The 287,362-nt window shown below is 39.1% G+C and overlaps 3 protein-coding genes across 11 annotated transcripts; all 3 read right to left on the bottom strand.

Annotated features, from left to right (window-relative positions):
• Positions 1 to 129,190: 129,190 nt before the first annotated feature.
• tns1b (tensin 1b) lies at positions 129,191 to 259,854 on the bottom strand. Of its 8 annotated transcripts, XM_077535907.1 has the most exons (36): positions 259,834 to 259,854; positions 259,430 to 259,471; positions 258,794 to 258,953; positions 222,753 to 222,867; positions 215,009 to 215,046; positions 193,382 to 193,420; positions 184,534 to 184,575; positions 176,082 to 176,131; positions 172,615 to 172,786; positions 172,483 to 172,533; positions 172,275 to 172,397; positions 170,202 to 170,266; positions 170,017 to 170,100; positions 168,113 to 168,225; positions 167,948 to 168,008; positions 165,209 to 165,284; positions 162,768 to 162,897; positions 162,456 to 162,521; positions 162,227 to 162,343; positions 147,459 to 148,877; positions 146,251 to 146,429; positions 145,570 to 145,708; positions 144,082 to 144,177; positions 143,511 to 143,528; positions 143,172 to 143,352; positions 141,252 to 142,291; positions 140,119 to 140,205; positions 139,911 to 140,039; positions 139,685 to 139,777; positions 139,475 to 139,552; positions 138,397 to 138,465; positions 138,270 to 138,317; positions 135,313 to 135,493; positions 133,729 to 133,797; positions 132,732 to 132,761; positions 129,191 to 132,657 (listed from the first exon to the last, which is right to left on the bottom strand). In XM_077535907.1, the coding sequence occupies exons 3-36, from the start codon at positions 258,929 to 258,931 to the stop codon at positions 132,519 to 132,521; spliced, it is 5,475 nt and encodes a 1,824-aa protein (XP_077392033.1). In that variant the 5' UTR covers positions 258,932 to 258,953; positions 259,430 to 259,471; positions 259,834 to 259,854; the 3' UTR covers positions 129,191 to 132,518. The 8 variants fall into 8 exon arrangements, with proteins under 8 accessions (XP_077392033.1, XP_077392034.1, XP_077392036.1 ...); XM_077535908.1 differs by lacking the exons at positions 258,794 to 258,953; positions 259,430 to 259,471; positions 259,834 to 259,854 and adding an exon at positions 244,235 to 244,372 and having other exon boundaries at positions 162,227 to 162,351; positions 162,458 to 162,521; XM_077535910.1 differs by lacking the exons at positions 258,794 to 258,953; positions 259,430 to 259,471; positions 259,834 to 259,854 and adding an exon at positions 236,888 to 237,164.
• A 1,065-nt stretch (positions 259,855 to 260,919) lies between these two features.
• On the bottom strand, positions 260,920 to 274,739 carry esyt3 (extended synaptotagmin-like protein 3). The gene is made up of 23 exons (XM_077535916.1): positions 274,237 to 274,739; positions 272,872 to 272,913; positions 271,936 to 272,070; positions 270,349 to 270,425; positions 270,198 to 270,267; positions 269,890 to 269,979; positions 268,575 to 268,630; positions 268,378 to 268,498; positions 268,120 to 268,296; positions 267,105 to 267,187; positions 266,428 to 266,476; positions 266,257 to 266,346; positions 265,858 to 265,920; positions 265,708 to 265,764; positions 263,955 to 264,026; positions 263,687 to 263,773; positions 263,461 to 263,610; positions 263,040 to 263,323; positions 262,237 to 262,335; positions 262,019 to 262,150; positions 261,812 to 261,917; positions 261,516 to 261,565; positions 260,920 to 261,212 (listed from the first exon to the last, which is right to left on the bottom strand). The coding sequence occupies exons 1-23, from the start codon at positions 274,666 to 274,668 to the stop codon at positions 261,179 to 261,181; spliced, it is 2,556 nt and encodes an 851-aa protein (XP_077392042.1). The 5' UTR covers positions 274,669 to 274,739; the 3' UTR covers positions 260,920 to 261,178.
• A 958-nt stretch (positions 274,740 to 275,697) lies between these two features.
• Positions 275,698 to 287,152, bottom strand: LOC144030870 (gap junction gamma-1 protein-like). 2 transcript variants are annotated; one of them, XR_013287381.1, is made up of 5 exons: positions 286,902 to 287,152; positions 280,236 to 280,508; positions 279,037 to 279,946; positions 276,852 to 276,923; positions 275,698 to 276,731 (listed from the first exon to the last, which is right to left on the bottom strand). XR_013287381.1 is itself a non-coding variant. In XM_077537517.1 (4 exons), exons 2-4 carry the CDS (start codon positions 280,473 to 280,475, stop codon positions 276,910 to 276,912), a joined length of 1,164 nt encoding a protein of 387 aa, XP_077393643.1. In that variant the 5' UTR covers positions 280,476 to 280,508; positions 286,902 to 287,152; the 3' UTR covers positions 275,698 to 276,909. The 2 variants fall into 2 exon arrangements, 1 of the variants encoding a protein (XP_077393643.1); XM_077537517.1 differs by having other exon boundaries at positions 275,698 to 276,923.
• Between the last annotated feature and the right edge of the window lie 210 nt (positions 287,153 to 287,362).

Raw genomic sequence — 287,362 nt, 5'->3', positions numbered from 1 at the left:
AGACTTATCTGAGCGCTGGGATGGAAAGGCTGCCGATTTGAGATAAGATGGCTTTTAAAACTGAAAACTGTCTTTCTTTTTTTTTCTTTTTCTTTTTTTAACAGTCTATTAATGTATGCTTGGCCTCAAGCATTTCCAAAACAAAAGCTCATTTCGACACGTGCGCCAAGCCACGCGGAGACATTGGAGGGGGAGGAGCGCTCGCGAGTGCACTGGAATGGTTTTGCTTTGTGGCCTGGTCCTTGGCCAAACATTTACACACTGACTTGCAATAGCCAACCCTGTCTTTTGTTAAATAGTGATGTATTGGTGCTTGGTCCTCACTGCAGTTTCATTTTTTTTTTTTTTACGTCAAGGTTGCGTATCACTTGACCCCCAAATGATTTTCACTTTTGGATTGAGCCAGAAATGATGAAGAAAATAAAAAAAGGAAAGAGGAAAAAAATCACCACCACACATTAACAGAAGCCCAGAGGTATAGACTGAGAAGTTCATGTGTATACATCCTGTATTTATATTGTGCATTTTCCCGAGTGAAAACGGAAGACCGTGCCTTTAAAATGCCTTAATTTAACATCCAGAACTCCAGCCACATTCTGTCGTACTAGCTAGCTAGCTAAAATGGGACATTTCATGCTCGGACGGTGTCTGAGGCGCTAACCGCAAATCAACGACAAAGGCACTGCCTATATCGGCTTTATTGACTAATCGCTTAACGGTTTAATTCAATGCTCATGAGCCAACTAAACATTCCCATACACACGCAAACACATCCGAGTGTCGTTCCCAAAACTTGTACTTGACACGAAACATATACAAACATATGTCACATGCTAGTACAAGACAATATCCTATGATTCATTCTCACTCCAATCCCAAAAAAATCATATTCCAACTCAATTTGAGTCAGCACCGATTTATTGCACAGCGCTACTTTTATATACAGCAGTGAAATGATTGCCAGATGCTTTCAACATCTCGAAAGACAAGAGACGCTAAGACTGTCGAATCATTTGAATGACATTGCACAAGGCTCGCACAAAAATCTTCCAAGTCTTTGCCAAACATCTTGTTCTGCTGTTGCTGTTGACTCTTGTTTGCTGCTCACTGGCGTCATCGCTTCTGAGCAACGTTGGGGACGCGCGAACTCTGACCCGATCGATATTTACGACCAAAAAATTTGAATGTATTGTGGCGAAACTCAACGTCATGAACAAGGTTATTTTAGTGAACTAAAACTAATGAAAAAACTAAAACTAAAACTCAAAACACAATTTCATTAATAACATAAAATAAAAATGCAAACAAAAATTCCTGAAACTACATTTTATGTTGACAAAACTAACTAAAACTATAATTATAGCAAAAATGTCCTTTGTTTTCGTCTTTGGCAATTAATTTAACCCCTTATCATATGAGCAATATTGCTGAAAATGCTTTAAAAAAAGTTGCATTCAAAGTACGTTTGAAGCTGTTCCTGAACCATTTAGAGTCTCGACATAGTTTATATATTTTTTTTTAAGAATGTTTGCCCGCCAGAGACCCATCCGAATTTTTAATGCATGAGCCTTTGGGGATGATTTTCAATATGATTTTAAGTAGATTTATTTTGATATTAACTGGAATAAGGACGATTGAAAATATGTCACACAGAAGTGATGTCATCTAGCAGCAGCCAATAGAAAAGCGCCTACAGAAGACGCCTGGTGGTTTTTAAATATTACCCAAAAGTAATACATAATTTTATATCTTTCATATAGAAATAATAATAATAATTTTATATATAATAACAACACATTTTTAAAAAAACTAAAACTAATACTGTACTGAATTTAACTAAAACTAAACTAAAAGTAAGCACTTATCAAATGACTAAAACTAATAAAAACTAACAAAAACCACCCAGAAAACTAATTAAAACTAACTACATTAAAAAAACAAATCCAAAATGATAATAACCCTGTTTGGGAAAAATAACTACATTAAAAAAATAAATAAATAAACTCAAAACAAAAAAAGACCTTGCCCTGCGACCAGTTCGGGGTGCACCCCACCTGCTTGCCAAATCCAGCTGGGATAGGCTCCAGCTCCGTTCTGAGCGCATTGCTGCTTGCTAACAGCTTTTAATTTGTGAACTTTTCTTGACTCGCGGTTATAAACGGGGAAAGCAGTTGAGTGTGTTCTTGGTTTAGTCACGTACCGCAACGTTGGACTCGATATGAGTATGATGTGATGTCAAAATGATCACGTCAAGCCGAGGTCATCAGCAATCACTCACTCCAATGCGAGTGTGGCTTATTTTTGGAGGGGGGGGGGGGGATTTGCTCGCATTCCGCTTTGTGTTTTGATTGGCATCCACATGCAAAGGGAGAGCACGAGAAACACATGCGCCATAAAAAAAACTTCATTTATACCAAGTACATTTGAGCATATGTAATTTATCATATGGCAACGAGCAGGTCCTTCATTTTTATTTTTTTATTTATTTTTTTTTCTAAATTACCGGTTGCGTCCCATCAACCACAGCGGTGATTTTTGCTGCAATATATTACGGTTTCTTCTCCAAAAACCGCTGCCAACTATAATGATGGGACATGTTTCGTAAAAACCTGCAGGCTTTCAGCTGAGTGCTATTTTATGGTAGCCCAAATGTAACAGCAAAAAAAAAAAAAAATTGGCTGAGCTGTAAATCAGAAATTACACCCCGTATGTTGGCGTAAGGGTATTTAGCAAACGGCGGACATAAAACTGCGCCTCCGAACGCGAGTCCCCTCTCGCTCGTTGATTAGAGAGTGGCTTTGAATTTTGATTTGGTCATGACTGTAAATGCAACAGGGAATCCAGAACGGGGCCCAGAGGACAGTCAAGCTTTTTGCAGGCTATGTAATTACATAGTAAATTATTCTGCGGCTCCAAAACCGTAACGAAAAAGGCATTCATTTTCAAAACCAGCTTACAAGGAAGCCTCTGGCAGTCGAGAGTCCGAGGAGGCCTTTTAACGTTTGCTGGACTGGTGCACCTGAAAACGGATGATTGCGTTTATTATAAAAGCGATACGGACAATTCAAAGATATAGTCGCGTTTAACGGAATGCTGGAGAGCGAAGGAAACGATGCGAGTCTGATGTGTTTGGCTCGGACCTCGGATCTGCCGATGCAGATCCAATGAATGTGTTTGTGTGGGCAGATGGGAGCCAATGAATCTCGAAAGCGCGGCTGACCTTCGCCGAGTTCAACATTCGTCTTGGTGAAAAAAAACATGCGCATAATAATTAACTCGCTATGAACCCATATTGGCTTTGTGAAACTCATCGCTCAGGAACTCCTTGCTCATTCTTCACGGAGACAGTCAAAAAGCTGCGGGCTCGTAAATTTTGCAAGCTCAGCGTTCTGGGTCATCCAGTACAAAACGCAGATATTGTTTTTTTTGTTTTCTCCACGTTCAACTTCTTGACTAAGCGTAGTACAAATTTTGAAATCTCTTGACACATCTTAAAGCAATGTAAACAACATTGAGTTAATGACTATTAGGCCTGTCAAAATTGATTGATTAATCGACAAGTAATTGATTATCAAACTAATCGAAAACTATTTTAATAATCGAGTAATCCTTTGGAGCCATTTTTTCATTGAAATTGGTCCAAATCCTCTGTTTTCAGCATATCGACAGTAATTGTTGACTGATTTCTGTAGTCCTACATGAAAGAAGACTGATTATCTTCTGTGTTTAATCCAAATAAGACATTTGCAAACACTTGTTTTTACTTTTACCTATTTATTTTAATCACTGTATGAATAAAATGTACGAAATAAACATGAATCAACCGTTTAATAAACATTGGTGTGTGTGTGTGTGTGGGGGGGGGGGGGGGCTGTGATGCTTTTGTAATACGTATTAATGCAAAATTAAAATGATTCAATTAATCGATTGAATAATCAATCGATTAATCGATTAAAAAATTTGTAGATAGTGACAGCACTCATGAATATATAGCAAATGAAACATATCGTAAATTCCGATGTATAATACGCACCCGTGTATAATACGTCCTCCCCGAAATCACCTTTAACTCATTCGTTCGCAGCCATTTTCACAAAAGGCCCACAGAATATTGTGTTCTATTGCTATAAAAAAAAACATGGAACCTACCAAAAAGAAAGATTAAAGTATCTTCTTTCATCAGGAAAAAAAAAAAGTTTGTTTTTGTTTTGAAGAAATTAGCATTAGAATATAGCTAAGTTTCATCTTTATTCACAAATCTATTTAGAATTCTGAGTAATTGAGCTTTTTATCAACATGCCCCTGGTTGGTCTCTTATACTGTGCTGCCAGCTGCTGGCTGTTTGTGTAATAACTACCATTTCTTCAACTGTTCTTTGCAGTTCAGAGGCTGCATTAAAAAACAAACAAACAAAAAAACAACATATAAATACGTCTTTGGGACACTTAAAACATTTAAAATAGAACGTGTTTATACGTTTTTGGGAGCAGATGAGTTAAAAAGCATTACACCCCCCCACCACCACCATTTGTTACACTGGCCAACCTCTGGACTGCGGAATCCAGAAATGAGACGATCAAATATCTGAAAGAGTGACTAAAGTACGGTAACACAATATCTGCACTTGCCATCAGTGATTATACACAAAAATCAAAGATGAGCAGGAAGCCTTTGTCTTTATTTGCATTTGCAATAACGCCACTAGGAACAGTTTTGGCGTGTTGGCAAAGTCTCACAAGCTTGTTATCCGTAATAGTCATTGTGACAGGGGAGGGGTCGAGTCTAGATTCGTAGCAGGGCGCGAGGGGTCAAAACTGTCGCCATGTGTGCCTGCTCCAAACGTGTGACTGCTGACCCTCTCGCATTGGATCACGCTGCACTCAATTAAAAGGTTAATAGAACCTGTGGCCTTTTTGCTTAAAGGTGACATTTGACCTCATGAGGACACTTGCTCCATCTTAATCGCAAACAAAGGGGCCCATTCTGAGCTGGAAAACCTGTCGAACATCTGCGGACCAACCATGATGGTCCAGTTGTTGATTTTGTGATTTATTCAAATTCTGGTCCGTTAGATCCTAGTGATGTAACGATAACGCCAATATCGTGATATTGCGATATTAAAACTGCCACAATATATCGTCGTCATCATGTCATGATATTAAAAGCAGCACATCTGTTGTTAAAAAAAATCAGGCTGATTTCCATTTGTGCAGTTTCAGCACCCTCTGGTGGCTACTTTTTTTTAGTGCAGTTGAATTTTCACAAGGCATGTTTTGGCCCTTATACGTTTAAAATCCATGCAAATGGTCAGATGAAGGGGAATGCAATATTCTTGTGAGCCAAGTGCTTGCATTATCTGGTAAGTGCCTCAATATTTTGTATGTATATATGTATTATTAGAGATTTACATTGTTTATAAGCATTGATATAATGTACAAAAGCACAATATTGTCTTTAAGTATGAGCTCTTTTTTTTTTCCTTCAATATTGCGATCTTTTTTTGTATCGCCAACCTCCCCACAATATCATTATAATTACCGTATCATGACCTTCATATCGTGATAATAGCGTATCGATATTTGGATATTGTCACATCCTTAGGAATGCCCGTGGAAATAACTCAACTTTTTGTAAACAACTATTCATGCATACATGTCATAATTTATGTGATGATGTCACAATCATTTTTTTTTAGAATTACAGCTAATTAATTAGCTCACCTGTGATCCAAAAAAAGCACTTCAGAAACTTTAGAGATTCTTTGTTTTGACAGAAATGATCGGTAATTTTCGGACCACATAAATTTGAGATGACAAAAAAAAAAGTGACAAATTAAGAGCAGATTAGACAGAGGGCATCAGAAAAAAATGTACAGAAGAGACTGCAGAGTTTTATACTGTCGTGTCCATAATGTATCTCCAAAACCTACTCAGGAGTACTCACTTGAAAGTTCCAAAAGAAAAGTATCCCCCCTACCCCACCCCACGTGGATGTGTCTTTCATAACAAGATTCCCGAAAAAGTTTCAAGCACCCATGCCCGAAACTGAACAGGAAGTCAGTCAGTTTGTTTTGAAGTTGCCAAATCAGCCCCAGATACCAGTTTGTTCCATCAAAACAAAGTCTGACAGACTTTGTTTTGTTTTTTTTCTTGTCCTTGCCACATTAACCATAAAAAATGGGTAATGAGAACCTATTCATCAACTGGTATCCAGGTACTATGCGGTGGAAAATGGGCAGACTCGAGTTCAAATCGATAGCGTGTTTTCATTCTTTGCAGTGTGTTTACTCAAGTGTTTCTCCATTTTGGTGATCTCCAACTAACCTTGAGACTGAACAGGGTAGCCAGCTGATTCCGATGTTCTCTTTGCAAAAAACACAAATCCTAGATTATTTTTTAATACGTTTCCTGGAATTGGCATGGAGCGTTAGCGAAAGCAGCACAGCGGAATTAAAGAAGTCGCATATCTGCCAAACCGTTCTGCATTATTTAAGGCTCGTGTATGTTGAAGAAAAGGAAGAGAACGCAGACCTCCACGAAAGCTGCCGCATTCATCGGTTGTACTGTATATCCCATAGATCTCAATAAGGGACAGAACACGAGATCAAATTCCTGCCAAATAAGCAATCTGTAATTTTGGTTTGACAGGACCGTTTCTTCTTCTCACGGAACGAATATTGAGTTGATCTGAGATATTCTTCACATGTGCGTTGCACTTCAGTCAACCAACTACTGGCACCTGTGAAGTGATATTCCACCACAGGACGATTGAAAAGCCATCTTAGCTGTTCCTGGGATTGCGTTCCAATGGACAGAGACGTATTCACGACAATTACAGTATTCACAATGTCACAGATTCCTCTACGGCAGAAATGTCTCAGTGGTTCGAGCATTTGCCAAGTAGGACCTGGGTTCGAACCCCGCTTCGGCAACTCTTTAGTACAAATGCAATATTGAATTGTAATCGTTGTCAAATTAGTTCACATCCATTACTTTTGATGTCATTCGTCATTATTAAGTTTTTATTTCTATATTGTCCGTTTTATATTCAAAATTCAAATTCAACGCAAGGTTTCAGCTTCATACCTCAATATTCACTAAAATTATATACAATGTCACAATCATTTAACTACAAGTTACTAAATAATTACTAGTAATACTACTACTACTAGTAGTAGTAATTACTAGTTACTAGTACTACTATTACTAGTAATTAATAATTAATTACTTTGTAATTTTCACATAAATGATCTTTCAATTTCCTTCATTAGCATTCAGCTTAGCATTCAGCTATTAACATTCAGCTTTCAGCATTCCCCCGCAATTTCTGCAGAAATTGCACTTAGCCTAGTTCATTCGTCATCAGTAAGTTTTTATTTCTATATTGTCCGTTTTATATTCAAAATTCAAATTCAACGCAAGGTTTCAGCTTCATACTTCAATATTCACTACAATTACATACAATGTCACTCACAATCATTTCACTACGTAATTACTACTACTACTACTACTACTACTACTAGTAGTACTAGTAATTGCTAGTTACTAGTATTACTACTACTATTACTACTACTACTACTATTACTAGTAATTAATAGTTAATTATTTTGTAATTTTCACAAATTCTTTCATTATCATTCAGCTTAGCATTCATCTTTCAGCATTCCCACGCAATTTCTGCAGAAATTGCACTTTGTCTAGTTCATGTATTGTTTTGTTGTAGGTGCACGTAACCCAAATAATGGCAAACGTACAATTGGCGTTTGAAGCATGATCATATGTCGTAAAGTGCTCCTGGAAGGCAGTTTGACAGGGATCTACTGACGCGATGCTTCATTGCTTGCATCAGAGTTAAGTTTGAAGCAGATTGAGCTGTTGAAGACGTTCCTAAGAAACTTTACCGTGTTTTCTTTGAGGACATCTGAATTCTGCCCTGCTCTTTGTTGTTACTTTGTATTTTTGTATATAAATACTCTTTGTTTCCCAACTCCCGTGTTGTTTACGTTTGGGTGCCAACTACGCACCTCATGTGCCCCTTACGAGTTGGTTGAACACATTTTGAATGGTATCTTCCGGTGGTATTTTGTGCCATGCACATGCAAGGCAAAGCTCTCATGACAAGCGTTTACACCTCAGGCACTGCAAAGTTGGCCAGCCCAAGTAAGATGTGATGCAGGCCACTGACAAAGTGCTGACTGGCTCATTTTTTTCTGCCTTCATCATTCAATACAATTGCCACCCCTTTCTGTGAATTCCATTGTTGTGCTTTTAGTGTGCCACAAAACCCATTAGTGGTTTCTGGATTTATTTGCAGAAGTTTTGTGGTTGATTCAATGGTAGCTGATCAACGGTATAACATCTGCCCACCCAAAAATAACTGAAACCACAACAAAACACAAAACAAATTTTAAAAATGCCGCTGACGTTCTTTCAGTTATGGCGGTAACCTCATTTCACAAATAATTTGCAACAGAATGTCAACAACGTAATCCAGCTAATAAAACCAAAACAAACTTTGTCCTGTCCAAAATCATTCCCTCTTCATTTTTTCTTAGCATTGACAGATTCTGATTCTCTGTGGAAAACCAATTGCGAACAAATGACAAATTGGACAAGGAAAGTGCTGTACATGCGCAAAGAGTGTCAGAATCCCAATATTGCACGTTTATATGTACGTTCATGAAAGCCAGGATGACACAATTGGCATGCTGGTATCCCATGCCTGCGTGACGATACATCGATATCGCTATAAATAGTGATACTTTGTCTCCCGATAGATTATCGATACAACTATAACGGCTCCATTGTTCATTACTTGTTGAGCAATTACTTGGCGGGCCGCAAGGGGGAGCACCTCATAAGAGTGGCGGGGAAATGGACGCAAGTCTTCAGCCAAAGAAGACTCATGAGCTTATTTTTACTTGTGGGAGATATTTTATCTGTCCAGCAACGGACTCAGTTTTGCATACGTTTCTATGAAAAATGTGTATTATATCTTCAATTTTAACATATTAAAACATATTTTATGTTTCGCCTTTTGAAGTTCACAATTTTTGAGGGATATTAATATTGATTTTTTACTCATTTGCTCCCAATAACGTGTAAATACGTTTTTAATGTTCTAAGTGTCCCAAAAACGTATTTATACGTTTTTTTTGTTTTGTTTTTTTATGCTAGAGCATACAGAAGGCTTTGATGCAGCCTCTCAACTGCAAAGAACGGTTGCAGAAATGGTAGTTATTATACAAACGGCCAGCAGGTGGCAGCAGAGCAAAGGAGATCAACCAAGGCCATGTAGAAAAAAAGCTCAATTACTTACAATTTTAAATAGATTTGTGAAAACTGATGAAACTTAGCTCTATTCTAATGCTAATTGCTGCAAAACGGAAACAGATAGAAACAGGTTCCATGCTTTTATAGCAATAGAACACAATATTCTGTGGGCCTTGCAAAATCAGTCAAAATCCAGTAAAACAGCCGGGAGCGAAGAGGACTGCTTCTGTGAAAATGGCTGGGAGTGAATGAGTGAAGTAATTTTATTTATTTACATTTGCAATGTTACACAAAAAAACTGTCAGTTTCTAAAATGAAACAATTGACTATGTAACTGACTGAAAAGACACAAATTTGTTCACAGAAAGTGGTCTCTGTCAGAAGACATTTGTATTTTTGTGGAAAAAAAAATACACTAAATTACTCACTGTGAAGAAGACATCAGTTTTAATATTGTGTTTCAATGATGGTATAAAAAGGAATTTTTCTCTTTCTATTTTCTCATTAAAAAAAAAAAAAAGTTTCTGTTTCAGTTTATGTCTCGGGTAGTTTTATCGTAGATTATTGTGGATTTATTACCTGACCAATATATCGATAATAGCGGGATCGTCATATCGTGAGATAATCGTTATCGTGAGCCTTGTATGGCATATGGTATCGTATCGTATCGTGAGTTACCCACAATTCCCACCCCTACGACCAAGTACATTTGGGCATCTATGGGCATCTTTGCTAAAACGTTCCATGTGTTTACGAGGGCAAATCATCAAGCGGAATGCTGCTGGATCACGGGCACACTCTGAGCTCATGTCACACTTGATGCTAATCTTCTCTGCCATCATCAGCATGCATCAAAAAGAGAATGACATACTAAATGATTGCCTCATGAGATCATCGTCATCAACCGTTTCTGCACGAGTCCTTCGCACGTTTCACTCGAACGAAAAAACGTTTGTTGGGAGTCTCTCTTCAACATTTTTACTGGACTCATTTCTGGATGATGTGATGAAACCCATAAAAAACAGAATTTTACGAGAAAGATCCAAATTGAATTTGTCAGAAAAAGGTGTAACTCGAGTCACAGAAGGGGGAGCTTACCGATCACGCCTGCTGCTTTTCAACAACACGCCACGTCGTTCGCATTGATCCAATTGTACGCATTCGCACCTGGGAGTCAATGTGCTGCGCACGGCAGTTTTCAGTGCAGCATCTGGAGGTTAATGACCTCCCAACAAAACTTCCCAGCAGGTTCTTATAAAATAGTTATTGTGCACTTAATTCACTCTGCCTGCACTCGGAGCTCTAATTTCTTTCCATGCAGTCAGAGTGCCAAGATTCATCATCGCACCCGATGTGAAGACAAATCAAGGACGAGGACTCGTTGATAACGTTTCTCAACGTCAATGGCCCAAGGTGAATGTATATAATGATGACCTACCCAATTTCTCTAGAGCGAATCACAACCTGGGCCCTATTCCCAGACATACCTCCATTAAATGGATATTTCATTTCTGGACCTCTCTCAAGGTCTCTTTTCCGAGAGGAATCCCGAGCAACTCAAGTGACTGAGCAACCTCAAAATGTCTTTAAGTATGGGGTTCAACACCATCAACTATTTTTGTTGGGGGGGGGACATGTGGTTACAACAACATCTCTGCCACCTGGTTAATCAAGTGTTTTATTTCTGGAACGCTTCATGCCACACTAACAACAATTGCAGATACTTTTAGACACTTCAGTCATTTTACTTTTGTCATGTTACTTTTCGACTAACTGCTGAAGTAGACCAAGAAGAAAATTCTATTAGTCCCTGACACAGGAACTCATAACTCATTGAACAGAAAAATACCTCGCTCGCACACACACACCCCCACACACAAGACATACAAGTGCAACAGGATCCGAAGGACATTCACTAATGGAGGGTAGATTTCTCCCAAATGGACCCCGTTAGCATTTTGGGGTTAATTACCTTATTTAAAACTACGCAAGTGCTTTAAGCATAATGTGGCATGTCTGATCTAATTGGCTAGCCGTGAAACTTGAGCTGGCCAGTTTTTGGTCCTCCAGTCAATTCTACTGCCCAGGGTAAAGACTATTAAAACTAGAGCAGGTTACAAACTTGTGACTTAAAAAAAAATGATGAGGAAAAAGCAGCCAAAATTGCATGGGGTTGAATGGCAGAAAAGTGTGACTTTTCCTCGCGTGACGTCAAATAAAAGATACTAAATGACACCTTTGCCACACAAAAGTGGGTTGGTCAGAAAGAAGACCCTTGTGGCTACAAAATGTAAAGATTTGATGTTTAGTGAGCAAATATTGTGGCCACGGGGACGAGTTGAAGTGAGATTTTTCACTCTGACGTTGATTGCGCCACTCAGGCAGACGTAATACACACCAATGTAAAAAGGCTTTTTTTTTTTTTTTTTTCCATTTCGCTCACTGTCTTTGAACCCGCACAGGCGGGAGAGCTTACATTCCTTAAAAAAATTCAATACCGAGCTAAAGATGGGAAAAATTCAACAAAATGAGCTAAAAATCATATTGGTCGGTTAATGTATGTGCGCGCAGCATGGCTTGGAAAAAGTTGCTTAATTTGTGGAAACCCAGCCCTCTCCATTCATTCCTATGGGACTTTTTGATGTTCTTTGGGGGGAATTGTGTCGCCATGGTAACTCGGAATTCTGGAAAAAAAAAAATCTGATCAAGTCAGATCGAGCCGCGTCTTTTGATACTGTTGTGCCGGTACGTTCAACACCTTTTTTTCTGAAAAATTCCGGTAAATAAATAAGAAAAATAGCTAGAAAGATTTCCACGGAAATTTTGGATGTGACTGCTGACTCTTTCAAGGTGGAAAGCCACATGCACTGAACAGTTTGCCAAATCCTGTTGAAATCAAGTCACTTGCTATTGAAATCAGCTCAGTTCTGGGTCACTTCCTGTTGAAATCAGGTCACTTCCTGTTGATTTTAGGCCACCTCCTGGTCGCTTCCTGTTGAAATCAGGTCACTTCTGGGTCACTTCCTGTTGAAAATCAAGTCACTTCCTGTTGAATCAGGTGCTTGATTTGTGGATCTTTTCCCCCCTTCTCTATTCATTCCTATGGGACTTTTTGGCTTTTTTTGGGGTGGATTGAGTCGGCATGGTAACTCGGAATCCCGAAAAAAAAAAAATCCCCACCGGGTCAGATCGAGCCACATCTTTTGATACCTCATTTGTGCCTGTATGTTCAAGGGTTCGGGCCGCATTTTTTTTCTGTAAAATTCTGGTAAGTAAAGAAGAAACATAACTAGAAAAATTTCCACAGAAATTTTGGATGGGACTACTGACTCTTGCAAGGTGGATAGCCACATGCACTGAACAGTTTGCCAAATCCTGTTGAAATCAAGTCACTTCCTGTTGAAATCAGCACACTTCCTTTTGAAATCAGCTCAGTTCTGGGTCACTTCCTGTTGAAATCAGGTCACTTCCTGTTGATTTTAGGCCACGTCCTGGTCGCTTCCTGTTGAAATCAGGTCACTTCTGGGTCACTTCCTGCTGAAAATCAAGTCACTTCCTGTTGGAATCAGGTCAATTCCTAGGTGCTTGATTTGTGGATCTTTTCCCCCCATTCTCCATTCATTCCCATGGGACTTTTTTTTTCTCTTTTTTTTTTGTCGCCATGGTAACTAGGAATCCTGAAAAAAAATAGTATCCCGCCGAGACAGACGCATCTTTTGATACCTCATTTGTGCCGGTAAGTTCAACGATTCGGGCCGCATTTTTGTCTGAAAAATTCCGGTAAATAAAGAAAAATAATAAACACCTTTTTCTAGGATAGTAATATGTGCCTGCTTTGCTTCGCAATATGCATGCTTTGCTTCGCAAGAAGCAGCTCCGCTGTGCTTTGCTCCGCAGCAGTCACATAATTACAGGAGCTCTGCCATTGATCAAGACTGAAATCTGACAGAATAGAACAGAGCTTCCATTCTATGGCGCAGATTGTACTTTGAGATCAACAGATACTGAACAAGTTGCGGTCCATTTCTTTCTTTCTTTTCGACAGTTTTCGAAGATAACGCTAAATAAATCACAGTGATGAGTCGTGCTTTGAAGCGGCTTTTCAAACGTGCCAACACACGCTCTGATGCAATCTTTTTCACCTGGATCGTGATGGCAAAGCAGCAAAATTTTCTGTTTTTCATTAGGGTGAAGAACAAGACTGGCGATGGGGAAGTTGAGAAGGGGTGTGGGGGGAAGGACGGTTGAAAAGATGATGCAATGGTCAGGTTCCCCGCAACTGAGCAGGGAGTGGGAGGGAGTTTGTGGTCTCCAGGGGACAACAGTAGCCAGGATCACTTTACCAACTTCCATCCATTTTCTAAACCGCTTACTCCCCACAAGGATCGCGGGGGTGCCGAAGCCTATCCAAGCACTCTCGGGGCAGTACATCCTGAAATAGTTGCCAGCCAATCGCAGAGTTCTTTACCAACTAGTTGCCGTTTTTTTGTCTGACGACCTATAGTTTCATTTCTTCAAAAGAGGCCACCAAACCCCAAGACCTAATGTTATGAACTCCTGTGGCAATGCTTACGTGTAAACACAGATAGAGATTATATTCGTGAGCTGTGAACGGATGTGGGTAAAAGAATTCCAAGCCGGTTGCCAGATGGTGATAGCGATCAGAAACTGGGCCAAGCAGGACTGCTCAAAATTTAGAGCTCCCATTTACTAATACAATTTCTTTTGACAAGAAAAAAAAAAGAGCTAAAAGGAAGTTACATAAGAACTAGGACAGTTTGACCTACAGTCAAGAGATTCTTGCACTCAGTTCAAGGGGAGTTAGTCCGCCTATCAACTTCGAAGTTGACTTTTGAGTGGTCGCACAGAAAACCACACAAGGACAGATCTGCTAACCTTGCTCTGCGAGATTAATTGTTGAAGTATTTGTGAGTTCACAAACTCAGGAGAATGCATCTTGTACCGAGCGTTGTGATTTTCACAGTGGTTCGGACCAATCACAGAGCAACATCGTGTTTGGGGGCGGGATATGCAGCTGTGTCGAAACCAGGAAGCGCCAACGATGTGGGAAACAAACTATGGATGGACGCTGCAATTAATTCTGCTCTTGCAGAATTACTTACCGTTTCCTTGACATTTTCATCCGTGGCTGTGATTGGTCAAAATAAACGTGCAAGATGCCGCATCGTCCAATCAGATCGAAGTATTGTACAGAATGTCCCGCCTTTCCCGAGCAAATCACCGTGGAGAAAGTCCCAGATTGATATTGTGAAGAACTCCTTTTGAGTGAATCCCAATTATCAATCTGGCTAATGCCAGGTTGAAGATCTGCCCCAGGTCTGCATCTGAAGCATCAATACGATCCGTTTTACTCATCAGTTTTAGTCAGAACAACGAATGAAAAGGAAACACTTATCATCGAGAACCTTGCTTGCCCAAATAAAAGCAACTACCAGTAGAAAAGCACAAATTCCACCGCCAGTGTTTTAAAGGGCATTTGGGGTGAGGACTCTGTTTTGTGTACCAAGATGCTGTCACGACGAGTCCTTGTCAGAGAATGTCACACCCAGAAGCAACCAAAACATCCTTCCATCCACGTTTTCTATTTGTGAATTTTGTTCATGGTCGCTGAAAATGAATGTGAAGCAAGGCGTGCTGCCAACTCATCACCGCAACCAAGATTGACATTTTTACTTCAGAATTAATTTATCTACCAATGGCAATGCTGTAAATAATTGCAACAATACACATGCTATCTGATTCGTAGGATATCATTTGACAACAGAAAAAAACAAAAAACAAAACTAGCAGATACAGCTATATGCAAAATACCGATTGCAACGTCTGCACTGATACTGCTGGTACTTCATTGAGTTAACACGACACACTTGCTTTCACTGTGCGAGAGTGAAACGGAGTGCGGGAGACAACTAAACACGGCGAGACATCGTAAACTCCACATGGAGACGCCAGGCAGGGCACAGGATTGCTCGTTACTTCATTCAAACTGCACCGATGACGACACAACATGAAAAAGACGACAACTGCAGCTGAGATCGTTATGGATTGAGACCTTGGAGTCTTTCTAATAAGGTGGTGGGAAAAAAACAACAACACAGGAACAGCAGCAACATTTCCCATCGATGGCCTTATGCTACATTCGAGGATGGTCGGAAGTCGGATATATCCGAGTTGTTTTTTCCCAGTTCCGACCTGAAAGCGCTCGGGGCGAAAGTAAACAACCAAAATGTCATGATTGGGTCATGACAGGGTTAAGTTTGGGTCATGCAAGGGTTATGTTTGGGTCATGACCGTGAGGTCAAGTGTCTGTTTTGGACTGATGTAACCGGCATCTAGTTTCAACTGGTCTTGAGCTATGTGATGTCATGAGCTATGTGATGTCAAGAATCTTTCATCTCTTTTTCTGGTCAACAGCCAATCAGATAATTCCATGTCAGTCCTGTTACCCACATGTCTAGCCACAACCAATCAGATCGATTCGCTGTCTTTATAAGCCTGACTGAGAAGTGTGGGTTTTGTTAGATTATTACCTCGGTTCCTCTGTGCACCTCGACAGCCCAAGTTAGCTTGTCTTGTGATTCTCGATACATTCTCGTTGTTTCTCGTCTAGTCAAGCTAGTTCCACGCCTTTTGATGTTATGCGAATAAAGTGTTAAAACTCTTATTTGTGTCTGTGTTTTGGAATACAACTCCAGAACATAGCACAAAATGGCGGATATAGTGATAAAATGTTTATTATTTTGGTCCTCAAAACTCATTTTGACTTCCAGCAAACTTACATTTTCGTAATTTTGCTTCATTTATTGTTTTAATCTTATTTCATACAGTTAAATAGTTCACCGTATATTTAGTATACGGTATATCAAGCTATAGCGGCTTACTGTCACGTACGTTGCGTTACGTCAAGTTATGTTGAATATTTATGAATGAAGAAAGCTGTTTAGTTTTATATTCGGGTAAAATGTGTTTTACCATTACGGTCTGTGGTCGCCATTGTAGTCTGTCGGGGTCCTTCTATTTTGTCCGACTTCGCAAGTGGAATTTCCCAGTTCAAGGGGGCGTTTCCATACCCACTTCCTGGTTTGAACTCGGAAAAGTCCGACTTTCGATCACCCTGGAATGCAACACAAGAGGCCAAGTGAACCCTGCATGGGCAAGCACCACGGTGACGGACTTGTAACGGACATGTACCTTGTCTGTGGTGCAAACAGTCTGGACTTGGACGCCTCAAAGCTCTGAGGACAAGATGGTGTGGAAACAAGCTCACGCTTTGAAAACGACTCACCCGACAACATTACTGGAGACAAAGCCGTGTTTTGCTTTATGACGCTAAATTCAGTTTTAGTGTCTGCATCCCGCTGAAGCACAGCAAAGAAAAGATTGTTTGCTTTCCTTGACGTCATGTTGACACGTCTCCCTTGAGGAAAGTGCACATAGTTTCCTTTCTGGTATTTATCTGCGCTACATATAAAACTTAATACGTAAGATATAGAATTGCTTGCTAAATTTAGGATGTAACAAATGTAAATAAAGACTAGTTCTCCTTTAGCGTGCACTGCCTGTAGGCTTGCTGTGCATTGTGCAGATTCTGATTGGACATCTAATATCAAAAAAGAAAATCTATCCAGATTCTACAGATTAATCTTCATTAAGGTTTCAGGTGTGTGGAATGTCTCCCAGCTGACTTGTGATGATTTTGGCAGCATATCCCCCAAATCTATGGAGGACCAAAACTGAACAAAATTCAAAATAAATAAATGACTAAAAGTAAAAATAAAATGGATATAAAAAATACATAATTCGAAAATTATATCCAAAAAATAAATATAAATGGAAATAAAAAGAACAAAAAATATATTTATACATAAATAAATACATTTGTATTTAATTTTTGAATGATATTTTTTGATATCCGTTTTTATTTTCACTTTTATTCATTTATTTGTGTATTTAGTAGGGCTGGGTCTAAAATATTGATATATTGACATTGAGTTGATATTCCTTTTCATAGCCCAATATCGATTCATAAAACCACGAATCGATACTTTTAATACAGTTTTTTTTCCCCAGTAAATGAATGTGCCAAACAGGGCCCAACCGATTAATCGGCCGCCGATTATAATTGGCCGATTATTGGCCTTCAAACATCGGCCAAAACAATCGGCCAATTGAGCTAAATAGCCGATTATTTTCCCCTTAAAACGTTATCGAAGAAAGCCGAAGTTTCCGACGCTGTGAAAGTATCCTGAATGCACCATTTTGCTTGCGTAGCATTAGCAACTAGCAAGTGTGTAGCGTATGTTATTCTGGTTATTCTGTTGTCCCGAAGCGTTCTTTAAGTTGTTCAATGACACCGCGTTGGACTTAACTATAAAACGAAATACACGACGTTAAGAATTACATCCACTGTATATTTAAATGCAAAACACGCTTTGTTTTTTAAACATCGCTAGCCTAGCGCTAACAGGAAGTTAGCCAATGCTAACGGGAAGGTAGCATCGAATCGAATTGTGCCCTTCTGAATCGAAACAAATCGATTTTGGAAATCTGAATTGATACCCAGCTCTAGTATTTATTTATTTATTTATTTATTTATTTATTTATTTTGAATTTTGGCAGTTTGGGTCCTCCATACAAATCAGCTCCATTATTAGTGTGCATGTACCTGGTTTGAAATATGTCCACTAATATGTTAATGTATTTTGCTAGATTCATGCTGCTGTGTCAGGTTTGGAGCTGTCTATCCTACGTTTTTTTTTATATTCTGAGATAAGGTCAGTCATCATAAGATGCATGTATTTGTATGTAAATGTGCAGGCTCAGTCGGAGATAATGTAGCAAGCAGAGGCGGTGTCAAGAAGAATTCAGGATCTGCATAGTGTAAACAGTACGACATCCTTTACTTCACTCCACTTCCACAAAAAAACAAAAAACAAAAAAACTGGGCCCTGAGTTCAATGTCAGCTTTTGTTGAAATGTGAAGTTGCCAAGGCCAAATTCTTTTGCACCCAAACAACACTTATAAGGGCAAGAGACAGTCACGGTGATTCATCGTTTTTACAGTGTGGAGATGTGCGTCAAAAAGGCCCGTTTGACATTTATATTCGCCACACAACAAATGACATTCGGGTCATTAAGGCGTCTCTGCTATTTATTTTTTTCTTTTGAAACTACAATACAAAAGATTCATGAAGCCAATGTTGTCAAATAGAGAGCGAGGCAGCTGAGCGCAACCCGCACAAAGAATTGGCCAGAACAATGCAGTTTGGGTTTTTGTGTCGGACTGACGGTGTGGCAATGTGGAACCGACTCGCGGGAATTAACAAGCTTTCACCAAGGATGGACTTAAAGGTCAAAAAAAAAAAAAAAAAAAAGCTTTGAGACAGCACGGGAGAAACAAAAAGTCACTTCTTGTGAATGTGAACAGTTAATTCCAACATGGTTGAAAGGTTTTCTCTTATTTGACTTGAGCGCCGTCGTTTTCGGACCCAGTCAAAGTTTTGTACGAAAGCGTTCAACGTTCAATCAACATTTGTTGATTGGTGAATACAAAAAATTGCTTCAAAAGTATTTGCAAATAGGTTTGAACGTGTTTAAATATGTTAAATTCTGTACATGCAAGTATAATTTAACATTAATTTGAACATACTTGGAGGCTCAATGCTAAAGACATTTTTTCCCCACAATGCCACAGGACAGTGATATCCGCGTGCACAAGTAAAAAAAAAACACACATATATATATATATATATATATATATATATATATATATATATATATATATATATATATATATATATATATATATATATATATATATTTATTTATTTATGGAACATTTGATCTACATTTATACCAATATGTTTGAAAATTAAGTGCACGCGCAAATCAATACCCAGCGGCATTATGGGGGAAAAAATAATGCTGAATATAAATCATGCACTGCAGACAATAAATCATAAAAATTACAACAACAAAAAAACTATGTGTACTTACTTAATTTTTGCATGTTTTGGTGTAATGTAGGCCATTTTTAACTCGTGCATCCTTATGGGAAAGAAAATATGTTTTTAGCCCACAGTGACTTTCAACCGTGCTTGCAAATATGTTAAAATAGGCTTGCAAGTATGTTTAAACATATTTTTAAGTACTGTATGTTCATACTTACTTGCAAATATGTTTGGACATACTGTGTTCCCTTGCTATAACGCGGTTCACTTTTCGCGGCTTTGTAGTATTGCATTTTTTTTTTAAGTGCAATTTTGCATGTTTTTTTTTTTTACGGTAATGTACATATTTTACAAAATTTATTAACATTGAGCATGTTTAAACAAGATAAAAATGTGATAAAATGTAAATGCCTTGATGACAAAAGCGTATAAACTGTGCTGTGAAGGGGTTTTGATCCTTAAAACATAACCTAACCATTTTCTTTTATTCTAAAAAAGCAGATCAGCAGAAAATATTATAATTTATTTTTTTTTATTATTTTTGTAAAAATGAAATTTTACCTGTTTTTTTTTTTTTTTTCACCCGTGACACAAATTCTAATGTTTTTTTTTTCCTCCTCCAATTTTGGATAAAATACCAAAATGTGTCGAAATATGCCAATTCAATGGCAACATAAACGCACCCGTCAAAGAGGGCGTCAGCAATGACTTGACTTTTAACCTGTAGAAATGGAGTCACGCCCACCTCTATCAATTGAACCTGCCACAAAACAGGAGGGTTCGAACCGACTTGGCCAATTTGTCCTGTGCCCACCTCCTCTTCTATCTTTTTTTTTTTTTTCAAGCGAGGGTGCCTGCGTTTGCCAGGACCACACCTGTTGCTGATCTTCAATCAACATCGGCCATCACTCAGCCGCTTATGTACCTGGAACTCAGCACTAGCAGCGTGCCTTATTGTTGTAGCAACCACGCTGGTAGCTAATGTCTGGAGCCGTGCACGGCTCAGCTGTTTAATACTGTCTCCTGTGAGTTTTTCCCTTACGCATCAAGATCATCATCATCATCGCCAGATGCCTGTCTGCCCTCCCACCACTATGTAGATGTCATCGCTGCAGCATACCTTCGCAATTCACTTTTGCCCCCCCATCACAAACCCTTTAACAGTTTTTCTATGTATTTCCTGTCTTGCATTACGATGCGCTTTATTTTCTTAAAGGAACACAAGACTAAGACTTATGAAAAATTAACCAGCTATTCTGTGAAATGGTTCATTTCAACTCTTCCCCAGAAAAAAATGTCAATTTATGTCGAGCTGATTTTATAGCACTTTTTATGACTATTTTTGCGTTAAGTACTGTATCAAGACGTGACGTATCGCATGATAAAATACACATTGAATGAGAAGTGGACGGTAAACATCCGGGTGACTTGTACTCTGCTAGGCTGAGCTACATGTCGTGTGCTACGCACGCTTTAGCCCACATTAGGAGCCGCCACCACCCCATGGATGTCATCATCCTAAACCACAAACTGTTATTAACTCATTTGCTCCCAAAAAACAATAAATACGCTCTATTTTAAATATTACCAGTGTCCCAAACATGTATTTATACGTTTTTTATTATTATTATTATTTTATGCTAGAGCATACAGAAGACTTTGATGCCGTCTCTGAACTAAAGAGAACGGTTAAAGCAATGGTAATTATCACAAAAACAGCCAGTGGGTGGCAGCAGAGTATAAGAGATCAACCAGAGCCATGTTGCAACAAGCTCTTTTTACCAGTGTTTTCACCAGGAATGTGAATAATGATGAAACGTAGCTATATTCTAATGCTAATTACTGCCAAACGGAAAGAGATGGAAATATACTTTTTTCCTGATGAAAGAAGAGACTTTAATCTTTCTTTTTATAAGCTCCATGTTTTTATAACAATATTACAGAATATTCTGTGGGCCTTGCAAAAATCAATAAAAATCCAGTAAAACAGCCGGGAGCGAAGGGGATTGTTCAGTGAAAATGGTTGGGAGTGAATGAGTTAATAATGAGTTAAGACGATGTTTATTGGGATTGCATGCTTTTTTGCACGAGTTGACATACCCCGAGGTCAAACTGACGCAGGAACATTTTTTGCCGTTGCTGAGAAAATCCCATCAGATCAAATATGTATGTGCCTCTTCATTGGTCACTCGGGAGCTCCACGTCCACACTCCGCATCGCTCGTTGCGTGTTCTCAAAATCCTGCTTCCGTCGTGAATTTACTGCCGATATCCGACCGTGAGTGCTGCTTCTCAAACTTGATTTGTAGTCTGCATGTCAACGAGTCTTTCTCCGGCAGATTAAGTACAAGGCCAGCAGTAAAGTTATACCGTGTGAGTTCCTTTGGAACGCATATTGTTTGACATATACATCGTGAAGATGTTCAAATATTTTCCAAAGAACAGGCCAAAGGCTGCGTTGAGTCGCAACTGCAACTTGCACTTTTCACTTTTTTTTGTATTCCACATACAAAGAAGTACTTTCCAAGTTCCAGATTGAAGTGTCCATCTTGGAGCAAGAAGATATGAAAAAAAAAGGCCTTGGAATTTGGAAGACGTCAATTCCTCACATGAACCTTTTATCGAATATGTCAGAAGTTTGATGACAAATGATACGGGGCAGGGGAGGTCGTGAAATTTTAGTGCAAACATATGCGGAAGGAACTCTCATGCACTCATCGTTTCTCCGCAAGGTTCTACCGAGAAATCGTTCACAGTATGATTTGTATAAAGTATCTAAATGTGTGTCATTTATTGATCCGAGCTCCGCAAAGCTATGAAGTTTTGTCCAATGGAAAAAGAAAGCTTTCAATACACACGGTTTGATATATAGTTGGTTATTTCACGAGAGTACAATGCATTTGAAGCAGCAATTGGCTGGAAGTTGATACTTTAACCTTTGAAGCGCTTTGATCACGTTTCGGACATTATAGTCTAACTGTAGCCAATCACATAATTGTTATAGCAATTCATTCAGTAAACCAATAAAAAATAATTTAACTGTTAAATTCTTTACTTTTTACTTACTTTTTTACTTATTTACAATTTATTTTCACTTTTGCATTCTCGGGCGTGTTTTCGTAATACTACAACTACTTCCTGCGTCCGTGTCTAAGAATCATGGGAAATGTAGTCCTACTAGCCTATTGCTGTGGTAGTCAGTGTTAATTTTAACAAGAAATTTATATTAGTTTTTAGTTATAGTTTTTTGACTAAAATTCATTAAATATTAGTCAGAATTTAGTCATCTGATTGCATTTTAGTTTTAATCCAATTTTAGTCGACGGAAATAATGAGCAATTTTAGTTGACTAAATTGTCTATTAGTCCATTTTCCTTGAGCATACATTTCAACTTTTCGACATAAAATAACAGCACATCTATTTGTAACTGTAGTTTAACACATTTAGTACAATGGTGTCTTTATTAATTGATTCAATGAAACATGTTGAACTGACAATAACATAACTTAGTTTTCACCTAAATAAAAAAGTGCATAATTACATAATTACTGAGATTAATCTTACAGCTGGACAATGAATGTAAGCATGTTTGAACATTAAATTAAAGTGCAATGAACACTGAGCAGTTTCTGAGTGGTTCTTTTCTGCAACCCGCGTTTGATTCCAAATTTTTGTCACTGTGTTGTTTTCATTTCCGTTTTAATCACTGACGAAATTGTCAGTCAATTTTAGCTATCGTTATCATCTCAATGAGTGGCTTCTATTTCGTTTTTCCTTTCATTTTCGTCGGTAAAACAAATTCCGTGACGAAAATTATGATGAAAATTTTTTTATCGACAAAATTATCACCGGTGGTAGTGGCAGGAAAACATTTCCAATGTTACAATGCGGGACCGGAGTGAGCTTCCAATAGCCGCCCAAAAACCGTGCAAAAAAAATGTTGGATAATTTTGAATGCAGTAATTGTTTAGCACTATTGAACTGTCAACCAAGATAGCGTTTAACATTAGCTTACATAAGTAAACACAACCACTGGTCACCAGACTGACTAGTAAGTCAAAGTTTGTTATAAATAGTTCATGACTAGAATTTTCCCAAAGTTTGTTAACAATGTGCTTCTCATTGCTACGATAGGTCAGGCAGGCTAATATCACCACTGACAACACTTTTTTTTTTTTTTTTTTGGCATCAGAGCTGTTTGAGGTTCCATGGAAACACGTTCCCTCCGATGTAATCCTTGAGCAAACATCTGAAGAGCATGGCCCACTTGATTCAAACAACCGTGACGCTTGCAGAGGAATCAGATAAGACGGGACCCGATTAGGCAGCCGCTGCTGCTTTCCAGCAGCGTTCTGGAACCACCTGCATGGTGTAAGCCTCCGATTACCTCATCTCTCAAACCCTATAACTTTCGCTCGCCTCCATATATATGGAATGTTTACGAAAAGCAGCCATTTTGTTTTAGAGGATTTGCCACGTAAAACATGAAGCAAAAACAACCGGAACTACCTAGAAACTCGTAAATACTCACCATTCTTGATCCATCGGGTTTAATATGATGTTGTCCTATGGAAGTGACCTGATTTCAACAGGAAGTTACCTGGAAGTGACCCGATTTCAACAGGAAGTGACTTGATTTCAACATAGGAAGTTACCCAGAAGTGACCTGATTTCAACAGGACGTGACCCGGAAGTGACCTGATTTCAACAGGAAGTGACCCAAAAGTGACCTGATTTTAACAGGAAGTGACCTGATTTCAACAGGAAGTTACCAGGAAGTGACCCGATTTCAACAGGAAGTGACTTGATTTCAACAGGAAGTGACCCGGAAGTGACCTGATTTCAACAGGAAGTTACCCGGAAGTTACCTGATTTCAACAGGAAGTGACTTGATTTCAACAGGAAGTGACCTGGAAGTGACCTGATTTCAACAGGACGTGACCCGGAAGTGACCTGATTTCAACAGGAAATGACCCAGAAGTGACCTGATTTTACCAGGAAGTGACTTGATTTCAACAGGAAGTGACCCAGAAGTGACCTGATTTCAACAGGAAGTGACTTGATTTCAACAGGACGTGACCCGGAAGTGACCTGATTTCAACAGGAAATGACCCAGAAGTGACCTGATTTTACCAGGAAGTGACTTGATTTCAACAGGAAGTGACCCAGAAGTGACCTGATTTCAACAGGAAGTGACCTGATTTCAACAGGAAGTGACTTGATTTCAACAGGATTTGGCAAACTGTTCAGTACATGCGGCTTTCCACCTCGCAAGAGTCAGCAGTCACATCCAAAATTTCTGTGGAAATTTTTATAGTTTTATCAGCCATTTTTAAATTTAGTCTCAGTTTTAGTGCAGTTTCTGTCACACGTGTTAGGTTTTATCACAGTTAGTCCACCTCATCCCGTTTTTTTAGTCAATTTTTAGTCAACTATAAATCGAGCATTTTAGTCTTTGTTTTAGTCCAAAAAAAAACACGATTTCATCAACAAAAACTGTCAACATTTTAGTCTAATCATTTTACCAGTAGATAATGTTGAACATTTCGGATCTAAAACTATTTCACATAAGATTTTCTCAGCTTTTTGATAAAAAAAATAAAATAAAAAATGACAGTATATGACAGTATATCAACAAGTGGCTACTATGACTCTATGCTACGAGCTAGTATAACTTAGCCAGCACTATTTAGCGGATTAACACAATTGTTGGAATGTTATAGCTGTTAGATTAACTATAATTTCCTCTTTTTTTTTTTTTTTTAACCTTTCACTATAAATAAAATCCTGTCTGTCCCATGTGTTTGTGTTCGCACGCTGCAGATTTTTCTAAGGGTGGGGGGTTGTCACATGACAATGTCACAGTGACAAAATCATATACTGTAATTTTCTTTTTATCTTGTTTGTTCATGAACTAAAATGTCGATAGATTTTAGGCCCGTTTTTATTATGTGAAGTATATTTTCGTCCCATCTTCATTAGTTACGAAAATGCATACTGATTTAGTCCCAGTTATTCTTTATTAATGTTTTTTAGTCTAGTTTTAGTCCGGGGAACAATGTGTGTTGACAAAATTATTTTTTTGTTTAGTTTTTTTTTTTAACAAAATTAACACTAGTTGGAAGTATTCATTTTCCATTCACTGAGACAAGAGGGGGCAAATCCAGGTCCATCATGTATAAAACCAGGCAAGTAAACTATTTAGTTTACCTGGAGGTTGAGCAGAAGAAGTACCTGTGGGGAAAGCCAAACTGTGGCAGGGTTTTTCGTTTCTGGACCTGAATTTGACACCTGTGACTGGACCCAAAATAATGGACACAAACTTAGGAACGGTGGGAAAAAGACACACAAAAAAAAAGCAGCTTCAAATTTGCAGTGGCTGGTTTATGTATCTGGGAGCGTATGGAAAAGTGTACATTACTATTGTTTTAAGTAGGTGGGGTAACTGAAGTGGATACATCGGAAGATAGAAAATATTGTAGCCGGTGTTTGTGTCTTCTTGCATTAGGGGAGTAACCGGTTTAGAGTTTCATACATACAGCACTGAAGAGTTGAAAAGCGACACCTCAGACAAGTCTGCACACTATTGAAGATTTGGTCAACAATGCCTGCATAAAATGCATAATAGCAAAGTTTCCCTGCTGTGCAGTTTCAAGCAGTTGATTGGCTGATAAAATATAGCATTTCATATAATTATATATGTGAGCGATCGTGTGAGCTTTGGTGATTGCCGTCTGCTCCCTCGATCTGCACGGCCTCGCTCGCACAAAGTCTGATGTATACTTTTCTCTTCAAACCTGACACTTGGTCTTCCCTTCCCCCCCATTTTGAAAGTGCAACACATCAGGCCTGCGGGTTGGGTTTTCGAAATCCATTTGATGCATTGAGCAAATGGAGTCAACTTGCTTTTTTTTTTGGCTTCATATCATCAACTCTGTGTGTATTTCTAAAATGATCAACAAAAGTCCAGAAAGCACATTTGGTTGGCTCGATTTACACGGCATGAGTCAAGAGATTCCGATTTTTCTACAATGAAGGGGCACAGTTGGGATATGCGTCATCAATGGTTGTGTAAAGAAAAAACATGGAATCAGATATCTTCAGGTTGGAATCATTGATAGCTGCCAGTGCAACTGCAGTGTAAACGGACTGATTTTGAACATAATGCCTTTCCCTAACCTCAACCTAACCCAATTCAAACCTAAACTCTAAAACTAAGTCTTGACTCTCAAAAAGAGGTGTGAACTTGTGGGGACCATCAAAATGTCCCCACAATTTCAAATCGGTCCCCACAGTGGTAGTTAAACCTGGAAAAACACGTGTGTATGGGGCCCCACGATGTGAATAAATTTCCCTCTTGTACTATAAATCATTGTACTTCTGGCATACAGTCCTCTTCTTTAGGTGCGTTTCCATTACCTACCCTCAGTTTTGCGCAAAAGGCATGTTTCATAAAAGCAAGCTGGTAATGGAAACACCGGATTTGCGAAGAAGCTCTCTAATATCACAAAAAAAGTTGTTGTTTTTCTCAAGGTGTTTTTTGAGATGTGTCAAAATAGAATTATTTCACAAAAGTGTAATGGAAACACTTTTTGCGCATTTAGAAGTCATGTGACACCCACCCGGTCACGGAGGAAAGGAATGTAACACGTTGTTTGCCAATGCATATTTTTATTTACTTTAAATGTTTTGTATACTGCACGTCATGAGCGCAAAAGAGAGAGAGGTGTAACCGAGCGAGCCTCGTTCAATAAGTTTAATAAAAGGGGAGGAGCTTGAAATCCTGTCCTGCCATGTCTGGTTCATTTAGCAGTAAGCAAGTAAGTAAGTAGCAGAAGACGGCAGAAAACATCAGAAACATTAAACTATTTGTAACCCACCTTTTACCCAGCCTCCAGGAACAACAACAACACTTTACAGTTACAGGAAGTAGGTTTTGTGTCGGAAATGCCTCCCGAGGGGATAACAAGTTTAAGCACAAAGAGATTTACCCCGGGTTTTCACCGGATGCGGTTGTGGTGCGGTTGCGGTGCGGTGCGTCTTGACTGCGTGCTCCGGACGGGTCAATTTTTTTGTCAATCCACACCGGCTACGCACAGCTGCGGTCCGGCAGCTCCGTCGCCGCCCACTTCCCAACGTGTCTCGCGGGACCGCGCGCGACCATGTGGCATTTCACAACGACAAACATAAAGAAAGTCTGTGCTCAACAGAGAAGCAGAAAGAGAGGTGGACTTCTTTTGATTTAACCTTTTCTTCTTCTTCTGCTATGAGATTCCATGCAGCATCCTTTTTTTGGTTGTCCTTGTAAAGTATATTAATAACGAGAGTCGGGTCAGTGCGGGTCCACTCTTTATTTCTGTCTTCCGCGTCCGGCTGCCGCTCAGTACGGCAAGCGAGACGGGAACAACAAGCAATCGCGAACATCAAACTCACAATACATTACAGTCCTTATAAAAAGGATGTGCCGTGTCATATATTATTTTGTGGTTTTCCACCTCCAATATAAACCTCTCCTCGTCCATGTTCGCTGGTGTCTAAACCGTGAATGAGCACATGGCCCGGCGACGCCCACGTCACGTTTTGCTGAAAAACTTGCGAAATAGGAGCTGGCCAGTGTTTTATTCTGAAAGGTAACCGGAAATTTATTTTGAAACTGCCTCGGCCTTCCTGTCCCGCTCGATGCGTTTTGTGCTAGCTTGCCATTTGCCGGAGGCCTACCGCTGCGGCGTCCGGCAAAAATAGAAAATAGGTCTATCCTTGCGGAAGGCTTGCGGCACGCCGCAGGCCTTCCGCAGTCGACACGCAACGCACCCGCAAGCGGTGTAAACTGCACCATTCGAATGAATGGAATCTAATTGCTTGCGTCGCCGGACCGCACCGCAACCGCACCGCAACCGCACCGCAACCGCATCCGGTGAAAACCCGGGGTTAGAGAGCCAATATGTCGCCGTTCAGTGTACGTTCCATATCGTTGCAGAAATGGCCGTTACCACCGGCAACAAGCGAGGCGTTCTATCCGTATTTTTAATCTAATGTAACTACACCGAGCATCTGTCTACCGTAAACATCATGAGCACCTCCTACAGACAGCGAGGTCTCGCGAGACGGGACATTCCGAGAATTGTGCCTCAGAAGCAAAACGCTCTTCAATGAAAACAACCACAAATCGAAATTGTACTTTATAGAAATAGTACAATATCACTTTTATTATTGCGAAAAAGGGTAATGGAAACGCATCTTTTGTCTTTCATTTAGCTGACAGAGATGAATAACGGTCTTGGAAACTAGTTTTCAGCTTCTATGACAAGGATTTACTGCGCCAAAAGGCACATTATCAACCCACCAGAATTGTACCTTTGGCAACAATGCAATGCGGATTTCTGGTTGAACTATTTAGAGTAAAAAGAAAAACGTCAACATTGTTATTCAAGCCTGTATACCATTGAGGGGTGCAAAGGTAGCCAGTGTTGGTCGTCAGCATTTGTTCAAGGTTTGGCAGCTGTTCGCCAACAGTTTTAGTGTTAGTAATTTTCCACATGTCCAAAATGTCTTTGCGACAAGAGAAACTGCCGGCGATCCTTAAAACTGTTGACGAACGTCTTTGCGACATTGAACGTTTGCTGCTCAGTGGGATATGGGCTTAAGAACAACACTGTTTGTCACTTGAAATGGAATTTAGGAATTCAAATTGGGCACTAGAACCTACAGTGTAATTCCCATCACTGACAACAAGGACAAAATAAAACCAATGTTTGTACACTCCGTATGACTTGTGCGAATGTATAATTAAAGCAGATTTAGGACAGTGTTAACAAATGGTGGCAACAAATCTATATTTTCAGTTTTCTTTATGAATGCGCTCGCCAGTCCAGACAGGGATGCCCTTCCAAAGGAAAATGTGACAAGTGGCACACTGTGTTCCATCCAGACTGATAGTGTTTGTAGACTGGGCAGATTCTCCCAAGCATGATGTCATCCTCAAAGTAATCCGTGACTGGGGTCACGGATCCTCCTTTTTGTGCCATAGCATAACTCGACCACAGTAACCGCATGAAAAGAAATCGGAGGGCGATGATCCAAGACATGATGAATGTACCCCTACGGTTTTGGGTTGTTTGAATGAGCAATGTGCCATGCTGCATGGGTAATGCTTTTAAAGATTAAAAAAAAAAAAAAAAACTTGATTATTCAATGGTCATTGTGACACGGAATATAAAAGATGACAAGACAAGCCACAATCTCCAACTTATGCTGGAGCGGTTGAAGTGGTTGGGATGAAACTCAGCACCTCCAAATCTGAGACCATGGTCCTCAGTTGAGAAAAGTGTGGAGTGCAGTTCAAGCATCTTGGGATCTTGTTCACGAGTGAGGGCAGAATGATCGACAAGAGGATCAGTCGCACGTCTGTAGTGATGCGGACTCCCATTCTGTTAACTTGGCAATAGCCAGACTGATATTGCGCTTCACTCAAGGGAGTTGTCCACTATATCCATCTGGGACCGCTCTACGGTAATTTACTCGGGAAAGGCAGGACATTCTGTACAATACTTCGAGCTGATTGGACAATGAAAATGTCGTCTTCGTTCTCGTCGAAGGGGGGGAAATGGCACGAACATCTTAATAGCTAGAAATGCACGAAGCACCTCTCGCTGTTCAACATTCAACAAGGAATCGGTGAGCAATTCTGCAAGAACAGAATTAATTGTAGCGTCCATTCGTCCATGTTAGTTTTGTTTGTTTGTTTGTTTGTTTGCTCTGGCATCGGTGCTTCCCGGTTTCGTCACAGCTGCATACCACGTCCCAAACACAATGTTGCTCTGTGATTGCTCCGAACCACTGCACGGGCTCGGTACACAATGTTTTCTCCGGAGTTTGTGGACATCACAAATACCGCGAGAATTCATCTTACCTTTATTGTGCTTGAAGGTATCAAAAGAACCTCTACGAAATCTGTTCCTGTTCTTATCATGGTCTAATGAAGATGAACGAGAACACGCCATCTCATGCTGCAATGTTTGCTTTTTTGTGGATGAAGGGAGAAAAACTTGTGGTGTGACATGTTCATCCTCTGATCTCAACCCTATCGAGAACCTAAGAAAAAGCTTAACTATGTCATGACTAGGGTCATGCAAGGGTTATGCTTACCTTTATGACTAGGGTCATGTAAAGGTTATATTTGGGTCATGACCGTGAGCTCAAGTGTCTGTTTTGAACTGATTTAATTGGCATCTGGTTTCAGCTGGTGGTGCGCAATATGATGTCAGAAGCTATGTGCTGTAAGGAATCTTTAATCTCAATCTAGTCAACAGCCAATCAAATAATTCCATGTCAGTCCTGTTACCCACATGTCTAGCCACAACCAATCAGATCAATTCACTGTCTATATAAGCTGTCTGAGAAGTGTGCGTTTTTGTCGGATTATTACCTCTGTTCCTCAGTGCACCTCCACAGCCCAAGTTAGCTTAGCGTCTCGTGATTCTCGATACATTCTCGCTGTTTCTCGTCTAGTCAAGTTTGTTCTACGCGTCTCGATGTTGTGCCAATAAAGTGTTAAACTCTTTGTGTCTGCATTTTTGGGATCAAACCCCAGAACATAACAAACTAAGTATGGGTTGTGAATTTGACACAGCACAGAGTTAACAATGCTAAGTCTGTGATGTTTATATCGGCAGTGTGGCACCGCGCCACAAGGTGGCGCTTCTTTATTTTTGTGTGGAAGTAGTTTCCTTTTTCCTTTTTGGCGAAGAATGTTTTTGTTGTTTTGCATGCCGTGAACGGTATTGTAACGTGCGGTGGCATCGAGCCCACATTTCCTTTTCTTTTTGTTTCTTTGGAATAAACGTTTACTCGTGGACTTCAATTGCTCTCCTTTTTTTTTTCGGATTACAACGTGCGTGTAAAACGGCTTTCCCGATTTCATGTACATGTAAACACCAGATCGGAATAAGATTACGTCACATGTAAACAGTTGGAATGTCACACAGGTCAGCATGTAAACCTGGTTTATATCGTCGCAATTCAGTATGACATACCTGTCGGTCTTTGTTTCCTAAAATTCTCTTCAAACATGTAACTTGTATTTAGAAACAAATTAGCAATTGACTTTCAAATGAAGCTCGGTTTCCTGGTTTTGTGGCAAGCCACTTGTTCCTTGACAATCGCAACATGTTTTTATGGTTCAGTAACAAATCGTATATGTGGTTCGCGTTCCTTCATGCTTCTGCTGTCCATGTCCCCCAAAATAAGTCCTCAAATCAATAAATCAAGATCATGAACCATAGTTGACTCAAGATCATTTTGTGGCTTTCTTTACATGAGGGCCGGGCGTTGATGGATATCACAGTCCTTAAAGCAGGGGTGTCAAACTCATATTAGCTCAGGGGCCGTATGGAGGAAAATATATTACCAAGTGGGCCTCATCGGTAAAATAACGGTATATTACTTAAAAACGATTGCCGTCAATTATATGCAGATTTTCGCTATTTGTGTGCCTGCCCTAAATTACGGAGCTCAGCTGTAATCATATTGTTCAACAAAATAATACAAATGCAAATTGAACGTGGCAACACTGAGTTCTGGATGTGTTAATCTGCCTGTTTTATTATATATTGTTCCCAGAATGCATTGCGTGGTGCAGTTAATGACTTTTAAGGACACTAATCCTTGACATATCTATTTGTGTTACCAGTAATTGAATTTGTGACATATTTAACATGTTTGTTAGTCTATGATTAAAAAAAAAAAAAAAATAAATAATAATAATAATAATAATAATAATAATAATAATAATAATAATGATAATTAAACAAACCGTAACTTTAAGTTGTGTGTAAAATAATGACATCCAGGACAATTCCCCCGTACAAGTTGCATTGCTCATCTGAGGACTGCTTGTGAAATTACAAATTTTATATATTTTGATTGTGGCTGGCTGATTAATTAGTCCGACAGTGCAATTTTTATTTTATTTTTTTAACTTTACAAAATCATCTCACACTTGATAATTTTGGTAAATAACCCAAAACTTCATTTGCCAACAATTAAGGAGAAGAAATCAATAAAACCATTTTAGTCTACATGGTGATGCTCGAGATGAACTTTCAACTGTCAAGTACAAAAATACTTTCGGGATTTAATTTAGGTTGACGTATTTCTACACATTTTTTATTTTTTAGGTCTAAAATCTACTTATAGAATCTCTGCATTGAAGCTAGACGTACGTACACTTCATGCCACAATGTGTGCGTGCGTAGAGCCATCCATAAGGCACATAAATGAAAGATTATGCAAAAAGTCTTGCGGCCGCTTTGCTGGAACTTGTGATTAATTGCACAGCACCAGAGCAGTGCGGTGAAGAGGCACGCCACTTTTCATTTTGCAGCTGCTTTGCTTTCAGCGTATGAGACGCACCGTCAAACCGGCCGAATGACCGCATGCCAAAGTGCCAAAAATAGACTTTGGGTTTTTGTTGTTGTTGTTTTTTTAGCATGCAAAGTAGTAAGTTGACTTAATAATGAAGCGTTCTCTCGATTATTTTTTATTGTTCATTTTCTTTTTAAATTTTCCTTTTTTAACTTGTATAGTTGGACTGAAATTAACTCATTTGCTCCCAAAAACTTATAAATATGTTCATATTAAATGGTTGAAGTGTCCCAAAGACGTATTTATAGGTTGTTTTCTTTTTAATAATCATTAATTTATTCATTTTATGCTAGAGCATACAGAAGGCTTTTGATGCAGCCTATCAACTGCAAAGAATGGTTGGAGAAATGGTAATAATTACATAAATAGCCAGCAGGTGACAGCAGAGCAAAAGAGATCAACTAGGGCCATGTTAATAAAAAGCTCATTTACTCACAATTCTAAATAGATTTGTGAATAATGCTGAAACGTAGTTATATTCTAATGTTCATTGCTGCAGAATGGACACAGATAGAAATATACTTTTTTTCCTGATGAAAGAAACTCTAATCTTTCTTTTGGTTTGTTCCATGTTTTAAAAGCAATCGAACACAATATTCTAAGGGCCTTGCAAAAGTAGCCGTGAGTGAAGGGGGTTGCTTCTGTAAAAATGGCTGCGAGTCAATGAGTTAAATAACCAAATCTTTTGTAGCTGCTGTTTTGAATTTTGCTGAATTATGACATCACTATTTGGTAAATGTACTCAATCCTCCAATTACACCAATTTCTCGATTCATGACCTGGGACTACGCTGGGTGAAGATCGGCCAAACGACACCGTCTGAAATGCCGCCATGTCAAAGCTAAAAGGCGAGCAGAACAGCTTTGCTTATGAGATTGAGTTGATTGACAGTGGCTTGATACGATACACAGAGTACATGCTTGGTTCAAGGAGGTTAAACTCGTCCCACTTGTAAATTAATGTGTTGACATTTCTCCCAATTTGTCACCTTTAGCTCATGATGCAATACCACCAACTACAGGGATCTGTTAGTCATTGCAATGGTTTTCAAATCTGAATTTCAGAATTGGTTAAAAAAAAAAAAAACGTCCTTGACGTGTATCTACGTCGGTGGCAGTAAACGTTTGGATGAAATTGATTACAACCACAGCACTATGTAAATAAAGTGGCAAAAACACTGGCCTCCTCTTGGGCTACTCTGAATAACGGAAGGGCACATTTGTATTTGGTAGCCATCGATTCATGGTTTTCTGAATCAATATTGGGCTATGAAAAGGAATATCAATTCGATATCGATATATCAATTTTTTTAAAACCCAGCCCAGTATCAGTGATACTGGCCCTGTGTTTACTTGGTATCTGATTGATACCAAAATTTGCACACCACGAGAGTCCATACTCTCGAGAGAAATTTTTTTTTAAAAAAAAGGTCCGAACATTTGAATAGATAATTGTCCAATTGTTATTTTTTTTCTTCTCGTAGACGTAACCGTACCACTGGATGGAAGCCGACCAAGCACGAGTCGAAAGATTTTTTGCTGAGGCGGCATCTGCACTAACTCTTCCTCGTGTCAGATGTTCTTCTTGCAACACGCATTTAATCCCCACCAGATTCAACCAAAGACAGCTTGTGGAGAACAGATGCACTTGTCTGGTTTGATGTACTTTGATAGCAGACAGATATGGGGGAGGGAGAGCGTCACGAGCCATGACGGTAGCGCCGTGGTGGAAAAAAAAAATATATATATATATATATCAAGTTACCCCCCACACATCATCCATCAAAACTTGGAATTACTCCCAAATCTTCTTATATTCGGACAATAAAAGTCCATGCGAGATGCCAAATCTGATCAAAAAAGATAAAGTCTGGCACAGACGGCTTTTATGCAACACATTAAAGGTGAGCGCAGCGTTAGGGGAATCAAAAGCTCCGTACGCTTTTCATACTCAGCTGCTGGACTTTCTCAGAGATTGTTTGACTTGTGAGATAATTAAAAGCTATCTGGCAAAGGCACGAGGGAACCGCTGCTGCCTTGTCGGGATGCGGGACGGCCGCCAAACATCTCCGGCCCGCTCTGTGACGTGGCGAGCCTCAAAAAGGTGCACAGTCATGGAAAGCCCATTTTGCTCACTTCCCCTTCCCCCCCGTACTCGTTCTTTTGCACTGAGCATGGAGTCACACAAACATCCCCCCCACCTGGATTCAATCATACCGCGCTCATTTCTGCCACTTCGGGCTCTCGTCGAGGAAAGATGAAGTCAGCCTCACTCCTTACGTATTATTATTATTATGGCAGCTACGTCGCCTGAAGTGGGGAGGGGGCGTTAACATGCATGAAAACCCAATTTAATATAGTTAAAGAAATATTACATATAAAGTACTAGACTAAGTGCAATTTCTGGAGAAATTGTGTGGGAATGCTGAAAGCTGAATGCTAATAGTTGAATGCTAAGCTGAATGCTTATGAAGTAAATGGAAAGATGAATTATAAAATAGATAAATGAATAAGCAGAAAACTTGAACTTCAATCTGTCTAAGGTGGGATTTAATCATTTCAGAGAAATTATAATCCATTTCTTGAAATGATAGTCGGTTGGTATCAACCCATCAAATGTACTAAAACGTGGTCCATGGGGGGTTTAAACAAAGATTGAACCCGTGGAATCAGATGATGTATACCCCAGAAGGCGTGAATTTTTGAAGCAAGTTGAAATTTGAACACTATAAATCGGAAGTAATTATGTGGGAGTAGTTTGATGCCAAAAAAGTGAGGAGAATAAAATGCTATAATATGAGTCTGATTTTCCATAAAGAACTAAACTCGGCTCACAGTTACATCAAGTCAGGCCCGGTCAAAATGTACAAAAAAGTTCAAGCTAACGGACGTACATGGTAAATTCTATCAGAACTCATTAGCATAATAACATCATGTGGATTGCACGCGGGGCAAAGTTTGTTGTTGCTTGAAGTCATGTCACAACAAATCACTTCATCAGTCAGGAGGAGCAGCGAGAAAACATTCAGTCTTGCTTTTACCTTGCATTAGGAAAATACATTTACATTATGGCTCACCAATGTTGTATTAAATTGGAACGTTAAAACATGTTTTTGGTTGACTGTTACAATACAGTATACTTGTAATTTTAAAAATGTAGTTATTGAGATGTGTGGGTTTTTTTTTCTTGAACTCTGTTTAACTGCTCATCATGTTGACCTCCATCACATTGAATCCATCTTCGAATTTTTCATAAACACAAGGTCAAGTGGGCCCACCGAGGGGCGGAGCCAGAAACTCTTCAGTGGGTTGACCAGGAAATGCAACTACGGAAGTGTGGAACTGAGAATGTCCAGTCAACATTTTTGACTGGCGAGTACGTTCAAGCGTATTTGCGAGCCCATTCAAACGGATTTAAAAAAAAACGTTCAAACGTACTCGCAAATACTTTCAAACATACTTGTCGGCTATTTAACACAGTATATTTTCCCATAATGCCACAGGGTATTGTGTATGTGCAATTTAATACCCTGTGGCATTATGGGCAAATATAATAATAAAACCTACAAGTTACAAATAAACATGATTTTTTTTTTTATGTATTGGTATAACGTGGGCCAAATACTTTTTCAAAAAACATTTTTTCTTCACTGTATATGCGCAAGTCCTACCCCGTGGCATTATGGGAAAATACGCTACGTTTGTAACGTTTAGCCTACAAGTACGTTCGAATGTACTTGCGAGTACATTTGACCGTATTTAAATACGAGCAGTATTTTAAGCTCCGGCAATTCTCCCTTGACTGTTCAGGTACTTCTCACCGAGCAAAGAACGTACTGTCACAGTTTGTCAACGTTCCGGTACGCTTGACAATGCATGTTTCGATCCCAAAATGCTGTTCCATATATATATATATATATATATATATATATATATATATATATATATATATATATATATATATATATATATATATATATATGAATTAGGGGAGTACCGGTACTCGTTTTTTTTCCACTTAAAACACTGAATACGAGGGACAAGAGGTGGCCGCCACCATGTAGCTCCGCCCCTGAGGGCGACATCCCCTGATCCGTTCCTTCGCTTCGTCGTTATGAAGTCAAACGCCGGCGGGGGTCGAGATTGTTTTTGAGTTTGCAAAAAAAAAAAATGTCAACAAGCTGGTTGCGTAGTGAAGTGGGAGGCGGGTGTTATTTTGCAACGGCATCCCTCTCCTCTTCTCGCCACTTTGCTATTCCCCCCGTGGAGCATTCAGAGTTTGATGGCCAACAGTAAACGAGGTTCCCACTGACATTTCCAAAAGCCTCGGGGGTGTGCCGAATGCTGGTGGCATGCCGAGTGAGTCTGAAGCAGCGGCTGAACTTTTGAACCTGTCACCTTGCCTTTCTTCCCCACAACTGCATGTGAACTTTGCCTGCCTTTGTGCGTTATGAGCTGAAGATGGACTCCGCGTGAACTTTCCCGTCGTTCCCCCAGAAATATTTTTCCTCGACACATGATGTGACGTGCGACAAAAAAGTCCAGCAGGAATTCTTTCATTTGCTTGAAGCCTCCTGTAAGCTGCTTCATGTTTGCTCACGTGTTTTAGGTAGACCCTAAACCTGAATTAGTAGAGTTTAGTAGAAGTTAGCGTGGAAACCGATTGCCTTCAACCGCATTAGTTTTTAACACATGGCAAAATTGAACATGTTTAGTAAAAATTTACATTCTTACTTACGGTACAGCAAACATTTTTGTTGTGTTTAAAATCAGTTGTATGTTGAAGTCAAATTAGTTTGTCTTTTTTTGTATTTTATACTAATACAAACAAATTAAACTAACATTGTTCATGCTTACTTACTGTAAGTATTTATTAGGGATGTAACGATAACGGCAAATCGTGATACTGTGATATTAAAACTGCCACAATATATCGTCGTCGTCATGTCATGATATTAAAAGCAGCACATCTGTTAAAAAAAAAAAAAAAGTCCGGTTAATTCCGATTTGTGCAGTTCTTGTACCCTCTGGTGGCAATTTTTTTTTTTTTGCAGTTTAATTTTCACAAGGCATCTTTTGGCAACAAAACAAGGAACAAAAAAAACAAAAAGGAAACTTGGTTTGTTCAGATAGTGGATCTATACACATACATCGAAAAATGTGCATTATAAAAAAAATAAATAATAAATGTATTAAATATATGTATTTTGCACATTTTGTTCATACAGATATCCTTTTTTTCATACATCAGACTTAGACTTAGACTTGACTTTATTGATCCCTTTGGGATGGCTCCCTCTGGGGAATTTACATGTCCAGCAGCAATGAGAACAGATAATAAAATAAAAAAAATTCAATCAATCAATAAATAAGGTTATTACACCAGACATTGAATTAATACTGCAAATAATAATAATAATAAAATGAAAAATAAGAATTCAATCAATCAATACATAAGGTTATTACACCAGAGATTGATTAGGAAGTGATTGAATGAGTGTTTTCCAGAGGAGGATTTACACCGTGTATGACTCAAACACATCCATTGATCTCTGATCAATATCATTGGTGTTATATTCCTCTCTTTCCATGCTTTCTTTGGCCTCTCCAAAAGGCACCTCCTAAAAGTTGGCAGTTTCGAAGGCAGAGCTGAAATTTGTTCCAGCCTTGATGCAAGCTTGAGTGTTGTTGTGTCCAATCTTGCCGTGCACCTGGATGCTCGTCTCGCCGGGTGGAAAAATCCTTGGGCGCTCGTTGGTAAGTTCTCCGGCTCTCGCTCTGTCGCTTTGGCCGCGCTTCCCAGCTCGCTTCCATCTTCGCTGGAAAGTCTTTTTCAGCTGCTGGAAAAGTGAGACGGACGCTGCCCGCCGAGCCTAAATAAATACTCGCGTCTCAAATGTCGTTTTGCGTGCGGCGCTCTGACGGAGGATGGTTCAAATAAGCGGCAAGGGCCCACCCGATTCGACTTTGTTGTTCTACATGGCCACAATTTTGCTGCAAGACTATCAGCAGTGGATTTACTGTCAAAAGTCTACACATCCTTGTGATATATATATATATATATATATATATATATATATATATATATATATTAGGGGTGTTAAAAAAAATTGATTCGGCGATATATCGCGATACTACATCGCGCGATTCTCAAATCGATTCAATAATCGGCAGAATCGATTTTTTTTAAAAAAAATTTTAGGATTCACACCTTGAGCATGGAAGAATGTTATATGAACGGAACATTAAGCCTTAATATTTTATTTTAATGCTGTTCAAACATGAAACAGATTACAACCTCTATAAGACTGAAATTTCAGATAAATAAATAATACATTCTCATATAAATCTTACACTCTACAAGCTTACTGATTAGTATTTTCTAAATTTGAATGAAAAAAAATCGCAACAATCGCCTTATAAATTCGTATCGGGATTAATCGGTATCGAATCGAATCGTGACCTGTGAATCGTGATACGAATCGAATCGTCAGGTGCTAGGCAATTCACACCCCTAATATATATATATATATATATATATATATATATATATATATATATATATATATATATATATATATTAGGGATGTTAAAATTGATTTGCACTTTATCGCGATATTACAACGCGCAATTCTCAAATCGATTCAATAGGCGGCCAAATCTATTTTTAAACATCCATTTTTGGAAAAATATTCAACAAAACGTCTTAGGGTTACGGTTCACAACTTAATCGTGGAAGAATGTTATATTAATGGAACATTAAGCCTTAATACTTTATTTCAATGCTGTTCAAATAATAATAATACATTTTAAAACCCGTAGGCCATATCTTATTTTGAAATGACTTGGTCAGAACCATCAAATAGCCCAAAACGGGTCACAATATTACACAATACTAAGTTTACTGATTAGTATTTTATAAATTTGAGTTAAAAAAAAAAAAAAAAAAAAAAAAATCGCAGCACTTGACTGATAAATTCGTATCGGGATTAATCGAATTGAAACGTGACCTATGCATCGTGATACGAATCGAATCGTCAGGTACTAGGCAATTCACACCTCTAACATATATATATATGAACATATATATATATATATATATATATATATATATATATATATATATGTTTACACGGTATATTAATTCGTTCAAAACTTTTTCCACATGTGATGTTGATCTAAATTAAAATTCTATAGTTAAAATAATGTGGTTGCAAATATGTGCACACCCCTTATAGTGCCCCTGATTAAGCACAAAAAAAGTTCGGATGTTCTCGTAGGCTTTTCCTGAGGTTTTTTTCACTCAGAGAAGGTCGAAGGTAGCAGTCAGGCGAAGAAAGGCAAAGCCGTTAAATATTACAACTATGACTGAATTCATTAGAAAAAATACAGTAAAAGATGAATAACTTTGTAAATTTCACAAAGTGGCGTCAGTTGTGAAGTGGAAAATAAAATGACATGCTTTTCACTTTGTTTTACGAATAAAAATCTGTGGCCTGCTGGCGCATTCGGCCGCTTTATATTTTTTTCAGTCCAGCTGTGTGTGCAACAGCTGTTGGCAGAATTGTTTGAGAACATTCATGAACAACAGCCAATGAAAATGGCTTCATGCTAATTTGTTTGAATTCGTACACCATTATTCAAAACAAAAACTGAGACTGAATGACCACTTGATGCATTATTTGAACTTTTTTTTCTTTGCTCAGATACAAATGGTGGCCAACAAGATGAAACGCCGCCTAGGAGGACGAAAGTTTGACACAAGTGATGATGAATCAAACAAGATGGACGACTCTTGGGGGTTTGCTAGAGAGGAATATTGAGAAAATGACAACAAACTAAAGTAGTGCAGACTTTGGGAATACAGAGGTTAAAAGTTGCTGGAAAGCAGAGTGGGGGTAGTGGTATACGTTGTGAGCAGTGAACTAAGCTAGGCTAGCAAAGAGTGTGTCTTGGATAATCACGACCAGTGAAGCAATTTATGCGATACGTCACGATCTTAAAAAGCCAAAAGTAGTGAGCAATAATTGATTGCAAATGATTTTGCAGACCCCCGAGGTGCAGCTAGTGCAAAGCAAAGCGTGTCGTTTTTACTTTATATGCAATGGAAGACTCTCACTCGAGTAACTCTCAAACGCTTTTGCAGCTAAAACGATCCTCTCTGCAGGAGAATATATCAACAGTGACTCGCAAGCCAAAAACCCTGCAGCCCACCAATCTACGGTTAACCGTAAACCAATTAGGTTATTTGCTGGCGACACGAGTCGTCCAGGAAAGGACGATCGGGGTTTTCCATCGCAACAGCTCACAAATTGGTCTCCAGTGAAGGACTGACTGCGGGGATGAAGTTGCCAGTCCCCAGGAAAGTTGCAGCCAGTAGTGACTGCTGGGATGCTTGGATTTTGGACAGATGGGATTATTGGGTGGGGTCGGCGGAAGCGGCTGCTGCTTTGGCCATCTGGAAAAATGCAATCCAAGCCCTGATGATGAGGTGAAGAAAAGTGCTTTACCCTCTGGACCTTCAGCACCAGGCACTGATTTGTGCCATGCGAAGAAAAAAACTAAACACTCGGCTCTCTTTCACAGCTGTCCCGTGATTCTTTCACCATTTTGATGTGCCTGCATATAGATTTCTCTCAGAGGGGCCTCTGATTGAGTTGCGTACATTTGGTGAGATTAAGAAATTCTACCTAGCAACCAAAATATGAACTCAACTGTTTAGGAAATTTATGTGAACATCTGCTGCTTTCAGTGTGCAGGTTTCGGTATCGCCTACCTGAGGTTGAGCAACTGGAAGACGTGGGTACCAGAAAAATCGGATTTTGGTCCTTTTTTTTTTGTGGCGACACCAAACCGGACTGTGACGGAGGAACACGGCACCGATTCGAGGACCGCTGTACAGTATATAATTATCTCAACACTTCCTGTTCACTTGTGAGCATGTCTATCAGGCGCTCGTGTTAATTTCATCCACAAAAACTAAACAAAAATAATTTTGTCAACACACATTTTTCACCGGACTAAAACTAGACTAAAACGCTAAATCAGTATGCATTTTTGTCGACTAATGAAGACGAGATGAAAATGTCCTTCACTTCATTAAAACTGGACATCTTAGTTCATGAACAAAAACGAGACGAAAAGGAAATGTGTCACATGACACATATCCTTTCAAATCTGCAGATAACTAGTGCAACATGCACAAATATGGGACAGAAAGGAAGTGTATTCACTGTAAAAAAAAAAAAAAAAAAAAAAAAAAGATTTAAATTATAATAACGTAACATTAATCCAACGGCTATAACGTTCCAACAATAACATTAATGCAACCGTTACCTAATGCTAGCTAACTTACTAGCTCATAGCATGGAGCCATTGTAGCCATTGTAATTGTGCATCAAGTTGTTTTTCATCAAAAAGATGAGAAAATTTGATGTTGAAATAGTTTTAGTTCCGAAATGTTCAACATAATCTGCTGACAAAAAAAAAAAAAAAAATACACAGGAGTTAAATTAATGCATTGACTAAAACTACATGAAAATATTGAGAATTTTTGTTGACTAAAACTAGATGAATAAAATTGTGTTTTATTTGGACTAAAATAAAGACTAAAATGCTCGATTTATAGTCGACTAAAAATGGACTAAATAAAACGGAATGAGGTTGACTGTGATAAAATTGGACTAAAACAGACTAAATTTTAAAATGGCGGATAAAATTAACACTAGTCACCGACCTGCTCGACGTGGTCCATCTGAGGTAAGAACATGCCCGAGTCGAGTTCCGAACCCGGGACTGGGAGGCGGACATGCTAACCACCATGCAAGCTCAAACAAATTATAGTCAGATTGGAACCATAAGCCTCCGACAACCAAAAGGTCCAAACAATAAAATCACATCGTATTCAGCCACTAAAAATATATGACCTCGGATACAATAACCAGTCATATCAGTTTTTAACCTAATCACATGGGAAGTGTGCAAATGTGTGCGCATTTCTTGGGAACAAAACGAACCGTACTTGTTTTTGGCCTGATGCAAAAAGTACTTTTTCATGGTTGGAAAGACTTGGAGGAGTCCAATCTCCTCCATTCAACTGCTGGAGTCCATCAGTGACGCAGCCCGTTGCGGTTGTCTTCAGCTGTTTGGGAGCCATAATGTGAGAGTGGGGAGCTTCCATCAGCCTTCCTTTGTGTGCTCGCACACAGGGGCTCCTGTTGATGACTTATTTTGGAAAGCAGAAGAACGGCATTTTGGGGACAGGATGGCGAGTGACGGAGCCTGGCTGCCCCGCCGCTCGAGCGTGTGAGAAAGTCGAGCCCGATAACGTGGATTTATATACTTGTACCACATACTTCGGCTGATGAAATGTGAACAGTTCATGAGTGTGGTGCTCGAGAGGCTTCCTGTTCCGTCTTGCTACAGGGAACACATAAAATACTACATTCGCTGCCACACGGCTATATTCGGTTTCTTTGTCCTGTTCTTTTCTATTTCTTATTTATTGTGTCCTTTACTTGCATATGTAGTGTTACATATTGAAATCCAAATATTATTTTTCTTTCTTATTTTTCTCGCTCTCCTGTTCCCACCAAGGTTATTTTAGTTAACTAAAACTAACGTAAAAACTAGAACTAAAATTCAAAAAAACAGTTTTGTTAACGAAATAAAATGAAAACAAAATTGCTTTTAAAAAAAGAAAACCATCTGTGTCATGACTAAGGTCATGCAAGGGTTATATTTACTGTCATGACTAGGGTCATGCAAGGGTTATATTTTGCTTACTGTAGTGACTAGGGTCATGCAAGGGTTATGCTTACTGTCATGACCAAGGTCATGCAAGGGTTATGTTTTCTGTCGTGACTAGGGTCATGCAAGGGTTATGTTTAAACCTCGGGGTCTGCCAGGAAGCGTCCTTTGAGGGGGAGTACTGTCATGACTAGGGTCATGCAAGGGTTATGCTTACTGTCGTGACTAGGGTAATGTAAGGGTTATGTTTACTGTCATGACTAGGGTCATGCAAGGGTTATGCTTACTGTCGTGACTAGGGTAATGTAAGGGTTATGTTTACTGTCATGACTAGGGTCATGCAAGGGTTATGTTTGGGTCATGACCGTGAGGTCAAGCTTCTGTTTTGAACTGACCACAACCAATCAGATCGATTCGCTGTCTTTATAAGCCTGACTGAGAAGTGTGGGTTTTGTCAGATTATTAACTCGGTTCCTCTGTGCACCTCCACAGCCCAAGTTAGCTTATTGTCTTGTGATTCTCGATACATTCTCGTTGTTTCTCGTCTAGTCAAGTTATTTCCTCGCCTTTTGATGTTATGCGAATAAAGTGTTAAAATCTTATTTGTGTCTGCGTTTTTGGGATCCAACACCAGAACATAACAAACTGAAACTACATTTTATGTTTACAAAACTCTAATTATAGCAATTATTTCCTTCATTTTAGTCTTTGGTAATTAATTTAATGCATGAGCCTTTTGGGGATGATTTTCAATGTAAAAGTCGATTTATTTTTACATGAACTGGAAAAAGGACGTTTGAAAGTGTGCCACACAGAAGCGACGCCATCAAGCAGTAGCCAATAGAAAAACACCTATTTTTAATATTGCGCACAAGTGATACACATTTTTTAAAACTAAACCTAATACTGAAACTAAAACTAAGTTAGGAGATACCGGGTTTGAATCCCACCTCTGACTGTACATTGCAAATATATCGTTGGCAATTATGCTTAGTGATATAACTGTATACCAACTGACTATCATATCAGGAAATGCATTGCAATTTCACTGAAATGATTAAATACAAGTTGGCTTTCATCAGATGGGTATTTCTAAAATAAATATGCCATTAGCGATGAATTTGAACAAGCCAAGTTAGCTCAGCACCTGGGTTCAAATCCCGCGTGGACCACATTTTACATTCGATGGATGATATCAACTGACTATTGTTTCAGGAAATGGATTATAATTTCTTAGACAGATTGCAGTTCAAGTTTTCTTCTTTTTCATTTATCTTTCAACTTCAATTAAAACTTTGTAATTTTCACAAAATTTATCTTCCAATTTACCTCATAAGCATTGAGCTTAGCATTCAGCTATTAGCATTCAGTTTCAGCATTCCCACGCAATTTCTCCAGAAATTGCACTTAGTCTAGTTAACTAAAATAACATTGGTAGAAATTCACGAGAATGTGACATAAGTTCACCCCTGCCTGCTTTATTTATTATCTTATTAAATAATCAACAATGACAAATTCGATAGCCAACACTGCAGAGAACTGAATTTCCATTTAATTTTGCTCCTGAATCGTTCGTCTTCTGGCACTTCCTGGTGTGACTCGTATTCATTTTAAAAGGAAGGAAGCCGATTGCTGTCCGGTTATATGGGAGCTCTGCAGAAGTCATTGACAGTGGACAGACGGAAGATCCATTTGGGCAAATCACATTTGGGACGCGAGTCCAGATTGTTATCCCGTTACGAGAAGTTGAACCTGTTATCGATGCAAAGAGCCAACGATGGTCTTTGCATGTCGCATTTCCTGCTCGTTTTGCCTCTGCGCTCGTGAGTAGGCAAATGTGTTTCTCGCTGATCCGTGCAACACGAATTTCCAAATGACATTTCCACTCGCAAAGCCATCTATCTTCCTACCGTTGACGAAAAGCCGAGTGACTCCCGTGCGAGAAGTTAAAAATGCAAACGAGAGTCGATGGCCGTTAATATCGTCAGGGAAGGGGGGAAAAATATAAAAATTGTGTTTAGTTTAATCATGGGTTACACTTTTTTTTATGTGCGTTTGATTTCCCAGCTCGTCACGTCTGTTTCTAAAATGCTCTGTCTTCCCTCCTAATCAATATCCCGTATATCCTTCTGCACAAGGAGATGTGTTGCACATATGTGAGATGTGTGCTCTCTGAACTCGCATCCACCAGTGCTATTAGAGAGTCAAGTCTCTCCATAGGGACAAGCGGACAGCAACAATGTGGGAACGTGCAAAAAAGATGAACCTGCTGACCGAATGTCCACTCCAAACTAGTGTTAATTTCGTCAACAAAAATGAAACTAATTTTGTCGACACACATTTTTCACAGGACTAAAACTTGACTAGAGTAGACTGGACGAATGCGGCATTTGAGGATGGTTGGAAGTCGGATATATCCGTGTTGGTTTTTCCCAGTTCCGACCTGAAAACATTCGAGGCAAAAGTCAACAAGCAAAATGGCGGATATTAAAACTCATTTTGACCTCCAGCAAACTTACCTTCTCACAATTTAGCTTCATTTATTGCTTTTATCATATTTCGTAATCATTCCATACAGTTCAGTAGTTGACCGTATAATTTCATGCAGCGAGATACATGAAGTTATGTCGAATATTTACGAATGAAGAAAGCTATCTAGTTTAATACTCAAATAAATTGTGTTTTACCATTCACGGGTCTCTGTTTCCAAAAGGAAAACATTGTAGAGTGACATCACATTGTACTAGTCCGTTGGTGAAGTTGTGGTTCTTTTTTTTTTTTTTTTTTCCAACTTCGCAAGTGGAATTTCCGAGTTCAAGGAGCAGTTCCCGTACACACTTCCTGGTTTGAACTCGGAAAAGTCCCACTGTTGACCATCCTCGAATGCAGCATTCAATTCCTGAACATTTTGACTCTTTTTTTTCAGTTCAACAGCAAGACCATTCCAGAGCTTTAACCCACAAACTGAGATACACATACTTCTAAAAACACTTGTAGGGACAGCAGGATGCTTTCGATTATGTTCCCCGCGAAAATTCTGATGTGTTGTCTATCCATAACGATATTCTGAATATTTCCTGGGAGAAGTTTATTACAGGCCTTAAACATAATCTGAGCAGTTTGAAATTTGACCAGATCCATAAATAAAAAAAAAAAAATAAAAAAAAGGTAACCTCAAAAACAACAAATTGGTGTGGTCTCGAATCGATACTCTAAAACTCTAATTTGTTTCGTAAAAGTTCATTCGTTTAAACACGGTATTTAAGCAAGCATCAATTTGTATATTTGACTATAGTAACAGCGTGTATACTTATTACATGTTGTTATTTATGCCAATTATTGATGTAATTTTCATTTTATTCCTTTTAGTTTTCACGGTGTGGTGTTAAATGACTTTGTGTCTAAAACACAAAACATCAGTATGAAGTGTGGATAATTGACCAGGGTGTAGCTACACTAAAAGAAAAGGAGGGGGGGAAAAATGAGGTCAATGAAGAGAAAGGATCAAAATAGGATTACGATGAAGTCTGACGGGTAGTCCGTCAGCGCAACTGGGATTAGACAGTTTTCACTTGGCTTTCGTGACAAGTGTTGCGATGATTCTAAACGATATTTTTCCACAAACTGGCAGCTGAAAAGTGTATTCGCTGATATATAGTCCCAGGGTAAGACTCACATTTGATATTACTGGCCAAGCCGTAGCTCTTCAAGTTGGTGGTCCGTCATCAATCAGCTCAAATATTCGTTGACCTGTTCGGTTGCACGTCAAACTGTCTTGTTTGCTATGGGAATGTCGGATGGTTCAGTTTAAGTTGACTTAAAAAAAAAAAAAAAAGGAGATACAATATGAAGAACATTCATTACATTGCTCAAGTTCAAGTAGATGTGCAACAATTAATTGATTAAATGGTTAATCCAACCCACACTCACTGGTCACCAGCCAATCACAGGACAAGTAATCAATGATCAAATTCATCTACAACTATTTTGATAATCAATCAATTAATCCTTCAGAGACATTGTCAAAAATTGTTGAAAGTTTTAGAATTTCAGCCTCTCAACAACAAATATTCTTTCAAAACCGATTGATTATCAAAATAAGACGATTGCAAACATCTGCTTTTACGATTAAAAAACAACAATTGACATTTCATAGACCAAAGCAGTAACTGAATCATCGTAATGTTTTGCATTTTTGTTTTATGGTCCTTCTCTGTCCTGTTTTTGAAGAAAAGGGAAAGAATTCAATTTGATTCAAATGATTAATCAAAAAAATTTAACATCCTGAGTCAAATGGAGAAGTTTCTGTTAGGGCTGTACAATTAATCGAAATGTAATTACGATTTCAATTATTACACTCCACAATTACAAAATCAGCATAATCGTACAAAAAGATTATTAATACTAATTTTTGAGTTGTTTAAATTGATACGTTTGCACCTTTTTAAAATTATAAAATAACGAATTTAATACATTTTGTTTCATACAAAAGGAACTTGCATAATAAGTGTTTCAAAGGATTTTATTTGTCTTAATATTTTTTGTTTTTTACGTCTGAAACATGTTCTTGTTTTGTACGAAAAAATAAATGATCATGCACATGATGCACTCCAACTGCAAGTTTTTGCCAACATAAATAAATAAATAAATAAATACATAAATAAATAAATATTATTATGAATTATGTTTGGTCCAAAAGGAACTTACATAAATACGGTATGGTGTTTCTATTTTTTTAATTGGTCTTAATATTTTTTTTTTTAAATTGGTCTTAATAGGTTTAAATGTGTTATATATATATATATATATATATATATATATATATATATATATATATATATATATATATATATATATATATATATATAAAATAAATTCTGTTTGGTCCAAAAGGAACTTACATAATTATAGTGTTTCTATTTTTTTTTTTAAATTGGTCTTAATATTTTTAAATGCTTCAATATTTCTTGTTTTGTACCAAAGATAATCATTTGAATAATATTGAGATTTCTAAAATAATTGTGATTATTATTTTTTTCCATACTCGAGCAACCCTAGTTTCTGTTTTCTTGTGTATTTATACCCGTCTTGCCTTTTTGATTTTCCAGCACAAACGAAGGCGCCCACTTTTAAGTGGAGCCAATCTTGATAATTGATGGAAAGTAAAAGCGCATTTTTCAGCATTTGGAGGCCGACCGATAATGGCCACACATGAAGATGTTGCAAACTTTGATTGACGACAGGCCTGAAGGCTTTTTTTTTTTTTTTTTTAGTAGATAAAAAGTGTGCTCATCTTACTTCGCCGCCACCTCACTCCGACTGTCAAGCTACAGCGTTGTTCTTTTATTATGAATGCACCGAAAACTGACAACTGATTCAGGGTGAAAGGTTACAAAAAATAAAAGTAAATGGTAGTTATAACGTAACATTAAATTCAACCACTATAACGTTCCAACAATAAATGAATCCAACCGCTAACTAATGCTGGCTAGCTTACTAGCTTGTAGCATGGAGCCATAGTGGCCACTTGTTGATATACTGTAATTGTGTGTCAAGTTGTGTTTCTATCAAGAAGAAGAGAGAAAATGTTATGCTAAGGCTGTTTCAAAGCTAAATAAAGATGACTTGACCTGACTTGACCTAAACCAGACGACTAAAATGACGTTTTCTTGCACTAAAGACTAAAATGCTCGATTTATAGTCGAGTAAAAATGGACGAAATAAAAACGGGATAAGGTTGACTCACTATGATCAAAATTAACAAGCGTGATTGAAACTGGACTAAAACTGACACTAAATTTAAAAATGGCTGATAAAATTAACACTATCAGGCACAAATGGAAAGAAAATTTCCCCCAAGAAAATGCACACTCGTACGTAGCATTTCAGTTCTTGCCATATCGACACTTGAACTTGAGTCGACCTAATATTAGTGACAAGATCGTTTCAGCAGGTACTAAATACATTTATGGATGGCTGCACTTTGTGATTACCAAGGGAGCCGACTAGGTAGGACAAGTTATTTTCAGAGCCATAAAGTCTGGAAGAATCCAGCAACCCTGTGTGGGGCTCCCGGCCTGCAGTGCAAAAAAAAAAAAAAACAGACTGCAGCCTTAATAAAAAGAGCGCAAGGCTGCAACTCTCATTAGAGCAGAAGGAAAGCTCGTCCACAAAAACGAGGCACGTGTGCACGTCGCAGGCGGAACAGGGACATTTCTTGGAAGAGGCATTTTTGAACAACTTGTATACAAATGCAGTGTTCCCTCACTATAACGCGGTTCATTTTTCGTGGATTTTTTTATTATTTTTTTATTTTTTGTGCAATTTTACATGCTTTTTTTTTTACAGTAATGTACCTACTTCATAAAATTTATCAAGGTTTGAATATTGAGAATGTTTAAAACTCTTTTAATCCAATTATCGTGGCATTTTTTTTTTCTCTCAACGTAAATTTCCACTCCACTTTTAGATTTTTTTTTTTGCAAGCGCAAATGCTTCCGGAGTTACTTGGAAAACTATGCGTCATTTCCCACACATAAAACTCTGCTGTCATGTACAGAAATACCTACGAAACGTATGCGGTATCGATGCAAAGCTCCGCTTCTCCGCTCTCAGAATCCGATGGAAATACGTTGCTATCACAAACGGTTCCGGATTTACGGCGATTTGAAGTCACTCTCCTCTGACGCACCACTTCCTCATCACGTGACACGTGACATTCTGAGGTATCAACGTAAAGCTCCGCTTCTCTGCTTTCAGAGGCCGTTGGAATTACGTTGCTAGCGCTATTGGTTCAGGAGTTACGGTAATTTGAAAAAACATGCGTAATTTGTGTCGGGGACGACGTGTTCGTATTTTGAGGGTTAGAGAAATGTGAGAAAATGTCAATGCCTCAATTAGAAAAATGTATAAACGCGGGATGTCCCGATCACACTTTTTTGGACGAGTCGCCTCATTTTGAGATCGGCCGATTCCGAGTCCCGATGAGATATCTCGGAATTTTATTAAGGACAATTATTTATTTATTTATTTTAACAAAACTACCCCATCATTTTTATATGGTGACAGTGGTTAAAGTAAGTAAACCTCTTTTTTTGGGGACATCTATGAGTTACTCAAAAGGCTATTATTAACCAGTAGGAGTGTTAAAAACTCGATTCGGCAATATATTGCGATATTACAACACGCAATTCTCGAATCGATTCAATAGGCGACCGAATTGATTTTTAAATATCTATTTTTTTATGGAAAAATATTCAACAAAACGTCTTACTTAGGGTTACCCCGGGTTTTCACTGGATGCGGTTGCGGTGCGGTTGCAGTGCGGTCCGGCGACGCAAGCAATTAGATTCCATTCATTCGAATGGTGCAGTTTACACCGCTTGCGGGTGCGTTGCGTGTCGACTGCGGAAGGCCTGCGGCGTGCCGCAAGCCTTCCGCAAGGATAGCCTATTTTCTATTTTTGCCGGACGCCGCAGCGGTAGGCCTCCGGCAAATGGCAAGCTAGCACAAAACACATCGAGCGGGACAGGAAGACCGAGGCAGTTTCAAAATAAATTTCCGGTTACCTTTCAGAATAAAACACTCGCCAGCTCCTATTTCTCAAGTTTTTCAGCAAAACGTGACGTGGGCGTCGCCGGGCCATGTGCTCATTCACGGTTTAGACACCAGCGAACATGGACGAGGAGAGGTTTATATTGGAGGTGGAAAACCACAAAATAATATATGACACGGCACATCCTTTTTATAAGGACTGTAATGTATTGTGAGTTTGATGTTCGCGATTGCTTGTTGTGCCCGTCTCGCTTGCCGTACTGAGCGGCAGCCGGACCCGGAAGACAGAAATAAAGAGTGGACCCGCACTGACCCGACTCTCGTTATTAATATACTTTACAAGGACAACCAAAAAAAGGATGCTGCATGGAATCTCATATCTTTCTGCTTCTCTGTTGAGCAGACTTTCTGTATGTTTGTCGTTGTGAAATGCCACATGATCGCGCGCGCGCGGTCCCGCGAGACACGTTGGGAAGTGGGCGGCGACGGAGCTGCCGGACCGCAGCTGTGCGGAGCCGGTGTGGATTGACAAAAAAATTGACCCGTCCGGAGCACGCAGTCAAGACGCACCGCACCGCAACCGCACCGCAACCGCATCCAGTGAAAACCCGGGGTTAGGGTTCACACCTTGCAACTACTGTATATCCCTTCCGCCAAGTGAAGTCAGCAACCACGTGATCGGGCCCGGGACATCCCTAGTATAAACTGTGTGGTTAGGGATTTTTAGAGCCTTAAAACATGTATTATAAATGTAAAACATAAAGCTAAGTACTTTGCGGATTTCATTAATCGTGTTTTTTTTTTTTTTAACCGAACCCCAGTTAAAAACGAGGGAACATTGTGGTGGCTTCTCTGGAGCCACTGTACATCCTCCAAATGTGAAATTATACAAGCAAGTGGGTCATCTTTATAAAATGTAATCATCTTCAATGGCAGAATTTCTTTTTGCAAATCAAGCAAATATTTGAATTTGGAAGTTTGTTATGACCCTGTTTTGGGTTGGGTCATCTTGTATTAAGTTGCTATATTCTGGTAATAGTCACTCTTAGTTTTCCTATACTCTTATTTTGTCATATAGGCCTTTATTCTGTCAGATGCATTTATGTTTTGCCCTAATTTGAGTTTCTGAATGAGTTTGTCAGTACATGGAGGTTTCTTAGCGGAGGTTTTCCTTGCATCTAGCCGCTCAAGATTTGGTAGTCAGGTCAAGATTTATTAAGTCAAGGTTTCTCCATCAAGAGTTTTCTTGGAGGCCACACCTGAATCCAGCCCTGCTCTCTGTTATTACTTTGTATTTGTCTATACAAAAAGACTCGCACTTGTCTGCATTTGGCTCCTATAGTTCCTCACTCCCTTGCAGTTACAGAACGTGTCTGCATGTGGAGCCTTCCGGGTGGGATCCCGAGTACAATAATTAAAACAGATCTGCTCGCATGTTTAATGACCTTCGCAAAATGCCAAGAACAAGCAGCCGTTAATAAGCCTTTGTGCTGTTTCCAAAACACGCTTTGAAGATTAAAGCAAATATTGTACATATGTTCACACCCAAGCCACATACAACATAAGTGTAAACACTTGGCTATTTGTGCTCTATCAAGTTGACAAAAAAAAAAAAAAAAAAGCGCATCCAGTTAGAAGTCTTGGGCGTGAGAGGAATTGCGCATGACGTTGATGGCGGGTGTGCTCGCTCGCTGGCTGACTGGCCTTTTGCCGCCCACACTGGGAAACTGCTGAAATCACAAAGACAAATCTCCAGTTAATTCAGTCATCGGACGGGAGCAGGAAGTGAGTGTGCGGACGGGATGTTGACATTACTAAACATTTGTTTCTCTAACCTTGTGAATTTACTCACAGATGTTCTTCATCCCTCGCTTTAGCTTTTGCGCCAATGACGTCTTTTCGCCAGTGAGCTAATGGACCGTTCCGGTGCTGGCCACCTCCAGCATAAATACACGCTACTTCACATCATTTACATGAACCCTTTCAAAATTTTGGCTACATTCAAAAAGTCTAATAAGACATTCTTTTGTCAAACATGTCCCAAGTGGGAATCGAACCCTGATCTTCCACATGCCAGTCCATTGCTTTAACCACTCAACTATTGTGTATCTGTTTCCATTTTGTAGCAATTAGCATTCGAATATATATAAGTTTCATCATTATTCACAAATATGTGGGGAAAAGGTCCTGGTTGATTTCTTATACTCTGCTGCCACCTGCTGGCCGTTTTTGTAATAAATACCATTGCTTCAAGCATTCTCTTCAGTTCAGAGGCTGCATCAAAGCCTTCTGTATGCTCTAGCATAAAAACAAAAACAAAAAATGTATAAATACGTCTTTGGGAGCAAATGATTTAAGCATCAACAGCACAGAGACAGAGTGGACATTTAGTGGCTACACTTGTACACACTCATTTTTTTTTATACAGAACCTTAAGTGCATATTTTTCCAAAGCAAATGTTGTTGGGAGTTTCAATTCATAAACAACAGCTGTGTTTGATCCTACCTTTGGTTCAAAAAGGGCGGAGCAGTTAGATAGCAAACTGTTTGAGGGTGATTCATGGGGGCGTGATACTGCTTTTCCATTGTTACTGCTTGTTTTTGATACTCATATTTTCTTTTTCACAGAAAAATAATAAGGTCATGCCTGCATAACGTGCTGGGTGGGGGGATACGCATCCCGGCCAAAACGTCCATCCCGTCATCTTGTGCCTTTAGCAAGCAGCCCAGTTTTTTTTCTTGTTAGTATTATTATTTTTCATTACAGATCAGATATCAGATAGCTGGACCACAACAGACAAAAAAGTTAACCAGGAATGTCTTGCATTTACAATATAATATCTGACTGTGTACATAATAGCATAAAATGGTCACACACAACCATCGAGAATCAGTAGGTTGCATTTTGGCATTCGACAGTTGTGCATTGTAAAGTGGCAGATGCACAATTTCTAAAAAAGTTTTCATTTGAAGATGAAATGGTTTATTATGGGTATTTTTTGTTTTTTAATAAATGTTGCATTGAAAGGTTGTGATGTGCAAACACAGAATACTTAAACAAATGTACATGTACATGAGTTCCTCACAACCTCATTTATTAATTTCAATTATTAATTTATTTCAGGCAGCAACAATAATTTCAATAATAATAATAATAATATTATTATAATAATAATTTCAATTTTACCAATTTACGAGACACATTTTACTAAACCTAGCCTGAAAAGAAGTGGGAGGAAGAAAAACTAATCTCCATTTAGACATAAAAAATTGATTCAGACAATAAATAAATAAATTTTAAAGTATTTGCTCGGTATTGGTCACACTCTGGGTCCTGTCTTGTCCTGTCCTATTAGCTACCGTACTTTTCTCATTGCCTGATCAGTATTGATCATCTGTGAGGCCATCTGAATCCAGCTCTGCTCCCTGTTGTGACTTTGCCTTTTTTGTATATAAAGACTCTGTTTCCCAAATTCCATGTCTTGTCTGCATTTAGATCCGAATTCCACACCACACGTGACAAATAATTTGACGAAATTAATTAAAGCCAACAAACGCGACGGACTGGAAGTAATGATGGTGGTTTGTGGACTACTTCTCCCACGAGCCGGTCCTGGTTTTGGACCCAATTATCGGGACAAATCCACTCTTAACACATCTCACATATAATGAAAATCTTATAAGACAAAAGATTGTCGGGCGTTTGACGTCCTATCGGGACAAAAACAGCTCGATTCTCTTTGTGTGTGAACCAGGCTTAAGAAGGTGATAATTGAGCTCTTGAGATCACAGAGACAATTTCAAGTGTTTTTGGTTCAGGTCCATAAAAACCGATGTGCGCTGGCATTTCAGATTTCAACGTGAGCTCAACATATTGTGCTCCTCTCAGTACTTTGCCACACACAAGGTTTGTGCCGATGGGCTCTAAAACCAAATTGGTCCAATCTAGCTGGTAGTTATGTGTCTGTTATGTTTTGGTTTTGTGGGGGTGGGATTTTGTTTTCTTTTGGTGTTTTTGGTTGCCATGTATTCCTTGTCTCTTCCCTTGTCCCGTTATGTCTAAACACGTCCACCTGAGTGTGTCTTCCCTTCGCAGTGTGTTGACCAATCAGCTCCCCAAGTCTCTTGTATCTTGCCCAGGTGTCTGTTGTTTTCTCGTTACCATGTGTATTTAGTTACCCTGCTTTCTTTCAGTTCTTGTTGAGTCATTGTTACTGTTGCTGTCCCTGTTATCCATGCCATGCCTTGTGTTTGTTTTTGACCTTGTTAATTTGTATTTTTCCATAGTACCTCGTTTACATTTTTTGTTAATTAAATCCCCTTTTTTACTTGCTTCCCTGCCTTACCCTGTTTTGTTGCCCTCCTGCATTTGGGTCCTTCCTCCAACACCCCCCAACGTGACAGTGTCCAACACATCCTTTGGTTAAAACAACCAGTCTAGAATTTATAGGTGTTTTCAACCAATATATATTGGTGATTAGGCCAACCGATACAAATTGGTCATTCTGACCAAGAGATTGGTAAAGAAGCTGGATAAAAAGTATCACTAATTGAACACCCATTTAAGTGGGGTGAAATTTGTTCTCTGCATTTGAGTGTCAAGCAGGGGAAGCAAATAGGTTGTTTGGCTAACCAATACAATTTGTATGCCCGTAACCAACCGGAATTGTCAAAGTATTGTTTAATCAAGCCAATATAATCTTACTAACCTACTAGATTGGTAGTTTTTTTTTTTTAACCAATCCATTTTTAGAGTGAGCAACACCAGTTCATTTTCTGCTCGCCTTCAGCGTTTCATTACCGCGTTTAGGTGTCAATGACGTGACAAAGATGAAACGTCAAAAAAAGAAGTCAAACGAAAGTGCGTGGCTAACCGCAGGCAGGTAGGGGCTTGCATTTTTCATCAGTTGCAGCCTCCAAGACTCCGTTGTCAGTTCCAACATCATAATCCAGAACAAACAGGGGGCCGCATGACGAAAGCCTGCAGCTCAATAGCTCAAGGTGTCAGCATGCAGACACTTCGCAGCCAGTTTGACTCGTCAAAAGATTTCGCTCAAGGTGTTTCTGCCGCGCACTTTGCTCTCTCTCAACCCGAAATCTGGAGCAGAAAACGTGGCTGTCGGGATCGTGGTGCATGTGGCCAGAGTGGAAAGCAAAACAGAACCAGCAACTCAAGCAGAGGACGATAGATAGCCTGACGTCCAAAACCCATCATGACTCTTGATCACGTCACGTTTATTTATATAGCCGTTAATCACGAAAGAGTCTCAAAGGGCTTTACAGTCCCCACACTTCATAAAAATCAACGACGTCCCTCGGTCTAGACCTCCCATCCTGGGAAAGTAAAAGCGCAGAGAAAAGAAGGAGAAGGGGAGGCGAGGAGGGGAAATGGCAATAAAACAGGCCAAAATCGACATATTAAGAGTTGAGACGAGGCAAATCAACAAATGTCAGAGGGCAGAAGTAAGTAGAATTATCCAGAACCTGCTTCGACAATACAAATCATCTGGTACAAATTCTTTTCTTATTTTATGATTGACGTCAACTGATTGTTGACTGAGTTACTGGGTGCCTCCCAAATCCCGTGTGTCATCTGAAGACTTTCAGTTATCCATTGGTGTGAATGTGAGTGTGATCGCCAAAGCCATGTTTGGTTCATCCCTTAACTGGATTTGCATTTCTCCACATATTCTTTGCTCACATTTCCTCTAAATTCACCTTCTTCAACACTGGTAATGACTTGAAAAGATGCAAGTCAATTGTTGAGTTTAAAAAAATGTTTAAAAGTAAAGTTCAAGAGTATTATTTAAATCAGACATGATCTAGTACAATTGCAGAAATGTAATTTCCTTTTTCGATGTACCATTATGAGTGTAATGAAAATTGTATATGCGAGTACGATGATGTCTTATTATTGTGTACGCCTAAGAAATTCATGCACGTACGCTACTGACAATTGTACGTATGTTAAAGTGAAATTGTCTACATGAGTATGATTACACATTTTCTTTTATTGTAATGTATTAATTTACTGTACTAATAATGAAATAAGAATAAGGGGTAGGATGAGATAAGTTTTTAACTTCTTCCTACTCCCTTTGGACATGTAAATCATCACTAATGATTGTTGTGAGTTTTTTCTTCGTCTTTATTTCAATTTTTATTTGCTATTTGTTTATGTTTATATGTTATGTTTATATGTTCAATAAACTTCAAACTTCCCCACCACTTTCAAATTGAAATATTGCAGTAAGTAATTTTTAAGAGTTGGCCATTGAACTTCCTTCATTTTCTATGAGAACCTGTTCGTCGCGTACGCCATAAAAGCAAATCAAACACTTTTGTTTAATTTCCAACTTTATCAGTACGATACTCAGTGACGAGATTGTAATTAGTGTTGTTCCGATACCGATACTGGTATCGGCAGAGGTGCCGATACTGCATAAAAACAGTGGTATCGGTATCGGTGACTACTCACAGGTAACATGCCGATACCATTAATTCCAACGCTAATATAGGATTTTGGATGCAGCATCTTGTGTCTTGCTCGTGCACAAAATTCACTGGTATGTGACATGTTCACTGCATGCCGATCTAAGATATCCTATTGGCCCTTGAATGCTCTGAACCAATGGCAGGACAGCTTTTTCATGTTGAGGAAAAAAAAACTTCAGTATCGGTATGGTATCGGTATCGGCCGATACTGCAAAGCTGGGTATCGGTATCGGGAGCCAAAAAACGGTATCGGAAAAACACTAATTGTAATCCTGCTTGATGTCCAATGACTGCAGTTTTTAAAGAACTAGATGTTTTAGGGATAAATTTCACCAAATAGGAACGTGATGTGGGAGTGTGGAACAATGGCAAAACAAAAGCAGGTGTGTCATATATAACTTTGTGTTTGTCCTCAAAATAGCACTATGATTCACCCCACATTTGAAGGTGTAGACAAATAAATTTTTGTCTACGATAGGTGCTTCTGATTGGGGCTCATTTGGGCGAAAGGCATCCGCCAATTTTAATTGGCCCAGAATGGCAACGTCATTCCAAAACATGACAGTTATAAATTTCAGTCTGGTCTTCCTGAGATTTTCTCAGGTGTCCTGTTGATGGATGAGTCTGCCCGATTTCAGTTTTTCTAGCATGATGTTCTGGAACCCTAAAAATGGTGGCTTTCCAGGCATGTTTGGCAACCCATGCAGTTTCCAACCTTCCAATAACCAATCGCATGGTTGACAGACACTCATATTCCTATTTCGGAAACCTAACTTTCCTAACTCATCATTTCTACTTGAGTTCACACTAGGCATCTTCCACAGTGGGTGTGTTTTTGTTTTTTTTTTGTCCCCGCCCCCAACCCCTTTCTTGATCACATTGCGCATATGCCTTCTGTATTTTAGCCTGTTGTCATTACGCATGTTTAAACATGCCTCGATTTGACGTCAAAATGCAATTTTTAGATCATCTTTGAAGAAATTAAGACAATCTTCTTTAATTTGACAATTACCTGCCCCCAAAATGGAATCCCACTCAATCATATACCTTAATTGAGTCCCCTGCGGTATGTTTTGGATTCCTTTGTCATGACACAGGAATGGTTTTCCCAAACGAATATCTACTTTAGCAGTCATTACATTTCCAACTGTCATTATCGTCATTATAATCTGCTAATGATCAGGTCGTATGAGTGTGTCTCTTCGCGCAAATGCAGACACACCTAACAAGATGTACCGTATTCCCCCTGAGGCAATCTGTGGAAACATGCCCCAGACTATCTTGACCTCATCAGCAGAGGTTTGGCTCCCTTCTGTTGGGGCTTGTATCACAACAAAGTCCCAAAGAAAGATGGTTCAAACATGACCTCATCAAGCTGAACAAAAGCAACGGTGGGGGTGGAGGAGAGTGGGACGATGGGGAGGAGCCCAGTTTGCCTTGGGAGAGAACCTACTCATGTTTTAGGGATTGCAATCTGGAAAGTGTCCACGGTCGGTTTAATTGGGAGTGAAAGTCAGGTAGGAAGAGAGGTCAGTGACTGGCAATGGTGAGAGGTGGGGGGGAAGTAGTCATCAGTCAGCAAAAGGTCAAGCTCGACTTTTTACAGTGTAAATTGTCACTGGAAGCCGCCTCACATTGCTGTCTTTCTGCATCATAATTTTCTTGTCAGAAGAAATGCCATGTGAAAGTGATGACGATGCGGGAAGGACCAGATGCATGTTTTTACTCACAAGAGAAGAGCAAGAACTGGGCCTGTAAATCTATTTTATACAAAACAGTCCGAGGTCACTAGCAGTCCGACATGAGTGGCCAAATTGTTATTAGCTCGGCTGAAAGTTAAGATAGGACTCAATATTCACAAGACTCGATTTGACTTACGCCCAATTCACACTGGATGCGGAACGGACGCGGTGGATTTTCCGTACGGCGGCCGTATGGAGGCCACAACACATTCAAGTCTATGTGGCAATTCACAGCAGCTGCGGTGCAGTGCATCTGTGCGAAACGTATGCGGTGATGCGGAAGGTTTCCACGAGCGTTTTCTTTTTTCCCGGACGCCGCATGCGGATTTTTAGGAAGCTGAAGAAATTACACGAGCCGGGCAGGAAATCAGGTGTCTTGCATCGAGGTATATTTCAAAATAAAACTGTTTGGGTATTCGTTTTTTTTTTTTTGTTGTTGTTTTTTGTTTGGGGTGGGTGGGGGGTGCTAGCTAACTACATAGCATGACATGAGTCGGACATTTAAGACAAAAAATTAGCTCAGAATAAATCAAACATGACAAAATAACACTATTTAAACACAAAGCATGCTTACCCATAGTAGAAATCCCAGAAATAATGTCCAAAAAGCATATCGATGTGACAACAGGCAAGTCCGTGCAACCACCGTACGGAAAACGCACCGCAATCACAGTGAATTGGGCGTTAGACTCGAATGGCAGGATTTGACTTCTGGCCTGTTTGCATTTGAACATCTGCATTATCAAGATCAACAATGGGCAAATGTGGAGTGCAGAGGCCGGTAACATGAAGGTTTGCAACTCAAAAATAAACATACAACGTCTAACTTCATCAACTGTAAAATCCACTCACAAAAAGAAACAGATAATCAAGTATAATTTTAACGTTTAGCTCGCCAATAGCTAAACATCCTCATGCCACGTATGTGTTTAATTGGCAAAACAGTCATAGGCAATAGAGAGAGAGAGAGACTGGCTTTGGAACCATTCAAAAATGTGATTGTAATGTGTTTGGACATCAAACTAGCATAAGTAGACTTAGCAAGAGCAAAGATGCTAGTGTGTGAAACTGACTGATTCTATAGACTTGAATGTGCTTATTAAAAATTGAATCGAGACTCAACTTGACTTCTTGAACGTCAAATCTTGGGACTTATGACTTGCACATCTCAGTGGGGTCCCACTACGGCACAGTACTTTACTGTACTAACAACAAAACAACATTTTTTACATGAATCAGTCAGTTGATATTTAATTTGTGGAGGTCAACTACTTTTAGGCCACCAGATTCGAAAACGTCTGTGGTGTAATAATGGTCCTAATACTATTTCAGGGCACTCGGTCTTGCTTACACCGATGCACTTACGAAGACATCGGAAGGAATGAGAAAGTGACACCAAAGAAAACATTCCGTGACAGGGACCTGCTCATGCTCAGCCCGATGTCCACGGCGTTCCCAGCATGTCAGACGCAGGCCGCATTAGCGTTCTACTGACATGGGAAGGGAACTTGACACAAGAAAATGCCTGTGGAACTGTAACGAGAGAGGGCAAACATTTATGGCAAGCGCGCTGCTGCCAGAGATGAGTCAATGCGACGTTCATACTGTACATCATTAGCGAAAGAAATGAACATTCTCGGTTTAAGAACAGTCAGAGTGATCATCTAAGCTTAAACATGTTTTTGTCATGGTTTGGGTTGATTTTGTTACATTTGTCATGGCTGAAGTTTAATTTGGTTTAGTTTGATTTTGTCCTCATGTTTCTTTTAAGTTCGGTCATGATCTGTGTTTTGCGTTGTCCTTGTGTGTACCCCTTGTCTTGTCAAGCATTGTGATGTCCACCTGTGTTTGCCTGCCCTTCCTCATGTGTCAACCAATCAGAATCCTCTGCCACTTGTGTCTTGCCCAGCTGTGTCTCATTGTGTCAATTAGTGTGTGTGTGTAATTAGTCTCTTGTCTCCCCTCTGTCCGCGTCGATTCATTGTGGTTTCCTCCCTTCATGCTGTCCGTTTTTGCCTTGAAGTTCTGCCATGTTTTGTCTTGCTTGTTTTTTTGGACGTATTGTTTGTTAGCCAGATCCTTGTTTACCTCCTTGTTTTTGTTGAATTAAATCCCTTTATTTGACTACACCTGTGCCTTCACGCCCTGCTTCCCTGCACCTGGGTCCTCTACCCTCCACATCATAACAGTTTTAAGGAATTTGGGAAACACACTTAGTGGTCCAACACAGATTTGTTGGGCTGGAACTCGAATGTATTGTGAATTTAAAATGATATACCCAAAGGAAATCATTTAAATGCTTTATAATGACCCGCCCTCTGGTTCACCCTCAACATTTCGGTGTTCACTAGAGTTATAATGGCCACTCTTCAAGCATAGGGCATCAAGATTCTACCATCTACAGTGTTGATAATGGGAGGGAGCACCCTGATTTTGACAGAAGAATCCCTCCAGGTTTCTGATCAGGACTTGCCAGGTTTCAATTCGGATGTTCCATCCCCACCCAGGTATCCATAGAGACTGAGCCGACAAATAAAAATAGCTTTACTGCTGTGTTTGCACAGAGGCGGGTACGCCTGAGTCTCATGTCAGTCTCTCCATCACATTATAAGACTTGGATTTGTTGTATTGTTTTTATATGGAATGTTGCTGTTTAATTGCCTGGGGATCCACAAATGATCGTCTTTATTTCAACTTCCATTCGCAGAAGCCGCATACTATTACCATTAACAGGAGCCGTGTGTCAAATTAAAAACTGTGGGATCATCTTTCAATGTGATCCCCTTGGGCAGAATTTTGAAATGAAATGAGGGGAAAAAACAAAACGTGAAACAAGTGCAGACAATTACACTTGATTGAAGGCTCACTTCAACATTTGAGATCAGCATCATTAAACATTTGATGGCCAACTAAGACTAACAATTTTGGCTTGTTTGCTTCAGTCAGAATTGCTTCTTAAAAGTAAAAAAGTAGGTTGATTTTTGTTGTTGTTGACAACACTCACTAGGAATAGGGATGTCACTATAATGGCAATATCGTGATATCGTGATATTAAAACTGCCACAATATCGTCTTCGTCATGTTGACAATATTTAAAAGGAACACATCTGTTAAAAAAGTCAGGTTGATTTCCATTTGTGCAGTTCTAGCACCCTCTAGTAGCCAATTTATTAGTGCAATTTAAATTTCATTGGGGATGTTTTGGCCTTTTATGTTTAAAATTTATGCTAATTGTCAGATGAAGGGGAACCTAATTTGCTTGTGAAGCGATCAATGTGTGCTTGCATTAGCAAGTAAGTGCCTCAATATTGTTATTAGAGATTGTAGGTGGTTTATATGCATTGTTGTTATGTACAAAAGCACAATATTGTGATTTTTTTTTTTTGTATGAGCTCTCTTTTTTTTTTTTTTTTTTACAATATTGTGATATTTTTTACATATCGCCAACATCGTGATATATGTATCACAATTATCGCAATATCGTGATAATTATCGTCGTGACCTTCATATCGTGATAATATCGTATTGTGATGTTTGGATATCGTTACATCCCTAACTAGGAATGGATTGTTGTGTCTGCAAGTAACCGCCATACTTATATGAGGCTATCCTGACCAAGGACGATATAAGATTAATCAGCCTTGATGTAGAAATGGTGCCAGTTGTGGCTTTCAATGATAAAATGGAAGAGACTATGAAATGGCTCGATGATAAAAACGTTCACATGACCCGGCTACAACGGAATTGGTAACTAACACTTGATGGTCAAACAGGAGGCACAAGACACAAAATTGACCTGTCTGGACGTGCCACTTAAAAAAAAAAAGCCTCACTTACACAAGTTGCTAGGCTTCGTAGATGTTACATCAGCATGGTTTGCTATAGAAATGCAGGAAGAGACAAATCAGCACATCCATGGCCAGATATACTTTGCAAAGAGCTAACAACTGACAGTTATATTAGCTAAGTTCAGTTGTGCTCACTTGGCTCAACACGTCACATGTCAAAAGTGCCGTGGTAGTATGATTAAGTTAGGGACTTGGTCATCTGAAGGCGAGTCCCCAATCACTAGTACCACTTGTTTGAAATCTTTTGGGTAATTCAATATGTGATGATCATGAGAGCAGGAATATCACAATCCACTGCACTAGTACAGACCTCACAAGCGATAGTTGTAATCAAGTATTACGGATGAGAAGCAGTTCTCTCTAATGAACTCCTTGCTTTGGGAGGAGCGAAATGGAGTTTGGTCATGCTCCATATAGTTTAATTAGGATCCGCTATTTGCATTGCGTGGAAGCTGAAAACGATGTGCCTGACCAGTTTGAGTGCAAAGAGAGGAGTAAAATGGCAGGAATTTAACCTTGAACTTCAATCTCTACAAGTCCATGAATACGTTCATTGTTGTTTCCCAGAGACGGAACAAGTCAGGGTGAAACACTGCAAATATTCCATGGCCTTATTTTATAAATGAAATACATTCAGATAGTATACAAAATAAAAGACCAACCAAACCAATAATGAACCAATCCTCATCAGTGCAGGGTGCAGTCAGCTGCGTTACATTCTAACAATCTGCAAACATGAACGTCCCTTGATATGGAAATACTCTTACTAGTATTTGCTTATGTAAGTGAGGAACATTTACATTAAAGTTGTGCATCTTTGGCACAGCCATGAGACTCAATCGGTACCAAGGAAGTACATTGAAATAATACCCAAGTTCGTCTAACAGGAGGAGAATTGATTGATGTACTGTAAAGCTTCATACACACAACAAAGCCTGAAACCCAGTCACCTACATACAGGGCTGGACTCAAGACTACCTTTATCGAGTCCAAGTCAAGTCCGAGTCACAAATGTCTAAGTCCAGATGAGATCATGAGTAAAATTTAGGACAAAAAAAAAACTATTGTCATTTCAATCTGCAGGTTGCTTCATCTCTTTTGTTGTTGTTGTTGTTGTTTTTGAAGCTGTGCCCAGGGTTGGGGAATCCAGGTCCCGAAAGTAAAAACACGAAACCAGAATGGCTTTATCCACAGATGCTTCTAATCAACAGTGGAGATGAGCTCATTTACCGGTTGTGGCTAAGTGGCTAATGCTAGTTCTCAATGGTTGGTAAAACCAAATTAGATAACCCCACTGTTAGCTGACAGGGAGGCACGGTGGCTGACTGGTTCGCACGTCCGCCTCCCAGTACTGAGGATGCAAAATCGAGTCCAGGTTCTGGCCTTCCTTGGTGGAGTTTGCATGTTCTCCCCGTGCCTGCGTGGGTCTTCTTCGGGTACTCTGGTCTCCTCCCACGTTCCAAAGACATGCATGAGCTACAGAAACAACACATGATTTTCTAGATTTTGAAAATTTTTTGCAGAATTTACAGATCTGTACTTCACCCAAGTAGAACACAGTACACGATTTGTGATTTTCAATATACGCAAAATCAACAGATGGCCTGTAAGCACTTCTCTTTTGTACTTTTAAAGTGCTCCACCTGCTCCCTCCCGGGGTCAGTTCATGGCCCTGGTGCAGAACCCCCCACCCCCATGTCATTCCCCTGCAGAGGTTCCCATTTGGGGGGCAGAAAGGGTGAGGACATTGCCACAACCTTTTGGGGAGCACCTGCAGTTACTCGGCCCGAGTTGGTGCTCCTCGCTGCCAGGGGCCATTAGAGGGCAGTTTGAAGGAGTTGGGCGTGTTGCCAACCACCTTTTTACAAAAAGAACTGGCACAATATCAAGACACAAGAAGAAGAAAAAAAGTAAGAATACAAGGGAACAGTCCTTGTGTAGAGAATCGGTCCCCCTTTTTCGGGGTTGGTAACCAATTATAACAGTTGAGGGTTGTCCCAGGTCAAGCAATGATAAAATGAGCGACCAGCCTTTAACACTTGTGGCCAACAGACACAAACAGTCTCCCCCAGGGGTTCAGGAACTGCTTTTAACTCAGTAGACCATGAAATCATATTCCAGACTGAGCAAGGGAGGAAAAAAAAAAGAAGAAGAACACAGACAGACATCTTTGGGCATGTTTGAGAGCCACCGAAGATGGTCCTTTGCATTCTTAATCATTTGAATAATGCACAAATGCAAACACTCTTCGTGGTAAACAAACACTGATGTCATTGATTTGATGAGGAAGGCAATCCCACAAATGTTCCTCACTATTTCTTTTTCATCATTCCGTACTTTTCGAACATATTTGCCAGTCTTTGCTAGGCGCTTCTTCTTCATCTTAACCATATATTATTTATCACTCAGTGACGTTATGTCTATAAAAAGGTGCGATAACGGTCGGAGAGGCTTGGCGCCTTCTTCATGAAGAGTTTCCATAACAGTATATTTCAGAACATTTGTACATAATACATGAGTGTTACATATTCACCAAATGTGTCTTCTGCATATAAGCCACATTGAAGCACAGACTGGAACACGTGATAGTCCAGACACAACATCAGATTTAGACACTCCTGTTGCATTTGTTTCTCAGGAACAACAAAAACGCTCCTGGGTCAGTTTGACCCGAGGTGTCCTTAATTGTCATTTCATTGTCATTTATTAACTCAACTTTCAAATATATGTCAAACAATTTCTATTGTAATTGCACTTCACTGCCTCATACCAACAACCAACTCTGAACAGGTTCAAATGGGTCGATTTGACCCGCAACATTACAAGAGGGTCAAAAGCTCGTCATAACTTCCACACTAGAGAAACTTTCTAAGAACAAATGTAAGGAAATTCCCACATTGGTGCTTCAGGCCCATTGTTTGTTCACCTGTCATCATCTGTGTACATAAAATATGAGGGTGGAAGAAGTCTTTGTGAATTGTCCAAGAGAAAATCAATATTTTTCTAGGTGACTCGCATTATCGAGCCTTTCTTCTGCCAACTGCTTGAGTCAGTGTTCCTTGCAGCCATAAACAGCAATCTGTTTGGCTGACAGGAACTATGGACGACTTTGGCTTTGCCGTGTTTGACAATGGACAGAGCAGCATAGCGTGAGTGCATAAACATAGGCTGGGCTGCCTTACATTTTGGGATTGTGCTTCAAAAACAAGACGGGGCTCTCCCTCATATTTGGATTGTGTGCCCGTCGTGGTTGTAGTTAATTTTAGCGTATACATCTCGGATAAAGCAAAATGGCAGACCCTGCATTAGTGTTTACTAATGAGTGCGAATTATAGAGAACTTTCGTTTGTATACAAACAGTTTGGCCTCTGGACTGCAGTGCCCGACAATTAAATGTGAAATTACACAACAAAATAAATCTTTTGCTAAATGCCATTGATGATTTTACTCGAGCTCATTTACATAACATTCAGAGTTTCTCCATTGTGACTTGGCAGTTAGGGTGAAGATCTTCCAAGGCACAGCCTGAACACTGTCTGAAACATTATCGTGTCAAAGTCAACAGGTAAGCAGAGCTGCACTGAGTTTTGTTGGATGCACAGAGGCGTGTTAGCGAACAGCATTAGCGTTTGATAAGTGGCACGTACTTGATTTCTCGAGGAAGTTGTTGACACGGTGTGTGTTTCGTGACGTCTCTGATCCATCATCCATCCATCATCCATCCATACATCCATCCACAATCCACCATCCATCATCTATCCACCCACCACCCAACCATTCATCCATCCATCCATCCATCCATTCAGCCATTCATCCATCCACCCACCATCCATACATCCATCCACCATCCGTCATCTATCCATCCACCCACCATCCATCCATCCACCATCTATCCACCCACCCTCGATCCATCATCTATCCACCCACATCCATCCATCATCCATCCATCCACCCACCATCCATCCATCCACCATCTATCCACCCACCCTCGATCCATCATCTATCCACCCACCATCCATCCAACCATCCATCCATCCACCCACCATCCATCCGTCCACCATCCATCTGTCCACCATCCATCCATCCACCATCTATCCACCCACCCTCGATCCATCATCTATCCACCTACCATCCATCCATCATCCATCCAACCATCCATCCATCCACCCACCATCCATCTATCCATCCACCATCCATCATCAATCCATCACCATCCATCCATCCATCCATCCATTTTTGATCATTCTTGTCCTCATGAGGGCCAACTGGCTTTTGGAGGAAGAGAGGTCACCGCAGACTGGCCGCCAGCCAATCACACTGCATGTATAGACAACCGTTCATACTCACATTCCCGGCTACTGCCAATTTTGAGTCTTCAATGAACCTCATATGCTTTGTATGTTTTTGTAATTTGGGAGGATACCAGAGTTGCTGAACAAAAAGCCCAGGCAAGCACAGGGAAAATACGTAAACTCCAGTGCTCAGAAACAAAATTCATACTCCGCACCTCAGAACTGAGAAAGACACGAACTAACCACTAGTTCACTGCACTGCTCGGTACCGCTATCGAAGTGTGCCTTCACGGTTCGACATCCCAGCAGAAGATTCTCATAGAGCCATGCAAGTATTCATTTGAAACAAGCCCGTCAATCGGCACCATAATTTGGCTTCTCATTTTCTGGATTCTGTTTTTGTGGTCTTTTTTTTTTCAGTTGTAGGGCTGTGATTAAGTCAATCCTTGAACCCAGGTCACAGGCGGCGCGAACATTTTCTCTCCATCTCCTGCACAAATGCAGAACAAGATGAAAGATTGTCACTTAGCAGCCATAGTAAACAGAGCCAATATCGGACGAGTGTGACCGCCAAAATGTCACGACGAGAGTGACCAATTTATATTCACACTATTTCCATTTTAGCAACTCTGTCTGCAAGGCTTCAGCTGTATAATCATTGGCTCCGCCGACGAGATCCCCCGATGGTCACGCCATCAGATTGTTGAAGGATGAATGCGAATGGCATCCAAGTCAAACATCAGAACACAAACTAGGGAATGTCTCGCTGTAAAGCTTTTTCCAATACGTCACTGGGATTTCTGTCTGGGGACTTTAAGAAAAAAAAAAGAAAAGAAACAAAAGCTGGCAATTTCATTTTGAATTATTTGAACTCGAGTTCTACAAAATTTCCATGTCCTTACTCAGCATTTTGAAGCGATGTCATCAGTGACCAAGGGCTGATGTGGCGCATTACGACGTCTTGAATATAACTCATCCGAGGATGTCATCATATCATCAAGCAAACATTAAGTAAGATATCACTCTCAGGAGTTTTCATTGAAACGACATTGAGATGAAAAATTGTAGGATGACGTTATCGCCATTATGTCACATGAGACCTTGTGGTCATATGTTAGTCGTTTGAGAGTTTTTAAACGGAACTATACATCTCTGTCTATTTACGGTAATGGAAAACGACAGCATGTATTTGATCTCTGCTAATATTCATGACAGAATTTGCCCTTTTGGACTCATGCATTATTTTTACCCCCCAAAGGAGAAAGCCGTTCCCAACTTTTAACATGCGATATTATGTTCCATCTTGTCCGGCGTGCAATTTTATTGGCTCATTTGTTCTTGTTTAGCGTGGGCGTGAAGGTGTGCCGCCAAAAAAGCTAAATATAGAAGTTGGTGGTTATTGGTTGGCACGAGAGTCTATTATGAGAAAAGTCTTCCGCGGCGCTGCCAAGAAGAGAAATGCCTCTGGCCTGTGGCAGTGAGTCAATGAGCTATCCCACCTAGGCCAAAAGAGGTTATGCCATTGTTTCTGATGTTAGCTAGATTTTCCGTCTGTCTGTCAAGCAGGATAATACGTGTTGCACTCAATCTTTAACCCATTAAGGCCTAAAGCGCTTGGCAAAACATGTCTCTAAAACCTATACGTGACTTTAGATTCACCCCCGAAAACCTGAAGTTTTCCTGGAAATTCAACAATATTACAAATTAATTGATATCTCAGCTCCTGAAGCAGATAGAAACATAATTCCAAAAACATTTCAGAGCTTACGCCTGTGGCGTTCACACGAACATAAGTATATTATTATAAACATTCAATACGCCCCATATATATATGTTTACGTTGGGCGAAGAAGACAGCATCGCTCTTGAAAGGATTCCTTTCAAAGTCCTGACACAAACTTCACAAACAAGTATATGATGACAAGGTTCATCAAAAGTATAGATTGACGGTTTTCTGGTCATACTACTATACATACATCAGATGTCACTAACAGCACATGGATACTAGTCAAGGAGAATACTGGCGCTTCCTGAGGTATACTGAGGTATAAGTTTGTAGGAACAAAAAGAAAAAAAAACATACAAAAGTGAAGGATGCCATCAAGCAGAAGAAAGAGACATTTGAAAGGCATCATTGGTTGCTAAAACAAACATCTGGACGTGGGACAAGTTTTGGTAAATGTTGGCTAGCTACAAACAGGTGAGGACAAACTGTCGGGAAAGGGACGTAATGTTTGCTGTACAACTATAAGATAAAAAAAATACCATTGAACTTGAGATGACTCGTCATATATTGCCAGGTTCTATTTTGTATGCCCTTCTCGCCGGTTGAATCTATAACAGATTTCACTCTTGTGGAAAGATTTGCGATGATTGTGTCCATTCGTCCAGAAGAATCTTTGAGAGGGCAGACAATGATGATGGACTGGATGGCCTGGTTTGATGGGGTTGAGGTGAGGGCACTGGGGCAGTCAATTTATACAGTACCAACATTATCGGACCCCACTGACTGAATTACTTCAAGGAGTCAAGCTTTTCAATGGAGGGTTTGGTTTCCATGCAGGGTCACGTTTTTTTTTAGCAGTTGTGCCAAAATTGAGTTGATAAATTCAGTTGCGTACATGAGGCTCGGGATTAGGAGTGTGACGATATATCGATATCGTGATAAATCGTGATACTTTGTCTCCCAATAGATTATTGATACGCCTACGCAAGTATTATCGTGATATTCATAGTTAATATACAGCCACTATAACGGATCCATTGTTCATTACTTTTTGAGCAATTACTCGGCAGGCCACTAGGGGGAGCGACTCATAAGAGTGGCGGGAAAATGAGACTCATGAGCTTACTTTTACTAGTGGAAGACATTTATCTGACTCAGTTTTGCATCCGTTTCTATGAAAACTGTGTATTATATCTTCAATTGTAACATTTCAACTAGTGTTGTTCCGATACCGTCTTTTGGCTCCCTATACGGATACCAATACCCAGCTTTGCAGTATCGGCCGATACCATACCGATACTTACGTTTTGTTTTGTTTTCTCAACATGAAAAAGCTGTCCTTCCATTGGTTCAGAGCATTCAAGGGCCAATAGGATATCTTAGATCGGCATGCAGTGAACATGTCACATATCAGTGAATTTTGTGCATGAGCAAGACACAAGATGCTGCATCCAAAATCCTATATTAGCGTTGGAATGAATGGTATCGGCATGTTACTTGTGAGCAGTCACCAATACCGATACCACTGTTTTTATGCAGTATCGGCACCTCTGCCGATACCAGTATCGGTATCGGAACAACACTAATTTTAACCCTCAAAAATCGAACCTGTCACCTCAGTCAGCAAATTCCGCATATTTTTCAAATTACCGTCACTCCTGAACCGATAGCACTCGGAGCATAATTCCAACGGATTCTGAAAGCAGAGGAGCAGAGCCTTACGTCGATGCCTCATACATTACGTTAGTTGGCCGAATGTCACGTGTCACGTGATGAGGAAGTCATGCGTCAGAGGGGTGTGACTTCAAATCACTGTAAATCCGGAACTATTTGTGATATTCTGAGAGCAGAGAAGCGAAACTTTGCATTGATGCCAAATACGTTACGGCAGATTTTCATGTGTGGAGTAGGGGCAAACATTTGTCATAGAGGAGAGTGACGCAGGAGACAGGAAATGACGCATGGTTTTCCCAAGTCTCCGTAACTCTGAAACCATTTGTGGTGGCAAAAAAAAATCTAAAAGCGGAGGTGTGGAGCTTTAGAAATAAAATTTTTTTAAAAATCCACGAAAATAGAATTAAAAGAGATGTTTCAACTTTTTGAAGCACAGAATTTCTGAGGAACATTAATATTGATTTAATTGGATTTAATATTTAAGTCATTTTATTTATTCATTTATTTACTTTTGCAATATTAATAAAAAAATTGTCACAGTTTATAAAATGAAACAATTGACTCTGTAACTGACTGACATGTTTTAATATTTTGTTTCAGTGATGGTACAAAAAGAAACTATTTTCTCATTGAAAAAACAGTTTGTCTTGACTAGTTTTATCATAGATTAGATATCGATTATCGTGGATTTATTACTGACTAATATATCGATAATCGCGGTATCGTCATATCGTATCGTATCGTGAGGTACCCAGAGGTTCCCACTCCTACTCGGTATGGAACGCAAGGTGCATCTCAGGCGGACCGGGAGCCAGTACATGTGGGCCAGTATGGAGGTAATATGTCATTTGGTAATAATCGGGCTTACCGGTAACATTTGTTGTTGTTGTTGTTGTTGTTGTTGTAGGTTAGGATAACTTAAACCAAACCTGGCACAGGTGCAGTGACTTACTTTTTGACATCCCTTGAGAGTCATTTAACATTCGTGTAGGGGAGATTGTACATAAAATAAAGAGCAATGAAAATGAAAACGTCTTTTGAATGTGACGAACATGATAAAACCTTCCAACATTGGGCAGAGGAAGACCAACAAGACAAACTCAATATTTACTAATGTCTCCTTGGTGTCTTTATCTGGTATGTGCCAATAGACAGACAGATGAACGCATGCATGACATAGAAGAATAAGCAGGGATGAATTTGAACGTCGTCATTCATCAACCACAAGTATTTTCTATGAGTATCCTGCAGTGGTGGTGCACTCAGCCGAAAAGCGGGAGAAGCGTGGAGACATGCCACTTTATTGTTTGGTCCGTCTTGCGGTGGGCTTCGAGGAATGCAACGTGGAGGGGTTTGTCTGAGGCGATTTTAAGTGAAACCATCGCAATTTAACCGTTCGGGTGCTGGCTAGGAGCCACAACTGTCAAGACAACGCATGACGTGCACCACCCAACTAGTGTTCATTTTGTCAACAAAAACTAAACAAAAATAATTTCGTTAACACACATTTTTCACCGGACTAAAACTAGATTAGACTGGACTAAAACCCTCATTTAAAAAAAAAACAATAGCTGGGACTAAATGAGTATGCATTTTCGTCGATTAATGAAGATGAGACGAAAATGTACTTCGCTTAATAAAAAATATGGACATTTTAGTTCAAGAACAAAAACGAGATGAAAATGATATGATTTTGTAAAATCTTGTCTCTGCTAATATGTCACGTATGTGACACTGTCATGTGACACACAGCACAAATGCATGGGACAGACAGGAGGTGGGTTCACGGTGACAGGTTTTAAAAAAATATATAGTTATAATTTAACATTAATCCAACGGTTATAACGTTACAACAATAATGTTAATGCAACTCGCTAGCTAATCCTGGCTAACTTGCTAGCTCATAGCATGGAGCCACAGTAGCCACTGTCATTGTGTATGAAGTTGTTTTTCATCAAAAAGATAAGGAAATTTTATGTGAAATAGTTTTAGATCCGAAATGTTCAACATAATCTCCTGACAAAAAATACACAGGAGTAAAATGATTGTCCTGACTAAAACTAGCCTAAAACGTTGCCAGTTTTTGTTGACTAAAACGACGAATAAAATGATGTTTTCTTAGACTAAAATAAAGACTAAAATGCTCAATTTATCGTCGACAAAAAATGGACTGAATAAAAACGGGATGAGGTTGACTAACCGTGATTAAAAAACGAACAAGCATGACTGAAATTGGACTAAAATTGAGACTAAATTTAAAATTGGCCAGCAAAATTAACACTACACCCGACCAAGACCATGGATGGTAACCCTTTTGTGATGTCATTGATCAGAAACAGCAATCATTTCCCTGGATCGCTTTGACCCAAGCGGCATGCTGAAGTGTCCAAATCGGTCGGGAAAGTAAAAAAAAAAAAAAAACTAATAAACATATGACTTACCTGAACTTGCGCTTTGAATTATGCTTTGACATACAACATACAAATTTGGGTTCCATCACTTCCGTAGGAACTTTGTGGTAAACTGGGTGGGTAGTAGGGTTAATTTTGGCCGCCATTTTTAAATTTAGTCTCAGTTTTAGTCCAATTTCAGTCAGGTTTGTTAGTTTTAATCACAGTGAGTCAACCTCATCTCATTCTTATTTCGTCTTTTTTTTTTTTTTTTAATATAAATCTAGCATTTTAGTCCAAGGAAAAGTAATTTTGTCTAGTTTTAGTCAACAAAAACATTTTAGTGTAGTTTTAGTTCAGGACAACCATTTTACCCCTGTAGTTAGTTTTTTTTTTTTTTTGATTTGTTTTGTTTTGTCCGATGTTTATAGTGAACTATTTCAAATTTAAGAAGTTTTAGCCAAGCAATTCCCAAGTCCTAAATGAGACACTTGTGAAACACATTTAATAGCATAATAATTTAATAATAATTTAATTATATATATATATATATATATATATATATATATATATATATATATATATATATATATATATATATATATATATATTTATTTATTTATTTTAATTTTTTTTATATTTTATCTATACTTCAAGGTGAATATTGTCTTTGCTGCAGATTGACTTGAGCTGCACACCTCAGTCACCACATCACTTTGAAAAAAAAAAAGAAATTAGAAACGTACAATCATTTAAATTCCATCTGTAGACAAACGACTTGTCAAATAGACGACGGGTAATGACAGACTACACAACGGCGTGACAGGCTTTTTTTTTTTTTTTGCCTCAGGTGGAGAATTTCACAAGGACACATCGTCGACGTGGCGGGACGGTGATCGGTGATGGACGTGTCTCGCGCTAAGCCACCAGCGGCCTTTTTGCTTCATTTTCATTCTTTACCTGTTAAAATGTGGCTGCCGCTCAAAAAAAGCCTGCGAAGGGCAAACTTAATAACGCGAAATATGATTTTTTTTTGTTGCAAATTTGGAAAATGGGCTGGTGAAAATTGACGTACTGTGCAGTTGAGTCTACCCGTGCTTATTAGCGGTTGGCTATTCACAAATTTAAGAAATGATAGTTTTTGGAAAAGTTAAAGTTTAAACTGAAACTTTAAAAGGATGTTTTCAGAATGTGGGATGGCGCAGGAGTGCCTGAACTCCATCATATATCCTCAACTTCACTTTGCACGATGTGCTAGCAGACATCTTATGTTTTTGCCGTACCGGAACGACAACTACTTCCTGCTTTTGTTTCTATGAATCATGGGAAATGTAGTCCTACTAGCTAGCCAAAATAAAAGTTTGGATAATGGTTGCATTATACTGTTTACAGATATTGAACTATCAACCAAGTTGTCTTTCTTCGGATCCCGTCCTGTTCTCCACTCAAAGCAACCCTCCGTGTAGTTTCACGGCTAACAAAAGCTAGCGAGACACGATATTTCATATCCGGTCTGAACCTAGCAAAGTGCTAACAAATAAACAGACTTGGACTTAGACTTGACTTTATTGATCCCTTTGGGATGGCTCCCTCTGGGAAATTTACATGTCCAGCAGAAATAAGAACATCCATCCATCCATCCATTTTCTTGACCGCTTATTCCTCACAAGGGTCACGGGGGCTGCTGGCGCCTATCTCAGCTGGCTCTGGGCAGTAGGCGGGGGACACCCTGGACTGGTTGCCAGCCAATCGCAGGGCACACAGAGACGAACAACCATCCACACTCACACGCACACCTAGGGACAATTCCGAGCGCCCAATTAACCTGCCATGCATGTCTTTGGAATGTGGGAGGAGACCGGAGTACCCGGAGAAGACCCACGCGGGCACGGGGAGAACATGCAAACTGAAATAAGAACAGATAATAAAATAAAATAAACAATTCAGTCAATCAATAAATAAGGTTATTACACCAGAGATTAAATTAATAATAATAATAATAATAATTAAAATAAAATAAAAATAAAAATTAAATCAATCAATAATTAAGGTTGTTACACCAGATTGAATTAATAATAATAATAATAATAATAATAATAATAATAACATAAAAATTCAATCAATAAATAAGATGATAAGTACAGTAAAGTGCCATATTTGATTGCCATTATCGTTACATCCCTAATCGGTATTGGATATGGAAAAAGTGGTATCGAGCCACCCCTCGTTCGAACCTTGCTTGCACGTTTTCCACGTGCTTGTTTGGATTTCTGCCAGCTACTCCAAATTCTTGCCACATCCCCCAAAACTACTTCTTGTTTCTCCGGTTGACTGAAGACCGTAAATTGGATGTCAATAGTTGTATTTTAATATGCACCCTATTACTTACGACTCAATAAGTACAGTACTTAAAAGCAAAGCTCACAGGACATAATAATACTGAAAAGACCTACTATCGTATACTAGTTGCTTGCAATGTATGGTAGATTCATAAGTATGAGATCCCCCCCCAAAAAAATAAAATAAAATCCAATAAACAGAAGACCCAAATAACTGCATGGCTACAGTTACAATGTGCCTTGGGCTGTTACTTGGCTCAGTCCACATTGTTAAAGCTGTCAGTCAGCAGCTAAAACAAGATGTGCCAAGAGGCAGATGCGAGGCATGCTGCCAAAAGATGGATGTGTTCTTGGCATCGGTCCCAAGCAGCCGTTTCAACCTGTGTCTTCTCGCTCCAAGACACACAAGTTAACGCCGGTGCTGTCTGTTACCGCCATACGATGTGTTTGCATTAATCATCTCTATGATCGAATCTGTTCATCGGGAAAACTTACATGAGAATCAGCGATTTGCTGAAAATGGAGAAGAGGAAGAAGAAGATGAAGACGAAGAAGACGAAGAAAAAAAAGACGAAGAAGAAGACGAAGATTTGTCTTTTGTAGCTGTTCCTAAGCGTAATCAACTGAAATGTTTATTTATGTATTTAACATTTGTTTATTTAGCAAGTACAAAGAAAAATGGCCTTGTTCTTGGATTTTAGGACTTTGTATTCTTGTCTTTCGGTAGCCAACATTCATAGTTTGAAATGCACACAAATGCAACTGCATAGATGAATGTATCCACATATCTTTGAATTTATTATTGAAGTTGGAGAAATAAATCGTATATTGTTTAACATGAAGCCTGCTTAGCTTCGTTAACTCATTCACTGCCAGCCATTTTCACTCAAGCAGCCCACTTTGCTCCCAGCTGTTTTACTGGACTATATATATGTATAAATACATGGAATCTACCAAAAGAAAGTTAGAGTCTCTTCTTTCATCAGGAAAAAAGTAGATTTGTATCTGTTTCTGTCTTGCAGCAATTAGCGTTATAATATAGCTAAGTTTCGTCATTATTCACATTCCTGGTGAAAACACTGACAAAAATAGATTGTTGCAACATGGCCCTGGCTGATCTCTAATTCTCTGCTGCCACCTGCTGGCCTTTTTTTTTTTTTTTTTAATTGACATTTCTTTAAGCCACCTCTTCATGTCATAAGCTGCATCAAAGTGTTCTGTATGCTCTTGCTTAAAAAAAATAAATAAAAAAACATATAAACACATGTTTGGTTGTGAAGGACAAAATATTTAAAAAACTGTTTTGCATGTTTTTGTGTTTGAATGAGTTAACCTCGACCATGTCGTTTCTATGATATTTACATCTCCAACTGTATCAAATTTGACGAAGAATCCTTTATTTCTGGAGTACACAGCAATCTTACAAATGTTTTGACAGGCAGCATCTTGACCCAAGAACGTTTTCAACAGTCATCCCTCTGCTATGAAAGCAACCTGTCAATGCCTGCCTAATATTGACAGCACGTTGGCTGGTTCTCTTTTTGTCTCGCTTGTAAAACACAAAAGAATTCTGCAGGTGCTGTTTGACAAGTGCAACAAATGCACTATTTTTGTCTGTGTGTTTTTACAAGCTACAAATCTCCCTCCTGTGCTTGCTTTTATTTGAGGACGCATGTTAGTGTCTGCCTGTCAGACGCACTCAAACCTTCGCACCGGCTACGTGATACGCACAAACAATTGGGGTCACTGACGTGGTTGGGCGTCTCCTTTAGTTTGCATGGACAAGGTCTTACAACAGTACGGGCAATTCCTTAAACTTGGAGATTTGTTGGTTTGTGCTTCATCTACGGGTCACGAAAAAAAAATTCTGACGAAAATGAAACGAAAACTAAAATAGAAGCCATTCATTGAGACTATAACGATAACTAAAATTGACTGGCAAGTTCGTCAGTGACTAAAACGAAAATGAAAGTGACCAAAATTCACACAATCCAATCAGAAGGATTGAAAATTTAATGTTCAAACATTTTTACATTCATTGTGCAGCTGTAAGATTAATCTCAAGCAATTATGCACCTTTTTTTAAATTACTTTATTTACTAAGATATATTATTGTCAGTTCAACATGTTTCATTGAAACAATTAATAAAGACACCGTTATATTAAATGTGTCTTGCGTGTTAAACTATTTCCAAATAGGTGTGTTATAATTTTCTGTATGAAAGCTGAAATGTATGCTGAAGGAAAAAAGACTAAACTATAAATTTAGTCGACTAAAATTGTTCTTTATTTTCGTCGACTTAAATTGGATTAAAACTGAATTACAATCAGATGATGAAATTATGACTAAAATTTTAATTCATTTTAGTCAAAAGACTAACTAAAGCTAAATTAACACTGATTTGAAGATCCTTTTTTTTTTTTTTTTTTTGTCATTATGAGGGTGTTACAATTTCGAAGAAAATCATTTTGGAATAAGGTTGCATGGAAACAAAATATGGAAAAATGTACAAGCCCTTTCCTATTCGTCAACCCAATAAATCTTTTTTTTTTTTTTTCACTTGAGTCACTTGCTGCGCCACTGTGTATTTCTTAGAAAGCTCTTCTGTCTGACTTTTTAGTAAAGTGGGAACAATCCTGCGAGACTGGCGGAAAAATAATGTTAAACGTGAGACGGCACGCTGGGACCGTCATCTTGTTGACAAGCGTTCACTCGAGTCCGTAACACGAGACGAGAGGATGGGGTTTTTAGCGGTTCGTATTTTGGCGGGATGAAGTTACGTTGATCTTGATAATGACTGACTGACCTCTCGATGCGCTGTTTGGTATCACATTGCCTTAACTCGTCATGCCTTTTAATTGTGTTAAACGGCAATGTCGAGCTTTCGGCAATCCGGGTTTCGCGTTACAACCGACTGCAGCGTGTAAAACAATACTGCCGTTGACTTGAAGATTAGCAGTTTATTTGTGGATCGCTTTGAGTTGAAGAACACAATGTATTCCTTGTATGCAATGCCACAAAAAGATATTCGGCACAATGGGGGACGGGAAGGTTTAGTCGCCAGACTTTAAATTTGAAGGAGACTTGCATATTTTCCTCAATTTAAAACAGTTCATATTTCCAGCAGATCTTTCTCCCTATTATTAGTATTTTTATTTTTATTTTTTTTTTGTGGGAGCATATGTCAACCTTTGGCTTTTGGGTGGGAGAAGTTACACAAATCCCCATCTAAACTGTGACACACGGACGTTGTTACGCAAATATCACTGCAAAAAGGGCAGTAGAAAATTTCTGAAAAAAAATATAGTAAAATAAGACATTTATTACTTTAAATAAGCAAAATTATCTGCCAATAGAATAAGAAAAACTTACTTAAATTTACCTGTAAGATTTAGAAAAATAAGAAAATAATACTATTCCCATATCAACCACAGCGTTCTTGAAAATAGTATTTTTATACAAAAAAAAAAAAATGTATATTGACTTTTTCCAAGCTGTAATAAGTAGAACTATTTTCTCAAAATACGTATGTATTTTTTTGTACGCTTGGATAACATTACCTGAGTGTCAATCAGGGAAGTAACAGGTCACATTTTTATTGTCTTTGGTATGACCCAAGCTGGCATTGAACCCGCAACCTCCAAGTCTGAGGATAGGCACTCCACCACTAGGCCACTGAATTTGGACGTCAGAGTATTGGAAAGACGAAAAATGAGCTTAGTAAGTATAACGAAACGCACTGATTGTTTTCATGCTTGTAATTTTTCCATTTATCTTATTTCTAGATTATGCAAAATGTTAAAATAAGAAAATTCATCTTATGAAACCCCAGTTCAGTGCCTTTGATGTTTTTTCGTTGTCATGTTAAAATGTGGAAAATGCTTATTTTAAGACTGCTTGATCAAATAAGAACATTCAGTAAAAAGTATCTAAAAATAAGCACAATGATCATGTTTGACAATTTCATTTTAAGTAAAAATAACTTGTCAAAGCAAAATAAGCAAATTAGTTAAATTTTAGAAATTATATGTTAGTTAAGAGTTCGTTTTTTGCAGCGACGTTATTCCCATGTGTACAGTCAATAAAATTTATTGTATTCATGTCACTCACCACACCTAATAAAGTAGTCAGTTTACCTCCTTGTTTCAAAAGTGTAGTTCTATGCTGCGTCCCCATGTTTGTTTACTTCTGCTTGTTTCCGGTGGCTTATATACACGCATATGCGTCTTTAATACACTGTGGCATTTTCGCCGTAGAGACAGAAAACAATGTGAAAACGCTGCGGCGAAATCATGGAGTGAAGTTAGGAATGTTAGGCCAGCGGCAACGTAAGATGGCCGCTGCACATGCAAGCAGTTATCCTTGCGAATAAATCCTGCATTCGAGGATTGTCGGAAGTCGGATATATCCGAGTTGTTTTTTTCCCAGTTCCGACCTGAAAGCGTTTGAGGCGAAAGTAAACAACCAAAATGGCGGATAGTGGTAAATTGTTTTTTATTTTGGTACTTAAAACTCATTTTTGACCTCCAGAAAACTAGTAGTTCTGCTTCATTTATTGTTTTTATGTTATTTCATAAGCATTCCATACAGTTCGCTGAATAAGATCATGCTGGGAGATAGCGGCATACTGTCACGTACGTTGCGTTACGTCAAGTTATGTTGAATATTTATGAATGAAGAGAGCGATCTAGTTTTATACTCAAGTAAATTACCAATCACGGTCTGTGTATCCAAAGGTGAAACCATTGTAGAGTGACGGCACTTGTAGTCTGACTTTGCAAGTGGAATTTCCGAGTTCAAGGGGGCGTTCCCGTACACACTTCCCGATTTGAACTCGGAAAAGCCCGACTTCCGACCATCCTCGAATGCAGCAAAAGCATGTGCAGAACACAAACCAAAGTTACGTTGAAAGGAGGTACACCGAAACGCTTTTGTATGACCAAATTTTTGGTTTAGAAAAGGGATATTCTGGGTTTTGCGCATGTTTACATGGCATTCCTCTCAAAACCTGAATATTGCCAATATTTGGGGTTTTGAAAGGAATATTATTGACCGCATGTTAACGTAGTCCATGACAGCCGATAGAGGGTTGAATGAAGCAATCAAGCAGCTTTTATCGCTTGAAAGTGGCTCTGAATCTTCATCGTCCATGTGTCCATTGTCTATAGCATGTTGTGTTACAGGTCAAATATTGTTTTTTTACAGGTTAAAAAGCATCCATTTTGTTGTCCTTTTCGTCATTAGGGTCAGGATACAACCTGTATTGATCGCCAACAAACTGCGATGATTAACCCCAAAAATCAAATACACCAGCACCAAGAAAATCTTAATACTTTCTGAAGGCAAATATGAACAAAATCAGACAGACTTGCAATAATAACAATTAGTAGAGTAAAATCAATGAAAAAGTGAGAATTCTGGAATCGAAGATATCGTATTCAGCTCAGACAGCGACTCCTCTCCGTGTAGAATGGGTCTATTGTTTGGAGAAAGGACTTCACGGCACAGGCCGTTTCGTTTCACTCCAGAATGAGCAAGGGCATGTGGGAGTCGACAGCGTCTCTCTCCTTGTCAAAGAGCTCCATTCTCTCTCCCGCAGGCCTACCTGTATGGCTAGGAAGACAATGATATGGGCGCCGTACGCTCCAAAACAAACAGCTAGCTCCACGACGCCATCAGGAAGACAGAGAAGTGATAAGATGCGGTAACTTTATAGGCTGTGGTGTCATATGCTGCAACTCTTCAGTGACTTGTAAAATATGACTCACCATCGTCATATCTGACTTTCTTTTAAAAATAAGTATTTACAATCCTCAATTTTTTATACTTTATTCCAGGCCAGAGATCTACACTGCACGGTTGTAGCATCAGGAGCTACTGTGGGGTTCAGTATCTTGCTCAAGGATGCTTCGACATGGTCACAATGGCATGGGATTGAACCCGCAACCTCTGGGCTGTGAGATGACGACTATCACTGAGCCACACCGGTGGGCGTCCAATGACAAGCCAATGTTGAGCGGACAGAGTTACTCCCGTAAAACATCCTGATCTAAATGTTATTACGCAAATAGACATCATTTAACTTTTAACGGTCAATAAAAGACGGTAAATTAATTTCACTCACCACATTAATAATTTAGTCAGTTTCTTACCCACTCCAAAAGTGTGATGCATCGCCGTATTTGTTGATACGTATATAAGCCAGTATATATAGACAGATAATAACGTGAAAATGTTGTGCGATTAATTTGCGATTAATTGAGAGTTAACTCCTGAAATCTTGCCATTAACTATGATTTAAAATTTATAATATATTGGCACCCCTAATATTTCGACGCTGTGTTATTTTCGGCATAGAGACAGATAATAACGTGAAGACACGGCAGAGTAATCAAGATATTCAAATTGGGTCCATTTTTAGAGAGTGTCAACATAAGATGGCCGCTGCGTACGCAACTACTTGCTGTACTGAAAAGGCCAAGAGACCTTGCGAATAGACACAAACCAAAGTTTTGTTCAAAGGAGCTACCCCCACCGTGTTTATATGATCAAATGTTCGGGTTTGAAAAGGGGTAACCCAGGGGTCTTATTCAAGTTTATGCCGAAAGAGTTTTGCTAACTTCTTAGACAACGAGTGTAGTTTAGTGGTTATCGGATTTCCGTTCTTCTTTTTACATTTAAGTTTACATTTGGGCTTCATAGTTTTGCATTACAGTAAAGTGTGTGAATGTTATTTATGTTCAATATGTATTTTTTTTTTTAATATACATTTTTACTTCTATGCATGTGGCAAGTTGCAATCTTTGGAGTTCCAATAGATAGATGTTCTAAAATATATTATTTTTATTCTTCATTATTATAAACATTCTTTTCACTAGAGATAGAACATTATTAAAAACAAAAAAACACACAATTACTTAGCTGAATAACTAATTACTTTCAGAAAGCAGTAAGGGAGTTACTAACGTAATTACTTTTTAAAAGAAGTCATTTGTAACTATAACTAATTACATTTTTAAAGTAACTTTCCCAACACTGGTGATAAATTGTTTTTTATTTGGGTCCTCAAAACTCATTTTGAAACTTACCTTTTCGCAATTTTGCTTCATTTATTGTTTATAAATCTTATTTCATAAGCGTTCTATACAGTTGAGTAGTTCACCGTATAGTTTCATGCAGGGAGATAGCGGCATACTGGCACGTACGTTGCGTTACGTAAGTCCTGTTGAATATTTATGAATGAAGAACGCTATCTAGTTTAATACTCGAGTAAACCATTCACAGTATGCGTTTCCAAAGGGGTCGCCGTTGTCGAGTGACGTCACTTATAGTCCGTTGGTTCCATCGTCGCAAGTGGAATTTCCGAGTTCAAGGGGGCGTTCCCGTACACACTTCCTGGTTTGAACTCGGGAAAAGTCCGACTTCCGACCATCCTCGAATGCAGCATTAACATACCTAATGTGAAGTTTTTGTTGCTGTGCTAGAACACTGCCAGAAAAAGGGCGCACACTCGGAAATGATTACTTTTACTCAGGCTCTTGGAATTATCAAATCTCTCGCAATGCTTTGACTTTGGTCCGACCTCAAGATATCCCAACAATAACGTTTCATATTTTGCCTTTCTAATCACCAATAAAATACCCGTCCGTCAGGATTTCACCTGAAACGAGGCGAGGAACTAAATTCCAGCATTATACCGAGTCCCCACAGAGCGCCTGGCGCTCGGACAGGCGGTGGGGTGGGGTGAGCGTTTTCGGATTCTCCGCAGGCAATTCCGCACGCACAATTTGTCTTTGTAGCAGGAAGCGTTGGCACGGCCCTCGGCTTCAAGATGTCATGACCAGACCAACTTAGCACGCAGCAGAAGTGCTTATTACGCATTGTGTACTCAATTCCTGACACAGGGGGAGCCTGGCGTGACTCACATCCCGGTGATCGGGCCCAAGCTTCTTTCTCAGTTTGTAAGCGATCTGGTGAATTTCCATCAACCTCGGCGTGAACTCCGCCACTTCACCATTTTGCCGAGAGTCGGATAAACAGCGGGGGAAGAAAGCGAGAGGGAGGGAAAAAAAAGACGGGGAAAATGGAAAACAGGGTTGGCACCTCGAGCAGGTTTATTTGAGGCCGTGACAGTGAGCTCTTGAAAAAAGGAACGGCGTCTGAGGCCCGGGGTCCACAGATGGGCGGAGGGGAGACAAAAGGGGGTCGTGACAAGTAGACATGGCATTTCTAAGCCCCTCTCGCTTCTTCTTTGCAGAGGAAGGAAAAAAAATCGGATTATTGTACTCCCCGGATCCTGGAAATTTCAGCGGGGCACGGTGAAGACAAGCGCCTGGGAACAATTTGGCCCGGCCATTATCTCCATCCGTTAAAAGGATGAGAACTGCCTGCCACGCTCCGCGTCCCATGTTCCATCCGAAGGATTTCGCAAGTGCTCGGTTGCTCGCCTACAATTTGCATTTTCACCCACTGATTGAACGTCGAACGACAAGACAGAAGCTGTTTTTAACATATTCACTCGGATGTCACGTCGAGATTTTTGCATTGGCATAATTACGTAACGTGTTACCCAGCTAACACGAGGGATGTAACAATAACGGCAGTATCGTGATATTGCGATATTAAAACAGCCACAATACAGTATATCATCGTCATCATGTCACGACATTAAAAGCAGCACATCTGTAAAAAAAAAAAAAAAAGAAAGTCAGATTGATTTCCATTTGTGAATTTCTAGCGCCCTCAGATGGCTATTTTTTTTAAGTGCAGTTAAATTTTCACAAGACATGGTTTGGCCCTTCTATGTTTAAAATCTAGTATAAAGGTGAACGTAATATACTTTAGAACAGACTATGTGTGTAGAAACTCAATCTGTGCTTGCATTAGCAAGTAAGTACCTCAATATATATTATATATTTTTTATATATAATATTTGTAATATTTTGACAATATTTTTCATTGCTGTAATGTAAAAAAGCACAATACTGTGGGTTTTTCTAGTATGAGCTCTTTTTTTTTTTTTTTTTTACATTTTTTAGCTTTTCTTTGTATCGATATCTTTGTACGATATTGTGATGTTTGGATATCGTTACATCCTTAACACCAACTTAAATTGTGACTAACAAGTAGAGATAGACTGATATCTGTTTTTTCAGGGCTGATACCGATACCGATCATTAGTAGTCAAAGGATGCCGATAACCGATATTTAGAGCCGATATTCATTTTTTTACTAGCTTTTATTTATTATTTTATTTAATTTCAATATATCTGAAGTATTAAAAATGTTACTTAGTTTTAATTTCAAACAAAAACAGAAAGTGCCGATAGTCCCCAAGGTTAGAAACATCTATGAAAATTTCAATACTTAGTTCCCTGATTTTTTATTTTATTTTTTTTTCCCTCTGAACACTTTTTTTAAATTGATCTATTATCGGCCGTATGATTTCTCAAAATGGCCGATTCCGATATTCGTCAAAATGCTGAATATCGGCGACGATAATCGGCCCAGGAGGAGATGAAACATGCATTGTGGAAAAGGCGCTTCAAACCTTGAGAAAATAGATAGGAGCAGTTTGCACAGAGAAGTGCACCAAAAAGTGTCTTCGCTGTCTGCTCACCATGCATACCACCACCCGCACTCTCCATCCCAGCAGTTTTACTGACTTCAAACAAGAACGAATAATAAAAAAGTAAGGTCATGTCATGTAATTGTTTAAAAAGGGACATGTTTTTGAGCCTGTTTTAAAATGTTGATTTATTACAGTATGTAACTATATCTCACTTTGCAGTCTGTTGTCTTTGTATTTGCTTTTCTTTTGCTTTGCAATGCAAAGGGGAATCCATAATAAATGGTACAAATAATGGTTGAAAAGATGAATATTGTCTCTATGAAGGAGAAATCATTGGATTGCAGTAGAAAAATGTCAAGGGTGCCTAATCCAGTGAGCATTGTATGGTACCAATAATATAGCCAACATTTACTTATTGGATCAATTCTACTGAATGCAAATTGTGTGAATGTATTTGTACCCAAAATGGAGAATTTGTACACGCGGTTTTGTTTCAGTTTCGCTCAACTCGAAGGCCAGAGGTCCATTGTTCAAAACTTGAGTCTGAGCTCATCAAATCTCAGATTTATTAATTCATTTTCTCCCAAAAACGTATACATACGTTCTATTTTAAATATTACCATGCTCCCAATGATGTATTTATATGTTTTTTTTATTGTTTTTTTAATGCTGGAGCATACAGATGGCTTTGATGCAGCCTCTGAACTGAAGAGAATGTTTGAAGCAATGGTAGTTATTACAAAAACGGCCAGCAGGTGGCAGCAGAGTATAAGAGATCAACTAGGGCTATATTGCAAAAGGATCTTTTCTTCACTGTTTTAAACAGATTTGTCAATAATGATGAAACTTATATTCTAGTACTAATTGCTGCAAAATGGAAACAGATAGAAAATAATTATTTGGTAGGTTCCATGTTTTTTTTTTATAGCAATAGAACACAATAATCTGTCAAATTCCAGTAAAACAGCCGGGAGCGAAGGGGGTTACTTCAGTAAAAATGACTGGGAGTGAATGAGTTCATAACATTCCCAAATTATTATTATTTTATTTTTTTGCACTAGCTTGTGAAACCTATGATTCAGTGTTTAAATCGGTTGCACCTGTGTGGTAATGTTGTGTGCTACATTGAGCTGCAAAGTCCGAACGCACATAAAGATTTTACACCTTTGGACAAACTAGAGCAAGCCTGGGAGGTCCCGAAAGTTCTATTTTTGGTGAAAATGACGAATGGAATTCCCATCCTGAGCGCACAACGATATGCCAAACTATCCCGTGGAGAGTCAGTCCACGCAATGGCATTTATAGTAACTTCCTTTCTCAGGATGGGGCTTGGTGCCTCTCTGTTGCCCTTGGATGGGCCGCTCATCAAGTCCAACTTGGCTTTGATGCTCTGAAAGTCGACTTGACTCGCTCCATAAATCCCGAATGGAAAGCTTTGAGAATGATCAACGCTTCCAGTAGGCAGGTACTGCGCAGGCTGTCCCGCCAAGACAGCTGTGCGTGTCAGATTAGAGGGGGGGGGGGAGCAAAATTTTTGAATGTTTTTTTCCCCCCCTTCTCCATAAACGATTCAGGCATTTTATTTATATAGCATATTTCATATGACAAGCCTAAATTCAAAGTGCTTCAAGGTAAAAGGCAAGCTGGCAATACATTCACAATTCATTTTAAAGCAGCATAATAAGAAAACAAACAACAAAACTCTCTATCTTGTTTTTGAAATCGTATTCATGTCACAAAACAACCTTGAGTTACACAAATAGATGCATTCAATTTCAAATATATTCCTTTTGAAGTGTATAAAAAAAAAAAAAGCAATCTAGCTCGTGATAGATAGACCGATGTGTTTTTTTTCAAGGTCGATACCGAAACAGATTACCGATATTTCAAGCCGATATTCATTTGCAGTAAAATAGGGGGGTGTAGTTTTCTTTTAAACTATATTAACAAATGTGTTTAGAAAATATAAGAAAAATTGCAGAGCTTCCAGGGACATTACCATGTGTTAAGCTAAATAAAAATAAAATAAATAAATAAATTAATAATAATAATAATAATGTGTTTACTTTCGTCTCGAACGCTTTCAGGTCGGAACTGGGAAAAACCAACTCAGATATATCCAACTTCCGACCATCCTCGAATGTAGCATTAGACCAGGTATTGCTAGTCTAAGTTGTGGTACAAGGGGTGTGGACCATGATTTTGCTGGCCTTGATCTGTTACCTTTCATTCAACGTATGCATTAATTATTATTATCAAATATCCTTTCAGTATATAAAGGTATACTTTAGTGTGGCATGTTTGTTTTTTGGTGTTCCATGAGATTTTCCTCACATAAAATATGTGCCTTGGCACTGATTTACAGTATCGAATTAAGGATGGACTTTTCCAGAATGGAGAACAAAAAAAGACATACAAATACTTGCCTTGACAGTGAATGAGTTTTGAAACATTCACTAGGTCAGATTGACCCAGGAACATTTTTTTTTTTTTTTTTTTGCTGTTTCTGAGAAATGACCTGAGAGGATTTAGACCAAACACGAGCTGTGATATTTTTTCTTATGTGTCAGAGAGAGAAAAAAACAAATCCAATATCTTGGTTTTGACTATTTTGACGAATCGAGGAAGTTGTTTGCCTCGACTCCAGGCTGCTTGTCCTGTCCAAGCCTCAAATTTCTGAGCTTGTCCATGTTGCATTTCACTCAGCGTGTCTGACAGTTGTTTAGAAAACATTGAAAATAATATCGAGTGATGCCTGATGGCGGTCTGTGCGCGCCGTGCCCCGTTTTTCGGACTCCCATCCATCATTGCCGTTGCTTTTTTGCGAAGCGGTACCGTGGGAGCTTGCGTGCTGGACGGAAGACAGGCGCGATCCCATGGGCAACATTTGGCACAATCAATCTTCTTATTAGTTCATCATAATATTTGCTCAGGTCAGCGCAGATGGAAGCCCCCAATTCGGGGGCCTGGGACGGCCACGATCAAATGACCGGTTACCGTATCGAGCGGTATTTCGAGCGTGCACTTGTGCACGTGTTCACATTTTTTTGCATGCAGGAAAGCGACGATTGCGCCAACATTTCTGAGGCGCTGACTCATGGAATCGTTTCCTTTTTTATTTTATTTTTTCATCCTGGCTGATGTTGTTACCGATGTTTATTGTTTGATATTTTGTTTCGACTTAACTCGAAACAAAAGTCCAAGACCCGAGAGAGAACGTTTGGGCGAAGTCGTGTTAAGTATTTGGCTGGCGATTTGGGGGAGGGGTCTTTAATCAAATGATTTTTATTGCGTTTATTTAATGGTTTTCAATTGCTGAAATTCATAAGTCAATGACTTAAGGCTGACAAGTTGCTCTTGGCCAAAGACACTCCCCGGAGGGGAGGAAAATTCCAACGAGCTCTTCGTTGTCCTCAAAGCGACATGACTGACCTCAATTTAACATCAACACGCCATTTTCACCATTTTTTTCCTTCAAAAGTCTAAGATTTCATTCCCCATCTCTCATCTTGGAACTGATAACAGTTTTTTTTTTTTTTTTTCATGACAGACCTCAGAAATGGTTTGAGGATGTGTGTCCGCATCCGCGCTTGTTTTTTCTTCTTCTTCTTAATTTTCTGGACTGTCCTCTTATTTGCACTCAAATACTTTGAGATACTTGCTCTTGTCCTGTCCTCTTTTCTACTTGTCACTTCTCTTAGTGGATGAAATTCACATATCGATAAAATTATCATTACAGAGTAATATTATATTTATAATATATTGTCGTTTTTCTTTTGTCCTGTGCCGAACAGGGCAAGTTAAAAAAGAAAGTAGAAGACTAAAATACATTAGACATGATGGCTACTAGTATTGAGTGCTCCTTTCAAACCTTTAGTCAAGTCAAGTCATCTTGTATAATGTGCACAGAGTAGAAATATTACAGTAATTTAATTTCTGGACAAATGAGTCAGCACTTTGTCTAGAAACGGTAATGTGCAAGTAAAGGACAAAGGACAAAAGCTATACAGCTTTTTCTAGCCCAGATGTACAAATTGTTCATTGGAATATCAATCCCCCAAAATGTGTATTTTGTGTGCACGTTGTTTGGAACCGTCTCGGTGGTTGTGGACGGTTGTCTCTGCGTTTGGTTCTTGGTTTTGCATATTTGATATGCATTAATGAGGCACAAAATACAAATTTTGACCCACAAACTCATTCACTCACTGCCATTTTCGCAGAAGCAAATCCCCTTCACGCCCGGCTGTTTTACTCGATTTTGAATGATTTTGCTAGACCCACAGAATATTGTGTTCTGTTGCTAAAAACAAAACAAAAAACAACAACAACAAAAACATGGAACCTACCAAAAGAAAGATTAAAGTCTCTTCTTTCATCATAAAAAAAATATTTCTATATATATCTGTTTCCGTTTTGCAACAATTAGCATTAGAATATAGCTAAGTTTCATCATCATTCACAAATCTATTTAGAATTGTGAGTAATTGAGCTTTTTTTTTTAACATGGCCCTGGTTGATCTCCTTTGCTCTGTTGCCACCTGCTGGCCGTTTATGCAATAACTACCATTTCTTCAATCGTTCTTTGCAGTTGAGAAGCTGCATCAAAGCCTTCTGTATGCTCTAGAATAAAGAAAATGATTAAAAAAAAAAAAAACGTATAAAAACGTCTTTAGGGCACAAAACATTTAAAATAAAACGTATTTATATGTTTTTTTTTGGGGGGGGGAGAGCAAATGAGATAAACTGCCATGAGAAACCGCCAGTTATCAGATGCTTTTCGCTTTTTGCTATGACGTGTTGGTGCTTCTGTCAAGTCCAGCTTGGAAACAACAAATTTTGGCCAAGTCAAGTGTGGGGGGGCGGTTGTAAATGATGTAAATTTGCCAAATGACATCACATTTCACAAAATTCAGAAGACACAATTTTGGAAACAGATTAAACATTTACTTGGTTGCTTAATTTCACGCTTGATGGGTGGTCAGGCAACCCGGACGCCCGAATATTTGTTTACGACACGTTTAAAAAAAAAAAATAAAAAAAAAATGCTAAGATGTTCCCCTTGGGACTTATTTGATTTTACTTTTTTTTTTTTTTTTTTCATAAAAGCGCCGTCGCAAGTGAGAGTAAAACCACTTTGTGAACGACCTCAGCTGCGAGAAAGATTGAGGTGACAACACAAACCGCACAGCGGTTCCGCTTTCTTTACATTCCAAAAATAAATCCAGTACACATTTTACAAGCCTGTTGAGGGTGCAGTCAACTCGCAATCTGTCGAAATACATTTACGGCAACGGCGCACGTCAGGTGGCCGGAATTGGATGACTTTTTGTAAATACAAAAAAATGTCTTCATTGGCATTCCTGTGACTATTTCTCACTTCCTGTCATCGCCACTCCGAGCCTTAAAAATAGCCTGTGAATCATTCTGTGGCAACCACATTCTGTTTACACTTTGCCTTCTTCCTGACTGGAATATTGTACCTTACGCTACACTGAGCGCTTAAAAAATGTTGCGATAAATTCAACAAGCGAAAGCAGAACGCCGGCTTTTTTGGTGGATTGGAGTGGACCGTGTTGAAATGTGTGTGTGTCGTGTTCTGTTTTCACAAGGCTAAATTTAAACACACCTATACCGGAGAAAGGTGGAACAGCGCCGCTCGTGGTTTCCATTCTGAAACGAGACATGACATGGAGTATGTCATTGTGTAATAGGTATGCTATTTCTTAGGCAGCAGTTTTGAATTAGAAGTTGGAGAATAAAACGGGTGGACACAGGAGCGATATAAGACATAACTCGTTTTCCGGTATTGGATTAGGCATTGTGTATAAAGTATAAAAGTGGCATCTTATTCCCTGAATTTTCTTTTAAACCGATTCAGTATCAAAATAACGCCATTTATCCTGGTCATGTGATCGTGATGACATATCCCGTGCATAAACGAAAGTCGCCTTCGGTCATTTCAGTTTGGTGACGTAATGGGCAAGGAAAGGACCGTCTTCGATCTCAAATACTGCGCCAATTCTGTTCTAAGTCAAATCCTCAACACGTCCGGTTTCATGTCATTCCTTGTGTTTCCTAATGTGGGCTAAAGCGCCCTTAGCACACAACATGTAGCAGGGCCTGTTACCCGGATATTTGACCGTCCAGGTTAGGCACCGTCCACAATTTACATTTCCAGAGTTAAGAGTGTCAATGGTGACTTGACTGGTAATTTGAGCCTCTGTAACATGCAACTTGGAGACACTCCCCAACTTCGACTCGCCGGCTGAATGCGTCCTCCTCATCTGCTGGTTTCATCATGACTTTCGGCTAGACACAAATGTTTGGCGAGATCTCCGTGGCTGTACTGCTTTTGAAGAAGTGCTTCTTTGCTATAAAGCGTAATTCCACCTTTGATGTCCGCTGTGGGATGCGATAATTTCTCGTGGAGTTTCTTTGCTGTCACTTACAGCTATGTCATTCAATGTGTATTTTACGCATGCGATACGTCACAATGATCACGTGACTGTCCAAAAATCCCGATACTGTACTTAATGCAAGAATATTCATAAAAAGTACGATACAATCAGAATCGCTCAACATCAATTGACAATTTTTTCAGGGAAGAGTTGAAATTCACTGTTTCACAGAATAGCTGGTTAGTTTTTGATAATTCTTGTATTCCTTTAAGATACCCGACCAACCTTTGACGTGACAAATCTTCAGGTGTCCTGATATTTTTGTCCTAAAATGTATTTTCATTCATTGTGTATTGCATTGCACTTTTTGACATCTACTTTTATGTGTGTGTTTTTTTGTTTTGTTTTTTGCCAAAGCTCACAGTTTTGCTTTGCAATTCCCACCAAAAAGATCAACCTTCGGTTTCAATTGACCTGTTCACTTTTCTCCACACACATTCTTATGGGAGAGCTGATTATTATTACTTTTCCGGTAATTGATCTGTGCTTGGATTTAGTTTCGTCTTTTAAGAAAAGGCCAGCGGGTCTTTCTCCCCACATCAAATTGGGAATCTCAACAATCACTCTCCCACCGAACCACACCTATAGGAACCGTTTTTGCAACCGTCGTTCCTTCATCTCATCACTGCGGCGGCCGTTTCGTCAACTCGACTCTGATCGAATACCGTCACCAACAAATACACAGTATTCATCAAAAATCTGTTCGAGTTTGGCCTGTAAATCATCATATTGATGAACACAACCCGGTCGATGGCTGTGTTGATGGCACCGAATCTCAGCTTGTCACCTGATCTTGAGGTTTTGCAGAAGGAAAACGATTTTGGTCTGAAACGGGTGTTTTCAGGGAAACCAGTCCATTTCACTGTTGGTTACTAAAGAACGGAATACGCTAACAACAAACGTTTTTTTCCGGTAAAAAGGAAATTGTTGGGAACTCTGCTTTGAAAAAAGCTGTCAGTCGTGTTAATCACACTTAACGAGTTTCCAGAGAAAGGTCTTGTGTAAAGTGTGATACGCACATAGTGATAATGGAGCTGAATACGTCTTGTCTAGTGCCACCTGAAAAACAACCAGCTTGTGCTGTTTAAAAAAAATTCTTTCCAATCTGAAAATATAAACCATAACTGTGTGTGTGTCTTTGTTTTGGCAGTTATAAATAGCTCATTAGCTAAATTATCATTATTTTGTTGGACGTTTGACAATGTTAGCAATGTTATATAAACACTTTTTTTGTTTGCTAGCATAAAAGCCTGAATCATGACTGGCTAGCTTGTTTTAAAGTGCTTTATAAAGTTGAGTTGAGAACTTTGTACCATATTTTTCGGATTATACGTCGCTCCGGATTATAAATCGAACCAGCCAAAAAATGCAAAATTAAGAATTATAATAATGTGTTAATTTCACACATAAGTCGCACCAGAGTATAAATCGCACCCCTGGTCAACCTATGAAAAAAAAACTGCTATTTATAATCCGAAAAACATGGTACTTCTTTAAATCTTTTTTTTGAACAAGTATTTGTACTTTTAACAAAACACACACCTTGAGTAATTGAGTACTCAAGTACTTGAGTATTTTGGGTACACTTGAGTACTACTTGAAGACAGTATAAGTAACTGACCATCTCACACTCCTGCGAACGTTGCTCGTAAAATGGCCCAAAAACTTGCCGGGCTATTCTTGCATGGTATCTTTCATATTCACCGTATGTTGGACCATCGACATTTTTTTTTTTTTTTTTTAACTCGAAGCAACCTTACTGTTGATTGGACTTGAAAAAGAGAGAAATAAAATGTGGAGGCCCTGCTTGCCTAAGCTTGAAAGGCCATAAAATTTGATTCATTCGCATGGGTTTTGCGGCGGCAGCCAACACTTTTTACAAGCCGACAACTGCAGGGAACGGTGTACACTAACATACCCTCACATTTCAAATTTAGAAGCTGCGGAATGAATAACCCCAAGAGTTATGAGCCTAATTGTCGTTTGATGCATGTACTGACTAGGTTTTTAATTTTACAAATTGGACCATTTAGCACATGAAAAGATTGTCTAAGTAGCTAAATTGCGTTGTTTGCACGTTTGGTGCGAAAATACAGATCATAAGATGAAGATGTTGTAGCCTGCGGTTGTTGTTTTGTCCTTATCCTTGTAAATGTTGAATATAATCTGTGGCGCGCCACTAAAAAGAAGAAAGTACTGTATGTACGGTACATTTAGAATGAAATAATAATAAAAAAAATAATTACGTAGCAACATAGATTTATAGATAGCTAGGCCTTGGCTTCTTTTTGTCTAGACTGTAGAAATGATCTAAAAATTACAACCAAGGTGCGTTTGAGTGTTTGTAAGAATTCCTCGGTAACAGTTATTAGGAAGCTAGGGTGTGAAAGAAGTTTTAAAATTCTTTATGTTCCAAGACGTTTCTTGGGTGTGGCGTGCGTACATGCCCAGAATCCATTGCAAAAGGTTATATTTATACTAAAGTGCTTGTACCCGGTGATTAGCTGGCAAGCAGGCCAGTGTGTCAGTGTTTGTCCACTACCATAAAGCGCTATTAAAAAATGGGGTTGTCTGTTTGCTATTTCTCTCGATATCTTGTACTAAACTGACATCTTCCCCATCGTCCAATCAGCATGCTAGCCTCATCCAGCAGCTCGTCCCGGACCGGTGCCAGGCGGTGAGCTGCGCCATCCCCAGGAGTTCTCCAGATGATCCCTCAGGGCCTGGAACCCTGCCCGTTTCCCCTCAGTGGCCCGAAGGACCCTGCGCTGCCTGGCATGCTGCCCATCTTCCAGGCCATGACTCATTTGGGCCGGCGGGGAGCCCAGACATGGACCCCAGCTGTCCCCCCCAGAGTTGTCTTGTCAAGCAAGCCATTTGGGTCTGGCATCCTAACCATGCCCTGGAGAGTTCTTTCCTGTCTGCCCCTGAAGTTTGTTGGCCTTGTCTGTATCTCAACCAGTCCACTCTCGTTCCCTTGCCGCCTGGGATTGCATTGTTAGTGTTGCACTGAACCGACATCCAGGTCATTGGAACGTTAGCACGGTTGGCTGTGAAACTTTCAATCAACGGAGGTGGCAAATCCAGGTCCAGAAGGTATCAACTTTGCCACCGTTTGGTTTTAGCCACAGGTGCTCGTTTACCTGCCCGTTGATTACGCCAAATTGTGGCAGGGTTTTTACTTTTCGGACCGGGATGATCAATAGTATAAACTAGTTTAGAAGGGCCCTTTAGTTCTGATTGTTTTAAACAGAAATAGAAAATGGTAAATGTTCTTTCTTCCTACATTTACCAGAAAAATCAACCAAGCAACTGTATATTGATGCAAAATGTCTTGCCGGTACTTCTAACTAAAAGTTGTGCTATTACATTGTATAAAAGACACATTTTCACATTTACATGGATGTTGCATGTGTGCGCTTTCTCGTTAGCTAATATGCATAGCCAAATTCCATTCAAAGCATGAACTATATAGACGGGGGTGTAACTGTACCACAGCTCGAAAGTTCAAAGACCGTTTCCTCTAAACGACAGTTTTTCCTCCACCCTTAATGCCTGTTTTTCTTTTTTCTTTTTTGTTCACATCCCCTTCCTTTTGAAATCACCCAGCCTCCACACCAGTCTCCAACGCAAACAAATCTGCACAGATAGTTGGCTCTCGCCCTGTAACCGGAGTACAGAACACTGGTTGAATTGCGAGAGAAAAAAACACTTGTATTGCCTTGTGGCTTTTGATGTCATGCTCTTTAAGCATGCATGTATTCGAGGGGTCCGCAAAATGAGCACGCATGCAAAAAAGCAAGTACGGGTCTCACTTGGGAAGCAAGACAATGAAATGAGACGAAAGAGTTGCTACGAAGCACCAATAACAGGTGTCGGCTTCTTGTGACACTGCAGCTGCCTGTGCAAAAACTTTTCTGGGCCAGAGCAGGGTCACACAAGGGTCACATCACATCTGAGCTCGATATTATTTGATGTATCGAGTCGAGGGTGTAGTCCACCTTGGCTCCAGTTTACCTGTGAGCCTGAACAGGATAGGCAGCATAAAGAGAAGAGTATCTACTTGCCATCATTTTGTTGGCAGTCGTGACCAATAATCCAAGTTTTAGGAGCAAGTATGTGATGAGAGTATTTGGTGTGGTTTTATAGTCCCAAGTAGATCTACTGATGTAACTGTAGCTAAGAAGCGTAACACTCTTCTGATGGGTAAATTTGCGTATATACTAGGGGTGTCAGGCGATTAAAACGTTTAATCATAATTAACCGCATGAATTCAATAGTTATCTCGTGATTCAATGCAAAATTTATATCTTTTCTAAATGTACAAGTTTCCATACTCTTGCTAACATAAAAGTGGGGAAAATGTTATAGTAGAAATGTGGCTGCATCTTTTAGTCATTGATACAGTAATTTCATAATAATTCATAAAATTGAGTTAAAAAGAAAAAGATGTGCTGTAAAAAAAAATAGTGTGATATTGATTTGTGTTGGTCATTTTCGGCCACTAGATGGCATAATTGCATTTGTAAGACAGTGACAGCTCAGTGCATTTTCTTTTCATATTAAGAACTATCTAGTCTTTTTTTTTCTAAGAGAGAGCTTTTTACGTGTATGTGTGCGTTTGTGTGCGTATGTGCGTGTATGCAAACGTGTAAATTTATACTCATTAATTCACCTAAAACCTAATAAAAATCCAATTACCCTTCACCTTAACCGGATACTTCAGAGTCTCGCCAGAGTCGTGAGGTTCAGACGGTCAGGAAACCAGAGAAAAAGTCAGAAAAGATAAAAAGAAAAGAAAGATAAATCAAAGCGCACTAATCTACAAGTTGTTTGTCTTTTCGAAGGCGGAAGGCGCGCGGATCAGCTGTCTGCAGCGCGTCGATCAGCTGTCTACAGGGCGACGCGCAGTGATATACGAACGAACAGAAAAGTAGTGCCCAGCGGTAATGGTGTCTGACTTTTTTCAGAAAGGAGTTAAGTGTGCAAATGTAGCACTCTTTTGAACACAATTTTTTTTTTTTTAGAAGAAAAACGCTTTAGTTCCATGACCCCAGCCAGCTTGCTGGACTATTTTCGTCTCGTCCAACACAGAACCAGAACGCGTGTCACAGAACGCTGTCAGGGGTAAGTCAGTTCAGATCGCACACGCTGGAGGTGAGGATGAAATTGAGATTCCTGTTAAAAAATCCAAACTAACCCTTTAACTCTTTTACTGCCACACGTTATCAAAACATTATTATTCACGTCATCCTTGAAAGCGTTCTATTTCATCAGATTTCGTCATCTTTCATTGTAATTTGATACACGGGCAGCCCATTGAAGAAATACAATGCTGCTATCTGGTGGCCATAGTTAGTGAGTGTTTTTGATTCCACAACCCATTGACCAGGCAGTGCTGCACTTAGATGTTGCACTGCCCATTGATTTAAAAAAAAAAAAAAAAAAAAAAAAACGTTGACGTCATTTAACGTTTATGGCGGCATACATTGTGATTTTATTAATCGTGATTAAACGTTTTTGGCAGTCAAAGAGTTAAGAAGGTCTCATAACTAGCATGTAGCTTTCTTGGCTAGCTTTATAGCGCAGCAATTTCAACAACATCATTGGGGAGAAGGTTCATTTGAACAAGACAGGCTCGGTATATAGATTGATAGTGAATGTTTTGTTCATCTGTGGTCCCTTTTCCCCATTTCCTCCATTGCGTAGGCCCACAGTTCATTGACCATCTATAAGTTCATCACTCACATTCTGATGGAAAAGTTGCTCTGGTTAGAAATGTGACGAATTCCCTTGCCGCAGTTGCTCTTGACCTTGTTGAGTTTGAATACCAGCGTGTTTCTCCCTGGAGTGCCCCCAACGCCTTCAGACCAAACATGACTTTGAGTGAATGCAGAACTATTTTGTGTGACACGGGGACAGGGGTGGCGAACAAAGTAAATGGGCAACACCCATGTCGGGATTTCGGACATGGCGGTGAAAAAAAAAAAAATGGAGTGATATTTAACATTGGAAAAGTCAAGAGTGTAATTTGTCAAAGCTGACACTGCACATAGGCCTCATCTAATACTGTGAAACCATTAATCCCCTGAAAAAACAGAGCAACTCCCTTTTAAAAAAAATCAAAATTCTTTCCTGAATCCAGCGTTGCCCCAAATCGGGCTCGAATAACTTGGGTGGGGGAAGAGAGTCGTGTTATCCTCTTTGAACCTTGCTCACCGCAAAACGGATCAAACTGTTTGTTTCTCTTGATCCACCACTCGCATTATCCTCCAGCATTGGATATCATTTGACCTGGCCTGTACTTGTGTTATTGCTCCACCTGTTAAGATTCATAAAATGTCCAATGAAAGGTGACCTCTTTGGGGCTATTCTGACCTTGACTATCTGTGAGCTCGGGTTTCCGTGTTTGCGGCGAGTTCCGACTTTGAATTCATTCGGACATGCAAACAAAGGAAACAAGTTGATGTGTATCTTTGCTGTAATGCAGATGCCTCATCCGTTGCCAGGACTATTACAGCAGAGAATGTTCTCACAGAGCGAACATGAACATGTGTTCATGACGCACCGCAGTAAGAAGTCTTTCAAAGCGATGCCAAAGTCAATTTCCATTAAAGGTCCGTGCGGAATCGTATCCGACCATCCCATGGAGATGAGTTCAGTGTATTTTGGAGGGGGGAAGCACTAAACATCCATTTTTTATTTTATTTTTTCATATCCACAACAGTACACGCATCACAGAGTCCTCAGGTCAGGCGGGTTAACAGTCCGGAGGCTGGCTAAGCTAAGCATTTGATAAACTAAGACAAAGAGCAATTCCCAGCAAATAGGTGCGGAATTGATCGAAACATCAGTAAGTTTAAAATAAACAAGGCATTAAAGCAGTCCACTGAAACTCAACAGCCAAACCTTCTTTTAGAACATAAGTTTCGACCCGTGCGCTAACAAGCTGCACGATGAGATTTCAAGAGGTACGGAATGTGCTCACAACTTGACCTTTGAACGCTATCAAGTAAACAGCTAACACTTGTTCGCAAGTTCAATGGAAAAGTTGGACATTGGACAAGATTCTCAGTGGAAGCCTGAGAGTGGGCGACGGCTCTCGTTCCCTTTTACTTTGCTCATCTACATTTTTTATTTTATTTTTTTATTTTTTTGTGGCAGTGTTCCTACCATCCTCCTCAAAGTTGCTTCGTGACAGTAAAAATGATTACAGACCTCCTCAGGCCATGGCAAAAGTCGATGTTTCATCAGAAGAGTTCTGAAAATATTTTATTATGGTTGACAAGTCGATTCCATTTGTGCAATAGTTAGCATACAGTTTATGTATATATAAAGTTTTGTATCATGATTGATTTTCTTTCCTCTGTTTGTACTTGTGTGTTCTCGTTCTGTATCAACTTGTGTCTGCAATAAAGTTTTACTGTATAACAACCCTGATTCCAAGAATCCCTTCGCACCGCCAGTACATGAGTCCCAATAATGCTCCACAGATTATGTAATAAAGGAATCGCCCAGATAGCAGCTGCATAATATTCCAGCTGCATCATTTATTAATTTTTTTCTGCCAGCAAGTCCTATTTGTTTCTTTCTTCTTCGGACGTTTAAAAAAAAAAATGTTTTGTTGTTTATCTTTCTGAATGATGACGCAAAGAATTGTGGGTACACCAAGCAGAAGCTACGTCATGTTATGAATGTGACTCGACCACATGACACTGTGAAATTGTCAGCGTTGTCACGACCGTGAAGGGAAGCGGTTTGTTTTCCAGCTGTGGAAAAAGAACAGCACAAGTCATGTCTCAGATCTCATGAAGACAGAATGGATATCAATGATGGAGGAGACTATAACTCACGTTTCGAAATGGCAACTATGTGGCTGCGCTTCTTAAAATGTCAATCTTCCTCCATCTTAACTTTGTAACTGTTCCGAGGAAAATCCTTGTGACACAATTTGAAACCACTGGAAATGTCATTTTCATCTGGCCGATCGAAACCTGTCTGGGCAAAAAAAAAAAAAAAAAACGACAGAAAAAATGCGCTTGGCTGAATCTTGAGAAATCCGCACAAATGGTGCGGATTACCTCAAGTTTGTGTTATGTTCCAGAGAATTGAATTTCAAAGACGCTCCTCGCCTTGTCTTTTGGCCGAAACTGAGTTCAATGATCTTCCCTCCAAATCCCATGTAGAATACCAATCGATGCACAAGCCAACCAAAGCAGGCCTGATTTCTGAGGCATTTTTTCTTTCAAATGTCTGTCTTTCAAAAGCATACCAATTTTAGTACAAATATGAAAGCGAGTGACTCAGGATACAATCAAGATGAACCCTGAACCAGGGGTCACCAACCCTTTTCAAACCGAGCCCTACTTCTTGAGTAGTGATGAATGTTACCAGTTTGATACACACAAATTTCCGAATGCTCCATCCAAGCTTGGGGAAATCCAGGTCCGGAAAGTGAAAACCCTGCCACAGATTGGCTTTGGCCACAGGTGTGTCTACTCAACAAGCTCGTCTCCACCTGATGAGGAGAAACACCTGTGAATAAAGCCAAACTGGTTCAAACTGGTTTTGACTTTCTGGTCCCACCTCTGGGATACTCATGTGGTCCTTGGGGGGCGGCTACCTGGTTCCAGCAAACACCATTATGGTGACCCCTGCTCTGAACCAGAACACAAATCAATTTTCTGAGAAGAGTTGACATTTTGCGGCACGGTGGGTGAGTGGTTAGCATGTCCGCCGCCCAGTACTGAGGATGCAAGATCGAGTCCAGGCTTCGGCCTTCCTGGGTGGAGTTTGCATGTTCTCCCCGTGCCTGCGTGGGTTTTCTCCGGGTACTCCGGTCTCCTCCAACATTCCAAAAGACATGAATTGAACACTGAATTGTCCCTGCGTGTGCTTGTGAGTGGTTGTTCGTCTCTGTGTGCCCTGCGATTGGCTGGCGACCAGTTCAGGGTGTCGCCCGCCTACTGCCCTGTGAGGAATGAGCGGTTAAGGAAATGGATGGATGGATTTGACATTTTGAATTTTGTCAGTCAGGAATAGGTGATGTTTCAGAACAAACAAGTAACCCAATTCAATCGGGCTAGCTTTTGAAGACCGTAGATCTGTGAAGGGCTGTATTTTCTGTAACCCAAATCAATAAACATGGAAAAGAAATAGGAATTTTGGTTTCATAAGCCAAATACAAAAGTAGCCTCTTGGCAGTATTGTGACCCGTTTTGGGCTTTTTGATGGTTCTGACCAAAACGATTTCAAAATAAAATACTGCCTACAGGTTAACGCTAACTGCTGACCGTACCCATAATGCTAACCTCTGAAACTCTTTAAAACTGATGATTTCAGAAAATGATTTGGTTGGTGCTGGATTTCACCTTGATGGGCTGGATGTACTGGTTTCTGTGGATCTCACTCTGAATCATCGATCCTTCCCTCCTTCCTCTCTTTAGTTTTTCCTCTGGTTTCTTGCGATTTCTTTAATTTGCTGGAATTTAGAGGCTTCTGGGGTTGGCGTAAGACTTTGATTTTGAAACCATGGGGAAGGCAGGAAGTGTTTGGTTGGTGCTGGATTTCACTTTGATTTATCTTTCTTTTCTTTTGATCTTTTCTGACCTTTTCTCTGGTCTCCTGACCGTTTGAACCTCACGACTCTGTCGAGACTCTGAAGTATCTGGTTAAGGTGAAGGGTAATGGGATTTTTATTAGGTTTTAGGTGAATTAATGAGTATGAATTTACACGTATTTGCACGCACGCGCACGCACACAAGCGCACACATACACATAAAAAAAAAAAAAAAAAGGACAGCAATGATGTTATGACGTTGAATCGGTAAGACTACCAAATGAACAATTCTGAGCTCTCTCAAAAGAAAAAAAAAAAAAGAAAAATGATTTTCCCTAATTTCTTCAGATACGGCTGCAGAGTTTCCAATTGGATTTTCTTTGGCTGTTACGCTATCCTTGCTGTGTTTTGATACATCGGTTCAAGCTGTGCACTGCCCCGATGTTTCTTCAACTTCACACAGTTGGCTTTTCCCACGATGCTTGTTCTCTATAACCCCGCTGTCCACGCTTTCCTATTGCCGCACTTGCATATGTTGTATTCGTACTTGTTTTAGAGGCAAGCCCATCCTTCCTTTTTTAGTCACACGTCATCTGTTTTCATTTGAGTTTTGCCCTTCCTGCTCCATCTTCTCTTCTTTATCTCTCTTTGCAAGGGCGTCTTCGTCACATGTCGCCCGAGGTGAGCATAAAAAACACACAGGTTAGGTTATGCCATGCTTCGTCTGGGGGACGAGCGGATGAGTCATTCTATTTTTCCGTATGGGATGATGTCATCCTCCAATCTTGTTGAAAAGTTACCTGATTCGAGGCATTCATCTGTGGCAAACTGCAATAAATAAATTTAAAAAAAAGGGTTGGGGGTGGTAGGCGTCGTCTTAAAAATTGCATAGCCCTACTCTAGCTTCATTCCCATCTTCTCTGCCATGTCTCGCTTATCCCCCCCACCCCCTCCACCTTACTTTGTTCAGTCAGTAACATCTACAATATATGCTCCGAGTCCAGCTGGTCTGATTTAGGTGTTTGTGAATATTTCACTTCATAGCAAGTAAGTGTGAGAGGAATACACATACACGCACACACACGTTTGTCTTTGTATCATCCTGGGGACTTTTCATTGACATAATGCCCTTCCCTAATCTCAACCATCAAAAACGATTGCCTCCCACATCACTTACCCTAACCTCAACCATAACCCAATTCAAACCTAAACCTCAAAAAGAGGGCTGAACTTGAGGGGACCACCAAAATGTCGCCACAGTATCAAGTCGGTCCCCACAATGGTATTTAAAACCTGGAAAGTCGGACGTGTATGGGCCCCACAAGGTATCAAATACAAAACCACACACACACACACACACACAACCGTATGTAAACTGGCATGGTTGCGCATGCGAGTTTGTGTGTGGGTTGACAAAGAAGAACAACACACAGAAAAAGCTGTCCCATTGGGTTGTCACGTTATATCCAAGCGGAAGAATTTCAAGAGGCCAACAGTGGATTTAACTGCACGAGTAGTCCCGTTCCAAGGTCAAAGGTCATCTCACATACCTGCCTGCTCAACGGCAGCTGTGTTTACGTTCAGATGGGACCGATGCAGGAATAACAGGACGGGATCTTGCCAGCGTGCCCACGTCGTCACTTCGGCTTTCATCTCACCCCCATGCTGAGTGTTCGGGAACAACGCTGGTTGAAAAGGTTGAACCCTGCATGCGCGTTCAAGGGTTAAACGTTCGGAGACGATGAAAGCGAGCATCGCCCGTCCGGTCTCCAGAATCTTCGCCTCCTTTTCTTTTGAAGCGCCTGCAGTGGGAAGGCGCATCACTCGCTCACTTCTTGTGATCAGAAATTTCACGAGACTGAAGTGGTGCAAAAGATGAACCGATAGGTCGCTGGATAAATAAACAGGGAAGCATGTCGGAGTAGTAAACAACGTCTTTCACGCGGGCTTTCGTGGGATGTGTCATCGTTTATGCTGTCATACTTCCTGTATCGTCTGTAAACGAACATTTTTGTGCAATGACAAGATGCTGGTTGCATTACGCTTGTGCGTGTGGCATAAGAGTACAGCGGACTATTAGGGTCAAGGTTATTTTCGTGAATGAAAACTAATAAAATAAGTTAAACTAAAACTCAAAAAGCATTTTTTGTTAACGAAATAAAATGAAAACAAATTACAAAACTAACTATAATTGTATTAAAAATGTCCTTTGTTTTAGTGTTTGGTAATTAATTTAATGCATGAGCCTTTGGGGTTGATTTTAAATGTGATTTTAAGTATATTATATTATGATATTAACCGGAAGAAGGACGTTTGAAAGTGTGCCACCCAGAAGTGACGTCAACTAGCAGCAGCCAATTGAAAAGCACCTTGAGCTCCTTGGCCACAACTTTGCTGCTTGACTTTTGACTCCAATCGCATGCTTGTTTATTGAACTTAGCCGAAATGCAACACTAGGTAAGAAATGTGTTGCTTTTTTTCATTTTAACATGCTGCTTATTAAATATCGCACACAAGTAATACACATTGCCACCCGCCCTGAAAACCAATTAAAACTAACTAACTAAATAAATAAACTTTATGGGGCGGCACGGTGGATGACTGGTTAGCACATCCGCCTCCCAGTACTGAGGACGCAAGATCGAGTCCAGGCTCCGGCCTTCCTGGGTGGAGTTTGCATGTTCTCCCCGTGCCCGCGTGGGTTTTCTCCGGGTACTCCGGTCTCCTCCCACATTCCAAAGACATGCATGGCAGGTTAATTGGGCCGAATTGTCCCTAGGTGTGCTTGTGAGTGTGAGTGAGTGTTCATCTCTGTGTGCCTTGTGATTGGCCGGCAACCAGTTCAGTGTGTACCCCGCCTATGCCCGAAGCCAGCTGGGATAGGCTCCAGCACCCCCGCGACCCTTGTGAGGAGCAAGCGGTTCATAAAATTGATGGATGGATGGAAGTAACTACATTGAAAACTATAATAACCCTGATTAGGGTCACATAGTGAGTAAGGTAAAAAACTGTGAAGTCATCATCTGATGACAGTTGACAAGAGAATCTTGAAGTACGACATCCATGGAAGCATTAAAGTTGAACTCAGTTGTGACGCCAGGATACACACATTTGTTTCAACTTTAATGCTGTCCTGGACGTCGTAAATATCGTCCTGATGACTTTAAATCTGGTCATGATGACTAATCTGGTCTTGCCATATACTTTTTTTTTTCCTATCGGTGACCCGAATATGCTGTCATAGAAGGGAGACTGGACACAGTCAGTTTTAATTAAAAAAAAAACAAACAAACAAAAGTCCCACTGTCCATTGAGCTGTCAGAAATATTCAGCCAGTTGGTGGACGAAATTATGAAAAGCTCTTTTCTATTTCACTGAATAAAATGAGTTTCACTCCCCGTATGAGTCTGGTTTGTGTAAGATGACCGAATGTGATAACGTACATGTGCCCTATACCTGTGTTATGTCTTGCGCGCACAAACACCGCCGTGAAAAAAAGCCCGTTTAAGAAAAATTATCATATGCATCTCTTTTCCATTATTCCTTTTAGCAAAACAATCTTCCGTGTCGTTGCGACCACGAAATCTATTTGATTTGATCAGGGAATCATAAACCCCCAGAAATGAAGACGAAAAGAAAAGCTAGCTGTGAGGTCTGGCGCTAGTTTTTGCGGTTAGCGCACTTAAATATGCATTCATTGTGCTTGCGAGAGAAGCTGCGAGGAGGAGTTTCCATACAAAGTACATGTAACAGCCCGAGTGTCAAATAGGACGAGCGTGTAGTCCAGTCCACAGCAGCAAAAGAAACATTTGCGAAAGAAAGGTCGCTCTGCTTGGATGGACCGATGTGTGTACAGATGGTAATGCTCTTTGACTTTGCTTTACAAGCAAGAGAACAATTTCCCCCTTGGAAAAAAATGTTAAAGCGCAGCCATTGAGGTAAGAGTGATGAATATCCTCGTAACCGCGGCGCATTTCAGAGTATCCAGCAAAAGGAAGTGCAATCAAACCCAAAATGGCTGACGTGAGGTGAGAGCGCGGCCATTAGTGCCAGAGCCAAAACAAGTATCATTAAAAACAACGTCAAGAACTTGAAAGCAGCAGGCAGGTCTGTGCAGTTTATTATGCACTGCGAGGAAAGAGTTTGTGAGGTCACCAGGAAAGCACGCAACTCTCAAATCAGTTGATGATTTGGGAGAAGGGGAGAAATAACGGAGAATGGCACAAGCAATTAGCCTCGTTGGGCTACTTGGGTTCAAGAGTTTCGGATTTCCAGTTCACCCAGGAATTAACTGCTCTCTTGGCTTCGACTGGCAGGAAGTTTTGGGACGGCAGCCGGTGGATTAGTGGTTAGCACGTCTCACTGCCGGTTATGAGCTTTCGGTTCAAATCTTGTCTCTGGTTTTCCGGTGTGGAGTTTTCAATGTTCTCTGAGTTACTCTGGAAAACTGAAAACATGCACGTTAGTGGAGTTGGGCAGTGGGCACTTCCGTCATTGATGGATGCCCACATTTTCGGTGAGTGCCCACGTTTTCGACGTGTGCTTTATGATGCAAAGTCTTCGGGGGGAAAAAAGACGAAAGACTGACCAAGATCAATGGACGAAAGCCTGCTCAGTCTGTGTGTTCTTTCGAGGCTTCGCTTCATAAAGCTCTCGGCGAAAATCTAGACATCTGTCAACGACGAAGTTCCCGCCTCTGCAAGTGAAGACTAAATAAGGATCTGACCAGTGCAAGGTAGCACTGTCTCTCAGCCAAAGTCACCTGGGACTAACTCTAAAGGCCTCGTCGGACTCTGGTATCTAGTGATGTGACGTTCACGAGCGAATCGAGTCGCTTGGACAGCTCCTCAAAGTGAACGATGGGAACCGAGTCTTTATAGAAAGCCGTTCAAGCCCATACCCCCCCGACTTCTTCGAGCGCAGATTGCTCACTTCTGGAGTGAGTGTCATGTTCACATTCGCGTCAAACAAACAATTAACTTAGCTGGCTGCTTTAGCACTATGGCAAACTTCAAATGTTTCCGAAAATCATGGTGAATGTCTTCAAACGTGTATATACTTGGAAGTACAGTGGTACCTCTACTTACGAAATTAATTGGTTCCGGAAGAAAGTTCTTAAGTACAAAATTTTGTAAGTAGAGACGCATTTTCCATGTAAATGCCCTAATCCGTTCCAAGCCTCCCAAAATTCAGACATAAATGTTTTATAAAGCATAAAAATGCATCAAAACATGTAACAAATACATGTTACAATTAGATTATTGCACAATAAATGAGAGTTCTGCGTAATGTAAAAAACAAAGAATAGAGTAAAGAATAAAAATTATGGTCATTTACCTTTTTAACTGCTGTCCTCATCGTTTTTTGCCCTCTTTGGTTTATGTTCTCTCTCAGAAGTGTTTTTTTTTCTGCCTGTTGTTTTGCAAAGAACTGATCCAAGGATGTTTGTTTTTTTTTGGTTTTTTTGTTTTTTGTTTTTAAACAATGCTTCGTAAATGTCCAAGGCAAACATCATCTTAGTGAGCAAACACCCGACTGGTGAACACTTTTTCTGGCCGATTCTTTTAAACAAATTCTGAAACGTCATGGAAATTTCCGGTATGGCGAGGCATCTTTTTTCCAAAAAAAAAAAAAAAAAAAAGCCCGTCTCGTCGTAATTAAAAACTTACCGTGCCTTCATCAATCACCAATTGTTTGAATTTTTGCACAAATTCGTTGGCCGTTAGTTCATACATTTATGAAAAACTATCGGAACACCTCATGGGCCACGGGATGAATGATGAAGAAGCTGTATAGACACCGATCTAGTATACGCTCATAGATACCTATGGTAGAGGTTCCTCTAAGCCAATGGGATGCCAGAAACATGCACAAACACCGATCTAGTATTTACCCTCATAGGTACCTATAGTAGGAAATAGCCATAGCCGAAAGTATTTTGCGTTCGGTAATGTATTTTTACCTTCGTATCTAGAAATTTCTTTCGTAACAAGAGGCAATATTTTCCCGTTGAGGCGATTCGTAACTCGAAGATTTCGTATGAAGAGACGTTCGTAAGTAGAGGTTCCACTGTATACTGTACGCTAACTATGACATGAGTTACGATGTATCACTAACCTCAGCGTTGATTTCCCCAGTAAAACATTGATGATTCAAAATAATGCTAAAAAGTATAAAAGTGAACGGTTCCTTGATTGAACGGCTCCCGGCAAAAAGCCATAAGTCCCGTCACTGGTATTTGCTTCTGAAGTTACCTTTCCTTTTCTTCCCAAGCGAGATGACTCAGAAGTACTTGCCGAAAAGTTCTCTCTAATTTTTCAAGATTCCAGTACTTGTTCTTATTCTGTGGCAGACTCCCTTTAAAAAGTCAACAAGAAATCATGTCAGACTGAATTGTCTTCTCGATTTCATCTTGACGTCACAACAGCCTACACTTTCCTTCCCTACCGTCCTATTTGTGTTCCCTCCTCTGCCTTTCCCGTACAAGCACCCGAGGCCGACGCGTCCCGTCCCCGGACCTCCTCCGCCAAATTGCATTTGACTTTTGCAGCTGTTGCTAATCATGCAGGTGTCATGTTGGGTTACAAGCCCAGCTGTTGGGAAGGTTTATGTGTGTCCTGCTGTGGAAAGGAAGATGGACTCGTCAAAGGGAAAATGTGATAATCGCAACGTTTTTTGTTTTTTTTTCCCCCTCAAGTACGCCTCAACCAACATACAGCCAGACTTCCCTCAGATGACTTTTCATTTTTCACTTCTACACTCACTTATATCATTTATCAAAATGATTGCAAGCCAGCCGATCTTTCTACTTGTGCCACATCACTGGATCTCATTAAAGGAGTGTAGTAATGACCGAGTCAATCCATTGCCAGCTTCGAATTTGTCTCGTCGTGTACAACAAGACTTTTTTTGAAGGACATCCTGTAGTAGTAGTTCCCAGGAGTACAATATTTTTCAAATTTAGATACAACTCCTGACATAAAGCAGCACATTTAGCTTCAGAATGCTTTGCTAGTCTTCGCCTAGCCACTTTCACTGCACCCTGCGCAGATCCAAGATGGAGTAAAGCAGCCTCCACAACAAATGAAGCATAAACCATCATTGTGCCTACTGTAAAACATGAATGTGTCTCGTTGATGTTCTGGGGCTGCTTTCATACATCTGACACATGAAACCATCTGGACCAGGCGCCCAAATCTGGTGTCAATTGTTCAGTCTGATGGCAGTAGATTTTGTAGGTGGCATTTTGGCAATAATGCTGTAAACAATCTCGAACAATCACCTGACTTGAGCTTATGATGTTTACATGCAGTCGATAACCCTTTCAAAGGTCAAATCTTGGTAATATTCAGCTTTTGAAAGCCCATGTCAACATACGCAAACGACTTGAAGATGCTCTTATTCGAGTTTTTAAAACTTCCCAGTTTATAGCCTGAATATTTGGTCCTATAAATGCGATGGGAACACCTTGTTTGAAAGGATCATTGGTTTGTCTTCTGCGCACCTTGGTCTTTGGAGAACATGAATGACCCTCACTGCAATACATGGATTACTCCACTGTTGTCTGTTTCTAAGGTAAAAATGCCACAGCATGTTTCTATACACAAATATATACGTGTATGTAAGTTGGTGCTTCTGGCACGTAACCCAGCAGAAATACACCGGTTCAGGTAAACAAACATGGACAGAAGCACACTTTTGAAGCGAGTAGAAAACCGACTATTTTATTAGTGTGGTCAATATAATATATTTTTTATTTTTTACCAGAGAAAGTCAAATGTGTAAATGGCGTCCGTGCGTCCACTCACACGCGTAATCCCGAATGTTTAGAAACCGGAATTTGACCTTACCCCAAATATTGACGGCATGCGAACGTAGTGATTGTGCCAAGACTGCAGCTGTCTAAAGCGGAGAGGTGACGACACCAATTTTAGCCGAGAGAGATTTGACATTTGCCTTGAAAACGAACAAATGCAGTGGCCCCGTCCTCAAAAGTGTACAGCTCTTACTACTCCCCTTAAATATTTACATTGTGAATCTATTAAAGCGATACAAGACTTATAATTAATTTTCTAGTATTGGATTAGTCGTATAAAGAATGAAAGTGCAAATATCTCTGGCACCTAATTCCCTGAATCTTCTTTTAAACTGATTAAGTATCAAAATAAGAACACATGGTGGAGGCGGCCATTATCGTGGTCACGTGATCATGGTGATGTATCCCGTGTGTAAACAAAAGTTGCCTTCACTCATTTCAGTCGGAGTTCGCTGACGTAATGAGCAAGAAATGGACGTCTTAGAGCCCAAATACTGCGCCATTTCTGTTCAGAGTAAAATCCTTAACACGTCCGGTTTCATGTCATTCCGTGTGGGCGTGGGGCAGTGGGGGGTTCCCTCTCCTAATGTGGGCTAAAGCGTGCGTAGCATCTAGCTTAGCCTCGCATAGTGAAAGTCACCCGAATGTTTACCGTCTACTTCGACTCGCCGGCGGCTGGATCTGCCAGTTTCAGCCGGCTTTCAGTTAGAAACAAATGTTTGGCGAGTCCTCCGTGCCTGTACTGCTTTTGATGAAGTGCTTCTTTGCTGTAAGGCGTAATTCCACCTTTGATGTCCGCCGTGGGACGTGATCATTCCTTGTGAGTTCTTTGTTGTCACTGGCAGACATGTCATTTAATGTGTATTTTACGCACGCGATACATCACGATGATCACGTGACTATCTAAAATGCCCGATACAGTACCTAACGTAAAAATATTCATAAAAAGTGCTATAATATCATAATCACTTTTTTTCCAGGGACGAGTTGAAATTAACCATTTCAGAGAATAGCTGGTTAGTTTTTCATAAGTCTTGTGTTCCTTTAAGCTCTTAAGAACCGTGCGGGTGTACCTGGTTCCAATTACTATCATGGGCACTTGTTGTCCAAAATTCCAAGTATTTAATATTATACCTTCAACATGGAGGGAAAAGCCCGCTATTATCACAGACTCATGTAACGACATCTGACGTGTGTAAAGGTTTTAATAATAATTTTTAAAAACATTTTATGCCGCTGACAGAGCAGGAAGGGGCAATAAAGACTTGCCACCACACCCTGTTGGCTGATGTTGACAGAGCGTATGGAGCGTCTGCAGCACGGACGGGCGTGTCTTTCTTATTCTCGTCTATTGATCACTTGTGTTTTCCCAGACCCATTCATGGTCCAATTAGAAGCAGCTGCTCTCCGTCGGATGTGCTTACAGGATATATTCCGGGAGGTGTCCGTCTTTAGTTACCCGGCAGGTCCAAGGCCCCATCATCTTGTCCAATGGCAGTCAATTTTCTTGACTCGATGATTCATTTTATAGCCCAGGTCATCTTCGGGTCCATAAATCAGTGTTTTTTTTTTCCAAGAAAAGAAGAACAACTCGCGCCTTTCTGCTGCTGGGTTGTTGCCCTCCTGGTGTGCTGGCCCAGTCTCCTGGTATCTCCTCCGCACTCTTGATGCTGCCAAAATGGTGATGGACATTGGAAATCCCGGGATCTAGCGAGGAATCCACCAATTAACCGTCTGTGGCTACCACTTGCAAGCTCATTCCGTACACGTTCAATTTCGTAGATTTTACTCTATAAACGGAATATAATTTGTCCCGAGTAAAATTTACACTTGGGAGAGTTTGAGTAAATTTTACTCAGAACATTTTTGTTCTGTGTAAGAGAGAATTTTCCTAACCTGGCAATAGCCACATGGATATGCGCTTCATCTAATATCCATCTGGTACCTCTCCACAGTAATTTGGTCGGGAAAAGGCGGGACATTCTGTACAATAATTCGAGCTGATTGGACGATGCGTCATTCTACATGTTTGTTTTAGCCAATCACGGCCATCGGTGAACATTTCGTCTTCGTTCTTGTCGAAGGGGGGAAAAAGGCACAAACATCTTACTAGCTAGAAATGCACGAAGCGCCTCTCGCTCGTTCAACATTCAACAAGGAAACGGTGAGTCATTCTGCGAGAGCACAATTAATTGCAGCGTCCATTCGTCCATGTTAGGTTTGTTTGTTAGCTGCGACGTCAGCGCTGGCTTCCTGGTTTCATCACAGTTGCATATCCCGCCCCCAAACACAACGTCACTCTGTGATTGGTCCGAAACGCCGATTATCAGCGGGAGCGGTACAAGATGTATTCTCCTGAGTTTGTGAACGCACAAATACCGCCAGAATTCACCTCGCGAGAACAAGGTTAGAATTTTCCTATCCCATTAAAAAACACTAGCAAAGTTTTTTTTCACTCGGGAATTCTAAGTAAATTTTGCAAGGAGAGTTTTTGAGCACATTTTACTTTTCTTTTCTTTTTATTTTTCTTAGAGTGTGTTAGTGGTGTCAGATGGAATCCACAATGTTTCTGGTCTTCAATTTAAATTATTTAAAAAAAAAAAATAGTTTGTTTGTTTTTTAATCAACAGGAATAAGCAGTTCAGGAAAATGGGTGGATGGATGGAAGTTTTTGATTAGTAAACACAAAAACTATTTTGAGTAAAATTGTCTCACATCCAAGTGTAAATTTTATTCTGTTTAGACCAGTGATAATTTCGTCGACAAAAAAATTTCGTCATAATTTTTGTCACAATTTTTTTTTTCCAGATGAAAATGAAAAAAAAAAACTATAATAGAAGCCATCCATTGAGACGATAACGATAACAGTGATGAAAATTGACACAATCCAATCAGAAGAAACGAAACACGAGTTGGAGAAAAGAACCACTCAGAAACTGTTCAGTGGTCACTGCACTTTATTTAATGTTCAAACATGTTTACATTCATTGTGCAACTGTAAGATTTTAAACTCAAGCAATTATGCACTTTTTCAAGTTATAATAACTTATTATTGTCAGTTCGTTTCATTGAAATAATTAATACAATTGAAACAATTAATAAAGACACTGTTGTATTAAATGTCTTGTGTGAGATGTGTTATTTTCTGTATAAAAGTTGAAATTTATGCTGAAGGAACATGCCGACTAAACTGTCAATTTAGTCGACTAAAATTGCTCTTTTGTTCGTTGACTAAAATTGATTTTGATTTTTCGACAACTAAAATTGGATTAAAACTAAAATACAATCAGATGACTAAATTCTGACTAAAACTTTAATTTTAGTCAAAAGACTGTAACTAAAACTTTTACATTCAAATTTCTTGTTTCGACTGGGACCAAATATCGTCTTTTTAGAGTTTGTAGTAGTATTTTCTTGATCACACGAGCGGGAACGAATGTTTGCTCATTGGGCCCAAGACAAATGAAGAAACTTGAACTTGAAGAAAATACGTACATTGGCAAAATTCCGCGTATAACAATGTGCAAGTTTCCAGATGATAACGAGGGATTTTCTTGCTTGGGATGTTTTTTGCAGAGGAAACAAGGGATGATCATCAGCGGAGGTGTGGAGGAAGCGTATCATCACCGTATCCTAATGGAAGCCAGAATGATCATCTTTGTGTGTGTGTGTGTGTTACAGATGTTGATGGTTCAGTGCTTTTTTATCACATGTCCATTCTTGTTGTGATTATTCCGTGATTGCCTGAAGTTGTCGTAACCCCGCTTACTCACTCCACCGAAACATGATTCACATCTTTTGATTGTTTGCTTTCAAAAGACTGACGTTCGTTTTGTTGCCATGGGACTCAACGTGAGCAACACGCTGGCTTTCATGTAAAGAAAAACTGGCGCCGCCGACGTCAACTTTGTCCAGATGTGAAGGCAAATTTACACTTGAACATTTATTTCAACATAAATGTTTTACTGCCAGTGCACAGTACGAGGTTTGCATCTTTCTGTAATGGAAAAAAAAAGTTGCGATTTGAGCTTCAGACCAGGTTTGACCTCACCTCACACTTTTGGATATTTGGCATCTTTGCGATTTGCATATCCGTGTTCCAAACTCATCATGTTTTTGCCAATAACTTCAAAATGTAAAGCTCTAACATCACCACAGTTGGCTATTTATTACATTATGTCACGGGAGTGGGGGTGTTGGAGGCAGGACCCAAATGCAGGGGGCAACCAAAAAACAGGGCAAGGCAGGGATGCAGGTAAAAAAAAGGGGATTTAATTAACAAAAACTATAAACAAGGTACTATGAAAAAATTAACAAGATCAAAAACAAACACAAGGCATGGCAAGGAAAACAGGGACATGACCATGAACAGGCACAACAGATACTACAAGCACAATGACTCCACAAGAACCGAACGGAAAACAGGTGACTAAATACACACAGGCTAATGACAATGACTAGACACAGCTGGGCAAGACACAAGTGGCAAGGGAAGCTGATTGGTGGATACACTGGGAAGGGAAGACACACTCAGGTGGACGTGGTTAGACATAACGGGACAAGGGAAGAAACAAGGAACACATGACAAATGACCAAAAGACAACAAAAACCCACCCCCACCAAACCAAAACATGACACATTATAATTAAAGGACAGGCAACTGACGGCCCCCCACCACACTGAGTGGCCCCTTGATCTATGCAAAAAAAGTAATATATATATATATATATATATATATATATATATATATATATATATATATATATATATATATATATATATATATATGGGCGGAAGTCTTCAGGCAAAGAAGACTCATCAGCTTAGTTTTATATTATTATTAGTTTTGTATTATTATTATTATTATTATTATTATTATTATTATTATTATTATTATATTAATATTATTATTATTATTATTATTATTATTATTATTATTATGAATGGTTACTTTTCTGTTTTATTTTTATTATTTTATATTTATTTATTTTTATTATTTATTGATTATTTATGTTTTATTATTTATTTTATTTGTATTTATTTATATTACAATATTTTGGTAAACTGCTGTCACATTAGGCACTGTTTAAACATTACCACTGCATTTGAATATTGGAAATTAAAAAAAACAAAAAAAAACAACTCACTTTAGTTAAACCTAAAACTGAAGTTAAAGTAAAAAAAAATGTAAGACAGGGAAACATGCAAAGTTTCAACATTTAATTCAGTGATTCTTTCAGATACCACTAGAGGGAGCCCAAGTAGCAGCAGAAGTACTTGAACCACACATCAAATTATAATATTGAAATATTATTTTATGTTGTTCTGAATATTAATTGTGGTTAACTTCTTTTCTACTGCTAAAAGTCAAGTGAAAGTTTTCAGCTTTCTTATCACCAAGAATCTGCTGACTCAGATGGGGAAAAAAAAAAAAAAAACGAAGCATGTTTATCTTTTCTGGTTTGTTAGTGGAGTGACCGATTTGAATATTTGAGTGTTGGTTGGACGCCGCGTGTGTGTTTGTGTGAGGCGGACCTCGGCGTGACGGATGCCAAGGTTAAATGGCACTGCGAGGAAAGTCGTAAACTCGCCGTCATGCCGCGTTGAAGGCTTCCTTGTCCGTTCCATTGTGAAACATTTTTGCTTTTATAGCCGAACTATTCTTTGCCTGTTAGCAAACATTTTCCAGCGACGTGATTTATTACATCATGCGGCTTTTTCGAAATCCTGCTAGTTGTGCTTGGATTAAGGGGGATTCTGAAGACGAACTCCAGGGATCAAAGGTCACATCCCAGAACAGCAACCCCCAACATTGTTGTTTTTTTGTTTGTATTTGTTTTGTTTTTGGTGACCCGATATTTATATACAGTACAAAATGAGGTGAAGGTCCAGGAATGACATCACTTTGTCATCTTCATCTTTGAACGAACTAAAAGTAATGGGACGTACGCCAGTCGAGATGCATCACTTCAACATACTTCCTTGACATGAATTACTACTTTCCTATTAGCCAGCGCCATCTTGTGGCATTGTATGTCTTTACAGAATAGTAAAACAATCATGATGATTGCATTTGTCGGAATCAGTATCAATGCAATGACTTCCAGAATCATTCTAAATTCTAAATTAACTAATTAATAATAATAATAATAATAATAATAATAATAATAATAATAATAATAATGTATAATAAATAATCATAAATAAATAATAAATACAATAAATACATAAAATAAATACTAAATAAATGTATAATAATGTAATATAATAATAATAATAATAATAATAATAATAATAGATTACTATTATTATTGTATATATTATACATTATATATAATAATGTATAATAAATAATAACAAATAAAATAAATACATAAAATAAATAAACAAATGTATAATGTAATAATAATAATAATAATAATAATAACAATGTATAAAAAATAATAAATACATAAAATGGCCTGAAGCCAGCTGGGATAGGCTCCAGCATCCCCATGACCCTTGTGAGGAGCAAGTGATTCTGAAAATGGATGGCTGGATAAAATAAATGCACAAAATAAATAAATAAATGTATAATAATGTAATAATAATAAATAACAATACATAAAATAAATACATAAAATAAATAAATGTACAGTATAACAATGTAATAATAATAATAATAATAATAATAATGTATAATAAATAATAACAAAATTAATACATAATAAACAAATGTATAATGTAATAATAATAATAATAATAATAACTGGGGGTGAGCTCAGCCCACTCTCATTTTTCATGTTTTAATACAATGTTGCTACGCTAGCAATGAAATGATTGTATTTGGGTATTTAAGAGTCAGAGGCGGACTTTATTTATTTCCAAGCGTCATTTACAACCGTAAATCCAATCTTGAGTCCAAATCCGATGCGGCTTGCGCACACATACCGTCTGTTGTGGTACGTTTTCACGACTGCCTCATTCATCCGCTTTGATGAGCGACTGTCACCTTAAATTCTGATAACAACTGTGACCTCTGACCTGACCGAGTTGGGCAAGCGGAGACGGACGGTGGTGCTTGTCCAGATGCTGCTGCTGCTGGTGGGGAGAAAGAATGACGGCTGTGATGAATGGTACAGTAATGGAAAAGTCACTTGTGGCCGTGCCAGAAATGTTGAAATGAATTGGAACCGCCAAAGGGAAAGAAAAGTGAGGTGGGGAATGCTGAGGGTGGGAAAAAAAAAAACATAAAAAAAGGTGAAAACAAATCAAGGATGAAAGATCGACCCGAGAACAAAAAACCTTGAAACTACATTTGACATCGTGCTGGTTCGAGAGCTCGACATGAATTATTTGTCTTGCAGGTTTTGAGGGATTTTTTATTATTATTATTTTGTGGGTGAAACTGACATGAAAGAACGTTTGTCGTACGACAGACATGCATACGTTGATCCAACTTTTATGTTATAGAGCTCAGTCAGTTTGTGTTCCAAAATCTAGTGGAGTGTGATACTGCAAATTTTTGGTATCGGTCCGATACCAAATAAATACAGGGCCAGTATTGCCGATATCACTACTTTTTGAAAATTATGTATAATTATTTTTCTTAAATTAAGGTAGCTGTATCATTGAATTGCTTATTCACAATCAAACTAATTAAATTAACTTTCAAATTAAATTAAGTTATACAGAGCCAGTATCACCGATACCGATATCGCTACTTTTTGAAAATTATAGTGTATAATTATTTTCTTAAAATAAGATAGCTGTATCATTGTGTTTCTTATTCACAATCAAATTAATTAAATTAAATTAAATTAATTTTCAAATTAAATTAAATTATAAAGGACGAGTATCGCCGATACCGATATCGCTACTTTTTGAAAATTATAGTGTATAATTATTTTCTTAAAATATTGCGTTGCTTATTCACAATCAAATTAATTAAATTAAAACAAATAAACTTTCAAATTAAATTAAGTTACACAGTGCCAGTATCGCCGATACCGATATCGCTACTTTTTGAAAATTATAGTGTATAATTATTTTCTTAAAATAAGGTCGCTGTATCATTGAATTGCTTATTCACAATCAAATGAATTAAATGAAATGAACTTTCAAATTAAATTAAGTTATAGTGGGACAGTATCGCCGATACCGATATCGATACTTTTTGAAAATTATGGTGTATAATTATTTTCTGAAGGTAGCTGTATCATTGAATTTCTTATTCACAATCAAATGAATTAAATTAAATTAAATAAACTTTCAAATTAAATTAAATTATTAAAACCAATGAAGTGTTTTTGTGTTGCCTTTTTTAAACAACAACAACATTCGGTAAAGGTTTATTGAAAATTAAAAAATACTTAATTTTTTCCCCATCCCCATAAACATTCCAACCATAACAAAATATTTTTTTTAACGTTCTTAAACAAACTGCACAAAGTCTTCATAGGAAAAGAAATGTAAACACTATCATATATTGTTCAGTGCATAAAAGAGCCAAAGTGAAACTCAACTACTAAAATGCAGCTGACCGCACCTCAGCCGTTTTAAACGACGACACGCCCACCGGCGGAAATGTTTTGCAACGTGAGAGCTGCCGGAAAAAAATAGGACAGCGCCGGCTTTGCCCTTTGCGTCGCTTACACTGACTGGATGGGAAACAAAAGGTTCGTTTCAGTTGCAGGAGGAAGAGCGAGGATGAAAGCGTGGGGCGGAAACGACACCTGCAACGTGGCACAGGTGTTCGACCTTGGTGGAGGTTGACTCACCTCTTGTGGATTGTGCTGATTCATATGGGTGATATATACATATATATATATATATATATATATATATATATATATATATATATATATAATAGCACATTAACCTGTTTTGTCCTGTGGTCCGGCTTTGACTAATAACTAAAAGCAAAAGTCTATAATGGAGTGCAAGTCCCTCAAGACATGACTTTTGTGTCAAAGTGGTTTTCTTTTTTCTTTCTAGGGCAAACCATCCATTACTCATGCGATTCTGCACCGTCTCTCTCATTCGCCTTTTGTCTATAATCACACTGAGATGTTTTGATTGTCCAAAAAATTCCGCAAACATTTCTCCTTGAGGTTTGAACGCAGTCAATCAGAAAGGAGAGAATCCAGATCGTGTTACCTACCATCCACTGATCCGGGTCTCCCCCTCGATAGGATGCGTACGGCGTCCATATCGTGCACTTATCGGGGTTAATGAAGACCAGTTTGAAAAGCTTTTGTCTCTTATTCACAATCAAATTTCAAAGTGTTTTTGTGTTGTTTCTGTTTTTTTTAAGGACAAAATTAATAAATAGAAAATAATTTATCAATGTTTTTCCCTCACAGAACCATTCCAACCATCAAAAACTATTTTTTTTAACGTTCTGAAACAAAGTGCACAAAGTGACCAAGGGAAAATAAATTTAAACAAATACTTTATTAATACTTTACTGTTCAGAAACTACAAATACAAAAAATAACTAAAAATGCTGCCTTCAACACTTCTAGAGCTGTCAAAATTATTCGATTAATCAACAAATAATCAATTATCAAATTAGTCGAAAACTATTATAACAATCGTGTAATCATTTGGAACAATTTTTTTCCATTTAAAATTTTCCAAATCGTATTATTTCAGTATATCAACAGTAATAGTTCACTTATTTCTGTAGTCCTCCACGATAGAAAACTGATTATCTTTGACGTTTTATCAAAATAAGACATTTGTAAACATCTGTTTTTATTTTTTAAAACAATGACAAAACTGGTAACACATTACAACATCAATCCCCCCCCCTTTTTTTTTTAAATCTCTATATGAGTACGACGTTTGAAATAACCACCAATCACTAGTTAATACTCAGTAATCAGAAAAAAAGATTATGTAATACACTTAAATGCAAAGTTAAAACAAGTACAATTAGTTGATTAATCGATTGAATAAGCGATAGATTCATTGTTTCTAAAAAATATTTGATCGTGACAGCACTAATCACTTCTTTTTCAACCTAAATAAACAAGATGTTAAAGATTATCATGCAACAACAAATATAAAACACAAAACAACATACCAAAAAAATTATATATATTTTTTTTCAAGTGCAATACTGTATGTGTTATGTATCGACGACAAAGATGAGATTCTAGGTTGCGTGATGGCACACGATCAAAACACACTACTGTGATACACCCAATATCTGTTTGACCAAACCGCAGCAGTGCATAAAAGAGATTGATATTTTAGTGCCAGTATCGACCCGATATCGATACCGACTCGGTATCGATAATACCGGCACGGTATCGACACTATGAGACCGACTCTTTATCGATAATAACGACTCTGTATCGATAATTTTGATATCGGGTCCGATCCTCCCCACCTCTACTGGATTGTGGGCGTGCCTGCTCATGAGACGCGATTATTGCCAGCGGCCGTGGACAACACCTGGCTTGTATTGAAGCCGCCTATAAATAGATTTTCTCCAAATAGAGTCGAAAGCAAAATCTTACAGACAGGTTGCTCAAGTAACAATCGTGTTTGCATGTGTTTTATTTATCACCAGGTGCATTTTTTCTTTTCTGGCTTTTTGCTCAGTGACAGTGTTTGTTCGTTCGCCGGGTTAAAAAAACAAAACAAAACAGAAAAACGTTTCAAATGATCCCAAGAATAGTGCAGTCCAAGCTGTAAATAGCGAGTGGGTGTTAGCGATTTCCTCTGCTTGGCTGGAAAGATGCAAGCACACATGAACTAACTAACCAATTACAAGTTTGACTGGAAAATGCTGAAGACTTCCAGAAAATGTGAGCATTTTTTATTTTTTTTTTGCAATAATTGCCGCCCTGCCTGTGAGGTCTGCAAAGTTGTTGAGAGTGCAGGTGTGGGTGCGGATGCTTTTATTTTCCTCTTCAATCAAACGTTCGCTTCCATTGGAACGACAGTAAAAAGCACACACCAAATTCTCTTACTTAGTCATATTTTCATTTTTTTTTTTTTTTTTTTTTAAGACGGGGTGGATGCTCTGATAACATTTTGGGGTGCACAAAGGTTCACTGAGCAGAGCACCTTTTCAGCAACAGCATTTTGTCTTTGAAATGTATTTTCATGTACATATATAAATCATAGCCATAGTTTAAAACCCTAATTTGAAATGTTGTATCTGCCCACGTTTCTACTCCAGTGTTTATTTACAAGTTCAAGTCACAAAAAAACAACTAAATAAATAATATTAAATAATTAAACAAATAAAATAAATAAATAAATAAATAAATAAATAAATAAATAAATAAAAACAAAATAAGTAAATAAAATAAATAATTACATAAAATATATAAATAAATAAATAAATAAATAACAAATAAATAAATAATAAAATGAATAAATAAATGAATAAATAACAAATAATAATAATAATAATAATAAATACATACATAAAATACATAAATAAATAATAATAAATTAAATAAATAAATACTATTACATTAAATAAACATTAAAAAATAATATTAATAATAATAATACTGCGATTGGCTAGCAACCAGTTGAGGGTGTACCCCGCCTCCTGCCCAGAGCCAGCTGAGATAGGCTCCAGCACCCCCCGCGAACCTTGTGAGGAATAAGCGGTCAAGAAAATGGATGGATGGATAATAATGATAAAGAAAATTTAAATAAATAATAATAATAATAATAATGATAATAATAATAATAGTAATAATAATAATAAATATAATATTTTAACAGCTAGTTTCAGAATCACATCTGTAATCGGTTGACCATTTGACTTCTGACATTCGTGTAAAAACAAAATGACAATGGCATCGTATTCAATCATAATCTCATTACTTTGTCTATAGTCATTCTTTTAAATGTAATTTTTGAGTTGGAGTCGTTGGTTTCTCTTTTATTTTTTATTTTTATTTATTTATTTATTTTTTTTAAGATTGTTGATTCCTTTTATCAAAACACAACATGCTCAATCAGACGCCATGTCATGAAAATCAAGCCCTTTAGTGCCACCTTTTTTTGCTATTTCATGCAAAATTTGATTTGGTCATTTCCAGTGTGATAAACTGGCAGTTTGGCAAAAGCTTTTTCCGGTTTGTTTCTCGTCTGCTGTTGGAAAAAAAAACAAAAAACGCACGTGCACATCCCCAAACGTGCCAAGAGCGCGTTGTTGACTTGTGAGCACAAAAGCAAAGAATGCGCGATTTCCTAGAACAGCGCGAAAGGGGGATCATAATTCACGGAGAATGCTCGGCGGAGTTTCGCGTTGTCATCAATCACGCCGCTTGTTTTGTGTGCGTCATGATCAGCTTTCATCTACCACGAGATCATTTCTCATTGACATGGCCAGGCAGACCAAATATGGCGTCAAAAACGGGGGGAAAAACAAAACAAAACAAAAAAAACAGTTGAGTTCATTGAAGAGTGTTTTTATTGTGTTTATTCATCTGTCATTGGTGATGCAAGAACAATCGTTAGCATTTAACCGGAACACAAAAACGACTTTTTCAATGACACGTCCATTTTTTTGTTTTTTTATTTTTGGAGAGCTGCTGAGCTTCATTTGCAAATGTGCATGTGGTTATTATATCAAGCGCAGCTTCTTTAATCCGGCCACGGAGCTTTCACCTTATCGAATCCTCCAATATTTGCTGCATTAATTAGCCTTTTTTATTGAATTTTGCTAAAATTATTTACATCCATTTTTTATTATTATTAGTATTATTGCAAATACATATTTATTAGGCCTTGTTTTTTTTCCCCATCTCTCCTTATGTTTTCTTTTTTTCATCCAAGAAACTCGAGGCACTAATTAGCGAACCGATAGGCTTCCTGTTGTGTCTTCCTCTGTTTTTCATTATTTTTCGTGTTTATTGAACCGTGAAGCAAAAATTCTTTGTTTGGCCAAGAAATTGGGAAAAAAAAAAAACTGCCTTTTTTTTTTTTTTTTTCAAATGGGGTTCAGATGCATCATGTGGTGTTCATTTTATTCAATGTTGTTGCAGTCATTTATCTCCAACAATTGGTTAATTTATTCATTATATATATATATATATATATATATATATATATATATATATATATATATATATATATATATATATATATATATATATATATATATATATATATATATATATATATATATAATAACATTTAAAAAAAATCCATCTCTGAACCCCTCAAACTTATTCACTGTCAGACCAGTTAAAATGGATTTTTGACGTCAATAGCCGTCACTGGCAGTGAATGAGTTAACCTCAATATAGTCATGGGTATGCTGGAGCCTAAAGAATTATTTTAAAAGAAATCAATTTTATATAAACACTGATATATATTCCAAATAAGTTGTCCCAAATGTTGCCTTTTCAAACTAAAATATTTAGCCTAGCTTGCGCACAAACAAACACAAAAAACACACCTCTTAAGCACGCGTTTGTGTACCAAAAAAAAAAGTCCCACGTTCCCATGAAAGTGTCGTGCGGTGATGCTTCCCCAATTTGTTTTGCGGCTCCTGTCAAGCTAATGAGGTGAGCTAGCGAGTTTTTTTTTTTTTTTTTTGTTCTGGAGGCAGAGGTCAGCCAAGAGCCAGCGAGCTCGGACGCTGGCCCTGTCGTGCGACCCGCCGCATGACTGCAAACTGCGGTCGCGGGCGGCCCCAGGAAGTGCTTGGCACACAACTGGCGCCATCTGCCACACGCGCGCGCACGCATGCACGCGCTAGCACAGCCTGGAAAGCGTTAGCATCCACACTTGACTTTTTTTTTTGGAGAACTTCCCCATCCCAAAAGGCGACTCAGCGTGTTTTGGAGTATGGACAATTCTTCTAATAGTCGGTTTGTGTACACACGCACGCACACGTGTTTGTGTCACATTTGAAAGTTTGATATTTTCAACATGTGTTGATGTGGTTTTGCTTTGTCATGTCGTTCGGTGGTCAGAAGTGTACTTAAAGAAAGGGAATCAGTCCAAAAGTGAATGACAAAGCACAATTCATCAAATATTTTCATCAGGATCCCGATTTTGGTTGCCACCATGAAATTAATTCACATGATCGTCTGTAATCGTCGCGATTAAAATGTGGGCCTGCATTTTCAAGAAGAAGTCATCCAACCACCAGGGGGCGAACGCGTGCTCACGGCTTCACTAAACTGCCAAATGTAAAGCGAGATACAGCAAGTTTCATGTTACACTTAAAATTGTTTATACGTTGTTGAAAATTTGTGATTAATGATTACAATATTGATAACAAATAATCGTTATCATGTTTGCTGTAAATTCAATGATTCTTTGTGTTTGTTTTTTGCAAGTATGTTCAAACATACTTGTAGGCTAAATGCTAAAAGCATTTTTTTTTTTTAATTGACTGGCAAATACATGTTAACGTATTTGAAAATATGTTCCAACATATATAAATAAGTGTCAAATACTTTGAACACACTTGCAAATACTTTTGAAGGTCTTGTAGGCTAAATGCTAAAAAGTTAACATTTTTCTCATAGTGCAATTTTTTTAATGCTTCTTTTTTTTAGCATGTAGCCTACATTCTACCATTTTGAAGATAAAGGAAATAAACATAGTTTATTGATAATTCTGAGCGGTTTTACTCTGTCCTTTGAAAAGCATTGGACATTGGATGGTTGCCATTTGTTGTTTTTTTTAGGATTATTTTGATTTCAAAATATGATGAAATTTCGTTTGATGACTAAATCTGTGGCTGGTCAGCTAGTCACAGGCAAAACCAATCAAAATCTGTGGTTTGTTTTCACTGTGTAAAGTAAACCTTTGCATCGTGTTTCATTGCGGAAATATCAGATATGCCTGGATGTTGTCTATTTGTAATTTTTATGATTTATTGATTATGTTTGCAGTGCGTGATTTTTACCACAACGCCGCAGAATTTTAATTGTGCATGCACATACGAATGCTCATTTTTTTAGCATCAGCATTTAGCCTACAAGTACATTCAAATGTATTTCTGGTTTTCGGGGGTGTGGTTTTGTCTTGTTACCATGACAACCGGGGGAGGGTCGACGCTCAGGCTACTCGTCGTTGCAACTTTCCCAAAAACTGCCAAAATTAAAAATAAATGACTAAATAAATCAATCAATAAATAAATGAGTACAAATAACAACTGATATCAACAAATATAATTAAAAAATTCAATACAAATGTATTATGCATTTTTTTTGTTTATTGTTAAATTAATTAATTTAATTAAATTAAATTTAAGTTAATTATTTTTAATTTTAGTCATTTATTTATTTATTTATTTTTGTTATCATTTATTTATTTTGAATTTGGGCAGTTTTTGGTCCTCCACACTAGCAACTATTTCTCCAAAAACAAACATGCGACAATTTTTTTTTGTGTGTGCGTGTGTCACGTTCCCACCTCTCCGTTGTGATGAAGACATTTTCGGACCAAGACATTCCACCTGCCCCGACATTCGAGAAGTCACCACACCTGCTGCGGGAATTGGCCAAAGGTTCAAAGGTTGTCGCCTCTCCGCCACTCTCCTCTCCTCCCCTGACGGTTTTGAACCATCATCAGCGTAGTGTGACAGCGCCCGTGTCACACGTGTGCACGTCAAGCCGCTCATGTCCACACAGCTGGCGGTGATTTAAGGCGGGGGGGGGGGGTCAAGGTCAGGGAGCAGATGGACTTTCGACCTGTGGATCTCCAACTGGAGCTGAACCAGCAGAAACTCAGACGTGAGCAAGTTTGGTGATTTTCCATCACGGCTTTTACTAGTGGTGAGCGGATCGAGCAAAAATATCGACATTATTGATACCAAGTCAGCATCAATATCGGATCGTTACTGTCATTAAAATATCGATCGAGTAGTTTAGTTTCAGTTTGGCTCTTTTAACTCATTTACTCCCAAAAACGTATAAATACGTTCTATTTTAAATACTACCATGCTCCCAAAGATGTAATTATACGTTTTGGCTTTGATGCAACCTCTGAACTGAAGAGAATGCTTGAAGCAATGGTAGTTATTACAAAAACGGCCAGCAGATGGTATAAGAGATCAAAAAGCTCTTTTCCCCACTATTTTAAACAGATTTGTGAATAATGATGAAACTTAGCCATGTTCTAATGTTAAATGATGCAAAATGGAAACAGCAAGAAATACACTTTTTTTCTTGATGAAAGAAGAGACTTTACTCTTTCTTTTGGTAGGTTCCATGTTTTTTTAGCAATAGGACACAATATTCTGTGGGCCTTGCAAAATCAGTCAAAATCCAGTAAAACAGCGAAAATGTCCTGGGAGTGAATGAGTTAATATGCATCAAGTTGTCATTCCTGCACTGCTAATGTGAAGGATATGCGGTTCTTGTCAAATATGTTGGATCTCTGGGGGCCCCTTCTGGCTAAAGGGGCCCCAAGCAAGCTAAGCTTCTGCACAAAGCGTATTTCAGTATTTGCGATCGTTATCATTGCTTCTTGTCATGTGGTTCGCATTTGTAGCTTTTGGTTTTGGTTTGATTTTGATTGTTTTTCTTTTCTTTTCTTGTCATTTTCTGTCTCGTCAAGTTTTATTGTGTCCACCTGTCCTTGTCATACCGATCGCCCAGAAAGCAAAAAAGCTATCAGCGCCAATAATTCACTGACATCAACTGTGATGCAATAAAAAGTTCAAGACACGAGTGAGACGTCATTTTATCTCGCATGACTTGCCGGCGTCACTCGAGTTGCCGGCGTGCTGCCAAATGGTGCTGCTAGCTAACGCCGCTAGCTAACGGCGCTAATGCTCCACATACCTCAGACAACAATGCCAGAAAAATGCTCATTTCTTGCTAGCTGTGCTGGCTTGCACTTTTTCCTCAGTGCCGATTAGCAATCTGCCCCCCCACAACCCCCAGCCAATCACCACATCCCAAAGCCTCGTAACAGATGGCTGTGAGGGTCTCCGGGGGTCAGGTGGAGCGGGGTGGGGGTTGTCGAAGGTTATGCAAGGGCACTGGGAGGGGGGTGGGGGGGGGGTGTTTGGGATTGTTGTGACACGGCCCCACTGCCTTATCAGCATGCAGGTGGATGAGGAACATGTGCCCCCGTAAAAGTCAGGGGGGCTGTGATTGCGGGTCAAGAACCCCTTCCCCCCAAGGTCGCAGGGATTCCGTTGACATTCGAGAGCAAGCCCCCCTCAAAAAAAATCACGTTTGGCTTACTCAGCAACCCCCCCCCCCTCGCACCTGCTTTGGAAAAGTGCAACGTTATAAGCCTAAGCCACGGGGGTGGAGGCCACGGTTCCTTCGGTTAGGGGGGGACTGATAACTACAGGTGGGCGAATCATATATCAAAATTATCGATACCAATCCAGTATCGATATCAGATCGATACAGGCACTAAAAATATCAATCTAGTAGTATAGTTTCAGTTTGCCTTCCTCTATGCAACTGTTGCCATTTGGTCAGACAGAAAACAGACGCATCACAGTAGTGTGTTTCCATCACGTATCATCACATGACTTAGTATCTCATCTTTAGAGTAGATTGCATCAACACATACAGTACTGCATTTGAAAAATATTTTTGGGGGGTATGTTGTTTTATGGTTTCTATTTGTTGTTGCAGGATAATCTTAAATATCTTGTTCATTTAGGTTGAGAAAGAAGTGTTGAAGGCAGCATTTTTAGTTCATTTTTGTATTTGTGGTTTCTGAACAGTATATGACGAAGTATTTGGGGGTGTCAAACATACGGCCCGCGGGCCGGATCAGGCCCACTAATGGATTTAATTCGGCCCACGAGATGATTTTGTAAAGTAAAAAACAACAACATTGTAATGTCGGACTAATTAATCAGCCGGCCACACTCAAAACATATAAATTTGTAATTTCACAAGCAGTGCTCAGATGAGCAATGCAACTTGTACGGGGAATCGTCGTCTTGGATGTCATTATTTTACGCGCGACTTAAACTACGGTTTGTTTCATTATTACGACTTTTTTGTAATCATACACAGACAAAAATGTGTTAAATACGACACAAATTCAATTACTGGTAACACACATAGATATGACAAGCATTAACGTCGTTATGACATCATTAACTGCGCCACGCAATGCATTCTGGGAACAATATCTATGCAAAACAGGTCCATTTAACACGTACGGAACGTATACCGGCAAAGTATTGCCGCGTGCCATTTGCATGCGCGTTATTTTTCGGAACAATATGATTACAGTTGAGCTCCGTAATTTAGGCTAGTCCACGAAAATCTGCATAAAAATGACGGCAATTGTTTATAAGTTGTATACCGTTATTTTCCTCCATGCGGCCCCTGAGCGAATATGAGTTTGACACCAACACAAGACTTCTGAAAAAATAACCAGCTATTCTGTGAAATGGTTCATTTCAACTCTTCTCTGAAAAAACTGCCAATTTATGTTGAGTAATTATGATTTTATAGTACTTTTTATGAATATTATTGTGTTAAGTTCTGTATCGGGCATTTTGGACAGTCAATTCATGGTCACGGTGGTTCGAAATTTGGTGCGTGTTGTGTTAAACAAATATTATGTTTATCATGTACTGTTCAAAAACTTCTACTAACAAAAAAAAAAAAAAAAAAAAATCTGCCTTCACAACCGCAGCAGTGCTTAAAGGCACAGTGTTCTGTTTTCACTCATGAAAATGCACTTTTGAAATACAATTATTGAAAATGACGGCGAGAGCAGGGATCGAACCTGGTACCACCGGTACAGGAGTCGCTATCTTATTCCATCAGCCATCTGTTCATTGCACTTTTGACAAAAATTAATGAAGGTGATGTGTACACTTCTGATGAACTATCTTTTTCGTTATTTATTTATTTTTTTATGGGTATTACTTTCAATTCCCGCATCCACATCCTGGTAGGTAATCTACTTAAGTACGAAGTACGTTTTCTATATTAATTTTTAACAGCTCACGAACAAGTCAACCCTCTTCCCACTCTGAATGTAGTTACTACAGTCATCCACAGGAGGGCAGTATTGCATCTGGTATCTCAGTTGCTTCTCCGGTTTCCTCTAAACTTTCACCACGACTTTGATTGAACTTTTTTGTTTGTTTTTTTAACTATATTTCCTTGGCGGCTTATAGTTTTATCACATTATTGAACAATTACAAACAAGCTGAAACACAGATATGATACTAACCTGAAACGTTTGGGGCCATGTGGAAAGAAAAAAAGAAAAGAAAGAAAGCGCAAGCGTTTTTCTTTTCCACGCAAGCCACTCATTTCTATGTGGAGGTGTGCCTTGCCAAATGGCAAAACGACGCCTCTGCCACGAGCACAAGGTCACGTGTGAGTGTGTTCTGAGGAAAAAAAAGGTGTGAAAATGACAGGCAGATTGCAGGCCAGCCAAACACTCGCAGGCAAAACAGAAAGCAGAAGCACACGCAGATTAAAAGGATGACGCCCCTTGTCACGCACCCTCACCGTCCCAAAATGGAACATCTAACACCCCCCGCGCCCCCCACCTCAACAACACACAAGTTGGGAGTCGGGACCCCTGCGGAGATCACAGTTTCAAGTCACAACTCTATTCAGGCAAGGTGGCTCAAAAGTACAAGTCCAATCAAGAGCGTTTGGCAAGGAAACACTGACACCACGAGGGCAAAAGGTGGTATTACAGTCAGCAGGCAGTCTACCTTCCTGTTTTTTTAGTTTTATTCGTTTTTTCCTTTCGGACACATTACAGCTTACATCAATCACATCACAATCACCTGTAGCTCTGGTACTACTTTCCTATCAGCTATGTTAACTCGTCCAAAAATATCAAACACAATGAAATGCAATTTAAAACAAAAAAAATGAAAAATGGCGACTAGCAGACAAAATTCCCCCCCCCACTTCTTCATTTTCCAAACCTGCAACAAAACAGGCAGCTTAAAGTAAAATGTGATCACATTTTCAGATATGAAACGAATGCTAATGTTAGATGTAATAAACATGCAAAATGCTAATTAATAACCTTTTTTATTAATACTTTTTTTTTTGTCAGTGATATTGTGGACATTTTCAGGTATGAAATGCTTATGTTAGATGTAATCAAGATACAAAATCCTAATTAATAACCTTTTTATTATTTTTTTTTTTTTACTTTTTGTTAGTGATATTGTGGACATTTTCAGGTATGAAATGCTTATGTTAGACGTAATCAACATACAAAATGCTAATTCAATAATCTTTTTTTGTGCTAATTCATTCTATATTTATTTGTAAGCCCTAATCTTTTTTTTTTTTTTTTTTTTTTTGTCAGTGTAATTGTGGAAAACTGAAAATTTAGAAAATATGATAAATATATAAGGAGACAAACACTTCGTATTTGAACCACTTTTTTATTTATTATTATTATTATTATTATTTATGATCATTTCCATCAGAAATAGTAAAAGCCATACATACAATGTAGCAAACGAAATATGACAACGCTCTCTATACAGACATTGTGACATTCTCTGCAGTCCAACAATTGATTTGTATTTGTTATTGGGGGGGGTGTTCTTCATCTTCTCCTTTCGTCAACATGCACTTGTCAGCATATATTGCATACGTCATCTTTGTTATGGCTGAAAATGTTGCATGCAGCCGCCGGTTAATCAACACATTGTATCAAAAATACATTTTGAAGTGCTCAAGCTTCTCTTGCTCTCTCTCTTTTTTTTTTCCCCATGACCTCAATTGTTAAATTTGTTCCAGTGCCGGCCTTAAAAAAAACATGCATCGGATTGATCGGTGGCAATCTTCACTGCCAAAGGCAAATTGCCACAAAACGAAAGAAAACCGCTAACAAGTACAATTTTGGAGTTGTTTGACTTTTCAGGTCACTTCCACTTGAAAGTACACGCTGGCCTTTGTTGTTTTTGTAATGACTCCCGTCTGCCACAAGAGGGCGACCACTGACTGGACCGCACTATATTTATGACAGGATAGCCGATAGGCCAAAAAGACTTTTGAGGGTCGCGAGGCCGCCATTTTGCTCCTCCTAAGAAACGTTTCGCGCCATACGATCACATTACATTTACATTATCAATATTAAAAGGAGATTCGAGACCGTACTTAGTTGAAACAGCATCATTTATAGTGTTATAAATTTATTAAAGAGGACTTCAGATATTTTACAACTTTATGCTTAAGGGTGTTTAGTACAGGAGGAATCTTGTTTTTGTTTTTTTAATTTAAAGAATTAGAACTGTAATTCAACAAAAGATGCCTCTGCCAAATCTAATATTGGGGTCTAAGGAGTTGAGCAATCAAAGAAAAAGGTGGTTTTCAAAGCAGCACATACCATCCACTTGTTACATTTTTTTTTTTAACTTGTTAAAAAATAGTGACCTCACTTACGAGCTGTATATGTCTCATCTGTACGTGTACCGTATAGTTGATACAGTAGCCTACTCGTGAGGTGGGAGTAACAAGATGGCCGCCCCGTGACTTCAACGGCTTGCACTGGCATGTATGGGCTATCGGCTATCCAGTCATATATACAGGTCAGTGCTGGACCGCCTTTCTTGAGGTCAAGGCACTTTTTTTTGTTGATTTTTTTTTTATTTTTTTTTACTTAATAATAAAAATTGGGGGAGGGGGGGGGGGGGTTATAGGGAACACCAGATAAATACAAATGAGAGGAAAACAAAACTTTTTCCACATCCTCAAAAAGTAGAATCATCATATCTACTGCAGTTAAGTGCTCGACTTGGACAATCCGAAGTTACGTTGGCATTTGTTTACAATGAATCCATTTTGGACTCCTACAAAACATGTCAAATTGGATTATTTGAAAAAGGAAGAAAAAAATACAAGCGTATTCAAAAATAAATCCGTGATACATTCACTTTACACCCTATAATGTGAATGCATTATATATCTCTCTTTAGAAAAGCATTCTGTTCTCCTTGTTTCAGTCATCTTTGTACATAATACAAGCGAGCATTGAGCAACAAAGCAAAAAAAATACAAATAAATATCTTCACTGGAAGTGTTCTTACATATTTATATTCTGTTTATGTATATATAGCTTACTTTTGTGAACTGTGAATTTTGGCCAGCTGGTGCAACGAAACAAAAAGATGAACTCAACAACAGTGTCATGGCACAGTGCTTTGCTATAAAGCCGCTTACACACACACAAAATAAAATACATTTTCCTTAAACCTCGCATATAGTGAAAATAATAAACATGAGTAGTACATTTTTTGCCATTGTTTCAGAAATTCTTGCTGAATGTTTTTTTTCCTTTTAAATTAAAAAAAAATAAAAATAGGCTGTTTTTCTAAACGAAAGTCAGGCACCAGAAGTCTTCTAATAACAGTCCGACCCATAAAGGCAAAATATTTACACACAGCACATTAATAGCCCATAAAAAAAAAAAAAAGACCCCTGTAACTTTGCATCATTGGCCATCCTACAGTATCAGTACATACATAAGGAAACAATCCAGCAGCCATATTTTTTGTTTTTAGAAAAAATAATTAAACAAAAAACAAACAAACAAATGAAAAAAAAAAAACTCTCTTTGGTTGATGGCCCAAAAAAAATTGAGAGTAACAATCCACCAAGGTCACACAACTTGACTTTTTTCTCCTCACAAAAAAAAAGTGGAAAGCCTCAGACATGATGTGGGAGGGCGGAAAAAAAAATCCATGGTGTGCACAAAAGGCTCATTCATTTGTGCCTTTCACAAATTCTCGAGCTCGTCAACATTTTTTTTTTGTTGAGCTTTCTGAAGTTGCCACTAGATGGCGCATTTTCCCCTGAAATCACATTTTCTGTAGGATAATAAGGTTGGAGAGTATGAAGACAATTGCATTCACTTGGGATGAAGAAACGTCCTGTATTTCTGACTAATTTTTTGGGGGAGCTTTGTTTTTGAGGTTTTTTCCCCCCCGTTTTTTTGAATATTTTTTTTTCTGTCATAAAAAAGAATAAAAAAAGAACTGGGAAAAACGTATTCAGACAAATTAATTAGAAAAACAGGAGAAAAAAAGGATTTAAAACAAAAACAAAACAAACAAAAAAAATATATATTCAGAAAAATACTCAAAAAAAAACAAAGCTCCCTCCAAAAATAGTCAGAAAAACAAGATTTTTTTTTTTTTTTTAAGTGAATGCAATCTGCTTCCGTAGGAGAGGAACAGGCATTTTAAAATTTCATTGACTTAATCCACAACTAATCAATTAAAAATAAACTATTTTGTCCGTCGATTTTAGACATTTTTGTATCCAATTATTCCATGTAATAATGTCAAATTGTTGCATCGAATATGTATACGTTTTAGTGACCACAAGAACTGATTTTCATTCCCACGTTACGTCTGGGTCAAAACACACTCCAAAACATTTTGTACTCACAGTCAGTCACAGTCACGCCAAGCAAACGTTTCCCTTCCGGGGAGACGCCTCCCGTGCCGTTGTCACGTCTAGCTCCACCCCCTTTCCGCACTTCCGCAGTTCCACTCTGTAGTCCGTCCGAAAAGAAAGGCACAAGCAAGAAGCGCGCGCAAAAACGTGCGCTTAGACGCCGAGAAGCAACACAAAAATTTTCCGCACAGAAAAGGAGTGTTTGTCCATCCGTCCACCCGTCGGGCAGAGGAGGGGAAAGAAGTGAAGAAAAAAAAAAAAGCGCCAAGGTTAGCTTGAAGCTGCCTCATCGCTTTTGCGACGTCACCATCCTGGTGACGAAGTTGACGATGGCGCTGGCGGGCTGCTCGGGGTCCATCTCGGCGAACAGGTGGCTCACGTTGTCCGTCGTGCTGCCCTGCTTGCGAGCCACAAAACCAAACAACCTGCAAACGTGGACAAGTCAGACAAAATGGCCGGCAGGACGTTTGCTAAATCTTGATCGCTCTCCATCACTTACTTTGCTGGGCCCCCTTCTGGATTGTTCCACCTGCAAACATTTCAATCCAGTTTTAGGAATTTCTTCATAGAAACGTTGAATACGTGTCACAAAACACCATCAATCAAAAATGTCAACAACAATAAAAAAGTTTATCTTCCAAATGAATTGAGACAATCTTGTCATGTTGAACACTTATTCTGTTGCAACAACAACGCCATCTAGTGGAAGAATATTTAATTGGCGGTGCTGACAGAGATGAACAAAGATTTGGAGTAAATAAACTGTAAAAAGATTTTTTTTTTTTGACCAATTAAATGAATAATGAGCTGAGCTCTCAATTCGCCAAAAGTTGGGGAATCAATCAGCACAGGAAATGTCCACACACCGAAAGAAAGAAAGAAAGAAAGAAAGAAAGAAAGAAAGAAAGAAAGAAAGAAAGAAAGAAAGAAAGAAAGAAAGAAAGAAAGAAAGAAAGAAAGAAACCCGAAACAAAATATTTTATCGAAAGATCTCATATCCCAATATTGCATCTTTCCATAAAATTTCATGACATTTTCTATACTGGCCCATCTCAACATGATGCAAATCAATCAATCAATCAATCAATCAATCAATCAATCAATCAATCAATCAATCAATCAATCAATCAATCAATCAATCAATCAATCGATCGATCGATCGATCGATCGATCAATCAATCAATCGATCGATCAATCAATCAATAAACGCTCTTGAGGCTTTTTTTTTTTTTTTTTAGTATAGCAGGCCCTGAACTAAACCAAATTGACAACTGCAACAATATTTTCATTGGATTTACCCCCCCCCCCCACCACCACCACCACCCCCCCCCCCAAAAAAATGTCATTGCGATCGTGGCTTTGTTCAATTAAATCGACGGATATTCAAATATGATGACTAACTATTTAGGAAGATGAACAGAGCAGACATCAACGATACAAGGTTGTTGATTATGAAAAGTATCAATCGCGCAAAGAGATTTTGAATGTGTACTCACTTTCTGTCCTGAGGGTCAATATCGCAGAAGGTGACGGTGTTGCAGGGGTAGTGGCGTCGGAAGAAGACCCTAACAACAAAAACGCCAACATCCAATTAGACAGTTTTGACGCTCCTCTTTGGTCTGTTTGGTACGTCAAAAACGTTCATAGGTCGACTGAATGTTTCATAATACAACAATTAATTTGAAAAAAAAAAAAACATATTGCTAACTAGAAAATGCAATTCCTGGAGAAATTGCGTGAAAAAACTGTGGAATTATGTGGATGACATGGAATGATGCACAATGACCTGGAAGAGCTGAACAATTGAAAGTTGGAACGGTTAGAATCAGTGAATAAATATAGAAATTACAGCAGAAAAAAAAACAAAAACGGGGGGTAGTAGGGGTGTGAATTGCCGAGTACCTGACGATTCGATTCGTATCACGATTCACAGGTCACGATTCGATTCGATACCGATTAATCCCGATACGAATTTATAAGTCGATTGTTGCGATTTTTTTTCATTCAAATTTAGAAAATACTAATCAGTAAGCTTGTAGAGTGTAAGATTTATATGAAAATGTATTATTTATTTATCTGAAATTTCAGTCTTATAGAGGTTGTAATCTGTTTCATGTTTGACCAGCATTAAAATAAAATATTAAGGCTTAGTGTTCCGTTCATATAACATTCTTCATGCTCAAGGTGTGAATCCTAAAAAAAAAAAAAAATCGATTCTGCCGATTATTGAATCGATTCGAGAATCGCGCGATGTAGTATCGTGATATATCGCCGAATCGATTTTTTTTAACACCCCTAGGGGGTAGGGTGTGAAGAATGAAGTAGGGGATGGACCGAATAATCATCCCTAAAGTGAAATGAAAGAGTTAAATATTTTGAATGTCATTTTAAAATTATGTAAATGTGTCATGTTGAATCTGCTATTTGGGAATGAAAGTGACATGTTAGGGTACAAAATAGGGGAATTGTGGGAAAGGCGTGAATTTGGGGAATGTAAAAGGGCTGACGATTCAGAATATTTTGAAATTAGAACGGACTTTGAAATGATGTAAATGTGGGATGTTGAATCTGCCATTGGGAGTGACTGTGGAATAGTAGGGTACAAAATCGGGAATTGTGGGTAAGGCGTGAATCCTGGGAGTAAGAAAAATGGAAGCAATTGTCGCGTGAATTTTTGGAATATGTCGAAGTTTGAATGGCGAAAATCGGTTGAAAAATGCGGAAGTAGTAGCGTGCCAAAAAAGTGCGAGGAATAATACATAATAAAGTTAAAGGTGTAGAATAACATATACTGTTGGTAAGGCGTGAATCCTGGGAATGAGAAAAACAGAAGCTGTCGTCGCGTGAATTTTTGGAATATGTCGAAGTTTGAATGGCGAAAATCGGTTGAAAAATGTGGAAGTAGTAGCGCATCACCAAACAAGTGCGAGGAATAAAATATAATAAAGTTGAAAGTGTAGAATAACATATGTGCCTTCACACAAGTAAAAAGGACAGAAGACCATAAAAAGTTGATCCTGTTGCTTTTTGTTTTTTTGAGGTGCGAGTGTCGGATGGAACAAATGATCCGGCGAACGTACTTCCTCTGGTTGTCGGTCAGCGTGATTCCCTGCGACGACACCTTGAAGTGCACGACGGTGGCGGCGGCGGACGGAGAAGCGGCGGCAGCGGCGGCCAGCGTCTCCGAGATGGCCTTGGCGATGGCCTGCGGGCCCGTCAGCGACTCCATGTCCACCGAGTTGATGTACAGCACGTTGCATGCTGGCATCCCAAGCACATGTTGAAAAGTGGGGCAGGTAAACAACAGGATATTCGCGTTCTTGTCATTAGTGCGTTAGTATGCGTTGCAAGACCAAAACGTTTTTCAAGAAGGAAATTCATTCAAATCATTCCACAAAAGAAATTACACAACAGCAGTTCTCAAACTGGACTGGATTTCACCACAATTTTTTAATCCTTTAGGCACCGGAGTTTTTCAATCAAATGTTCAGTTTTCTGATTTTAAAAGGTTGTAAATATTTGAAAATGGATGAATGACTGCACACTGGAAATGATGCTAGGAGTGTCATTTTGATACTTGGGCACTTAAATCGTAAGTTTTATTTTTGTATTTATTTATTTATTTTTTTATATTTGAGCCGAAAAATAGGCTCTGCTCATCGAGTCTGATAACGAATTTAATTCTTTACATATTGATATATTTTTAGTAAAAAAATAAAAATAAAAATAAATATATATATATATATATATATATATATATATATATATATATATATATTAAGGGTGTCACGATTTCGATTTTTTATCGAAATCGATCGAAATTACGTCACGATTTCGAGCATCGAAATAGAAGAGAGGACACTCGATTCGATGACCACAAAAAAAGACCACAGTTTGCAAGATATGCTATGTGCGCGTACTGTACTCGGCCACGGGAAACACGACAAACATGACGGGACATTTACGCAGGCATCACAAAGATTTAGATTTATCAAATTCAACTAGAAGTGGGAAAACAACGGTCCAACCAACTATTTCATCCTCATTTACAGTGAAACTTCCACACACTTCAGCTCGCGCGAAACGCCAGATCCATAGGTCTATTTATAGCAGCAGACCTGCAGCCTTGGAAAACGCTGGATTCAAACATTTAATTAGTGTACTTGAACCACGCTACAGTATGCCCAGCAACTGTAAATGTTGGGATATAGTTTGTTCAGGCTGTATTTGTTCCATGACTTTGGATACAATATATTTTTTGTTGTTGTTGCACATTATTTTAAGAGGAACGCACAGCACACTGTTGTAACCAAAAACAGTCAATAGATGGCAGGCACCCACTGTGACTTTTTGTTTTTGTTTTTTTATTTTTTATTTTACACTTCAGTAAGAACAAGACGGTTAACTTTATATTGTAAATAAATTCTTTGAATTTGATCATTCCTGCCTAATGTCAATTATCATATATTACATAAATTTACACAAAAATAATATGGAAATTGCATCACCTATATGTAGCCGATCTTTTGAAATAAGATTTACTGTACAATGAATAGAACCAATGATCATAGACTAGCCTTAGCCTACAGAAGCATATGCCTCTGTGTTATAAAGTGGGGGAGCGGAGAAAAAAAAAAAAAAAAAAAAAAAAAAAAAAAAAATCGAAAAAAAAATCGAATCGTGACCCCAAAATCGAAATTTAAATCGAATCGTGGAGTTGGCGAATCGTGACACCCCTAATATATATATATATATATATATATATATATATATATATATATATATATATGTGTATTTTATGCCAATATTTTAAGCAATATTGTACTATGAACAAAACTGACTATGCTGTATATACAATGTTCCCTCGTTTTCGTTGTTGGGTTCCAAATAATACCCACAATAAGTGAAATCCGTGAAGTAGTTAGCTTTATGTTTTACATTTATCATACATGTTTTAAGGCTATAAAACCCCTCATCAGACAGTTTATACACTTTTCTTATCGAGGCATTTACATTTTCTCACATTTCTCTTTTTTTTTTTTTTTAATTCTCAATGTTCAAACCTTCATAAATTTGATAATATGTATTACTATATTACTATAAAAATGCATGCAAAATTGCACTTTTAAAAAATCTGTAATACAGCGAGGCCGCGAAAAATGAACCGTGTTTTAGCGAGGGAAGACTGGATTTAAAAAATAAAAAAAATCAATTAGAATATTTCATATGATGTAGTTAGACTTGGAAAAAGTCAATACATAATATGAGCAGAAATTGAGTGATTTATTTATTTTTGACAATGGTTTACAGTATTTCAAAAATGCTGATTAGTAATGAGCATCAATGTGACCAAAATTGGCATTTTACAAAGAAACATGGTACAAATCTCCCTCTCCCATTTGCAATAATGTAGAAATGACCGCATAGTGCCATTTTGAACCTCTACATGTTATGACAATCTGCTGAAATGTTGAGCTTCCTAGTGTTTTTTTCTTCTTCCTTTTTTTTTTTTTTTTGCAAATCAAATACATCAAAAAGCCTAAAATAGGGCAAATACCAGCCAGCGGTTAAATGGTTAAAAAGTGCATTCTTACAAACTGAGACCAGCGTACCAACAAAAACAGCAACATCAACACTGAAACCAATTTTTCCTCCCTATACCTTGGCTTTGGGATTAAAGTCAAATAAGTGAAAATGCGTCCAATAAATGGCATATTGTCACTTAAATCTGGCATCTCTAAAGTTTGTTTTGGAGAACAAAAGAATGCACGCAGTTGCTCGCCCCAATAAGTTTGAGAACCCCTGTTATTATTATTAATATTATTATTATTATAGAAGCCTGGGGACACTAATGTTAAGAGACAACATTGAAAGAGTTCTCCTGACAAAAGTGTTTTCAACAGAAGCATTTGGCGACGTCATTTCCACACACAAAAAAAAATGAACCAAGTGCAGACATGTTACAGGATGCACATTCCAGATGGAGATTTCCAAAAATGCACTCAAGGTGCAGCGACTTTTTTTTTTTTTTTTTTACCATGGGATTCGGCCGGGGCGCTCAGCACTGGCATAGCAAGGACGTCGGCTTGTCGGAGTGATTGACAATCAACGGTTATTGAATTTCAACGCCGCACAAGTGTCAACGTGCACGTCTGACATGTTACCTGCTCCTTGTTTCAGTCGCTCGGCCAGCGGGTTGCTTTTCACCACTTCCGGCTCTTCCTCAACAAGGTCTGCAAAATATCAGACAATTGGTTGGCTTGTCAGATTTTGGTGCAGCGCATTCAACTTCCACTCCCACGCTATCCCTTTATTTCGCTCATGAGTGCAAAAAAATGTCAGAATTCAAGGAGAAACGGGTACTCGCACCCAAATTTGATGTCATGGTCAAAGGGTAAAAAGGTCCGTCCGGCTAGGTCTGCTCTAGGATACCATCAATGAGTCCTCATTTGGGCAAATTCCCGAGAAGGGGTTCAACTACGAGCTGGAATTCAGTAGAAATTTGAACCAAAATGAATTTGCTGTTCATTTCCAGACATGCGTCTGAGTGTTTATCTCACATCACATCCTGTTAGGACAGACCCACCCACCCAATTTCGGTTCAGTTGATGGAGGCTGATGTTGGGGGGCAAATTTTGGATGAGGTCAAATTTGGGACCTCTGAAAACACTCGAGCCGTCATTTTGACTGTTCTCAAAATTGGATTTGGACTCAACAATGTTCCTGGTCTTTTGACTTTTCCTCTCTCTGTATATATATCATTACTCCACTGCCATTTTATTGTATTAAAAATTTAAAAAATATTTAGGCGTAATGACTACTTTACCTCCACACCCGTCAATTTGACTGCTCGATTTATTTCACTGTAAATCGTTCACATTGCTGGGACCCGCAGGGTTGCGCCTCTGGGCTTCCGTAGCAACTACCATTCAACGCCGAAACATTTGGCTTTGGATACAAGCTATATCACCATGTTGAATTTAAAAAAAAACTATACTAGAGAGGAGACTTTACACAGCTACATTCTGAGAAGCTGACAGAGAGTCTGACAAATCACAATGAGCGGTCGCTGGATCGCTCGGCAGTTTCGGACAGCAAGTCCAAACAAGACCAGCCCACCCCCGCTGAAAGGGGACGTGTACTGCTCCACTGGAATCAGCCAAACTATGAAAAAAGTGTGACATTAAGTCCGAAAAATACGGTCCTTTCTTTCCACGCGTTATGACAATAGAAGGCGCAAACCTGTGGTAGGGATGATCAGCTTGCAGGGGAGGGCCAGAGGCGTGATGGCATGTTGGTAGACCAACGCCGACAGACAGCCTGAAAGCAGACAAACAATTCATCATGTGGTCGTCTTTATGCACGTGAATCTAGAATCCAGCTCGCGACCTTGTCACCAAACGTGTCTTTGACGAGCAGGCATGTTTTCCAGGCTAGCAAGTTTCCACTCACCAAAGTAGGGCTCATTGGGACAACCCTTGAGTTTGACTCCCTTTGGGCTGCTCTCGATCAGGAAATGTCTCACCAGCTCATTGCTGATGTCACCTGTCAGACCAAGCCCAAAAAAAAAAAAAAAAAAAAAAAAAAAAAAAAAAGAGTGAGACGTGTTTGTGGTCTTTGATAATCGACGTGTCTTCTCTCTGATCTCACGTAAACGTCGGATTTGTTTTGGTATCACCTTTCTTGTTTGGATGCACTGAAGGTGGCGGAGAGGCCACCTTCATAGCCAGGCCATAAGCCCCCTTGAACGAGTGGCTATCCCGGATAACAAAGGCGCCAGGTTCTTTTTCCCGCAGCACGCTGATCGCTAGAATACACCCGATGCTATTACACACTTTTTTTTTTAAAATATATATTTATACGGAATGTGCTTCTGTGTAGCTTACCTTGCTCTCTGGATATGTCGGGCTTGTACCAGAACTTGGACGTATCTTGGACAAACTTTACGTTCAGCCTCCCTTCGGGACCTCCATCTGCAAGTAAACACGATTGCAGCAAGAACCATCTCATCATCTGGCAAAAGAAGAACGTACCATTCATCATAGTCTTTGTTTTTCAAATAATTATTTTTTTACATTGCTGAATTATTGACTTTGACAAATAAGAGTTTAAAACTACAGACTGAAATGTAACAGGTTTCCCCCAGAACAACAAGCGCCGAAAGGTATTCGTCGTCAAAGTGGTGGGCGACAAACGACCGTCCGACATCCAGTGATTACTGTTTGACGTTCGTCAACGGTGAAAGTGAGTGCACATAGCAGCCGGCGACTACCATTCATCTACGGTGGAGTCTTACGGAGAGTCTTAGCCAGCCAGGGCGGAGCAAGAACAGCCTGGCAGGCCGCCGGGCTTATGAAACACCAGGGGAAACCCTGCACAAGTAATATTGTCTAAATAGAGCGATTGACAGTAAATACATGATCTGATTCACCATTTCTACTTTTTCCAATAAGTTTTTGCAAGTATATTTACTTCAGTGGTTCTTAACCATGTTGGAGGTTGTGAACCTGCCAGTTTCCTATGTACATTCCCCAAACCCAGGGACGCCAAATCCAATGAAAACAGCAGAGGCCCCAGAATTGAACCCTGTGGAACACCATAGGTTCCGTGAATTCATATTGCACATATTCGTCTGACCACTTTCATTTTTTTGCTCAACATAAAATGAAGGGATTACGATTAAACATAAATCACACGACGTACCATCACAACAGTCAGATAGGCCAAGCAATGTCGCGTGATCAATTGCAGCCAATGATGGCCAAGTTGGGCGTATAATCAATCACGAATCATTTGAGTCAGGTGTGTGTTTTGACCTCTGCCAAACCATGAAACTGGTTCACAGAAGCTGTGGGTTTCGATCAAAATCAGGTTAAGAACCACTGCTTTCGTTGTTCTAAAGTACCGAGGGTGAGTACTTTTGCCACCTCTGAGGAGAACACAAAATGGCTCCGACCAATCAGATAACATCTGTCCCCTGCACGTCTTAGAAAAAAGCGCGCTCAGAGAATCTCCTTACCAGGCATGTTGAAGCGCGAGAAGTCCGACAGGGTGTGGAAGTATCCGGGATTGCCTCCTGCGCTCGCCGGTGACATGACCTTTCCGTTCAACGAGCCATACGATAACGTTCCGTTTGGTCTGTCGCCGCTCGACATGCGCCTCTTCTCCGGAAGCTGAGGTTGAAAAGCGGTCGTCGCGTTTGCCTGTCGGAAGCCGACGCCCGTTGCCGTCATTCCCGCATCCTGGTAGACCGCCGGGGAAACGGGAAAGGATGGGGTCGGCGGTCCCTGGTAGCCCGAGGAACTGCTCTGTCTGGACAGGTTGCCGTGCCGCTCATCCGGCGTGGCGAAGCCGCTGTGCATGGGGTGTCGCTCTAAACTGGGGCTCCTTTGAGACACCTGCGACAGTGACGGGTGACGGCCCAACACCGGACTCCCGTGGGACTGGGAAACAGACGCATGCCGGCTCAGGACGGGACTGCTCGGCACGGGTTGCCCCAAGGATGCTTGTCTGCTGAGGATCGGGCTCCGTTGAGACTCTTGACCCGTCGAGGACTGTCGGCTGAGCACTTGACTACTCTGACTTCCTTGAGACTGATGGCGTCCGAGGACGGGACTGACACTGAAGCCCAGCACACCTGCCTCCAAACCGTTAACTGCTGATACTTTCGGACCCATCATGTAACCTTCCTGATAAGCACTTGGGTGCTTCTCCAACACACCATTGTCAGCAGCGGTCAGGATACATGCCCGGTGCGGCAACTGCGGACTTCCGGGACTGATCACAGTCTTGGAGGGTTCCGTGTAGGAGGGTTGGATAGAATCTGAGGCCGCGTAGCTCCTGGTTTGGGTGCTGGGGCCAAGACTGGACAGTGTGGGAGTCGCAATGCCGAGGTAGGAGGATGATGCAGAAATGGAATCGAGATGAGAGGAAGAAGCGGATGCTTGGTGTGAGGTTGTTGGAGTGGAATATGCGCTCACTGCTGCCTGAGTGTGCAAACTCGAATCAGTAGTGACTTGGGACGGACTGCTAAAGTTGCTCTCTGCTGAGGCCGGATCGCTGGAAGAGAATTGGAAAAAAAGGTGTGTTAATTCACCAGACACACATGCCTACGATCAGTTCCTCCACTGGAAATAAAGTACCGTATTTTCTGGACTATAAGTTGCTCCGGAGTAAAAGTCGAACTAGGCTTGCCATTGAGCTGATCATATATCAGCTGTGTTGGAGAAGGGAAACATCCAAAATCTGCAGGACTCCAGCCCTCGAGGACCAAGATTGGGCTAACATGTCTGCTTGCACTAGTGTTCGAGCTTTCGCAAAAGCCGGCATCATTTCTGAGGAGCCGCACGGTAACGGGATTGATTCTGACAGTGACGAGAGGGAAACTGGCGTGTTTGATAAAGCATTAAAAAAAATAAATAAAAAAAAGGCATGTTTGATGGAGGACTTGCCCAGCTGTTCATTTCAGATTCAGAAGACAGAAGACCATTACTTTTGAGGGATTTGTGGATGAGGATTGGTCAAAAGTAACGCGAGTACATTGTTAAATACTTCAATAAAGTAATAAAGCACAACCGAACTCAGTTTTGCTCCCGCTGCATTTTAAAAACATACACTAGCACGCTTGTTAGTGTATGCATGCTAGCGTATTTTTTAGCATGGAAACATGCTACCCTATGTTTTAAGCTAGCGTATGTTTTAGCGTGAAAACATGCTACCGTATGTTTTAAGCTAGCGTATGTTTTACCGTCCCTGCGCCAAATAACACGGTGCGCCATATGTTTGCATTAAATATAGAAATACAGAGCATAAGTTAGACTACACAATTTAATAATTTATATTTTTTTCATATATAAGTCGCTCCGCAGTGTAAGTCGTCGGAACAGCCAACCTACGAAAAAAAAAGTGCGACTTATAGTCTGGAAAATATAGTACTCACCCGTGCGAGCTCTGGATGGGGCTGCTACTGGACAATGGCGAGTTCAGGGCACGGGAGACGGGACTCGGACTTCTCGGTTGCTCTGTCGGGTCTCCATGAGGACTACGGCTTCGGGGTGCGGTGGCTTGCTCGCCGCCTGTAACGGCTGACCTTGCCACGGTCTCCACATAACTTCTGGGTGCTGAATGCGAGAGAAATGGAAATCGTGAGAAACTGCGGCTTCCTGACCAGTTTGTTGACTATGTAGAATTGGATGCCATGTAAAAATGGGACAGTGGATAAAGCGGTCAAAAGGCGGCATTGGAAAGAGTGATAGCATCTTTTACATGAGATGCTTACCTTCTTCATCCTCATCATCTGAGAGGCATCGTTGGAAATAATTCAGAGAAACAAAAAATTGTAAGGGTGGAGCCCACCAAGCCTAAATTGTGCTAAATTCTCTTCCCCACAAGTATGAGGCTAACACTGACCAGAGAATAATAAAAAAACGTGAATGTGTTTCAAGGATCTTTTGTTACTACATTTCATCGTAATGATTGGTTCTCGATCTTGTCAATCAATCTGCCTTAACGACGTCGTGCATACTCGTTCTTAGCTGCGCATACGTACTCGGAGTGTTTGTAGCATGTAGCCGACGTATACAATCGGACAAGCAGGAGAGCTGGTAGGATGGTCTTCCACATGCACGTTTTTAAAAAAGTGACAAACGAACGTTTGGCTTCTACTTTTCAAGAAGATCCTTGAATACACCTTTAAAAAATGGCAACATCAAGCCTGAGTGGAAGTACAGAGAAGAGTGAAAACCTCAAGTATTTGAAGGATTTAAGATTGTCAGTACTGCTATTAACAATTGCATCATACATAGTTTCATCTTTAAAAAAAAAAAAAAAAAAAAAAAAATTGCAATAACCTGAGCCGGTTTGATTGAGCATGAGGTCGGCGGGATTGTGGGGTTTTAATCCCAGGGCTGACAGTGGAGTCTTGGCAAGACCCGGAGGTGAGCGACCTAAAACGAATGGAAATAAATCAAATGTTACCAGCACGGCAGCACAAATTCTCGTCTTCCAGTAGCACATTTCCAAGCTCTTTTCAGTATGACGTTAACGTTGTCTCAGCAATGTTGATTTCATGATCATCACAGGTAAACAGCACATCAAGACAGTGACAACCAAATACTGCAGTTGAGACATTTGCACAGGGTTGCGGTCATGCTTCATGCTCTGATGGAGGGAGCAAAAACATGCACTCGGTGTGACATCACAACAAACTCAACACAACATGACCCCCAGCGCTGTCTTCCAACTTTCCGTCCCATTTACAGTCTGTCATATTGACACCTCCCTCCTGTTATGTTACGGCTCAAATGGAGCCAAATGGGAGTGCGACCCAAATGAGGATACGCAATATCCAAAAGGATAGATGACATTAAACCCGGAGAAATTGACCTCTTCCCGAGAAACAACAAAACAGGAGGGTTTCATCGCTACTCAGAGCTGGGTACACACATACCGATAATTTCATGATTAATGATTGTCCTGACTGATTGTCTTGTGGAGTGGGGATGTGTTAAGAGTGACCCCCCCCCCCCCCCCCCCCCCTCCATTTGCTCATCAAATGGTCGGAATCACTAAAAAAGTTAAACATGATCACTATTATGATTGCAAATTTTGCACGTGGTCAACAACGAGGTGGGTCGAGCCACAGATTTTTTGAGATTGAAACTAAATGTTCCTTACAGTACTGCTCATCAAACAAGAAGTTTTAGTATGAATAAAAGGATGTCTTAAAAAGTAACGTTGCCTGAAATGGTCAAACCCGCGTTTGAAAAACATCAGTTCAGATGTTAAAAATCGGTTTTGTGCGTACCCCGCATCAAAGGACCACTCAGGCAGGGGGCGGGGAGCGGGAAGGGGGCGGGGTCGTAACTGTACATGACTGACACGGGACGATGGAACTCTGCAAGAGTGACGTGCATGACTCACTTACCAAAGCACAACATCCCCCTCTTAACTGTGGGCTGTGTACGCACCAGGCTATGTGGACACTCGGCAAAGTGATTTGTGGATTCTGCTTCAATTAATTTGCCAAAACGTCTGGTGTTACATGCGCTACTTAATGGATAGTGCAACGTTCAAAAGTTTTGCTATTTACAGCAAACCTCTTTCGAGTTAACTCACAACATAACATTTGGTGTTGCCGAAGAAAATCAAGGAAAAACAGTGACAGAACATCACAAATGTAGAACATTTCCATTAGCCAATAAAAATCTTGAAAACGTTATCACAATTTCAAGAAAGAACTTGGATCGCTAAAAGTACAAGTAGATGTTTTTACCCTCCGAGCAAAATGAAGCGAACTACGCCTGAGCGCCACAGTGCCAGCCAGAGGGCAGACTTACACAGGTTGAAGTAAGGGGTTTGCGGCGAGGTGGGGAAGGCGGGGGTTTGGGGAAGCGCCTCACCACCAACTGTGGCCGTCGGGCTGGTGGGCCCACCCTCCAGCTCCTCAAAGGCTTCTCGGTAGCTGTGCATGTGTCTCTGAGGAGGAAAAGCATCGCACGGAAAACGCATTCAGGAAAACAAAATCAAGCAATGATGAACGGACCCTCGCAAAATCTTCAAACTTCCACATTAGCTCTTTGACTGCCAAAAACGTTTAATCCCGATTAATAAAATCACAATGTATGCCGCCATAAACGTTAAATGACGTCAACTACGTTTTGTTTGTTTTTGTTTTTTTGTTTGTTTTTAAATTAATGGGCAGTGCAACATCTAAGTGCAGCGCTGCCTGGTCAATGGGTTGTGGAATCAAAGACACTCACTAACTATGGCCACCAGATGGCAGCATTGTATCTCTCTCTCTGCCCGTGTATCAAATTCCAATGAAAGATGACGAAATCTGATGAAATAGAATGTTTTCAAGGATGACGTGAATGATAACGTTTTGATAACGTGTGGCGGTAAAAGAGTTAAGTGACGGAGTCGAAAAATGGTTTGCAATTTTGTGTCTCCACGCTTGGTGCTTAGTGCCGTAAAAGTCTTTTTAACGAACTCATCGATGTTACCGAAGACGTTTGTACCTCCTTCGGCCGTCCGCCGGGGTTCATGGCGATGGCGTTGACGAACTCCGGAGAAACGCAACGAACGGGGGAACGGACTGGAACATCAGGGGAGGTCGCGTCTTCTGGATCGTCGCTCGCGATCCTGCGCCGGGGCAGAACTGCCGGCTCATCCAGAGAAATTGCACGGGAACGGACACCTGTGAAGGTATCCAACTAAGTGAGCTCAAATTCAGTAATGGTCGCTTGTGGCCTCGAGTTAGTTCTTGGGAACACTCACTGCTGTATAAACACAATTCGACAAACTCTAGCGTCAGGCTTCAGTCAAGAGACCGACACACACAGTTAGAGTCAAGCGAATTCATCCATTTTCTTATCCATGTGTTATTTCGGGTGTGGGAGCGTGTCCCAGCTCAGTTGGGGAACACCTGGACTGTTCGTCAGCTAATGGCAGGGAACATATAGACTAAACAATTGGACAATTTAGAGTCTTCAGCCTAATGCACTGTGTACAAAAATGCCAAGATTAAACAAACCCTCAGGTTATGTTGTGGGTCCAATTCGGTAATTTCAACGTTATTACAATGTTAACAGTATTTTTTAGGTATGACTGATTGATGATTTAGGCAGACTATTTTGCGTTTTCTAGCAATTCAACATGTGCTGTGTCAAATGGACCCTGGAACATTATTGCTGTTCCCGAGCAACAAGACAACAGGTAGATTAACGAGCAGCGACATGTTGCGCAATCAGCTGTTAGACTTGGGAACAAACACATTTCCATACAACCAAAAGACACTCAAAAGCAGATGGCCGGACGAGAACTTGCAGGAACACTCCAGACATTTGTTGCAAAAGGACGAGGAGACAAACCCGAAAGGTAGTGAGACTGAGAAGAAGAAGAAATTCTGGAGGTGACCATTCTGGCGCGTGCGGAGTACTCTGGGTAAAAAGATGAATGAAAGGTAATGACAATGAAAAAGAAATGCTGATGAGGTCCTAAGACCAAGATGAGAATGAGAAACCAGCAAAATGAACTGGCAGCTTAGTTTGTATTGCACTGAACCGTCCGAATTTTGCCATGAGATCTTGGTGAGGGACATTGTCAGGTTTTTGTTTTGTGCTGGTATTTGGGTCATGCTACCAAAGAAAGCCGCATGGAAGTCAGCTTCAGTGTATGAAACACTACACTATACGAGAAGCACGGAAAAATACATTTGTGTTCTTACCTGCAACTCTTTGAGCCACCAGTCCTTCAACGTTGAAGGCTTGATCAGGTTCACAGTCCCTTGAGGTGGGCAATGTTGGTCCAGCAGCACTCGGGCTTGTTTGGGGCTCAAAGACCTCAGTAGACTGGGACGAAGCACTTGATTGGTAGGTGTCGACTGCCTTGAGCTGGAGTTGACCAGCCGCAGAAGCTGGTGAGGAAAAACTGGTTCCTACGGTTTTGGGTCCGAACACAGGGGCAGGCTCCGGCGTGCTGGGTTTCACAGGTGACGGATGGCTGACCGGGCTAAACATCGGAGGAGGATCCACCTCATAGATAGCTCTGCTTTGGCTGTGAGAGAAGGATGGCTGTGTAGTGACAACAACAGGTTCCCTCAGAGGAGCACTTTGCGACTTTGGTATGAAAGAACGGCTGGGCTCCAAGTCCAACATGAGAAGATTGAGCGTCTCTATGGATTTCTCAATCTCTTCCTGTGAAGCGCTGTGGCGATGAGGGAACTGCGGAAGGCTCTGGTGAACGGGCATCGCTAACGCGGAAGGCATCGTCCCGAAAGTGAGTCCTTCGGTTACAGGCTCTTCAGGCACACCGAACTGTTGCCAAATATTGAGACCACGTTGGACGGCATCCCTGCTACTGGTGGTCCGGGCGGGAGCCGGGGGCATGGACTGTGTATCTGCCCCAAGTGACTGTGAACGATAAAGATTCTGAGCTGCATGGACAGAATCATTACGAGTCAGTGTAACGGGTTTGTCTGTTAAGCAAATTTGTGACTGCACTGTTTTCACTGGGCTTTCCGCAACACTGCGCTCCAGATACGGCACGTGGTCCTGGCCGTTAATGACGGATTCTGACTGGTAGTAGAGATCTGCTGGTGTGGCTCGGCCGTCGGTGGAGGAGAACGTCCCCAGACTGTCCACACTGTTTGCCTTTTGACTGCTCGGCAGTTCGTCATCTAAAATGTCCGTTTCCCGGTCAATGTTGCGGTGACCGTTCACGTGGACCTGAGCGGGCACCCTGTGGAGTATCCCGCCCACAGCGGAGGTCGGGGTGACGCGGTAGCCCTGACGATGCATGGGTCCCTCCAGTCCACCCAAGAGCTGTTCCAGCTCCTGTTTCTCCTGCGGGCTGATGGGTTGCTGGTCGTGGTGATGGACTTGCGGTACCTCCTCAACGGTGGGAACACTTGGCAGGTTCACGGTAGGATGGACTGCCGCCACTTCGTCCGTTCTGTCCGTTTTAATTGAGGCCGTCGAGTTTCCCGAGTCGCTGCTCACTGACAAGGCGTGGTCGACGGCGGGCAGCGTGTGTTCAATAGCAGTGGGTGGGAGCCCATTGACCGTGACGGTCCCATCAACGGACTCTTTTTTGCGCACTTTGGCATAGAGACTCCCGTCCAAAGGTCCTTGGGTGTGGATGACTTCTGCGACAAGAAGAAGAAGAAGGGATGATGGTCAGTCAAGCGCATTCAAAGCTCCACCACTGTGCTTTTAGGAACTCCTGAGGTCAGATGTATAGGGAAAGTGTGTGGGCATTGCCAGAACAGCTGAAGTTAAATTCTGGCTCACGTCCACTTATTTCACTGACTTCAGGAAATGAGCAAGCTCTGAGGCATGCAGTGCGGAAAAAGCATTTCATCACACGAGTCTGCCTTATGCATCATCAAGCCAATTAGAAAAATCTGTGCCACCTGAACTAAACAATGCCAACGCTTGCATTGTTTGTGGCTGTGCTTTATACAAGTTTGAGCGAGTGCAGAAAACAGGCATCAGATTCAGATCACTGAATGGAAGACTTGAATGATTCAATGAATCCAGCAAATAAAAAACACGTTGGGCTAACACTGTCAACGGGGTGGCCTTTATTAGCCCTAAACATTTGCTGGCTTTACTTATTTTGCTTTTGGCATTTTACAAATTATTATTGAATTTCACCATCTTTGGTGTACCAAAGAAGTAAACCAACGAATACTGATAAATGAAAAAGCTAATCTAGTTACAGACAGGCTAATGATTACCCAGTTCAACATTGCACATTAAAATCCACAGAGTCAACACTTGACAGTGACTAAAGCCTCTTTGCATCTGAATTCCTTACTGAGTTCCTTACAAACAAGTCTTACAATTTCACAGTTAAGGGCTAAAACATTTATAAGACATTTCCATCTGGCTTCTGGATATATAATAAACATATAAACTGGGAATTACATAATTTACTATGGGAGCATTCGAGGAAAAAAATGAATTTGCGCTGTTATATCCATACCATACATTGTCATTCATCAAGAATTAAGTTAGAAAACCGATAGTGTCAAGGCTGGAGGCAGTATCGCTAATGCATTTAAAAAAGCATCACTCACTCTGATAAACATAGAATTACTGAAGCAAGATCTCGCCTTACTGTCTCCAATTCAGGAGCGCAATCCAAATGTGACTCTGAGTTCAAATGATCAGAAGACTCGTTTGATTTTCTACTGCGAAAACTTTGGAATTGGAACGAGGTTCCCCCTACCTGTTGAAGCAGTGGATGGCAGCCCCACACTAAAATGGTGGAGTCCCCAGTGAGGAACATGCGCTATTACAGACTTTGGGAGTTGGCTCTGATCACCATCTCGTCTCTCTCCCCGTCCCACTCCCCCCACCCCCGTCTCACTGTCTGTCTGTGTGGATCAAGAGCGCTCGCGCGCTCACTCACTGCTCATTGACTTATGCGTGGGAGGTCCCAGACAGCTTTTGCACTGTGGATGCGGAGGGCTGGAGGGAGGGCGTTGCACACAAAGTGACAGTTTGACAGAAGGACGTAAAGCCCCTCAAGGTCTTGCAAAGCCACTCCATTGAATTGAGTGGAATCACTACACACGTACTGCATGTTAATGTCGGCATTGACATTTCCGCAAGTAAGCGCTTCCCTTTCAAGCATGCACAGCCCACTCGTATCGTGGCGACCAAAGGAGGGAGAACGCCATCCATCCTACTCAAAGACGGATGGAGAATACTGTACAGTACAGATAAACAACCCTCCCTTTTCTGATGGTCATCTTGGGTCAATTTGACCCAGGGCTTGTTTGGTTACAAAGAAAATGATTGATTCATCTCATTATTAACTCAACTAGAATATATTAGCCATTACAAGATGCATTATTCATGTTGATAACGCTTATGATAAGTACAAGTTACATGATGGAAAACTGCTTTTTAAACTTTTATTATATCCTCCATATTTGACGGTCTTGACATACAATTTTTTGAGTAAAGAGTAGGGATGTAACGATAACCAAACATCACGATACGATATTATCACGATATGAAGGTCAAGATACAATAATTATCACGATATTGTGGGGGCGTTGGCGATATTTAAAAAAGATCACAATATTGTAAAAAAAAGAGCTCATACTAAAAAACAAAACAAAACAAAAAAACAATATTGTGCTTTTGTACATAACAGCGATGCATATAAACCACCTACAATCTCTAATAACAACAGTGAGGCTCTTACTTGGTAATACAAGCAAACATTAATCGCTTCACAAGCAAATTAGGTTCCCCTTCATCTGACAATTAGCATAGATTTTAACCATAGAAGGCCAAAACATCCCTAATGAAAATGTAATTGCACTAATAAAATAGCCACTAGAGGGTGCTAGAACTGTACAAATGGAAATCAACCTGACTTGTTTTAACAGATGTGTTCCTTTTAAATATTGTGAAGATGACGACGACGATATTGTGGCAGTTTTAATATCTCAATATCACGATATTGCCATTATCGTGACATCCCTAGTAAAGAGTAAAGATGTAAAGAGAAAACACTCTTGGACTGAGTTAACTATGCAACTGAATCCCGACTGGACCGGACAGTCATGTCGCAAACGATGGCTTGATTTCATCTATTGTCGGGATTGTCTGGGATTTAACCCCTGCGATAAATGAGGGATTACTGCACTTACCGTTTTTCATTTGAATGCTTTTACTTTGCCTAGTGTTTTCATTGCAGATATTTACTATAGTGGTGACTTTAGCACTGCGCTAACAAGGTCAAACAGGGTTCTTCCGACTTATCTGGGTCATGTCACCACTATAGGGATGTCGCTCTGACAAGAACCGAGGACCCCGCTATTCAGAGTTCGAGTTGATGGTGCATTCAGATCACCCACGTCGTGTACACATCACCATGCAGGAACTTTGCGTGTGCGTGTGGACCAGAACAATTGAGCCTTTGTCATTGTCCAAGATAATGTAGCCTCTGCAAGAGGTGGGATAATTCACTTTCAACAAAAAATACAGAGCATTTCCTAAAAACTGCAATTCTCTTCAATGTATTGTGACGGAATTCGTGTTAATACTTGACTCTTAACAGTCACACGATGGTGACTTTTACTTATCTAGCAAAAGACCCCAGTTTCGTCGTTCCTCGTTATCGAGCGCACGTCTTTACTTTTCAGAATGACGTGCCTCACGAGTGTCCGCAGTACCCACACATTTGTACTCGAGGACATCTAATCTGGCAATTTACGCTCGTAGCCGGGACTATTTATGTTGTGGACTCCTCTTTGTTGCTTGTTTGGTTGTCGGAGGCAGTGACCCAAGACCCACAGAACACAGGCATGTGGACGTGTGATGTGTTAGTGTGCTTTTCATACTCTCCAGGGGGTACATTTCTTTTCTCTGTGTGATCCAAGTTCCACTAGCGAAGGGGAGAATGTCTGCCATTCTGACCCCGTAGCTTTCATCAATTACGTAACAAGTGGAGAGGGTGGACCGTGACGGTTTTGGTTGGAGTGACCGCTCGGTTACGCATGCTCTTTGTCAAACTGGCAAAAATTAAAAAAAAATCTACAGATGAGCCATCCCACCTGGAACCTTCCATATCCTTTTGTCTAGACGGTTACAGATAAAACTCACACAAAAGCACAACTAAGGATTAAAGATGAACAACACACACAAAGCGTGGAAGGTGTGGTGCGCAGACGGATATTTTAAGGTTGTATAGGCGAGGTGGTTGAACTGTGTGACCTTTTAATCTCTCAACTATAAACTGTGACCTCTGTGGCAACAGAACCGCTTTAGCAGCGGAAATAGCACGTGGCTTACATCGGCAAACATGCTCTCAACATCTTGGGGAAGGTGGGGGGGGGGGGGGGGGGGCAGTTACAGTAATAATAACAAACGGACGGATTACTGATTACAAGTACAAGCTCTTCGAATACAAATCTTGTGCATTCAAATTCAGGAATTAAAAAAAAAAAAGAAGCTTCAAGGGGGATATTTTATAAGGATTTGACAGTTTAATTGCATGTTGTATATGCTTTAGGGAACAAACAAGATGCTCATAAATGAGGTAAAGTACGTCTAAATTCAGCTTGGCTATGCTGACCAAATTCCCAACCAAAACAAAGTCAGCAAATGTAAGTAAAGTACAGAAAAGCTTTCAGTTTATGAAATATTTATCCACATACGAGTCAATCAATGTCTCTGAGTGCACTTAGAGTCCAATGCCACTGGAATGAAGGTTACTTTAAAAGTGGGCAGGAGAAGAAAGATGAATAACGATTGATATTGAACCAAAACAGACCTTGTTGCTTTGGTATGAGCTGTAACTTTCCAAAATTAGCTTTCACTGTCGGTAAAGAATACGATTTGAAACGAAATCCTGATACCACCTGGAATTACACAGTGCAAACAAAAATACAGGTTTGGCTCTGGATCGTCTCTTGAAAAACCATCAGGGGTCATTAGACGTGTTGCGTTGGGAGGGGGGGTGCCTTAGGGAACAATGTGAATAGTAAATAATCTGCAGAGTTGTCCACAAGCGTCTCATTCAAGAGGTGAGTCGAAGCTTAGACTTCAGTCTGGTGGATGAGCAAAAAACACAAGCGTATCATTGTCTCAATCCTTGATAGCTTGCACAGACACGAGGGCCATTAAGACGCTTGTTCTAGTAAAACGACTGGAAAATTGACGGGTGTGTTCTTTCAGATTAAATATGTCCATCCCCGATCCATAAAAGCTCCTTTAAGAAACACAATTTTGCATTCCTTGTCATGGCTCATATTTTCCATGCGCTTGTGTGGGCGTCAGCGGTAATCAGTCCAGGTTGTATACCTTGACTCTTCCACACAAAATCTGGGATAGAATCTATCACAGCTGTGATTTGGCGCAGGGGAAGGCTGATCGAAAAATCTGGGGCAGAAGGACATTAGGACGGTGAACCTTGATCAAGAATAAACACTAAAAACCTGAACAGCGATCTTCAGAGGAGAGACAACAATCCATCCATTTCCTACTTGTCCTAATTTTGGTCTCAGTTGAGCTGGAGCATATCCCTGCTCACTTGGGCATGAGATGGGGCCCACCCTGGACTGGTCACCAACCAATAACAGGGCACATATAGACAAACAAGCACAATCACACTATGCACCACTTCAAGTCTTCAATGAGCCAAACATGCAAACTTGACACCAGAAGCTTGGAGTCCAAATTCGAACTCCAAACCTCCACAATGTCATGCTAGTCAGTAACGCCCACCGTCGTATAAATTTGATCTCCAGTATATCTCGAGGACTAGACATACTGTATACCCCCCCTCTAAGCTAGCTGTGATTGGCTCGACAAACATCAGTGTCTATGATGCCTTCTGTGGTTCTTCCGCTCAAGGCGCAAAGATCTGCCTGTTTTTCATTTGGCATTTCCAGACAGATTGGCTGAGTCAAGATAAACAAAAAGACAAGACAAACCGGACAGAGGTGGAGAGTGTCTGGCCCACAGCTGGGTTAAAGCTGCGTCCACGAGGAAGCCGCAGACCACTCACGCATTCCAAGCATAAAGACTTCTCAAAACCTAGACAATCCTGCTGCTTCTTATCTTGGTATAACAACGGTATATACCAACTAGTTAATGTGCAATTTTTTTAAAAGAAGGCTCGAGAACTGACCATTGGAATCCGTTGCCAGCTTAGTCAACTATAAATGTCATTGAGCAGCCTCTCAGTGGAGTGCAAAAGGGTAGACATCACAACAGGAAGAACAAGTGGCTTGTGTGTTAAATTTGGCCTCAAAAGCCTTTATTTTACAGTCTTTGGCTGACGACATGTTTGGAGTCAAAGCTGACTAAATCTTCCAAAAGAATCTCATCGCGTCAAGGATTATAGCCAACACATTTCACCAGGGTAATGCCATTCTTGGAATACGATAAGCGCTATATTTAACAATCTATAGAGCGTTGTTGTGCCAAAGGACTGTAGTGGCCTCAACCCTGAACCGATGCCAAAGAGCCGGGCTCGTTGGCATGACAACCCCGTTGCCCGTGGGCACATTCCGATGCAGTCAGCATGACGCCCTTGCTCCAAAAAAGCTCACCTTAATCAAGGCAAGACATACAACACAGGGAACAAAAGGCTTTACTTTCAAAATTAGTCGCAAACACAGTGGCAGTGGGTGTTTCACACCCTTGCTTTTCTGTGTAGCCAGATTCAAATCTCCTAAATTGCCAGGATCGGTGGATGGACCGAAACCTATTTCGGTCCGAGAAGTAACGATCCACTCGAAACTAATGTACCCAAAAGGCCTCAGTAATAACGGACTGTAACGCCCAATTCACACTGACTGCGGAACGGACGCGGTGCGTTTTTCGTACGGCATCCGCACGGACTGCAATTCACACCACGAGCGTTGCGTGTCCGGAAATCTGCACCCACCAGATCACATAATCACACTGGACAGTTGAGTTCACGTGATAACAACCATGTATATAGAGTCCTATTTGTAAACAATAGCCACGCTTGCCTGTTGTCACATCGATATGCTTTTTGGCCATTATTTATGGGACTTCTACCATGGCTATTCTACCATGGGTAAGTACATTTTGTGTTGAAACAGTGTTATTTTGTCATGTTGTTTAATTTATTCTGACTCATGTCATGCTATGTCGTTAGCTAGCTTCCCTCCAAAAGAAAACCTGTTTGCAAATGGTTTTACAGTATTTTAAAATATAGGCCTATCGGATTTACCTTGATGCGAGACGCACGACTTCCTGTTCGGTTCGTGTAATTTCTTCGGCTTCATGAAAATTTTGCATGCGGCGTCCGGAAAAAATACAACACTTGCGGAAACCTTCCGCATCGCCGCATCCATTCCGCACCGCACTGAAGCTGGTGTGAATTGACACGCAGACTCGAATGCTTTCTAGCGCCATACGGAAAACGCATCGCGTCCGTTCCACAGTCAGCCTGATTGCGACATAAGGCATCTGCTAATGCAAGTGCCAAAAAGGCAAGGCATGTTTCTCACAGAAAACGTAGCGACGAGTACAGCACAAGGAAGGAGGGTTTTAAAATCAGTCTGACGCACAGCGGCAGAGACGAGACGAGAGAGGCTTCACACTCTGCACATTTTCCTTTAGTAGCCGTGAAAAGTGCAAAATTGCCAGGATCAGTGACTTGGACAAAAGCCTTTTCCTGTCCTCCAAGGTACCGTCTACTCTTAACTCATGTTGCTACCCAAAAGGCCTCAATAACAATGGACTGTAAGGTATCTGCTTGCACGAGTGCCAAAAAGGTAAGACATGTCTTCCTTGGTCAGTTCAGGCCCTTTTACTGGCTAAGATACAACCGTGGGAAAGGGCATGTCCCTCTGCCGAATGTGTATTGAGGCAAAAAGGAAACCTTCACCTCCAGGAGATCGAGAGACGCACACGAACAGGATTGAATGCTTCTCGACGCAGCAAATTCTTCCTGGACTCTGGTAAACAATAACTCGGTGGTTACTTAATCTTCACCTTGCTAACTCTGTAACTTCGCATTGCGCCTTGTGCCAACTTGGACCAGTTAGTGTCTTGTAACATGGCTCCCAAGAATGTACTAGAAAACTGAATGTCAGGTGGAATTTGTGACAAGCAAAAATTGACATTGCCTCCATAAATTGTCTAATGTGATAAGTTGTTTCACAGTTTTTTAATTTTCTTCATGAAAAGCTGAGCAGTAACAATATAAATGTCTGGAGCCATTTTTGTTGTTCTTCCTTTTCCTCTTACTTCTCGAGATCCCGCCCACACGAGAGGGCATCAGCACAAAAAAAAAAAAAAAAAAGCTCCACAGGTCTCTCTCGGATTCCTGCTTCTGATTGCGGCACATTTCAACAAATTCCCAGTCTAGGAGCCCTGGAATTCACCCAAAATGTCGGCTTCAAACCAAATTGGTCAAATTCAGGAATGGATCCTTGAGACTTGTATGTCCTGTTAGTAGGGTTAAGTTCGTCAACAAAACACTAAATAAAAATAATTTCGTCAACACACATTTTTCACCAGACTAAAACTCGACCAGACTACACTAAAACCCTCATGAATAAACAATAACTGGGACTAAATCAGAATGTATTTTTGTCTACGAATGAAGACGAGATGAAAATGTACTTCATAAAAGCTGGACTAAAATCTCTGGACATTTTAGTTCATGAACAAAAACGAGACGAAAATGATTTTGGAAAGTCTTGTCTCTGCTAACCTGCCACTGCGACACTGTCATGTGACACACAGTGACACGCCCCCTTTCAAATCTACAGCTAGCGAGTGCATCAACAATAATGTTAATCCGACCGCTAGTTAATGCTGGCTAATTTTCTAGCTTTTAGCATGGAGCCATATTAGCCACTTTTTGATATGCTGTAATTGTTTGTCAAGTCGCTTTTCATCAAAAAGATGAGAGAAAATTGCATGTGAAATAGTTTAAGATCCTAAATGTTCATCATAATCTTCTTACAAAAAAAATACAGGGATTAAATGATTGTTCTGACTAAAACTAGACTGAAACGTTGACAGTTTTTGTTGACTAAAATGAGACGAATAAAATGATATTTTCTTGGACTAAAATATAGATTAAAATGCTAGATTTATAGTCAACTAAAAATGGACAATATAAAATGTTTTGTTCTACCACCAATTTCTGTACTCCTCCTTACATTAGCTTTGTTACAATTAAAAACGCTGACCTGTTCTGTTTGGGTTTTTTCATGTTGATAACACTTCACTAAACACTCTATACTGAGCAGCTATGTTGAACTTTTTAAAACGCAAGTAACATTCCAGGAGAGTTGAGACTAGAACAGCACGTTGTAAAAACGTGCAAATATTTTTGGATTACTGCTCGGGTTTTTATGTCGGAATGGCGTGGAAGTCGGCCCGATGTTGGCATTCAGCAGCTGTTGCTGTTTTAACAAAAAATGCACGATGAAGGTCAACGTCAATCTTCCGAAACCAGAAACCACACAGGCTCAATGCTGAGATAAAAAATAACTAAAAAAAAAAAAAAGTAATTTGAAATGGTACATGTTGGCTTGAGCAACCAAAAGGGTAGAAATATTTGCTTTTTTTTTTTTTGTATCATCACTCCGAAGGAGTGGCTTTATCTTCTTTGTCTTTGTTTTTTTGTTGTCCTTCCGACAAGAAAAAAACATCATCAGAGTGTTTAAAGAACTTTTTAGAGAACATTTAGGAAATGCTGTGACATTCACATGAAATCAACATTAGTTAGCAACATCAAGTTTTTGAAATAAGTCCTGTTTTGATAACAAATAAAATGTTTCATAACAAAATTAGCAATTTTTTTAATGTTGATAAAAAATTTGTATTAGTATTTTTTTAGCAGTTTTAAACGTAATGTTTAGATAAAGAAATAAAACGTTTGATTAGCATTTTTTTTAAATGTTAATACAATTTGCAGTTTTTAACGTAATGTTTTGATAACTAATAAAACATTTCAGAATAAAATTAGCAGTTTTTTTTTATGTTAATCAAATTAGCAGTTTTTAACGTAATGTTTTGAACGTTACGAAATTATCAGTTTTCTAATGTTAATAAAATTCGTAGTTTTTAATGTAATGTTTTAATAACAATTAAATAAAACGTTTTATTATAAAATTAGCAGTTTTTTAATCTTAACAAAATTAGCAGTTTTTAACTTAATGTTTTGATAAATAAACAAAACGTGTCAATAAAATTAGTAGTTTTTTAATATTAATAAAATTAGCAATTTTTTTAATGTTAATAAAATTAGCAGTTTTTAATGTAATGTTTTGATAACAAAACATTTCAGAATAAAATTTGCAGTTTTTTAATATTAATAAAATTAGCAATTTTTTTTAATGTTAATAAAATTAGCAGTTTTTAACGTAATGTTTTGATAACAAATAAATAAAACGTTTCATAATAAAATTAGCAGGTTTTTTTTAAGAAGGTAATTCAATGTTTTCAACAATTTGTCGAGTCATCTTGCAAATTTCATAATCTCATAAGAATGAGTCTTATAATAATGATATTATAGTCTTAGTGTAGTCAACTTAGAGCCCCATCTTAACAAGTGAATTTAATTTAAGCGAAATACAATTTGATTCTTGTATAGTAATACCTTTTCTGGAACAAATGCCTTTTTTATATACATATAATTTTGTACAATAATGTATAATAATATATATAATAATATATAACATAATAATATATCTTGTATTCTGGAGCAAATGCCTTTATTTTCGAATAAATACATAAATGAATAAATAAATAAATAAATAAATAAATAAATAAATAATTGGGACTGTTACCTTTTGTTCTAAAAACAAAATGGAACTTTATGTCTGATAATAAAGATAATAAAGATATCTTTTACTTAAAAAAAAAATAATAATAATAATAATAATAATAGTTTGAGCCCGACTGCTCCATCGAAGGCAGACCAGAGTGTCATTTCCTCCGGGACGAGAACGAGAGGCGAGCAAATTCTATTTTAGCAAAGACTATTTCCAACTGCCACCTCATGCGGCGTAGGCAACTTAATGAGCGCTGATAGCCAAGCCAACCTTTGACATTCTGACTCTACTCTGATAAAAATAACATGGGAGGGGTCATGGGCTTGGAAAAATATAGAAATTGCATTTAGGGACATAAATCTGTGTGATGCTGAGAGAGCAGTTCACAAAAAAAAAAAAAAAAAAGAAAAGAAAAACATTTTGCTACTAGGTGGTCATGTTGATGTATCTCCAAAAAGAGCTCGAAAAGCCTGCAATTAGCAGGTCAAAATAGCACAAACTCAACTTTTTTTCTTCTTCACAAAATCCCAGCATGTTACTGCAGAATATTCAAGTCTTTTTTTTTTTTTTTTTTTTTTTGACTCTGTGACTGCTTTTATGGGGTCATTTATTGGGGTCAAGGTTGATTGTTTTGGACTCTGCTCATCTGGATAAATAAAAGTTAAAAACAGGAAAAAAATAAAATAAAAAATTGTGATAGACCGTTATGGTTTTTTCAAGGCCGATACAGATTATTAGTAGTCAAGGAGGCCGATAACCGATATTTCGAGCCGATATTCATTTGTAGTAAAATAGAAAAAAAAAAAACATTTTAAAGTATATTGACAAATTTTTTTGTAAAAATGATAACAAAAATTGCAGAGCTTCCAGGGTCATTAGCATATGTTAAGCTAAATTAAAAAGTAATAATAATAATAATACTATTACTAATAATAATAATAATAATTAAAAAGCAAGTAAATAGATCCCTAAAGATTTCTACTGTAAATAAAGTTCTCTAAAATTTCAACATAATTTCTTCATTTATTATTATTTTTAAATAAAAAGTGTAGGGAGTTCCTATTTTTTATAAAGTGGACATGTAAATAGATCCATAAATGAAAAGTTCCCCATATTTCACTGAGTGACAAATACATGCGAATTTTGTTTTGTTTTTTTGTTAGCGTTCGTAAAACGTTTCAAAAAATCTTTGCAGTGAAAAATTGTCTAAATATGTTCCAAATGTGTTTACGGTAAATAAAAAGTGACTGCGAACATCTTAACTCATTTGCTCCCAAAAACATATAAAAACGTTCTATTTTAAATATTGCTTTGGTCCCAAAAACATATATATACGTATTTATGTTTATTTATTTATTGATTTATTGATTTATTTTTTTAATGCTAGCGCATACAGAAGGCTTTGATGCAGGCTCTGACCTGAAGAGGATGCTTAAAGCAATGGCAGTTATTACAAATAACGGCCACCAGGCGACATAGAGTTTAAGAGATCAACCAGGGCCATGTTGCAAAAAAGCTCTTTTCCCCAGTGTTCTCAACAGATATGTAAATAATGATGAAACTCACATTCGCAATATTCTGTGGGCCTTGCAAAATCAGTCAAAATCTAGGAAAACAGCCGGAAGCGAAGGGGGTTGCTTCAGTCAAAATGGCCCAAATTCACTACGTAGTACTCACCGCTCAGTGATATACCAGCTTTAATCGGCCTTCGGATTCAAAAGATGGCTGATGACGATTATTTGTCAAAATGCCAAATATCGGCGCCAATAATCGGTCCGGCCGATAATCGGTCTATCCCTAAAAAAAAAAAAAAATCACGACGACGATAAACATAGTGATTCCGAGGGGTGGGGTCTTGGAATTCCGTTTCTGCAGACTGCCAGACAACCAAACCAAAACAAAAACAAACAAAACAAAAAAAAAGTATGTTGACACTCCTTAAAATGTTTGGCAAAGCGACGCGCCGGCGAAGGGCGTAGCGGTGCTTCCGATGAAGAAAGTAGCATTTAGCTGGCCAAGTGACCGACATCCAATCAACAGACTGGGCGCATGCCTGTGGCAAACCAGGAATGCAGCGTGGGGATTTGACAAGCAAACACCAAGCGCGGCCCCCGCCAGACCTTTTTTTTTTTTTTGGCTTCTTGCGCCACAAAATGAATTGCCACTCATTTCCAAACGCAAACTCATCGCTCACGCGCCGGACAAGAAACATGAAGTGTTGTTGTACTTCCCACACAGCTTCCAACGGATTATTTTGCCGTATCAAGCATGCGGTTTTTCAATGACGTCCAACAACACACGATGGCGAGTTCAGGTTCAATTTTCAGCGCTCTGCGGGATGTGTTTCACTGATTTTCTAGTTTGGTAGCTCAAATTCTGTTAAGATGTTGTTTTCTCAGTTTTTCAGTCAGATTGAGCAAACTAGACAAATGTCAAACTTTTTTTTAATTATTATTTTGATATCCTAAACTGATACCCCAGTGCCCAAATGTTTATAATTGATTTTAAACCGTCAATTGAACTCAGATTATGATCCCAATATAACTTATTAGGGGTGGGAATGTTTGACTGTCTGACGATCATGATTCGTTTCCGATTTTTGGTCTGCGATTCGATTTAGAATCGATTTGCGAAATGATTTGATTGTCAATGATTTCTGCTTCATTTTATTGATGAGCAAATACTTGTCATGAAATACTCCAGTCCAGTCTGACTAGCTAATGCTAATTAGCGTGCTACTCGTGGCACTTTTGACCCCTCAAAAGAACAGCTATTCATAACAAAACGCTTCAGCAATGGATACACTAGAGAAGCATCTTAACATGACTCACAGGCATATGCTCTTCCTTCGCTGCAAAAATAATCAACTTTTTTTTGACATAACTTGATTGTGACTTCTGCTCTCTAATGTGGTTACAACTTGACTGTGGATCAGAACGCGCGGAGCCACACTGCCCCTAAGTGGCCAAATCGGGTATAACATGAACAGCGTGCCCAGTACACAAACCAGGGGCAAGACAGTATAAAATAAATTGAAATAAAATCGATTTTAGGACATTAAAAAAATGGGCAAAATAGATGGTGCTTCACTGCGATTGTTTTCTGACTATTAGCAAACTTAAGATATGCAAATCTCTTTGAACACTTAAATTTTTCTGTGACTAAAATGAAAGCACAAAAAAAAATGTCTAGCTCCCCACCTTCTGTCGTGTCCTCATTATTCAGATTAAAGTTCTCATACGAGTCCCAGCGAATGAGTGGATCTTGCGTGTTGTAGTCCACAGAGACGCTGGGCCCGTTCTCCAGGTGATCCATACCTTGACCAGAGGTACCAAGAGACAGAGAAGACATGTGAATCTCACAAAACAAACAAACAAAGAGTGTAGTATGGCTAAATAACACAAAACAAAACAATATGTTGATCCTTACCATACATTTTTTCTGGGACAAAAGAAAAAATGAATTCCACTTTGCCATATTCCGGGAACCTCTCATCTGCAAAAAGGAAATAATCAAATATACATATACATATACATATATATATATATATATATATATATATATATATATATATATATATATATATATATATATAATTTTATTTTTTAATGGTAGATCCTCGAAACTTTGACGCCATGATCTGCCCGCTTTAGAGACTTAAAGGTTTTTTTTTTGTTTTGTTTTTGTGGCATCAGCAAAGATGAATATCACTGAATTTGGTGAGTTGGGTTCCGGGTCTACCTTTGAAGGTCTCGTCGAGCTGGTCTTTGCCAAAGACGATTCCCAAATCGTGAACGGCGCACGTGTGGAACTGCACCCTGAAAATCACATCCCGGCACGGGCCCCGATAACGCTTGTGGTAGCACTTGAGCTGCGCGAAAAGAAAGAAGAAGAAAGTCACGGGATGAGATTTTATGAACTAGTGGATAGGGATGTAACGATAACGGAAATATCATGATATCGCGATATACAAAACTGACACAATATATTGTCGTCGTCATGTCACCTCTGTTAAAGTCAGGTTGATTTCCGTTTGTGCAGTTCTAGCACCCACTGGTGGCTAGTTTTGTTTTTTGTTTTTTTTTTTGTTTTTTAGTGCAGTTTCATTTTCACAAGGCATGTTTTGACCCTTCTTTGTTTAAAATCCACGCTAATGGTCATATGAAAGGGAACGTAATATGTGGAGGAACTCAATGTGGGCTTGCGTTTGCAGCACAATATTGTTTTTTATTATCATTTTTATTATTATTATTATTATCATTATTATTATTTATTTTTTTATTGAGTCACAAAATCACAATCTTGATATTTTAATTAATTTTTATTATTTAGATTTATTTTTTATTGATTCACAAAAGCACAACTGATTTATTTATGTATTTTTATTACTATTATTTGTTTTATTTTGTATTGGTTCACAAAAGCACAGCATTGATTTTATTTATTTATTTATTTATTTATTTTTATTGATTCCCAAAAGCACAATATTGATTTTTTAAATTTATTATTTTTATGTATTTTTTATTGATTCACAAAAGCACAATTGATTTTTTTAACTTATTTTTATTATTTGTTTTTTTTTATTGATTCACAAACGCACAACATTGCTTTTTTTTTTAGTATGAGCTCTCTTTTTTATTTTTTATTTTTATTTTACAATATTGTGACCTTTTTTTGTATCTCCCCCACAATATTGTGAAAATTATCGTATTGTGATAATAAGGCATTGTGATAATTAGATATCGTTACATCCCTACTAGCGGGGTCTCATTTCACATCTTTTTTTTCCAAGCGCATTTCCCTTTCGGGAGGAGTAGAAACCAAAGATATAAAAAACATAAAATTGCTACGTTGCTGTCATAGTTTCCAACATATTTTGACACTGACTGCTAACGAAGGGCTTTAAATAAAGCCAGCCAGCTCCACTACCGCATTTCTTTTTATAGCTGCATGTTTTGTGTGAATGTGAAGTACAATAAAGTCCAGTACATTCATCCAAGTCGAGTTGTTAAAAAAAAAAAACAACAACAGCATTTCCTCTTATTCAACCATAAAAATCATCTCGACATGCTGTTAATCTGCATTTAACAAGTTGAGTTGGAACAGAGACCATCAGTTCTGGAATAGACTGCAAAAATGTTTTTTTTTCCGTTCAGCTGAAGTGCCTTAAAGTGTTTCATTCAAATGGATATCCTGTTTCTTACTTGATCCCGCCTTTCCTAATCCTCTTGTTACGGGAATTTCTCAAGAACAGCAACAAAAAGCGAGGCTGTGAAAATACCAACACTTGTCGTAGCCTGCCCCTGCGCACAGTTTAACAATCATATTTTCGTGCCAGACTTACGCTGGGGATCCCGCCAACTACAAATCTTCAGAAAAATCCATCTTAAAAATTGTTGATTGTATATATTATGCATAAACAATATTTGGTGCGTTACTCTCAAGCTGGTGATTGATTTAGCATAATCACTTATTTGATACAACCATTCTGGAAATGAATGAATGAATGAATTATAAATTATTGGAATCAGGGTTATTATAGTTTTGGAATTTTCATTTTAGTTTTTTTATTTAATTTTGTTTTGTTTTTGAAAATATAGTTAGTTTTAAGTATTTTTCAAGGTAGTTCTGTTAGTTTTTATTAGTTTTAGGTTAGTTTTTTGTTTATTTTAGTTTAGTTTTAGTTAGTTTCAATATTAGTTTTAGTTTTTCTTATGTATTACATGTGCGCAATATTTAATAAACAACATGGTGTGACTCACTTTCAAACGTCCTTATTCCGGTTAATATCGAAATAAATCGACTTCAAATCACATTTCAAAATCATGCCCAAAGGCTCATGCATTAAATTAATTACCAAACACTAAAACGAAGGACATTTTCTCTATAATTATAGTTATAGTTAGTTTTGTAAAAACAAAATTTGGTTCAGTTAGTTTTCATTTTTTAAAAAGCACTTTTGTTTTTATTTTATTCTGTTAACATTTTATTTTTTATTTTATTTTTTTTAGTTTTTTTTTTGTTTTTTCTGTAATTTTCGTGAACTAAAATGACCTTGGTTGGAACACTTGAAGTTTTGTATGGAAATATAATAAAACAATGTCAGATGGCTCATATCAGTGATGTTAAATCCAGGAGGCAACTTTCTGAAACGCAAGCATGCTATCGTTTCTTCTTCTTACCAGAATGTCCCCTTTCAGAAGTAGGCCGGGTTCAATTGTGATGCAGATGCTCGTCTGACTGTCGCCTTGAACGTTACTGCAAAAAAAATAATAAAATAAATAAATAAAAGGGAGAGAGAGAAAAAAAAAACAGCCTCGCTCGCCATCACCATCACCGAGTCCAGATGATCAATTGGAATATAGAGTACGGTACATTGTATTCCTCCAGCTCTGTGAAGTGGTGCTCATCATCATCATCATCATCATCATCATCATCATCTGCTTCCAATTGCCTCCACTTTCAAAGCAGCGTAATCACAGTCGAGTCGCACTAATTTGGGGGCATTAGTGTCGACAAGGCTGTCCAACAACTGCGGCGGCGGATCAAACGCTGCGCGGCGAGTGCTAATAGGGAGCATGTGAGCAAGAAAAGTGGCAAGGAATGCTATGCGGGGGGGGCTTCAAGGTAGAAGGGTGCGGCCTGCTCGTAATTTCACACATTTACTGTAAAAAGATAAACAGTAGAGCGGCCTGTCGAGTTTTTATTGTAAGCCTCCAGATGATTTTATTTTTCAGACAGAGGAATAATGTTTCTGGGTCAACTTGTGTTTTACTGTCTAAAATTGTCAGAAATAAACAAGTAAAAACATAGATTAAAATTGTTGTGTACTGAAAATGTACTTTGACAGGGTTGTATCTTTTTGTTCATTGATACAGTAATAAAAAAAAAAAAAAAAAAGAGTGTGAGTGTGAGTCATAGATTTGGACTAGGCTTGTGTTGAGGTGATTTTTCTGCCACTAGGTGACGTTAATGTTTCATGTTGGATGTTTCTTTTCAAATTCAGAGCAACTGGTATTTGGAATATGAAGCATCTCTTGTTCATTTTAAATTATTACAACTAGTCAACAGTTCCCACAAATCGCATTTATTATTGCTTATAGTGTTTTCGTGAGTCCTTTACAGAACGCTGTATGTCAAATAAAAAAATGAACAATTATATTTCAACTTTTAACGCCTCTTGATATCGTATTTAATGCTTCTTAATGCCATTTAAGTCCTTGATTTGAGCAGAATCCATTTATTGATGTTTTTTAAACCCGTTTCGACCAAGGTTATTTTAGTTAATGGAAAAACTAAAACTAAAATTCAAAAAACAATTTAGTTAACAAGATCAAATAAAAAAAAATGCTTTATAAAAAAAAATGAACACTGAAAACTACATTTTATACTATAATTACAGCAAAAATGTTTGTTTTAGTCTTTTGTAATTTATTTCATGTTAAATGTTATTTTAAGTATATTTATTTCAATATTAACCGGAATAAAGATGATTGAAAGTGTGTCACACGGAAGTGACGTCATCGAAGCAGCAGCTAATAGAAAATCACCTTCGCTAGGTAAGAAATGTGTTACTTTTTTATTTTAACATGGTGTTTATTAAATATTGCGCACAATACACTTAAAAAACAAAAACGAGTACTGAAACTAACTAAAACTAAACTAAAACTAAGCATTTTTTTTTATTAAATCTAATAAAGACTAACAGAACCACCCTGAAAACTAATTTAAAACTCACTAAATTAAAAAAAAAAAAAAAAAAACTCAAAATGAAATAAAAAATAACTAACTTGAAAATTCCAAAACTATAATAATAACCTGGTTTGGACGACTCAAAAACTACTTTTGATCAGCAGTCTTGAAATGGATTCATTTAGTTCATTATGATTAGTTTTAGACCAAACAGAAGTGAGGGCTTCTCACAACTAACAAACTTAACTATATATCTGGTCAGGATACATACTTGCATGTAAAGTATATAGTAGTATACATTAGGGGTGTGAATTGCCTAGTACCTGACGATTCGATTCGTATCACGATTCACAGGTCACGATTCGATTCGATACCGATTAATCCCGATACGAATTTATAAGTCGATTGTTGCGATTTTTTTTTCATTCAAATTTAGAAAATACTAATCAGTAAGCTTGTAGAGTGTAAGATTTATATGAAAATGTATTATTTATTTATCTGAAATTTCAGTCTTATAGAGGTTGTAATCTGTTTCATGTTTGAACAGCATTGAAATAAAATATTAAGGCTTAATGTTCCGTTCATATAACATTCTTCCATGCTTAAGGTGTGAATCCTAAAAAAAAAATAAAAATAAAAAAATAAATAAAAAAAACGATGTTGCCGATTATTGAATCGATTCGAGAATCGCGCGATGTAGTATCGCGATATATCGCCGAATCGATTTTTTTAACACCCCTAGTATACATACTGTACGTCTCCTGTACTTGTAACGAAGACATAATTAACCTCTCACGTCATTGCGCCTCTGCCATCCAGTGGCCAAAGAAATCCACCGCCGCAACCTGGTCAATAGTGCCACTTGATGATCAAATGTAAACATTGCTTGTTTTTACATGACGACGCTGCAAAAAAAAAACCTCTAATCTCACATAAAAACAGGGGATTGCATCAGTCCTTGAGAACTAACGTCGGAAAATCTTAGCAGACCCCTCTCAGGGTACCAAATGACAATAAGCTAAAGTGCAGGAAACGTAAATTGTGCAAATACGAGCTTGCAGGTCAGTGGAATGCATTCATTTGAGAGGAAAAGGGAAGATGGCCGTCAGGGGATAAGCTATAACTGAAAATGAGCATTTTTTTTAATTATTATTATTACTACTGAATTTATTCCAAGTCTGCCAGTCCCCGGATTCTTGTGAAAGCATTTGAGCGTGATTAAGACTTACTAGATGCCAGATGTGTAGACGGGCTGCATGGCTTGGTAGATTTTGAGGAAAGGACGGCATCCTGATGAGAAATAAAAAAAAAAAAAAAAAAGAAAGAAAAAAAATAGCATGTCAGCCGTTTGTGAGCATTCGGCGCGTTATTTTCCACGCGAGTGTCGCGTATACCTCCTTTGGACTCAAAGTTGGGAATGCCGTGCATGATGACATGGTGAAGAAACAGCGGCTTGTTGTTGATCTTGATGTGACCGCTGAGCAAACCGCTGAAGTACTCCACATACCTGCGCGGGGGGCCGGCCCAACACATTGCGTCATTCAATTTCACCTTGACAGGGAGATCTTTTCAAAATAAATCGATATGTTTCACAGTAGTGAAGCATGCAAGACGATCAATTAATAAGCATCTTATTATGTTGGGAGTCAAATTGATCTTTTTTGTTACAAATTGAACATATGAAATGAAAATGGTTCATTTTAGGGATGTCCGGATCACATTTTTTTGCACCCGAGTCTGAGTCCAAGTCACCTGATTTTGAGGATCTGCCGATACTGAGTCACGACCCGATTCCTCGGCAAAGTATTAAGGAGGGGGGGGGGGGGGGAGTGTTTCCAATTTTTTTTGCATTTGAACAAGATCCTAGCTCCTTAAAATAATAATAATAAAAACAAAATTGCCAAAAATGAAAACCCCAATCATTTTCTCTCAATACCGATCAGCTGAAAATGACGTGATCGGGATCATGACATCCCTAGTTCATTTCATACATTTGTTTTCATCTCTGACACATTGAACAGCAATCATGATCCTGGGTCAATTTGACCCGTAGTAAGTTTAACTCATTGCTGCTTCAAATATTGCACACAGCATAAAGCATACAGAAGGCTTTGATACAGATTCTGACCTGAAGAGGTCGCTTAAAGTTATGGTATGGTCAGCAAGTGGCAGCAGAGTATAAGAGATCAACCAGGGCCATGTTGCAACGAGCTCTTTTTGACACTGTTTTCACCAGGAATGTGAATGTCGATGAAACGTAGCTATATTTTAATGCTAATTGCTGCAAAATGGAAACATGAAAGAAGTCAAGTCAAGTTTATTTATATAGCCCTTAATCACACAAAGATCTCAAAGGGCTTCACATGCCCACAGTTGACAAATAGTAACGACATCCCCTGATCAAACCAGAAAGGGGCAAGGAAAAATGTAAAAAAAAATTTTTTAAAAAACCTCAGGGAAAAAAAAAAAAAAAACTTGAGAAGGGGCCGCAGATGTGGTAATCCCCCTCCCAGGATGACCTGGCTGCAAATAAAAGAGACTCTAATCTTTCTTTTGGTAGGTTCCATGTTTTTATAGCAAAAGAACACGATATTCTGTGGGCCTTGCAAAATCAGTCCAAATCCAGTAAAACTTAAAATAGCTTCCAGTTAATGGGTTAATGTAATACTGATAACAATATCCATCCATTCATCCATTTTCTTGACCGCTTTTTCCTCACAAGGGTCGCGGGGGGTGCTGGCGCCTATCTCAGCTGGCTCTGGGCAGTAGGCGGGGGACACCCTGGACTGGTTGCCAACCAATCGCAGGGCACACAGAGACCAACAACCATCCACTCACAAGCACACCTTGGGACAATTCGGAGCGCCCAATTAACCTGCCATGCATGTCTTTGGAATGTGGGAGGAGACCGGAGTACCCGGAGAAGACCCACGCGGGCACGGGGAGAACATGCAAACTCCACCCAGGAAGGCCGAAGCCTGGACTCGAACCGGAGTCCTCAGAACTGGGAGGCGGACGTGCTAACCACTCGACCACCGTGACGCCCCCATAATAATAATAATTTAATAATATCATTTGAGTTCAGACATGCAAAGACCAGCATCTGACTGGAGTTTAAATACCATGTTAATGTGCTTGTTAATTAAGAAGTGTATGTTTCAGAGCCTTTTTAGAAAATTCAACACGCTCTGGGGCAAACTTGATCATGATTGCCGTTTCTGACATAACAGACGTGTCTTTGTGAGACAGTTCACTGGAGGGTCAGTCTTCTAATATTCATGTTTGTAAACAAGCTGACCTTCTCTGAGAGGGTTGACCCACAGGAAGCACTTTGTCTTCATAGAAGCGCTTCATGGCAAACCTGTCCAGGGCTTGGGCAGCGCTGCATTGCATACACACAATTAATGAAACAACACCCAAAACCAGTTTTCCGTAAACATCGGGGACCCCCGACTAACTGATTGCAAAAGTCTGAACACCCACCTGGCGGATATGTTGCTGTAATGCATGTAGGCGGCCACCACTACTCCAGTTCTGCCTCGGTTGCCCTGAAAAAAAAACAAAAACAAAAAAAAACAATCAAATAGTTCACAGATGGTTAATTATTATATTACGTATATTATTATTATATTATATTTAGCATGCCCTTTCCAGTATGAAACTAACGCGGAGTACAACAGACAAATGGCTCAACGTGCTTTTGGTCAAATTGGCTGCGGAACATTTTTTTGCCAAGAAACAAATGCAACAGGACAGTTAAAAGAGTTAAAAGACATCCCCAAAATGTGTCCAAATACTAAAAATAGAAAATGATGTCGTGCTGTGTGGCATTTATTAGTTACATAAGGCATGGGCAACACGTGGACGTTGTTCTTAGAGACAAGTAGCAAAACTTCCAAGCCCACAACAGAGTTGTTTCTCAACTTCCTGGGAAAACAGCAGCAGTTGCCATGGCAACCGCCATGTTTGTAGCCTCCCTCCTGTGGGGAGCTTCTTGGAACAAAGCAGCAGCGGTTTGGGGATGCCGGTGCCAACGATTATATTACAAATCACATCTTACAATCAGAGACTAATTTGGGAGCGACCGGTCGTTGCCTTTCGAAATGGTTCTCCTGTCGGGGCGTTGATGAAAGTGGTTCGCCGCAGGAGAATGATGGGACGCTTGGGCAGCAACGGGGAAAATAGTGGTCAGCTCACTTGTCAAGTACAACATTTGACTGGATTGTTTTGTTTTTTTTACGTGTTCTTTTTTTGTTCCTAGGCCTCCATAACAGCATGCTACAAACCGTCAATGACAGTTTCACACAAGCAATACATTTGCGTTGCCTCAAGGGGGCGTAGCAGGGCCCCAAGAAAAGAGTCAAGGACAGAGTTGCCAAATCTAAAATTTGTGCATTTGGAAACGTCGGAGAGACGACTACAACCAGTTTCTATTTCTAAAGTTAGCATGTCAATGGCATTTTCCATTCATGTTAGCATGAAGCTAACGGGGCCGGTCTTGATAGCATAGTTTCGTTAGCCCGGCTACGTTTTGCTTTGACTGTTAGCATTATGCTAGCAGATTTCCCTAAGACAAAGTTACTTGTTTGTTTAAATCAGGGGTGTCCAAACTACAGCCTGGGGACCATTTGCGGCCCGCCATCCATTTGTCAGAGGTCCACGGCATACTCTAAAAATGATAAATATTTAACATGGCCCTCGTCAAAAAAAGAGAAAAGAATGGGAAGCATGTGAAGGGAAGGCTTTGTTGATATAACTGTTTAACTTCAGACACAAATAAACTATGCACGACGAAAATAATAAACTTCAACTGTGAGTGGCATTTATTTGAGTGAGTTGAATTGAGTTTACTGCCAGCATAAAGTTCTCATATCACAAGTTAAAAAAATAAATAAATAATCATATCGTGCAAAGTTTTCCAGTCCGGTCACTAAAAAGGAAGAAGGGCTTGATAAAAAGGTGCAGAGATAATGGTTATATTGTGGGAAATGCTTAGTTTACATTATGCTGGTGATAATAGGAATAATTTATTTGTATTATTATTATTATTATTATTATTATTATTATTGCTATTGTTACGTAAAAGCAAAGTATATATGGTGTATTATTTATTACGAATGATAAGTATATTTATCCTCATTGAGTCTAATAATATACTAGATAGTCTAACAAAATTTACAAATGTTGAAAATATTTTGCTATTTTGATGTTGAAATGTGGATAAAGGGGTAGGAATATAAAAGTTTTTTATATATATATATATATTTTGTTGGTTAATATTATATCAAGTTTCCTTGTTTGCTTCAATTGCTTTTTTTCCCTTTATTATTACCATTATTATTAAGTTTTGGCTTCACAATTGTTTTTTTTGTTTTTTTCATTATTTCTAATTATTGTTCCTGTCTTTTTTTATGCATGTTTGAAATCAAAATCAAAATCAAATCACTTGTATGGCTTCAAAATTGCCCCTTTAAGCACCACAGACCGCAAACTATCCGTCAACAAGCCATTTTGTGCGAAGCATGTGACGAGCGTGTTGATTGGTTTTGTTCGGACCTTATTGTGTATGACCACCACGTTGTGGCTGTCCGCGCTCAGCCACGTGTCCATGGCCTTGCAGATGCTGCAGATCTTATCCAGCGCTGGCGCGTGATGGTCCGGCCAGCCAAAGTCCAAGACCTGCCCGCGAGGGGGAGCAGCAAGCAAGCGTCAAGACACGGAGGAGACGGAAGGACAAAACGCTCGCTTCGCAATCAACTTTTACTTTTGAATGAAGCTCGTTGATGTCGTAACGTTTCTCACTCAGGTTGAAGAGCTAAGGAGGGAAGAAGATAAATTATTGCACTTTGGGCAAGAGGCAGGGTAGAGCCGAACGTTGAATAAAAATGGCGCGCACCAGGTAGTTGTGTCCGTGTTTGGAGCGCAGCATGGAGGCGACCTCGCGCAGGTTGGCGGCATAGCTGAGCTCCTCGGCGCCGCTGGAGAACGAGACGGAGATGATCCTCTCGGTGATGTACAGCAGGTCCAACTCGTAGTTCTCCTCCGGGGACTGCAGCAGACTCATGCTCCTGCTCACAATGCACAAAAAAACATTTTAACCGCTTTTTTTTTTTTTTTCTGGGTCAATATGACCCGCCCTGTTGCATCATACAAAAATACAAATAACACAATTCAATTTTTTTTTTGTTTAAATATATAATTTGTGTTTTAATTAACATACTGAACAATATTTTTCCTACAGTTTTAAACGGGTCAATCATGTAACAAAAACAAAAAAACGTTTGCACGGGTTATTTTTTTATTATTTATTTATTTTTCCTGGGTCAATATGACCCGCCCTGTTGAATCATACAAAAATACAAAGAAGACAATTCAAATATATATATTTTTTTAATTAGTGTTTTAATTAACATACAATATTTTTTTCCTACAGTTTTATGAGGGTCAGTCATGTAACAAAACAAAACAAAAACATTTTCACGGGCATTTTTAGTTGTTTTTTTTTGTCTTTGTTTTTTTTTTTTTCTTGGGTCTTACCTTGGGCCTGTTGAATCATACAAAAATACAAATAACACAATTCAAATATTTTTTCTTTAAATATAATTAGTGTTTTAATTAACATACAATATTTTTTCCTACAGTTTTAAACAGGTCAGTAATGTAACAAAAACAAAACAAACAAAAACATTTTCACGGGTATTTTTAAGGTTTTTGTTTTTGTTCTCCTGGGTCATTATGACCCACCCTGTTGAATCATACAAAAATACAAATAACACAATTCAAGTATTTTTTTTTTTTTTTTTATATAATTAGTGTTTTAATTAACATGCAATATGTTTTCCTACAGTTTTAAACGGGTCAGTAATGTAACACAAATACATAAATACAAAATGCAAAAATAAATTTAAAAAAAATTAAATACAAAATACACAAAAAAAATACAAATAAATACAAATACAGAAATAAAAAAAAATATTAAATACAATTAAATACAGTAGTTGGCGACGGCGTTGTCTTGTTTTGCTTTTTTGTTGTAATTTGCTTTCTTTTCTTTTTTTTTTGCTGATTACACCTGCAGTGGGTGAAAGTGACCAATGATCTGGCGCTCTCTTAACAGGAGAGTTAACTCAAGGTGGCCCATTTCATGCCAACCAGTAGACTGTAAAATATGCCTCGGAATCGCTGGAAATAATCCACCGCATGTGATTTCAATACATGTGCTCGAGGGTAGAGGGAATGTTTTTAAACATTATCATATACTCATCTACTGAGTAGCTCTGTGCAACAACAAACATAAGACTAGTTGCATAATATCATTAAAACAGTTATTTGTGTTTGTTTTTTTGTTTTGTTTTAGTTTTGTGCCAACTGTTGTTCCACAGAAAGGTGACGCAACAAATGCATTTGGTTTCACTTAACATCATTTTTCAAGCCCAAAAGGACAAAAGGTCACAACACCACATGCAACTGATCAGTGGTAGCATCTCATCTCTCCTATTACATTTATGATTCCAAACCAGAAAATTCAATATAATTTAACACAATTTTTCATAATACCGATTTTATTAAATACGTACAGTAGTTTTTTCTTTCTTTTTAACCTAATACAGTACATCTGCTAAGTGCGGTTGAATTGAATTTCAATTTTAATTACAGGACTTTTAATCATGTAGTAATGTTTGTTTTCAAACATTACGCTACTGAACTGAATTGTGACTGATTTTGCAAGGCGCACGCAATATTGTGTTCTATTGCTATAAAAACATGGAACCTACCAAAAGAAAGATTAGAGTCTCTTCTTTCACCAGGAAAACAAAGTGTGTTTCTATCTGTTTCTGTTTTGCAGCAGTGAGCATTTGAATATAGCTAAGTTTCAGCGGAAAAAAACGTATAAATACGTCTTTGGGACACTTAAATTATTTAAAATAGAACATATTTATACGTTTTTTTTGGAGCAAATGAGTTAATCATGTGACCCGCAGCACATTTAAATGGCACACAGTGAATTGGACTCATCTCCAAAAAATGTGTTTAGGCTTTTTTCCCTTCATATTGAATCATAAGATTTCAATCTTTGTCATTTTGGCCCCGCCCAACAGAAGAGGGAAGCTAAAATGACGAGCAGAGGCTTGGCGTCGTCTCCTGAAATTGATTTCACACTTCTCACAAACACGCTTGATTGTGAGTGTTCGGCATGAAGTCGAGGTAAGGTGGGGTCTGGTTTGGGGGAGGGGGGGGGTGGGGAGACCCTCACACTCAGACAGCTTCATATTTCCCACATTGGTCAGCTGCGAGCGGCCCACGGGCAGGAAACTGCTGAGAACATGCGGGAGAACTGCTCCCCCACTTTTACTGTACAGCAAAAAATAAAAAATAAAAAATTGGTCCACATCTGGAGACGCTCCAATTGCTTTGCTGGAAATTCGTCATCGCCAAATATGGACGGACGCGAGAACAACATGTTCTCACCATCAAATGTTGCGCTTCACATTTTTTATTATAATGTGATTTCGTCTGCAGTTATGATAGTCAAGACGCAATAATATAGTTGGACTTATGTACGTATTTGTTCTAAATTCACAAGGTGTCAATTTTTGGGGAGTTTTTTTTTTTTTTTTAGTTCAATGCCGCCATACAGCACTCATATCTCAATTTTTTTGCATGTAAGTCAGGCGTGTAATTTGCATCTCCACTTGAACTCATTTGCTTCCAAAATCATAAAAATACGTTCTATTTTAAATGTTTTACGTGTGTCCAAAGACGTATTTATATGTTTTTTATATGTTTTCCTTTTTTTTTTTTTTATGCTAGAGCATAAAGAAAGCTTTGATGCAACCTGTCAACTGCAATTAATGGGTGAAAAAAAATGGTAGTGATTACAAAAACGGCCAGCAGGTGGTAGCAGAGTATAAAAGATCAACGAGGGTAATTTTGCTCAAAGCTCTTTTCCACGCTGTTTTAAATAGATTTGTGAATAATTATGAAACTTAGCTATATTCTAATGCTAATAGCTGCTAAACGAAAACAGATAGAAATATACGTTTTTTCCTGATGAAAGAAGAGACTTTCATTTTTCTTTTGCTAGGTTCCATATTTTTATAACAATAGGACACAATATTGTGTGGGCCTTGCAAAATCCATCAAAGTATAGTAAAACAGTCGGCAGCAAACGGGATTGCTTCGGTGAAAATGACTGCCAGTCAATGAGTTAATAACGTTTTGTGTCTGAAGAAAAAAAAAAAATGTATCGAAATTCTCATCTCACTTGAAATAACTGTTATATTAACCCTCCTGAATTACCACTGATGTTTCGGGGTCAATTTGACCGGCGACACAACAGGAGTACAAAAAAACAGATCCTACCTGGAAGGTCTGCGTCGTGACTCCATGCTTTTTGAAGATTTGGTTGAACCCTGGAAAACAACACAATCAAAAAAAATTGTATATATATATATATATATATATATATATATATATATATATATATATATATATATATATATATATATATATATATATATATATATATATATATATATATATATATGCTGCAGCTCACAAGTCAAAATGGCTCCACTCCTTGCAGACATAACAGTTGGCATGACGCGACATATTTTTTCCACATAATAATTGACTCATTTTGTCAGGAAATGACGAGCATGTAAGCCACTAATGCAATTGTGCGTGTTCTTTATAAACTGGATTATTACTTGATTGCATCTCAAGACAAATTGCATTTTTATCTGTGGTGAAAGGAAAATGCAAGCAGGGAGACGACTGCATAGTTACGAGTAATTATTTTTCACCATGAACTTTGCATGTCACAAACAGGGATGTAACGATATCCAAACATCACAATATGATGTCACGATATGATAATATTACGTTCTGCTTCATCTGACCAATAGCATGGATTTGAAACATATAAGGGCCAAAACATGCCTTGTGAAAATTAAACTACACTAAAAAAAAAAAAAAAAACTAGCCACCAGAGGGTGCTAGAACTGCACAAATGGAAATCAACCTGACTTTTTTTTTAACAGATGTACTGTTTTTAATATCATGACATGACGATGACGATACGTTGTAGCAGGTTTAATATCGTGAGATCACGATATTGCTGTTATCGTTAGTCACAAACAGCAGTATTGTCACTGGGTCAACCGTATCCAGAGCGTGTTTATGTATCTAAAAGCATTAAAGAGGGGGAGGTGGGATCCCAAGAGACTTTGTTGCAAATATGTGAAATGAAGCATTTTCATTGCATAAGTTACACTCCACTAACTTCTAAAGTGGGTCATTTTGACCCACGATAGAACAGGAGGGTCCCATATCCTCACTGCAGACTTGATCTAAATCCAATTTTGAGCCTACGTTTGAATCATCGGCGCCATTTTAATGTGTCTGAATTTCAAGCCGTGCGAGCTTTTGAAATGAAACTCGTCAGCCAATCGGATTAGGGCTTCACCGAATAGCAGATGAAATCAAAGACATGTTTGGAAATACCACGTTATATTGTTGCAAAGCAGTTTTTTTTTTTAGATTTTCACGAGGCATTCTCACACAAAAATGTTCCTTTTTTATGACCAAAAAAAAACCCCCACCTCAATTCATACAGTATCCATCATTCAAAATTCTTGCTCATATAAATTAGGAATTTGACGATATATATCAATATCATGATAAATTGTGATCTTTGTCTCCCAATAGATTATCGATATGCGTACTACGCAAGTATTGCGATATTTGTAGTTAATATACAGCCACTAGAACGGCTCCATTGTGCATTACTTATTGAGCAATTACCTGGCAGCCCTCTAGGGGGAGTGCTTCATAAGAGTGGCGGGGAAATGCACGCAAGTCTTCAGGCAAAGAAGACTCATCAGCTTACTTGTGTTTATCTGTCCAGCAACCGACTCAGTTTTGCATACGTTTCTATGAAAAATGTGTATTATAGCTTCAATTTTAACATTTTAAAACATATTTTATGTTTCGGACTTTTTGAAGCACACCTTTTCTGAGGAATATTAATATTGATTTAGAGGTTCCCACCCCTAATATAAATGCGCAACGATTCAACGCATTGACTTCAATTTAACAACGTAATGTTGAATGTGCTTCATTGACCCTCCTTGACATGCAGCATCGTCACGTCAACAACATTTACATAAACATGGAGGTTATTATGATTTTGCTTCCGTATTAAGCGACGTCTTACAGGCTTACCAAAAACATTGATAAAACTTGTCAATATTTGGCAGACATTGTGAACAATGACAACACCAATATCATAATTTCTTTTCTCTCCATTCAGGAGAAAAACAAAAAACAAAAACAATAACTGAAGGAGGTGTGGCATTGAAAAGAATTCAAGGTGGAATCGAGTAGTGGGGTGCAGGGGACGTATGTTGAGACCTTGAAAGCCTGTTTCCAGATGAAAACCATCTGGGGGGACACGCACGACTTTAACAAGCGGGCCGTCCAAATGAAATGAGAACGTGGGAGGTCAGCAGACTTTGTGCCAGCCCTCCAAAAACAAAACGCTTACAACATGCTGTGTGCTGTAACTCTTTTTCTCAGGAGCAGCAATCGTCTTCACGGGTCAATTTGACCCCGGGGCATGTTTAAGTACCTCAAACTGTCAAAAATCCCAAGATGGTTCATATTGCAAATTATTAACATTATTATTGATACCATTACTGAGGAGGAGAAGAAGTTTTATAACATACCTAATATTATTATTATTATTATTATTATTATTATTATTATTATTGCTGTTGTTTTTATTATTATTATTACCTGGGTCAATTTGACCCGGGGGCATGTTTAAGTATATCAAACTGTAAAAAAAGCCCAATAAAGATGGATCATATCGCAAATTATTAACATTATTATTGATTCCATTACTGAGGAGAAGAAGCTTTCTAACAAAACTACTCTTTTTATTATTATTATTATTATTATTATTATTATTATTATTATTACCTGGGTCAATTTGACCCGAAGGCATGTTTAAGTACCTCAAACTGTCAAAAATCCCAAGATGGTTCATATCACAAATTATTAACATTACTATTGATACCATTACTGAGGAGAAGAAGTTTATTTATTTATTTATTTTTTTTTTTTTTTTAAAGAGGCTCTTACTCTTAACTTTTTGAATAGCAGTTTTGTCTCTGGTCAATTTGAGCCGAGACACCCAAATGCTTCAGAAAGTGGAAAAAACAATCCAATTAACATTGTTCATGCATCATCATGACCAACCCAGAACATTACAAACCTATTTCAGCGACTCGGGTCAATTTGACCCACAACATAACAAAGCCTCCTATTAAGTTAGTTTTGTCAAATCATGCTGTGAAGAGAAACAGCAACAACAGAGCATCAAATACTGGACATAAAACAAAAACAACAACAACAACAACAAAAGAGGACCTTCCTCTTAACTTTGTGAATAGCAGTTTTGTCCTGGGTCAATATGACCCGAAAAATCAAAATGTTTCAAAAACTGGAAAAACAATCCAATTAACATTATTCACGCATCATCATTACCAACTACGCACATGAAATGTCATAACAAATTTCAGTGACTCGGGTCAATTTGACCCGAGACATCCAAATGTTTCAGAAAGTGGAAAAACAATCCAATTTACATTGTTCATGCATCATCATTACCAACTACGCACATGAAATGTCATAACAAATTTCAGTGACTCGGGTCAATTTGACCCGAGACATCCAAATGTTTCAGAAAGTGGAAAAACAATCCAATTTACATTGTTCATGCATCATCATGACCAACCCAGCACACGAAATGTCATAACCTATTTCCGTTCTCGGGTCAATTTGACCCGCAGGCTTGTCAACAATCCATCAGTGGGTGTTGCGCGGCTGCCTACCTTCCTGAATAAGTAGCCCGTACTCCATCGCCATGCCCCTCTGAGGGAGGAGAGCCGCCTTCTCAAAGAACCTTCTCTGTTCATTTCCAGCGTGCCCGTTTTTTTGTTTTCTTCCAGGGTGGCGAATAACGACGAACGAGAAAAAAAACGTTTCTCTATTTTGGTGGCTCGGTCCAACACATATTACAGCCTCGGCCGCCGTGCTGCTTTCATTCTCGTCACTCCGTATGCTCTTCGTCAACCCCTTCTGGGTTTGTCTCTCGCTCTCTCTTTCTCTCTCTCTCGTTCTTCCTTCCCCCTCCCGTTCGGACTCCCGCTTGGTTATCTCTCACCCTCGTATTCAACTTTTTCCCCCTGTGAGAATTTCACTGCCTCCTCACCCACGTGCGCACGGCCGCGTTTGCGTCTTGGGATCGACATGTGAGATTTGGTGAGAGCCAGGGTTATTAATAGCTTGGGAATTTTTTTACATTTTAGTTCGTTTGAGTTTTGGTTTTTTTTAATTGAGTTTAATTAGTTTTCAGGGTGGTTTTGTTAGTTTTTATTAGTTTTAGTTATTTAATAGTTTTAGTTAGTTTAGTATTAGTTTTAGTTTTTTTATGTGCGCAATATTCAAAATTATATTTAAATTTGTATTTACATTTATATTATATTTAAATTTAGTTAGTTTTAAATTAGTTTTCCGGGTGGTTCTGTTAGTTTTTTATTAGATTGTTATTTAATAAATACTCAGTTTTAGTTAATTTCAGGATTAGTTTTAGTTTTAAAAAAATGTGTATTACTTGTGCGCAATATTTAAAAAAAAAAAAAAAACAGCATGGGAGCAACGTCATCTGAAGGTGCTTTTCTATTGGCTGCTGCGAGATGACGTCACTTCTGTGTGACGCACTTTCAAACGTCCTTATTCCGGTTATCAAAATAAATCTACGTAAAATCACATTTAAAATCACCCTCAAAGACTCGTGCATGAAATTAATTACTAAAGATGAAAATTAAGGACATTTTTGCTTTAATTATAGTTAGTTTTAGTTAATTTTGTAAATATAAAACGTAATTTCAGTTAGTTTTGTTTTTTTAAAAAGCATTTTCGTTTTTATTTTATTTTGTGAATGAAATTGTTTTTTGAATTTTATTTTTTTTTCCGTTAGTTTTATTTCACTAAAATAACGTTGGTGTCTTGTCAAACTCATAACTAAACCTTATTCGTCATTCATCTTTATTTTATTATTTCTTTTATTTTTTTAATTGTTCGTTTTGGGCTGTTGAGTCCAAAAATTGGCATCCATCCCTTTCAATTAACTTTTGAGATATGGATATGTTTGACAATGAATTGATTGTTACTTAAATGTGCTGAGACTGTTTAACATTCTCGTCTTGTCACATATTCAATTTGATACCTCAACGGAAGCACAAACCCAAATTAAAAAAAATAAATAAAATGTGCCAATGAAAAGAGACGTTTGTGTAGTAGTCATAAGACAAACGGGGAGAAGACAACGAGGCGGAGTCAGCAAAAGAGCCCCCAGACATGACAAGAGGCCGACCCCGACGATGCCCGCCGATCGACGGGAGCAGCTGCGCGCACGCACTCGTGCGTGTCAAAACTCTCAGCACACGCAAACGTGGGAGTGGACAGTACATGTGAAAGACACGCATGCACAATTGGAACGCCAGATGGATTCCCGGATGATTTTAAAGTGCATTTTAAGTTAATCCTCAACTTTTTGCAAGTAATGTAAGTTGGCACCAACATTTGTCTTGAAACACTTTTGGCTAAAGATGAACTCTCTGCTGGTTGCCTAGCAACTGCCCGTACCATTGCATAGCTAAGCAGCTAAGCCTAGCTCTCAAAGTCGTCTTGTATATGTTTTGTGTGAACATGGATGCTGATGACAGCAATGTTGAGTCCATGGAGGACATAACTGCTGCTGCTATAGCGCCAATGCCTAACACTGACACCCCCTCCCCACAGCTATTGCGCAGAAGGCGTTACGATGGAAGAGCTCAGTCTGAACTAATTTATGATTGCCTGAATTGCACTTTTAAGGAGACATTACTATTAATTGACATGATGATTATTTGGGATTAGAAAGTGCAGGCACAGGTGTGGCTCAATAGATTAGAATGGAGTCATCTTGTTCATGACCGCTCCGTTTTTATATTGTTATTATATTAGAATTGTATTATTTATTTATTTATTTATGTATGTATGTATGTATTTATTTATTTATTTATTTATTTATTTATTTATTTAGTCTTATTATTATTATTATTATTATTATTATTATTATTATTATTATTATTATTATTATATGTATTTATTATTTAATTTGTTTTTATTGTTATTATATTATTATTATTGTATTTATTATTATTATTATTATTATTATTATTATTGTTGTTGTTGTTGTTATTATATTTATTTTATTACTGTTTTATTGTTATTATTATTGTATTATTTATTTAATTATTTATTTTATATGTTTTATTAATATTATTATCATTATTATTATTATATTTATGTATTTTATTTGTTTGATTATTTTCATTATTATTATTATCATTATTCTAATATTATTATTTATTTATTCTTTTTTTATTTTTTATTTTTTTTTTTTTAAATGTGTGTTTCCTAATGATGCCAATGTTGTATAGCATATATGCACTCATGCAGCATCTAATCAAAAGAAGACGATTTGACGCTTGGTGGGAGTCGAGGTTAGCATGTTGGCACGGCCCTCAACAGCTGGTCCAGTTTCTGACGTGGCCCGCCCCTCCCGGTCCAAACAATGTGTGTTCAAAAATATATATTGAGGAGGACTAAAGTGAAAAAAATAATATTCTTTGTTCAACATATTGGCTATTTCCTTTTAGTTGTAACTTCCCACAAAAACGTGTGGTTTCGACGAACTTGTGATCTTTTTACAGGCGGATGACACTCGGATGAACTTTAAACCACTTATGTGTGTGTGTGTGTGTGTGTGTGCGTCGTGAGGAGGCAATGGAAACCAGCCGCATTTCGGCGGTGACAAATCAGCTGCTAATCCCTCAGTGTGATGTGCTGACTGCGTGCGCTGTCGTGTTGTGGGAACACAATCGGCTGCGGAGTTGTTGGACGGCGAAAGGACGTTCGCGTCTGTCGCTTCTGCCGCCACCACTTTGCGTTTGTTTTTGCTTCCGCTGCAATGTGACGACATCCGGGAGATGGACCAGACCGCAATGAAAGAAAATTGATTGGAAGCAAACTTCAATGCTTGTAAAAGTTGGATTAACACATTACAGTCAAACAATTGGATTGCAAATCAAATTATATGGCTCCATCATTTCATGATGTGTCATCAATAACAGCAAAAAATATACTGCATATTATATATATATATATATATATATATATATATATATATATATATATATACATTAGGGGTGTCAAAATTAGTGAGTTAACTTTGAGTTAAAGTTCCTTTAACACCACTAATTTTTTCAACGTACAGTTAATTAATGACCCCGCCCCTTACTTGGAAAGTCTGTACTGGGGGGATTCCAGTCACAACCCAGCAGACACGTCCACGTCAAAATTTAGCAGGAATAAATGTAATAATAATGATGCATATATTTGTGGAGACTGGTGTCAAGTTGTATTTTACCATTTTAAAAAAATGTGCAGAATTTCACAAGTTACTTCATGTTAAAGATTAGAAAAGGAAAAACACACTGGGCCGTCCCCGACGTCTTACAAAAGCAATTATGCCATCTAGTGGCAGAAAAATGACCTCCACACAAATCAATATCACACTTGTTGACGGTACAGTAATTTTAACTCAATTTTATGAATTATGATGAATTACTGTATCAGTGACTAAAAGATGCAGCCGGGTATAAACACTTAGAAAAAAACATTTTATTTTCCATTTCGAACACATAAAAAACTTGCGATTAATTGTGAGTTAATTATTGAAGTCATGCAATTAATTATGATTAAAAAAATTGAATTGCCTGACATCCCTAATATACAGATAGATATATAGATACAGTATATAGATAGATAGATAGATAGATAGATAGATAGATAGATAGATAGATAGATAGATAGATAGATAGATACTATTATTTCTATTCCATTTTATTATGATACTTATCTCTCATCTTGTGTCATTCAATATATAAACTTAGTTTGTAATAAAAGACCAAAAAAAATTAATGTAAGTGTTTTCACACTTTTATTGCTGAAATGTCTTCACTATTATGTTATTTGCTCCCAAAAACGCATAAATACGTTCTATTTTAAATATGCATGTCCCAAAGACATATTTATACGGGTTTTTTTTACCCTAGACTAGAGCATACAGAAGGCTTTGATGCTGCCTCTGAACTGAAGAGAACGGTTGAAGCAATGGCAGTTATTACAAAAACGTCCAGAAAGTGGCGGCAGAATATCTGAGATCTACCAGGGCCATGTTGCAACAAGCTCTTTTTGTCAGTGTTTTCACCAGGAATTTGAATTATGCTGAAACTTAGCTAGATTCTAATGCTAATTACTGCAAAATGGAAACAGATATAAATATACTTTTTGCTCCTGATGAAAGAAGAGACTCTAATCTTTCTTTTGGTAGGTTCCATGTTTTTATAGCAATAGAACACAATATTGTGTGGGCCTTGCAAAATCAGTCCAAATCCAGTAAAACAGCGGCTAGCGAAGGGGGTTGCTTCATTCAAAATGGCTGCCAGTCAATGAGTTAAGTGTCCCTAATAAAATTTCATGATTTTCACCATGATTTCTGGAAATAATCGTGACATTTTCAGATTTGCTTCATGTGCCTTTTCCATGAAAACTTCCAAAAGTCCCTCTCAAGATGTTCCCTTTTTCGGTTGTAGTCCAAGAAATAAAGCAAAAAATAAAATAAAAATTATCGACTCACCACAGTATCTACATGTTTGAGAGGCAGCTCACTGGTGGGTGCCTGTTGAGCAAAAAGAAACAGAGCAACAAGTGAGGTCATCGCTTGCCTTGCAACACTGAAAAAAAAAAAAAAACGTGACGCTCTTTTTTTTCTTACGTCACGCGGCATCTTGATGTGACTCGTTACCATTCTTTGCCCTAATGTGGCCTCCGAGCCAGACGCGACTCCACCTCGGACGCGTCTATTACCACGCTGCGCAAATATTTACTCAAACGGACAAGGCCGCTTCCATTAGCCAGAAGCTTTTCAATGCCATATACAGACATGGGCGCTCAGAGCCGAGGAAAAAAAAAAAGCTACGAGATGAAGAGGAGGAGGAGGAAAAAGACGATAAGGCGTGCCTGTGTTCCAAGATGTTCATCATTCAGGCACGACTCCAACACACGATCACATAAGCATCATCCAAAAAAACTATTTTTAAATTTCTAACATGAAATGGCTAACTTCTAAGCAAAATGGCCAACTTCCTGTTCCGTTGCAGCCATGTTGTGACCTCTTAAGACAAGCCAATTAGGGGCGGGAACGTCCGGGAACCTCACAATACGATACGGGATACAAGGGCTCACGATAATGATGATCACACGATGTGACGATACCGCCATTACCAATATATCGGTCAGGTCATAAATCCACGATAATCTACGATTAAAAACTCAAGACATAAACTGATGTTTTTTTTTGTGTTGTTCCGATACAGTTTTTTGGCTACCGATACCAATACCCAGCTTTGCAGTATTGGCCAATACCGATACCATACCGATACTTAAGTTTTTTTTTTCCTCAACATGAAAAAGCTGTCCTGCTATTGGTTCAGAGCATTTAAGGGCCAATTAAGCCGTATGTAAGTAAGCCGATGAGTCTTCTTCACCTGAAGACTTGCGTCTATTTAATCGCCGCTCTCGTGAGGCGCTCCCTCTAGTGGCCCGCCGAGTAATCACTCAAAAAGTAATGCACAATGGAGCCGTTGTATATTAACTACAAACATCGTGATGCTTGCGTAGGCGTAACGATAATCTATCGGGAGACATAGTATCACGATTTATCACGATATCGATATATCGTCACACTCTTCCAACCACTGTTGTGTCAATGGCTTAAACTGTTTTTTTAGGGGGGGTTTATTTTCCAGGGTGGGAAAGCCACCATTTGGGGAAGCCATTTTCCCGACTCATTGAGTCAACCTATTGAGATTGTTTTTATTTTATATTGTGTTATATTTATTTATACTTTTTATTCTTTTTTTTTAAGTAATGCTGCTCGTTTGCTGCTGTTTTTAATTGCCCTTTGGGGATAAATAAAGTTATATTGAATTGAATTTTCCACAGTGTGTTAGTGAGTTATCGGGCGAAAAAGAAGCAAACCAGCCAATCCTGAAGGGGCCAATTCGAGCAGCTGAAAAGTTTTTTGGTTTTTTTTTTGTACCGACAACAATCCACAGCATCCTCACGAGGAGTGAAAAGTCGACGTGAAAAAAAAAGAAGCTGTGCCAAGAAGGTGGATGACGCTCAGCATTCCTCTTGGTGGACTTGTGTGACTAAATTGAGCAGTGAAATTACAGCTTGGCTGAGGAAGCCCCGGAATACATTTTACAACACCCAAGACCAGACCGCTAAGCAGCCAGAAAAACCTCAACACAAACTCGCCTGGCCTCTGGACTCTTTTTGTCCACCGTCTTTGGCAAAACATGTTTTTGCTCTCGTGCATTTTGCAACGTGGACACTTAAATGCCACAGACAGGAAAACGTTGCCACTTTTTGGATCGTGTACTTTTCCAAGACAAAAAAAAAAACAATTCTAATCGTCACAAGAACAAAGGTGCATTTTGTTGTCATTAAAAAAGTTTTAAAGGGATACTTCACTTATTTAGCCCATTATAGCAATAAAAACTGAATAATTTGTCAATTATCAATTTGATACCTTTTCACGTACAATTATTACCTTTAAAAACACATTTTGCAACTTGCTGTCGACTGAAAATGACATCACAGGGCTTCAGGTAACCAATCACAGCTCATCTGTTTTCTAGGTTTGGTCATGTGACATTCACAAGCTGAGCCGTGATTGGTTACCTGAGCCCTTGTGATGTCATTTTCAGTCGTCAGCAAGTTGCAAAATGTGTTTTGAAAGGTACTAATTGTACATGAAAAATAATGAAAATATCACATTTATTATAGGCAAAATATTCATGTTTGACTGCCAAAAATGGCTAAATAAGTAAAGAATCCCTTTAAGAAAATAAGGTCAAACTTTTACAAGAATTTAAATGCAACTTCAAACTAAATGAATGCCCGCATACACTGCTTATACATTTGGCCTGTCATTCCATTACAATTTTTAATTGTAATTAATTGCATGAGTTCAATAGTTAATTCACAATTAATTGTAAATTGATCACACCTCAACTTTTTGAAATGTACAATAAGTTTTTCATACTCTCGTTGACATAAAAGTGGGCAAATATGGCGACCAAATATAATTGGATTTAATATTGAAGTCATTGTATTTATATTTACTTTTTGCAATGTTACACAAAAAAAATGTGTCACCGTTTATAAAAATTGACTATGTATCTGACTGACATGTTGCATGACAATAGTGTTTAAGAAAGACACAAATTTGTTGACAGAAAGTATATTTGTTTAAAAAAAAAAAAAGTACTCAGAGTGAAGAATATAAAACAACGATTTTCTCATTGAAAAAAACATCAGTTTATATCTTGAGTAGTTCTGTCGTAGATTATTGTGGATTTATTAACCTGACCAATACATCGATAATAGTGGTATCGTATCGTATCGTCAGGTACCCAACGGGTTCCTACCCCGAATGCTAATCGTACGTATGGGTCATAGGTCAAATGATTCAGAACCGAATGATGGACAGACCGTCTGAAATGTATGAAATTTTTTTGCATCGCGACCGAGCAATCGTAACATGAGGTGAAAGACGACCACAACAATCCTGCTACTTGTTTACGCCCTGCGAAGCGAATTCACCTTTCACCCACATTTCTATCTGTGTCGCTTGCCATGTGCGTCCTTTCACATCCACACACAACAAGCGCCTTTGAGCCAGCCGGCAAATTACAAGCCCACTCGATGCAGGGAGTTTCCTTTAGGAGGAGGAGTTTGGGGGCGGAGCCATCCAGGGCTAAATTTACGCCGCTTCATCTTTAGGCCCTGCTGATTGTGGACGGCGCCGTGGTTCAAATCGCTACTTTTGGCGTCGGCGTGTGGCCGGCAGACAAAAAAAAAACAAAACAAGCGGTCATTGTCAGGAGTTCAAAGTTCACTTGCGAGCTGATTCGGTGATCTTAATGACAGCTTTCATGTTTGGAATTACGAGAGCGAGCACGGTGTGGGAGGAAGTCGAGTGGGACCACACACGTCGGCAGCGCATTGAGTTTTTGGCTGGACTCGAACCTCGTGCCAGTTTCAGAAAATAAAAGACAAATACAACGACAAGACTGCGTTTTACAGCGGCCGTGAAAAAAAAAACACAACAAAGTGAAAAGAAGCACTGAGCAAAAAGTAAAAAAAAAAGTTAACAAACATACTCGTCAAGTATAATTTGAAAATTATAACCAAAAAATAAATGTAAATGTAAATAAAAAGAACAATATATATATATATATATATATATATATATATATATATATATATATATATATATATATATAATTTGTATTTAATTTTTGAATTATATATTTTTATATCCGTATTTATTTTCACTTTCAGTCATATATTTATTTATTTATTCAGTCATTTATTATTTATTTATTTATTTTGTCATTTGTTTATTTATTTATTTTTTAGTGGTGTATTTATTTATTTATTTATTTATTTATTTATTTATTTATTCTATTTTATTTTTTCTTATTCCCAAGCATGGTCTGTTGCTGTGGCTCCTTTGGAAAACAGCCAAGTTTTTGTTCTTCTGAACACTTCAGTTATATTATTACACGCAATCCACCCATGGAAATAATGTAAACATATGTGTAGGTATCTATGTTGATTATTTGAAGTGTAATTATTACGAATGCCAAAATTAGCGCGTTAATTTCGAGTTCATTCAGTAATTTTAACGCGTGATGGACCGCCCCTTCCTCTGCACACGCCCACGTTAAAATTGAGCAGTAATAAATCTAATAACAATGCATCTAATTATGGAGATTGGGATCAAGTTGGATTTTATCATTTTAAAAAGGTGCAGAAAAATGGCATACACAAACACTTGTTTGTTTTTTTGTACAGTACAGGACATCTTTTTAATTTTAACTCAATTTTATGAATTATTATGAAATTACCGTATTAATGACTAAAACATGCAGACATTTGTATTAGTTTAACATTTTTTTCCACTATTTATGTTCACAAGAGTATGAAAACTTTTAGAGCACATTTAGAGCAGATATAAAATTTGCGATGTGATTAATTATGATTAAAAATTTTAATCACCTGATACCCCTAGTAACTACGATTCCAAACACTTTAATAGAATCTGAAACTCATACAAAATGTTTAAAAAGTCAAAGAAAAAGCACAACACACGCCGGCTTGCATGTGCGAAACGGGTTTGAAATCCAAATTTGCAACCGTAATGTAAACATTCTCAACTTTAGGCAGCCTGATCTCGTTTTATAAAACATCAACTGTTCAATCGCAATTGCTTGTAATCGCTTCAAAAAGACGATTACGGGTCGTTTTTGCAACAATTGTGGCGGCGAGTGATGTGAACGTGCAGCTGTTGAGCTTTCCCAACAAATGTAAACACGGCAAATATGGAGACTTGTGACGACGTTTTGGAGTGCGTGCGAGGCCCGTTCACATCTCCGAAGGGCCAAGTTAAGTTGGGGTGAGGGGAGTGTGGGGTTGGGAGGGGGGGGTCCCTCAGGACCCTCCCTCGAAGAAAAGTGAGAGCGAAGCATGGGAAAAACTTAAGAGTGGTTAACGTGAACGTGTGACCCGAAAATGCCTTCATGTTCTTCGCTCCCCACTGCTAATGGACCCGTTAGTTGGTTATGTAACCAAAAAGTCCAATGGGGACTCCGAAGGAATTCAACAAGACCTTTTTTTAAACTCCGCAAGGAAATGTGTGGACACGATATGTCAACAACATCAAGCCGCAGACACGCCTGATAAACATAAATCCATCTATCCGTCCATCCATCCATCATCATTTATCCATCCATCTATTCATCCATCTGTCCATCTAGCCATCCATCTGTTCATCCACCATCCATCTGTCCGTCAATCTGTCCAGCCGTCCGTCCGTCCATCTGACCATCTAGTCAACCATCTGTTATCCACCCGTCCATCCATCTGTTCCTCTACCCGTCCATCCATCCATCCATCCATCTAGTCATCCATCTGTCCATTCATCCAGCCGTTCATCTGTTTGTCCTTCCTGACATCCATCTGTCCATCAATCTGGTCATCCATCTGACCATCCATCCAGCAATCCCTCCATCCATTCATCCATCTGGTCATCCACCCGTCCATCCATCCATCCATCCATCCATCCATCCATCTATTTAGTCGTTCGTCTGTTTGTCCTTCCTGCCATCCATCTGTCCATCAAGCTGGTCATCCATCCATCCATCCATCCATCCATCTCTTCATCCATTTGTTCATCCATCCATCCGTTCCATCCATCTATCCGTCTGCCCATCTGTCCATCCATCCATCTAGTCATCCTTCTGTTCATCCATCCATCCGTCCATCCATCCATCATCATTCATCCATCCATCTATTCATCCATCTGTTCATCCATCTGTCCGTCAATCTGTCCCGCCGTCCATCCTTCCATCTGTCCATCTAGTCAACCATCTGTTATCCACCCGTCCATCCATCCATCGAGCCGTTCATCTGTTTGTCCTTCCTGCCATCCATCTGTCTATCAATCTGGTCATCCATCCATCCATCCATCCATCCATCTGTTCATCCACCTGTCCATCCATCCATCTAGTCGTTCATCTGTTTGTCCTTCCTGCAAACCATCTGTCCATCTGTTAATCGGTCCATTCATCCATCTGTTCCGTCCATCCGTCCATCTACTCATCCATCTGTTCATCCATCCATCTATCCATCTAGTCGTTCATTTGTTTGTCCATCCATCCATCCATCCATCCATCCATCCATCCATCCATCCATCCATCCATCAAGTTTCTTAAATTTGTAACATTTATATAATTTAAATTAAAATGATAAATAAATTATAATTATCTTTGGCATGAATTGACAACCTCAGAACAAAAATCGCCTTTTCCAGACATCATTTGAAAATGTAAGATGTACAGAGCGAGCTGAACTGAAACGGATACAGATCTTTTACCTGTTGGTTTTGAAAAAGTAACAAACGACTATTTAATTTACAAAAGTGAAACTTCATGACTTAACAAGGCCAAGAGGACGGTTGGGAAAAAAAATCAATTGTTGTGGGTGATGGCATCATTTCCACAACAAAAAACATCTCCAAACTTTGAATAATGTCATCATGCGGAAGGCATCCATCCTTCTTTGAATTTTTTTTTTTTTTTTTTTCACGTCATGACATCAGCGTCTGCGTGAAACGTAAGACGCGTTTGAGAGGCATTTTTTTGGGAGCAAAGGGAAAGTGCCGAGCATTGGGGGCTTTGTCAAGCATCCAAAAGCGTTCAAATACAAAACATGCAAGAAAGACGGTGAGCAGCCCGTATCGCCGCCGCCGCACGCAGCGCCTGATGACCAAAAAAGGCAATGAGGCAAGTTAAGTGTGTTTTTACTTCTCTTCACATCCACTTCATACTCGCACTCCAGCCCACTTCCATACTTAGAACAAAAATATGTCATCACCATACGGCGCATTCCCGGAACACGCACGCAAGTTGATTTCAGGCCACAATTTCGGGATTCATAGCTCCAAAAGCAGCTTTTTTGTTTGTTTTTGGTTTATATTGGCAAAAGGTTAAATGTCTGCTTTGAGAATATAAAATCACTGTCACCGCGAGGCTACTGGGCTTAACGTTGCATGGAAAGTTGAAAAGAATTCAAGCTGCAATGTTTGAATTTGTTCACCAAAGGTTACGTTAAGCCGTGTAAGCATGTTTTGACTCGGAAATATTTGGTTGTTTTGCCTGTAAAACATGACATGGCAGCAAACAGACAAAATTCTCCAGAAGAGTAAAATTAAAACTCTTTCATGTCAAACCGGGCTTCAGAGGCTAAATTTACAAAGCTCGGTTCAGATTTTGGAGCAAGAACACAAAATCTTTGAAAGACAAATTGCTGAAAACCAAAATGGCTGAAATGATGTGCATTTTAATTTTACATCATGGTTTCTTGAGACTTTTTGATGGGTCTTAGCGCTCTGGATGGGTCTGCCAAATATCATCTTGCTAAGTTAAACTGTTCTCAGGTTCTGAATTTTTGAATTTCCGGGGGCACGATCGAAGCCATTTTGAAGTATTGAATGGAACGATCAATCAGTTACAAGGAGGTCAAAGGTACGCCCGACAGAGACTCCAATTTGGGCCGTCGGGGATACCGAATATTTTTTTTTTGGCCACTTGCCACTTCAATGACATTCTGAAATTGGCTGCTAAGACTGAGATTGATGCACTTGTGAGGGTGAGTTTGTATGGCATGATGAGTCAGAATTCCTTCGGAGTCCCCCATGAGTCATGATGATCAGGTTGTCAATATTTCGACAATTGATGACTGCGGAAACTGATGTCAATTTAGAATGATAAAATAAAGGGTATATACCTAGATCCACTTTGATCTGTAAGTTGTTCATGTTACTTATTCTTAACTACTGTTAAAATTGCAATCGTTTTAGCTCGGACATTTCAGATTGCTCATATGATTTGTAACAAGATTTGCAAATAAATAAATGTGAATATTTTCCAAAATTCTGCACCAAACACGGTTATTTTAGTTAACTAAAACTAGCGAAAAAATGAAAACTAAAATTAAAAAAACATCGCATTCGTTAACAAAATTTAATAAAAAGGAAAATGCTTTTTTTTAAAACAAAAACTAACTGAAACTACATTTAATGTTTACAAAACTAACTAAAACTATAATTACAGCAAAAATGTCCTTCGTTTTAGTCTTTGGGAATTAATTTAATGCATGAGCCTATGGGGATGATTTTAAGTCGGTTTATTTTTACATTAACCGGAATAAGGACGTTTAAAACTGTGGTCACACAGAAGTGATGTCATCTAGCAGCAGCCAATAGAAAAGCACCTTCAGATGACATCACTGTCATGCTGTTTTTTTTAAATATTGCACACAAGTAATACACATTTTTTAAAACTAAAACTAATACTGAAACGAACTAAAAATAAACTAAAATTAAGCATTTATTAAAAACTAAAACTAATTTTTTTTTAAACTAAGAGAACCACACTGAAAATTAATTAAAACTAAAAAACTAAACTCAAAATGAAATAAAAACGAACTAAAATGAAAATTTCAAAACTATAACTAGACAAAGTGAAATTTCTGCAGAAATTCAATGGGAATGCTGAAAGCGGAACCTAATAAAATATTTCCCAAGCGAGATTTGAACCACGCACGTGCAACCACTTAACATAATTGGAAGTATCGGAAGTTTTATGTGGGAATTATTACACAGCAAAAAAAAGTGTGGAGAATAAAAAGCCGAATAACATATATGTGCTTTCAGCATTCGCACAATAACGCTGGCACCAAAGCAATGGTAAAAATTGTGCAAGAGTCGCATTTGGACCGGGCCCACTTGAGATCAAATTGGAGCGAATGTGGGCCCTGAACTAAAATGAAGTGAAACAAAATTCACTTACCAGCTCGTAGTTCGTTGCCGGAACACAAGATGAAGACACCTAAAACAAAAAGGGAGTTTATCAAAAAAAAATATATACATCTATATACATTTTAGATTTTCTCAGCAAGTTTATCATTATTTGTAAGTTGGACTTTCTCACTGGTGGCGAGTATGAAGCTGCCGACTGACACGGTTAGTGATCTTGCAAATATTTCACTTACAGTACCAAGAGGATTAAGCTTGACAATATCCAGCCACTAAAAAAAAATTTGGCGCAGCTTTAAAAAAAAAAAAAAAAAAAAGCCATTCATGTCTCTTTTTAAAATAAACTGCGTGGATCCTGAAATGACAATGTTTCAAAGTTGACCGCTGCGTGATTACAGACTAACGCAACATTCTGATTCTGAACAACGACGACTACAAGGGGCTGAATTTGTAACTTTCCGACTTCCATCCCAACCAGAGATGGAGCTGATCAAGCAAAAAAACAACAACAACAAAAACGTCAGCTTCTCAAAAAGGAACTCGCCATCTGTGTGGGGAGAATCTGATGAGCATCCTTCGACGACATCCTGGTGTCACGCGCTTGCAAACCAAAGTCTCGGGACTGATGAACAGGAAGTGTACGCGGATAATTACCTCCAACAGGGAGACGCGAGCGATGACTATCAAGACAAATAGGACGCGGCTACTGATGTTTCCTTCCTGATTATCTGTAATATCACCCAGGTTGGTTTTTACAAACAATCTTTTTTTTTTCAATTTCATATTAAAGTTCTATTTTGTGATACTTTGACGGGTAGTGTGAATATAGCTCGGAAGAATAATAACTGCTATTTGCAGGATAAGGACTGAGCCCTTGCCTCGATTGGTGGGAAAAATTCAAGAAATCACAGCTGTGAGTGCATTATAAAAAAAATCCGGTCCAAACCAGTTTTTGTACACCCTTATTAAAGGGAGTCCTCGACCTAAGGCGTTTCGACTTTACAACAGTTACCCCCGGTCCGCCATTTTGTCCGCAGTGTTTTCCCCTCGTCCACTATTTAGCCCTTAGCTAGTGCTAGCGCTTGTGCACTTATGGGATTATCTTTGGCTTTTTCGTCCTCTTTTTTTTTTTTTTTCCCACATCATGGCCCCCAGGAAGAAGAAAGCTAAATCTTCTATCAATGTTGGTCCAGACAAACTAAAAGCAATTACCATGGAAACCAAGCTAGACATCGTAAAACGATCACAGATAGGAGAGACACCGACGAACATCGGCAAAGACTTGGGCTTCAATCAGACAGTCGTACAACATATTTTTTTACATTTTATTTTAATGTATTTTAGATTTTTTATGAAAATTATTTTGATGTATATATTGACTTTAATAGGGAAATTCGACTTAAGTTGAAATTCGGGTTACATCGCTAGCATAGGAACGGAACTCCGACGTGAGTCGAGGACTCCGTGTGTAGGTCAGTTTTAGACTTTACACGATCATGTTTTTTGGCATCGACAACCGTTCGGTGAGTTTATATAAACCGACCACCAATCTGATCACAAGAAGGAGCACTATTTCTATTTAAATAATGTGTTTATTTACTGCATAGACCGTGCATTTATGTCGTATCAAAAAAAAAAAAAAAAAAACATACAAAGAACAGTTGACATGTATTCAATATACTTCCTTGACACCAACTGCTAGTTTCCTAAAATCCAGACCTTTGCTAACCTGGAAATAGCCAGATTGAGATGCGCTGCACTCAAGTGAGTTCTCCGCAATATCCATCTGGTACCCCTCAACGGTAATTTCGGAAAGGCGGGACATTCTGTACAATAATTCGAGCTGATTGGACGATGCGGCATTCTACACGTTTGTTTTCACCCAGGGGTCAGCAACCTATACTGCCAAAAGAGCCATTTTAGGCCAAATAAAAGTCTGTCTGAAGCCGCAAAACATTTGAACATTGTGATGAAGGAAACAGTGTTAGTCTCGTGTACTGAGGGCCAAGAGCTAATTAGAGCTGCACCACAACACAAAAATATGCAGCATTGAATAAGTAGAGATTCATTTTCCTTTACCTTTCGGATTTTTGGGGTAATTTTTAATACTTAGTTTTTTGTATACAGTATTTTTATACTTTTCTGCCTTTGTCACATTTTTGGCAAATTTATGGACATTTGGCAATTTTCTGCCCCTCTTCTTCTTTTTTTTGACATTTTATGCCTTTTTTATACCTTTTTTTTTGCTGTCAATTTTCTGTTATTTTTGGCAATTTCTGGACATTTAATGGCAATTTTCTGGATTTCATCTTTTGCTTTTGGACAATTTATAGTTACTTTTTGAACATTTCCTTTTCTGCCTTTTTGAAAATCTTTTTTTTTTTTTTTTTTTTTTACTTTTTTTGAGGCAGTTCCAAAGACATGTTGTTATGGTATTTTTTGGACTTTCTTATTTTGTTTTTGGACATTTTCTTTTCTGCCTTTAATTTATTTTTATTTTTTTGCCAATTCCAAAGACATTTTATGCAAATTATCTGCTTTTCTTCTATTGTTTTGGGACTTTTTCTTGTTACTTTTGGAACGTTTTCTTTTCTGCCTTTTTAATTCAATCCACTGACATTTTTTTTTTTTGTGCAATTTCATTGATAATTTATGGTAATTTTCTGCTTTTTTCTTTTTGGTTGATTTTAGGTAATTTTTAAATATTTTTTTTTATCTACCTTTTGTCTCTCTTTTTTTTAATATTGAATTATTCATTTTTTAAAAATCAAAATCATGAATTCATTTCAAGGGATTTTTTTTAATCTTAAAAAAAAAATGTGAATTTCTACTAATTGTTTTAGAGATCCACATGGAGCCACAGGCGAGGGACTAAAGAGCCACATCTGGCTCCAGAGCCGCAGGTTGCAGACCCCTGTTTTTACCAATCACGGCCACAGGTGGAAATGTCATCTTTGTTCTTGCCAAAGGGGGGAAAAGCACGAACATCTTACCAGCTAGAAATGCACAAAGTGCCCCTCGCTGTTCAACATTCAACAAGGAAACGGTGCTTAATTCTGCGAGAACAGAATTAATTGTAGCGTCCATTCGTCCATGTGACTTTTTGTTTGTTAGCGTCGGTGCTGGCTTCCTGGTTTCGTCACAGTTGCATATCCCGCCCCCAAACACAATGTCGCTCTGTGATTGGTCCGAAGGGCTTTGCCGGCATCTTATGAAGAGCTGAAAACGTGGCCAACGGTTGACCCAAAATACAACTTTGCGTCTTTATCACTGCTACTTTCTTAATATCAATACAAATGATTTAATTGCACAGGCACGAGGTCTCTGCTGGTTTGCGATCTGGTTTGTGTCACTCCTGTCCGACCGCGGTTTCCATATTCCAACAAGACAACCAGATCAAACGTGGTCCAACGTGCACGTGTTTTACTACTGATTAATGCGTTTTGTTTGACTTTCCTAAATATCTGCAACAATGTTTCCGCTCGTCAGTCGCCTGACGCGTTGTCCCTGCATCGAAGCTTCGATAACGCGTGACAGAACCTCCAAGGAATGCCTTTCTGTTTTGCCAGAATTTCGCCTGTCAGGTTGACGAGTGGCTACAGTATCTTGGCACAGCTTCAAGTTATTCTAACCCTTCCTTCTGCATGGCTTCCTTATCGCGAGCAACAACAGGCTGTTCGCTGTTCGGTTAAAGGGGTGGCTCAGCCTTGAAGTGGCCGCCAAACTTCTTGACTCGTTAGGCCTGCTCAGTGTTTGCACCTGACAAGTCACGTGTTTTGTATTCGAATGATCCAATGTGAGATGCTCAACAAGTGATTGAATATCTTATTTTTGAGTCAACACAACAGCGTTGCCGACAAATTTACTGGCATGGCTAATTCCAAAACGTCTTTCGTTGACAAACTCCGACACAGGAATTTGCACAAATGGGCTTCAAATGGAAGCAGTTCTTCTCGACGCAGCATCAAGAAGAGTTTGGTGACAATTCGAAGGACTTGCCATGAGAAAAGGGGAATGCGAGGACAGCTTTAATTGATCTGACATGTCCAAACAATGCAAAACGTGCGTACTGCAATGTCTCTCTGTGAAAAAAGCAACACAGCGTCTTTTGTCTGTGCTTTGCGGCGCGTGGGAAGAGGAGGCCCGCTTTTCGAGCGTGTGTTGACGCTATCCAGAGTATTCAAATGACTGTAATATAATAAAGGATAATTGTGTTGTTGCATTCCGCGCATGCTTGCGTTAACGACATTAAGCGAGGGCCCATTTCCTGCAGACAAAAAGGTCCAAGTCGGACGTCTGCGGCTGGTTCGACGGGGTGCTCGTTTACTCCTTCTCAGCTAATAACAACGCTCCGGGCTCAGTCACGTTACGTAACCGCTGTCAGTCTCGATAATGTCCGTGACCACATCGTGAGCTGTGATTATAAACCTAATTGGCAAACAAACGCCGTCAAATGTCTGTGTTAAAGAATGACAACAATTCAGTTGAGCAGTGAAGAGTGTGTACCAGGGCTGTGCAATTAATCAAAATTCATTTACAGTTTCAATTATTACCCTCCACAATTACAAAATCAGCATAATTGTTTAAAAAAAAATATTAATACTAATTTTGAGTTGCTTAAATTTACAGACTTGCACCTTTTTTAAATTTTAACGAATTTATTAACATTTTAATCCGAAAGTAACTTGCAGAATTATAATGCTTCAAATAATTTTATTTTTTGTAATATTTTTTACATTTACACATCCACAATTACAAAATCAGCTTAATCATTAAAAAAAAAAATTATTAATAGTAATTTTGAGTCACTTAAATGTATACATTTGCACCTTTTTTTAAATTTTAAAATAATTAAATACATTTTAATCCAAAAGTAACTTGCATAATTATAGTGCTTCAAATAACTTTATTTTTCGTAATATTTTTTACGTTTACACATTTTCTTGTTTGTTTGTTTTTTTACTAAAAAAGAAATGATCATGATTCATATCTTCATAATTTAGCAGCCCTACAGCACAATGCACACACTGCACCCCAACTTCAAGTTTATATAATCTGTTTGGTCCAAAAAGGAACATAATTATTATTATTACATAATTATAGTTTTATTTTTTTTTAATTGGTCTTAATATTTTGAAATGTTTAAACTTTTTTTTTTTTTTTTACCAAAAAATAATTGTTTGAATAATCGTGATTTCAATTATTGCCAAAATAATCGTGATTATTATTTTTCCCATAAACGAGCAGCTCTAGTGTTGCACAGGATACCGGTGGTGCCAGTACCGTACCATGATCTTTTGCCGTCAAAAACGGCTCGTATCTTTTTTTTTTTTTTTTTTTTTTTTTTTTTTTAAGATACCAGACAGCCCGCCAACTCTGTTTTAACGGCAGGTACACATACATGCATGACCGCCTGTCTAATTACCGATGTGTGGAATACGCATGACTCTTGGAAATCACAGTTATGCATAGAAAAAAAGTTCAGGCAACTGACAGAGTGACATGTTTTGACGCATTTTTGACACTTCCCTTAAAAATAAAAAAATCTATACTTTAAGAATATATAGCATGAAATGTGAAAGCATATACAGTATATACATAAATATAAACCGTATGTACGTACTGTAAGTTAACATGTATACATCCTACTATTTTCAATGAATAAAAAAAACAATTTGAAGTTCTTTTGTCAGTTTTAATATTGCTGCTTTTGCTGATGTTTTTGATTTTTGCCAAGGTACCGTTTCAGTACCAGTATCGAGGTATTTTATGCAGGTGTAGTATCCACAGTCAAAAGTCTTCTTCACTGGCACCAACATGCAAGGCACCCCCAAAGTGCTTTGATGCTCATCCAAGGTTTGAATCGTGCGAAGCTATTCGGTGTGCAAATTCAATTTGGGAGGTGTAAACAGTTAACGGGAGGCACGCTGTAACCGCGTGCCAGACGGCAGGTTCGTACGGGATTGTTATCAAAGAGAAAAAGTGATCCAGGCATCCTAACTCTTGATTTATCGCAGAGTCTTGGTGAGCGTTCTCTGTTCTCTGTGAAAGCTTTGGTCAAATATATCAAACGGGCTGGACGGAGCGGCGGTGGCGTGGGCAGGACTCAACGCGAGACTAAGCACCTGGCTCAAAAAACTGATTCCTGTCTGAGCGCTGCTGATTTATGGTTCACATAAAGAAGCTTCTAGAAAAACTTCAGACTTTGGGGGCACGTGCGCTCCAGATTATTTTCTGGCTGTGTATTTTTGGGCGTGACCCCTAAATAATATCCACTGGAAAAGTCTTGCTCATAAATGGGCTCATCATGTCTACGGAATAAATTGACTTGGGACATGTCCTGATGTAAGGTACAGTTGGGGTGTAACCAACATGAAGAGCTGTCGATGAGTGAATACAAAATCGAGAAGCTATGACAAGTGGAAAACAATTTGTTTAGTCGTTTTTTTTTCCAAACAAAAGCGGAAGTACAAAAAAAAGAAAAAAGAAAAAAACCGACTTGTTTTGGGGAAAAAATGAGTCGTTCTCAGTTTTCTTCATTTTCATTTTTGATACAAATACAGAGAAAACAAGTCATTTTTTTATTTTTGTACTTCCCGTTTTGTTTGGAAAAATTATACACGGATTCATTTGAACTCATTGATTACCGTGGATGTTTATACTCGTCAACTGGAATCCAACCGTTTACTGAGGCTACTAAATATAAATGTCAAGCACGTTTTTCAACAGCAAGAGTTGATCTCTTCGGGGTATAAAGACGACAGAGCTGCCACCTTGCCTTTGTCCAGCAGGACCTCCTGCGTGAAAAGGGGAAACGCTGCCGCTTGTCTCTTTTTGTTACATGTTCGCGACAGTCACGTTCTGTTCTTCACGGGCTCTTTCAGCCAACATTTGGGAGCCGATTTACACCTTTTCGCAAGGTTCCCGCTTCCTTTGGACCCGAGCCAAGTGGCCGAGGACGGGGGAGGGGGATCTGCAGAAGGCGAGCGGACCGCCATGAATCAGACTTTGGCACGTAGTGAAAGAGACTATTTGGAGTTGGTTATCTACAGTAGGTTCTCCCAAAAAACATTCCATGTTTTCATGGGACTCAAAATTATTGAAATTTCCCCAGCCCCAACAAGCCTTTTTTTTTCAAACGCACTTAAGCAATACAAAGAATGAGCTTTTTGACCAAAGTTAGCTCAACGAGTGGAAATTTCAACCTTTCCAAGCCTCATCAAAAAGTGAAGAAGTCTTTTTAAACATCTTCCGTTTTGCATCGTGGCGCCAGTAAAAACATTTTTCCGTGTGATGTCATCAGGCAGCTGCTCGTGAGCTGAAAGTAATGTGCGGATTGAGCAGGATGGGGAAAGAAGGACATGGGAAATGATCGAGACATGTAAGCAGGGCTTTTGTGGCGTGTCATCAACTGACTGACTATGTTTACAACAGCGGGGGGGCATTCGCTAACCTTTCATGGGGAGACGATTTTCCAAGCACGCCCTCATAATCCTAATGCCAACCAACCAAACATAACTATCATATGTAGCACTAACTACTACACTAACTACTACAAACCCAAAAACGCATAAATAAATTTTTAATACTTTGTCCTTCACTCCCCAAAACGTTTTTTTTTTTTTTTTTTTAATGCTAGAGCAAAGGCTTTGATGCAGCTTCTGACCTGAAGAGGTCGCTTAAGGCAATGGTAGTTATTACAAAAAACATCCAGCAGGTGGCAGTAGAGTATAAGAGATCACCCAAGGCCATTTTGCGAAGCGGCCCAACACATTGCATCATTCAATTTCACCTTGACAGGGAGATCTTTTCAAAATAAATAAGATATCTTTCATAGCAGTGAAGCATGCACATTTAACAATCAAGACAATCAATTGATAAGCATCTTGTCAAATGAGTGAAATTGTCAAATTGACCCATAATTTTTTTTTTTACAAATTGAACATATGAAATGAAAATGGTTCATTTCATACTTTTGTTTTCAGCTCTGACACTTTGAACAACAATCATGATCCCGGGTCAATTTTACCCGTAGTAAGTTTAACTCATTTGGTCCCAAAAACCTATAAACACGTTCTATTTCACATATTGTCATGGTCTCAAAAACGATTTCAAATATTGTCATGGTCCCAAAAACGTTATTATATGTTTAGATTTTTTTTCTTTTTTAATGCTAGAGTATATAGAAAGATTTGACAAGAAAAAAAACAAGAAACATTGATTGCATCAAACACACGTTTGTCCATTTTAATGTAAATAAAACTGCCCTAATTCTCTGTGTGTTACTGACATCCTGAACGGAGCCTGACATCTTTTATATCAGGTGTGTCTTGATTTTTGGACAAGCTGAGGCGAGCCTGTAACTCCTGTCACAGCCCGTTTGAATTGTGCACTTTATGTTTGCATTTGTATTTGACTTGGCGTTTCGGAATCCCTTTGTTATTTCCTCTAGTTGTTTTAAGTCTCTGGTCTGTTAGAGGCCTTTTATTATCTCGTGTGGGGGATTTTTTGACGGAAACTCTTGAGTCAGTCACTCGAAATCACGTCCATCATTTACCTTGACGACGTTTCGTGATGTGAAGACTGCACTTCTACAAATTGGGAGATGCCATTTCGTCAATGTCAATGGGTGTGTCGGAGGGGTCGGTTTGAATCTGAGAGAAAATCGATTGTCGACACCAACACAAACCCAGTTAAGAGGAATTGTTTGGAATGTTCTTAAAACGATAGAAACAACTGACTAAGCGAACAAACAGCAATCGCCGACAGGTTTTGAGAGCCTAAAAGCCTAGAAGGTAGTTTGGAAACGACTACCTCAACAAAAACAAAGACAAAGAGGCTACACTAGTGTAGAGGTTGCAAACAATCATTTGCACAAACACAAACACCCAAAATATAGAAAGGCCAGGCTGAAATTTGCCCAAAAAGAACAGAGAAACAAACCACAAAAATTCCAGGAGAAAGTTTTTTATGGCCTGATGAGACGAAGATGAGCAAAGTGATGGAAACGATTGCTCATGATTCCAGACATAGAAGCTGATCTGTGAAACACGGGTGTGGTTTCGCTTTGGCTTCTGCCGGGACGGACTGCGGCAAAAATCGATCCGCAACACACATTTTGTCAGCCATTTTCAAGAAAAGCGCAACCAAAAGTGACTGGTAGATCGTTCGTCACGCAACAAGCTCGTGAACCAGACGCAAACAACAAAAGGAGGTCATTCAAGGTTTTTGGCCTGGCCAAGTCCATCTCCAGACTTAAAGGGATTACACCACAGTATTTGAAGCCCTTCCAAAAGTTAACTATGGGCATGTAATGATTAAATCTTACCTTTGACACCATGGCGATGTAATTTTTTATGAAATATTAGGTGTTTTGCTGGTTTCGAACCCATGACATGCTGCTTACAGAGCAAGTACAATAACCACTATACTATTCGTTCAGTTAGGTTTAATAGTGCAAATGTTTACTTGTAGTTTACACAAGTGTCAGCCAGAATGCGGGATTTTAAGACAGCCAATTGTCATTGCACTTTGGCATTGCAAATGTGAAGAATAATTGCTTTGAATTCATTCGGACAGAAGGTTTACTGATGATGGCTACTCTTGTCACTATCCCTTGGAGGTCTCAGAGAATGTGGGCATGAGTTTAGTCCGCAGAGGCGGTGCTGGGGGGGTGGATCCGCACTTTATGATGTCATAAAGTGAGCACTCGCTCGTTTTCTCAGGTTGGGAGGGGCTGGTGCTTGGAGAGCAGAATAACTGAGAATGGAGGGAAAACACCACTTCCGCCATGTTTTTGCTGAGGAATTAGCATTTTAACATGGCTAAGAGCGACGAAAAGCTGATTTTTCATGTTGCTGTCCCTTTAAACCCAAAAGAGCCCAAATTGGACCCAACATCCACACAAGTGGTAAATGTAGCTGTTGAGCAGAAAAACGTGGCTAATTGTGCGAATCTTCAAGTGCCTGAGTTCCTATCGCTCTGCTTCCTTTTGCTAGTCATTACAAAATGAAGTTTGAACAAATCAGATTGCATTCTTTCTACAAACTTCTCCTTTCAGGAACATCGAGTCCAAAAAGCTGACATGCACGGGGATGACATCACAAAGCGTGATGATTAGTTTCTAATGGTCCATGTGTGAGATGGATCCCCACCTCCAAACACGCATGCTCCCTCCCACAGCAACCAAACCACTTCATGCCCATGCCGGCTGGATGTGTAGTTGTGGTTAGAAATGAAATCCCGCTTGCCTGAAGGAGCGCTCGCTTCCCTGGCAGCTAATAACGGTGAAGAATGCCTCCAGTGAAATGCAGCGGAGCGCGGGCTCGCAGCCAGCAAAACGCGCGTCATTACCCACACGACCAGATGTCACGGTGTAAATGTCGGCGTTCAGGCAAGACGCTGTCGGGTTATATCAGTATTCCTTCTTTATTTCTTCTTCTGACCGTGTAAAGGAGCTACAGTGAAGGGTGTGGTCAAGGAGAGATTTGTTTAGCAAGGCTGTCCAAGGGTCCCAAGCACCTTCCCAAAGCTCCTACATCATTTACAGTAGCTGCACATAATTTGACTAACTGAAGCGAGAAGTGAAACTGCAACATATACGGCGGGATGGAAAACGTGTGCCTGTGTGGGTCGGTAAGGGAAGTACTATCCGAACTATATGAGGTTTGCTATTCACAAATATTCCAGCTGACGTCACTGCTTAGGTCCCGCTCCGTCTCCCCAAATGAATGTAGAGAGCTTGATTTTCGGCGAGCGTTTTCATTAAAAGGTGGGAAATATGTCAAGTGTCACAAAAAAAAAAAATGTCTCGAGTAGGACACTACATTACTGCGACTCATTGAAACCAGCCAATTGGATCCGCTAGCTACAAAAAAAATGGAGGGCAAAGTGGAAGTGGAAGCTTAAGGTATGTTGTTTTTGGTTGAAACAGTACGTCGATCACTACTTTCATAGTGTATATCTTGCTGTATATCGAAGTCTTCAAGCTAGCTTAGCTTGCTAGCTGCTAACAAACAGAGCGCACGTTTACAACACATTCCTCAACAGAGATCAAGCTTGAGTTGAAAGTGTTGTGATAATCGTGTTAAATCGTTCAAGTTTTTGTTTAAAATTACACACACTGATTGTTTTCTAATTCACTTGTATTGTGACGCCCTGCCCTCCACCGCCCATAAGGGGCGCCCTTCAACATGACGTCACACTCTATTTAAGGGTCTATTCACCTATTTGTTTTCTTTCATTAGCTATTTGATGAAAAGCTCTTTCACCTACGTCAGTAGCAGTAAATGAATGGATTCCTGTTAACCATTACAAAAATAAAGTGTCACTTACTCTAACTTTTGTACAATTTCCGGCAGAGCCACTGATGGCCCCTCAGCTGTGAGGCAACGCACGGACCGTCAACCAATGAGAACAGACATGCTCATGTGCCCTGCAGATGCAACACAGGAATTCACACGAAAGTCTATGGATGGACATTGGATGCTAAACGTAAACAAGGTCAAAACTGCCCCAATGGATATGCCGCACAAATGCACATACACACAACTTGTGCACATGTGACAGCAATTCCAAACAAACTGATGCTCGTGTGCCAGCAGAACTCAAGTGTAGAAAAATGCTTACGTTGTGTACGGCAACTGATCGTACTAGTAAAAGCCACGCCAAGAATTTTGGTTCTTTCCAGTGAGGCAATTTGGAGTTGACAAAAAAAAAAAAAAAAAAAAAAAAAAAAGTAGAAATTCCACAGAGGCAGCAGTTCTTTTTCCTTTTTCAGGCAACTTGGGTCAACTCACCTGAAACAATGCGGTGGCCATCCTCTCCTGTCCTGCCTTTGACTTTGTGCTCGCCTGATTTTAGGTTTTGTTTTGTTTTGTTTTTTAGTGCTGCATGGTCCTGCTAAATCCGCTCAGTGTTACCTTGGTGCAGCGCGGAGATGGTTGAGTGAGGGGGAGTGTGTGTCAGAAAAGAGAGGGAGAGTTTGTGTGCTCCAGGCTAATCGGTCTGGCTCTCGTCTCCGCTCTCACTCCTCCTCCTCCTTCTTCTTCTTCCCATTCGAAAATAAGCAGAAAAATGTCCGAGCGGTCTCGACAAGAGCGCAAGAAGTGCAGCCAGAGGCAAATCCTAACATCCCGCAACTGGAAACATCGCAGTGCAGCACACCGTGCGGAGAAGAGAGGCAAAACTCTGGCGCACAGGGTTACACTTTTTTTTCTTCTTCTTCTTCTTTTCCCTCGATGAGTGTTTGCTGCTTGGACTTTTCTCCTCCCCTCTTGTTCGAGGCGTACAAGTCATGAGAAAGTGAGAGAGAGGGAGAGAGTGGAGGAAAAAATAGATTCAAACTGAATTTCCCATGCTGGGACTTGGACTTGGGAAAGAGGGAGGGGAAAAACGTCTGTTCTTCACTCTGACCGTCTTATCAACGTCTCAAGTTACAGGTTAAATATAAGCCCTCCTTTCCCCCTTCAAACTCCCTCAAAAAAAAACAACCTTGCTTTCCTGACTTGATGGTCAAAGTCAAGGAGCAGCGGCAGCAGCATGGACAGTATCTTTCGCAGTCACACTCCAACACGCACACCCCCGCACACATATACGCTTACATTACTTGCTCGTAAATCATGTCGCTACATGGAGTGCTTCAGTTTCGTACAGCTTGACAAACAATTGTGTGTTTTACCCAGAAAGTAATCACAAGATAGCCTGCACCCAAGGACCACATTGATAAATCTCCAGGCCCAGATGGTCGCCCCGCAGTTTTCTTGAACATTATAGATGTGATCCTTTAAAAATGGAAATGCAAAGATTTATAGAATTATAGAATGAGAACTATCGTCTCGCCCCAGTGATAATTTTGACGAAAAATTTCCGTCATAATTTTCTTCTGAAAAAAACTTCTTTTTTTTCCCCAGACGAAAATGAAACGAAAACTAAAATAAAAGCCATTCATTGAGACGAAAATGATAACTAAAATTGATCAATGACTAAAACCAAAATGAAAACACTGTGACGAAAATTCACACAATCCAATCAGAAGGAATGAAACGCGGGCTAGAGAAAAGAACCAATCAAAAACTGTTCACAGTGTTCACTGCACTTTTTTTTTTTTTTTTTTTTTTAACGTTCTAACGTTTTTACATTCATTGTGCAGCTGTAAGATTAATCTCAAGCAATAATGGACTTTTTTTTATTTAGGTGAACTAAGTAATATTATTGTCCAACATGTTTCATTGAAACAATTGACCTTACCGTAAACCACGCCCACATGGCCTAGTAAACCAATCAAGACGCAAGACGTCATGTCTGCGAAGGCACGTGCCTTTGACTGCGGACAAACAAAAGCAATCCAGCTACCGGTAGTGCATTGCGGGGTTATCCAAAGACAAGGGGAAAAAAATCAATAACTGGTTAAACGCTGTAGCCAAGGCTTGCATAAGAGTGATAGTGGTTATCCCGATCGACTAACCGACGTCCTGCTGTAGTCACGGCTTGCGTAAGAGAGACACAAGAGAGACACTGTCCGCATTATTCCCTTCCCTAAACCCGCAAACAACTACGATAAATGTCTGCGCTGGACCAAACTTTGTGGACGAGCACACACACAACCAGTCGAATCCCTCCAAAATGACCAGAAAATACCTGACCAAGAAATCCAAAGGAAGATCTGACAACTTTGCCATGACAGCGTATGTTGTTTCGCTCATCTTGCACGAACAATGTCGCACAATGTGGGCAGGGAAGACCCAGAAAGTAATCACAAGGTAGCCTGCACCCAAGGACCACATTGGTAACTCTCCAGGCCCAGATGGTCGCCCCGCAGAGTTTTATTAACCATTATAGACGTGATCCTTTAAAAAATGTAAACACAAAGATTTATAGAATTATAGAATGAGAAAAGATGTTTGGCTGCATGGGTGGCAGGTAATTGTAACCCGTTAACGATCGCGCCACGACATGGAATGGAAGTAGCGCCATCTTTGGTCTTCCGCCCAAGCGATTAAAAGCACAAACGTGTTCTCTTGTAGCTCGTGTTCACCAGATGTCAACGCGGCAAGTGTTGTTTAATTCGCCGTTAACGATGAGGGCCAGGAAGGAAGCGAGGGACTGCTGGAGAGGGGGGGGGGGGGGGGGGATATGTTTTATAGTCGCAAAAAAACATGCTTGTTTATGTGAGATAAGCCTTTTATGTGGAGGACAGTTTGAAGTAGGAGACGGGGGGGTCCCTTGTGTTTGCTCATATGGGGGCCGTTGCCACCATTCGCAACCATTCCATCTGCACGCCTTACGTCTCTTGTTCAGCATGAGGAAAAGATAACAATGTCCAGTCGCGACCCTCCACTTCGTGGCTCACTTTTCACATTCTTTGCTCCCTTATTACACTAGATTTCACCCTGGCAAATAATTGGTAGGAATTGGTGTCAAGGAAGTAACACGTCTTGCGTCGTGGCAAATAGAGACTGCATGTTGTCTTTAGCTTTCATGTGGAGAGGCTATCACATGTATCTAAAACACAATTGACAAAATCTTTTTGACATGTTGCATAACGCCAACTTAGAGATTCCTATGGGGCACAAAAACATCTGTTCCCAACGTTGCCTGACTATGGAAGCGCTTGTGCAACTTCTGCCATAAAAAAAAAAAACTCAATAATAATAATTACTGGCGGAGACGGGCTTCCATACAAAGCGGAGAACATGACGATGAGAAAAAGGAGGGCGAGGGTGAGGTCCACTTTCACAAGTCTGACTCAGGCTTTCCCAAGCAACAGCAAGAAGCAGATGACAGTCCCCAAGAGTCACGTGGAACATTTCAGCAACACCCAAACACTGCGCGCCAGATGTGACGTTGATGTTTGTTCTCAACTTGAAAATGGACATCGAAACGCAACATTAACTCTTGAATTGTTTACAGATAGTTGACTGAAAGTTTGTCAGCTGCTGATTCCTGAGAATGAATTTGTGAGCGAGCAGTTCTGAATTTTGCCGTATCGTGACTAGGGATGTAACGATAGCCCAACATCACGATACGATATTATCACGATATGAAGGTCACGATACGATAATTATCACGATATTGTGAGGGGGGTTGGCGATATTTAAAAAAAAAGAGAGCTCAGCTCATACTAAAAAAAAAGCACAATATTGTGCTTTCGTACATAACAGCAATGCATATAAACCACCAACAATCTCGAATAACAATATTGAGGCACTTCCTTGCTAATGCAAGCACACATTGATCGCTTCCCAAGTAAATTAGGTTCCCCTTTATCTGACAATTAACATAGATTTTAAACATAGAAAGCCAAAACATCCCTCATGAAAACTAAATTGTACTAATAAACTAGCCACTAGAGGGTGCTAGAACTGCACAAATGGAAATCAACCTGACTTTTTTAACAGATGTGTTCCTTTTAAATATTGTGAGTATGACGACGACGATATTGTGGCAGTTTTAATATCACGATATCACGATATTGCCCTTATCGTGACATCCCTAATCGTGACATCACAAATGAACTCATTTCGTCACATATTTACACTCGCAGTCAAATTCACCGGTCGGTGCCCCAGCCGAACTCTCTGCTCACCATGCATACCACCACCCATACTCGTTCCAGCAGTTTTATAAACCTCGTCGTTGCCAATTTCATTGTTCTGAGATAATCGAATGCAAACGATCCCTGCACCTGTTTTTAGTGTGTTATGAACCGTTAAGCTCTGATGTAGCTACAGCGGTAACGATATCACATTGTAGTTTGTATACATATTTATTTGTATTTATTTATTTAGTTTGTCTGAATTTGCTGTTTGCAGCCAGGTCAAAATGAGAATCGGTTTACAGTTGTCTCAAATGAAAGTTGCATTTCATTCTGTGATCTGTTTGTTGTCAGACTTTGACAATGACTGGTCCACACTAATTGACCTGGCAAAACATTTAAGGATTTGGGCGATTTGGAAGTGCTGCCTACAAAAGTGAAAATACAAAAAAAAAGGGACAGCCTTTATTTCTGCCAATATTCCCATGGTTAGTACAGTCGATCAAAATGTGCAAAATAGTGAGGTGACTGTTGGCACCTTCCAAACGTCCTGCACTTGCCTCCCGACTGCCACTTGTCTTCTCCACGCTCTTGGTTGACGTTGACATTCTTTCCCGCAACTCCCGATGACTCCGTCACGCTAGAGTGTGGGTGTTCCTGTTTGTTTTCACGGCGCGTATCCATGCGAGCGTGTCGCTATGACAAGACCGCAGCCTCCTCGCACGGGCCGACCGCTCGCTCGCTCTGCCACCGCTGCCACGGCACACCCTGGGTGGCATTGCTAAAGCAGTGTTCCCAATTTATATTATATATATATATATATTTTTTTTTTTTTTATTATGCGACCCACCCAACTCTCTGCCACGGCTATAAATAGTATTATTTGTCTCTAAACTATTGCTATAAGTACATAGGAGAGCTAATACTCGCTTGCTCTGACGTCGAGAGTGCCACTGCCACCTACTGTCGTGGATGTGCTATTCTAGACAGTACAGCACAAAAAAAATGGATAAAAATGCAAATAAACATATTACCCCGGTCAAACGCCCACCCTGGCATCACACCGCACCCTTCCATTTGAGAAGGACTGTGTTTAAGTCCAAGTTGAACAATTGAAGGAAGTCTTACTCTATTTTTGAATAAGTGAAATGCAAAAAATCCAACTCAAAATAGTTGCCCGTTTTTGAGCCCAAAACCGCAATCTTGCTCCTCTGTCAGCTACTGACGGCTTCCGATACTTACTTGCAATGGAGGAGAAGATTTTGTTGATTTATCTGTGGCTGTTGTGAAAGCGCTTTCTAAATAAAGTTGCAGTACAATTTCCCAAACGTTATTGAGTTTGGGAGATTGTTTTCGTTGTTTTCTCTGCCCTTGAATTTACGAGTATGTCCTTCCAGTTGCTGTCTTCATGTCGACGTGACATTTTGCTGACATGCCAAAAGCATTTTTTACATCCAGTTGCAAATAAACATGTGGATGTTACACACATTTTCACACACGTGGCGGGCGCAAATGGACTCTTGGCCTCCCACAAACAAAAACGTTTGGGATGTAAAATCGTCACTTTTGAAGCTAACGTTAGCATGTCGTGACATTTTTACATTCATGTTAGTCTTTTTAGTCCATCTCTGGCGTTTTGTGTTGTTTGTTAGCATTAAGCTAAAGCATAAATAAAGTCGAAGACGTTAAATGGGGGTAAAAAAAATAAATAAAAATAATGCTCACCCCAGGTAAGGGAAATTGGATCTTTTTTCTCTTTTCTTTGTTATCATTAAGCTAAAGTATACATCAAAGGTGAAGACATTAAATGGAGGGGAAAAAAAATGTTCAGCCCAAGTAAGTGCAATTGGATCGTTTGCTGCAGTGCGTCTGACGATCTCTTACACCGCGTGGCGCATATCGAGACATAAGAGCAGTTTATTATAAACTTAAGGTCAGCAAATGACAGCGATAACGATCGGTAGGAACGCCATCACAGCCCCTCCCTTGTTTGTCATCTCGGCCTTGTTAGCAAATTGTTTCCTGTGGAGGCCATGACTCGCTCCTCAGAAAATGTTTGCAAAAGGAAATGCCGCTGTGATTTTTTTGGGGGGAAGATGGAATGTTTCATTTTTGTATACACAGACGCTCAAAGTGTGCCCCCGGCCGGCCTCGGCACTCTGGAGGGTTCGTACGAGTCGTCCTGCAAACGTCGGCTTGTTGCCCGACAACGGGCCTGGAAAAAAAACAACAACATTTGGCAGATTCCAAAAATAATCAAGGTGCCCACATTTGATGGCGAATCCCCGCAAGTTCATCCGTCCGGGTTGCCTGCTTCTGATTGGTTCTCATTTGGACGGATTCCTGAATACAACTTCATCAAAACACGAGACGCGGTCGAATTCCGGACCTCTAAAATACATTTACACCAGGATGCATACACATCTTTGCCAAAAAATAAAAAACTACTGAAAGGCTCTCACACACTCCTGAAACACCCTCTCTCTACTCAAACACGATTTTAAATACTCTCTCACATCATCTACAACAAAAACTCTCTCACACATACTACTCACAATATGCGTTTCCATTACCCTTTTTCGCAACAATAAAACCGATATTGTGCTATTTCAATAAAGTACAAGTTGGGATTGATCTGTGTTTCCATTGACGAGCGTTTCGTATCTGCTCATGATGTTTACGGAAGACGGACGCCCGGTGTAGTTACATTACTTTAAAAACACTCTCGCCTCATCAGCCGGGTACGTGCATTTAGTGTTGGTGTTGTGTGCGTTTGTAACTCGTGTTATGGTGCAGACGGATAGAACGGATTTCAACAACGATGTGCGCCGTGTGTCACTCGATGGTTCGTTGCCGAACGGCAATTTCTCATGCCACGATATGGAACGTGCATTGAACGGTGGCATATTGGCTCTATTGCTAAATCGCTTTGTGCTTAAAAAGACTTGTTAGCCCCTCAGGAGGCATTTCTAACACAAATGGGAGTGGCCCCGTACTTATTACTTCCTGTAACCCTAAAATGTTAATTTTCTCGGAGGCTGGGTAAAGGGCGGGTTACAAATAGTTTAAAGTTTTTTATGTTTTCTGGCGGCAGGACAGGATTACAAGCTCCTCCCCTTTTATTCAACTTCTCAAACGAGGCTCGATCAGTTACATCTATCTTTTGCGCTCATGACGTGTATACAAAACACTTCAGCATGTAAAACTAAAATACAATACCGAAATGAATAATTCCTCAAAAAAAAAGTCAATTTCAAGTGAATAAAAATACACATTGACAAACAACATGTTACATTCCGGCAATACGTTGTACAAGTGGTTAGCACATCCGTCTCCCAGTTCTGAGGACTCGGGTTAGAGTCAGGCTCCGGCCTCCCTGGGTGGAGTTTGCATGTTTTCCCCGTGCCTGCGTGGGTCTTCTCCGGGTACTCCGGTCTCCTCCCACATTCCGAAGACATGCATGGCAGGTTAATTGGGCGCTCCAAATTGTCCCTAGGTGTGCTTGTGAATGTGGATGGTTGTTCGTCTCTGTGTGCCCTGCGATTGGTTGGCAACCAGTCCAGGGTGTACCCCGCCTCCTGCCCAGAGCCAGCTGAGATAGGCGCCAGCACCCCCTGCGACCCTTGTGAGGAATAAGCGGTCAAGAAAATGGATGGATGGATGGATGGATGGATGGATGGATGGATGGATGGATGGATGGATGGATGGATGTTACATTCCTTGACTCCGTGACCGGGCGGGTGTCACATGACTACTAACGCACAAAGAGTGTTTCCATTACACTTTTTGCGAAATACTTCGACACGTCTCAGAAACCTCATGAGAGCGCAAAAAAGGTTTTTGATATTTGAGAGGTTTTCCCACAGATCCAGTGTTTCCATTACCGGCTTGCTTTTGCGAAACTTGCCTACCAGTAAAACACTATCCTGCACAATGAAATACGTGTACGACGACAGTAAAATATCTGAGAGCATTTCAAAAACAAAAACGTGTTCATAGTTGAAGCTTTAAAAGGCCCCTCCCACTTGCTTCGATACAGTTTAACACACGTTTAAAACTCACCGCAAACTTACTTGAATGCAAAAAATATCTAATAAAGGAATCAAAATAAAGTATGTTTTGTAGTTTAGCCATAAAATGCCTCACACTTGTTAAACGCAAAGATGTATTTCCACACCGTAGCAGGGACTTATATCATTTGGACGTTTCAATGAAACAAAAGTAACACAAAGGATTAATAGGAACACTTTTTTTTTTTTTCCCACAGATGAGCTGGAAACACGTTTGAATATTTTTATAGCCCAAAGTCATTACAACAAGGAAATAGCGGTCGTCACGGAAACAACTGCCTGCTGCTGACGCTGCGTTTTGAAGGCGAAACAAAGCAATCGAAATTAGCTGCCGAATACAGATGTGACCCCGCTTACAGTACAAGGTTTTCGACAAAAATACAAGTTTTTTTGCCACTCCCATTTGAAGTTAACTCTAGAAAAAATAAATAAATAAAAAAAATACAAAACACGTTGCGCGTTTTAAACAACTGTGTAGCTCTTTCTTCAGGGTCAATTTAGCTTCATGCTAACAAAAAAAGAAAACAGAAAACGTTTATGACATGCTAGCAGTTAGTGTCGAGAGTCACATTTTAAGCAACGCTTCATTTGAACAAAAACCGTGAATCAACACGAGAAAATATTACCACGGTCACTCAAAGTATTTGAAGGTCAATTCTTCTTCAGTGATGACTGACTTTACTTTAGTAAACTGTACTGCCTCACGGTGGCCAAGTTGGGCGCATCACATTAAATTGGATTGCAACATAAAATCACAACGGTTTAATTATTTACATTCTATTTCATTTGATTATTATCGATAAAGTACAATATACAATACAGCACTATTTTATTTTTTTTTATTATTATTGAAAAGGACAAAAACTGTAATAACTGACTAATAGCATTTCCATTCATTTCAATGGGCCAACATTTCACACACAAAAAAAAATCTAAATTGCGCATAATGAAAAACCGCTCAATGCTAACGACTGTACGTCTCAGTCATCACATTCCCAGCAATTATCTTGAAACGTGTATCATGTATTTAGAGGCAAATCTCAACTTTTCAGGATCTTTTTAAGACTTTGAGACCCACTCCTCACTAAATCAGTCGAGGCTGGTGTCTGCGGATCTCACTCTACTTCAGCTATCCTTCCTTCCTTTAGTTTTTCCTCTGGTCTCTTGAGATCTCCCTAACCTGTTGGAATTGAGAGGTTTACGGGGTTGGTGGAAGATTCTGGTTTTGCAACGCTGTGGGTGGCAGGTGGTGATCTGGTTGGTGCTGGATTTCACTTTGCTTCATCCTTCTTTTAGTTTTTTTTTCTCTGGTCTCTTGAGATCTCCCTAACCTGTTGGAATTGAGAGGTTTCCGGGGTTGGTGAAAGATTCTGGTTTTGTAGCCATGTGGGTGGCCAGGTCAGGTTGGTGCTTTCATCTTTCTTTCCTTTGATCTTTCCTCTGGTCTCCTGGCCTTCTGAACGTCATGGCTCTGGCGAGACTCTGAGGTGTCCGGTTAAGGTGAATGGTATGGGATTTTTATGAGGTTTCAGGTGAATTCATGAGCACAAACTTGCACAGACTGTATGCGACTCACCGATTGGCACCTGTTGTTCCGAGTATATCATGTTGGACAATTTCAATGAAAACTCTCAAATGGGTGGTTTCAAATGTTGTTGCTCCTTCAAAGCCTCCCCTTGGGAACCCCCTCCCTCCCTCCCCATCACATTTAGTGCAATGCACCCCTGGCATTTCCTGTCAAGTACAAGAGAGGGAGGGGCTTGGGTACAACAAGCATTTTAATTGAAAGCAAAGCACAGCTACTGTTAGATCTACTGTAAGCCAAGCAGGTGTTTGCCCGCTTTCACATTCTGCTCTTCCTCCCAAACAGCATCAAGCAAGCAAGCAATGACCCCCCCGCCCCCAAATAAAGCCCCAGAGGACTTTTATTTCCACACTTGACAACAACCTTCACCAGCTCGTTCCAATGTAAACACACATTAACTTCAAATGGCTTTTTGCAAATCTCTAATAAGACACAAAATGAGGCTGATCCATATTTTTGGGCGGTTCTTACCTTTGGTTCACATTTCTTGTGGCAAGGAATTCGGCACACTATGGGAGAAAAACAGAAGAAAAAAAAGAGAGAGAGACAAGTGACGGATGAAGCACAATTTTTCATAACATCCAAAAAAAAATTAAAAGATTGCCACAATTTTCACAAAAAAAAAAAAAATTCTCATATTTGTTCAGTATAACCTGATACATTTTTTTTAGTATGGCTGGGTTTCAAAAATTTGAATACAGTGTAAAAGTAATTATTTTTCAAGAAAAAAATGAAATTTCAAAAAGAATAGTATTGTAAGACCGTTTTTCAAAAAAGCATATTTTTAAAAGTAGATTTATTTAAAGAAAAAAAATTACAATTAGATTGAATGTCATGCTTCTGAGAGAGAAAAATATATTTCTAAAAAGCAAATAAATATTTATTTATTTATTTATTTATTTATTTATTTATTTATTTATTCATTTATTTATTTTTCCCCAAAGACAAAATATGTTCTTAAGACAAATTCAGAATCTTATAATAAATAATATATTTCAATTGCAACATTTCATAATGTTGCAATACAAATATTAGGTGGGGGGAACAATTTGTCAGAACAATTTCTTGACATTATTGGGACTACAGTGTTCCCTCGTTTTCCGCTGGGGTTCGGTTCCAAAAAATGCCCGCCATAAATGAAATCCGCAAAGTAGTTAGCTTTATGTTTTGCATTTATTAGAAATGTTTTATGGCTCTAAAACCCTTCGCAACAGAGTTTTATACACTTTACATTTTCTCCCATTTTTCTCTTGTTTAAACATTCTCAATTCTCAAACCTTTATAAGTTTTATAAAATAGGTACATTACTGTAAAAAAAAAAAAATTGCACAAAAAAAAAAAAAAACGCAATACAGTGAGGCCACGGAAAAAGTGTTATAGCGAGGGAACACTGTAATCGATATCGAATCGATTTCCTTATTAATATTGATTCCTAAAACCATGAATCAATTATTTAAATCTCACAAATCATAAATTCTTAAGAAAATAGAATTTTAAAGGCCATTTTTTTTAATATCTTACTGTTTTAATATTCAATTTACCTGACTTATTGTACTCTAAGACAATTCACAATATTTTAACATTATATTTTGCAATTATTAAATTATGACATGTTTTCTGACACTAATTCCATTTACGAGATTTTTCTATGACTACAATCTGCCACTAGAGGGAGCCTCGTGATAGTTGAGTCGTTGCAATGCATCAGATCTGTGATACCGTATGAGGTCATTTTGCATTTGCACAATAACAGCCAGTCGTCATTTGAGAGGTATGTATGAATTTGTGAACATGTCTGAACAATGGCACGTCCTAACCGTTATGAGGAATTCATAAACACAAGCGTGTCATGATTTTTTTTTAATGAGTAGTTTGAATCATTTATTACTGATTGAATAAAGTTGTTCTTTCACAAATACTGTTAGATTTATTTTATTTGTTTTTGGCGTGGCCCCTGCACCGCATACGCAATTGTCATTAAAAAACGCGTATACAATAAAAACGTGCTTTAATGGTTGATCTTTGGGGTTATTTTGACAAAACTAACGCTGGGGACGCTTTTAAATTGTGAAGAAAAAAAGCATAATATGGCTCCTGTAAAGCAAACAGAAATTTCATACCAACGAACTACAAGTTTGAAAATGGGTCAATTTGACCAGCAACATAAACGGGAGCGTTCAAGAAATCCAATGACATCATCCTACATTTGGTTCCTATTGAGGCACTCCAGAGACATTACTTAGGCTTGCGCAAAGCGTGTGTTTGTGTATTTGTGTGTAAGCGTGTGTGTGTGTGTGCATGCACGGGGCGTTAAAGTCATTTTGACTTGTTAATTACAGGCCATCAAAAGTGGGCAGCACCGTGAAATCCATGCAAAAAAAAAAAAAAAAAACGCCCGACTTCCCAATGATGTTGCAAGGCCCACAGAATATTGTTCTATTGCTTTAAAAACATGGAACCTACCAAAAGAAAGATTAAAGTCTCTTCTTTCATCAGGAAAAAAAAGTATATTTCTATCTGTTTCCATTTTACAGCAATCAGCATTAGAATATAGCTAAGTTTCATCAATATTCACATTCCTGGTGAAAACACTGGTAAAAAGAGCTTGTTGCAACATGGCCCTGGTTGATCTCTTATGCTCTGCTGCCCCCAGCTGGCCGTTTTTGTAATAACTACCATTGCTTTAAGCTTTTTCAACACAAATCACTGGTTAATAAATAAACAAAATCAATCAAAATAAAGTAATTAGGGGAAAATTTTCATTTGCAATGCAATGCAAAAATAAAAATGAATCCGATTAGTCGATTAATCGGTTAAATAATCGATTGATTTATCAATTGTAAAAATATTCAATTGTGACAGCACTGGCGTCATTGTTGCCCGACGTTAAACGAAACGTTATCGTCGTTCAAAAAAAAAAAAAAACTTTAGAAGAGAAGACAAACAAGGGTGCGTTTGTTTTGTGACTTTTTGGCTCTGTCGGCGTGTAGAGAGGAAGGAAAATGTGACGGCCGCTTGGGCCGTTTCCTTCCCCTGCCGAGACCCTCCCCGTACCTCCCTGTTACGGCTCAACACAATGGCAGGGCAGGGCAGGAGAATTTCCTCTGCCTTCACTCTCACTTTCCTCCCAATCCCTCTTGCGTCCTTTTTTTCTCAGCTGCGCCAGCACGTGAGACGCCGACCCGCGGACACGTGCGCGTCCTTTAACCAAACACGCCGCTCGCTTGTGGACGTCCGTCCGTTTGCAAGCTTTCCACTGTCAAAGGGAAGGCGCACGTTTATTTCACACGTCACAAAAGGGAGATACGCGACATAATATAGTGGTGGGTGGATCGATCGATCAAAAAGTCGATTTTATCGATACCGAGTCCGTATCAATATCAGATCGATACCGGCACAAAAATATCACTCTTTTAGGCTCTTTTATGCACTGCTGCGGTTTGGTCAAACAGATAACGGGCATATCGCACAGTCGTGCGTTTCGATCGATCAAAATGTCGATTTTATCGATACCGAGTTAGTATCGATATCAGCTCGATACCAACACTAAAATATCAATCTTTTAGGCTCTTTTTGCAGTTTGCTCAAACAGATAACAGGCATAACGCACAGTCGAGCATTTCGATCGATCCACATATCGATATTATCGATACCAAGTCAGCATCGATACCATATCGATACCAACACCAAAATATCGATCGAGTAGTTTCGTTTCAGTTTGGTCAAATAGATAACGGGCATATCACAATCGTGTGTTTTGATCTTATCCACACGTCGATATTATTGATACGGAGTCAGTACCAATATCGGGTCAATACCAGCACTAAAATATCGATCGAGTAATTTTGTTACAGTTTTGTTTTTGTTTTTTTTGTTTTTTTTGCACTGCTGCGGTTTGGTCAAACAGATAATGGGCATATCGCAGAAGTGTGTATTCATCGAGCCACACGTCGATACCGGCACTAAAATATCGATCGAGTAGTTTAGTTTCAGTTTAGCGTGTTTCGATTGTGTGTGCCATCACGCGACTTAGTATCTCATCTTTGTAGTAGATTGCATCAACACATACAGTATTTGTACTTGAAAAGTATGTTTTTTGGTATGTTTTTTATGTTTGACATATTTTTTTTTTTCCAAGAAGATGATGACATCACTGCCATCTGATTGGCCGACAGATGTAAACACGACTGCACACACCCATTTCCTGTTTTTTTTAAAAACGCGCCACCGCAAGTTATACAAATGCAGTACACATGAATCATGTTATAGTTTACACAATACATATTTCCAATTTCATATACACCAGCGAATGAAAGAAGTGAAGCTTGTTCAAAAGTCAACTGCATATGTATATAATTTGACGCTTTCAAGTCAGCCGCCAAGACTGTAAAGAATTTGGAGGCCGGCAAGTGATTGATTGTTTGGTCCGAGAGTTTCATCCTTCCGCCGCCAGCTGCACAAATCCTTGTGGTCGGGTTTAAATAAATAAATAAATAAATAAATAACTCTACCTTCGTGCTGGTCATGGGATGTTCTTCAAAAGTGTTTAACAGCTGCATCGCTCTTATGCGTCCCCATGTTGGGGCCTCGCGACAAATTAAGCGACTCTGTCGCCATCTTGTGGATGACATCACAACTTACAGGACTTGACGTTAAAGTGTTGGTTTGTTTTCATTGACATAGTTTGGTCAAAAAAAAAAAAAAAACTATTTTTCAACTCGCAGCCGTACTGAACCCGTGGGTGGTATTTTATTTTTGAAATAGTAGGGTCAGAACCATCAAAAAGTCCACAAGAGGTTAAACAGAAAAAAAATAAAAAATAAATTATTAATAATAATTATTATTTTATTTTATTTTAAAATTGTATTTTATTTTGAAATAGTCTGGGCAGAACCATCAAAAGCCCAAAAGATACAAATTAAATTAATAAAAATTATTTTATTTTATTTTAAAATTTTAACCATCAAAACCATTAAAAAAAAAAAGCCCAAAATGGGTAAAATATATATTACAAAAATCATCTAAAAATTAAATAAAAAAATAAATAATAATAATAATAATAATAATAATAATAATAATAATAATAATAATAATAATAATAATATTTTCAGTTTATTTTTAAATTTTATTATATTTTGAAATAGCCTGGTCAGAATGATCAAAAAACCCAAAACGGGTAAAATGTAAAAAAAAAAAAAAAAGAAAAAAAAAAAACTAAAAATTAAATAAAAAGTTACAGTAACAATAATAATAATAATAATAATAATAATAATAATAATAGTAATAATAACAATAATAGTAATAATAATAATAATAATGATTTTAGTTTATTTTAAAATGTTATTTTATTTTGATATAGCCTGGTCAGAACCACCAAAAAGCCCAAAACGGGTAAAATAAATAAATAAATAAATAAATAACATATTAAATAAATAAATAAATAAATAAATAAATAAATACATAAATGAAATAGTGTCCTGTGGAAGTCCTGCAAGTGGAAATAATTGTAATGACGTCGTATGGCCAATAGATGGCGTGCTCACCCTCATATCAAATCGGTGCTGCCCAACGTCAAATAAGCCATCACACATAATTGACATGTGGAAATGTCATGGCAAAAAAAAAAAAAAACACTTGCTGTGACAAACCCCCCCAAACCCTCACCCTGCCTACTTTCCAAAAAACTTTTAGAAACTTTTATACATTGTGAGTTTTACATAGCATAGAAACTGTATGAGCTCAATAGCATTGTGATAATCTTACACTATATCTTATACACACACACACCTACACGGCTGTAGTGTGTACAAAGCGCTATTCATCCACCCCGTACACAAATGGAACCTACCGCCGCCACAGCACCTCTGTCAATAAAAATAAAAGTTCACTTCCTGCCCTGGAGGCACAACTGTCCCAAAATAGCCCATTCCGGAGTTCCTCGTTTTGTAAGCGCTGACCTGCATCAACACGCTTATTGTGAGAGTAATACCCACACCTTGTATCCTGGCAACCGCCGGGAGGGCGGGAGCGAGACCAAACGCTTGCGTCATGGGGAGACCATGTGACTGTGCCGTGTTAGTAAACAACAGCGGCAAATTGTGCTGGTAGGAATTCAGAGGGTCCCAAAAAATTATATATTAAAATATATTTAAAAAAAAACAACAACTATAGTAATAGTAATATAATAAAATAAAAATAAAATAAAATAAAATAAATAAGACTAAAAAAAATCTATTTTCCAAAAAAAAAAAAAAAAACAACAACAAAAAACAAACACACACTTTACAAACTAACGAACTCATTGACTGGCAGCCATTTTGACTGGAGCAACCCCTTGGCTGTTTTGCTGGATTTTGACTGATTTTGCAAGGCCCACAGAATATGGTGTTCTATTACTACAAAAATATGGAACTTACCAAAAGAAAGATAAGAGACTCTTCTTTCATCAGGAAAAAAAAAAGGATATTTCTATCCGTTTCCGTTTTGCAGCAATTAGCATTAGAATATAGCTAAGTTTCATCATTATTCACAAATCTGTTTAGAATTGTGAGGAAATCAATTGTTTTCAACATAGCCCTGGTTGATCTCTTATACTCTGCTGCCACCTACTGGCCGTTTTTGTAATTACTACCATTTTTTTTTTTCACCCGTTCTCTGCAGTTGAGAGGCTGCATCAAAGCCTTCTGTATGCTCTAGCATAAAATAAATAAATAAACAAAACATAAATACGTCTTTGGCACACTGAATACATTTAAAATAGAACGTGTTTATACGTTTTTGGGAGCAAATAAGTTAAGCACATTATAAATGTATTTTCAACACAAAAATGTGAGCATAAAATGCAGAGAAAATACTCCAAACAATTACTCGATGATTAAAATAGTTGATTAATCTGGTAGTCAGTAAGTTGTCGATTAATCGACATCACTCACGAGGCCACATCCCTTTAAGCCAAACATCCATTCTGTAGTCATTACATTTTATAAAAACCTGTTCTTTTTTTCCAATGTATGTTTATGTTGTAGATTTGTGACATGAAAGCAGTGAAACAATCCCAGCAAGCAGGAAATGTCCTCGATGGTCCGGGTCGCACCGCTGCGGGTCAGCTCAGGAGCGCTACGACCGACCAACACATTGCCACTTTTCCAGCCAAAGCAAACAAGGTCGCGTTTCCGCCAAGCGGTCGGCGTTATCGGAGCAAAAACAGACATTTTCCACCATGGCGCCATTTTGCCGAGCGCGTCATATCGTTTTGATTCTTTCACATCTCTTAGAAGACACGCAAGTGAGTGTTATTATCCGCAAAATATTGACTCGGGGACCAGCGAAGGTCACATGCTCCTGCATCTGTGTTATTTATTTTTTCGGTGTCATGCTTTATCGACACAATTAAGGACGACACAAAGTTCTCGGTCAATCCATGTTTTCGGCAATTATCTTCAAACAAAATTTTATATATTTCATATTTTCCCCAAAAAATAAATTGTATTACTATTCACTATACGAATATGAAGTACAAAATACAGTCAACAACAATTACTAGTTAATAAACAAAATAATCCAAATAAAAGTTATTAGGGGGAAAAATGCTTTTGTAATAACACTTCAATGCAAAATGAATGCAATTTGTCAATGAATCGATTGAATAATCGATAGATTGAAGATCGAAATGATCGAAGTGGGAAGGATTTGTTCAAAATTTGCAGTCAGCGCCACTGAGCACTTTTTTTTGAAAATCTCTCAATTATTTATTTATTTATTTTTTATGCCAGGTCTGATGTGCGTACAAAGTGCATCGTCATGGCAACAGCATGCGACGAAATAAAAAGACTTCAATAGGTTTTCATCTTGACTATCTTTAGATGAAACACCCAAAATTTGAAGATGGGTTAAATTCCCGAGGTGGACTTCCTTAACTCATTTACTCCCAAAAACGTATAAACATGTTCTATTGTAAATGTTTTAAGTGTCCCAAAGACGTATTTATATGTTTTTTGTTTACTTTTTTTATGCTCGAGTATGCAGAAGGCTTTGATGTAGCTTCTCAACTGCAGTTAATGGGTGAAAAAAAAATGGTCATAATTACACAAACGACCAGCCGGTGGCAGCAGAGTATAAGAGATCAACCTGGGCCATGTTGAAAACAAGCTGTTTCCCCACAATTCTGAACAGATTTGTGACTAACGACACGGGGACTGATCTCAAGGTGACTGACCTCTGCAGACGAGTCCATCGTGGGCGATGACCTGCTTGCAAACGCCGCAGGTCTTGGACTTCTTGAACGTTTTCTCCCGGAAAGTGTGCGAATGAACAGCTTCCAGTTCTTCGGGCTGCAAAGCGCATAAAACAAAATGAACGGGTTGACGTCGTCAGTGCTGAAATGTTTTTTGTTTTTTTTTTGCTCCAACATGTCCAGATGTTTCGGACAGATGTTTCTGTGGTGCTTTCATATCTACAGGCTGTCACACACCGAGCGTTGCTGCTGATTTCCTTGCTACAATTTATAACTGTTTTGTTCTGTCTCGTTTATTTTTGGGTGTAATTCCACTGTAGGCCAGTAGATGGCAGCGCACAATTTTATTGGGCTGTGACAATTTGAAAGAAGAAGAAGAATGAAAACAGGAAGTATTTCAGCTCGGCTTCATTTTTATTGAGCATGATTGATGATCAATTCCTCTTCAATCCCGTTTTTTACACCTCTTGAAAGTAAACGCTGAAGCGTCATTTTGTCATGTACATCGTTGGCCATGATTACTCACGTATATTTTGAGGTTATCAATACAGTTTATTAGTCTTAAAAAAAAAATCCATGGTATTTGTTTACCGTAAACACACAGAGGAATTGGTACACACTGTTACACTGGTTAATATTTTTATGTATTATTTTAAAATTGTGTTTAAAGAGCTTAAAAAAGTGCAATGCACACTATAAAAGAATGAAAGAGAAAGTATTCAAATAAGGCATTTCTATGTCGCAGATTTAACTTATTTTTCGGAGGTGGTCTGAAACGTAACCCCGATGAACTTTCTAAGATTACCGGCACCAATGTTACGACTTGGTATTCATGATTTGGATTTGAAACTACATGACGGGACACATCTTGCTTGTTGTTTAGATTTGAAAGTCTGGCTTTTAATAAATGAAAATAAAGAATTGACCGTAATTTTGAAGATAATGTGCTATTTGTTTTATTTTCGGAAGTAAAACGGTTTCATTTGTAGCGTGGGCAAAGCAGGCAACCAAGTATTGTGCTATGATGCAGTGCAAGTGTAGCGGAAGCTAATGCTAACTAGTACAGAGTACAGATTGCAAAGTGATTCGGATAAATGTCGTGAGCAAGATTAAATGCTCATGCTAAGTTAGCATGCTAATTCTAATGCTATGTCAGCATGCTAATGCTAAGTGAGCATACTAATGCTAATGCTAAGTTAGCTTAGCATGCTAATGCTAAACCGTTATAAGATTTAACAGCAAAATGTTTTGTTTTTGTTCCGTCTTCGTTGTTTTAAAAGCTTGCCACTTGTCTACCCTGTGGCGATAACGCAAAAGGCCAAACTTTCAACGGTCTGTTTCCTTTGGCATCTTTCCAAGAAACGCGTTAGCGTGTTTGCCTTTTTTGCCGCTGAGGACTAGCCAAAGGGAAAGGTGACATCATTTCGCCGGTCTGTTTATTCAGCTGGTCCCCACATTGCCTCCACGGGTTTGGCTTATTAGCCCTCATGTTATGGTACGGGTCAAATTGACCCGGTCCAAAGATTAAAAATGATCCTTATAGTAAGAAATATCTCTCGTTTTCATGCTTTGCATTTTTCATCCCGTTGTACCCAAAAATGACCACGAGCAAGTCACTGATGACGTAAGTGTGGAGTGGTAACAAAAGACGGCCCCGGAGACCCGTCGTTGTTGAATTTGTAACATCTGCAGATGTATACACGGATTCAAGTTTCCAAGTGCGAGGGCATCGTGTCCATGTGGCTTCCATTAACCAACAAGAATGTGAGCAAGTTGGACAAGGCTCCGAGTGTGATGTCACCATCTCGGACAACCTCACACGTTGGACTTCCTAATCCCTGCGACAAGGATCACAATGAAAACATCCAAGCCGACACGCAAAATCCATAACGTGTGTTTTATTGGGAGTCTTTCTTGAAAATTGAACCTTCCGCAAGATTAAAAAAAAAAACAAAAAAAAAAAAAAAAGTGTGCAGCAGTTTCTGCTAGTACATAGTAGGGACATAGTAGGGATATCGTGATATTAAAATTGCCACAATATCGTCCTCACCGTGTTCACGATATTTAAAAGCAAAACATTTGTTAAAAAAAAAAAAAAAAAAAAAGTCATGTTGATTTCCATTTGTGCAGTTCTAGTTTTTTTTTTTTTTTTTTTTTAGCGCAATTTAATTTTCATTAGCGATATTTTGGCCCTTCTATGTTTAAAATCTACACTAATGGTCAGATTATTAAAATTTGGAGGAACTCAACCTATGCTTGCATTAACAAGTAAGTGCCTCTATATATATTAGATTTATATTTTTATATGTAATATTTATAGTATTTTATAACAATTTTCATTGCTGTAATGTACAAAAGCGCAATATTGTTTGTTTTTTAGTATGAACTTTTTTTTTTTTTACATTTTTGTTACCTTTTTTGGTATCGCCAACCTCCCCACAATATCGTGATAATTATCGTATCGTGATGTTTGTTTATCGTTACATCCCTATTAATTAATTGAAAAAAAATATTGGACTGATTAATCGTTTGGGGTTTCCCTTAGAAGTTAGTGCAATTTAATTTTGATTAGGGATGTTTTGGCCCTTCTATATTTAAAATCTATACTAATTGTTAGATGAAGGGGAACGTAATATGCCGTAATAAGCGAGTCAATATGTGGAGGAACTCAATGTTGAATTAACAACATAACATAATAATAATAATAATAATAATAATAATAATAACATTGCTGTACAAAAGCGCAATATTGTGCTTTTTTTTTAAGCATGAGCTTTTATTTTTTTTTTACAATATTGTGACCTTTAAATATCGCCAACCTCCACACAATTATCATATCGTGAGATTCATATCGTGATAATATCATATCGTGAATATTGACGGATATTGATGTTTATTGACAAAATATTAGCAAAAAAAGAACCCAACGCTTGAAGCAATGGAAGAATGCTACTAGCGTCGGCGTCCCTCAAGCTGTGCGCGACAGCTCGCTTGTTTTCGTTTGTGAGGCGCATGGCGACGGCGCCGCCAGCCAAGCCTTCATTCATTCATTCATTCCTCCCCGTTGGCCATCACGACTTAACGTGATTAGCGTAATTGAGTTGGGCCGAAATAGCGAGCCGCGCATGGGCTGGACGCGCCCGCGTCGCTTTCGTCTCTCTGTTTTGGCATGACCGACAAGAAGGAACAGTGGTACCTTGAAATACGGGTTGAAATTTGTTTCATTAGCAAGCTCCTATCTCAAAACACTTGCTAATCCTTTCTACTCCATGGGAATGAATTGAAATGCTATTAATCCAGTAATGTGTATGCCTCAGCCACCAGGGGCAGTGTTACACACACATACAGATATATTAGGAGACATCTCAGCTCCTCAGGAAGTCGCAGTAATTGTCAAGTTCATTAAAGTAAAAAGTCGTTCTTCACAGAGGATAAAGAAAATACGCCTGTGAGAGTGTTGTTATATCTCCAGTCGACGTGCGGATCCCCCACATGGGATTAAGTAACCGTTGCTTATAACTAGCGCTGTCAAATGATGAAATATTTTCACCAGATTAATCACATCATGGAATTTTGATTCATCACAATTAATCGCTAAATTAAAAAGGATTTTTTTTAAATTGACATTTTTTGCCCGCCAAATTTGAAGAGCACCTGTTATGCGTTAATTCTTTCGGAATTTAATATGACGAGGACGTCTTCAACATTTTTTTGATCCACTGCACACTCTCATCCTCCTCTTTATTTTGTTTGGTGTGTTGTTTTATGTTTTCTCTAGGTTGAAAATGAAGTAATGAAGGCAGAATTTTAGGCAGAATTTTAGTTAATTTTAGTTTTTGTATTTGTAGTTTCTGAACAGTATATGATAAAGTATTTAACTTTCTTTTCCTATGATCACTTTGTGCACTTTGTTTAAGAATATTCCAAAAATATTTTGTTATGGTTGGAATGGTTTTTTTTGGGGTTTTTTTTGTTTTGTTTTTTTTTTGTTTTTTTGGGGGGGGGGGGGCATTGATAAAGTATTGTCTATTTATCAATAAACTTTGTCCTAATTTTGTCATCACAAAAACACTTTAAAGGTTGAAATCTGATTGTGAATAAGCAATTCGATGATCCAGCTAACTTAATTTTAAAAAATAATTAGATACCATAAATGTCAAAATGTATCGATATCGGTATCGGCAATACTGGGGCTGTATCTACTTGGTATCGAATCGATACCAAAATTTGCAGTATCGCACACCACGAATTTGTTGTATGGATGCCAACAAGATATAAATGAGTGTCATTCAGAAAGCGTTTATCAAACTGAAATTCTTTTGAGTCTAATTCTCCGCCTCCTTGACGTCTCCCAAACCTTCGTTCAGTCAGTCACACAGCACAGCGGGCATGCCCAGTAAGAGGGACACTATGGGGGCGGGGTAGGGCTTTCAGCCACCAGTCAAGCACATGTCCTATTTCCAAATTTGTCCTCCTCCTAAAATGTGGAGGTGAACGGGGTTAACGTGTCCTCTCGCAATCCCCGTCAGACATTTCACCTGAAAATTGTGCGTAAATAAAGCGCTGGCCAATATCGCAACGCGTTTCCTTTTATCAGCTCGTAATTGTTTCCGGTCATTAGCGATGCAGCTGGCACTCGAGGAGTTTGTTTATTGGTTTTGGGGGGGGGGGGGGGGGGGTACCCAGCGAGTCGCTTGGAGGGAAGGGGGGGCGGGGATAATTCATTCCTTCTTTAAAAGCAACTCATTGACTATCTTCATCATTTGCTGACTTTTTACTTTCAACATTTTTAGACTTCAAAACTTGCAGCGTTTAAAAAAGAACCACAAAGGAAGGAAATGTTCGAAGCGGGCAGATGGGACACCGAAGCTGGGGTCAGGGTGCACACGTACCAACCCCCCCCACCCCCCAGGCACAGGAGCTCCTGGGAACAGACTTGTCTTGCCCTAGCGACGCATGCATAATCTGCCGCTTGGCATTCATTAGCGCACAAGGGGGGGGGGGACACAAGATGAAAATGCGCAAACACACACAAACAGATGGAAACAGTTGCACATCCATACACACAATGTTTTCATATTCAAAACACTTGAGCCCACTCCCACTTTGTTTTTTGTTTTTCCCCCATTTGAATAATGCTAGGTACCGCGGTAACTCATTATCGAACTGCTGCTGAGCAAAGCAAGCACGTATTTACTCTCCTAGAAAACAGTGTTTATTGTGGGAATGCTTCAGCATTCCCACATATGTTATTGTGATTTTTATTCTTCACACTTTTTTGCCACGTACCAACTCCCACATAATATTTCCAATTTACACTGTTCAAATTTCAACTAGCCTGAAAAATTCACGCCTCCCGGGACATATATCATCTGATTTCACATTACTTACAGTATTTGCTAAATTTAACGTTTAAATATCAACTTTTCCCCATTCATTTTCAATGGGACAGACATTCAACTTTTTCTCAGTATCACTTTTACGCCCACTTCTGTACATATAACTTATCATCATTACCAGGTGTCTGATACTGCTTGGTGACATAGTTGGTAAAGCACATAGTCCAGTAACCAGGAGTTTATAATTTCATAATTGATCTCTCAATTGACTTCATAAACATTCCACTTGCATTCAAATCTTAGCATTCAGCTATTAGCTGAATTAGTATTAGTTTTGTGGTGTGTATGAGTTTTAGTCTACCTATTTCTGTATTTATTTATCTCTTTATTCATTGCCTACTTATTTATTTACTGATGCAAAATGTATTTACTTGAAAAAAAACTTGTATTGCACTTCAAAATGTTTGCTTTGTTCTTGTTTACTGCAAAACTGATATTTATTTTTATTTACAGCACTTTGTATACAGCAATGCCTGTTCTTAAAGCGCTTTATAAATAAAGTTGAGTTGGGTTGAGAATTAGCGTTCAGCTTTCAGCATTCCCACGCAATTTCTCCAGAAATTGCACTTAGTCTAGTTATTTTTCTTTATTTGCCGGAATTTTTCAGACAAAATGCGGCCCGAACCATTGAACTTGCCGGCACTTACCATGCCCATGCAATCCCCCCCACCCCCCCCCCCCCCAAAAAAACGCCAAAAAGTCCTATAGGAATGAATAGAGAAGGGGGGAAAAGAGCCACAAATCAAGCACCTAGGGATTGACCTGATTTCAACAGGAAGTGACTTGATTCAACAGGAAGTGACCCGGATGTGGCCTAAATCAACAGGAAGTGACCTGATTTCAACAGGAAGTGACTTGATTTCAACAGGAAGTAATCCGGAAGTGACCTAAAATCAACAGGAAGTGACTTGATTTCAACAGGAAGTAACCCGGAAGTGGCCTAAAATCAACAGGAAGTAACCTTATTTCAACAGGAAGTGACCCAGAAGTGGCCTAAAATCAACAGGAAGTGACCCAGGAGTGGCCTAAAATCAACAGAAGTGACCTGATTTCAACAGGAAGTAACCCAGAAGTGGCCTAAAATAAACAGGAAGTGACCCGGAAGTGGCCTAAAACCAACAGGAAGTGACCTGATTTCAACAGTAAGTAACCATGGCCTAAAATCAACAGGAAATGACTTGATTTCAACAGGATTTGGCAAACTGTTCAGTGAATGCGGCTTTCTACCTTGCAAGAGTCAGCAGTCAAATCCAAAATTTCCGCAGAAATGTTTCTAGTTCTTTATCATATATGATATATATCTTGTCAACCAAGTGATGTATTTTTTCATGTTGGGAATATATTTGGGATTTTAATGGCAAACTGTCCGAAAATATTTTCATGTACAATTAATACCTTTAAAAACTATTTTTCCTCTTGCTGATGAAATCATCATCACCTGTACTGAGGAAGTAACGGCCAATCATGGGTCACCTGTTTCCTGGGTTTGGTCAGCAAACTGAGCCATGATTGGTCGTAGCACAGGTGATGTCATCATCAGTCGACAGCAAGTAGAAGAATCACTTTTTAAAGGTATTAATTGTACATGAAAAATAATGAAGTTACCACATTAATTATAGACAAAATATTCACCTTTTTACTTCTGAAAACGTCTCAATGAGTCAAGTATCCCTTTAATATTGCGACAGTATGTAAAAGATAAACGATTTCATATTGGACTTTGAAAAAGAGGCATTCCAGCTGCCCAAGGTAACCCGGAGGCTGTTTTTCTCCTTTTACGTCCCTCAAATGACTCCAAAAGTGTGACTCATTGTGATGTAAGCGCACACACACACACACACACACACACACACACACACACACACACACACACACACACACACCCTCTTACGACTGATTACATATTAATGCAATCAACGTATTCATGACATCATCTGCTGTTGCAGCCACGTCGGCACTGCAAATGTTCTCAGTTGGATAAATATACTGTATGGTGAATTTAAGCAGGTTCCAAAAAGTGTCCACATTGCCAAGAGAAAGCCAGACCAGTTATTTAAATAAAAATAACCACTGTGAAGACGCGATTGGTGACCCCTGCACGATCGGTGACCTGCATGCACAGAAGATCGGCCATCTTGGATCGCCAACTACGGCAACCGCACTAGAACAAATACCTTTCTATGCCTTCGTAAAAAACAATACAACATGGAAAAAAAATACATTATTGATGCATTTTAAAGTACCTAAGTAACTTTTAATCCTATAAGATGAACATTTTACTTTTTACCTCATTACATTATCGTGAGTCTGCATTGTTAATCTTTACAGTAAGTCTGCGGTGGGGTGTGTGTGTGTGTGTGTGTGTGTGTGTTTTAAATGACGCACCCATTAAAACACAGAAATGTTTTAATGGGGGCGATTTGATGCATTTTTTAATTTTGGGGAAAAACAATATTTACTGTAGAAAAGTATAGTATGGTATTTACTTTCTTAAGTTGCCATTGACATTTTTACGATCTACTGATAACCTTGGGAGCCCACTGAATGTTTTGTGAGATATTTAAAAGGATGTCAACTGTCTAAGATAAAAAATAAATAAATAAATAAACTTTTATATTTTGAAAAGTCTGAAAAATTTGTTCAATAAACATGCTTTAAGACATCACAACAGAGTCAAGACTTGTATTTGCATTTGGGTCTACCACCACCACACCCCCTGACTTGACACTCTTTCTTCCACTCTCCACTTCCCACTGTCCAAATGGCTTTACAATCAACAGTCACCTGCTATTCATTTTGGGGGAGGAGGGGGGGGGGCACATTCCAGCCTATACTCCACCCCCCACCCCCACTCTCAACATCCATTTCATCTCCGTCAGATGGATCACAGGGAGGAAATTATCCAGTCATCCATAAGTAAAGAAGAAAATCTATCTTTTTCACAGATCAGGAGTACAGAGACGAACACGGCACAGGAATTTCTTTCTTGATTATGCGGATTTAGCGCTTGGAAGAAGGATATTCCAACAGCGACGTCCAGCACCTTTCAATCTGAACTCTCAACTGAACCTGAAATGGTTTCCTTATTAAGCAATCGTGCAACACGTGTTTTAAAAGCTGGCATGGATTCAGCAGCAGCAAACCCTCGCCAAATACTCGCGCTCAGTCAGGGGCCGTGACACTGTAACCCCCCACCCTCATGTGTTAGTTTTGGAGCCTGTCCAAGGTTGTTTGCAAAGCGGCAATGGAACAAAAACAGAAGACGGAGCAATGGGATTTGATATTTCCGGCAATTAGATTTATGATTGTGTCTTTCAGTGTTTGCGCTTTAACAAATCATTTATTCTAAACAAGGTTAGATTACACATATTGGGGTCAGTTCTCCTTACAAAACCTGGACCTGCCAATGCCAAAAAAAATAATGTCAACATGATAAAAATACAAAAAGTATACTAAAAACAAACCCTCTTGTTACTTTGCGGGTAGAAATTTTGAGTACGGTTTCAAGAGAATATTTTTTGAATGTAAACTTGTTTTGGTTATTGTCTTATTATATAGTACATGTATTTTTATAAAAAAAAAAATTTTTTTAGAGCTGTCAAAATTAATCGAATAATCGACAAGTAATCGATTATCAAATTAATCGTCAACTATTTTAATAATCGAGTAATCGTTTGGTGCCATTTTGTACTAAAAATGGTCAAAATCCTCAGATTACAATAGAGCTGTCAAAATTAATCGGTTAATCGCCAAATAATCGATTAGCAAATTAATCGACAACAATTTTAATAATCGAGTAATCGTTTGGAGCGATTTATTAATTTAAAAAAAAATTGTTAAAATCCTCTGATTACAATAGAGCTGTCAAAATTTATTTATTAACCGGCAAGTAATCAATTATCAAATTAATCGACAACTATTTTAATAATCGAGTCATCGTTTGGAGCCAATTTTTAATAAAAAAAAATTGTCTAATTTCTCTGATTTCAGCATACCAACAGTTAATTGCTCACTGATTTCTGTCATCATTCATGAAAGAAGGATGACAGATGTGTTTAATCAAAACAAGACATTTGAGATCATCTGTTTTTACTTTGGAAAACAACAACCAATCCCCCTTTTTTTTTTAAATCACTATACAAATACAAAGTACAAAATAAACACCAATCACTGGTTTATAATAATAATAATAATAATCAGGAGGGAAAATGTTTTTGTAATCCACTTTAATGAAAACTTAAAATGAGTCCGATTCGTCAATTAATCGATTCAATAATCGATAGATTAATAGATTCTAAAAATATTCGATAGTGACAGCACCAGAAAAAATTCAATTCATCTTTTTATCTGATGAACTAACATGCAGCAGGTCACAGTGATCCAAGAACTTTTTTTTTTTGCCGTAAGAAAGAAACTTAACAGGAGGGTTATTAAGATACGAAAAATATTTTTACTTGTCCTCTGGCTGACCAAAAAAAAAAAGACATTTTGATCAGATTTTGGCACCAGAGAAAGGAAGGAAAAGAATTCAAATGGGTGTGCATTTAAGTGAACGCAAGCTCCTTGGATCAGGCAGCGTAAAAAATTGAAAGGAAATCGTGCAAATGCCAAAAAGACCGTGGGAGGTTTAAGTCCAATGTGGCCAGTCAAGCGTGCCCAAAGCTGGATGGGGGCGAACGGGCTGGGAGGGGGCTTACACAAAGCTCAACACCTCTCATAAATCAACCAAGCGCTGGTTGAACTTCCCCTTTTTTTGTTGTTTGGGATATTTCATGCAAGTCATCCAAAGCAAACATGTGAAAGGAGCAACAGTTAGTTGATTAAAAATGGCCGACGGGCGGGGGTGGGGGTTGCATTGTGGGTGGTTTGACATCCCTGCTAGACCCCGCTGATATCAAACAAACGCTTTTCTCTTCCATGATATTAACGTTATTAATATGCAGTTGGCCTCCAGGAATCGGTTCTACCCAAAATGGTCGACTTCATTTTCAATTGTGGGGATAATTTTTTCGGGCGACATGTCACGATTGACAGGTCCATCCAAATTTATCATGATTAATTAATTTGTGGAAAATGTTTGTATTGGTTGAGCAGAAAATGGAGGGGGGGGGGGTTGAAGTAGTGGTTCACCCTGCGTGAGACACGACCGCACCTCAAAACAGGCTAATTTCAGCATGGGGAGAAAAAAAAAAAAAAACGAGGGTGTAAAGCTCAAATCGACAGCTCATGTTTCCCAACTCTGATGACAAGAACAGCAAGTCTAGCAAAGAATATACATGCGCATATTTTTGGCTTCTTTTCAAGGCAAATAAACAAAAACCCTCCAGGGGATGGATCAAAGACAGATGTAAGCAAGAAAGAAAGAAAAAAGGCACATTTTCCTCAAAATCGTTCAATTGAAAGGAACTTTTTCCAAGAGGTTGAGATGTATCGTTTCATTATATTTGACATGATACCATCTGTGGTCCCTTCTCAAGAATTGCTTCTTTTTTCCCCAGATGGGATTTGGAGTTTTGCTTTGCCCGGTTGAAGACGTATTAATAAGTTTTTGTTATTTTTTTTGGTTGTTTTTTTATGCTAGGGCAGGGTTTTACTTGAAGAGGTTGCTTAAAGCAATGGTAGTTATTAGGGCTGGGGAATCTTTGACTCTCTCACGATTCGATTCGATTACGATTTTTGGGTCTACGATTCGATTCAGAATCGATTTTTGATTCTCGATTCAAACGATTTTTGATTCAAAGTTATTTGATTGACAAATGATTTCTGCTTCAATTTACAGATATGCACAACATTGTCATGATCGACTCCAGTCTGCTTTGCAAGACAAAATGACAAATAGAGACATTAACGTGTCTTTTTTGTTTTTTTTAAACATTTGTTAATTTTGTATTGTAAGTCCTTTTTCCACAAAAACAGCATGTGGGCTACAACTGCCTTTTCCCCTTCATCTTCATTTCTAATTTAAATAAAAATGATTTTTGGATATTAATATCCAACAAATTGGACTTGACTTCCTTGACACCAATTACTACTTTCATTTTCACCTGGTCTTTGGCACCACATTATAGGGCTTTACAAAAATTGTGGCGTTTCCCAGCAAATAACAAACAGAAACACGTAAATTTGCAGAAATATGTAAATTTGTGAATAGCGGAAACGTATAAATACGTATAAATTCAGGCTACATCACAGAAATAGAACCAGAACTTTGCCACAAACCGTAATGCAACCACAAACCTTAACACATAGAGGATTGTTCATATATTGGGAAAAGTCTATTCGTTCAAGAATGTGCTAAGGGTTGAGTGACGTCAACCAACTTTCAATTCAATTAACTACATTAGAAGAGACGGCCAATTAATGCCGCCCGTTACGAAAACATGAGCTGGCTTTGTTGGACGGTGCTGCGATGCAGTCAATCAGTGACCCTAAGCTCTGCTCCTGGGGAGGGGTTGAGTACTCGGAGGGTCTTTTACAGCCCCCCCTGCTTTCACCTCGCCTCGGAAAGAATGGTAATTAACTGATGAAGAGCTCTGTAAGATTATCCCGTCTGCTCGTAAAGAACCGGTGTGCAGTCGCGTCCCAAAGGACCGACCGGCACAGAAAGGGAAAGATGGATCTCAATGGGCTATTCAGGGATTTCCCGCTTTCATGTTCAGCTCCAGAGAAGAGCACTGCTTACTTCTATTTTTTTATTTTATTTTTTATTTTTTTTTGAGCAAGGAATGTTCTTACAAAATGGAAGAAATGAAGAAAAACGCACTCGTAGCGTTTCTAGCCTCCCTCTTATGTCACGGGTCAAACTGAACCTGAGCTCTTTTTTTTCTTAATCTTCTTCTGAGCTCGTTCTTTTCTTCTTTTCATGATACCTTTATTTGCAGCAAGAATGTTCCTGGGTCAATTTGACCCGGTTTGATATTATATTTAAATCTGTTTGCCTTGCACTTTTCGTCTTCAACGTTAACGTTGAGGACGAAAAATAGAAGGCAAACAGATTTAAATATATCAAACCTGGGTCAAATTGACCCATTGAGGCAGTTTTTTTGTTCCGAAACTTCCGTTTGTCTTAAGTTTACAAGAATAGTTGATTTCACATATGATTTGCTGGTTTAGTCAGTTGTGATTGATGGTATTGTTTTCAGGCACTTTAGGATCATTAACCATGACCCGGGTCAAATTGACCCATTAACATTATTGAAGCTGCAGCAAAACAAATGTAACCAGACGGTTCACATTGAAGACGAAGAGTGCAAGGCAAACAAGATTTAAATATAATATCAAACCCGGGTCAAATTGACCCATTAACATTATTGCAGCTCCAGCAAAACAAATGTAACAAGAAATCAACTATTCTTGTACACTTAAGACAACTAGAAGTTTCATAACAAAAAACTGCCTCAATGGGTCAATTTGACCCGGATTTGATATCATATTTAAATCTGTTTGCCTTGCGCTCTTCGTCTTCAACGTTAACCCTCTTGCAACATTTGTTTTTCCGGAGCTGTAATAACATTAATGGGTCAATTTGACCCGGGTCATGTTTAATGATCCTCAAGTGCCTGAAACAAAACTAAACTAAACTAAAAATCCCAATATCTGTCACGACTAACTCAACTTGCAAATCATATGTGAAATCAACTATTCTTGTACACTTAAGATAAGCTTCAGAACAAAAAACTGCCTCAATGGATCCGTTTGACCCACAGCGCAACAGGGGGATTAATTATATTGACCCCGCAGTGGCACAAGGGACTGTAGGGGGTCGGGTCATTTTCGATAGAAGCTACAAGACATGACAGGAGGCTTACATCAACTTTAGAACTCCGGGCCACGGTGCTTTTTCAGATTTCGAACATTACAACTTGGAGGACCCATCAGTGCACAAACAAGCCCTGAGTGAGCGCGGGAATGCACGGCAGATTAAATTATACAAGAGAGAGCAAAAAATAGCCGCACGTCCCAACAACCTCCAGCCGGGCACAGAGGAGACACGAGGCAGTGGGGAAAATGTGAAGACCCGTTCGATACAACGTAGAAAATGTGCCGACTGTACATTCTCGCAAGTCCGGCATCCTCTAAGACAGGGGTGGGCAAGGACGGCCGGAGTCCTGCAAGTTTTGGATGTTTCCTTTCTCCAACACAGCTGATATATGATCAGCTCGTCAGCAAGCTTGATAACGATCCAGTTGATTGGAATCAGCTTGTGTTGGAAGAGGGAAACCTCAGAAACCTGCAGGACTCCGGCCCTCGAGGACCAAGATTGCCCACTCCTGCACTAAGACCTACCTAATTCCAATGTGTCAGAGTGCCAAGCCCCCCACCCCCCACCCTCCTGCAGCCTGGGAGCTAAACCCTGCACCCAACCCCCGACAAGCAGACCACCCTAATAGATCCTTTGGCTTGCTTGAGCTGGGTCTGGATTGAGACGAGTATCAAGCCTTCAAGAAGGCAGAAACGGCTCACGTCTACGACAAAGTCCATCATAAGATTTGACCATGTACACAAGACAACCGAAAGTTGTTCTGTCTCAGAAAGTTGTCTTGTGGACATGGACACAAGACAAGACAAGATCCCAGGAAGTTGTTTTGTCTTGTGTACACCTTTCATGTCATCAAGGCAACAGAAAGTTGGTTCATTCAACAGAAAATGATTTTGTCTCGTAGCCATGGGGCACGAGACAAGAGACAGATGACAGCCAGGACAGAAACATTATCTCACCCAGAACATGCAGGACAGGCAGACCCAGGTACGAGCAGGACCGGCCAAAACCGTGGGCAAGCTGAGGGAGACCGACGGCATGGTGACAGATGGACGGACGGGCGTGCAGGGATGCTGCGGCCGCTTTAGAGGGCTTCCGGACGTCCGATCCCGGCGTGCCGAGCCATTACCATGCGCGAGGCGGATGCACAAGGCGCATACCCGCTTGGGAACGTTCGGGATCCTTTCGCTTCTTCCCCCAGACTCAATGTCTTGCTCCGTCCTCTAATTGGATCCTGGCTGCCTCTCCTCTCGCTCTCGTCACTCTGCCGCTCTTCCCTTCTGCCGGGGCAAAGTTTCACAAAGCTTTTCGGGAACAAGGGGGTGGGGGGGTGGCTGGGGAGGGGGGTCAGGCAGCTCCAACCTCTCCACATGGAGCAAAGGGGGTGGGGGTTACTCTTATTATCCATCTCTCCTGCCCCTCCTCTTTCTATCTCATCCTACCTCTCCCCCCTTCTTAACCCTACTCCGCCGCACTTACTTTAATTTTATTCATTCCTTGATCCCTCCTGCCTGTGCGTACCCTTCAGCATCCGTTGCCCTTCACCCACCCCCCTCATCTTTTCCGTTTACTGTGTCATATTTACTGATTTAGTGCCGTTTAGTATTTGAACACATAGTATTTTGTTTGTTTATCTAGAAGAGGGTGGTGATGCAGTATTTCAGGACAGTCATATCTTTAGTAAACTACAGTGAATACTGGGGTCGTCTATTGATTGGACATGATGTGGCGAGGCACGTGACTGTCTATGCATAATCATAGAGTCGACCGTGGATATCAAAGCAAGCAATTGAGTCAAAGGAATGGTATGAAGACCGTAGAGATGAGATTGTATCCAGGCACAGATCCCAAGCGGAGCACAAATAATGCTGCTCTCTCATCATGTTTCAATGAAAGAAGCATTCACATTTTTTTTTTCCCTCGAGCTGCTCAAGGGTTAGGGTTACGGCAATGTAGAGACGGGCTTCGGTCAGGTCAGGGTGTTGAGCAGAACCCAGACTTAAACCCAATGTCAGATGTCCGAAGATGCGTGCACGTGACTGTACACGAGAGCTTGACGTGACAAGAGAGTAGCCACCCGGCAGTTGTCCGTCCATCCGTCCATCCGTCCATCCGTCCATCCATCCATCTTCTACCGTTTATTCGAGGTTGGGTCGTGGGGGCAACAGCTTTAGGTGGGAAACCCAGAGTTCCCTCTCCGCAGCCACTTCAATCAGCTCCACCTGCGGGATCCCAAGGCGTTCCCAGGCCAGCCGAGGGACATAGTCTCTCCAGCGTGTCCTCCCGCCGGTGGGACATGCCCGGAATACCTCTCCAGGGAGGTGTCCAGGAGGCATTCGAACCAGATGCCCAAGCCACCTCAGCTGGCTCCTCTCATGCAGAGGAGCAACGGCTCGACTCCGAGTCCCTCCCGGATGACCGAGCTTCTCACCCTATCTCTAAGGGATAGCCCGGACACCCTGCAGAGGAAACGCATTTCGGGCGCTTGTATCCGGGATCTTGTTCTTTCGGTCACGACCCACAGCTCGGGACCATAGGTGAGGGTTGGAATGTAGATCGACCGGTAAATCAATAGCTTCGCCTTTTGGCTCAGCTCTTTCTTCGCCACAACGGACCGATACAGAGTCCACATCACTGCAGACGCTGCACCGATCCGCCTGTCGAGCTCCCGCTTCATCCAGCCCTCACTCGTGAACAAGACACCAAGATACTTGAACTCCTCCACTTAGGGCTGGATCTCATCCCCGACCTGAAGACGGCACTCCACCCTTTTCCGACGGAGGACCATGGCCTCGGATTTGGAGGTGCTGATCTTACTTCATCCCAACTGCTTCACACTCGGCTACGAACCGCTCCAGTGAGAGTTGGAGATCCCGGCTTGATGAAGCCAACAGCACCACATCAGCTGCAAAAAGCAGAGATGAAATGCTGAGGCCACCAAACCGGCCCCCTCAATGCCTTGGCCCGGCAGTTGTGTTGTGTGAATTGCTGTGACAGGTTTACATGAAGGTATTCGAATGTGAATTGGATCAGTGACTGCCTGAATGTGATTGGATGGATAAGTCAGGGGGTGGAGCCAGAGCAACCGAGGAAGTGAAAGTGAGTAAGTGTTGACGACTGGAAAATTACCACCGACGTCACTGAACTATAATGCTTAGCATCGACGACAACTAAATATGAAGACGTTCAATGCCGACACACTTAACGTCCATTTTGACGGAGCTTGAGAAAACCTTTAAAAAGGAGAAAAAATATTGGATCCATGTTGGAATGTACCAAATGTTTTGATACCATTGATGCCTTCATTGGATTCGTTGGACATGACAATGTACTGTAGTTTTAAGCAGTGTTGGGCGCTAACTAGTTCCGAGTAACGTGTTACTGTGACTTAGTTACTTTTTACAATAACTAATACTCTAACGCATTACTTTTTTAAATACAGTAACTCAGTCACAGTTACAATAGTTAGTCAGTTACTTGATAAATTATACAATTGAATAATTTAATTGTGGGACACTCGTGAGGATAATCGGTTCAGAAACAAATGTGCACTGTACTACTTCCTGTTTACAATGGATTGTCGAAGAAGACACATTGTGGGCGGGTATCGGATTTGTCAGTCATGGAGAGTCAAGGAGAGCGCAAGACCAGTTTTTCGAGGTGGAAATACGCTCATAACTTTAATTTGAACAGTGGATGTTCTTTTTTTTTTTTTAATAACTAAAGAGTTACTTTTAATAGTAACTCATTACTTTTTTGTTTACGTAATCATCAGAGTAATTGAGTTACTTTTAAAATGAAGTAATTAATAACTGTAACTATTTTTTAGAAATGAGCACAACACTGGTTATAAGTCATCAACAAAGTACACACAAATTCTGCGACCTACCGTTCCATAACCGTCTCTCACAGCAGAGAACATAAGCACACAGTGTTTACATGACTAAATGTATCGCATATATACACAAACAGCTGCCAATAATCACCTTCAGCATACTGTACACGCACACCTCTTGACATCTTTCTCACACGCCGTATAAATACACAAATCCGCCGATGTGCAGAAACACACACACACACACACGCATGCAGCAAAGAAGAGGGGATTAATGCCCTGCTATTTCCCGCAGACCACCCTCGGAGAAAGAAGCAAAGTCACCAAGGGAGACTCAAACCATTTAAAACCCAACTGCCAGAAAACGTCAATTATTGTGTTACTCATAAATCTACCTCTTTACTTTTTTACCTTACACTTCAGTAGGAACATGAGCTCAAAAACAACTAAGACTTTTCTTTTTTTCACTTCAAACTCATAAAATCAGTTCCCAGGTGCCTACATCAAGGTGGTACCCTTTAATTCCCCTGAAACCTGTTATAAATCCAAGACCCTTGCCCTTAACAAAATACTTCAGAGTCCCACCAGATTTGTGAAGTTGTCAGGAGACCAGAGGAAGGGTCAAAGGAAGGAAATATGAAGCAAAGTGAGATCCAACACCAACCAGACAGACACCAACCTTCACTTACAGTTACAAATCCAGAATCTTTCACCAACCCCCGGATACATCTGAATCCCAACACGATTAGGGAGACATCAGAGACCAGGTGTCTTTTTATGATAGACATATCCACCAAATTCCGTGCCATAGGTAAAAATTAGCGTCTGGGATGTTTTTTGTTTTTTTTTAAATTATTATTATGTATTTTTTCATTGTGGCACTAATAATTCAATTTGTCTAAATAGGCTGTTTGCACAAAAATGGCCGACTTCCTGTTCATTTCAGCTGATCGGTTCCTGAGACCTTTTCGTACATCCTATTAAGGTGGACAAATAAGGGCCTAATTTATTCTCACTTTCTAAAGCATGCTAGTTGAATGACTTTTTGGGGGATTTTTGTTCCAGACCTCCAAAATGCAAAAAAAAAAAAAAAAAGTTACATCATCATTAGAGATGGAACAATATCCAAACATCACGATACGATAATTATCACGATATTGTGGGGAGGTTGGCGATACAAAAAAAGTCACAATATTGTAAAAAAAAAAAAAAAAAAAAAAAAAAAAAAAAAAAAAAAAAAAAGAGTTCTTACTAAAAAAAAAACAAAAAAAACACAATATTGTGCTTTTGCTAATGCATAGAAACAACCTACAATCTCTAATAAGACTTAATATAGAGACACTTACTAAAGGGCCAAAACATGCCTTGTGAAAATTAAGCTGCACTTGAAAAAATTGCCACCAGAGGGTGCTAGAACTGCGCATATGGAAATCAACCTGACTTGTTTAATAGATGTGCTGCTTTTAATATCGTGACATGACGACGACGATATATTGTGGCAGTTTTAATATCGTGATATCACGATATTGCCGTTATCGTTATATCTCTAGTCATCACACCGCCTGCCTGTGCCTCATATCTGACATCACAATAATGACTCTTTAACGGTGACGTTGCACTTTTTGTCAAGCAGCAGCACAAAAAGACGGGGAAGAGCCAGGCGCTGGCGCTATTAAGTAATTAGCAGTCCGTCAGAGGGCAGCTTACTGTCCTTGGAATACGATTAGACAGCTGGATGAACGATCTGTTTGTCATTCGCTCTTCTCCTCTTCAATTGGAAATCAAAAATGGTGTCATGATGAAAACATTGTCCAAATGCAGAGTTCATACAGTCATGAAAAACCTGGAAAGGTTTTGGAAATTTCAAATGTATCTTCCAGGTCTTGGAAAAATATTTTGCGGATACGTCAAAAAAATATTACATGTATAATATTTATGATGTTTAAAACAAATGCGATGTCAATGGAAGTGCAACGTCTGTTGTGGCATTTCTGCTGTAGAGACAGAAAATTATGGAGGACCAAAACTGCCAAAATTCAAAATAAATAAATGACTAAATAAATAAATGACAAAGTGAAAATAAAAATGGATAAAAAATAAATAAATAAATATAATTCTAAAATTATATCCAACAAAGTAATTATAAATGGAAATAAAAAGAGCAAACAATTATTAGATATACATGAATAAATACATTTGTATTTAATTTTTGAATTGTATTTTTTTTAATATCCATTTTTATTTTCACTTTCAGTCATTTATTTATTTACTTAATCATTTATTTATTTTGAATTTTGGCAGTTTTGGTCCTCCATAGAAAATGAAGCGGATAAATCAATGGATTCAAGTTAGGTTCGCTTAGCGAGTGGCAGCGTAAGACGGCCGCCACATATTCAGGTTTTTAAAAACCCCCGAATAAGAGCATCTTTGGGGTTTTGCACGTGTTAACATGGCCTTTCAAAACCCAAATACTGCCAGTATTCGGGCCTCTTTCAGATGATGACTTTGTTTGTTTTGCTTTGGAAATGAAGTTTAGTCAATAAAACGTTTTGGGCTTTTTGAAGGTTCTGACCAAGCCATTTCAAAATAAGATACTGCCAACGGTTATATAATTATTTTAGGTTGTGGAGAAGTTACTGAAGTGTCATGGAAAACTGTAAGAACCCTGTTAATATTTTAAAAAAAATAATAATAATAATGATGATAATAAAAATATTTGCATGTTTTATATTAGGGCCTAATCCAAAACAAAAAATAGTGCCTGTTAATTAGGCTGTATTCGATGTCTTGTTGATTTTTGAGCGCCAATTGAAAGAGGACAAAAAGAAAGGATGCAATGGATTGTGACGGGATGTGGAAAGTGGAGGTTGTCGGCAGACAAATGTAACAAACGTGGGGGCGTGTCCTGTCATCTTGGACGCCAGATGAAAGGCAAGCAAGTCACCGTGTTGTTGAAACACACTTCAGCAGCAGCAAAAACACACCCTTTCCCACCCCCCATGACTTCCATCTGTTGAAAACAATCGAGGCCCAGCCCTCCCTTTGCACAACACTCACGTGTAAGATCACGTTTTGTTTTGTTTTTTTCCAGCCGTTAATCAGAAAAACAACGAGACGCCACTGGACAGTGCTAACGCTAATGCTAACACAACAGAAAGAGTTGAATCTGTTCCCGCTTCAACTCCAACAAAATTTGAATGTGTTTTAATCAGGAAAACAGCACTCAACAATGTTGTATTTCATAAAAACATGAAATAAAATATATTTTTTAAAAGGAGAGATTGTGAGTATACTGCATATGAGTTTGTTTTGAAGACGTTGCATTGTTTTGCCAATTCATTTAAGTGATTGCTTTGTGACCGAGTGCTTCCTTACATTGCATTTACCAGATGAATTGCCTTACTCAGCAAATCTGCCGTCAAGGCAACGTGCCCAAGTCAAAGTGTCAATAAGTAAACGTTTGCGTCACTCAAACTCCGTGCGGCTATTAGCGCTGGCGTTAGTGAATTAGACACTGTATATCACTGAGTCTTGGGGTGGGCATATTATGCGCCAAATGTATGCAAATGACCTCATTTACGTACACGCAAATACCACCGGTGCACAATATGGTTGGCAGCGCACTTAGTGACAGATTTCCCCATCCCAGATTGGTCTATTTTTACTGGTTTGCGCGGACCAAATTGCCACGCAAACCTTGAATGAATCTACCCCTCTATGTCTCCAATTTGTAAACAAACCAACATTGTAACAAAACAACATCATCCATTCAAGCAAATGCCAAGGTTCGAGACTGCTAGGTGACTTGGTTTTGTTCTTGAAACAATCGTATGCATATTTACTGACCCCCCAAATAGTGTCGGGTTTGCTATCATTCCACAGTTTTTTAACTAATGAACTACAACAAGAGCATCTGCATTACTTTTAACTCATTGACTGGCAGCCATTTTCACAGAAGCAATCCCCTTCACTCCCAGCTGTTTTACTGGAATTTGGAAGGCCCCCAGAATATTGTGTTCTTTTTTGCTATAAAAACGTGGAACCTACCAAAAGAAAGATTAAAGTCTCTTCTTTCATCAGGAAAAAAAAGTATATTTCTATCTGTTTCCGTTTTGCAGCAATTAGCATTAGATTATAGCTAAGTTTCATGATTATTCATAAATCTGTTAAAAACTGTGGGGAAAACAGCTTGTTGCAACATGGCCCTGGTTGATCTATTATACTCTGCTGCTACCTGTTGTCCGTTTGTGTAATAACTACCATTTCTTCAACCGTTGTTTGCAGTTGAGACGCTGATTCAAAGCCTTTTGGATGCTCTAGCATTAAAAAAAAAAAAACGTATAAATGCATCTTTGGGACACTTAAAACATTTAAAATAGAATGTATTTATACGTTTTTGGGAGCAAATGAGTTAAAAGCCGTTGTGACGTGATTAGTGCTCCCGCGATAACTACAACAGACAAAACAATACCTTGTTTTGTTTTTTCCTGCGTTTCCCAAACGGTACGATACTGCAGAAGAACAATCTTGCCCAACTGAAGATTGCGTCGAGACACCAGTTCAGTTTGCCCATCCTCTCCGCAAAACCGCCTGCAAAGCGCTTCGTCTCTTTTGCTGCTTCGAAATGGAAAATCGGCGGCAAAGTCACACGGACAATCCCAAGCCTGCTTGGTTGATCCGATCAAAGAAATGGCGGACGCATGTCCGATTTGGCTTTCAGTGCCTACGCAGACTCCGTTGAAGCGGCGTTACATCCCTTTTCCTCTTGCGCCTCGCATCCCATCCAGCCATCCATCCATCCTTCCGTCCATCCATCCGACCTCCTGTGTGTCTTCCATTCGCAGCATAACAAGAAAGAAAAAAAAGGCAAAAGTGGGAGGCGGCGGGGGCCACTTGTGTTATGAGGGGAGGAACTTAAAGTGATGAAAAAAGGGAGGGAGGCTTTTCAGGCTAATGACTCCTGTTGACACAAGACAGATGTGTCCTCCTCCTCCTCCACACGAAAACCAACTCTAATGACCAGATGACGTTATTGCAACCAATGCAATTTCCTTCATTCCAAGTCAGGTCCTCGAGAGCCTGTTTTCCATGTTTCTCTCCACAAACACACCTGATTCGTGTTCAGGCTTCTGCAAAGATTGCTGATGAGCTGATCATTGGATTCAGCTGTGTTGAAGGAGGGAGACGTGGATAACAGGCTCTCAAGGACCCAACTTTTGTTTTTTTGTTTTTTTGAGAGCTCAGTATTGTTCAGTCGTAACGATTCAACATGTCATCATCATTGTTCTCTTTTTTTATGTGCGAGTGTGTGTGTACGTGCGTGTGAATTTGTGCTCATTAATTCACCTGAAACCTAATAAAAATCCCATTACCCTTCACCTTAACCGAATACTTCAGAGTCTCGCCAAAGTCGGGCAAATTCAGGTCAGAAGACCAGAGGAAAGATCAAAGGAAAGAAAGGTGAAACCACCAACCAGACACCACCTGCCACCCACATGGTTACAAAACCGGAATTTTTCACTGACCCCAGAAACCTCGAAACTCCAACAGATTAAGGGAGATCTCAAGAGACCAGAGGAAAGACTAAAGGAAGGAGGGATAGATGAAGCAGAGTGAGAACCACAGACACCACCTGCCACCCACATGGTTACAAAACTAGAATCTTTGACCAGCCCCAGAAAACTCTCAATTCCAACAGAATAGGTAGACCTCAAGAGACAAGAAGAATGATCAAAGGAAAGGAAGATGAAGCCAAGTGATATCCAGCACCTACCAGAAGCCACCACCTGCCAACCATATGGCTACAAAACCAGAATCATTCACCAGCCCCAGAAACCTCTAAATTTCAACAGATTTGGGAGATCTCAAGACACCAGAGGAAAGACTAAAGAAAGGAGGGATAGATGAAGTAGAGTGAGATGCACAGACGCCACCTGCCATCCACATGGTTACAAAACCAGAATCTTCCACCAACCCCAGAAATCTCAAAATTCCAACAGATTTGGGAGATCTCAAGAGACCAGAGGAAAGACTATAGAAAGGAGGGATAGATGAAGCAGAGTGAGATCCACAGAAGCCACCTGACACCCACATGGTTACAAACCTGGAATCTTTCACCAACCCCAGAAACCTCGAAATTCCAACAGATTAAGGGATCAAGATCAAGAGACCAGAGGAAAGACTAAAGGAAGGAAGGAAGGAAGGAAGGAAGGAAGGAAGGAAGGAAGGATAGATGAAGCAGAGTGAGATCCGCAGACGGACGCCATGTGACTGTTTGTCTCTCTCTGTCGTTTGCATGGAAACTAGTCCAAGGTGTAGTCTGCCGGAATTGGCTGCAGGTTGCCGTGACCCAGAAAATGAATGGACACATGGATGGAATTTCCTCATACAAGTCTTAAGTACAGTATTACACCTGTCCAGGGGGTCTCAAAGTTCAAATTCTTGAAGGACAACCCCTGTAATACTAAAACCAATAAACTCATGAACGTTTAACATTCGCCAAGTGGAATCCAAGCGTTTACTGCCATGGAAGTATTTATTCGGCAAGTATGTTTTTCAAAAGAGGTTGTGGCCCATCTTATCTGTGAATTTCAAGTTGATAAGCCTCTGTAATGAAAACGCACTTTCTCAGTCTTGTTGAATTTGAGGGGTCAAAAAGCACAACAGGGCGGCACGGTGTTCGAGTGGTTAGCACGTCCGCCTCCCAGTTCTGAGGACTCCGGTTCGAGTCTAGGCTCCAGCCTTCCTGGGTGGAGTTTGCATGTTCTCCCCGTGCCCGCGTGGGTCTTCTCCGGGTACTCCGGTCTCCTCCCACATTCCAAAAGACATGCATGGCAGGTTAATTGGGCACTCCAAATTGTCCCTAGGTGTGCTTGTGAGTGTGGATGGTTGTTCGTCACTGTGTGCCCTGCGATTGGCTGGCAACCAGTCCAGGGTGTCCCCCGCCTGCTGCCCAGAGCCAGCTGAGATAGGCGCCAGCATCCCCCGCGACCCTTGTGAGGAATAAGCGTTCAAGAAAATGGATGGATGGATGGATGGAAAAGCACAACATAATATTATGGGTGAATTTTAAAACTACCGCTTGGGAGTATATTCTTCCAAAAAAATCAAAATAAATAGGACTATTCCTGTAATAATATTTTTTTTTTTTTTAAGTTTCGCCAGCCAATCGCAGAGCACATGCAGCGAAACGAGCATTCACACTCTCACCTCACTCTTGAATAAAGCCAACACGCATGTTGCGGAGAACATTCAATGATTCCATTGCCATGGCTTTGCGAGCAAGGTTATTTCAGTTAACTAAAACTAACGAAAAAACTAAAATTCAAAAATCATTTCATTAACAAAATTAAAAAACAAAACAAAACAAAACAAAAAAAACGAGAATGCTTTTTAAAAAACAAAAACTAACCGAAACTATATTTTATGTTTACAAAACTAACTAAAACTAACTATAATTATCGCAAAAAAATGTCCTTCGTTTTCATCTTTAGTCATTAATTGAATGAACGAGCTTTTGGGAATGATTTTAAATGTGATTTTAAGTCGATTTATTTTTTATATGAATCAGAATAAGGACGTTTGAAGTTGTGTCACACAAAAGTGATGTCATCGAGCAGCAGCCAATAGAAAAGCCCCTTCAGATGACGTCACTCCCATGGTGTTTTTTTAAATATTGCACACAAGTAATACACATTTTCTAAAAAGCTAAAACTAATTCTAAAACCAAGCATTTATTAAATAACTAAAATGAATTTAAAAAAAAAAAAGAACAGAACCACCTTGAAAACGAATTAAAACTAACCCAATGTAGAAATCAAAACAAAATCAAAACTAATGAAAACGAAAATTCCAAAACTCATTCTAATAACCCTGCTTGCGAGGCGGACATGCTAACCGCTAGCAGAATATCTGAGCATCCTGACCGTCATCAAGCAGTCGTTCCTCGTAAAGCAATTACGGAATGGCCCATTTGTGGTTTTCCAGATCCGTTCACGGTCACAGCTGGCGCTAGCAAGCGTTCTCGCTCGTACCCTGCATTTAATTAATCACTTCGACGCGGTGTTGCAGCTTCTCAAAGTGTCCCTGCACGCTCTGATGAAATTCTGCTGAGCTTTTCAACTTTATTGCCTGCTTTCGCTGTGTGCCAATTTGAGGCTGAGGCTAACGTGACATCAAGCTAACACTTTTCCATCACGATTGAAACGTTTTTCAATACAAAACATCTGTCACATTTAGGTGACTATTAATCATATTACTGGCATAGCCACGTGGCTATGATGAAATGTTTCAATTCTCTCCCGCCCCTCCCATTATTGATCCAATGCACCCATTTTTCCTGTTTTTTTTTCTGTTTTTTTTTTTCTTTCAGAGCAAGAGCTTGGCCAAGGCGAGCGTGTGGCAGAACGCCATAATGGATTAAATCAAAGCTCATTTCATTAGCAGTGCGAAGAAGCGTCGCTTCTGTCTTGAGTCAGCAGACGGGAGCTTGTTTTTGTAGTCCATCGGTTTTGCCAGGAGGAAATGAAATCGAATTGGTGGCAAACGCAAGTGTCACAAAAGATTTTATGCAGACAGGTTGACCATGAGAACGATCAAAGCACACTTAGCAGAAGTTGATAGCGTTGATTCGTTGAGTTATCTTGGCTCAAACAAGATATACATACATTAGCGGTGGGAATCTTTGGCTGTCTCAGGATTTGATTCCGATTTTTGGGTGTGGGATTCGATTTGGAATCAATTTTCGATTCAAAATGACTTGATTGAAATGATTTCTGCTTCATTTATAGATGAACAAATAATCGTCACAATCTACTCCAGTGTGACTCGCTAATGCTAATTAGCACACTACTCGCGGCTACTTTTATCCCTCAAAAGAACGGCTCTTCATACAAAACGCTTCAGGAATGTAGACAGAGAAGCATCTTCACATTACTCACCAGAATATGCTCTTCCTACTCTTACAAATAAAAAAAAATCAACTTTTATTGACATAACTTGATCATGACTTTTTCCGTCTACTCTCTAATGTGGCTACAATTTAACAGTGTATCAGAACGTGCGGAACCACACTGCCCCTAAGTGGCCAAATCGGGTACAACATGAGCAGCGGACGCAGTACACAAACAAGAGCAAGACAGTATCAAATCATTTCAATAAAAACGATTTTAGTACATTTAAAATCGATTCTGAATTGTACTAAATGAGAATTGTGGTTCTTATGAGAATCGATTTTTTTTGGCACACCTATATTGGCCACTGATCGTGAGCGAACGATTTCCGTGGAAAAGGACGTGATCGGCTTATAAAAGTTCAGACAAATTCAGATAAAAGCATAAAATTCCATAAGAAATTTATTGCATGTCTTTGCGATATGCATATTGGATGGGCCAATAACGTGATATCGATATTTTTTCGATATATTGTGCAGCCCAAATTCTAATTAAGTAGGTTATTTTCATGAGTTTCTTCTTATTCAAACCCAAAAACATATAAATACATTTTTTAATACTTTATCCTTCACTCCCCAAAACGTATGTATACGTTTTTTATGTTGTTTCTATGCTAGAGCACATTGATGCATCTTCTAACCTGAGGAAGTCGCTTAAAGCAATGGTAGTTATGACAAAAAAAAGCCCATCAGGTGGCAGCAGAGTATAAGAGATCAACCTGGGCTATGTTGCAACAAGCTTTCTTTCCCCAGTGTTTTCAACAGGTTTGTGAATAATGATGAAACTTAGCTATATTCTAATTCTAGTTGCTGCAAAACAGAAACAAATACAAATATTTTTTTTTTTAACTTGTAAAAGAAGAGACTAATCTTTCTTTTGGTAGGTTCCACGTTCTTATAGCAATAGGACACAATATATTCTGTGGGCCTTACAAAATCTGTCAAAATCCAGTTGCTTCAGTGAAAATGTCTGGGAGTGAATGAGTTGAGGACAATATTTCGGAGCCATATTTTGCGTATCAAATAACGTTACAAAATGTTTTTTGTTTTTGTTTCTTGTTTTTTAGGTAGGCTGGTATGGATGAGTAGAAATTCAATTCATTTAAGTTGGAGATTTGAGATTTGTATTTTTGTTTAAATCTACATTTTGTTGAATGTTTTAAAATTATGTAAATAAAATAAAGCAATATTATTGCATTACTTTTTTAAATAACAAGACCATTATTCATTTTGTGGTACATTTTTAGCTTGTTTCCATTTGAGTCCATTTTAAGGAAAGTCCAGCAACAAGAATGCAATCTTGTGATTGGAAGCAAAACGCTGGCATCGGTAAAAACGACATGATGACATCACACTCACCACCAACAACAAGAAGGACATTGCCGTCGAAGACGTCGTTCCCGTTTTTTCTTTCACGCATCCAAAAGCGTTGTTCGACCGTATGAGCGTTCAACTCTTACAGTGACAAAAAAGCGAGTGAGTCGTTCGGTCTGGCCCTTATCCTGACACGACTTCCTGAGCACCATTGTTAAGCCAGAGCGGAGGAAATACACGCACGTGCGCGTGCACGCACCGTGGAAAGCTTACGTCAGGAGAACAGAACATGGAAAGCAAAAAAAAATTTTTTTGTTTGTTTGTTTTTTGCATCTTTTGGCCTTGCACTGCTTTGGCCAAGGTCACGCTCGTATATTTTCGCTTCCTCAAACGTCAACTCTGCTCGTCGGACGGTAAAGCGAAGACAACTAAACGATTCCAGATGTACGTATACTTGAATTTTGATCAACAATTAAGGTAAAAGACATACCAAATTTGAATTTCATTGTGGAAATCAATTTGTATTGATGGGTGTATTTGAATTATTGGCAGTTGTTATCATTCGAAAGTTAACAATTGTTTCCAAAAGAAAATGTCGCAACTTCCAACTAATCACCAAGGTTATTTTAGTTAACTAAAACTAACGAAAAAACTCAAACTTCAACTCAAAAAACAATTTTGTTAACAAAATAAATAAATAACTATAATTAGACTTAGACTTAGACTTGACTTTATTGATCCCTTTGGGATGGTTCCCTCTGGGAAATTTATATAAATTATAGCAACAAAGTCCTTCATTTTAGTCTTTCGTAATTAATTTAATGCACGAGCTTTTGGGGGTGATTTTAAATAGGATTTTAAGTCGATTTATTTTGATATGAACCAGAAGAAGGACGTTTGAAAGTGTGACACACAGAAGTTGACGTCATCAAGCAGCAGCACCTTCAGATGACGTCGCTTCAATGCTGGTTTTTAAATACTGTGCACAAATAATACACTTAAAAAAACTAAAACTAATACTGAAACTAACTAAAACTAAACTAAAATGAAGCATTTATTAACAAAAATTTATTTAAAAGAAAACAAAAGAGCCACCACAAAAGATCAAGCATGACTGCATCCCATTAAAAATCTTAGCATTCCGTAGCATTCCTCAATACGATATATCAAATTAAAAACATTTTTTACAGATTCAGCTCCAGATTCTTCATTTCTTGACCCACTCCAACATTCCAAGGTCAAACAGTTAATCTCCTTCCTCATCATTTCGTTTCATCCATTATGACTGCATCCCATTCAATATCTTAGCATTCCTCAATACAATTTCATTCAGCATTTCAGCATTCACACGCAATTTCTGCAAATTTCAATGTCTAGGCAGTCTTATTAAACAGCTAATGAACATTCTTTCAAGCACAATACCGGTTGAACAAATAGCCTGAAACTATGTGAGTGTCCATATGGTAATCCATGTGTGTCGGTGTGTGTGCGTGTGTTCTAAACACTGAGGAGCCGCAAGCTAAACTCACACAGGCGTCATTCTCCACAAAGCCCACCAAAGCTTCCCTCCACTGCATCAAAGTGCTTGTTGTGTGCTTAGGTTTTAACATGGGGGGTGGGTGGGGGTAGGAGCTTTCTGTGGGATTCTTATCACTCGTTTAAGTGCTAAGCCATGAGGGCGGCCTCTGTGATGATGACTATTGCCGACGGGAGGAGATCTGAAGCGTCTGATGATAAGGCTCCAAACATTGAAGGCCCACTTGACATTGGCGTCAGATGACAGATTTGCAAATAAGAAGATAGCCTGCCCCCTACTGGACTTTTTTTTTCTTTTTCTTTTTTTTGGCTGCTGGACTTTTTTCAGCAACAACATACGATAAAACGCCATTAAAACGTTGAGAATAAATACATTAATAATAATAAATAAATAAATACATGAATAAATAAATAATATGTTTATTAGGGGTGTGAGTTGCCTAGTATCTGGCGATTCGATCCGTATCTCGATTCATAGGTCACGATTCGATTCGATACCGATTAATTCTGATATGAATTTATATGTCGATTGTTACGATTTTTTTTTACTCAAATTTAAAAAAATACTCATCAGTAAACTTTTCATGTACACTGTAAGATTTGTATGATAATGTATATAACTGAAACTTCAACACTGTATTTAGCAAACAGGTTGTAATCCGTTTCATGTTTGAACAGCATTGAAATAAAATATTAGGGCTTAATGTTCCATTAATAGAACATTCTTCCATGATTAAGGTGTGAACATTTACCCTAAGTAAGACGTGTTGAATATTTCCATCAAAAATTGATGTTTAAAAATCGATTCGGACGCCTATTGAATCGATTCAAGAATTACGCGCTGTAATATCGCGATATATTGCTGAATCAATTTTTTTAACATCCCTGATATATATGTATAATAAATAATTTATTTAAATAAGTAATTCAAATTTCTGAATCGGAATCCTATTCGGAATACAAAGCTCCATGTAAACCTGGCTAATGAGGCCATTTAAAAAAAAAAAATCTGTCATTTTTTTGTGCATCTATTTGACTGCCAATCACTCGTTTTTTTTCCCTGAAGCTCGCAAGCAGTCGTCCAGGAAATAATCTACATGATTTTATTCAGCACAAATCTCTGCAATCCAGTTAAGAACCGCTTTCAAAAATGCTGCCGTGTTTGTATTTTGCCACTTTTTGGTTCTGTAAAATTGCCGCGTTTGGAATAAAACAAACACGCAGTCTGATCAAATGTCTACAGGTTTAAAAAAAAAAAAAAAACATTTTAGCAGCAGCTGTTGCAAAAAAAGAAAAAAAAAACATGCTGGTGTTTTTGGCAAGCTGTCTGGAAGATGGATTGTGTTCCCCGCTAGTTTAGATTTTTTTTTTTTTTTCATCCGCTCTCCGTCAGGTCCAAATGGCGACGCCACAACAACAATTTGTGCAACTGCACAACTTGTCTTCTTGGAACTCTTGATGAGATGATGCAAAAACACACAATGGGGGCTCTCAAACTGGAATCCCCGCAGATTCGGGGGTTCCACAAAATCATCAACGTTGATGTCATATCATTTAAAAAATAAAATAATTGCTTACACAAAGAGCGGTGGATTATGTTTTAACTGACGTGAAGATTACAAAGCTTCCTTGGGAAAAAAAAAAAAAAACAAGAAAAAAAAAAAAACAAGAAAAAAAAAAAACATCTCCTCTTCTGTAAAGCCAAAAAGTTACAAAACGGCGAAGGAGTCCTCAATTGAGGTCATCCTGTTTGTTATTTCTACAGCCTGGGAACGTCACGCTGGAATAACAAAAAGTCTCTTTCAAGGATTTTGTGTCTGAGACTGCTGCAATTTCACAGAAACTGCAGTTAATCTTTGGTTTTAAAAAAACGACAGCAGAGCCGCAATTATAGAGCAGTTAAGTCCGAATCCTCCTACCTGAGGGCAGCAAAGATTTAACAGATACACTTTGCAAGCATCTTTTCATTTTTAGTCAAAATGACCTGGTTTAAGATTGTTTTAAAAAAAAAAAAAAAAAAAACATTCATTGGGCTGTTTTTTTTTTGTAGAATTATTATTAGATGAACGTCTTCGATATAACTTAACAGACAACAAATTCCTTTCATTTGTTGATTACATGCTGATATAATCGTGCTTTGTCATGGATACAGGAAATGGAGGTTCAGTGATGTCATTGCTCTGTTTGTCCACTAAGGGGCTCTCTGACTCGATTCAATGCCATAAGCATATCTAGTAAGTCAAGTCGAGTCTGGGGGTCGTGGATCAGTGGCATGGTGTTCGGCTCCCAACCCAGAGGTTGTGGGTTTGATCCCATGCCATTATGACTACGTCAAAGCATCCTTGAGCAAGATATAGCCCATATACACAGAAGCTCTTCAGCATACCCCATTAGGTAAAGCATATACTACTTTTACTTTGCACTACTCCCTACTAAGTACTGTATATCAGGTGTGTACTTTGGACAATGAACATTGTTATGTTGTGGTCATATGTAAAGTTCATCGTGAATTTTGGATTGACTGCTACAATTCAGCCAGCTCAAAATGAATGAGGGTTGTCATTACAGCCTTACAGAACTATAGTACGATGAGTTATATTGTAAATTATATTTCTGTAAGGCGTTTCAAACTCTTCTTCCATGTGTAGCAGATGCCAGCTTGAGCTGTATATGTTTAATATAACTTCCCTTCTCTGAGCTTTCACAGGGTCTTTTGCCCTTTTGCTAACTTTTAACTTAAGAGTCAGTGCGCTCCACTTCCAAGGTGATGCCGCAGTTCGAACCCAGAGTGGGTCGACAATGCTCGAATTCCTTCAGTTATACATATGCCCCTTTTTTTGAATTTGAGCACCTGCCCCTTCAAAGGTCACTGCACACCCCTGATCTATATTGGTTATTTTTTGGACTAATAAAAGTGAAATTGAACAATTTCCTGCACTCTGGCTGATGAGCTCTCATGGGACATTTTTTATTTATTTATTTATTTATTATTATTATTATTATTAATTTTTAATGTGATTTTTATTTGATGATTTCATGAGACTGTGCTCCTGTTTTAATGTCTTTCTTTTTTGTTTTCTTTTTATTGGTCTTAACTTTCTCATTGTTCTGCTGTTTAAAAAAAAAAAAGTATGTTATGCTCAGTTGTCTTTTGTTGTCTGTTCAATTTTTTTGTACGCACAGTACTTTGTTACATAAATAAAATTGTGTTGAATAATCCTCCATGGCGTAAAAGTTGAACATCGTTGGTATACAGACAATAACGTGTTGACCCACTTCACGTGGCTAACATTTAATAAAACAACAATAGCCGATTAGCGTATTATGTTGACGCTGCAAAAAAAACTCCGGAGCATGCATGACATCGCAAACATTTTACAAGCAACGTCTTGAAGCGACAGCCGTCACCTGATGTAGGCGTAAAAAGCAGGATTGAAAAGGATCTTCTGCAAATGAGCTTCAAAAACTTTCTGTTTTCATTTTTACATGATAGTGTGCTGCCATCTAGTTGCAAACAGTGGCGTCACACCCAAAATAAAGACAAATACAAGTTAGAAACTGCACTAAAAAAAAAAAAATCTGCAAAATAGCACTACTATATATAGCGGAATACTTTGAGGCGCATGCAACAAATGTCGACCATCAAGACGTGCAAGTGTGATTTCATGAAACATTCCTCGGCGTGGAGTTCAGAGGTCGCAACACGTCTGCACGCACAAGCAGCCGGCCACCATCAGGACAGGAACGCGGAGCATGTGCACACTTTTTTTATTTTTTTATTTCTACTCTTGTTCTACTAGCTAATAATAACAACACAGTAAGATCTCCAGAGAACAACGGCGAAAGGAGCGACACGCTTATTCATAGTGGGAAATGTTCTGTTTTTCTGAAATACTAATATGTTTGCTATGTCCGTTTATTATTATATTTTTGACAGTTATAAATGTACAAATTTAAAGCATTGTGACCGCATGTATCAAATATGAAACAAATCAAAAGTCATATGTTTTTATGAATTATGAATTTCACAACATTACAACTTTGAGCTCAAAATTAGTTTCACTCGCAACATTACTTAAATCTGAATAATATTCACATTTGTAAGAGTACAAATTGAATCTCAAAAACTTTTTTTTCTGCCTTTATTCTGATGATTTTTTTTTTTTTTTTTTTTTGTAGAGTCCGATGGGAAAGCACATTCCAGTGGGAATACGTACTGAAGTATACTTTAAAAAAAAAAAAAAAAAAAAAAAAAAAAAAAAAAACATCCGCGCGAACTGGCAGCGATGTGCCTCAGCTTGTCACCAGCACTGGTGCAAAACAAGGAGGGGAATGTCGGGGGGTGGAGGTTTGGTGGGGGGTAAAGAAAAAAATCTGGTGTCTTTCTTCCTGTGTACATTGAGAGCAAAAGTGGCATGTGTGTGAAAGGGGGCATTTACTACGAGCCACAAGGAATACATTCCGCCCGCCATGAAAACATGATCGGGCGATCTGGCTAGCTCGGCCGAACGTGACCACATTTAGTCACACTCAACCAATCCCAATCGACAAAAGAATTTTAAAAAATATTTAAAAAAAAAAAAACAACAACATCTTGCCGTCATGTCAAAGTAGGATCAGATTAGTGTTCATTTTATCCGCCATTTAGAAATTTAGTCTCAGTTTTAGTCCAGTTTCAATCACGCTTGTTTGTTCATATCATATTTAGTCAACCTCATCCCCTTTTTATTTTGTCTATTTTTAGTCGACTACAAATCGAGCATTTTAGTCTTTACTTTAGCCCAAGAAAATGTCATTTTATTCGTCTAGTTTTAGTCAACCACAACTGGCAACGTTTTAAGTCTAGTTTTAGTCAAGGCAATCATTTAACCCCTGTATTTTTTATTTTTTGTCAGCAGATTATGTTGAACGTTTTGTATCTAAAAGTATTTCACATCAAATTTTCTCTCAACATTTGATGAAAAACAACTTGACTCACAATTACAGTATATCAACAAGTGGCTACTATGGCTCCATGCTACAAGCTCGTAATTAGCTAGCACTCACTAGCTGCAGATTTAAAAGGGAGCGTGTCAACTGTGTGTCACATGACAGTGTCACGGTGACAGATTAGCACAGACAAGATTTGACAAAAATCGTACAATTTTCGTCTCGTTTTTGTTCATGAACTAAAATGTCAATTTTCAAGGTTTCAAAAGCAGGGTGGAAAAAAAGGCAGAGGTCGCGTTTGCTCGAGCATCTCGCGCCTCTCCCGGGTCGGGAGCACGCTGGCCAACACACAGAGAGGCTCTTGTTGCAAAGAAGGTGGACCCAGGTAGGAGTCAAATGCACGCTCGGGCACAGAGGAGGCACTGTTTGGCCCAAAGCGGCCACTGGAATGCCGCGCGAAACTCGCATTTCAACACATACCTTTCATCGTGGGGGTGGTGGGGGGGATTCCCACAATGCCTTTCATCACTTATTTTTTAAAACTGTTTTTCAAAAAGCGAAATAGAACTTTCATCACTTAATAGAATGCAAAGAATGAAGCAGTTTGTGCATAAAACGTGACGTCATTTGAGCTCAACCCACTGTCGTTTGCTGAACCAATGAGGTTGAGCAAATCCTTCAGAGCCCGCCCCCTTCTCTACGAGTACAAATCACGGAGCTCTACAAGTACGAATCAGCACCATCTGTAGCAAGAAATTTGGTGCAAAAGTCACGTGACTGGACAGCAGCAGAAAAAACACTTGTTGTGACTCCTAGTGTTAGACTTATTTGACTGAAGTTGTCATTTCTGCAGGAACAAATCAGGACTTTGACGGATACAGATTTACCATTTTTTCTACAGGTACAATTTTTTTTTTCTACAGATACAATTTTTTTTTTTGGGGGGGGGGATTAAATTTTATTTTATTTTTGTAGGGGTTAAAAAAATTTTACAGGTACATTTTTTTACAGGTATTTATTTTTTTACAGGTAAAAAGTTTTTTACATACATTTTTTTTTTTAATGTACAAATTTTTTTACATGCTTTTTTTTGCATGCATTACAGGTACAAATCATGACTTTTACAGATACAGATTTATACTTTTTTCTACAGGTATATTTTTTTTAAGAGGTACAATTTTTTTATTATTTATTTATTTTTTTACAGGTACAAATCACAACATTTACAGATACAAATGTATACTTTTTTTTCTACAGGTAAAATTTAGATTTTACAGGTTCAATTTTTTTCGTACAATTTTTATTTATTAATTTATTTATTTATTTATTTTTTACAGGTATAATTTTTTTTACAAACTTTTTTTTTTTTTTACAGGTACAATTTTTTATTTATTTATTTTTTTTACAGATACAAATCACGACTTTTACAGATACAAATTTATACTTTTTTCTACAGGTACAATTTCTCTTTACAGGTTAAATTTTTTTTCTAGGTACATTTTTTACAGGTATATTTTTTTATTATTATTATTTTAAAGGTACAAATCACGACTTTTACATATACACATTTATACTTTTTTCTACAGGTTTTTTTTTTTTTTACAAGTTACTTTTGCACCATATTTACTCGGGTGTGCCAAAAAATCGATTCATAAAAGAATCGAGATTCTCATTTATTAATCCAATCGAATCGATATTAATATCCAAAAATCGATTTAATTTAAATTAGAAATGAAGAAGAAAGGGAAAGGCAGTTGTATCCCACACGCTGTTTTCGTGGAAAAAGGCACTTAAAATACAAAATTAATAAATGTTTAAACAAAACAAAAAAACAAAAAAAAAGACACTTTAATGTCTTTATTTGTCATTTTGTCTTGCAAAGCAGACTGAAATAGATCATGACAATGTTGTGCATATCTGTAAATTGAAGCAGAAATCATTTGTCAATCAAATAATTTTGAATCGAAAATCGTTTGAATTGAGAATTGAAAATCGATTCTGAATCGAAACGAATCGTGAGACAAAGATTCCCAGCCCTAATAGTTACCTCCATAGACATTCCCCGCTTTGCCTCACTATTGTATGGTGTTCCACAAGGTTCAATTGTGGGGCTTCTGCTGTTTTCAATCAATTTGCTGCCCTTGCCTTCCATCTTTAAGAAATCATGTGATTTCCACCCCCAATGTTCGCATAAACATTCCCCGCAAATATTTACTACATTTTATGATGGCGACATTTTTCAACACTGCAACATCGCCGGAGCGTTATCAGATGAGCAGCTGAAGGTTGCGAATGACTCACCTCTTTTCTCTTCTTCTTGTCCTCCTCCTCTTCGTCATGCTGCTCAACTGGCATGGGTCGGAAGTCTTCTTCACAGCACAGGAAGCTCACCGTGCATCCCATCCGAGCAGAACGGTCCCATTGACGGACTCTCAGCATTCATCTGCAAGCGCCCGCATGGCTGCAGAACACAATTTGGAGAATGCAACACTTGTCGAAGAAGGGAAAGTTTTGCATGCCTGCAGGTTGTGTGTGTGTGTGTGTGTGTGTGTGTGTGTGTCTCTCTCTTTCTCTCTCTCTCTCTCTCTCTCTCTGAGTTGTTGCTGCCCTCTGCTGGTGTATTTTACAGCTCATGTTGGGTGCGCGTACAACTTTGGAGTCTGGGCAGAAAGATTTACAAGTACCCCGGCCTCTCACGATCCTCATGCCAATTAAGTAGAAACTACACAGGTATTAAAAAGTGGAGTGTTGTGTTTTTTTTTGTTTTTTTTTAAATAGTGGTCAATTGCTGCGATCGGCTGGCAACCGGTCCAGGGTGTCCCCCTGCCTACTGCCCAGAGCCAGCTGAGATAGGCGCCAGCACCCCCCGCGACCCTTATGAGGAATAAGCGGTCAAGAAAATGGATGGATGGACAGTGGTCAAATGAGATGCCCGACCTTTATTTTGACGTGCGGGGTCAAACTTGAGAGAAACGCCACCTGGTGGCAGAGAAATCAACATTTCACAAGCAGCATTTTGGCAAATAGCAAACAATTCAAATAAACAAACAAAGAGAGAGTCTTCAAGCTGTAAACGCCACACGCAGTTGAAGTTTAACTGTCAAACCAACATAGTTAAACGTTTTGTTAGCTCTGTCTCACAAATGTCGGCTTAGCTTAGGGCTAACATACGTGGGAAACGTAATTTATACGCTAGCAGTTAGCATCGATAGTATAAACATTTAAGCAACTGAATCTTATTTAGACACACTTGAGGAAAACAGTTGCATATTTCATGCAACAAGACAAATGTCTTTGTCTTCTACAAAAAAAGAAAAAAAAAAAAAAGACTAATACAGTACAATGTGGTACATGCCACGGATGAGGTGACTTCCGACTTCTGGGTGTCACATACCTGCGCTGTTTCCGGTTGTCGTTTGCCAGGTATGGGCGTGTCTTCACTCTTGACAGCAGCATCTACGCGACCTACCCTATTTTTTCCTTTATTCATTTAACTTCAAGTGTACAGTACAGAATGACATAGTACAATTTTTATAAGAAAATTGAAGGGTTTGCAAGGACATTAATAAGGGTTAAGACGAAGCAAGAAATTGTGTGATTAGACTTTTTTGAGTTTTTTTTTCCTCTTTCTTTTTTGTTATTGTCTTGTTCAAAGCACGGTTCTGTTCTGTGTGCTCAGTTTGACTTGGATGTTTGTTGATTTTGGAATTAATAAAAGGATTTAAAAAAAAAAAATTGTTCTTCGTTTGTTTCCACATGGACCGTATTATTCTGTACTGCCTCCAGGTGGCCAAGGTGGGCACAGCAACATTGCAACCGCACAAACTTGTCTATATTCAAATTTATTACCCTATGCTTTTCATAAAGCAAAATATTATTCAGTTCCATTTATATCTTTGTTTGAAAGCACGATATAAATAAACGTGAGTTGAGTTGAGTTAAAAACACAAACAGAAAATTGTGTCTTAGATTAATTGCATTTCCATTCATTCATTTCCGTGAGCATATTTATATTTCAGTGTCCTGACAGCATGGTTACGCAACAAATTTAGCTCTTATCACAGGCCAGCATTGTATAAAAAAATTAATTAATTAATAACAATAATAAACTATATAAAGCAAAAATAAATAAAAAAATATAAATATATTAAAAAAAAATATACCCATTAAGATGGACACATCCACCTAATTTGATTTCAATCTGTGAAACTGTGTCCAGGCAACATTCAACATTTTTCAACGTCAAAAATGTAGTTATTCTGCCGTTAATTTTTCATGTCCCCCAAAATGTCCACATTTCACCATCAATTCCAGTGTCAAAAAGTTGATCCTATCTTTCACGACACACGTGTAGCAGATTCCCAAACGACATTTAAGCTCCTTGAGGCTTGTTTTTGTGTAACTATGTACTAATGTGACACTACCAATTTAAACTTTTAATTTTATTTTATTTTTTTATCTCCCCTGACCACATAATAGACAAACCTCTCACTAAAATTATATTTACATCACAATGCAAAGCAACCGCCTGTAAACCAAACCTTGTTTAAAAAAAAAAATAAAAAAAAAATAAAGCAAAAAAATATATTCCTCATATTTGTAAGAACAACAACAGTAACAGCTTGATGGTTTAGCAAATGAAGGTGATCTGGAAGCAGCAATTGTCGGGTTTTGTTCGCCCTTGCTTTAACTCTTCGGACCTTGTAACGACAGCTTGTACCTTGTGAGAAAAAAACAACAAAGACAACATTTACTACAACAACAACAAAAGACTACTTTAGGAACTAGACTAAGTGCAATTTGTGGATAAATTGCATGGGAATGCTGAAAGCTGAATGCTAATAGCTGAATGCATGTGAAATGCTTATGAAGCAAATTGAGAGATACATTTTTAGGGTCTACTCCTGCAAGTTCCAGGGGGGCAAAATGAGTTTTCAGGAATTGTGCGCCGTCAAAAAAAGTGAGGACAGTCTCTACGAAAAGTGACAGAATTGACAACAAGATTGATGAAAGCGTCCCATACCAGTCTTTGACACCTTTGACAAGATCCAGCTGGGCAAGACTGATCAGCACCTGTGGACAGAAAACGTGTAAATTGAAACGCTTCCTTTTTTTGCACCTTTCCTGGCCCAGATCTGTAATTGAGGTGTATGAAGTAGCGCCTTTACTCATGAAAATTATTGGATTTTCTTCCCCATTCGTTACGTTGAATTGAACCATTTGTTACTCTCCGTTGTTACCAAGTTTCACAACACACAAAATGATTGTGGGTCATTTTGACCCGCAATGTGACAGGAGCATTAAAACAAATGTGCCTACCATTCCAATGTCCTTCCTTTCGCGCATGTGGAACATCTTGTTATTTTTCACCGCCACGTCCAGCGTGCGCGTTAGGGCCTCCTCCAGGGACACGTCAAACTCAAACCTGACATAGCACGGGACGTTTGTGCATAAAAAAATTTTTAAAAAAAAATTTAAAAAATGAGAGCCCAAATGGAGAAAGCGCAGCAAAGCGCAAGCACGTACTTCTCCTCAAAGATGGGATTGACGGTCCTCTTCTTGACGTGGGTTCGCTTGCGATGTCTCCACGTCTGGTCCGGGAGCAAATAGAGCCGCACGTAAGAGTCGGTTCCGTTTTCACTGCAGGTGAAGATGTCCCTGCGGAGGAGCAAAAGTTTCGGGACGTGAGAGGGCGTGACCATCCCTCCCTCCCTCAATTGGGGGGGTTGTGATGCACTACTAACCTGCAATGGTTGACCATAATGACCAGTTTGTTCCTCAAGGTGGCGTAGCGCACCGTCAGGTTGATCTCCCCCAAGGAGCCTCGATGTTTACGGAGCATCCTACGGAACATTACAAAACGGTCAAAGGCTGGAGCCGGGAATGTTGTGGACATACAGTAAATGTGCCTATTAGTTTGGGAATTTTTTTGTTGGAAATGTACAATGCAAAATAATAACAATAAGTCAATGTGACCCGCTTTTAGTCTGTTTTGTTTATTATAAGTCACAATTATTTTTTTGTTTAGTTTTTTTTTTTTTTTTTTTTTGTATGGGTCAATTTGACCCACTGTTTGTTTCTTTAGTAAGATTTGAGTCTGTTTTGTTGATTGTGTGGTCCACTGTTGTTTTTATTTTATATTTATTTTTGGTATGGGTCAATTTGACCCGCTATTTGTTTCTCGAGTAAATTCATAAGTCAATGTGATCCGCTTTTAGTCTGTTTTGTTGATCATGTATTTTTTTTTTTTTTAGATGGGTCAATTAGACCCAGTATTTGTTTCTTGAATATGTTCATAAGTCAATGTGACCCGCTTTGAGTCTGTTTTTATTATTATGTGTCACAATTAATTTTTTGTTGTTTTTTGGTACGGGTCAATATGACCCGCTGTTAGTTTCTTTAGTATGTTCATAGGTAAGTGTGACCCGCTTTGAGTCCGTTTTGTTTATGGTGTGTCATAATTAGTTATTTTTTTGGTACGGGTCAATTTGACCCACTGTTAGTTAGGTTTGTTTCTCGGCTGCCAATCCAGGCTGCAAAAACTCACTCCGGATAGGAGGCGCCATCCGCCAGATCGAAGCGCGACGACGCCAGCGCGTTCTCGGACAGGAGGCTGTGCGAGTCGTAGCGCCGCATGCTCATGGTAGCCGGGGACGGATGCAGGGCCTCCGAAGCCAGATAAGAACTGCGCCGGTGGGTGGAGTAGTCCTCCGGCCTGGCCGCGGACGAGGCCAGATTCACGTTGGAGGAAAGCGCCGACAAGGAGGACGCGCTGGTGTTTTGTTGGTTCACCGTGACGGGTTTGGGCGCTGGCTGCTCCACAGTAAGAGTCTGTTGACGTCAATACATGACTTTTCGAGATTAACAGCCATTTTTGTTTTGGGGTGTACTCTCTCTGGAAATGTTCATGGGTCAACGTGACCCGCTGTTTGCTAGTTTGTGTGCCACGACGTGGTAAATGTACCCACCCTGAGCGTAGCCTTGAGTTTGATCTGGCTGTTGGCTCCCGACTGCTCCAGCTGGAAGCGCTGGTCCAGCGCCATGTTGGAGACGTTGACGAAGCGGCTCAGGGGCAAGCGCAGAATGCCAAGTTGTGTCTTCTTCTCGTGTTGTTTCACCTGCCAACAAACAAAAACGACAAGCTGACGCCTCATCATCGGCTCGGGGGTCGAGAGAGACGCTTTCGTGTCCAACCTGAACGATGAGCTGCTGCGTTTTGACGTCATGCACAAAGAAGGTGAAGCCCTCCTCCCATACCGGGTCTTTCGTGGAAAACACGACCTGACGACACATTTTGGAAAGAGGAGAAAAAGCGACTCGGATCATCAATACGCGTGCTCACGTTTGAAGTCAAGTTAGCAAAATTAGCAGTTAGCAATAGTAGCTTATTCAAACTATTTCGTGATTATTTGTGAGATATGGAAAGAAACGAAAATATGATAAGCCATATGATAAGCCGTACCTTGCTTTTCTGAACGTCGTCGTTAATGGACATTTCCACAAACGAGCTCGGACCTGCAGACTTCCTTGTCAGCTGAAAATTAAAATAAATTAATTAAATAATAATATTGTTATTATTATTATTATTATTATTATTATTATTAATAGTAATATGCACATTCACAACATATATGTATAAAAAATAAATAATATACTGTACATAAAAATTAATTGTTTTATTTGAAAGATGTATACAACCAAATGTATCACTATTATTATAATAATTATTATTAATAATAGTAATATACACATTACACATTCACAACATATAAATAAAATAAATATACTCTATATAAAAATAAATTTGTCACTCAAATGACTGTGCATATTAATTGGGAAAATTTTATTTTGAGTAAATAAATAAATACAGAAATAAATATTATTATTTTATTCTTATTATCATTATTATTATTATTATTATATACATATTCACAACATATGTAAATAAAATAAATAATATGCTCTATATAAAAATAGTTTTATTTAAAAATAATAATTTAAAAAAAACAAAAAAACATTACAATCCCCTTTATTATTGAAGCTAAAATAATTAAAAAAAAAATTTTAAATGAACTGCAAATTTCGTTGACTATTCAATACCCTCCTTCCATTCACAATAATTTGGATCACAGCCTGGTTCACACATAAAGAGAATCGGGCTGTTTTTGTCCCGATATTGCCCCTTCCCGACCAAGGATGTCAAACGCCCGACAAACTTTTGTCTTATACTATTATCTTATAAGATGACCTTTATACGTGAGATGTGTTAAGAGTGGATTTGTCCCGATAATTGGGTCCAAAACCAGTTGGGGCCGACAATCTTAAATTATGAACATGTTTAATATTTATGACAAAAATCTTAAAGTCGGCGGGGACGCTGAGGTGGGCCTGCTCCACCAACTGCGACGTCAAACGGAATGTAGCCAATCAAGAGGCTCCCTAATTGAAAAAGACGGTGGCCCTCTACCATGGAGGACCAGCTCGTGGGAGAAGTAGTCCGCAAACCACCATCATTACTTCCAGTTCGTCGCGTTTGTTGTCTTCTATGGTGTGTCTCATCGTTTCCAAGTTGTTTCAGTTGTTTGTTTGTTTTTTCCCCTTCCAGTTTTGATTAGATCACGTACAATCACGCGAGAGGTCTCTCATGGAGGGCTGGAATCTTAACCAGTGTTGAGCTGTGATGAGATTATCTGCGCACCTTACACACAATACAACCAAAGCTTTTAAATGCCCGATTTTTTTTTATCTTTATGTGTGGCGTCTGACAAAGATAAAAAGCCTTTTAAGATTTGAAAAATCTTTACATGTGTACCAGGCTTTAGTCAGGTTTGCAACCGTCAGTCGGAGCGCAGGAGTCTTGCTTACCATTCATTTCCATCAATGTGCTTCTAACTGTACTTTCAGTGAATGACCAGCAGGTGGCAGCTGTGGTAACAAAGCTGACATCCACCAGCTTTGAGGTTAATGACAATATGCCAAACCTACTGCTTGCTTGGTTGGCTTATAAAGAAAAACCGAACCCCTAAAAGCAGCAAACAAGCGCACCAGTTGAATATCAACACATTTTTGTTGCTATGCAAAGCAAAACTGCCAACGAGTGAGGAGGAAGTGAAAGCGACCGTAAACATGATCTACATGCAGTTGAAAGACAGGAAATACCGGCTACTGCTACCGAAACAGAAGCGACGACGACGACGGGACACTCCAACACTTACCCGACCTTCTCTCCCGTGCTTCTTTTTCTGGTGATGCTCGATCTCACTCAAGTCTTTCTGCAGACCAAAAGAAAAATAATAATAAAGCCGTCAATGACGTTGAGGTTGGCAAGCACGGTTCGAGTAAACGTCACACTCAAGATGACTGACCGGAAGGTTGGAGGCGTTGTCCAGATACACCGCCAGCATGGCGCAAGCGTAGCCTTTGTTCGACTGCAAGAGGAAAATGGATCCGCGAGTTCATCCCATTGAACACGACGGAATATGAATACTAATCATCACATCACAATTTGTCTCATTTAAATCATCGGAACAAGTTTCCACAGTCGTGACTTGATAGCTAAACTGGGTGAAGGTTCGCCATTTTCAAGAAACTGCGCAAAAATGCTCTCATGTCAATGGGGCATTTCACCTAAAATGAACTTTTTTCTTCTTTTTTTTAAAATTGCATTGAATACATGGCTTTAAAATGTCCAGCATGCTCGTTTTTTTGGGGGGGGTTTTCACCCATTGGAGCTGATCATAATCAAGAAGATATCAGTTTCATACCTGCTTGAGCAGAGTGGGGTCACTTTGGAGCGAAAGCCAATGAAGCTTGAGATGAACTTCTCCACTCTGGACCCCATCCAGAGGAAACCACTGGCGCGCACACAGACCATCACAAACGTTGGAACAAGACCGTTGGACCGCATCCAAATGACGACGCGAGTGCGGCCTCACCTGATCCATTTCTTTCTCCTTCTTCACTTCTCCCAGATCCAGGTGATACCTGAAAGACAACGCAAACGTCACAATGACGAAAGCTTGCAGTCACAGAAACATTTGTCTTATGTGCGCATTTGTGTGCATATGTGCATGTGAATTTGTGCTGAATTCACCTGAAACCTAATAGAAAATCCCATGACCCTTCACCTTAACCGGATACTTCAGAGTCTCGCCAGAGTCGTGAAGTTCAGAAAGTCCCGAGGCCAGAGGAAAGATCAAAGGAAAGAAAGATGAAGCCAAGTTAAATCCAGCACCAACCAGATGCCACCGCCTGCCACCCACATGGCTACAAACCCAGAATCTTCCACCAGCCCCAGAAATCTCCAAATCCCAACAGATTAGGGAGATCTCAAGAGACCAGAGGAAAGACTAAACGAGAGGAGGGAGAGATGAAGCAGAGTGAGATCTACAGACGCCACCTGCCACCCACATGGCTACAAAACCTGAATCTTTCACCAACCTTGGAAACCTCTAAATTCCAACAGATTAGGGAGATCTCAAGAGACAAGAGGAAAGACTAAAGGCAGGAAGGATAGATGAAGCAGAGCCAGCGATCCGACTGATTCAGCGAGCAGTGGGAGGGAGCAGCAAAATCTTTTTTAATATCAGTCGATGCCTGTCTTAGTCCGTACCGTCCGATGAAATCATCTTTGTCGGCGTCCTCGTCGAAAAGCTCCACCTCCAGCTCTTGACCCGGCGCCTCGTGGACGACAAACTGCGCACGTGCACATCCATGTCCATCAGTGGTAATTCCGTCGCCGAAAAATTTGTCACAGTTTTTTTTTTTGACAACTAAGTTATATTATTGTCAGTTCAACATGTTTCATTGAAACAGTAAAAGACACCGTTGTATTAAATGTGTCTTGCGTGTTAAACTGCAGTAACAAATAGGTGTGTTCATTTTTCTGTATAAAAGGTGAAATGTATGGTGAAGGAAAATAGACTAAACTGTCAATTTAGTCGACTAAAATTGCTCTTCATTTTTGTCGACTAAAATTGATCTTTATAATCATCGACTAAAACTGGATTAAAACAAATACAACCAGATGACTAAATTATGACTTAAAACTAATTTTAGTCAAAAGACTATAATTAACACAAAAAAATTAAAATGTGTCTTGCGCATTACACTACAGTTACAAACAGGTGTGTTATCATTTTCTGTATAAAACATTGAAATGTATGATGACAGAAATTATCGACTAAACTGTCAATTTAATCGACTAAAATTGATCTTTATTTTCGTCGACTAAAATTGGATTAAAACTAAAATACAACCAGATGACTAAATTATGACTAAAACCTGAATTAATTTTAGTCAAAAGACCTAGAACCAAAACTAAATTAATATTTCTTGTCAAGGTGACAAAAGTGTTGTAAAGCGTGGCCACGGAATAAATGGAACTCTTGTTTTTTTTGTTTTTTAATATTGCGCGCAGGTTATACACATTTGTTAAAACCTAAATCTAATATTAAAACTAAACAAAAACTAAGCATTTATTCAATAAGTAAAACTAATAAAAACTAACAGAACCAGCCTGAAAACTCATTAAAACAAACTCAATTTAAAAAAAAATAAAAATCTAATCTAAAATTCAAAACAAAGTCAAATAGAAAAATTGCAAAAACGATATTGTAATCCAGTACCTCGTAGGTCTCGCCCCATCTGGGGTGCAGATTCTCTTTGATGGTCTTGCTCTTGACTTTCCGATCGCCCACGCGGAGTTTGGCGTACGGGTCCGACTTGCCCTTCACCATGCCCAGCATGTACGTGTCCTTGGCCACCAGGTCCCTGGCCTCCACCAGGTGGACTCGCACCACTCCCTGGAGAGCAAAAAAAAAAAAACGGCGGCGGGTCATAATCAGCCCCGATCGCATCGCATGGGAGCAATCGGTTGGACGTACGCGAGGCAGCGGGAAGCGCATCTGGTCCACTTTGACCTGGTCGATGAGCGGGAAGCACATGCGGTTGGGCAAGACCATCAGGGAGGCAATGATGTCCATGATGGTCCCCTCGGATAAGGAGCTAAAAAAAAAAAAAAAAAAAAAAAACGGTCAGACCCGGTCGCCGATTAGGGGAGGAGTCGGATATGAGACGGCACCTGAAGGCGGGGCTGTCCAAAATGTTGGTCATGCCGGTCCAGTTGATTTCAAGTGTCTGAAACGATGAAACGATTGGCACGTCAAATTAACATCTCACATTTTTTAAATAGCAACGGCATAAAACGTCTTGACAAAGTAAACAGGGACGCCGTACGTACATTAGGGATGTATCGATAACGGTGATATTGCGATATTAAAACTGCCACAATATATCGTCCTGGTCATGTCACGATATTAAAAAGCAGTACATATGTTTAAAAAAAGAAAGAAAAAAAAAAGTCGGGTTGATTTCTATTTGTGCAGTTCTAGCACCCTCTGGTGGCTAGTTTTTTTTTTTTTGTGGTTTAATTGTTATAAGGCCTGTTTTTGGCCCTTCGATGTTTAAAAGCCATGCTAAAATAAAAAAATAATAAAATATAGATTGCAGAATATTCATCCTTAAATTATAAATATGTTTATTTATTTATTCATATGTATTATTTATTTTATTATAAATATTAGGTTTGCCATGACGATATTAACAGTTTAATGTCAGGCCAAACCAGAATGCCATAAAAATAAAAAATATTTATGTTAAGTGCTGTATGCAAAGACTTTTACTTTGTTTTTATATTTAATTAACTGTTTTGGGTTTTTGTCAGCGAAAGAAAATATGAAGGAATGCTCTCAAATTTTTGTGCTGTTGACAAAGTGTTATCTAGCTTCAAAAACCCAACCAGTAGTAGATCAAAATTAAAAAATACAAATAAAATAAATAAAAGTAAAATATGTATTGCAGCACATTCAATTTTAAATTATAAATATGTTTATTATTTATTTATTAATGTATTCATTTATTTATTTACATGTATCATTTTATTATAAATATTAATTTTGCCATGTCAATTTTAACAGTTATGTCAGGCCAAACCAGAATGCCTTAAAAATAAAAATACTTACGTTAATGTTGTGTTATCTAGCTTCAAAAACCCGACCCGTAATACATCAAATTAAAAATTGAAAAAAAATAAAAAATAAAAAAAATAAATAAATAAAAATAAAATATGGATTGCAGCACATTCAATCTTAAAAATTATAAATATGTTTATGATTTATTTATGTGTATATTTTATTATAAATATTAAGTTTGCCATGGCAATATTAACAGTTTGTCAGGCCAAACCAGAATGCCTTAAAAATAAAAATGTTTATGTTAAGTGCTGTTACTGTTAATGTCAAGCAAGCATTAAACGTACCAAAGTTCCTTTTTTTCCCCAAGGTAAATGGTGACAACAATGTCCAAAGGCACTTGATTGAAAGATGAGCAGAACTCACCGGGCGGCGGATGAAAAAGAAGGTGACTCCTCCCACCAGTGGCGCTTGTCCAATGAGAGGCTCCAGAATCACCCTGATCATCCCCCGCAGCTGAAGGATTCAAAGACAGGCTCACTTTATTATTGCAGGCATACAATGTGCACATCTAAAAGCTCTACAAATGAAAATGATGTTGAGACAAAAAAAAAAAGTTGCAAAGTCCCCACAAGGAGGTCACACAATTGATTGTGGCTCCTCCAGTTACGAGGACTCCACTTTGGGCACCAAAGCGTGAAAAAAAGAAAATGGCGGTCATGACATTGACTCACTTTGAGTCCTTTGACGCCGGCTGTGATGGCCGACTTGAGCTCGGCGTCGATGTCCACGTCGCCTTCGTAACTGCGGAACAAAACAAAAAAAAAAAAAAAGTGGTGAGAAAGATGGTGGAGCGCCAATGGTACGATATGTGAGCGCACCGACTTGATGGTCATGTCCAGGACCACCTCCCTGTGGTCCACCTCGTGCGTGTACGCTTGGATGCCCACGATCCGTAGTGGCTGCAAGTCAGAAAAACATGTTCACATTCGTTTTATTCCCTTTTGACTTTTGTTTTTGTTTGTTTAGCTCAGTTTAATTAGTGTTTAGAGTGGATTTGTTTGCTTTTATTTGCTCCAAAATTCAGTTTTATTTTTATTAACTTTAGTTTATTATACTGTATATTTAAGACATATTTGTCAAGTGCAAGATGAAAAAAAAAAGTCATTGTGTCATAAAGTAAACTAGACTAAGTGAAATTTCTTAGAAATTGCATGGGAATGTTGAAAGCTAAATGCTGCAAATATGCAGGACAGCGGCTCTCGAGGACCAGGGTTCACTACCCCTGCCTTAGCATAATGGCCCTGGATATATTTGCAATGTACAGTCGGAGGTGGGATTTGAACCTGAACAATGCACTATACCAAGTGAGCTACTGAGCATCTGGTGGTGATCAGTTGATTGTATGGAAGTGGGCGTGGAAAGAGATACTTGGAAAAATTTCAAAGTCAGTCCCATAGAAAATGAATGAGGAAAAGTTGATTTTTAACGTTAAATTATGCAAGTACTGTAAGTAATGTGGAATCAGACGATATGTTCCCAAGAAGGCGTGAATTTTTTCAGCAAGTTGAAATTTGAACGGTGTAAATCGGATTATGTGGGAGTTGTTTGACGGCAAAAAAAGTGAGGAGAATAAAATGTGCATTCCCACAATTGCTAAATATTTACCTTAAAAGCTTTATGAATGGAAATATTTGACAGAGACTAAAACAAAACATTTTCATGATTAATAATAGTCAATTTCATAAACATTAAATGTGGTGGGGGGGGGGGGGGGGGGGGTTTAAAGCATTGTCATTTTTATTTTATTTTGTTAACAAAAATTGTATTCCAATTTGAGTCAATTTGTTAGTTTTCCTGAACTACAATAACCTTGCTTCCAACACTAGGTGGCGACATTCCTCCGTTTATCCCCTTAGGGTGTGGATATTTGTCAACAAAGCAGCGTTTCTTGAGTTCTGATCAGGGTTATTATACTTTGGGAATTTTTCATTTTTAGTGAGTTTTTGTTTAGTTTTAGTTAGTTTCACTATTGGTTTTAGTTTAAGTGTGTTTGTTAAGTTTTTTCTTTTTTAAGTGTATTACTTGTGCACAATATTTAAAAAACAGCATGGGAGCGACGTCATGTGAAGGTGCTTTTCTATTGGCTGCTGCGAGATGACATCACTTATGTCTGACACACTTTCAAACGTCCTTTTTCCGGTTCATATCAAAATAAATACACTTTAAAAATCACATATAAAATCATCCCTAAAGGCTCTTGCATTAAATTAATTTCCAAAGACTAAAACAAAGGACATTTTTGCTGTAATTATAGTATAAAGTGTAGTTTGAGTTCGTTTTCGTTTTTTTAAATGTATTTTCATTTTTATTTTATTTCCTGAACAAAATTGTTTTTTGAATTTTAATTTTATGGTGGTTGTTTTTTTCCCCCCATATATTATGAACAAAATGATTAATTGAAGAACTCACAATGTGTCCAAAGTGGATCTTGGTAAAGGTGAAGGTCTTGAGCTCGGAGCTGGACTGCCTGACGGCCGTCTGAATGTTTTCCCGCAGGAGCTTCTCCATGAACATCCCAAAGAAAGGCCACGCCTGCTCCAACACCTTCCATGGATGGGAAACACAGATGAAAAAAAAAAAAAAAAAAAAAAAAAAAAAAAAAAAAACGACAGTAGCAACAGCTTACAAAACTTAGCGCCATAGACTGAGTGTAATTTCTGGAGAAATTGCGTGGGAATGTTGAAAGCTGAATGCTAATAGCTGAATGTGGAATGCTTATGAAGTAAATTGAGAGATAAATTATGAAATTGTAACCTCTTGTTTACTGGACAATGCGATTATCAACTGCGTCACCGAGCAGTATCAGACACCTGGTAATGACGGTAAGTTATATGTATGGGTGTGGAAAGTGATACTTAGAAAGACTTCGTCTGTCCCATTGAAAATAAATGGGGAAAAAAAAAAGTTTATATTAAATGTTAAATGGTGCAAATATTGTAAGTAATGTGGAATCAGATGATAAATACCCCAGGAGATGTGAATCTTTGAAACTAGTAGAAATTTGAACAATGTAAATTGGAAGTATCATGTGGGAGTTCTTTGTGCAGCAAAAAAGTGTGGAGAATAAAAAAAATCAGAATAACATATGTGCTTCAGCATTCCCACAACGAAATTTGACAGTCGCCAACGCTGCTTCTTTTTTTTTTTTTTTTTTTTTTTTTATAAAGAGCTCAGAATTGTTCATTCGGTAGTCTTACCGATTCAACGTCTTATCATCATTGCTCTTTTTTTTTTTTTTTTTTTTTTGTGTGTGCGTGCGTTTGCGTGTGTGCGTTTGCGTGTGTGCATTTGCGTGCGACCAACGCTGCTTCTGAAGTCAGGCCAAAAAAGATTTCGACGACATACCTTGTTGACCCACTCCACTTTCTCCACGTCGGTGAATTGGACCTTTGGAAGGAGGGAGAAAAAAAAAAAGTTAAGTTGATTGAAACTTGATTAATTAATTTGATTATTTAATGAATCATACAGTATCAAATTCCAACCCTTTCCATCTCTTTATTAAAAAAAAAAAAAAAAAAAAAAAGACATTACCGGTATTTAAAATTGACAGTGCAGAAAATGCATGAAAAGATTAGACTGCTCTGCATAAAAAAAATAATCAATAATCAATCATCAAAAATTTCTAGATCCGTTTTTGGCACCGTAAGCGCCATTTTATTTTTTTTTAAATATATATATATATATATATATATATATATATATATATATATATATTTATTTATTTATTTTTTTTTATTTATTTTTTTATTTTTTTGGAAGGCTACTAGATAGTCGAGCCTATTTTGTAATTGACCTGTAAAGCAATAAAGTAGCAATAAAGTAAGTAATAAAGTGATTTGCTATCAACATGATTGTATGCCAAGTAAATACAAGTACACTTCTACTCCTACACTGCTTTAATGTGCCTTACAACTGTACTAAAACCTGATTTAGGTAGCAAAATGTTTTTGGGCTTTTAAAAAAAATGTCAAAAAAATAATAATAATAATAACAATAATAAAAAAAACAATAATAAAAAAAAAAAAAGGAGCATACAGAGAAAAACGCGTGCAATATTTGGATTCTACAAAAATATAAAAAAATAAAAAAAAAATAAAAAAATCTTATTCTAGGTCCCCAAACAATTATTTCACTTTTTTTTTCCCCCAAAGATGTCAAAATAAAAAGAAGAAGAATAAATAAATAAATAAACAAAGGAGCATAAAAGATTTAGGTCCCAAAAAAATTTCACAGGTCATTGTTTTTCACAGATGTTTGTAAATAGATAATCCTTCTGCTTTTTTAGAGAGCAAAAGTAATTGAAGAATATTTACTGGTGATAGTCTGAAAATCTAACGAATTTTAAGTTAACAAGGCCTCAAAACAATGAATTGATTATCAAAACCTTTGTCGATTTATTTGATCAGTACCAAAGCAGTGACCGCTAACATACTGTCCACTTACAGTCCACTCACAAAACATCTTTAGTCAGCTTCAAACAGACGATATTAATAATAATATGCATATTCAGGCACTTTCTACTGGTAAGCGGGTGTGGTAGTGCAAGTGCCACACTTGTTATGAGGATCAACCCAAGTCAGGTATGTCACGCAAACCACTGCATACTTACTTACTTACTTAACTGCTTTTATTTTGAAAGGGAGGGTGGAATCCACTTATTATTATTATTATTATTATTATTATTATATTTTTTGTCCAGCTTTGACGTACCCACGACGCCATCTGCAAGGAGTTCTTCAGCTCCGTATTCACCACTTGCGTCTCGTTGTCCACAAAGTCGATTGCGGTTCCGATTCGGGAGTCCTTCCACTGGCGGTTCTTCTTCCACCAAGTCACCATCAGCATGCACAGCAACAGCCAGCTGACGCTCAGGCCCAGGTAGCCCGTCAGGTAGACCGGATAGAAGAGCATGATGGCGCGGAGGAAGTACATGAAGAATTCGGTCACCACTCGGTTGACGGTGGACGGGCTGACGTTCTCCGGACTACCGCCGCCGCCGAGTTCGAGTTCCTCCAGTGGAGCGGGGGAGACGCCGGGGGCGACCATCGGATGGTGGTCCAAAAGCCCGCCGCCGGGATCCGAGGAGGTTCTGGGGGGCGTCAAAGCTCCGCCGTCGGGCGTCAGAACCGAAGTAGACGCCATTGCCGCAGCGGGGGGAATGGACCGAGACGCTTCCGCATTGGGGAGCCGCAAGAGGTGGGCGGAGACAATACACCTGAGCCCCGTCTGGGTGGGGCCGTGAAGTGTGGGCGCGGTTTGAAGTCGCCGCACTTGCTTCACATTGGTTAAATCCACGTCACGTGGTTAAAGGACGCCATGTTGTTTCTATATGACCCTGCCTACCTGTGTTATGGGAAAGATGGACGTCCAACGTTGCCATTCGGAAACGTCTAATTACGACCGAGTTCTGTTCATGTGATTTTGTTGTTATAGCAAAATTGTGTATACTACGGTAACAGTGTAGATTCTAAAACAGTCTGCTGTGCTAGCGGACGCTAAGTTCTTGCCATTCATGAATCCTTTTGCGCTCACTGCCATGTTAAAACTTGAAGTTCTCTCAACTCGGGTATCAAAATAAATTCCCAGTTCTCCAGTAGAAAATACGACATGAGGGCGCATTTACGTGCTATTTTCTACTCGACATGTGGTATTTACCATAATTACGATACCACATGAAGGCAGCATAATTAATTTCTAGGTAGGACACGTTCTGATTAAACATGATTGGCTGCTGCGTCAACCTCGCTGCATATGATTGGCTGCTGTATCCAGGCCGGAAGCACCTGCTTTCATTGTGGCGGGGTTAAACCCACTAACAGAACGTTTTGTTTTACAGTATTTTGTAAAAATGTAATGGGTGTTTGACGTCCGGGGCCGATTTGTTAATTATTAGGCCCTATTATTTTATTTAAAAAAAACGGTATTATTAAAAGGATCATGTCAAGCCAAAGCGGCTCACTTCCCGTTCAGTCTTTTTCATACAGAATGTTGTGAGACAAATTCGTGTCAATCAGTGGCCTTCATTATTTTTTAGCTTCCTCCAAGCTACACACATTTGCAAATATTGCATTGCTGCATTTTCAGGCATATGTTGAGGCCTCTTAAAAAAATAAAAAAAAATAAAAAAAAGGTACACATCCAATTGTGAAATAAAGCCACTTAAACGAGTTTTTTGTAAATATTTTATTTTATAAACCAACCACAAAAAAACTATCATTACAAAAAAGGTATAAAAACTTACAAAAAGCATCGTTCTAAAAAATAAATTGAGATGACTGTATTTGTGTCGGCACAAAATGGCACTGAGTGGGTCTGTACTTCACATACAAAACAAAAAGGCATTGGTTTCACATTTGATATGATTGCATCATTCAGCAACATTGAAACAAATATCCCTTTTTTACTAAACAAATCAATGTGTGCTATGAGTACCGTTTTTATAAAAAAGGAAGAAGCAAATTAAAACAAAAATGAAGTAAATTGTACCACAAAAGTTGTCAAAATGTGCCCCATCCCAGAGATTCAATCAGGCATTGGGGGAGGAGCTAAGACAGCAGTGATTTATATATACACATATTAAAAAAAAAAAAAATGCGCCTTTTTTGACGAGTCTATAGATAAAAAATAAAGAGTTCCATGTTTTTCAAGCATTATCCAGGTTTATGTCTTTGGACGGAGGCACCTCCAGAGTGTTTGCAAAAGCTGGTGCAACATTGCCAAGAAAACAAAAACATAAAAGTATCAAAACACACTTTGCGACCAGTCGTCCAGTACCTTTCTTTTTAAAGCCAGGTGCCTCATCCATTAAGCTTTTCCTCATCGTTCACGCTAATCCTGGTTTTTAATCACCTCCCCTTACGAAAAAAAAAAAAACACACAAAGTGAAATTCCAGTTCTAAAGCCGAGATGCATTTGACCGAACTTCCCACAGTTCCAACTCTTAAACTAGCTCTAAGTCTCGTATAAGAAAGATATATATATTTATGTGTAAGAAAAAAAGTGGAAAAATAGCTGCCCTGAGGGAGACGTACATGGTAACCGTTTATCGTTTAAAAAAAATAAAAATAAAAATAAAAATAAAAAAGCACTTTGGATCTTCTTTTTTCTTTTGTCTCAAGTAATGTCAGGTTGAGACCACCACCTCCTTTTTTTGGACCTTGGACCGGCCGTAACACTGATGATTGCTCGGGGCTGACTTCAGATGCCTCAAGCGGGACAAAGAAAAAAAAAAGAAAAAGAAAAAAAAGTCACCACTTCTCATTTGGACAGGCAAACAGACAAACACACATTCTAATTGAGGTTGGTTTTCCTTCATGTCCAATCACCGATTCCGGATGTCAGCTCCGTTTTCCCGATGTCGGCTGAATTGGTGATGACTGCAGCTTACGCACGCATACCTGGAAGGACAGACAGCAGTTGTGTATTTTTGAAATTAACTCATTGACTCGCAGCCATTTTCACTGAAACAACCCCCTTGTTTGACTGAATTTTGACTGATTTTGCTAGGCCCACGGAATATTGTGTTCTGTTTCTATAAAAACATGGAACCTAGCAAAAGAAAGATTAGTCTCTTCTTTCATCAGGAAAAAAAAAATAGGATATTTATATCTGTTTCTGTTTTTCAGCAATTAGCATTAGAATATGGCGAAGTTTCATTGCTATTCACATTCCTGGTGAAAACATTGGGCAAACGAGCTTGTTGCAGCAACGTCCTGGTTGATCTCTTATACTCTGCTGCCACCTGCTGGCCGTTTTTTATAACTACCATTGCTTTAAGATAGATTCAGGTCAGAGGTTGCATAATTTCATAGACGAAAAATTTGTCAAGAATTTTTTTTCCCCCAGACAAAAATTTAACGAAAACTAAAACTAGAAGCCATTCACTGTGACTATAATGATAACTAAAATTGACTAACAATTTCATCAATGACTGAAACGAAAATGAAAACAACAGTGACGAAAATTGACATAATCCAATTAGAAGGAATGAAACGTGGGTTGGAGAAAAGAACTCAGAAACTGTTCAGTGTTCACTGCATTTTATTTCATGTAATTTATTTATTTATTTATTTTTTGATTGTGCAGCTGTAAAATTAATCTCAGGCAATTATGCACTTTATAAGTTATATTATTATTTGTCAGTTCAACATGTTTCATTGAAACAAATAAGACATCGTATCAAATGTGTCTTGCATGTTGAACTACAGTTACAAATAAATGTGTTCTTTTTTCTGTATAAAAGAAAAAGTATGCTGAAGGAAAATAGACTAAACTGTCTATTTAGGCGACTAAAATTACACTTTGTGGGGAGAAGACAATTTTTTCTTTTTTCTTTTTTTTATTTTATTTTTTTTATTGTGGGAATGCTGAAAGCAGCCCACGTTATTCGGATTTTTATTCTCTTCACTTATTTGCAGAGAAACAACTCCCACATAATACTTCCAATTTACACCTATATATATATATATATATATATATATATATATATATATATATATATATATATATATATATATATCATCTGATTCCACATTACTTACAGTACTCGCACAATTTAACGTTAAATATCAACTTTTCCCGCCATTAATTTTCAATGGGACTGACATTGAACTTTTTCTAAGTTCAACTTTCCACACCCACTTCCATACATACAACTGATCATCATTACCAGCTCTCTGTCACTGCTCAGTGGCGAGCTTGGTTAAGTGCATTGCCCAGTAACCAGGAGGTCCCAGGTTTGAATCCCACCTCTGACTGTACATTGCAAATGTATCCATGGCAATTATGCTGCGTGATGTAACTGTATACAAAATGACTACCATAATAGGAAATGCATTACAATTTCACTGAAATTATAAAATAGAAGTTGGCTTTCATTAGATGGCTATTTTTAAAATAAATATGCCATTAGCCATGAATTTGAACAAGGCAAGTTCGCTCAGTCGTCAGAACAATTTCTACCCCCATGGAGAACCTGGGTTCAAACCCCGCTTGGACCACATTTTAGTACATTTGATGGTTTGATACCAACTGACTATCGTTTCAGGAAATGGTTTATAATTTCTCTAAAATGATTAAATCCCACTTTAGACACATTGCAATTCAAGTTTTCTTCTTATTCATTTATCTTTTAACTTCAATTAAAGCTTTGTAATTTTCACATATTTTATCTTTCAGTTTACCTCATAAGCATTCAGCTATTAGCATTCCCACGCAATTTCTACAAAATTGCACTTAGTCTAATTATATATATATATATATATTATTATTATTATTATTAAAATAATGTGAATTATTTATTTTTTTTATTTTTATTATCATCATCATCATCATCATAGATTGAGGATTTATTCCCCGAGCAATATATAGATAATCGTGGTTTTGTCATATCGTGAGATAAAAATTTTCGTGAGCCTTGTATCGCATATCGTACAGTGAGGTTCCCACCCCTACATTTTAGTGCCAAACAGATTTCCACATGGGGGTTGGGTTTGAGTCGTGAAACCGTACCTTTATCGGAGGCACCGGTCTGCTTCTCCTGGGCAAAGTTGAGCCGGTTCTGCTCGGCCGCTGTCGTCCCGTTGGACTCGGGGCTGCTGCTACGCGACGGGCTCAGCTCCTCGCTGTGGTAGGCCATGTCCAGGTGCTGCTGAGCCAGCTTCAGGTGCCGGCGCAACCTCTCCAGCTCCCGCGACGACGCCTCGTCGCCGAACGACTCGCGTCCCGAGTCGGCCAGGTTATCCCGGAAGCCCAGTTTCCCCGACGGGTCCTTCTTGAGCGCCGTGTGGTAGCCTGGAGGCGCCGAGGGCTGCCGGGAGATGGAGGACCTCTGGCTGGCCGGCGCAGAGTGTCGTCGCGGCGGCGTGCGCGGTCTGCAAAAGCAGTCGCGGATGCCGCTGACGCCGAGGTGAAGGATCTCCAGGACGGTGAAAAGCAAGCACAAGGCGCTGACGGCGTACATGATGAGCAGGAAGATGGTCTTCTCGGTGGGGCGCGAGACGAAGCAGTCCACCGTGTGCGGGCAAGGCGAGCGGGTGCAGACGTAGGACGGCGCCACCTCCAGGCCGTACAGCACGTACTGGCCGAAGAGGAAGGACGCCTCGAAGATGGCGCGCGACAGCAGCTGGAAGATGTACACCTTCATTAGGCCATCGCGCTTGATGCGCCGCCGCCCGTCGTGCTTATTGCTCGGCTTCTCGTCGTCCGCCTCCTTGTTGTCCTTCTCCGGCTCGATCTCCTCCAGGATCATGGGGTCCTCCTCACCGTTGTCCTCCGCCTCCTCGTAGTCGCGGTTGGCGCCCCGGCTCACGATGGGCATGCGCTTGCGGGGCCGAGGCCGGTAGTCGGCGTCGTCCATGCGGGCGATCTTGTGCATGGCGAAGCCCAGGTACATGATGGTGGGTGTGGTGATCATGATCACCTGGAAGTATAGTGTTCATTTCGTCAAAAAAAATAAATAAATAAAAAAATCACAAAATTATTTTGTCAACACGCATTTTTCACCGGACTTAGACTAGACTGCAAAACCCTAATTTACTCATTTGCTCCCAAAAATGTATAAATAAGTTTTATTTTAAATATTAACATGCTCCCAAAGATAAGAGTAAACAAAAATCAGGATAAGGTTGACTAACTATGATAAAAACTACGAAGCGGAACTGAAACTGGACTAGAACTAATTTTAAAATTGCGAATAAAATGAACACTACCTGGAAGACCCAGAAGCGGATGTGCGAGAGCGGAGCGAAGGCGTCGTAGCACACGTTCTCACAGCCAGGCTGCTGCGTGTTGCACACAAACTTGCTCTGCTCGTCGTAGTAGATGGACTCGCCACCCACCGCCGTCAGAACGATCCGGAAGACGATCAGCAGCGTCAGCCAGATCTTGCCCACGAACGTGGAGTGGTTGGAGATCTCGTCCAGGAGACGCGTGAGGAAACTCCAGCTCATCTTGCCGGTCCGGTCGCCACGATCTGCTCAGATCTGAAAAACAACAACAAATAGGCTTCAGTTTTTCACCTTTGCCCAAAAATGTCGTTCACTGGAAAGTCAAATGACCAAAATGTGATCCCAACATGAGTTTTGGATTAAATCAGTGATTCACTGATGCCCCACAAAATATTTTGCAACTAGATGAAGCAATTTCTGGAGAAACTGTGTGAACGCTGAAATGGTGGCTGAAAAAAATATAGAAACATTGAATAAGATGGAATGTTGAAAAATACAGAATTATGTTGAATGGCATTAATGTGGCATTGATGTGAAATGATATTGAACTGGCTGAATTTTGAATAAGAATGATACAAGCCCTAACCCTAAACCGTACCGCATAGCCCGACCCCTGCCCTCAAAATGTGAGGAATTTTGTTGATTTAAAAAAGAAAAACAAAAAAAAAGTGCAATATTATTTCGTTAATATGTGAAATTTTTGCGATGTGGGGATTGGAAAAATGTTGAAAATTGATCCCAAAGTGAATTGAATGAGCTTAACATATTGAAGTTCAAATGGGAGTGAATTGTTGAATGTCTCTTTGGAAATGAATGGAGATTTTTGGAGTGAAAAATATTCACTTGTGGAGAAACTTTGACTGTTTGGAATGAGATAACTAATAGCCTGTGACGTGTGGATTTTTGGAACATGTTGAAGTTGGAATGGTTTGAATCAGTTGAGAATTATATAAGTAGTTGAAGGACGAAAATGGGGCTAAATTAAAAAATAATAATAAAAAGGTAGAATAATGTGTGAATGCTTTCAGCATTTACACAAATTCTGTACTGTGACAGGAAATTTTAATCTGCAGCAAAAAAATCAAATAAAATACTGAGAGCAAGCCAGACCTGGCTCCACTGTTTTCAGTCATTGCCACCAGGGGGAGTCATTGCACTTTTTGCCTTCCAACATCTCTCACGTGTGCAGTGTTTTTTTTGTTTTTGTAATCTTGCATCAGCCATCATTTGAATCACTCATTACTCTTGGAATTTGGAATTTAATTGTCCCGAGGCTGCCAACTGACCGCAGGAAGCAGATTGTTAAAATAGTCAATGAATAAATTAGCAAAGAGGAAATCTTGTGGTTTGACGCCATCTGTGACCAACCTCATAACTTGCACTGAGTAATTAGCATCTACTGTAAGTCACTGCACTAGTGACAAGGAAGGATTGTTATTGTGGCCAAGAATAAAACACATTATGCACAGTCATAACTGCTTTGATACAGCAATTGGAAAAGCGCAAAGGAGAGTTGGCATTCAACATTGCAGCCAATCGCTAAGGAGTCTGTTTTGGATGGAAATACACTAAAGGTATAATGAATGGCTACGGAAAATCATGCGCATTCATCCCTTAATGTGTAGGAATATTGAGCAAATGTCACTTCAGCTGTATATTTTTTTTATCAGCTATCAACCCTGATTATCAGTCATCAAGATTGGCGTGACTGGTGGTGAATAGTTTAAATTTTCGCCCACAAAAACTAAACAAAAATAAATTTTGTCAACACACATATTCCACCAGACTAAAACTAGACTAGACTCGACTAAAACCCTCATTAATAAACAATAACTGGGACAAAATGAGTATGTCTTTTTGTCGACTAACTAAGACGAGACGAGAATGTCCTTCACTTAATAAAAACTGGAGTAAAATCTGTGGACATTTTAGTTCATGAACAAAAACAAGATGAAAATTATTTGATGTTTGTTTTGGTTTTTTTTTTTAATCTTATCTCTGCTAATCTGTCACGTCTGCGACACTGTCATGTGACAGCAAAAACACACGGGACAGACAGGAGGTGGATTCATGGTGAAAGGTTAAAAAAATATATATACTTAACATTAATCCAACGGCTATAACGGTACAACAATAATGTTAATGTGACTGCTAGCTAACTTACTAGCTCATAGCATGGAGCCATAGTAGCCAGTGTAATCGTGTGTCAAGTTGTTTTTCATCAAAAAGCTGAGAAAATTTTTGGTGAAATAGTTTCAGGAAAAGGTTCAATATAATCTGCTGACAAAAAAACATATACAGGAGTAAAATGGTTGTCCTGACTACAACGTTGACAGGTTTTGTTGACTAAAACTAGACAAGTAAAATTACGTTTTCTTGGACTAAAACAACTAAAATGCTGGATTTATAGTCGACTAAAAATGGACTAAATTAAAATGGGATGAGGTTGACTAACTGTGATAAAGACTAACAAGAGTGACTGAAATTCGACTAAAACAAAATATAAAAATGGCAGTCAAAATTAATACTACTAGTGAACAACTGTCCTACATACAAAACTAACTTGTTACGTGGCCTGCCACTCTTCCCTTGGAACCAAACAATCCCTGGAGCGGGCGTGGGAGTTTCTGTGTATTGTCGTTATAATTGCATGAGAATCCTCCACCTCTGTTTCACAGGGGGGTCTTTTCATCGTTTGACACCCTTTTTCACACCTCTTTCAAACCTTGCCTATCCAGAATTTGGAAAATTTTGAAAAGAAAAGAATGTCCCTTTCATTTCTGGCATGCAAATGAACCGAAGAAGGTGCTCTGAGGTGCTGCCATACATTTGTCGAAACTAAGCTGTTGGGTCTCGCCAATCCGGACGTTGCACTGCTCACTACCAAGGAACAACTAGTGTTAATTTTGTCTGCCATTTTTTAATTTAGTCTCAGTTCTACTCCAATTTCAGTCACGCTTGTTAGTTTTTAATCACAGTTAGTCAACCTCATCCCATTTTTATTTAGTCCATTTTTAGTCGACTATAAATCGAGCATTTTAGTCTTTATTTTAGCCCAAGGAAACATTTTGTTCGTCCGGTTTTAGTCAACAAAAACTGTCAATATTTTAGTCAGGACAACCATTTTACCGCTGTATATTTTTTGTCAGCAGTTTATATTGAACCTTTTCCGATCTGAATCTATTTTACATAAAATTTTCTCATCTTTTTGATGAAAAACAACTTGATTTAGTCCCAGTTATTGTGTATTAATGAGGGTTTTAGTCTAGTCTAGTTTTAGTGCGGTGAAAAATGTGTGTCGATGAAATTATTTTTGTTTAGTTTTTGTTGACAAACTTAACACTCCCAAAAACTAAATGACATAAACAACATCGCTGAGCCAATAAATAGAAATGAACTTTATTATGATATCAACAATGTGGTGTCCAGTAAATGGTTAAGAAATTCTTATAAGCATATTAAAATTGATATCATGTAAATATTTAATTAGGACATCAGTTTTAAGTCAGTGGTTCTTAATTAACCCGGGTTCAACACAGGCTAAAAATAAAAAAAACAAAACAAAAAGTGGTGAGACGAATACGTGCAATGTTAAAGATGTAGCCTATAACGTTACGTATGGTGTTCAACAGGGTTCTATTTTGGGGCCTCTGCTGTTGTCGTTTTTAACTGCTGCCCACTGAGAGCCATATTGGATGAAAACGCTACTCTTCCTGTTCATTTTGTTCGCCAGTAAACCGCTATACTCAAGTCTTGAATTTGAAAGAAATCCTATTTTGATTTATTTCAATGAAGAATTCGGTGAATGCGCATAAGTAACTGGTGGCCAACAAGGTTAAGAACCACTAGACTAGTGGTATCAGTAAGACGTGAATACTTGTGCTGTATATCACACCACATGGTGAGGATAAAAGTGTTATAAGTATACTCCATTCTGTCTACAAAAAAAAATGGTATCAAACATCGCTAGCAAACATGACTTGAGCCAACAGAAAGCCTTTCATGTTTAGTCACAAACAGGTTGTGCCGTCTTACACATACCTTTTACTTGCCAAATTTTGATGCAGTCATTTATAAAATGCTAGCGGCACCTCAAGTTAACTGAACCGGTTTTACCAAGTAGCAAACGTAAACCCAGCAGCCTGGATGCTCAATCTCAGGGATTTGCTACATGCCCAAGGGGAAAACGGCACAAAGTGTACAATGACAACATTGTGATAGTTTCTTTAGTGTGGAGCACAGATTGCTGCCGTCTGAACCGATTGAACACGATTAACAGAAAGTTGAAATGCCGACCATATACGGCAAAGGTGACTCAATAACAACTTCAGCTCCAGTACATCATCTTCCCGCCTGAGAAGCAACTGTTTGTACTGGCCCATTTCCCCAGGTATGAAATGTGACATTTTCATGTGAGAAAGAAATTCCTCGACAAATCAAGACTTGGGAGGAACTGCGCAAGTTTCCGTTGTGCTACACGCGCAGGCACAAACAAGTGCTGAACAAGCGTTTTGCCTTTTCAGAGAGGAGACCCTGAAACTTATGGTCACGTTTGCAAGATTTGTGCAATATCTAAGATAGCAAAAAAAAGAAAAAAAGTACAAATGGACGTAATCCGGCAGTTTGCAAAGTCTTCAGCATAGGTTTCAAACCAACCACGTGACACAGATGTTGTGGTTCTTTGGCGACAAAGATCCAAGCTGAGATACGAGGCTAGAGCGATTTTTTTTTCCTTCAGCATATACTTGTAGTAACTTGATCTGCTGATGTCTGTTTTTCTGTAAGGAAATCACTCCTATAATATTGTTGTTTTTTGCCACAAACATCTAGAGCAGTGGCATCAAAGTCCGGTCCTCAAGGGCCTGAGTCCTGCATGTTTTCGAGGTCTCCCCACGTTCAACACAGATGATTCATCTTTCCGCAAGCTCTTGCAGCAGTCCAATAATGATCCTGATCATTGAATCACGTGTGTTGGAGTCAAGAAACCTCGACAACATGCAGGAATCAGGCCCTCAAGGACCGGATCTTGACACGTGTGATCTAGAGGGTGGTACTCGAAGCATTTTTTGAGAACCACTGCCTGTAAGACAGAAAAAAAAAAGCTTTACAATTTAGCAGTCGGTCAAGCTTTATGTATCTATCTGTCTGTGATCTGCTTTTGACTGGGGTGCATTCGGTATTTTTTTATTTTTTTTTTACCAGATTCATTGATTAACTGAAGAAAAAAATGGACATACTGATGGATTATTAAAAAATCTGTTATTTCACCGTGAGTCATTCGCTGTGCGTGCTTCATGACTTGCTTCACCCGCTTTATGTCTCACTCTCTTTTCATCGAGTTTTCAATTTGTTTTGTCATGATACCGGCAATGTTTTTGGTATTACCAGCCTAACCTTAACCAAACCCTCAGAGCAGACTTATCAGGGATTTCATATGTGGAAAACACACCACGCAGAGCAAATCCGACTGCATCACGGCAACATTCACGGTCAAATGTAGGCAAACGTGGCGTCAACTGACCAAGTTCTCGCGCGATTCACGGCAAAATAACGCTAGGTGGCGAGCTGCCAGTCACGGCAAAATAAAAACTTTCAATTGTTCTTGTACTCACGACTACCAAAAGTGGAGAGAGATTTAAAATAAAAATAAAATAGACTGCCACACATTTCATGATGTCTTGAGCCAATATGACTTCGGGACACCTCGAAGAAAACAGGGAAGGGAGAAGGGGGGAAAAAAAATGTTGATGTGGCTTTCCACATCTGGGATGTGAGTTAAGAATTCCTCCACAGGCTGAGAGGCTCAGCGGTGGCCTGCATTTTTTGGAAGCCAAACAAATGGTCCACACAATTCGCTATTTTATGTTCCTTGAAGCAAAAACAAACAGTTTTGTATGCGTCTTAGCAAATGGAACGAGTGGGAACGCGATTTTCTCAGAACACGAGAAGCCCAGAATGTTCCTCGTGGTCCATTTGGATGTTCCACGTGTTTTACCTCACTCGACAATTCCACAAAATTCATTTTGGATGACGACAAAAGTTAGGAATTAAGCTAAATCGGTTAAGAATTGTTAAGAGGATGATGGAGGACAAAGGGTGCCCCCTTTACGCATTTTCGTCACATTTTACGCCACATACTTAGACACTTAAACTTCAATTTAATTTACTTTACGTTGAAACATGTTTAACACTAAAACAAGACACTGGTTATTCGAATTTTAAAAATACACAAATATAATCGGTAAAGAATTGTTGAGAGGATGATGGAGGACAAAAGGTCCCAATTTACGCATTTTCGTCACAATTTACGCCACATACTTAGACACTTAAACTTTAATTTGACCAACTTTACGTGTAAATATGTTTAACATTAAAACAATACACCGTTTATTCGAATTTTTAAAATACGCAAACATTTAGTTTAAAGCTTTGGTTTGGTTTGGCTTGGTTTGCCAGACATCGCGCGAATTGCCTCTTCCACGTAATCAGAGGTTAACGGAGGGAACAAAAATAAAAATTTAAAAAATACTATTTTAGCTTTCGTACGGAGCTCAAAAGTCGCTTTTGGAAACTAATTACGTCCTGCTTGGTTTAAAAGTTTGCGTTAAAGCTGCGGAGATGCTGCTCGCCAAGTAGTAAAACAATTACCTTGTGATTGCGATGCCGCTGTTCTGACTTTTCTTCTTTCTTTTCACACACACACACAAAAAAAATATCGCCCACAAAAAAAGAACACACTGGAGTCCCCGCTCAAGCCATTCGTGGCGTTTTCTTGTCGAGGTGGACGATCGAGCTCGTATGATCCTTGTGCGGCTGCGGCGTCAAGCTTTTGTGTGCGTTGGACTCGGCGGGCTACAGACAAAAGAGTGGAGCCCTGCAAGGGTGGGTGTCCCCCTCCTTTTCTCCTTTACTGCTCCTCCTCCACCTCCTCCTCCTGCTGCTGCTGCTGCTGTTGCTGCACCCCACCCCCTCGTCTTCGCCTGCTGCCTCACTGCTCCTGATGCAACACTAACCTCCTTTTTCTATATGCCCCCCCCCCCCCCCTCCATTTAACCCACTGGTGAACGAGTTAAAATGCCTCCATGTATGTCTTATCTTCTCGTGCATTT

The sequence above is a fragment of the Festucalex cinctus genome, chromosome 11, assembly GCF_051991245.1.
Source record: "Festucalex cinctus isolate MCC-2025b chromosome 11, RoL_Fcin_1.0, whole genome shotgun sequence".
Classification (NCBI taxonomy): domain Eukaryota; kingdom Metazoa; phylum Chordata; class Actinopteri; order Syngnathiformes; family Syngnathidae; genus Festucalex; species Festucalex cinctus.
Note: the sequence above shows the minus strand (reverse complement) of the source record. Positions and strands in the feature narration are given on the sequence as shown.

Excerpts from the sequence above, each read along its gene's own strand:
- tns1b (XM_077535907.1), bottom strand. The coding sequence starts at position 258,931 with ATGCTGAGAGTCCGTCAATGGGACCGTTCTGCTCGGATGGGATGCACG. Across the intron at positions 142,292-143,171 it reads CCCATCCAGAGCTCGCACGG|CGATCCGGCCTCAGCAGAGA; the intron begins GTGAGTACTATA and ends ATTCTCTTCCAG. Across the intron at positions 133,798-135,312 it reads CTGACCGACAACCAGAGGAA|GGTCTTCTTCCGACGCCACT; the intron begins GTACGTTCGCCG and ends TTTTGTTGTTAG.
- LOC144030870 (XM_077537517.1), bottom strand. The coding sequence starts at position 280,475 with ATGAGCTGGAGTTTCCTCACGCGTCTCCTGGACGAGATCTCCAACCAC. Across the intron at positions 279,947-280,235 it reads TCCGCTTCTGGGTCTTCCAG|GTGATCATGATCACCACACC; the intron begins GTAGTGTTCATT and ends CTATACTTCCAG.
- esyt3 (XM_077535916.1), bottom strand. The coding sequence starts at position 274,668 with ATGGCGTCTACTTCGGTTCTGACGCCCGACGGCGGAGCTTTGACGCCC. Across the intron at positions 272,914-274,236 it reads CCTTGCAGATGGCGTCGTGG|GTCCAATTCACCGACGTGGA; the intron begins GTACGTCAAAGC and ends CTCCTTCCAAAG. Across the intron at positions 268,499-268,574 it reads TTGGACAGCCCCGCCTTCAG|CTCCTTATCCGAGGGGACCA; the intron begins GTGCCGTCTCAT and ends TTTTTTTTTTAG.